Genomic DNA, 264658 nt, shown 5'->3' on the forward strand with positions numbered 1-264658 from the left:
GGATCGGAGGTAGTCCTGCAAGCCATGTTCCTCCGTAGGATCCTACAGTGCTACATCTACTACTGCCGCTGTTGCTGCTGGGAGTCATTCATCATCCTCAGAACACCACTACTTCTTTTACTAAGCAATTGACCGTTCAACAGTTGTTTGCAATGACGACATAGTACAGCAAAACAGCAGTCATCCTATGGCAAAGCACTTAAACTCAGAAATTGACAGCTATGTTGGTGTTAGACGTGCATCTAGTGTCCGCCATCAGTGGAGTGGGATTTAGACGATTGATAGAAGTATTGTGTGGAAAGTACGAAATCCTATCTAGATCCCACTTCACTAGGCAGGCGATACCCAGGATGTACAGAGACATCTGAAAAGAGTCCTGAAAAATGCATTTTTTGCATTTTTGTAGGCCACCACAAGCATCTCCTGCATGTGGACAAGTGGTACATGGCAAACTAAGGACTATATGACTGTGACAGCCCACTGGGTAGATGCGTCGCCTTTCCCAGCAACAACAGCAGCTTCTCTGAAATGCCAGCTCCTTCCAAGATAGACTACACTGTCTATCACCGTTTTCAGTAAGAGGCACAATGCCGACAACCTCTTAGAGAAAATGAAGGAAATCATTGCGCAATGGCTTAGACTCTTAGACTCTCCAGGGTATTTGTGGTATTGGACAATGCCAGTAACATTGTGCGGGCATTACATATGGGCAAATTCCAACATGTGCTATGTTTTGCCCACACAATAAATTTGGTAGTGCAGCATTTCCTAAAAAGTGTTAGAGGCATGCAGGAGATGCTTGCGGTGGCCTACAAAATTGCGGGACACTTTTGCCATTTTGCCACTGCCTACTGAAGACTGGAGCGCCATCAAACCCTCCTGAATTTGACCTGCCATCACCTCAAACAAGAGGTTGTGATGCGCTGGAACTCCACCCTCTATACGCTGCAGAGGATGGAGGAGCAGCAAAAGGCCATTCAAGCCTACATAGCCACCTACAACATAAGCAAAGCAGCGGGGTTGCACCTGACACAAACACAGTGGAGACTGATTTCCGTGTTGTGCTATTTGCTGGGGGGGGGGGGGGGGCAATTTTCATAGTTACACCACTGTTTTAACTGGCTCCATCCTCGCTGGGGGCAGTAAGCTGACATTTTGCCTATGTTGCTGGGTGATATATGCCCATGGGGGGGGGGGGGGGGGGGAGGGTGCGCAACAAACTGCAGGGGGAGCAAACTTTATAGTTACGCCACTGCCCTGTCTTAAGTGCTCCAGGCCCCCACCCCCAAGCCTTAATCCTTCCCTGTCTGGATGGACAAACCTTTGCCATTGGAAGAAATACTGCTTTATTTGAACACTAACAAATCACCTAAAATTATTGTCTCGTAAAGTAAAGTAAAACAATTTTAGTAGTGCACTCACATTTCACATGTAAAAACATGTTTGAGCCCTACCTCAGAGCACCTGCTTCTGAGGAAGAGCTCAAAGGGCCCGAAAGTGCGCTCAATCAATATCAATCACCTGCTCCCCGCCTACCCACCTGCCCTGATTTCTCCAGGTTCCAGGTCCTCCTACCGGGGATTGACCCCACAACCCGGCTGCTGCTGATACCAGGAGGGAGAAGCGAAGCATCCCCCCTTTGCTTCCAACGCTGCCCTGTCCCGCTTCCTGCATATCCACCTGCCCTGTCTCCTTCTCCGGGTCCGTGGTCCTCCTGCTAGGGATTGACTTCACAACCCGGTAGCTGCTGATACTGGGAGGGTGAAGCAGAGTGTCCCCCCTTTGCTCCCAACGCTACTCTGTCCCACTCTCCGCCCACCCACCTGCCCTGACTCCTTCCCTGGTCTCAGGGTCCTCCTGCTGGGGATAGACTCCACAACCCGGCGGCTGCAGATACCGGGAGGGTGAACCGGTGCGTCTCCCCTTTGCTCCTGACTAGGCGGTGCGGGGTCCCAGTGATGGCTGGACCTACTGGGATGCAAGGGACCATTCCTGCTGCCTGCTTCTAGTGATGGGTGAGTGCTCTGCCGGAATGAGGACATGGCTCCTGTTATACATGGCTCCCTGACAGCTCAGTGTATAGGTCCCACTGTTCTTATTAGGAGGGACTTTCCCCCATTGGCCACCCACTACTCCATTGACTGCCCCTACCCAGTCTGGGCGGCACTGCCCTCCTACTGCTGAACACTTGACTGGGGTGGATTGCTTCTAACTCTCCTGATGGACCTGGTGTCCCATTAGAGGCCTATTATCCACTATCACCAGGAGGTTCTGTACTCAGTGGGATAACTAGTTATTTTCAACTAGTGGATGCACATCTCACTGGGCAATACATTGCATAAATATCGAGGGGACAGTGGTATATATCTACAACCACTTCCAGGACTCGTATGGTCCCTTATAGGTGGAGTCAGGGGGCAGAGGATGTTGCTTCCTCCAAACCGTAGGATACCTTTGCTTCACTGATTCGCTGCACCCTATCACTGTGCTCGGCCAGGGAGTGTCACCCAACCATTTATGGACTGCTCTAACATATTCATCTGGGGGGCTCTGGTCTGTGCCCTCATTGAACCCTGATGTCCGCACTATTACTTACTATTAGGTTCTGCATTTTACTTATAATTGTACTTTTCTAGGCACACATTATTGTTTAGTTTATTGTTTTGTAATTTCCCTGCATTTAGTTAAGCATTGAGGCAGGTTATTTGCATGTAATTATTGTAAATCTATACTCTCTGCCGCTACCATACTCTGTAAACATTTGCTAAAGTGCTTTTGGAACTGAAATCACTTCTAAAACAGGTCGAGAGAGCCACCTAGTGGTATGCTCTGTTAGTGCACTGTAATCTTACATTTTTGCTTCCTTAGGCTTTAGCATTGCTAGTAACCTAACCTTGCTGTACTGTTGGAATATTTAGCTAGTTGATTTTCTGGGTAGTACCCCTGCTTACACCTGTGCGCATTATTCAATTTGCTCTACATTTGCATATTGGTTTTGAATCTAGATATGTGATGAGTTAGTGGGTACCCCCATGGGGCAACCCGGCCTCTAATAATTCCTCCAGACTATTCATTAGGTCTGCTCTCCTATTGTATATCAAAAGTGTTAATCTTCAATTGGGTGCTAATACGTTGTGGCTTTTGCATTGCATGTTGGGGTAAGGAATTCTCTTACTCAACACGTACAACCCTCTCAAGGCTCCAACATGGGGAAAAATACCATTTCCCCTCCATCGCCCCTCTATTTTCTTCAGATACGCCTGTAGGAGAACTCCCTGGTAATTCTGCTCAAACTAGGTCTATCCCCTCCCCTCAGGAAAATGCAAAGGTTACAATTCAAATGCTGATGCCTTTACTGGACAAAAAATTTGAGGACCTGCATACTAGTTTGGCAGCTTCTTTAACGAAAATCGATTCAAATACTGCTAGAATAGTTACAGCGGAACAGCGTATTAGTGATGTTGAGGATTCGGTCCATAGCATGCAGGTTCTTCTAGACAGGAGGGAACAAACTATCCTATCTCTTTCTGCCAAATTAGATGATGTGGAGAACAGGGATAGAAGGTGCAATCTCCGTTTTTCAGGGGTACCTAAATCGGTGAGAGGTCCACATTTGGAGAAATTCATAGGTTTTAAGATTTTTTAGGCTCTGGGCATCTATGACGCCAATAAGGTACTTCAAATAGAGAGGGCACATTGGATAGAACCGGAAAGACAAGATCAGACAGATAGACCTAGGCCTACTAATGCCAAGTTCCTAGATTTTAGGGCCACAGAGAAAATGCTCACAGCCTATAGATCAGCCCAGTCACTATCAGTAGACGTCCAAAGGGTCCTGATTTTTCAGGATTTTATGGCCCTCGTGTCTCAGAAACAGAGAGAATTCTCTTTGGTGTGCAATATGTTAGTGGAAAGGAATCAGCGTTTTGCTTTGATGTACCCGGCCAAATTAAGGATAATTGAGAACGGCCGTCCTAGGTTTTTCACCGATCCCAACCTGGCAAAAGAGTTCTTGGAGCGGGATAGACAGCCCACGTGAGTGGTTATTGATAGTCTGGTTCATAATTTTTCTTCTTTCTCAATATCTGGAGGCTAGTTGCCCCTTTGTGTTTATGTTACTGTTTCCTACTTATCTGTTTGTGCTACCTGAGCACCTCATATGGAATTTTATGAGGTCCTTGAACGGTTCACTGAGTGGTTCCCACTCTTTTTGGTAACTTTACAAAAAAAAAAAAGAAACACAGTATATCTAAATGTTTATGTATATTATTGTCTCTCTTTTCACCTTGCATATTACTGTATCAGAATGTCTTCACTTTGGTCTGTGGTTCAGGACTGTCCTTTCATCTCAGAGTTTTGGTAATTTCCCTCTGGTATCCAACATGTGTTTTCTTTATTATTAGTGCGAGGTATGTTCCCTTTCATAGCGTCGATCCATGTCTGTGAGGCTAGATAACCGAAGTTTACAGCAACCCCCCCCCCCCCACACACACACACACACACCTGCAGCTGTTATCCTGGAACGCTAACGGCCTGATCACCCCTATTAAGTGGCAGAAGGTAATAACCCACTTGAAAAAGTTCAAACCGGAATTCACCATGCTGCAGGAGACCCACTGGTTGAGGAATAGTGATTCCTCACTTAGGGCCCCTTGGATTGGGGATGGTTTTTCAGCCTCATATAACACAAAAAGTAGAGGAGTTGCTATCTTATTTCACAGAAAACTTAAATATCAATTTCTCAACTGGAGGGCCGCTTTTTGCTCTTAGATGTGGAAGTAGAGGGCACACGTTTTACCCTACTCAACTTATATGCCTCCAATATCTCCCCCAAGAGATTTCTGTCCAAGATCTCCCAGATTCTGATGGGTCGCACAGTATACAAATTGCTTATAGGCGGGGACTTTATCTCTGTAGACAGCCCGCACATTGGATAAATCCCCTCCTTAACTAGGTGCCCTACCTGCCTCCTCTGGTACCATATTCAGGTTTTGAAAAATAACCTCCAGCTGAGCGACCCTTGGCGTTTGCTCTATGACATGGAAAAATCTTTTATAAGTCTATCCAGGGCGCACCAGACTCTGTCTAGGATAGACTATTGATCTCTAATAATCTCATGTCTGAGGTGCGTCATGTGGACATTCATGATATTCTTGTTTTGGATCATGCCCCGGTGTCTCAAAGTTTATGGTTGGGCTCGAAAGGGGGGAACGGATCGCTTTTGGTGTTTTCCAGATTACCTGGCGAATTCGGAGGATTTTAAAAATTTCCTTCTTTAGTATTGGAACAATTATCATGATGATAACATAGATCACTGGGAGGACATAGTCCTGTTCTAGAGAGCATCAAAAGCGGTACTTTTTCATGTCATTCAATACTTCTCTAAACACAAAAAAGAATCTGCCCAACAGTATAGGGATCTGCATCAAGAGGTGGCCCATTATTTTAGGATCTATAAGGCTTCTAACTCACCCTCAAATTTAGAAACTTATTTAAACAACAGAAAATGATGCTGCTTTCAGACCGCATAACTGGCTTTGACCCTGTATTTGAAAACGTTTCCAAAAACGGGTCTGCCAGATAAAACCCCTTTCACACCGCAGCTCTTAAACGGTATATTACCGTTTAAGTGCCGATTTTTTGACACTGGCAGACCCGTTTTTGGAAACTTTCCAAATACAGGGTCAAAGCCAGTGCAGCCTTCAGCCCTCCCCTCCCCTCCGTGCAGCTCCCCCCTCCCCCCGTGCGCGTGTCGACACCCCCCGCGCGTGTGTCGACACCCCCCGCGCGTGTCGACGACCCCCCCCCCCCGTGTCGACCTACCCCCGTGCAGCCGGTACCTCCGTTGTGGATCCCGGCACTGCAGTTCTGTATGGTCGGAAGCACTTATGAAAAAAAGTGTCTTTCAGAAAATGGCTGCCCCATAGGAAAACCTGTTTAAAAAAACTGTCTTTCGTTTGGGGGCAGCCATTTTCCAAAAGTCACTTTTCTTATAAGAAAAGTGACTTTTGGAAAATGGCTGCCCCCATACGAAAGACAGTTTTTTTAAACAAGTTTTCCTATGAGGCAGCCATTTTCTGAAAGACACTTTTTTTTACGAGTGCTTCCGACCATACAGAACTGCAGTGCCGGGATCCACAACGGAGGTACCGGCTGCACGGGGGGGGGGGGGGTGTCGACACGCGCACGGGGGGGGGGGGGGCGCGGGGCGGCTCCAGTGCTGTGAATATTTAATGAGCGCTCATTAAATATTCACTGTGCTGAATTTAAGACCCAGCTCATTGGCTGGGTCCTAAATACCGTTTCAGAACCCAATTTTGAGCCTAAAATACCGGTTCTGAAACGGGTAGGACCCTGCATTTTAACCGGTTAGAAAAAACGGTATTTTCTAACCGGTTAAGTGGTCCTACACCTTTCAGACCGCACAGATTTTCGTTTTAAAACGGTAAAAAAACGGCAATATACCGTTTACAAAGTGCGGTCTGAAAGGGGCATTACTTTAGTCTTTTTTGACAACTCAGGCACGCCTTAAGCTGGACTACACAAAGCAAATGTTTTATAAGTGGGGCAACACATCTGGCAGGCTACTTTCTCTAATGTCAAAGCCTTACAAAAAAACGATCCTTTATCACTACTATACGGGACCCAGCCGCCCATAGGACCCTATTCACAACTAAGGACATATTAGCCCACTTTGAAGAATACTATAGAACCTTATATAGAGAGTTCCCTTTTAATATAAAGAAACACGAATCATTGTTAACATCTGCTAATCTACCTCCTTTGTCCCAAAGTCAAAAAACATCCTCATGACAGATATTACGTCTGAGGAATTGCATGAAGTAATTGTCAGTCTCCAATCCCAAAAATCTCCTGGCCCTGATGGCTTCTCGGGTGTTATTATAAATTACTAGAAGCGGAAATGACGCCTGCACTCCTGGAATTGTACAATAATATCCTTAAATTTAAACCCCTTATTCCCTTAATTTTCTGAAGCATACACCACTCTTTTCCCTAAACCAGGCAAAGACCTGCAATTGGCAGACTCATATCACCCAATTTCTTTGCTTAATGTTGACTTTAAAATCCTGGCTAAGATAATAGCTAACCGGCTTCAAATGCTGGCTGGCAATTTGTTTACTGCCCATTAACCAAGTTTCATCCCAAGGCGTCACCCTGCAAAAGCCATTTGGATGGCCATTGTGGCTGTGGTGACAGAATCACATAAACCTTCCTCTCAAAGCATGTTGTTGAGTTTAGACACTAAGAAGGCCTTATTGTGGCGTGGCCACATTTTATACTCTGTTTTAGAAAGGAGGGGATTCGATTCAGCTTGTGTGGACCTAATTAGATACTTTTACACCCAACCATCCACTTCTTTACTGATAAATAGTTGCAAAGGGGTGAGTATCCAGATGTTTAGGAGGACACGTCAGGGCTGCCCACTTTCTCCCTTATTAATCAACTAATGCATAGACCCCTACCCTCTATTTCGCATCTTACAATCCTGGTCAGAGTTTAAGGGAATTCAGATAGGTAACTCTGAACTGAAATTGTTGGCCTTCGCGGACAATGTTCTCTCGTATATTGGTAACCCTGAACAGTCGCTGGGAAAGATCTTGAATAGACTAGATGATTATGGGGAAATCTCAGGCTATCCAATCAATATTTCTAAGTATTTTGGTCTATTTCTCCACCCTCGTGTCTCCACTCCCTCTTGGGGTGGGGACCTCCCGATAAAGTGGAAAAAGGCTGCTATTGACTATTTAGGCATACGCCTCCCAAAACATATTTCCGACTTAAACAGAATTAATATCTCTCCGGCAATATAGGCAACAGCCAGAGAACTCGACAGCTGGAAACATTTGAAACTCTCCTACGTTGGCAGGACCAATCTTATCAAGATGGTGACCTTCCCTCGTTTGTTATACTTACTCCAGGCCTTGCCACTGTAAGTATAACAAATGCAGAAAGACTTGCGGTTGCTGGACTCACATTTTTGGAAGTTAATTTGGGGCCCTAAACGCCCTCATATTGGGCTATATAAATTGCAGCAGCCGGTGTTTAACGGGGGTATAAACTTCCCAAATATTTTACATTACAATCATTCCTCCATTGTCCGCTTCCTTAGGGATTGGCTACATGGTAGCCAATATGGATGATGGGGAGGTGGATGACCAGATTAGATTGAATCCCTTGCTTTGGTCAACGTGTAGGGCAGGCATGTCCAACGTTGGCCCTCCAGATGTTTTGAAACTACACATCCCAGCATGCTTTACAATAGTTTTAGCATTCTCTAATAGCAAAACTGTGGCAAAGCATGCTGGGATGTGTAGTCTCACAACTTCTGGAGGGCCAACGTTGGACATGCCTGGTGTTGGGTATGGCATATCCTTAGACATAGATTAAATTTAGACGCCCATAAATCCCTATTTTTACCCTTTTTACAAAACCCGGAATTCCAGGGAGGTTTGGCTGGCCAACCATTTAACAGTCTTGGGTCTGATGGTTTGTCCTCATCAGAGCTTTAATCGACAATGATTTGAAGAAACCAATGTCATATGACAGGGCTTCGGAGTCCTTCCCTTCTTTTGGGAGATATCCCCTGGCCTATATGCAGGCTAAAAATTATGCAACAGAGGTAACATGTCATTTTTCTGTCACGGCTAAAGGGCTGGATGGAGTCGTGTGGTGCACAGAAGCCGGAGACGGACCAGGAGGAGTAGGATTGACACGTGCAGGTTTAATAACAGATTTCATAATGATAAACTTCACTCAAATACTTCTTTAAGTGACAGTTGGGATAAATTAAATAGAGTTCAGCACAATATTAATAACGAGCAGGTAAATCTGGAAACGTGTACTTGATGAGTACATAGAGGAAGATCCGGAAAGAGGTTGATTTGATGACAGAAGAAATGGATCCGGATGACTGAAAGATGATGGAATGAATGAGTTGTATGAAGGAGGGCAGCGGAATGCTGTGCAGGGTAATTCTGGGACACAAGCAGGAACAAGCACTAGGTAGGACTTGCAGCATTGGTGTCAGGAGAAAACTTCCTTGTAGCAAGATGCAGGGAGCAAGGCACCAGAGTCAGGAGAGAAAGAGCCAGGATCCGGGAATCAGCTAGGAATTGTGAATGACTCCAAAGACTCATTGCACTGACACTGAACAGCCTAGGCAGATCCCTTGGGCGAAATGTAATAGGGTGCGATTTTTTAGACATGTGCGATTTTTGGTCAAAAACGGACGAAATCGCACATTTTCCGAAAATCGCACATTTAATAGGTTGAAAATCGCGGTAAAAAATCGCACTTTTTACCGCGAAATCGCACTTTTAGAAGTGCGATTTTTATTCACATTTCAATTCGCTTCCAGATGTTTTCCCATTATAAAGTATACAACTCGCAAATGTAATAGGGTGCGATTTTTGGTAAATGTTACCAAAAATCGCAAAAAAAATAGACCAGGTTCTGACAGGCGAATTTGACAGAACCATGCACAGATCATTGAGATCTGTGCATGGTTCTGTTAATAAAAATGTGTAAAAGTGTTTTTATAAAAAAAAAACGGCGTGGGGTCCCCCCTCCTAAGCATAACCAGCCCCGGGCTCATTGAGCCGGACCTGGTTCCAAAAATACGGGGGGACAAAAAGCATAGGGGTCCCCCGTATTTCTGAAACCAGCCCCGGACTCTTGGACCGGTCCTGGTTCCAAAAATAAGGGGGACAAAAAATCTGGGGTCCCCCGTATTTTGAAACCAGCACCGGGCTCCAACAGCCCGCGGTGTCATGCCACAGCCGGGGGACACTTTTTATACAAGGTCCCCCGGCCAAAACATGAGCACCGTGGCTGGTCAGCCTTGGACAGGGTACCTGGAGGAGTGGGGACCCCCCCAATAAAGGGGTCCCCCCCCCAGGCTTCACCCGTCCAGGGCTGAAGCCCGGGGCTGTCACCGGCGTCCGTGGCCAGTGGACGCCGGCCTGATAGGGTTAAATCCATCATACATATCATTACATTGCTTTTTACCGGCGAACTACAAGTGCCAGCAGACCTCCCCCGCATGCTGGGACTTGGAGAACCACAAGTCCCAGCATGCGGGGCATTAATGGGCCCGCTGGGACTTGTAGTCCACCTGTAAAAAGAATGTTTATAAAAAACACACACACAGAAGTACAAGTTTATTACACACACACACCTCACTTTTACACCAGCGTTACTTACCATTCCTGGATCCAGCGCTGGTCTGGCTGCTTTACAGCCGGCTCCCCCCGCACTGACAGGCAGCGGGGAGAACCGGCTTTCTCCGTTGCCTGTCACCGGCTTTCTCCGTAGCTTCTGTAGCGCTGTCCGAGTGCTACAGAGGCTGAGAGCGTGATTGGCTGAGCTACAGTATGCGTCTCCATGGAGACGCATAGCTCAGTCCTGATTGGCTGAGCTATGCGTCTCCATGGAGACGCATACTGTAGCTCAGCCAATCACGCTCTCAGCCTCTGTAGCACTCGGACAGCGCTACAGAAGCTACGGAGAAAGCCGGTGACAGGCAACGGAGAAAGCCGGTTCTCCCCGCTGCCTGTCAGTGCGGGGGGAGCCGGCTGTAAAGCAGCCAGACCAGCGCTGGATCCAGGAATGGTAAGTAACGCTGGTGTAAAAGTGAGGTGTGTGTGTGTGTAATAAACTTGTACTTCTCTGTGTGTGTGTTTTTTATAAACATTCTTTTTACAGGTGGACTACAAGTCCCAGCGGGCCCATTAATGCCCCGCATGCTGGGACTTGTGGTTCTCCAAGTCCCAGCATGCGGGGGAGGTCTGCTGGCACTTGTAGTTCGCCGGTAAAAAGCAATGTAATGATATGTATGATGGATTTAACCCTATCAGGCCGGCGTCCACTGGCCACGGACGCCGGTGACAGCCCCGGGCTTCAGCCCTGGACGGGTGAAGCCTGGGGGGGGGGACCCCTTTATTGGGGGGGTCCCCACTCCTCCAGGTACCCCGTCCAAGGCTGACCAGCCACGGTGCTCATGTTTTGGCCGGGGGACCTTGTATAAAAAGTGTCCCCCGGCTGTGGCATGACACCGCGGGCTGTTGGAGCCCGGTGCTGGTTTCAAAATACGGGGGACCCCCAGATTTTTTGTCCCCCGTATTTTTGGAACCAGGACCGGTCCAAGAGTCCGGGGCTGGTTTCAGAAATACGGGGGACCCCTATGCTTTTTGTCCCCCCGTATTTTTGGAACCAGGTCCGGCTCAATGAGCCCGGGGCTGGTTATGCTTAGGAGGGGGGACCCCACGCCGTTTTTTTTTTTACTTTTTTTTTTTTGCACAAAATCGCATTTATGAAAATGCGCACATTTTCATGACTGAAAATGCGCACATTTTCATGACTAAAAATCGCGGCAAATCGCATTTTTTGCCCCTAATTCGCATCTCATTACATATGCGAATTCGCGGCAAAAAACGCGATTTTTAAAGGTGCGATTTCTGGCGAGTTTGGAACTCGTCCAAAAATCGCACCCTATTACATTTCGCCCCTTATATCCCCAGGGGACGGCTGCCATTAGCTGTCAGCGCAGCATGAGGAGGGAACCTCCACTCTGGGCCAATCTGTCTCCTGCCATCAACCAAGATGGCGACGCCGGCCTCCCAGCACCACTATCTGCAAAGACACAGCTACCCGACGCTCCCCTGCTGCCATCCCTACACAGAGCTGCCGCTACCCGCACATCGCAGACCGGAGCCTGCACACGCTAGCCGGCGGCGGGCGCGGACGGGTGAGTTCTGTACCCGCCGCGCTCTGTCGCGGCTACGTGTGACAGTACCCCCCCTTTTCAGGGTGACCCCAGGGCGCCTATGGGCCTTGTGAGGATTTCTCTGGAGAAATTGCTTTATCAGTTTCGGAGCGTGCAAATCAATGGAATCCACCCAAGAGTTCTCTTCGGGACCAAACCCAACCCATTCCACCAGATACTGGGTACGAGAATTGCGGCAACGAGAGTCTATAATGCGTCTTACCTCGAATTCAGCCCCACTTTCAGAGTTAATCTTGGGCGGTTTGGGAATCTTCTTTTGATAAGAGTTCAACCTTAAAGGCTTGAGGAGGGACACATGGAAGGAATTGGAAATCCTTAGGGAAGGAGGAAGTTGAAGTCTATAAGCGACCGGATTAATGACTTGGGTGATAGGGTATGGTCCAATGAACCGGGGAGCCAGCTTCATAGAGGGCAGACGGAGGCGTATATGGCGGGTAGACAGCCATACCCGGTCTCCGACTTTCAATCTGGGCGCTGCCCTTCTTTTCCTGTCTGCCATCCTCTTGTATCGGGCGGAAGATTTAAGGAGAGCGGTGTGGACATCCGACCAGATTTTAGCAAAGCGTTGTAATGAAGTGGTTGCTGCAGGAACTTCGGAAGAGGATAATTCTGAGAAATCTGGAGATCGTGGATGTTTGCCGAATACTGTAAAGAAGGGGGTGGTTCCGGAGGAAGAGTGATAGGAGTTGTTATGCATATATTCTGCCCACGGGAGAAGATCCACCCAGTCATCTTGGGAAGACGAGACAAACAGTCGGATAAAGGCCTCCAAGTCTTGATTCACCTGTTCTGTCTGGCCGTTGGTCTGGGGATGAAAGGCAGTGGAAAACTTGAGTTTGACCTGTACCGCGGCACAGAGAGCTCTCCAGAACTTTGCAACGAACTGTACTCCGCGGTCGGATACAATCTCTTTGGGCAGTCCGTGAAGTTTAAAAATGGTTGAGATAAATAGCTGAGCCAGTACTGGAGCAGAGGGGAGACCTTTTAGTGGGACGAAATGGACCATTTTAGAGAATCGGTCAACCACTACCCAGATTGCAGTGTGACCTTTTGAGGGAGGTAGTTCGCAAATGAAGTCCATTGACAGATGGGTCCATGGTTCTGTGGGAATGGTTAGAGGGCGGAGAGGACCAGCGGGAGTTGTTCTGGGCACCTTATGCTGAGCACATTTTACACAAGAGGCGACGAAGTTTGTTACGTCGTGGCGGATGGTTGGCCACCAATAAGAACGTGACAGGAACATCAAGGTCTTTTGTGCTCCTGCGTGCCCTGCGAAGCGGGAAGAGTGTGCCCATGACAATATTTTCTTGCGGAGTTCGGGGGGAACGAACGTTTTACCTGGAGGAGGAGATGGCTGTACGGTTACTTGGGCGAAGACCACCGGATCGAGGATTGGACGAGGAGGTGTCTCTAGGTCAGAGGTCGTCTCAAAGAAGCGGGATAGAGCGTCCGCCTTAGTATTCGTGGTTCCAGGTCGGATATTAATTTGGAAATCAAAGTGTTCAAAGAACATGGCCCAACGGGCTTGGCGGGCAGTAAGGCACTGAGCTTGTTTGAGAAAGGACAGATTTTTGTGGTCTGAATACACAGTGATCTTATGCCGCGCCCCCTCCAGAAGGTAGCGCCACTCCTCTAACGCAGTTTTGACTGCAAGCAACTCCTGTTCCCCGATGGGGTAATTCCTCTCTGCCGGGAGGAATTTTTTGGAGAGGAAGGCACAAGGGTGTAATTCTTGATCCTCACCCTTTTGTGACAAGATGGCCCCGATCCCTTCCGAGGATGCGTCCACCTCGAGAATGAAGGGCTTGTCGAGGTCTGGTTGGAGGAGGATTGGTGCTGTCATGAATGCTCTCTTTAACTGCTGGAAGGCAGAGGATGCTTCTGGCGACCATCGGCTTGGATCAGCTCCCTTGCAAGTGAGAGCAGTGAGGGGAGCAGCGATAGTAGAGAAGTTCCGGATAAATCGCCGGTAATAGTTTGAGAACCCTAGGAATCTCTGAATTCCTTTGAGTGTTGTGGGGGCTGCCCAGTCTTGGATGGCTCTCACCTTCTCTGGGTCCATCTCTATCCCAGTGGCGGAGAGAATGTGACCCAAGAATGGAATGGACGTGACCTCAAAAACGCATTTCTCCAACTTGCAGAACAGTTGATTTTGGCGAAGATGTCGTAGGACTTCGGACACTGTCTGTCTGTGAAGTTGAAGATTTGGAGAGAAGATGAGTATATCGTCTAGATAGACTACGATGGAGTGGTACAGCAAGTCCTGAAAGATATCATTTACAAACTGTTGGAAGAAGGCGGGGGCGTTACAAAGGCCGAAGGGCATCACCAGGTATTCATAGTGACCGTCGCGCGTATTAAAAGCCGTCTTCCACTCGTCACCTGGACGGATCCGGATCAAATTGTAGGCCCCTCGCAGGTCCAATTTAGTAAAGATTACTGCCCCTCTGATCTTGTCGAATAGTTCTGCGATAAGGGGTAAGGGATAGCGGTTTTTAATGGTGATGTCGTTCAGGCCCCTATAGTCGATACATGGCCGAAGACCGCCATCCTTCTTTTTCACAAAGAAAAACCCGGCCCCGGCCGGAGAAGTAGATGGTCGAATGAAACCTTTGTTTAAGTTCTCTTGAATGTACGAGGACATGGCCTCAGTCTCGGGTAGCGACAGGGGATAGATGCGGCCACGAGGAGGGAATTTCCCGGCCACCAGCTCTATCGGGCAGTCCCAAGGACGGTGAGGAGGCAGGGTGTCGGCACCACCTTTACTGAAGACATCTGTAAATTAACGATATGGTGCGGGTATTGACAAGGGTGGAACTGAAGAGGATGAAGGACAGTTACCCTCACTTTGTGGATGGGTCTGGTAGACCGGAAGGATCTGAGGAATGCAAGTAGACTGGCAATCTGTTCCCCAGGCCTTGACCTCCATATTGGTCCAATCGATGTGTGGGTTATGTTTGGAGAGCCAGGGAAGGCCCAGGACCATTTGGTGTGAGGACTGTGGAAGAATGAAGAATTCGAGGGTCTCTTGATGTAGAGCTCCTATGAGCAGTGTCACCGGGGTGGTCTGATGGGTGATTTGTCCACTACGAATTCGACTCCCATCCACTGCAGTGAGGACCAGCGAGTGATCCAGGGGTTGTACAGGCAGGGCATGTTGGGTGACAAATGAGGAAGAAAGGAAGTTTCCCGCTGCTCCAGAGTCCAATAGGGCCTGAACTCTTTTTCTCCCTTGGGGACACACAAGGGTAACCGGAATGGTGGAATCAGAAGAAGAGGGAGATGGAAGCAAGACTCCTAATCGTACCTCCCTCGGGGAGATTAGGAGCGGTCGTTTCCCGGCCGCAGCGGGCAGGAAGCCAATAAGTGAGCTGAGGAGCCACAGTACATGCACAGATTCTCTCGCCGTCTTCGGGACTTCTCTTCGAGAGAAAGACGGGAGCGGTTGATTTGCATGGGCTCATCTGTTGACACCGCAGGAGGCGGGGTTGGTTTGGAAGCTGGTGCGACATTGGAAGGGAATCGAGGGCGAAGGCGATCAGAGCGATTCCTCTCAAGTTGGCGTTCTTGGAGTCGCAGATCGACCTTGTTACATAATGAAATGAGTTCAGCCAGGGTGGAAGGAGAATCGCGAGTTGCTAACTCGTCCTTGATGCGCCCGGCTAGGCCATTCCAGAAGGCAGAAACGAGAGCCTCTTCGTTCCATCTGAGTTCGGAAGCCAGGGTTTGAAATTGTACGACATATTGTCCCACTGGGCGACTGCCCTGACGAATCCTTAGGATCTCCGTGGCTGCGGAGGACACTCTGCCAGGCTCGTCGAAGATGCGACGGAAGGAGGCCACAAATTCTTCATAGTTGTTGAGGATGGGATCCGCACGCTCCCAAAGGGGGACACCCACTCCAGGGCTGGACCCGCCAGTAGGGACACGATGTAAGCCATCCGAGTCTTGGGAGAGGGGAAATTGGAAGGCTGGAGGGTAAAATGGACATCACATTGATTCAGGAATCCTCGACACCCCCTCGGGGACCCGTCATATTTACTGGGGGTTGATAGCTGTAGATGGTGAAGAGCAGCTGGCCCAGGAGGAGCAGCAGAGGTCGAAGCTCCGGAGGTTGGTGCTGCCGAAACTGGGGGAGCCGCCTGAGGTGGTGACAAGGTCTGGAGAAATTGAGCCACTTGACGCTGGGTAGCCTCTACCTGTTCCAAGCGAGCCATGATGCCTTGAAGAACATCCGTCATGGAGGCCTGTGCTTCACCCGATTCCATCGGGTCAGTGCAAACTGTCACGGCTAAAGGGCTGGATGGAGTCGTGTGGTGCACAGAAGCCGGAGATGGACCAGGAGGAGTAGGATTGAAACGTGCAGGTTTAATAACAGATTTCATATTGATAAACTTCACTCAAATACTTCTTTAAGTGACAGTTGGGATAAATTAAATAGAGTCCAGCACAATATTAATAACGAGCAGGTAAATCTGGAAACGTGTACTTGATGAGCCAGAGTACATAGAGGAAGATCCGGAAAGAGGTTGATTTGATGACAGAAGAAATGGATCCGGATGACTGAAAGATGATGGAATGAATGAGTTGTATGAAGGAGGGCAGCGGAATGCTGTGCAGGGTAATTCTGGGACACAAGCAGGAACAAGCACTAGGTAGGACTTGCAGCATTGGTGTCAGGAGAAAACTTCCTTGTAGCAAGATGCAGGGAGCAAGGCACCAGAGTCAGGAGAGAAAGAGCCAGGATCCGGGAATCAGCTAGGAGTTGTGAATGACTCCAAAGACTCATTGCACTGACACTGAACAGCCTAGGCAGATCCCTTATATCCCCAGGGGACGGCTGCCATTGGCTGTCAGCGCAGGATGAGGAGGGAACCTCCACTCTGGGCCAATCTGTCTCCTGCCCTCAACCAAGATGGCGACGCCGGCCTCCCAGCACCACTATCTGCAAAGACACCGACGCTCCCCTGCTGCCATCCCTACCCAGAGCTGCCGCTACCCGCACACCGCAGACCGGAGCCTGCACACGCTAGCCGGCGGCGGGCGCGGACGGGTGAGTACTGTACCCGCCGCGCTCCGTCGCGGCTACGTGTGACATTTTCGGAGACGGATTGGACAAACACCTTGGACACAATGCTCTTGGCTGGGGTGGCCGAGCAAAAGGCTATATCTATACAGTACAATTTCTTTAGACAAATTATAGATCACGATACCAGCAGCACTCGCATGAAGGCTTGGACCATAGCGATGCCCACACAGTTGTCCAAAGCTTTGTTGCGTTCCAGGAAGCTACTACCTGCAATACAGTACCAGGAAATGTTTCTAAAATTTTTCATAAAGCATACTTTTCCCCTCGTACACAGTTCCTTGCTGGGATGACTTCCTCGGTGGATTGCCCGAGGTGTAATACAGGTGAGGCAAACCTACAGTATATCACTATTTTCGGGGTTGCCCCATGCTTAAACTGTTTTGGCTTCAGGTTAGAAATTTTACGTTTGACCCCCTGGTGAACTATGTCCCCTTTACAGATCATTGGGCTATATTTGGGATATTGCCCGAGGATCAGAGAACGACCAGGGGAAGTAAACGCCTCTTGTGAATTGATAGTGCGGTGACATGCAGAGCCATCCTGCAGACATGGATCGACGCTACCCCAACCTCGCTGCAACTGTTCAGGACTAAATTGTTTCATGTTTTCAACATGGAATGGATTGAGTGCCTATTGAACAAGGAACTCCGTATAAAGAAATTCTTTGACGCATGGGCAAGTTATATAACGTTGCTCCCTTTGGCAATAAGGATCAAACTTCATGATTCTTTTAAACACACTCGACGGTACATGTTGAGACTTATCTCTGGAGATCAGCCGGTGGTCTTGGCAGAATATTTGGGAGTTTTTCTTGTACAGTTTTTGAACTATGACAACCCTGGGCCATATTGATTGATTGACTAATGGTTTACCTCAAAATAAGAGACAGAGTGAACTCATCTTTTGTCTTTTCATTGCTTTTTATTTATGACAATGTTTGTTCATTCTGATCACACTGCGCTATGATGCTACTCTCCTACGTTTATACTGACTCTTTCATGAACATTTTCTTGTACCTTTATTATCAAATGTAATTATTGGTGTTTCAATAAACATTTATTTCCCCCCAAAATATAAAAAATTAAATAAATTGTGTTTATATGTTATGTTGTGAGGGACAGGATTCACTTCGGTTTGTTCACACATTGTATGATTTGAAGACACAAGCACTAACTTTCCCTATTACATTGACCGTAAATAAAATTAATTGGTCCTGGACCACCATTCCAGGGCACCTCTGCAAGTGCTCTGAGGCACCCCAGGGAGCCACGGCACACAGTTTGGAAACCACTGGGTTAGGGGTTGCATTTGATTTGAATTGTTAAAAGCATCAAGTGGTGGGCCCAGGTGCAAAAATATAATTTGGGCCCCCCTCCTCCACCCCAACCCAAGTTTATAATATGTAACACTGTAGTGGGTGACAGGGAGAGTCAGTGGGTGACAGGGAGGGGCCGGGGAGACACAGTGTGACAGGGAAAAACAGTGGGTGACAGGAAGAGGGTGACCGGGGCAGCAGTGGACACTAATGGTAGTTCCAGCTCTGGCCCAGGTAAAAGTTGAAAAGGGTTGCATATGACCGCTAGACACCAGTTTGTCATGCCTGTTGTAAGACAATTGCCTTGGACTGAAATATTACCACACATAAAAGGAAACGCTCACTATTTCCTGCAAAATAGGAAAACTACTAAAAAGAACAGTTTTAACTTGAGCTGAAAGCAAGAAATGCACACTGTAAAAGTGCAATATCAATCTGTCATAACAATAATGATATCACAGAGATGGGGCCATTGCACACAAACAATGTCATAAATCCAGGAAAATCATATGAGGTGCTAACAAAAATAAAACCTGTAGAATCAGGGACAACATGACATTAAATGTCTCTGTATATTTGCCTCTATTTGGCTTCAGGAACACATACACATAGATCTTCTTTATGTTTCTGTTAATACAATTCTTCAAGCAAGCGAGAACCTCTTACTTTTTCACAATTTCATTAAGTCTCAATGGAATGTGACCATTGAATAATGACACATAGGGGAACTATTAGACTGAGAGTTAATGGGCTGAGTGAAATTCAAGCACACAAACAGAATTGTAAAACGAGGGTGTGGTAAATAAATCTCCTTATGCCCGATACTGGTATGCATAATAAAACACTCAATTAACTGTTTATTATTCTCTTCCTCTATCATTCTTTGTAAACAGCTGCCAGAAAATATTGATTATTAGCTTATTGTAAATTGGGCATACTGGATACTGTTTGATATAACAGGTCGGTGAAGAAAACAGTAAATAGAACAATAAGTATACAATGCCAGACTGCCCATGACTGACCGGCAATACATCATTATGTTACAGTGGGTTCTTTAAAGTATGAGCATTAACCTAGCTATGGTATCTATAAAATAAATCCAGGTAAGCATATTGTTACCCCTTTGCAGTCCAAATATTTTTTTTTTTTATTCAAACAGTCTGGTTTTAATGTTTAAATTAATTGTAATTTTTTTTATTCAAAAATGGTCTACATGAATGTAGACCAGGGGAGGATTTCCCGGTGGGTCGGTCCGGATTTCGGACACTTTCCCCCTTACTGGGCCTCCACTGTCTCCCCTGGCTGGGCCGCGTCCGCTAACCGCAGCCACCAACTCCTAGGGGCAGAGTGACATACCTAGTATGTTAGCCGATAGGCGCCGCAGAGAGAGGTTGACTGGGAAGGTTGCCAGTGATAAAGATGGTGATGGCCCGTGGTCCTTGAGGAGAGCTACTGCCCATGCCCAAATGCAGCAGCTCCTCCTCCTCCATGTGGGACTTTGCATCACAGCGCCGAGCGGGTTTGACACTAAAGTCATCAGACAGCCATTATTTACTCCTGCACAAAGGCCCTTATTCAGATCTGATCGCAGTAAAAATTTGTTCTCAAAATGGGCAAAACCATGTGCACTGCAGGTGGGGCAGATGTAACATGTGCAGCAAGAATTAGATTTGGGTGGGGTGTGTTGAAACTAAAATCTAAATTGTAGTGTAAAAATAATGTTACCAGTATTTACCCTGCACAGACACAAAATAACTCACATAAATGTAACTCTGTCTGCATATGTTTCATCTGTCCCACCTGCAGTTCAAATGGTTTTGCCCATTTTGAGAACAAATTTGGGTACTTATGTAATATCTGGGCTCCCGGTTTTCTTATGAGACCGTGTCCGCTCGCCACGCTTCGGGCTCGCTGCGCTCGCCACACTATATAAAATCAACTCTATGCGTAGTTGGATAGTAGGGGTATGAAAAAAATGGGGTGCATTTAACATGGGAGTCCAGATAATACATAAGTACCCAAATTTGTACTGTTATCAGATCTAAATAAGGGCCAAAGTATGGTCTAACCTCACTGCTCCTGCCAGCATTACCCCCCCCCCCCCCCCACCGGGCAACCCGTTAGCACCATTGTGTGTCTTCCCCGGGCAACCGGTCAGCAGCACCCCCCCCCCCAGGCTGCTCTATGATTTCTCCCAGCCCAGATTCAGTTACCAATCCGCCCTGATGTAGACCAAAGTGGCTCACCATTGGATCTGCTACTAGTGCTAGGGCTGTTAAGCCTGACTAGACATTGGACCTGAAACGGTTAATATCACTTTTTGATGCATTGCGGGCTCCTAACAATTATTACAACAATAACAGATTAATTTGACAATTGATTAAAGCAGCGGTTCTCAAACTGTGGGTTCTGACCCCAAAGTTGGTCCCCACCTGCTTAGCATGGGGTCGCGACTCCATGTTGCTGACCATCAAACTGATGACTTTTCTAATCTCAGTCAGTGATTCAAGGAGTCTGAACAATCTGTTGAATTGATTGTTATATTAGACTCGTCATATCATTCTGTGCCTCCACAATGCTGCCATGTATGTGCGGTCTGCTGCCTACACATGTGACGTGATGACCTTCTGCATCAACTTGCTGGGGTCCCGTAAATATTTTTATTGTCTGATGGGTTCCCAGAGCAAAATAGTTTGAGGAACCCTGGATTAAACAATAGGGTCGCTGAGGGGCATTAAAATTAACGAGGATTTAAATCTAGATAGGTCTTATAAATAATAATTATTTTAATATATTGAAATTAAAACTATTAAATATTATTTTTCATTCCTGCAAATGGGGAACACTAGACCATGGGGATATACAGTAGATGCATAACCAATTTATTGCAATATTTTCACTGCTAAATTTACTGTAATTATTTGTTTTTTAGGTACTTATGTATTATCTGGGCTACCATGTTAAATGCACCCCATTTTTTATACTATCCAACTACGCATGGAGTTGATTTTATATAGTGTGGCGAGCGCAGCGAGCCACCGTGCCCGAAGCGTGGCGAACGCACACGGTCTCATAAGAAAAACGGGAGCCCAGATATTACATAAGTACCGTTTTTTATTAACTTGGGTATGTGCTATCGAACTGAACTTAGGTGGTTATTCAGACCTGATCGCACTGCTGCAAATTCGCAGGCCAGACCATCCTGGCTGTAGGCTGCCATTGGTGGGTGTCATCCGGCCATTTATTGGGAGTGTCAGGGCCCAAGCATTTTTTCAGGAGGGTATGTGATATCATATACGGCCCTGATCAGCCTGTTTCTATCACACTGGCCAAGTAGGTCCTGCTATGCACAGATCACTCTATGGTAAGTGGTTATGAATGTATGTGCAGCTAATCGCAGGACTGTGATATTTTTGCAAGCTTTTTTCAGGTATGCACAGGGTGGGATTTCACTATGGCTGGGCGGGGATTATTTGAAAATTAACATCCCAGTGATCAGGTCTGAATAACCCCCAAAAATGGTTACATTAATTGAATTAATATCCCCTGCAAAAAATGACTCAAACAAAACTAATGTCTGCAAAATCTCCAGGACAGAAGCCTATGTATCTTTTTTATTGTCTGGCCACAAGATGGCTTCCTCATCTCCCGGAAACCATCTTGGATAAATATTTTTTATAAAGATGCATGTGCAGTAATTACAGCAAAACATAGAATTTATTTTATCTACAGAAACTATAGCAAATTGTCCAAGGTTAGGAAGTTTAAGACTCATATCCATAAGCCATAATAAACAATATATATACGTTAACATTTTCAGTCATTTAATTGCTGTAGCTGAGATATAAATCTGCAACGAATTGATCTAAAGGTAGAATTGGATTTCAGATGAGTGCAGTTCAACGAAAAGCAACATAATAAATGAAAATAAAAATATGCCAAGGTTGCCAGGCAAAAAAAAGCAGGAGGGCATCAAACTATTTTCTTTCTTTCACCTTGTTGAGTAAGTGACCTTATTTCCTAAAGAGAAAAATGTCCCAGTCAACTTGTCAAATATATCCACTATGTATCTTCATATAGCAAAGAGCGTGACAGGGTGTCTGACACAAACCTGTCTTGGTAATAAGAATGAGGGGTAAGAGAGACATTTGTAATTGAAGGTGCCAGTGATCCTTTTTTTTTGTCATGGTAAGTCTGTCCTGTATGACAAAATGGATTGATGAGAAAATTACAGAGAGGCTCTCCGACACAAAATCTAATTTAATGTGCCAAGATAGGAAAGAAAAACTCAGCACAAGTTAAATCACGGTAGAGACATTAAGTTGACAAGATATCTTGGGTGTGATATATTGCACTCCACCTCTTTGAGTCATCATTTAGGGATCTTCTTTTAGGAAAGGACAGTGTTGACTGTGGTGGGTGGGTAAGGTCATTGCTTGTAGACTTAAGTTTCTGTATTTTGTTTCTTTCCGTCGGCTGACTCGGATTGGATGGATGTCTCAGTGGAATGGTCAGTAGATCTTCTGCTACCAAGGAGCTTTCTGGTTTAATTGTCTGACTGGACAGCTGTTCCAGTTGTCCATCAAACTGAGTGCTGTGGCGCTTTAGTGGAGGTGGGCTAAAATTCTGGAACCTTACAGTCTTCACCTGCTAAATGACAGCAAAAAATATGAAACTTTATCCTCCAATAGAAAAATAGCCATAAAGGCAAAGCACTGCAAATATTAGATAAGGTATGTACAATGTACCGTGATATATGATTTGTTCTACGTTGTATCTATGACTCCTTCCTCTCTAGGTTTAAAATAAAAATTAGGTACTTGTGTAGTTTCATGGAGGCACTGCCCGTGTATTGCATCATGTGCAAATCGCATGCAATTTGCCTACGATTTGCATGCAATGCGATTTAGCACACCCCCACTATCCACGTCATCCCAAAGAGCGGTGAACGCACGTGTCCTCCTGACCTGTCCTCCTGATAGTGGGATAATCCAACTATCCACTACAGCGTGGAGTTGATTTTATAAAGTGTGGTGAGCGGACGCGGAAAACGAGCCCAAAGCATGGCGAATGGACACAAAATACTTGTGTATTACTTGCTGTGTATTCCGTGTCCCCTCGTGGGGCTCGCTGGGCAAATCGATTTGCATACGATGCAATCCGTGGGCAGTGCCACCGTGAAACTACACCAGTACCGAATATTATGCCCACTCCCCATTTTACAAATAATGTGGCCTAACAATGCATTCGGGTTGCCACAAAATTTTGGGCCACACTTGTTCTATATAATAATAAAACATTTTTTTTTAAATAAATGACCAGGACACCCATGAGACCTGCTCAGGTAATAATATTTATACTACATAACCCCAAATATGGTAAAACAGCTATAGGTTCACACAGCAGCCCCAATTTTCCTATTACATGCAGCAAATGTTTGCACAATTGCATGATATGGGGGTTATTCTGGTTGACTCAAAAAGCTGCAAATTTTGCAGCTTGTGTCATTTAAACACCCGTATGAACGCCCGATGCACACACCCCACCCGCAGTGCTGTGCCCGAACGGCTGGCGAATAATCACTTTGCCCGCTCGCACAAAGAGGCTAAACATGCGCATAAATGCTTATGCACATGGATAGTCTCTAAAAATCAAACACACACACACACACACACACACACACACACACACTGCCTCCATGGCCACACACACGCACACTGCCTCCATGGCCACACACACACGCACACTGCCTCCATGGCCACTCACACACGCACACTGCCTCCATGGCCACTCACACACACTGCATCCATGGCCACAAACACACACACACACACACACACACACACTGCCTCAATGGCTGCACACATGCACACTGCCTCCATGGCCACAGACACACACACACACACACTGCCTCAATGGCCGCACACATGCACACTGCCTCCATGGCCGCACACATGCACATGTCTCCATAGCAGGGCCAGACTGGCCATCTGGCTCTTCTGGCAAATGCCAGAAGGGCCGATGGCCTTGTGGGCCGATTTTTGCAGCCCACATGCTGCGGGGGCCAGGCAGGAGGGATCAGACTTGTGGGCAGCCGGGCAGGAGGGAGCTGCTGCCCTGCAGACACATGCTCTGGCAGCCGGACAGGAGGGATCTGACTTGTGGGCAGCTGGGCAGGAGGGAGCCGCTGCCCTTGTGCACGCCCGTGGCCCGCCCCCTTCCCCTTGGGGCAGAAGCTGCCTGCCGATCAGACGGAACACGACTACACCCCCCCTCAGCTGAGAGAAGAAGGTGCCCTCTGCTCCAACCCCACTGGCAGCAGCACGGAGCAGGGAAGCACTCCCTCCCCCATCCCCAACAGCACAGCACCAAAAATTTTAAGTGCAGTGGTACTTTTGGGGGCATTGTGTAAAGTCAGGTGCACTAATGGTGGCATTAAGTTTATAGGCAGGACTACTGGGGTGATTACATGTAGCAATGTGGCATAATATGTAATTGGCATAACAGTGTGTATCATATTGTGTAATGGGCATAACAGTGTGCAGCATATTGTGTAATGGGCATAACTGTGTGCAGCATATTATGTAATAATGGGCATAACTGTATGCAGCATATTGAGTACTGGGCATCATGGTGTGCAGCATATTGTGTAATGGGCATCATGGTGTGCAGCATATTGTGTAATGGGCATCAGGGTGTGCAGCATATTGTGTAATGGGCATCACGGTGTGCAGCATATTGTGTAATGGGCATCACGGTGTGCAGCATATTGTGTAATAAAGGGCATAACTGTATGCAGCATATTGGGCATCATGGTGTGCAGCATTTTGTGTATGGGCATTACGGTGAGCGGCATTATGTGGAATGGGCATTACGGTGTGTGGCATAATGTGGAATGGGCATAACAGTGTGTTCCACAATGAGCAATGAGCATAACGGTGTGTTCCATGATGTGGAATGGGCATAACGGTGTGTTCCATAATGTGGAATGGGCAGTGTAATGCCACATCTCCTTTCCATGAGGCAATGCCCCCTTTTCACAGCGTGGCTTCGCCGTGCAAGGGTCCCGTCTGCTGCAGGTGGGCCTGTGTACTCCAAATGCCAGGGCCACTTTCTGGTCCCAGTCCAGCCCTGCTCCATAGCCACACACACACACACACACACACACACACACACACTGCCCCCTTTGCCACACAAGCTGACCCAATAGCCGCGCACAAACATACACACACTGCCCCCATAGCTGCACGCTGCCTTTATAACTGCACCCATACACACACACACACACACACACATTGCCCCTATAACCACACACTTGCTGTCCCCATAGCTGCATGGGCAAACTCAAACTGCCTTACTGACTTACACAGCCACCCACCTTACTGACAGATACTACTTACTTATACAGACACCCCTTACTGACCTATATCAATGACACAGACACCCCTTACTGACAAATACGTTTTACTGATACAGACACCCTTTACTGACAGATATCACTAATGACATAGACCCGTCTTACTGAAACAGGTTCCATTTACTGACAACAAACACACTTATACCCCTTTTACACCAAAAACGCTGGGTCGCACCCGGGTTTTTGATCCCTGCTTCAAGCCGGGTGCGACCCGGCGTTTGCTCCCTTTTACACCGCCCACAGTCTCCCGCCACTTCTTGGAGATGACATCATCTCCGATTGCCGCCGCTGGGACCCGTACCGATGAGCTGGAGGCAAGCCCAGCACTAAGGTAATCTGCTGGGCTGCCCCCAGCCCCCGTGCACCCCCAGCCCTTGTCCGGGGGGGTGAATGGATGCCGCACACAGGCATTCATCCACCTCTTCCGCTGCCGCTGTCTGCAGAGTATAGCAGACATCAGCACAGGCTGTGTGTGCCCCCCGTCCAACCTGCGGACACTGCGGTCCACAGGTTGTACGTCCCCCATTGATTTAAATGGGAGCCTGGTTGGATGACCCGGTGTACCCATTTACACCGCCCCAGGTCCTAGCCGTGTTCTACCCAGGTCAGGACCTGGGTAGAAGTCCTGTGTAAAGGGACACGGTGTGTCCCATTTACACCGCCGCTGACCCGGGCTGACCCGCCGAAGACATGGGGTTTTGCTGCGGTGTAAAAGGGGTATTACTGACAGACACTGTTTTCTGACACAGACAAGCCTTACTGATACAAATACACTGATATACTTACTGGCACAGTCACACTTACTGACACAAAGACAAAGTTATTAACACAAACACCATACATCCCAACTGTACCAATTATAGAAGAACAGTCCCGCTATTTGGCGAATGTCCTGCAGGCAGCTGGGGGAACCCGAGTCTACGGCTACAGCTGATCTGTTCAATGCAGGAAAGGAGGGAAGGAGTGTAAGGAGGGGGTCTGGGGCTGCCCAGTCACTAAAACAGCACTGGGCACACCCCAAAAATGTTAAAGTTGAGGGTTGTGGCGATGGGTGCGATCCTAGGTCATGCCTGCCCCTTAGCCCTGCCCATTTTTGGACCGGTCGTGCCAAATTAACTATTATAATAGTTGAGAGGTATGCAAACACCCCTTACTGACAAAAAACTCATATTGACAAACAAAGTGTGTTTGCATCAGTAAGGAGTTTCTGACACCCCTTAGTAACAGATACCACTTACTAGCCAATACTCCAACTTCTGACACAGATTTCACTTAATGACACAGGCACACTTCCTGATACAAACACTTACTGACAAAAATACCATTTACTGACAAATACCATTTACTATCAAGGAGATTGGATTTAAGGTGCTCAGCTCGACTGTCGGCAGCTTGGTCGAGTATGTCCAAACTCGGTTTTGCTACAGGTGATAGATAGACCAGCGCTCTGACTATGTTAATATGCCCATACATATCAAGGATCCTTGATAAAGGCCCCACCGGGGTTGAAATGCGTTGGGACAGACCACCACTTCTTCACACACCAGCCCCAGCACAAAACCCGTTGGGCTGGACTTTTAGCCCCCCCCTTTTTTCCCCATCCCTCACCCCACCACTTATTACCCCACAGGTCCCGTATGTTTGTATGCAGTTAATACATTCATGCAATGTGTCAATAAATATACTTTATCACTCACTACTGTGTACATCCTATCTTTAGTACCATCTGCACATAGGAGTTCATCAGCAGGCAAACAAGGTACCCCACAGACAGTGTATGGGCATATTAACACAGTCAGAGCGCTGGTCAAATTTAAATACCATTTACTGACATCACCTATTGGCACATTATCACATATACTTACTGACATACACCCTTTACTGACACAAACACATTTACTGACTGATAGCTAGCCCCTAACTGACACACACACACACTTATTAATCCATCATGCATTGACCCAGCGCATGAAGACACAACCTTGCAGAAAATAACATCCTCATCCTTCCTCCGGACTTCAGGAGGTGACTGTTTCAACAAATAATGCTACTGACATTACTAGTTATTAAGGAGTGGAGGGGGATGTGACAGGTGTGTGAGACAGTGGTCCAGATGGCAGACATCAAATAAGTCTGTCAGCGGGCCCCCTGTGATCCGCAGGACCCTAAACAACCGATTTGGCCTTATACTGTAGCAGTAATTCCGCTACCACTGCCATTACAACTCAGGTACCAAATATGCTAAAAATGGAACATGCTGTTTAAGAAAATAAGTGTTATTTATGAGAAAGGTCATAATTACCTTGTCAGAAGCACTTTTAGGTGTGTCTGGCTTCACCAGTATGGAAGGAGGAGCAGATGTTGGCTGTTTCAGTGGTGAGTCATATTTTGCTGTGTACTCTTTGGGATCAAAAGCAATAGAACTAGCTGCAGAGTATCTTCTGTAGTCAATTGGTCTACCAAACAGAGGTGACGCATCACTCCATGAGTTGGGCCTCGAACACGTATCAACATTGGCTCCAACACTGGAATTAGCTGCATTAATAAAGATCTGTTGAGGCTGAACAGTGATTGACGGTATTCTGCTTATGGCCACTGGATGCGATATAGGGCTTGTTGGCACGATCTTCTGAACAGTCAAATCTGAGAATACAGTATATACATATAGAATTTAATATCTTTACACTGCTTTAAACATAAAAAATAAATAAAAGGACCTATTTCTGTTGTATATTGGAATGCAGATGCTTCCAAATGTGTCCTTTTACAAAATGTAAAAAAAAAAGGGGCAATCATTTCCTAGAAAAACACAGCTAGTAAGAACATCACTTTTACATTTCAGGCATAAATACAATTTGAAGCTCTTGGTTCTTGGAACTGGCAATTACGGCCATACAGTATTTACATAGGTCAGAAATAAAATACACATTTACTAATATTGAAAAATAAATAACAAAATCAGCTGTTATTAAATGTGTGTTTTAGCCCTGAAAACAAAGCATCGATTTAGATAGATATTCTTTTTTTAATCAATTCAAAATCTGTGAAAATGAACCATTAGTAAATATATCTCTAAGTAAATAAACCCCTAAAAGACACAGGAATATTTACTAAGATTGTAGTTCTAGTTCAGATGGGATGTTGCTATGGGCAACCAATCAGATACTATCTATTATCTGTGGAATGTGCTAAATAAATGAGAAATACATTTTGATTGGTTGCCCATACCAACATCTCATGTCCCATTTCCCATCTTAGTAAATTTCCCCGACAGACTCAGTGTTCATGTAAAAGGACTGAAAAGTGGTGGACAACATACAAATACAGTAACAGTACTATATATTTATTTCTATTTTAGGTCAACTACAGGAAATGCACATTCATAGAAAAAAAAGGTTTTGTTTTTTTGTGTGTTTCAAAAACATAATTATTTCCACATTGTTAGTCATTATAACCCCTACCACAGGTGTAATACTATATTTTCATACATCCCAACATTGAGAAGGGAGGAGGAGGGATGCTGTTGCGCGCCTAAGGCAGAAATTTTGGTCCCTTGGCCTAGCTGGAAGGGGGCGTGGCCTGTACACACGACTCTCCCATGAGGCCACATCCCATTTTCTATTGTCTATGTCTATTCACGGGTGACAGGAAGGAATCACAACTGCCTGCCGTGGGACACTGCCAGGTGGGACGTGGGAACCTCCCCAAAAAACTTAAAAAATTGAAGGGCCAGATGTATCAAGCTTCAAAAAGTGATAAAGTGGAGAGTGATAAACAACTAGCCATCAGCTCATACCTGTCATTTTTCAAATCCAGCCTGTAACATGACAGGTAGGAGATGATTGACTGGTTGTTTATCACTCTCCATTTTGTCACTTTTTGAAGCTTGATACATCTGGCTAAGTTTCTTATTATGGAAAGAAGCAAGGTGGGCTGGATGTTCCGATCACTGTTAGGATTTTCTTCTCCATTGAAGGAGTAACTAGTAGAAATTTGCAGAGTCCCCCATTGAGGGGGCGTGTCATGCTCCACCCAAAGGGCGTGTCTAGTTCCATTTTTGGAGAGATTGTGAAAAGAGATTTTGAACGTGGCACCTAAAATATGTGATGTGTACTGCTACATCTGAGAGGAATCTTTTAAAAGGAAAGGAAAATTGGAGACAGTATGTTAACACACTTGCACATTGATCGGTACATACGAATAATCAGTCACCGGTCCCAGTATACCTAAGGATACTTGCGCATTCTTTAAAAAGCCTACAAACGCTTTTGTCTACATATTTGCATAGATATGAAGACAACCATATAAAGCATTAACATCTAACAAATATGAAACTGTACATATTGCTAATACTATTTTTTCTACATTTTAAATGGATATCCCCAGGTGGTTTATTTGTATTTATTGTGGATCCTGGATGTCATTGTGAGTATGCTTAGAGATGGAGGCAGATAGTGTGGGGATGTGAATGAAGAGACAAATCGTAGTAGGAGGAATGCAGATGAGTCTCCAGTTAAAGGGGTCTGTTGAGGCTTGTTTTTGGGAATAATGAGAGCATTCTCTTCAGTGACCAGAAATGCTGGATAGCAAATGGGACAAAAGTTGGAGTCAGGGCTTCCACTTGAAATAGTGGGGCCCGGGACTGATTTCTAGTCCGGCGTCCCCCATCTCCCCACATCATTGTTTATCGCCCAGCTCTGCTGCTGGCTGGCCCTGTATATATATGTATATATATATATATATATATATATATATATATATATATATATATATATATATATCTATATATATATAATATGGTTTTGTGGTCTGGAAGAAGGAGTAAAATCTGAAACGTCACCTGAACTTTGTGTGAAGTTGCTTTATTGAAACCCGTGTGAGTGCTGCTGTGAAAACCCATTCATTGCAGCACCCCGGTTGTTATGCCATGTTTACTGTGGAGTGCCAGGCTCACCCTCCACTATATATATATTACAGTTTTTCAAAGGTGAAGCACTCCAAGTGATGATGTAAGTATAGCCGGCGCCAGGCACATAGAAAATTAACAAAAGCACTTACCCCTTCAGGGAAAGGAATTTTGAGCCAGCACTCGGCAGTTGTTGAAAGAAAAATAGTGTTTTAATGCAAAGACATAGTTGCAATGGTGACAGCTGTTATCCTGACAGCTGTTTCAACTGCTCCTCTAATGAAAACTGCCAAGAGCAGTTGAAACAGCTGTCAGGATAACAGCTGTTACCATTGCAACTATGTCTTTGCATTAAAACACTATTATCCTTTCACCAACTGCCGAGTGCTGGCTCCAATTCCTTTCTCTGAAGGGGTAAGTGCTTATATATATATATATATATATATATATATATATATATATATATATATATAAAGATAGATACAGAAGTACCAACACACTCACCATTCCTATGAACCGTGCAGTGGTGCAGTGGCCTGTGACCACACACTCTATTAAATAAAAATACAGGGGTACCGTACATCCAAGCACAGACTTGCAGAACATGTACTTTAGATACACACCACAATTACTGTGTACGATGCAGACACGTGGAGAACAGGCCGCCTGGGTGTCCCCAGATACATTACTGGTGGGCTCCGGGCGAGTGGGTGGCGGCTTTGAGCGAGAGGTGGCGGCTCCGGTCAAGGAGGTGGCGGCCTCCTGCTTCTCCGCTCTCAGGAGAAGAGGGAGCTGGCAAAGGATCTGTCACCTGTCTGTGCACAGTAGCCGAGGTGTACACAGGCCGCCGGCAGAGCTGAAGTGTCGGCCCAGGTGGCTCCCAGCTCTTTAAAAACTTTTTTGCACTGCTTAGCAGGGGGTGGAGCTAAGAGACCGAGGGCTCCAGGTACCTCAGCGGGGTAGTCAGGGGGTTGCAGTGGGTGCAATGAGCAGCCCGGACCCTTCACTCTGTCGGAGTGGCCGGGCATGGGACAGCTGTGTCCGCAGCACCCCCAATTGGCGGCCCTGATTGGAGAAGGGTTAAGGCAAGCCTTCCAGATCCCCAGTAAGAAAGAAAATTGGGGAGATGCATTATGAAGGCACATATCATGCCATTACAATTGCTTGTGCTTTGCCAGGGAGCAATAACGATAATATATATTTACATGTTGGTTGCTTGACTCATTAGCCTAGTGCATAGATGAATACAATTATTGAATGGTTGATTATTGAATAGTTGCATCAGTTTTCCCATGAGCCCGATGAAGATAGTTGTGGGTAATGGTAGAAATCGCTGGAGGAAATCTACAAGGAAGCCACCTGCTTGAAAGTAGCAGTAGAGTGGGAGGAGATTCAGAAGAACATGTTTTCCTGTATTGGACAATGGCCCTGACTAGGAGACTCTGTTTAAATGAAAAACAAAAAACAAAAAAAAAAAACTGCTGGGTTTTGGAGTCTCATGTCCCAGAAGATGCAGAACAGTTATGCCTGGCCCATAATATGGGATGGTGGAGTCCTCAGAAAGTTTCAGTGAGCAGGAGCTCTAGAAATATGCATCTAGTATATATAGTAGTCATGCCATGCCCCCTTCAATAACACAGAAAATTGGTTTTAATGTGATTGTCAAGCAGCCATGAAACACTAGATTTACTGACTCCAACAGAGTCAGTCAGTAATACCCCTTTCACATTGCACTTTTAAAACGGTATATTATCGTTTTTTCCCCATTTTAAAACGTTTAAGGCTGCAATGTGAAAGTGCCAGAGTTGATTTACCGGTTAAAGATAACCGGTATTTCAACACGGTTAAAAAGCAGAGTCCTACACGTTTTAAAGCCGTTTTTTAGGCAGTGTGAATGGCTCTATTTCAATGGCTTGAAATGTGTCCCTTGGGGTTAAACGGGTTGAATTTTGAATGGTATTAAATGATTTTTAAAAGGGTTTTCACCTGCAATGTGAAAGGTCTCAAGGCTCAGACCCGTTTTAAAGTCCCATTTAAGAATACCGTGTCATTACCCATTTCTGCAATGTGAAAGCAGTATCACCTTCCAAAAAGTCATTGATATTTGCCTTTCAGTAACTACAATTTTAGTTTGGCTTGTATGCCTAGGTGTAAAGGGAGTACAAGCCACACTGAAGAATTATTATTTAGCAACAATGTGCCTTAAGTGAGAAAATAGAACAATGGGCCTGCTTCAGACATCAAGTTATCAAGGCTGCAATTTTTGCAGTTGGAAAAAAACATGCTGCACTACAGGTCGGGCAGACGTAACATGTGCAGAGAGAGTTAGATTTGGGTGGGGTGTGTTCAAACTGAAATCTTTATTTCAGTGTAAAAATAAAGCAACCAGTATTTACCGTGCACAGAAACAAAATATCCCACCTAAATCTAACACTCTCTGCACGTTACATTTGCCTCACCTGCAGTGCACATGGTTTTGCCCATTAGAGAAATATTTTGATGCATGCTGAATCAGGCCCTGGCTAATGATGATGATGAAAACCACATGCAATCAAGAGCCACTTATGGAGCGGGGCTTGTATTTGTAGGGGATGGCGATGGCGACGCCAGCCGCCATCCCCCGCCACCCGCCATCTGTATTTGCGAAAGGGGACACGCGCGCACGAGATGCGCACGCGTCCCCTTCCGACCGCTTCCTCCGGGTCCCCGACGGCTTGTCGGAGGTCACCCGGGGTCCCCACCGCCTCCCCGCACCCCCCTAACCCTGTCCATCTCCCTGAAGCGGAGATGGACAGGTTCCCCTCGCCCCGCCGCACGGAAACTGAGACGCGCGTGAGCGTGAGACGCACGCGCGTCTCAGTCAGATGGAGAGCCGGGCTGCTGGCGGATCGCCAGCGGTGACAGTCTGGCGATTCGCCAGCAAGAGGGAGCCCGGCTCCTTCTGTATTGTAGATTGGGCAGTAAAAAAGTACCAGACACTTTATCACTTCTCCTCCCTTATCACAGCTTCATACATCTACCCCTCAATCTCCTAATAGCGGGAATATCCCGCTGTAATTGGGATATTTGGGAGGTATGTGTACTGTAGTGTATAATGAGGTTTGACTGACTTAAACTGTACATATGCCTTGGTTTTGTCCATCTGCAAAAATTGCGGCCTTGCTGCTAACACGTCTCACTGAGGCATACCTCCTAACAGTCCCGATTACCGCGGGAATGCCCCGGTTTTTGGGGACATTCCCGTGTCCCTCCCATGGCCGACAGCATCCCGCGGCGAAGGGGAGGCTGTTGGGAGACCCTCGGTCGGCTGCTGAGCAGCGGAGAATAAACCCTGTGCGCATGCGCACAGCGTCTATTGCCGCAGCCAGGGGGCTGGGGGCATGGCTAGAGGCTCACAGAGCCTCTGGGTCATGCCCCCATAGCGACAAAATGGGGGCGTGGCCTTGCGGGGAGCCTCAAATATAGGCCATGCCCCTTTAATTAGGCAACACTCCCCAAATTTTCGGCGGGCCTCTGGCGCATCCAGCTGTCCCTCCTCCTTCTATTTGAAAGTTGGGAGGTATGCTTACTTCTGGGTTCACTTCTCAAATTCCTAGCTCCTTAGCTTAAAATATAGTTTACTGAAACTGAGCAGAACCAGCTGATACTGGTTACATGTCTGGATGATGCATACTTTCATAATGTTATTCACAAATGTGTTTTAGCATCACACTGCTGTTTTCTATGGAGGATTTTAGCTATTCTTGTACAAGTGCTTGGAATAGACAGAAATTACAACAATGGCATATTCCGGGGTAAATGAGTTTTAACTAAAATAAAAATACTTCAGTTTATATTTAAACCAGTTTGTTTATATTAATTCAGAAGGAGGTAAGCCATATTCATGATATAGCTTACCAAATAACATTTTAGTTGAGATGCACAAATGAATATAATCCATAAATAAAATGCAAAGCATAATTACAGTACACCTTATGTGTTTGATAAAATATTGCTTAAAGTTATGACTATAAGATTAATATAAGCTGGTTAAGGTGGTAACCACCCCCATTGGGCAGATGATAAGCCTGGAGAAGAGATAAACTTGAGATAAAGTGGAGATAAGGTAAAAGGAGATAAAGCACCAGCCAATGAACTCCCTACTGTCAAACACAGTTCATTGGCTGGTATTTAATCTCCTTTTAGCTTATCTCCACTTTATCTCTTCTCCAGGCTTAATAATAGATTAAGGGCCCCCATACATTAGGCTGACTTGTCTGAAAGACAAGTCGGACCTAATGTCCTCTGAGCTCTTCCGGCTGCTCCCTGGGAGAGCTCACTACGATTTGGCACTTGATGTGCCATTTTTCACATGGGATAAATTGCATGCGATTTATCTCATGTAAATTCCCGGGGAGCTGCAGGGGGTCTGGAGTCCAAGCTGGATGGGGTCCAGGGCGGGCAGGAGTCTCCACAGTGTCCGGCTGGATGGTCACTACGGAGACCGTGTGGTCAGCGGCGGCAGTGTTTTGAAAACAATTCAAACTATAGGCTGGCCGCTGAGAGAGGATGCGCTCTCAACCAATCAGCGACCTCGTTGATGATTGGCTGGGAGCGCTCTCTCCCTCAGCCAATCAGCGGCAGGCCTATCGTTTGAATTGTTTTCAAAACACTGCCGACCAGCGCAGTGTTTCTGCAGAGCCGCCCCGGACCCTGCACTTGCCCCCCACCCCGCCGCCCCACTACCACTACAGACTAGGTCCCAAGTCGGGTGGTCGGACGTGCAGCAGGTCCGACCACCCGACGCAGATCCAATACGCACGGGACTGCGCATCGGATCTGAGGGGATCCGACTGATCTGGCCGAAATCGGACCAAAATCGGCTAGTGTATGGGCAGCTTAAGATTTCTTATATTTATAAAATCCTTCATAATATAGTACATGAAGTTAAGAAATGTCTGATAATGATTGACATCCGTCACGGGTAGAATATTCAAACAAATCGCAGTTGCTAATCAGAAATATATTCATGGTTTTATGAACAAACAGGTGTGCCAAACTAATCCAATTACATTTTATGAGGTGTCAAATTGTAAACTGGATTTTGGTAGTACAATTAATGAGATATATATTTTAATTATGCAAAAACATCTGGTACTGTTACACACACACACACACACACACACACACACACACACACACACACACACACACTTATATTTATGATCTTGTGCAAAAAGCTAAAGACCTAAAAGTAATAGTAGTAGTGTCCATACTCAATAAATTATGTATTATAATAATTATGCTACACAGAAAAAAAAAAAGACATGACCCAGCACAGAATAATTTGGATGAACTGGCAAATACATGTAAGCTAATGCATACAGGGGATGGTAAAGATAAAGCCATTACATTACATGATCATTTGGATTCAATATGAAAAATAAAAATGGAAAACGGAATAGTAGATAATAAGTTGATTACGAGCAATCAGCCCAGGCAGCTGCTGCGAAGAAGAATAAAAATGTTTCATAATGTCAATACCTAATTTTGTATACACATAAACATAAAATATAATTTAATTATATACTTTATGGCTTTCTTGTATTTCAAGGAGGTAATGTACTGTTAGTCTAATTCATGTACATAAATGCAATTGCAATTCTCTAGGCCACAGGTTCTCAAACTCGGTCCTCAGGACCCCACACAATGCATGACATCTCTTCACAGAATCACAAGTGAAATAATTAGCTCCACCTGTGGATCTTTTCAAATATGTCAATGAGTAATGAATGCGCCTGTGCACCTGCCGGATGACCTGGGAAATGTGAACTGTGTGGGGTCCTGAGGACCAAGTTTGAGAACCCCTGCTCTAGGCTACAGAGCTGCGAGCTGCTAATGTTAGCAAGTGATGCTGTTGCACTGGAATGAACAGAGACGCCTGCCACAGCCATCACAAAGTCATTTGTATGTGTCCACACATTTGCAACCTATAGTATCTCCTATATATTTGGCTACATCTGTCACTCAAAGTGGGTGTCTGTGTCTATAACGCTCTGTTCCTGGACTTTCCTCTTAATGTGTGATTGCCTTCATCTGTTCTGAACACCTTTCTGAGAAATTAACCTGTTTAAAACAGGTGATGGCAATCATACATTAAGGGGAAGTCTAGAAACAGAGCATTGTGTCCCTCCTGGAGAGGGTCATGTTGGGAGGTATGTGACAGAGAACCAGCCCAGTGAGCCCACAGACAGTGCCAGACACCCACTGCCTTCCCATGTTGCCCAGCACTGCTACTCCACAGCCACCAGGTGAGCGCCCCCCTCCCGCGATTTGCGGCAAAACCTCCCCCCCCCGTGCGCCCCCCCCCCTCCCGTGATTCGCGGCAAAAACACCCGCTCCCCCGTGACCCCCCCTACCGCGATTCACAGCAAAAACACCCCCCGCGACCCCCCCTCCCGCGATTCGCTGCAAAAAGACCCCCCCACGACCCCTCCCGCAATTCGCGGCATAACCACCACCCCGCGACCCCCCCCTCCCACGAATCGCGGCAAACCCTCCCCCGTGACCCCCCCCCGATTTGCGGAAAAAACACCCCCCCCGCGACCTCCCTCCCGCGATTCGCGGCAAAAAGAACCCCCCCGCGACCCCCCCTTGCACGATTGGCGGCACCCCCCCTGCCACCCCCCTCCCGCGATTCACGGCACCCCCCCCCGCAATTCGCAGCAGCCCCAGGATTAAATGGCACATGCAAAACACTGACATGGCTATGGTCGACAATGAAAAAGGTTGACATGAGTTTTTGAAGATTTTTTTTTTAATTTTTTTTTTCATATTCATTGTCATGTGTCGACATGGACACCAATGAAGTGGCACACTTATGTCAACATTTACATGTGTTGACCTTTCTGTGTTGATTTTTTCTTGTGGCGATTCGCGTCACACCCCCCCGCAATCCCCCCTCCCGCGATTGGCGGCACCCCCCGTGACCCCCCACCTCCCGCAATTCGCGGCCACCCCCCACCGGAACCCCTGTGAACCCCGCCCTCCCGCGATTCGCGGCACCCACCCCCGCGACCCCCCCTCCCGCAATTCGCGGCACCCCCCCGTGATTCGCGGCAGCTCCAGAATTAAATTGCACATGGAAAACACTGACATGGCTATGGTCGACAATGAAAAAGGTTGACATGAGTTTTTGAATTTTTTTTTTTTCATTTTTTGAATATTTTCATATTCATTCTCATGTGTCGACATGGACACCAATGAAGTGCCACACTTATGTCAACATTTACATGTGTTGACCTTTCTGTGTTGATTTTTTCTTGTGGCGATTTGTGTCACACCCCCCCCACCCCCCCCCCCCACAACCCCCACTCCCGCGATTCACGGCACACACACCTCCCCCGCGATTCTCGGCACCCCATCCCGTGACCCCCCCTCCCGTGATTCACGGCACACCCCCGCGACCCCCCTCCCATGATTCTCCGCAACCCCCGCCCCGTAACCCCCCCTCCCGCGATTCACGGCACCCACCCCCGCGACCCCCCCTCCCGCAATTCGCGGCACCCCCCCCCCCAGCGCGATTCGCGGCAGCTCCAGAATTAAATTGCACATGGAAAACACTGACATGGCTATGGTCGACAATGAAAAAGGTTGACATGAGTTTTTAAAGTTTTTTTTTTCATTTTTTGAATGTTTTCATATTCATTCTCATGTGTCAACATGGACACCTATGAAGTGCCACACTTATGTCAACATTTACATGTGTTGACCTTTCTGTGTTGATTTTTTCTTGTGGCGATTCGCGTCACACCCCCCCCGGAACCCACACTCCCGCGATTCACGGCACACACACACCCCCCCGCGATTCTCGGCACCCCACCCCGTGACCCCCCCTCCCGTGATTCACGGCACACCCCCTGCGACCCCCCCTACCATGATTCGCCGCAACCCCCGCCCCCGTAACCCCCCTCCCGCGACCCCCCTCCCGCGATTCTCTGCAATCCCTCCCCTCCCGCGATTCGCAGCATCAACCCCCCCACAACCCCCCCTCCTGCAATTCGCGGCACCCCCCGCGACCCCCCCTCCTGCAATTCGCGGCACCCTCCGCGACCCCCCCTCCCGCGATTCGCGGACACCTAAGTTGCAATACAGGGCATCTTTCATACAATTCTAACCATATTTCTCATATACAAACGTTCACAAATTAAGGGGGCGCAGCCCCTTACGACGGTGTGAAGAGCGCCCGTAGGGCGCAATGAATCACCTAGTACGCAAATATGTGGCTGCACAGACTGGACACACAAGTAGCTATACACATGCCATGTGTTGTATGTTTAAGTTTGCAGCTGATGGTAGATACTAGCCACGAAAATTGTCATGACACACCTGTGTTTTTCCAACTATCCCTGTAAATGCCGTCAGAAACGAACTTCTTATAAATCACTTTTCCAAGAAGTCACTTCCACACATAATGCCCCCTTATAGTGCTGCTTACACATATCATACCCCCTGTACTGCCACTTACACAACAAAAATGTCCCCTAAAGTGGCAGTTACAGACAATGACCCAACAAGTGCCGCTTACACACATATTGCTCCATGAAGTACCGCTTACACACATAATGCCCCCACTATTGTCCCTTCCATGCATAATACCCCCTTCTTCCCCATAACAAACGTTCATACATCTACCCCAATGTCCTCTATAGTGCCGCTTGCACACATAATGTCCCCTGAAGTGTAGCTTACACACGTATTGCCCCCTGAAGTGCTGCTTACACACATAGGAAGCTATTCCGGTGGACACACATCGATGCGAAGTTCGCAGCACAGCGTGTTCATTTAAGCCCACCCGCTGCTTGCAAAATGGCCAACCACCCCCCTTTGCAGAGCAAATTCGCCTGCATGGCTGCGAATGGATGTTTTGCATTCATTCGCAGCCTATGGGGCCAAACTGTAGCTTTGCGTGTGTTCTGGAGGGGAACATGACGGGCAGCTGACATCCGGCACCCACGTCACTTGGTCATTACCATGGGAATGCCCAGCGGTTTCATGGGAATGCCCATTAAATGCTGGGCGTTCCCATGGCCGCACCCCCCACACCCCTTGTCTCCCCACACCCCTTGCCCGCAGTGCCCTGTGCGAGCACCCGGCGAACACTCTGTTCGCCAGTGCATACACATATGCAGAAATGCGCATATGCAGTTGTAAAACATTGCGCACCTATGTGAATTTGCATAAGTGCGCATAGACGTGAGTAAGGTCCATGCCTCCACTAGTGCTGTTTACAGACATAATGGCCCCTGAAGTGCCACTTCTACACGTAATGCCCCCTGAAGTGCTACTTACACACACAATGCCCCCAATAGTGCTGTCTACACACATAATGCCCCCACTAGTGCCACTTTCATGCATAATGCCCCCACTAATGCCGCTTCCATGCATAATACCCCCACTAGTGCTTCTTCTATGCATAATGCTCCCCACTAGTGCCGTTTACAAACATAATGCCCCCAGTAGTGCCACTTCCATGCATAATGCCCCAGCTAGTTCTGCTTGCATGCATAATGCTCCCTGTAGTGCCGCTTACATAAATAATGCCCCCCTGAAGTGCTGCTTACAGACAATGCCCACACTAGTGCCACTTACACACATAACACTCCCACTAGTGCCGTTTTCATGCATAATGCCCCCACTAGTGCAGCTTCCATGCATAATGCCCCAGCTAGTGCCGCTTACACATATATATAATGCCTCCATGCAGTGCCACTTACATATATAATGCCCCCATGTAGTGCCGCTTACATATATAATGCCCTCATATGCAGATGGAGCTGCCATCCTTTAGCAGGGGGTCTGGCAGTCGTACAGCCAACCGTCAACCCCCGCCAGCTGCCAGAAAGGGGTGCGCGTGTCCCCTTCTGAGGGAGCTCCCCGCCAATCCCCGCTGCTCCCTGTCAATTGCTTCTACCTCCCCACGCTCCCCCTAACCCTGCCCGTCTCCCTGAAGCAGAGACTGGCAGGTTTCCTACCGCTCGCCACCCGGAAACTGGGACGCACGTGCGTGTGAGACACTTGCGTGTCCCAGTCAGATAAAGCACCTCTCGGCCGACGGGGGCATTCTGGCGAGCACCCATAATGCCCCTGAAGTGTTGCTTATATACATAATGCCCCCATTAGTAATGCTTACATAATGCCCTCTAGTACTGATTAGATACATAATGACCCCTGAAGTGCCACTTACCTACATGCTAGTTGCCAGGACTTTCTTTCTCATGGCGGGGGTTTCCTGCTGGTTTCCAAGGGGAGTTATGTGCTTGTTGTGAGGGGGATACATGGTTGTTGCTATGGGTTTCTTGCTCATTGCCAGGGTGTTACATGCTCGTTGCTATACCACTGATGGGGGAAACCAGGCAAATTATATGCCCTCTCTCATCTCCCAGTCCTACTTGTATTTCTGTCCCTCCAACTTTTGATCTCAGTCATTTGGGACTCATGAGAGGGGTGTGAGGTCTCAACTTTGAGGGACATGGTCTCAAGGGGAAAGTGTCTGACCGCTGCAGCTGGGCAGCCCTCCCAGCACTGAAAGGATACCATGTGCAGGGCATCTATTCAGGGATCACTCACTGCATTGTGTGTTTGCCTTTATATCTAGCCACCTCCAAGTCACTGGCAAGAAATGCTCATCACTTTCCACAACATTTCTGAAACCATACATCTCTATCACACAGAGGGCTTGATTCAGAGGTGGTTGGAGATGCTATCACTGCTGCTCACATGGAAGCAATAGCACTATCTGCCCGTACCCCAAATGGCAGCCGACTGTCAATCACTGAGAAATCTTTGTGCAGGAGCAAGAAAATCCTCCACTATAGGAGCCTCGCCATTGCATGTGGGTTAGGGGCAACTGAGAATCAGGCCCCAAAACCTTATGTTAACTGATAGAGTAGACTTATGGAAGATATTCCCACATATGTAGATAGATGGAGCCCAATCACGTGCCACAGCTTTCCGCCTTGGTGCGCCGTTTGGCGAGAATGGGAAGCGATGTGTGTAAGACGCTCGCACGCCCTATTCACAGAAATGGGATGCACGCACATATGAGATGCTCACGCATCCCGGTCTCGGCAAATGGCGAGCTGAGACCCACCGGCATACCTGGCTCCATCTGTACATGACTGGCATTCATTATGATTTATCCACCAGGAAAGAGTTTCAGGTGTCCTAGGGGTAAATTTCTTAAAGCTTCTAAAAATTAAAAGTGGTGATGTTGCCCGTAGCAACCAATCATATTCTGTCTATCATTTCTCTATTGCATCCTAGAAAATAATAGACAAACTTTTAAGAACATTTAGAAAATATACCGCTTAATTTCGATTAGTGCTAGAATGGGTCAAATACAGTAATTGTAATCAGGGCTATTTTTCTGCAGGCTCCAGCAGGAACTGAGGCCCTTATTCTAGTTCACTCTTTCTGACAAAATATTTCTTAGATGGACAAAACCATGTGCACTGCAGGTGAGGCAGGTGTTACTTGTGCAGAGATAATTAGATTTGGGTGGGGTTTTACACCTGCCTCACCTGCAGTGCACATGGTTTTGTCCATCTAAGAAATATTTTGTCAGAAAGAGTGAACTAGAATAAGGGCCACAGTTCCTGCTGGAGCCTGCAGAAAAATAGCCCTGGCTATCCCCCTCTGACTCAGCAACCAATCATATTCTGTCTATCATTTCTCTATTGCATCCTAGAAAACAATAGACAAACTTTTAAGAACATTTAGAAAATATACCGCTTAATTGCGATTAGTGCTAGAATGGGGCAAATACAGTACTTGTAATACCGTCTACAAGTTTCTCCTTTCTGTGATGTATTTTCCGGAAGAGTATTTGATCTTAAACAATAGCTACATTTTGTTGAATTTGTTCACTTTAGAAAAGAGTAAAGAAGAAAAGGTACGTCATACTTTTCCTGAAGCTGTCATTCCTCCTTCGAAGAGTAGTAGGTACCAGTGCTGAGGAAGAGGATGGGTTCTTTGTAGGTTCCACAGAAGCAGATGGCACAAAGAAAGTCCTGACAGGCCTACTGATACCCGTCTCTGACACACTGCCCTGTGACGACACTGAGGCACTGCTTGAAATCCAGTTAGTGGGATAAGAAGTGAGCCTTGGTTCCGGGTATTTGGAAGGTTTCCTGCAAAGATAGGGATAGAAACTGTAAAAGACCATTTGGTGACTTAAGTGTTGCCATGAAAAGAAAATATTTCCCCAACAAATTTCTATTTTCACTTTAACTCCACTGTCACTGTGTACAGATGGAGCTGCGTCAGCAAGCCTGCCCAATCGCCTGATCTCATGTGCTGGCGCAGGTTGGCGAGCGGCGGACTGGCTGACAGGGACACACGCCGGCAGGGAGCGGAGACGAAGGCTTTCCTGCCTGTCTCTGCTTCAGGGAGACGGGCAGAAAGCAGGGACAGGCTTGGGCAGGAGCGGGGAGACAGACGGGGCTGCTACAGTCTCCAACAGAATGGGACGTGCGAGCGTCTCATGTGCACGCACCCCATTCTGTCAGAGGACGGCGGCTGGTGGGGGACAGCGCATGGGGATTCACGGCTCCATCTGTACTTGGGTATGGGTCATTGGGTTGACTCAATTTAGATCAACATGCATTGAGTCAACAACTGAAGGTTGACAGGCCTTAGGCTGATACCTGAAATAGGTCAACATGGGTAAGATCAACAAGGTGGGAAGGTCAACACAAGCATTAGGTTGACAATGGGAAGGTCGACAGTTAAAAGGTTGACATGAGTTTCACGTTTTGCTTTACATTAACTAAATACTGTAGAAATTAGGTTGAGAAATAAAAGTTGAAAGAGTCTGTTCTTTCCCTAAAACACACAGTCTAAAAGTGAAATATAAGTATACCCAATTCCTGTCATCCTACTCGTTGGCTTAATTCAGGATGGATCGCTAATCAGAGAATTGAGTTATTATCTGTTCTCATATCACAACCATGGGGTCAGTTAACAAAAATATATTCATACACATAGAAGTGGCAGAGCAGTCTGGCATTTGGGGTCGGAAATATGATGTTTCTGGGTGTGTCTGTGAGAACGCAGGAGTGCCAAGGCATTTTTCGGGTGGATCTCCGGCATCAGCGATGACCACTGCCAGCCTGATTTTTTAGCAGATCAGTGCAAGCCCTAGACTGGCGCAGATGGAAAAAACTGTTCAATGGTTACTTTTTTGTGAATGGATCTGGGAATACAGATGGAACGGGTCTCATCCTACTATCTCCAGCCCCGCCAGCCGCCAGGGGGCCCGCGCGCAGGGCCGGCGCTATCCACTCAGCTGCTCCTGCAAAGCAGGGAGGCGCCATGCTGAAAAGGCACCGTCTCCCTCCCTGCTCTGCTAAAGCTGCCTCAGCCATCACTGTCACTGCCTCCTGCACGCCACTCGCAGCGCCTGTCTGACAGCGGGCGGCAGTATGGAGAGGCTGAGCAGCTCCCTGCACCGCACACACACTGTTCTCCTCCTGCGACCTTCCACCTCTTCCTCACGGACTCTTGCGCTGAGGCATGTAGCGCTGTCTGTGAATGCCTGGATGACATGTCATGTCTGGATCCGCCCCCTAACCATTGCTCCCTGTGCCTGTCAGCTGTCAATCAAATGACAAACAGGCAGCAGCGCCACCTCCCCTTCCTTCCCTCTTCTCAGTGTGCTGTGCCAGTGCCACTGCCAGTCCTCAACACTCCGCCCCCTCTATCATCTCCCCTCTTCTTCAATCTCCTTCTCTCCCTCCTTTCCCCCTCAGTCACGAGAGGGGTGTAATGGCGTCCTCAGCATCCTGCCTAGGCAGATAGAAGAGGAGGGACTGCACAAGAGTTAAACAGTAAAAGAACAGTGAGTTTTTTTTTATTATACATGTTTCTAACAAATTTTTTAATAATTGTAGATTTTTTTATATTAATTTAGACACTTTTTTAAATAATGGGCTGGGTTATGTGCCTAAAGGTGGCCAGACATGCTGCAATCGGGCATCACATCGCACAGTACAAAAAGTATGTGCTGCACATACTTTTTGTACTGCTTTCGGATCGCACCGCACGCACATTGCATGCATGCCGTGCGATGTGATCTAGCCCATAAGGTATGCAGGAGGCTGCAGGGAGATGACAGAGACCCCCCGCACACCACAGTACAGGTATCGCGGGGGGTCTCCGTCACCACACCGCAATGTCAGCCGCATATGTTAGTACATATGCGCTGGCATCGCGGCGGGCAGGCGGCGATGTATTTTAATACATACCGCCCTAGATGAGTCCGCTGCTACTTTTCCCTCTTGGCATGGTCTGGTTAATGCCATGGTATACGATCACTAGGTCAACAATAGAAAGGTTGATATACATTGGGTCGACCACTGAAGGTTGACATGCATCAAGGTCGACACACCTGAAGGTCAACCTGGGGTTAGTTTGAAAGGGTCATTAGATTGACACAAACATTAGGTTGCCATGGGCTAGGTCGACAGTCAAAGGTCGACATGGGGTTTTTCACTTTTTTTTAAGTTGACGTGCCACAAGCAATATTTCATGCTCAACCATCCACCAGGGCATGAATAAAATAAAATAATAATAGAATAAAATAGTGCCCAAAGCATGACGAGGGCAGCGAGTAATGTGAGGGGACGCAGTGTACTTTTTCTTCTGGATACTAACAAAGGTGAAAACCCCCAAATGTTGACCTTTTGACTGTCGACCTAATGCATGTGTCAACCTAATGACTCTGTTGACCTAACCCCATTTAGACCTTTAGTCATGTCGATCTTCATGCACGTCGACCTTCAGTGGTTGACCCAATGTATGCCGACCTTCTTCTTGTCAACCCTATGACCCATACCCAATGTCACTGCCTCTCATGAGCATTTTATGTACATTAACCCCTTCAGTGCTAATCATGAGAATTTTTTGGGCTATGCTTCAGTGCCCAGACGCCGCCACCCCCCCCCCTGGTTGTTGTGTTACACCCTGCGGCCCCGGGTACTGACACGCTGGGTTGCCGGGGGTAGAGGCGCGTTGCTGGGGGCAGGGCCAGGCAACGGCTGACATAGTGCTCAGCGGCACTGCCCGTCCCCAGGAGACAGCGTGGTGTTTTTTTTTAAAGGAGCGCTCCCCCTAAAAAACTAGCCCAGCGGGGAGTGCTCCCAAACAAACAAAAAACACCACATAAGGGGTTAAAGGGCAATGCTCCCTTAAAATTGATAGAGTCTGGGTCATTTGGCAATCATCTTGGTATGTTCTGTGTCCACTGCGTCACCTCTATGGGTCAGGTATGGCGGTCCGACAGGGGGGATCCTGACGGTCGGTCTCCCGACATCGGAATCACGACTGCTGGTGCTCCGACAGGGAGGCAAGAGCAAAGTTCCTTGCGAGCTCGCTGCGGGCTTGGTGGCTTGCTCGCTCACCACAGGTTCTATTCTCCCTCTGTGGGGGTTGTGGACCCTCAAGAGGGAGAATAGCCCCTGTGGGTCAGGATCCGGCAGCACCGGCATTCGGGATTCAGACGTTGGGATACTGACCACCGGGATCCCCCCTGTCGGGCAGTCATCTGGCACCAACCCTCTATATCAGGCTTTCCCAACCACGGTCCTCAAGGCACACCAACAGTGCAGGTTTAAGTGCTATCCAGGCTTGAGCACAGGTGACTTAATTAGTTCCTGAGTGATTCCATCTGTGCTGAAGCCTGGATATCACTAAAACCTGCACTGTTGGTGTGCCTTGAGGACCGTGGTTGGGAAAGCCAGCTCTATATCCTTGTATTTATATATAATGCTCTTTTCTTCTCTGTACTATATGTCCCTACTGATTGCTTTTATTGTGTTGCATATGTGATTGCTTGCCTATGTTGCCTGATCACATCTCTATGTGTATAGTTTTTGTCTTACCTGTACAGTATCTTACCTACAGTAAATAGTATACTCAATTACTCAATTTAAATTTAAATATATATCTTGAACTATATAAAGGTACTGGTAAAAAAATATATATATATATCTAAGGTAGCAGCCTTCTCGCTACCATTAATCATGCTGCTTCTGTTGCCTGGTATCAGTATGACTCTTATTGCAGCCTGCTGTAGTGTCATAGTCTCGGATTAATTGTATGCACTGTACATAAACACATACTCATTACAGTACTCCCAGTTTCCCCAGTACAGTTTTGCTTTTTAGTGGCCGACATGGGCTTGGCCTGCTGGAACTCATCCATAAGAGGTGCTGTTGGGTGGATCACGTATTGCCTATTTCAAAATTGGGAATGTCGGAAGTAATATTAGAATACTACTGTCCTACATTTGAAAGCTACTACCAGATGTAAATATATTGCTGCAGAGCTTCTAAGCATGCAGTATACTGTACAGGCTTCCCAGACACAGGGGGACACTACAACCTCAACTTAACGTGACCGCATGCAGCTACAATAGTTTTAGGCTACAGAATAGTTAATCATCACAAGTAAAGCTGATGCCCAGAAAGGAAGATGGATACTTACCGCAGCCATTACCAACTCATTCAACTGCAGCCTATACACAAAAATAAGGAACATAGCCTGCCAGGTTTGCTGTGGCGATGCTAGAGTCATGGTCTTCTACATACATTGTTGCAACTGGATGCAGATATACAGTATGTCCCAAAAACGGCCATGACACCCATGCATTTTTATTTGCCACTAGCATTCCCACCCCCAAACAGTCACTTCCTGTCAATCACTCTGCTTTGTACACATCACTGCGAGTAATATAGTAGAGCAGGCATTTACAACCACGGTCCTCAAGGCACACCAACAGTGCAGGTTTTGTAGATATCCAGGCTTGAGCACAGGTGACTTAATTAGTATCTGAGGGATTCTGATTAAACCATCTGTGCTGAAGCCTATATATCACTAAAACCTGCACTGTTGGTGTGCCTTGAGGACCGTGGTTGGGAATGCCTGTATAGAGGTACCTTGGAGCATGCACATTGCGATCGAGATGCTGATCATTGTGTGAGCATTGACATAATGTACCAACGCTGATTAAGTCCTCTGGTCACTTCTACCACTAGCTATGTCATTTTCCTGCACAGATGTTGCTAATGCTAATACACCTACGGTAGTCCCAATACGCTATACAGCGTAAGATGCCTAGCGCAAGTGAGTTGTGTTTCAAATTCATTGCAGAATGTGCAAGTGCAATGCAACAACCACGTCACGCACCTGCACTGAGGGTGTGAAAGCCTCATGAACTGTGGAAATACTGTGGTCATGTAATGAAAGGCAATTTTATTTTTCTATTAAAGTGAGTATTCCCCCTCTCTCTATGGAGCACAGGAACATCCTGAGCCCCCTAAGGGTGCTAGCTCACATGGGAGAGCGGCTTACAAGTCCATAGATTTATGTCATAAAAACAGGTAAAAATACTAACAAATCATTATCATCTATGTATATAAAATGCTAACTCCTCCTCACCTCTATGAGGTGAAGTACCACCACTGACCACTAGAGGCCACATGACGGACCAATTTACTCATTTGTGTGCTAGAAGATGTCATACCAGAAAATGAAAGCAAAGATGATCTGTTTCAAACTTGCTGGCTATGGAGTGAGGGAGCTGTGAAGACAGAGAGTGGAAGTAGGAGCAGATAGGGGCTGGGGGTGGGGTGGAGAGTTTATGGGTTAAAAATGTCACAGCTCAAAGTGAAAGTAAAAAAGGTCACAGCTCAAAGTGAAAGTACATTGCAGAAGCCATTATTTTGATGGGCTTTTAACTAGTATATAATAAATGGCTAATTCTACTCCTCACCTATATGGGGGGGGGGGGAAGAATTAAAGTGTTTTGCGTGCCAGCGGGCAATGGAAGGCTATTCAAGTGTTGCTCCATTCAGAAACACACAGCCATGGTTGCTGACAAGGTTGTTCTATTGTGTCATTTTGACGGGCTGGTGACTAGTTGGTAATAAAGGGGTAGATGTATGAAGCAGTGATAAGGGAAGAGAAGTGATAAAGTGCCTGGTACTTTATCACCGGCCAATCAGTTTCTGACTGTTAAGTTACAGGCTAGGTTTAAAAAGGGACAATTGAAATACTGACAATCACTTTTGCATGCCGTTATACCTGCATGATGTAAATACCGATGGTCAAAATCCCGACAGGTACATAATACCAGCAGTTGAAATACCGATGATCTATATACCGACATGATCATAATGCCAAACATGTTAAAAACAGTACTGTACCGGCAAATTCGGTACAGTTGGAGGGTATGCGGTTGTAATATCGACATGGGCACTCAGGGACGGCCTTAGGCATAGGCAAACTAGGCAATTGCCAAGGGCATATGGAATGCCTAGGGGCACCAGCAGCTTCTGCTGAATAAAATGATATGCAGCATGCCTATATTCTGTGTGTAAATGAAGCTGTATCTGCATATGAAATAGTGTATTCATGGAAATCACTGTAACATAGCATTCCGTATGCAGGTACAGCCACAGTCGCACACAGAATATAGGCATGCCGCATATCATTTTAATCATTGGAAGCTCCTTGTGTGTGCTGGTCATAACAATGCAAATAAGACAAATTTTCAGCATAAAGGCACCCAACGTTAGCAGAACTGGCCAGGCGCTGCATGGCCTATTGAGGCAAGATGTACGAGGAAACATCTGTATCCAAGCAGAGGCAGAGGTCACAGTGTAAGCGGCTGTGTGAGTGCTGTCTGCGGGTGGGTTGGTTGTGCAATAGTGTTCGGCATATGTGTAAGGAGCATTATGTGTGTCATGTATAAATACATTAATAATAAGCGACATATGTGTAACAGGCATTATGTGTGTCATGTGTATAAGGGCATTAATAATGTGCAACATATGTGTAATGGGCATTATGTGTGTCATGTGTATAAGGGCATTAATAATGTGCAACATATGTGTAAGGGGCATTATTTGTGTCATTATGTGTATGAAAGGCATTAATAAAGGTTGGCATAATGTGTAAGGGGCATTATGGTTATAAGGACATTAATAATGTGTGTCATATGTAAGGGACATTACTGTGTGATATTATCAGGGGTGCCGAGAGAAAGGGGTAGGGGGTACAAATTACCAGGCCAAAGTCTGATGGAAGGGCCCAGTGGGGGACCCGGGCCCCCTACCTTTAAGTGACAACAGCAGCTGCAGCTCTTCTCTGCCCAGCACACACTGCTTTGTGCTGGGTTGCAGTGTGGCCATGGAGGTACTTAAAATACAATATTTTCTCAGGATTTTTTTCAAATGGTATAATGTGAATAATGTGAGGAGTAATGTACATAAGGTAAAGTGGTACTACAGTGTGATATAGCGTGAATAAGAGACACCATCGCATGATATAATGTGAATAAAGTTGCACTACAGTGTGGCATAATTTGAATTGGGGGTAAAATTGTGTGGCCATGCCCCTTCCCAGCAAGAATACACCCCTGTTTGGGCTGCGCAACGAATGTGTGCACTGTTTCTATTTAAAATATTGGGGTAGGAGCACCAAAATGATGACTGCTGTGATTAGGGTTGATGGTGCTGGGAAAGGGGAGCAGGGTCAGAGGCGGAACTAGTGGCGGTCCTAGGGGGGTACCAGCCAAAATCTTGCCTAGGGCGTCATTTAGGCTAGGGCTGGCTCTGTGAGCACTGTATTAATGCACCGCGTCCCCTCACTTGCTTCTGGTGCTATTATATTCCTCCTCTATGCCCACTGGGATAGTTTTTGTGAGAAAAAAAAAATCATGAAAAACTGTATTTGGTATTATTTGTGTCAATATATTGTCTGTCAGTATTGTGGTTCATCAGTGGTTTGTACCTTTCAGTGTTTTGATTGTCGGTATAGTAATGTTGTCTGTATTTCAATTGTTGGTATCCTGTACCTGTCGATATTTTGTCAATCGGCATTTGGTTGTGGGGATTTTGTCAATCGGTATTTCGTCCGTTGAATTAACTACATACTCTTAACACACTGTGGAAAATTTACTAAGATGGTATTTCTATTTCACATGGGATGTTGCTATGGGCAACCAATCAGATCCTGTCTATTATCTTCTAGAGGGTGCTAAATAAAAGCGGCAGGGGGGGCAGTTGGGAGTCCCCCTAGCATGGCCTGAAGGGAATAGACGCTGTGTGCATGGACAACAGCGATGCAGAGGGCAAAACCACGCCCCCTTTGCAAAATCCACACCGCTATCAGCCTCGCAACTGTCCCTCTTCCAAGCCACCAGAAGTTGGGAGGTATGCCCCATCTTAGTAAATTTCCTCCACTGTCTATTATTCAAGTGCATGTCATTACATAAAAACACAGCACGCTTGTTTCTGCTTTACAGCCATTTGAAACATTCAGGGTCTAGCTTAGAAATCGGGGAGCAGGTACATTATTTAGCTTAATGGCTAATTTCAATGTCACTAGCAGGACAAAAAGTAAAATGTGCAAAAAGCGTTAAAACCAAAATCACTTTTTGGAAAGCTTAGCTTTAATCCATCCCACCCAGCCTTCCTCAAGTCAGATACAGTGTATTTATATCTTTTAATTAAAGGAGGAGGCATCTGTAAGAAATGTGCAAACATGTCTCTTTTCCCGGTTGTATGCGGTTAAAGTCTAAAATGTCATAATTCAGCCTAAACTATGCCATACGGTACAATTTCTACTTTCTTGGCTAGTGTTTTTTGCTGTTGCCTAGTGAGCCTGATTTATAGTTTAATAATATAGCGAGTCTCTGGCAGAGCACCCAACGCACCAATTCATGTCTTTAGTAGGGACATTCTGGGAGGAAAAAAGGCTCTGGATGTTGATATGCCGCCACAGCAGCAGCATTGTGCTCCTTATTATAGTTCTATTTATGTCTTCTCTCGTAGTTAGTTTTTATTGTTATGGTTTGGAGGGGGGTAATGAAGAGGCTTCGAAATGAGCACTATGAACACAAACCTCAATTTCCATTCCCTTGCTGGAATATTTCATGCATACTGGTCAATGAGAATTCATGGAGCACAACCACATGAATATTAAAAAAGGAAAAGTGCTCTATGGAGTTAAAGTGTAATGTAGCTCTGCAGAATGCGTAAGAGATTTACAATCTGGGCTGTTTTAAGGCAAAAAAGTACAAAAAACAGATTACGGTATAGATGGTAGACAATGTCTAGGGTCGAAAGTCACTAGGTCCACACCGATGTGTGATGTGAAAGCACCACAGTCAATAACCCAGGTTGAATAACTCAGTATTTCCACCCGGGAAAAAAGAAGGGTTATACACGGGTCAGACCCGGGTTATTGTGCATTTATAACTGCAGACCCGGGTTATTTCCTTGCTCTGAGTAAAGAGTGCTGATTGGTTTCAATTTCCAGTCAGCTGAGGCCTGCAGAGCACACACTACTTGTCTGCACTGCACAGTGAGGGGTGAGGAGGAAATCTGTAGGCAAATCACGGGCACAGTCAGGGATGCGATAATTTATTGCAATGTCAGTAACAATTTGTTCACCCCCTCCTTTGTTCAGACCTCAGAAGTACTTTAAAAATGTCATCACACTGGTTTTAACATGGGTGACCCAGGTTGAGTAAAAATGCATCAACCCTGCAATAACCCGGGAATAGCCCAGGTGAATAATGCGTTATAAATGTCTCTGACCCAAGTTGGACCCGGGTTTGACTCTGCTTTTTTAGTCTGAAAGGGGGTATTAGATTGCATACAGGGGGACTTCATTTCACAAATTATATGACGTCTGAAGATAATTGGGTCAATGGCGTAACTAAATATGCGCCCCGCCCAAGCACAGTTAACAGCCCCCCCCCCCAATCCTGCCTTAGCCCTTTGCATCATGCCAGGACTTGCCGCATCTGTCTGTGGTCCCGGCTCTCCTGGCTCCTGCTGCTAATGAAAAGTGACACTCACAAAATGGTTGCCCCCATACAGCAGACTATTTTTAAGGATGCAAGAGGAGGCCGCCGCCTCCTCTAGCATTCTGAATAACTGTCTGCTGTATGTGGGCAGCCATTTTGTGAGTGTCACATTTATTAGAAGCAGGAGCCGGGAGAGCCGTGACCGCAGACAGATGCGGCAAGTCCTGGCATGATGCAAAGGGGTAAGGCAGGATTGGGGGGGGGGCTGTTAACTGTGCTTGGCACTGTGGGGGACATTTACCAAAATGGATTCGTAGAAAAAAGGGAGAAATACACCTTTTTTTTACGAATTTGTATTTTCGGGATTTACAATCCCAAAAATACAACAATTCGTATTCCTAAAGCTGGAACATTCGTATTTGTATTTACAAATACGAATGTCTACACCATCGATAGGATACGACAGGAATCCCCATTGAAAAGAATGGTGGTTCCTGATGTACTAAGCAGCCGTACTGATAATACGGCTGCTAAGTGGTGTAAAACACCCACGCAAATACGACAGGAAAATACACCTTGCTTTCCCTGTCGTATTTGCTTTAAGCCTGCATGGATCAGTCAGATCCGTGCAGGCTTTAGTGTAAAAAAATAGAAAAAAAAAATAAATATTAAAAAAAAAAACGGCGTGGGGTCACCCCCACAGCCGAAACCAGCACCAGGCTGACAGAGCCTGGAGCCGTTAATTAAAAATCAGGGAACCCGACAAATAGGGGTTCCCCGATTTTTAACAACCAGCCCCAGGCTCCAGGTCCGGGGCTGGTTCCCAAAATACGGGGGACAAAATGACTAGGGGTCCCCCGTATTTCAAGAACCAGCCCCAGGCAAAACCAGCCAGCAGGGTAATGCTACAGCCGGGGGGAGACTTTTTATACAAGTCCCCCCGGCCAATGCATTAACCCTACCGACCAGTCAGCCTGGCCAGGGGCCCTGGGGGAGTGGGGACCCCCCCAATAAAGGCCCCCCCCCCCTCCAGGACTTACCTGACCAGGCTGAAGCCTGGTGCTGTCCTCGATGCCCCTGGGCAGTGGGCATCGAGCTGATAAATGGTGTAAAAAAAAGATTAAACTAATACTGGGGCACTATGAGTGCCAGCAAGCCTCCCCCGCAAGCTGGGACTTGGAGAACCACAAGTCCCAGCCTGCGGGGCATTAAAGGGCCCGCTGGGTCTTGTAGTGCCACAGTATTAAAAATAGTACAATAAAACACACTGACACATACTTAAAATAAAACTTTAATACATACAAAGCCCACACATACTAATACTTACCTATCTTCTTTCCGTAGGTAGCCCTGGTCCTGTGTCGTCTTCTGGTCCTGTGTCGTCTTCTGGTCCATGTCGACGTCGCTGTCCATGTCGGCGATGGCGTCCCCGTCCGGATCCGACGAAATCCATGGAGGAAGCTGTGGAAGGAAACCATACTCACCTGTCCCAGGGCGACGTAGTCCAGGTAAGGGTCTTGGCAAAAAAACAAACCGACACGCGAAACCAGCCGGACAGCAGAGAGCCGCACAGTGTTTGTGTACATCGTGCGGCTCCGCCTCCCGAATGCCGCTATTGGCCGCCTTGCGGCCTAGCGGCCAATCAGGAGCCGCTTCAGCCTGTACGAATTCGTATTAGCGGCCGTATATATGGCCAGTTAATACGAATGGTTACACCATCGGAGGGTTACAAAGCAGTCGTATCTGACTGCTTTGTAATTTACCCTCCGGAACACGACTTTGCATACGACTGAAACAGTCGTATGCAGCCGTAGGGGAAATACCAATACGAAAAACTAGGTTTTTCATATTGGTAAATTTCCCCCTGTATGTCAACCTATGTCGACATGGATAACGTAAAAGTGTACCACATCCTTTTGCTTTGGGCACACTATTATATTCTCACTTTATGCCCACTTGAATAGTAAAGTACAGTCAATCTAGGGCATGTTGGCCATTCTTAGGTGCCAACCTGGTCACTGTTGACCATTAGTGGTCGATCTAGTGACTGCTGACCTAGACATAAACATCCATTTGCAGCCTTGCGTGTGGGGGTGAAATCATTCGATGATTGCCGACCATTAAATGATTTCTACAGCTCTCGCAGATCTAAGACACCTCTCTCCCTCTTTTATAGTAAAATGGGCAGGGTCTTAGGGATATACGATGTGGTATGTGAATCAAGTCAGATCATATTTGCCTACTTTTGAAAACCAGTTTCAGGGAGATTATAGTTGGTAGCAGAATTTTGCACAGCTCCCCAATGAGGGGGCATGCCATGCTCCACCCACAGGGCGTGTCTATTTCCATAGATGGAGAGATTGTGTAAAGAGATTGTACACGTTGCACCTAGAACTGTGGTTGTGTACTGCTACATCTGAGAGGAATCTTGAAAAATGACTGATATCCAAATGTACAGTAGATGAGCCCCACAGCAGTTAGTAAGAGATACTATACTTGCTAAAGTGCTTGGAAATGGTGCAGATGATACAATGTAAATGTATCTATCTCTCATTCCTTTGTCCCCCAAAAATGTAACAGTGTAATGTGGGCTAGGTGACATGAGGGAGATTGCTAGACTAATAGAAACATAGAATTTGACGGCAGATAAGAACCAAGTGGCCCATCTAGTCTGCCCCTTTTTTAAACATGTTACCTCAAACCATATTTGATCCTTATTTTTTTGTAAGGATATCAATATGCCTATCCCAAGCATGTTTACATTGTACTACTGTATTTGCGTCTACCACCTCTGATGGGAGGCTATTCCACTTATCTACTACTCTTTATGCGAAGTAATTCTTCCTCAAATTTCCCCTGAATCCCCTCTAGTGTCAGTGCATGTTCTTGTGTTCTGCTGCTTCTCTTCCTGTGAAGAATGTCTCCCACCTGTACCTTGTTAAATCCCTTGATATGAGGGAGAGAGGGAGATTGCTTCTATTTCAGAGAGAAATAACAGGCAGAATGTAGGAGGGTGGGTAACTATAAAGCTGTGTACACACAGGGGCGATAGGGGCTGAAATCGCTGGAAATATGGTCGCAGGCGACCATATTGCCAGTGATGGGAGTGTGCCCGGCGCGCTCCCATTTTCAGCCCCATTCTAATCACTGGTTGCAGGAGCTTGCTCCTGCGACCAGCTGATTACCTCTGCGGCACCGCCGACAGAGGTTCCCTTTCATCAGCAACCATCTCTGGTCGCTGATGAAAAGGAGAAACTGAGCAATATATTGCTCAGCCATGGCTGAGCAATATATCTCCCCCGTGTATGGGGCTTTAAGAGGGCTTTAAGATTTATCGCCGGGGCAAACTTCCATCACTGGCAATATGGTCGCCTGCGACCATATTCCCAGCGACTATAGCCCCTATCGCCCCCGTGTGTACACAGCTTAAGTAAGTTGCCCCCATCCCTAGCAGCCTATTTTACCTCCAGCTGGTTCAATCAGACAGCAACAATTGACAATAGGAACAGAAAAAAGAGGAGGGTAAATCACAGGCACTTATAGAATAGATGTTATAAATGGCAATGTCCAGTCCCAATTGACGATATATAAAGAAATAAAGTCCAGATACTGATAAAAAATCAATCCACTGTAATAAAATAGCCACAGGTAAAGTTCAGATGCTGATAAATAATTAATTCACTGTAATTCTTAAGGGATGGGAAAAGCTAATATGTACCTCCTCTCGCGTCTTATTCTGTGTGCTCTGTATTATCAGCGGTAATTGAGTTTAAACAGTCTGACTCACCGCTTTCTGCTGCAGCCATGGTCCCGGCTTCCAGCCGGGTGGGGGACAAGTATTTACGCTTCTCACGGGACAGACCCGTATTGAATATACAGTCCTGGACCTCAGTGCGGCTCTATTTTATAGATAAAATACCTGGAATATTGTAAGTGACCACGTCCACCTGCTCCTCCAACGCGTTTTGATCCACTAGTGGATCTAGTTTATCTATTAAACCGCACTGAGGTCCAGGGTCTTAGGGAGCCCCTCTCAGTTATAATTGTAACCAATAATCCTGTTACTTACTGTAGTCAGACAGCTCAGAGAGATCATAATAAGCAACAGCACTATTACTGCTTCTGTATGCGCTCCCCTACTCTGCACAGAGGCACCACTGGGTGTCACTGTATACAGTAGTTGGCCCCCCCTCTCCCAGTTATATAGTGGAGCTACGCAGAGCCGGCCTTAACCAATTCCCTAGGCAATATTTTTGGATGGTGCCATTTTGCACCTTTGTGCAGTGGGGGCGGCCCTTCTTTGAGGGTGGAGTTAACCTGCTCGCAGCCTAGCGAGCAGTTCCGAATTAGGCCCTTAGCAACACACAAATGTATATATATATATATATATATCAAATTAATCCACACAATATCCTTGTGCATCCTAATTGCACCGTGTTGCGACTAAGATGTATTTTATGGCTAAAAATAAGTAAAAAAGGAGATTCTTACACGACCTGGCATGCAGGGAGGGACTGTTTGGTGTGACTGCAGAAAAGATGTACAGTATGAGGACATATCTGTCCCTTCTTTTTTGGCAGGGGGGAGACATTTTTTTAGCTACTCTGTCTGTATGCCCTTATGCATCGCTATGCTCACATTGATCCAGCTACACCCATCATTCACTGGTATCGTCACTCGCACCCACCACCTTAAGACCGCCACCAACAATCAGGGAAGTCAGTTCACACCCACAGAGCAGTAGAGAACCTCGACAGGCACAGGCACTTTTCAGTGGGCATGGCCAAGCACCCTTAGAATAAAATACAGCATAAATAGCACCTCCATAGACCAGCATGCAGCCACATGTGCTAAGTTGAACAGAGCTGCTGACAGGTAACGGGGACCCCACTGGGACCCTTCATTAGCAAAACAATGGCAGTTGGGAGCTGACTGGCTGGACGTTTACTACTCTTTGGGCCAGATGTACTAAGCTTGAAAAGTGATAAAATAGAGAGTGATAAACCACCAGCCAATCAGCTGCTAACTGCCATGTTGTGGACTGTGTTTGAAAAATGACAAGTAGGAGTTCCTTGGTTGGTTGTTTATCACTTTCCATTGTATCACTTTTCAAGGCTTAGTACATCTCACCCTCAATTACTGTCACATGCATCTCTTTTTAAGGCTTAATACATCTTCACCCGCGTCATCAGGGAATTACCAAGAAAATGCCCAGCGTCTTCATGGGAACGCCCCCTCAACCCCATTCCCCCCAGCCGTGCTGTTGTGTGCGAGCGCACGGTTCCCCGTGGCCTGACTATGCAAGCACAGTAGCAAAACATCACTCCCCAACACGAACACGCAAATCAATCTGAATAAGGCCCCAAGTTTAGAAAAATCAAACAGCTAATACTAAGGCTAATTTCCTTGAAAATACTATTCACATCTACAGGGTAGTTTGCTCCATTACTGATGCAGCAACTACACACTTTAGTTTACCCCCTAACATTAGCTTCAGTATGTGCAATTATAGAGATGGCAGCTATACAGCATTGATGCCTGGCACTGTGGCCAGTTATGATACCACTTAAAATGAGCTAATGCATTTTGTCCTGTTGATTTCATGTCTTACGAATAATTCCCTATGCTTTTTCTAAAGGTTGAATTCAACGTTCCCCACAAACTTACATTTATATCAGAGTGTCAGAGAAACAGGGCAGTCGCAGAATGCACTGAGTCAGACTACCTGTATAATTACGCAATGGAAATAGGTAATTTTTATGCATTTTAGTACAGTATACTGTATATCGGAAAAGTAAATCACAGAAAATGTAAGAAACATATAAGTGTGTACTGAAGCTTTTTAAAAAACAATATACGTGTTGATCTATCTATCTATCTATATATCTATATATATATAGATATATATCTATCTATATATATATATATATATATATATATATAGATATATATATATATATAGATATATATAGGGAAAATTGAAAGGGCACTCACCAATTTTGTAAAACATCAAATATGATTTATTGCCATCTGACAACAAGACGTATCGACTTGACGTTACGTTTCGGTCTAAGACAGACCATCTTCAGGATAAGGTGCAGCATTACAAACAGCAATTAGCAGACGAGCAACCTGGCGTCCACCCTCCAGAGAGGATACACCTACACTGCCTCACCGGGTCAGCATATATACCCCTGGAAGTGATGTCATAACTGGCCTAATTAGACAAGATGAAATGATTCAATAGCGGCAAAAATCTCCCTCACGCCGCCGGGCCGGAAGTATGCGGTGGGTACCAACTGGCGTCCGCGAAAGTGACGTTTTGCGTTCCATCACCCGGAAACGGGTACTCAGGCTAGTGCGAAGTCATGGTAACCACACGCCGCCCGGTTCATCGGTACCATCAGATGGATTAGTGTTCTCAATGGGGCTCGTAAGAATCAGATCACCGGGGAGGAAAAAATTAAGTGTCACAGCTGGCTTTGATTTTCAACATAAACATAAAGCCGGACTGAAGGTTTTTATATTCGATCAGCGCTTACATATTCGCTTACATATTAGTGCGCGAATATGTAAGCGCTGATCGATTATAAAAATCTTCAGTCCGGCTTTATGTTAATGTTGATGGATTAATAACCTGTGTCCTAATGTTGGATCTTATGGATAAACAGACTTGAGGAATAAGGTCTACTGGAGTCAGGTTGTCAGATATTAACCCCTTATTTAGCTTATTCTCTGTGTCCTTAACAAATCTACAAGCCTGTGAGGCCAACTTCTATGAAAGTAATTTCTGCAGTTAAAAAGCCTGGTCCAGATATATACAAAAGAATATCTGTTTTCCTTATTTTTGCTTAGTTTGAGTTATTTTTCTGGTGGCAGTGATCAGCTTTCATGTGCCTGGGTCTGGGAGGAACATATACTTGAGGATGCGGAACATACAGTATTAGTAGAGGTTGTCCTCTTGGTGAAACAGTATTGCAGTAGCATTGCACTAACCTGTAAACAGGAGTAACACAATGGCTGGGGAAGATACCAATTTTTCCAGTGACCAATGAAACCCCACGGAGCCATCCTTCCTGGAATTTCCCCAGGACACGGATGCCTTCTCCCTGCTGGAGGTCTATCTCATCAGGTCCATGAGCTGTGTATGGCTGGAGAGCTACACACCTATCAAAGGATAACAACGTGAAATGTCCTGCAGGCATGCACGTAGATTATGAGTAAAAAAATGCTAAAATAATAAGATACTTTAAACAATGAACACATAATGTTGGCTGTGTATGTTAATACCAGAATGACGATTTAATAAAGTTGGTGTACTTGTATTTATAGACTTATATCATCAGCACTATCATTGTAGAACACAGGATCTCAAGGACCCCACACAGGTCATGTTTTCCAGGTCAACTTTTGTTTTTTAAAATGTGACAGTTGGTGATACACAGTGGTCCTGCTGGGTGACCTGGAAAACCTATATGAGGTTTTAGTAAAAAAGAGAAAGAAAAGTAGTCATGGCGGATGCACACCACATGTATTTTGTAATTATTGGATCTTAATGAATAATGTTTACGAATTTTTATATCTTATGTGGGGAATCCTTTTAATCTTTATTGTGAACTGGATTCAGGATATACCCACAGTAGTTAGGCGAAATACAAGAGGTTAAAATTACTTACATACAACAAGTACAGACATTTGGTGATAAAGATAAGAATAAGTGTAGAATAGTATTAAAATATAGGTAGACCGGATCAGTATGGTGTGATGCCTGTCTTTTTAGGCTTGGGATTTCTGTCCCCTGATATACTCGCTGATGCGATACGATCCCTTGTGGGTATCAGTAATTTATATATTGCCTATACTGGCACATCAGATTACAGAGTTTGGATATCAGTACTGGGCCTTCGTTAGCCCTTATTGGTGGGTGATTACTTATATTCTGTGCAAAACCTGTGGCATATAGCCAACCCCTCAGATGCAGATGAATTTTCTCATGTGAGATTCGTGTTTAATTTTATTACACATTCAGTGGATGCTGTTAGGGTTTATTGAGGAGAGATAATACTCTCTTCAGCAGTTTTTAACTTTATTTGTTAATTCTGAACAGGTTTAATTACAAACTAGAAAGTATCTGTCTAAATTGAGTGTATTTATATCACTACAGTATCTTTGACTAGTTTGTTGCATCAGAATGTAATTCACTACAATGTGGCTAACTAGGTTAGACTGTTATTGGGCGTTTACTGGTTTGTTATTCTATATTGTTAATCCAGTATGCAGTGAGATGCTGCCACCTACTGGTGGGAAACAAGTTATGCACCCACGAAATTCCAGAATTTTCAGTCACACAGTACAAGCTTAAAAATTATTTTGACAGTTTAACTGAGGTATAATTCCTACTACACACACATACAGTCCTGTGTCTACACTATAAACACAGATTAGAACACGTGTTTCGCACTAGCTTCTTCAAGCTAACCAGAGAATGATCTCACCTATGCGCTATTTATTAGTTAGAACCGCCAATCAATAGGCATGGTTCAGGTCACAATCTGTATTTAGCCAATGAGTATGTAGGAGATGCTGGCGTCATTGAGGCTTATTTCCGCCCTTTCAATGACGTTTCAGCGTCGTGACCTCATTGCGCAGGTCACCTGACCTGCGTCGCGTGTCACGTGATGTGCGCTCCACCAAAGGGCGGAAATAAGCCTCAATGACGCCAGCATCTCCTACATACTCATTGGCTAAATACAGATTGTGACCTGAACCATGCCTATTGATTGGCGGTTCTAACTAATAAATAGCGCATAGGTGAGATCATTCTCTGGTTAGCTTGAAGAAGCTAGTGCGAAACACGTGTTCTAATCTGTGTTTATAGTGTAGACACAGGACTGTATGTGTGTGTAGTAGGAATTATACCTCAGTTAAACTGTCAAAATAATTTTTAAGCTTGTACTGTGTGACTGTGAAAATTCTGGAATTTCGTGGGTGCATAACTTGTTTCCCACCAGTAGGTGGCAGCATCTCACTGCATACTGGATTAACAATATAGAATAACAAACCAGTAAACGCCCAATAACAGTCTAACCTAGTTAGCCACATTGTAGTGAATTACATTCTGATGCAACAAACTAGTCAAAGAGACTGTAGTGATATAAATACACTCAATTTAGACAGATACTTTCTAGTTTGTAATTAAACCTGTTCAGAATTAACAAATAAAGTTAAAAACTGCTGAAGAGAGTATTATCTCTCCTCAATAAACCCTAACAGCATCCACTGAATGTGTAATAAAATTAAACACGAATCTCACATGAGAAAATTCATCTGCATCTGAGGGGTTGGCTATATGCCACAGGTTTTGCACAGAATATAAGTAATCACCCACCAATAAGGGCTAACGAAGGCCCAGTACTGATATTCAAACTCTGTAATCTGATGTGCCAGTATAGGCAATATATAAATTACTGATACCCACAAGGGATCGTATCGCATCAGCGAGTATATCAGGGGACAGAAATCCCAAGCCTAAAAAGACAGGCATCACACCATACTGATCCGGTCTACCTATATTTTAATACTATTCTACACTTATTCTTATGTTTATCACCAAATGTCTGTACTTGTTGTATGTAAGTAATTTTAACCTCTTGTATTTCGCCTAACTACTGTGGGTATATCCTGAATCCAGTTCACAATAAAGATTAAAAGGATTCCCCACATAAGATATAAAAATTCGTAAACATTATTCATTAAGATCCAATAATTACAAAATACATGTGGTGTGCATCCGCCATGACTACTTTTCTTTCTCTTTTTTACTAAAACTACTATACTTAGTCGATAGGATAGCACCCCCCGCTAGCAGAAAAATATATAGCGGTTGAAATACCCTGATTTCACAGGGCAAACAATTTCCTTCCTTTGTGTGCAGATGTCAACCCCACCCCCCTCCTAAACCTATATGAGGTCCTGAGGTCCTGAGGACTGAGTTCGAGGGGTGCCGGATGACTGTCTGACAGGGGGGGATCTCGATGGTCAGTGTCCCGACGTCGAAATCCCGACTGCTGGTACTCCGACAGGGGGGATACCAACTCACAGGGGCTATCCTCCCTTGTGGGGGTCCACTTCTCCCATATCCTTCCTTGTGGGGGTCCACTTCTCCCTGTGACGGAGCACCACCTGTCAGGATTCCGACATCGGGATACTGACCATCGGGATCCCCCTTGTTGAACTGCCATACCACATCCGAGTTTGAAAACCACTGTTGTAAAGTATTAGCAATTGCAGTCAAGCAGTTTGTAGGCATTGTATATGTTAATGCATCTTAAAGCTTACATTAAATTATTTATATTAAACTAATGAGTTTTGAGACAAAAAGTGAAAGTGACAGTACTTATACAGCAAAACCATTACACCCGAGACCCCACGAAAGATGGACAGAAACTAAACTAAAAAGAGCTGTAAAAACAATTTATTAGATTTAATTTATTAGATCTGGTGGGCTAATGGATAAAAGGGATAACTTCAGAAGAATCAAGCATTCACTATCTGTCAAGAACTTAAGGTCCATACACACTGGACATTTTTGGACAGCTATTATCGGGTAAAATCGCTAGGCTGAAAAAAAATTTCAGCCATTTTTCCCAGGGTGGGTGGCTTTCCATAGCGGGATGCTATGGAAAGTCACCCACTCCCTTGCTCATCTGCTGGTAATAAATACTGCGTGCATCAGCACTCACCACTTATCGTTAGGTGACTGGGTGTGGGAACCCAGTTGCTATTGCCCAGCAGTCCTGGTTGCCTCCTGAAGGCTAAGACTTCACCTTTATCAGCCACATTTGTGGGATCGAATTAGGTCTGGCCCCACTCCGGTGCCTCCTTGTCTTATGTGGGACAAGGCTGCTTCAGGAGGCTGAGTACCGCAAAAAGAGGGTGAAAAGCAGCCCACACACCAGCCCCTCTGACCTTGGGAGAATGGCTCCACAGGTGCAACAATGCACAGGATGACACTTAAGATACACAGTAGTCACAGAGCAGATCATGTAACAATGCACATGATGTTGTCTGGGACAACAACCACAAAAACATAGATGGTGCAACAATGCATAATGTGATATAAAAAAACACAGAAGGGTTATGCTGGAGACTCAGGAACTGTGGGTAAATCTCAGCAGCCCACCGTCTCAAGCAGGGAATGCAAAAATGCAATAAGATTAAATATAACAATAAGAAATACAGCAGGCACTGCAGAGAGTGTTCCTAACTTATCTGAAGAAATAGAGAGGCTGTGATAGCAAGAGTTATTCTCTCAGGCTTGACAGGCACAGAAACTGGCAAGGGCTGACAAAGGCACTGCAGACCGGGACACCAGCAGGACACCTAATTGAACGGAACTATCACCAGCATCAGCGCAATGGCCGAGCTGGGTTTTATTAAAAAACCCGCCCTTGCCTGACATCCCCCAGCTCCCCCCGTCAGCATCTGAGCGGACGGTGGAGTGTCCGATGCTTCCAGCTGCTGGAGATCTGAGGAGGCACGGGCAGCAGGGATGGACCTTGCCAAAATCTTGCCACGAACTGAGCGCCCTATTCGACACAATAGGGGCACTTCCGAATAAGCTGTGCACTTTCGAATATGGCGTGAATTCCGTACAGAAAACGATCGGTCGGAACAATCCGAACAGGTGGTGGAGAGGGGCGTAAAGGGCTGTTTGGGCTCATTACCATATGCATACGCCGCACGCGTTTCATGGGCGTTCCCATGAAAACGCTGGGCGTAGGTATGATAATCCCGCCATGACGAACGTGTGGGGGGCAGACAGCTGACATAGCCAGATGTCTGCTGCCCACCCATATCCCTGCTTTCGCATGGAGAAATGTCTGAGTGGTCTGGTGCACTTGGAGCTGTCTGACCATCGGAGGATGGGGGAGGTTCCCACAGATGGGGGAATTGTTCACATGAAAAATCCACTCACGGTCCGTTCACCCTGCGTCTTACCACATTCGGTCGGTGTGAGCGATCCGTACGGTAGGCGGGGCTAAGAACATTCGGTGCCCGTCCGAAAATACATATCCGTCTGAGTCAACTAGAATAAGGGCCTATGGGGCAGATGTATCAATGTCGTTTTAACTATTGTTAATTAACGGGTCCCGCTTCTCCTGCATAACGAGTAGAAGCGGGCACTCGTTATGGGGAGATGTATTAACCCCCCCCAAGCCGATAAGGAGAGCCGTTATGCCCAGTGTTAACGGCTCTCCTTTTCGGCTCCCCCGGCGCCCCGCGCATGCTCAGTGCGCTTCCCCCCCCCTGTCCGGCTCTAATGGGCATGTGCGAGATCTCGCAAAAAACGCGAGATCTCCAGCGCAGCCCGAGCCAGACGCAGGGCTAGCGTTGTCCCCACAGTGGGGGATAGGACAACGCTAGCCCTGAACTGGCGAAGGCTGTTAATACATCGCCCCGGCCGTTAATCCCTGGGGGGGATTGCAGGGGACAGCCCCGCCGAGCGTAACTCGTTAGGTGCGCTAGTAATACATTAGGAAAATCGTAATCCCCCCCCCCCCCAGTTAACCAGCGTTAAGTGCATTTTTGTACTTAACGCTGGTTAGTACATCTGCCCCTATGTGTTTAAAGAAGAGGGCTGAGTCAAGTATAACTCCAAGACAGCGCACTAGGGGGCAAGATGAGCTACAAGTGCCATCAATAGATAAACGATAGGGGGAAGTGAGATTGTGTGTAATGGCGTTTAGATGATAACGGCTAAATGTATTGAGGGAGATTTATCAAAGCTTGGAGAGAGATAAAATACCAACCCATCAGTTTCTAATTTAATTTTAAAGGATATGTTTGAAAATGACAGGGAATGATTGGTTGGTACTATATCTCTCTCTTTGATAAATCTCCCCCATAACTTATTTTTTCTTTTTAATGTTTGAATGTACAGTATGTCAAGGAAAGTTTTTGGAATATGGGTCTACTGTACTGATCACTAATGTGAGAATTTGCAAATTACTGCACATGTGAATCGTATGCATAGTGTATGAAAGAAATGATATATGCGTATGTATTGTGATTGCAATGTGGCCGCAGTTTGACTGACAGGAATCTGGAGTTTGAGGGTGGTAACCTGTTGTTTTGTGGGAGTGGTTGAAAAAATGCAGGTGGGCCCAGCAGTTTTTGAGGATGTCTGAAACGTAAACTATACAGATGGAGCGGCTCTCGTTGGAGCAGCTCCCAGCATGACTATCGCCATGTGACAGGTCCGCTATCCACCAAGAATGGGGTGTTAACGCTCGAGATGCTTGCGTGTCAAATTCTCGGCAATCGAGTCACAGATTAAGGAAGCCTCAGACATAAAGTACTCTAGAATTTCACAGATGGTAAAAACCAATTGGTGGTTCACAATTTACTGTAGCAATGGTTTTCTGTTTCTGTCTGGGTGCCGGCTTTCACCTTGTAGTTCACTACGCATTCTCACATTAATGATGAAGTCTGAAATAGGCCCAAGGTTACTTAATTATAGTATAGTTCGATTTTTTTAGCATATAGAACTACAGTATGTAAGAAAACACTGATTTATCTTTAAAAATGGCTTCCCTTTAGTTGCGCCACAAAGCACCAGAGCAAATACTGTATGAAAAACTGGTAAAATGAAATGTCATATACTTACATGTTAGCCAGAATACTGTGGTGGGAACTTGGAAAAGCCACCAATGAGGGTCCTGTGCCATGTGATCCGAGTGTGGCATAATAAAACGAAGCATTGACCTAAGAGACAAAACATGAACACTGTAATATTAACTTTCCCCATTGTGCCTGTGGTTAATGAATGACAAACGTTTCCTGAACTGTGACATTGAGGGAATCTCATCAATCCTACATGGGTATTCATATAAGAAGTAAAGTAGTAAAATATACTTGCATAGAGCACAGGCTTTGCATGGGAATGGAACAAAGGGTCAGCAGTCAATAGGTCAACATCAAAGGATCGACATGCACAAGGTTGACACTGTAAACAGTCGACATAAGCAAAATGTTGACATGGAAAATGTCAACACGTGTAATGGTTGACATGAGTTTTTTACGTTTTTTTTTTTTTTTTGGTCAGTGTGGTCATCTGAGCTGGGAATGCCTGGGGTCAGTTGCCGCTTATAAACTCTCAAAATCATTTGTACCATTTGGGATCCCATTATTAAAAATGGCATCCCCAGTTTCTGAGTTCCTTAAAGTGCTGCTGGCAGGATGTCATCCTAATCCATAGGTCCATATGGAGTAACATAATGTTCCTCTTAACCCTTCTCATTAGGATCATCCAGGGGCATTTGGAGTTGTTGCTGCTACTGCTGCTTCATTGGAAGCACGGTATGGTGATTTATTGGGTTGCCACCTCAGGCATCTTCGATTCCTGGAGATCCCCCCCCCCCCACACACACACACACCTTCATGTGCGCGTGTGCTCCTGGTAAAGTGGGCGTGGCTTTGTAAAACAGGCATGACCTCTTCAAGGTGGGCATGGCCTCTAATACAGCCATGTATTGAGGTCCCTATTGTTACATTTAATAAAACATTTCCCCTACTGACAACTTCTACACAGAGATACCTCATACATCCTCCCCTCACCCTGACACCATTGACAACAACTTGTCAGCAACCTCCCCCATCCCCTCACTTCTCTAACATGCATATCTGCCCCAAACACTGACCACCACACACACAAATCTCCCCCTCCATACTGGCCTCAACATTTCCTCAGCAGACAGCACAGATGGCAGAGGTCCCCTGGGACTGATACACAGTAGCAGTAGGCTTATCTCTCCTCTGAGGCTTAGTTTGGGAGGAAACGCTGCTGCAGCATCCTCAGCTGTTGACTGCACAGCGCTCCTCTGTCCTCTCCCGCTGCCCAGTTTAAATATTTCTGGAGGTAGAGGGAGCTGTGGGGCGGGCAGCAACTCGCAAGTGCCCTGTGGCCTTTCTGGCACCCAGAGCTCACGCTCCGCTGGAACCACCCTCCCTATGCCACTGACAGTGTGCACACTCAGTTGGGAGGCTGTGGAGGCTTTCAAAATCACCCAGATTCCGGGAGAATCCCAGAATCTGGGAGACTGCAAAAACATCCTGGAGGATTGCCACCAATTCAGGGAGAATCCAGGAAATCATGGAGAGGTGGCAACCCTAGTGATGCAGCAGGAGGCATCTATTACAGGCACCTCCTGCTGCATTATCCCTGCTGTGTCCAAGGATGCTGCATGGGATCAATGCACCCACCATCGGGCGTACTTTTGCACGGATGGGTGCAGGTAACTGCGGCTGAATGACCCCATTGTTTCAGCAAGAAGATTCACCATTTACAAATCTCTACTTAACAAGAGCAGATTTACAATGTTACTTTGCAGGACACATGCTGCATATACACAGTGCATCATGAGCAATCCTGACTAATGTGTATAATGATAGGCTGCCCTCCCATGAGTATTGGTTTAGCCCTGAAAATACCTGCTCCTACAATACGTGGGTGATAACAACAAAGTCAAGTGTTATATAACAGTCTTCCTGCATATAAAAGAACAATTTATCTGCCATAACTCCTTGGTTGGATTCACTTCATTTGTGTCTTTTTCCTGATGTTACTTGGAGTGACAGACGTAACAAACAAATCTAAATTCATCTGCACCCCTTGCCTTGCTACATGGTAATGCAATGTTTTAAATCTTTCCATAAAAACATTCCCATAAAATGATAGATAGATTGCCCATGTGTATGGTGCACAATTTGCGTGCGCCTGACAGCAATGAACTCCTGCAACTTTTTCTGATCACTGGCTGAATGCAAGGTGACTGACATGTAGTGGGCATGTGGGGGTGGAAACCGGCTGTTTTATGGTGCTTAGTAAAATGCTCAGCATGCCAAAACAAAAATGCAGGTGTGCCAAAGGCTGTAAGGGGAGGGGGTGTGACGTCTGCTCCAGACCGGATATTCCGTTTTTCATTGCAGCACTTAGTAAGTCCCTGACTACACTGAGCCTGCATTGACTGGTACCCATTGTAAAAATCAGTCAATGGTGAGCCTGTTACAATGGGATTTGGACATATTCGCCCAGCTGGGAATGGATGTGCAGCCGTACACATCCATTTCCACAGGATACACATTAATTCGCAAAGCGGGATTTCATTCTAGCGGGTGGCGGCTTAACTGAACACTGGCCAGTGCGAATTCATGGCTGTGTGATCAGGTCTGAATTACCCCCAAAATGTCATGAGTTGAGAAAAGAGCAAGAGATTTACAGCAATCAGGTGCTAGAAAGAAACTAAAACAGTAAATGGAAATAAAGCCCTAAATATAATCTCACTTAGGTATTACCTGCGGAGTCCAGAATTAATCCTGTTTTTATTACTTTGCTGTTCCAGCAGCTTTTTTATTTTTTTGCCACCAAAGTTTAAATGTGCCACCACGTTATCTGCTGTTGTGCCATTGTGCAGCCTTATTGCGTGTCTTGTAATCGGTGTGGGATGATGTGATGCAATCCTACTATTCTGCCTGTCTTCACAAGGAAAGTGCTGCAACCCACGCAGTGATCTATTAAAGCCAGATAATCCCCTCACTGGGTGATGTCAGTGCTGCCTCGCTTCTGTCCTCTGACTGCTGATAAATACTGGTAACCTAGTCCACTGGTAGCAGAAATCCTAACGTGGGAAAATACTATTGCAGAGTAAGTGGTTTCTGTACAGGATTATAGAAGAGCTGACATTAATTATTAATGCTGTATTGTTTCTTAGACTTCTAGCAACAATTTCATCTGCTTCTTTTAGGCAAATGAACATTTATTAATTATTTAATCCATTAAGTCCTACTGCACACTGAGGGGTAATTTTACTAAAGCTTCTACAAATCAAAAGGTTTATGTTGCAAATATCAATCAATCAATCAATCAATCAGTTTCTGTCAATCATTTCTCTATTGCATCCTAGAAAATGATAAACATAATCTGATTAGTCAATTTACCCCAAAGGCAGGAAGACACTGCTCTGTCCATTCTGGTGCATCTAACAATACTGTAGTGTTAGTAGTGTACTGTAGTGTTACCAAAGAGAATAGCCTTATGTATTCCCCATAGAGAATTATGGGGATGGCTGCTGCAAGCACTTTTGTTCTGAACACTGTTGTATTCTTCATAAATAGCTGCAATACCTAGCTTTGCATTAACAATGTGGAAACAGCCATTTAGGAACTAATTTCATAAGTTGACCCCAGATGCGCAACTGACCCGTAAAGGAGGGTGGTGTGACCTCTGGTAGAGTATGAGATCTATCCCCAATTTCTTTATTTTGGGGGCGTGCCCAGGGCTTCCTGAGCAGCTTGGTAGCTGAAGGGTTAATCAGCCATCTTGTTTCTATTGAGGGGTTAATCAGCCATCTTGTTTCTCTGTGTCTGTCCCTGCTGATTTCAAGGTGGTTATATCCTGGCTCTTTTCCAGTACTCGCTGCTATCATAAACTTTGTTACTTTCCTTAGACACTGTACATTCTGTGCTTTCTCATAACTAATGAATACTACACAAAGGCGATGTATAAGCCACCCCACAAAGACACTGCTATTTCCCTACCTCTGCACCAAATATTAACCAATCATGTAATTGAACCAACGTCGTTTGTTGTGTATAAATATGTTGTTTTCGTCATCATTAAATCAGAGTTCAACCTTGTATCTGTGGTCATCGTTACTGGTCATATCATATGAGGTTACACTCTCACGGAGCTCTAAGGGGTCTTCACACTGAGGTCAAATAAGGTAATTAATATATGAGGAAATCGATACATCGGCGCATGATCGATTTCCCAACAGAGCTGGGGGCTCGGCCACCGGGATGCGAGGTTCATTCCTACACAGATGTCATAAAGATTTTACAGTCTGCCTGAATCTGTTGTGAGGTTACGGACATACTCGATCCTGAACCTGTGACACCATGCCTGGGGTATGTTGAATGTCTTATATAGAAGTTAGAGTCTTCTATCATAGAAGTTAAAGTCTTCTATTTTTGTGCACATAACCTGATCTGGGATCAGATGCCGTACTTGGAGTACGAAGGAGACCTGGGGTCTTTAGTCTAAATAGTACCTCACTTTGAACGCCCATTCTTTATTGGCCAATTGTCTTTATTGTATTGTCTTAAAGTATAAGTTTTTCTTTCATTCAATATCCCTGTGTGATTGGTGAGTATACACACTCGTGATATCTGTATTTCCTTGTAAACCGTGCGGCTGGTAAGTTCACGCACAATAACTTCACCATTTGTCTAATCTGACTACTGTATGCCAATAGACTTGCGGACTTTATGCTCTCCTTCTCGGAGTAACGCAATGTGAGGCTTCACATACAGTTCTCAGCAACAAAACCACTGGACTCTATCCACTGTCACGTAGACAGTCTGTGGTTTCCACTAACAAAATCATTATACATTTAAAAATTTTATGAGATGTCTAAAGTGAATACATAATTCTAAAAGTGAACAGACAAAGACTAACTCTCGCAGATTGCCGCTATAGGTGTACCTGCCTTTCTGTGACAGCGCCCCTAGTCTGTAAACTTTGAATTTTTCACGCTCTCATATTATAGTCATATATGTCACATCCTAGAACACCACAAATAGGAACTTGTTTAGATTGCCAGTGTAGTATAGTACTCTGGTACCATAACCCTGAAAGAGACGATAGTATCTGCCAATAGTGAACTTATAAGGTTCAAATCTACACTCACGTCCCTGTCTAACGGTACTGTTGTAGAGGCGGTCCTTGTATTAGGCTGCCATCTGCGCACAGACGTTATTCAAAAATACATTGATACACAATCATACCCCGACATGGGTGGAAATAATAGTAAGAATAAAACAGTCTATCCACCCCCATTACCTAGTGAAATATGTAAGGAGTATGTTGCCCACAAATTATTACCTTGTTAATCCATGAGGTGGACAATATAATAGATGGGACTGGAATCAAGTCCCCAGTATTAATACCCCGATCCCTGCAATATAGTAAACAGCTGCAGACTATCCCCTTAACAAAGCACAGGAGATAACTGACATGTGGAATGAAATCACCGTACACCAGTTCAGCTTTGAAAGATCTATTTTCTGTTGAGCTCCCAGGGTGTACGGCGGATTCCTGCTAGGCTTCTGTGTCTTTGCTGGAAGAGGGGGGTTTGAGGGGGAAGCTGCAGTATTGGTCTCTCTCTCCCTAACACTGAACATCGCTGCCTATTGCAGTTTCATGTAAACAGAAACAGTGACAAATTTCTGGAAAAGATCCAAGAAGTGTTGGACCAAGGAAGCAGGTCTGCCGCTTCTGCATAATGATAATTTACTTGTTTCTACTTTCATTAATAATCTGCTGCCGGACCTCTGATACAGTAAAGGATTTTGAAAAACATTTGTATGAAAGGGAAGCAGCAGGTTGTTTTGAAGTTAAAAGAAACACTGTCACACCATCACATACCCCGTTCACACGCTTCCAAAATCAAAACAATCCTAGGAGACAGAATAAACCATTCCGTCCTCCTAGAGACAGACTACCTCAGAGGGCTCCTGCGGGACCCCCACCCAACAGGCAGACAAGCTGCTATAATTATGAAACGGATAGCCATTAGGCTAGAGACTGTACGTTCCCTTCAAACAAACCCCGACAGGTCAGTAACCCCATGCAGTCCAGTCAACCCAGACCAAGAGACAACCCCAGATTTCAGATTGACTGGCAGGGACTGACCTTAAAGGGCCATGACATAGGAAAACATGAATTTACTGTAATACCTGACTGCCCAATCAATTTGCTAGGCAGAGATCTTCTCTCTGTGCTAGAAATCATAATTAGTCCATCAGAAGCAGGAAAGGGAATTGATGTTTCATCACCACACTTGCTCATGACTGACAGTTCTGACCCAAACACAGAATTAGACACTGTAAATCCTCAGATATGGTCAACAGGACCTCAGATAATAAACTAATTAATTGTTCTGTAGATAGTACCAGATGTAAACTCACTCATCTCAGCAATCCCTGCAAACGCAGCCACTTTGAAAAATGCATTTTTTAGCATTCCTATAGACACAGAGACCCAATTACTCTTTGCTTTTTCATTTGAAGGTAAACAATTAACCTGATGTCGTTTACCCCAAGGCTATATTGACTCTCCAGTGGTCTATAGCATAGTCCTCCAAGCCACATTGGCTCCCTGGCACCCCCCCCATGGTTCTGTCCTGCTACAGTATGCAGATGATCTGCTTCTCTGTAGTACCACCGAGGAGGCCAGCCGGTTAGATGTTATCAGAATGTGGACACAAGGTGTCAAAAGCTAAACTGCAATGGTGTAAAACAAATGTCAATTACCTGGGTTTTGTACTCTCTGAGGGAGAAAGGAAAATCAGTCCACAACGCATACAGTCTGTATTGGGCCTGGTCACCCCAACTACCCAGAAGGATATGCAGTCTTTCTTCGGTATTGTAAATTACTGCAGACAGTGGATTTCTGATTGTTCCTATTACGATAACATCTTGAGACAATGTACACTCAAAGACAAACCCAAGGTTATAGAATGGTCTAATGTAATGTTTTCTGCATTTGCAAAGTTGAGAGAAATGTTAGTAAAGAGTCCCGCGCTTGGCCTCCCGGATTATCTGTTAACATTCCATTTGTTTGCAAGGGACACCTGTACAACCATTGCGGGCGTGCTCACCCAACTTCATGGAGGCAAAATGCGCCCTGTCGCATTCTTTTCAAAAGTAATGCCTGTCACTGTGCAAGGAATGCCGGCTTGTCTTCGAGCCCTGGCTGCCTGTGCAATGGTTGTTGAGATGTCTACCACACTGACACTAGGACACCCTACTGTGTTACATACCACACATAATGTCCTCTCCATCCTCAAAGGTCTACACACACAACACATGTCTGCCCAAAGACTTAGTGGTTATGAAGTACTCCTACTTAGTAACCCTTCTCTCACCATTAAGTATGCAACAAACTCTGAAGGTCCGGTCCCCGTACTCAATGCCCTTTTAGGATTAAGAGGCCCTGACGACGAGGCACCTCCCCAACACGACTGTGCATTGACTATTGACTCAGAAACTTCGCCCAGAAGTGACATGTCGACTGTGCCTATCCCCGATGCCGACATAATATTTGTTGACGGCTCCTGCAGCCGTCCCAATGACAACACGTACCAGGCAGGATATGCAGTGGTTAAACTTCCAAACACCACCCTTGAAGCAAAGACAGTCCCCTTACAGTCAGCACAAGCTGCAGAACTCATTGCACTCACTCGAGCTTGTCACATTTACAAAGACAAACCTGTCACAATTTACACAGACTCCAAATACGCTTACGGAGTTGTTCATGATCATGGTATGATCTGGCAACGCCGAGGCTTCACTGGCGCTGATGGGAAAGGCATATCACATGCGCAACTCATCACAGATCTCTTACACGCAATTACATTACCATCTCAAATTGCCATCCTTCATTGTAAAGCACACACTGGAGGAAAGGATGACATCAGCAAAGGCAACGCTCTCGCTGATACCGCTGCTAAACGTGCTGCCACTACAGCAACATATAACCTCACTCTTGCTGTCATCTCGCCTCCTTCGCTAGATGATACATACCTACTGACAGAATTACAGGCTGCTGCCTCTAATTCAGATCTATCAGATTGAACATATCCAATATTGCAGAAGAATCCACGGACTGGATTAATCTGCAAAGAGGGGAAACCATGTATACCCCAAACCAGTGCATCATTGTTCATAGTACATTACCACGGAGTAGGACACCATAGTATAGTAACAACTACTTTACTCCTCTCCAATGATTTCTACATTACTAATGCCAAAGAACTTGTAAAACAGTACATCAGTAGATGTATAGTGTGTCTTAGAAACAATCCAAACAACCCAAATAAAGCAAGACACCAACATCTAGAATACCCAACCACACCATTCACACATCTTCAAATAGATTTTACACATATCAATAATGCAGGAAGCTTATCCCACTAAATCAGAAGATGCAAAAACAGTAGCCCGCATACTCACGCGAGAGATCATTCCGCGCTGAGGATGCCCGCTCCGAATCAATAGCGATAAAGGTTCAGCCTTCACAGCCAAAGTCACAGCAGAACTAGTCAAAGCACTGCAAATAGAATGGAAGTTTCACATTCCATATCACCCACAGAGAATGACTCCACAAAAGACTCTAGGTTACTCCCCCTTTGAAGTACTGATGGGCAGACCTTTCCCCACTCCCTGGGCAAAGAACCCTTTAGTTACCACAGAAGGAGACTTAGAAATAATAAGAGAAGAGTATGTCAGATCCCTAATACAGAAACTTAATGAAGTTGAACAAAATGTTATCTTTAAGAATCCTTCTCATCCACAGATACCCACTCACCCATTTAGGGTTGGAGACAAGGTCGTTGTAAAGATCCTACCCAGAAATAAACATCCAGGAGATTTCACCTACGGTCCAGAAACAGAAGTGGTCGCAGTCACCAGGACGGCTGTCCTCACCGACGAAGGACCAACGTGGATCCATGCATCCAGAGTGAAGAAAATTCCACCTCCACCACACGTCAACACAGAGGTCGACACCGATCCCGAGACTGACACAGACGGGACGAGAGAGGTAATAACGGGGGCCAGTGGCTCTGACCTCCAACCTGGAGAAGACCTGCCGGCTGGAGGTGACGAGGAATCAGGGGTACAACATTCTGAAGCCAAGGACGACGCTACAGGATATGACTCCCCCCACCTTAGCCCTAGTGATTTTATTCGGGCTTGTTCTTTATAACTGTTTTGCTGAAGTTGATATTACTCAAAATGATGGACGCTTTACCTTCTGGTATAATTCTTCTAGCACGACTGTCGCTACTTTTATATTTTCTTATTGTGATATTGTATCTTGTTCAAACAATCAAGGCGGGAATCGAGGAGAACCACCGCTACCATGGCTGTGTAACATCCACCACACACCACACGCTGTAAGTCACGTATATATCTGTATCACTAGTACTTACTGGGGAGATTCTTGCAACTCATGGGGGGCTGTTGGGTGGAACACTAGAGCAGATACTACTGTCTTTGAGAGCAGCCAAGACTGGGGATATTGCCCCGATGTTGGCCTCCAGAAATGGTCCCATGGTCGATCCTTACTAACCCGTATGTCCCTACGAAAAAAGGGTACTTGCAATAGCCAATTTATCATTAACCTAGAAAACCCAGCCCCCGGCGATGCCGGACTATATGTCATGGGTAAATATCAATCAGGAGAAAGCGGGGGCCCAAGGGGAAGATTCCATTTAAAGGACATGTATGATAACCCAGAATACACCGCCCTCAAAACCACTGTAAAACCTAAAACACCATCATCATTCTTTAAACCACATGTCACTACTTTTAATGATATGTTAGCCATTGATAATCCCACGTATGAAGATACCATGTCTATGGAAACAGGTTTCTCTGATGTAAACTATTGGTTAGAATGGATGAAGTATAATGCCCGCAAGGTTAATCAAACTGATTGCTATGTGTGTGGAAAGTCCAGACCCCATTTAGGTACTGTACCCATACACATACCACCTGAACAGGATAAATGCTTTTTTAGTTTATACACTGACACTGTAATAGAAGAAGCCAAATGTGAACAATGGAAAAAGGAATACCCCATTATGACAAAGAATACCAACCCTGGTAGTACTATAACTATTTACCCCGGTAATTACACTTGTTATTTCTCTAATAGTACTGATCAAAATGTTGTACAATTGAAATTATTTCCTGATGGGTATTGTGCTGAAAGAAGACATATCACCATACCCACCATGAAGAAATCTTTGGGAGATATCTATTTTATCTGTGGAGATATGAAATTGAGGACAAAACTAAATAGCCCTTGGAAAGGAGAATGTGCCCTGGCAAAGATTATTATGCCCATTCACATCCTCCCAGCCAACCTTCCTCAACCTCCTCCCACAGGTAACACAAACACACACTCTAGAGCTAGGAGAGATGCCCCCAAGGAAAGTTTCGATCCACATATATATATCGATACTATTGGTGTCCCTCGGGGAGTTCCAGATGAATTTAAGGCTCGAGATGAAGTCGCTGCTGGCTTTGAGTCTCTAATTCCCCAAGTGACAATCAATAAGAACGTGGACTGGATAAATTATATATATTATAATCAGCAGCGTTTTGTTAATGATACTAGAGATGCTTTAAAAGGTATTGCTGAACAGTTGGAAGCTACATCACAAATGACATTTCAGAATCGTATGGCTTTAGATATGATGCTTGCCGAGAAAGGAGGAACCTGTGTGTACATAGGTAAGGTTGATGGATGCTGTACTTATATCCCAGACAACACAGGTCCTAATGGGAAAACTACCCTAGCTATTAAACATCTAGAAGATTTATCCATCGAACTCAAGAAGAACTCAGGTGTCACGGACCCCTGGAGTAGCTGGTTTGGATGGTTAAATGATTGGAAACACGCACTAACACAAATAGGCATGTTTATTCTCATTATAATTATTGTACTTATGATAGTAGGATATTGTGTCTTTCCCATATGTAAGAAGATTGGTTCCAAGTACCTGGATAATGTAACACCTGCTATGTACACTGATCTCGCCAAAAGCCTTCCCTCACCAGAAGATTATAGTGAATATGTTAAAATCCATCGTACCAAACAAGATGCCATCTACAAGAATCAAATTGTCTAAAAAGAACATTGATTCTAAGAGGGGATTGAAGGGTTAATCAGCCATCTTGTTTCTATTGAGGGGTTAATCAGCCATCTTGTTTCTCTGTGTCTGTCCCTGCTGATTTCAAGGTGGTTATATCCTGGCTCTTTTCCAGTACTCGCTGCTATCATAAACTTTGTTACTTTCCTTAGACACTGTACATTCTGTGCTTTCTCATAACTAATGAATACTACACAAAGGCGATGTATAAGCCACCCCACAAAGACACTGCTATTTCCCTACCTCTGCACCAAATATTAACCAATCATGTAATTGAACCAACGTCGTTTGTTGTGTATAAATATGTTGTTTTCGTCATCATTAAATCAGAGTTCAACCTTGTATCTGTGGTCATCGTTACTGGTCATATCATATGAGGTTACACTCTCACGGAGCTCTAAGGGGTCTTCACACTGAGGTCAAATAAGGTAATTAATATATGAGGAAATCGATACATCGGCGCATGATCGATTTCCCAACAGTAGCCCCCAGGTCCCTGCCCTACACTCAGTCGGAACTGCCATTGGTGCAGCAGGTGCATTGCACCGGGCCCTGAGGACTAACTGGCCCACTGCTAAATTGCATTATACTACTATAGTGCTTGTCCCAGAGTAATTATTTTTATTATTATTATAATTCTTATTATTTAAGAAAATACTAATGATGTTAGTAATAACTATTACATTATGTAGGGTATAGATTGATAACTGATTTTTGGATTTGTGCCGAGTAGATTGTGCATCACTACATCCTGCATGTAACGATCTTATCTTGTCGTGTGCCATCCCATCCACAGGAGCTGCCTGAAGCATTGTGGACGATAGCCAACTAGTGCATTGCTCTGGATTAGCATTGTGCTGAGTGCCAGGTGAATAAATGGGCAGATGGAGTGCAACTCCAGGCACCCTAACAAATAAAAAAAAAAGGCCTATCATCGAAACAGCGTCATAACCACCAGACAGGCAGACACCAGCTGGCCACACGGCGGCCATAAATCATAGGTATTAAAATTACATTCCTATTTAACAATTTATGTACTTTATAATATATTTAGGTGGACACTGTGGCTTACAGTGTATGGGATGGGTTCTACGTGCCTACATGTCATAATAGCCCTTGAACTATTTCAGCTCCAAGCCTTTAATCTGGCCCTGGTTATGCCTACAGCTCAGTGTTGTGCACGGTACTTCTGTTATTGATACATATAATAGGTATAACCAGCATCAGGACGTCCCCATGAAAACATTGGACGTTCCCCTGGAATGCAGGTGTGGCGTGACTGGTGGTGTGACTGAATAGGATGTCCCCCACTGTCTTCCCAGTTTATTTTACCTATGAATGCCTTTAAGTTCACAGATAATGTAGAGCAGCAAGTTACAAGCATACAACATTTAATATTATTTAGGATAGTCCTTTTACAGAGGCAAACTTTTGTTATAACCGGTTACCTAATCTGCATAGGCAACATGTAGGCAATCAGATTTAATGCTAACAATTGATTGTTAAGGTTTGATATTGGACTATTACTATTACACTACAAAGCTTCTGGGTAAAAACGCACCTATCGCTTATGAACAGTGAGGCTGGCCAATGTCTGGTAGGATCTGTTATTCATGAGTATCCAGCCTATTAATTCAGTAGGGACGCTGCCAACAGGTGTCTTCAAGTAAATTAGTTTTGTCTATTTTAGAACAATGGTCTTCCCTTGTGATACACTTTTCCTGTAGTTAAAAGTCCATAAAAATACATTAGCCTATGCTACTCATTAATGGGCATTTAAATGAATGACCTTTACTGGACACTAATGGCTTGAGCACTTTAGTGAACCAGCCATTAACTGAGGTCAAAAAATGGATCTTTACTCAGCATTGATTAATTCCGGCTATCCGCATCAATAAGGAACTGTTATCAGGCAAGCCCCAGAGACACTGGCATCTGTGTGTGCATTCACAAAACAAGTCTTAGTGGCTACTTACCAAAAAAATATGAAATATAAAAGCGGTTAATCTGTGTTGTAATTGTATGTGCATTATTCATTGTAAAATCAGTGGCCAGTCTGTGGTGTACTGCGTTATATTTCATCCAAAGCTGTTTGGGGTAGATAGAAGCAATGAGCTGTCCGCTCTGCGTCGGAAACTGCCAGCGTGAAATTAGAACTCTTATAGCGTAACTGAGTTTTCTAGCAGCACCTATTAGCCAAACTCAGAAGCAGGAAGTAAGCCAACCGACCAGACAATGCAGAGCGCTATTAACCCTCTACCTACTGCATACATTCGCTCATTCTGGCCGCCTCAGCATCAGATATTATTGCAAGCACAAACATGTGGCCTGCGGGTCATACTGCCTTGTTCTTAAGACAATAAATGATCAGTGTGTTATTGGGAGTCTATATTTTACAGCTTGTAGCTGCAAATGACAAGCCCTTACTTTATTTTAAATCAAATACTGCAATTCAGAATACATTTAAATAAGCTAACTAGATGGCTACATATCGGAAAAGTCGAATAAAGCAGTGTAGCCCATATGCCACCATACATACAGTATACAGAGCTAATTGCTATACATTAGATAAGGGGAGTTCAGTACATTTAGCTATATTTGTCCATCATTTTCCCTTTCTGCAGCAGATGAGACTGCTCTCAGACTTGTTTAGCAGAATCAGACCGCACTACAAAAATGGTATTTAGCCGATTTTTAACCGTTTTAAAATAATAATCTGTGCAGTCTGAAAGGTCCAGAGTGATTTTACCGTTTTCCTACCCAGTTTCAGACCCGTTTTTTTAAGTCTGAACGGGACCCAGCCAATAGTGATCCCGCTCTGTGCATATCAAATGAGCGGGCAGTGAATATTTAATGAGCGGGTGGGGACCCGCTCATTAAATATGCAGTGCAGTGCGGTCGATAGATATGCACACTTCCAAACCTCCCCCCACCCCCTGGAGGCATCCCCCCAATGAGGCATCCTCCCCCCCCCTACCTGGGCAGTGCAGCGTAGTGGAGGGAAGGGAATGATCGCGCTGGCGGGCAGGGGGTCCCTGTGGTGTAGAGTATGTGAGATCAGCAGCGGGGTCCCTGCAGCGGATGGGAACTATTAGTTCCCATCCGCTGCAGGAATGCCGACACTGATCTAACATACTCAGCAGGGACCCCCTGCCCGCTAGCGCGATCATTCCCTCTGCTGCGCTGCCCAGGTGGGAGGGGGCGGGGGGCAGCAGCTTGCTGCTTTCACACAAGAAAACCTGTTTAGACCCGGTTTAAGATCGGGTTTATGTGCGGTCTGAAAGGGGCATTTTTGCAAAAGTATGAAAAATTTATTTATAAAACATAATGTAATGTGTGTGTTTTGCAGTGAAAACAGTTTATTGGTTTCAAGCTTGATATACCGTATTACAGTTTTTAAACTTCACTTGTGATTCTGTAAGGAAACCTGGAAAACATGAACTGTTTAGGAACCTACAGTATGACTCGGACAGTGTAATGTCTAGCATTACTGCAACACATTACTGAAGTTATGGGTTAGATTGCCACCATACCCCTAACTGTGTTAGAAAGCCGAATCTGCATTGACAGAATATAATGGAAAACAGACGCATATTTGACCAAAATATCTTACAGTCGCAAAATCAACACTTGCATTGAATAGGTTGGATATAAATCGTCGAAAAGTGGCGATTTTCAGATTGTCATAAAAATCGGCACAAATTGAATAACCACCATAGTGTAAAATAGAAAGGAAAGAGCAGGAAAGAGAAAGGTTATAAGAGAAGAATAAAATGAAGGGGAGTGTTAGGTGGGAAGTGAGGAGAACCCAAATGGAGGATAAGGCTTTATTTAAAATAAAGCCTTATCCATGTATACCAAGCCCATAGATGATCAATGAAATGTAGACGACACTCCAAAATTCGAGGTCCAAAGTTCCCAAACCTTGTTAAACTTTTTAAAAGATCCCTTAATATGCTAGAGATGTATTCCATGGAATGTATGTGCCATATTTTAGCTACAATCTTGCTCATAGTAGGCATCTCAGGTGATCTCCATGTGGATGCTATGGTGCACCTATCTGCCAGGACAATATGAGTAAATAGTTTACTCTGTTGAGGACATGCTTCAGGGATTTCTATAGAATAGAGGAAAAATCTGGTCTTAAAATTAATTTGAATACCTACAGATGGAGCAGCCCTCATTTGAGCTGCACCTGGTGATTCTATTGCCAATTGCCGCCGCCATCCTCCAACAGAAGGGGACGCACCCTTCTGTCGAAGGCTTTAGCAGCCCTCTACCCGGCTTTGCCCCTCCGCCTGCTCTGCCTCAGCTGCCCCAGCTTGCCCTTGCTCCCTTTCCCTCTCCTTGAAGTGGAGATGGGCAGGGAAGCCACTCACCACCGCCTTGCTGGGACAAGAGAGCGAGTGAGATACTCACGTCTCCCTGTCAGATGTAGCTGCCGACCCCCAGCCTGCACCGGCACATGAGAACTGGCGATTCAGTTCTTTCTAAATGGGAAACTCATTTACACAATTACACCAGATATGAAGAAATGTTCTATAAATCGTATTGCATCTCCAACATCAAGGGGAGATTTTAGTATACATTTTGTTGAGTCCAGTACGGACATAATACCATCTATAGAACTGCTTCTGACCTTTTTAAAATCCAGCCTGTAACATGGCAGTTAGACACTAATTGGTTGGAACTTTCTCTTTCTTCACTTCAAGCTTTGATATATCTTCACCGGGCCAGAATTATCACTAGGCAACCTACTTGTCCGCCTAGGGCCTGGCAGGTCCCAATGTGCCTTGGGCCACGAAATTTAGTCATTCACATTTACAATCAGAAACAGGTGCTACAAAAGAACTTGTCATCTCTCTATTTTAGTCTATATTTTAAACCACAATTAAAATACAAACATTCATGGCCACTACAATGCCCTTTGGGGGGAATGGAAGAAAAGAGTGAGGGGAGTGAGCAACAAAGAAGATGTCAGGAAAATAGAGAGAAAAAGAAAGAGGAGGGATAGAGGTGTGGTCAGGGAGAGAATGAGAGAGGGAGAAAGAAAGAGAGAGAGCGAGAGAGGGTTAGGGAGAAAATAGAGGATATGGAGAGAGTTAAATATAGAAAAGAGATGGGGTGGAGGGGAAAGAGAGGGGAGGGGGAGACAGAGAGTGAGAGGAGGGGGTGAAAAGAGTAAAGGGGAAGAGGGGTAAGAGAGGGATAGGATGAGAGAGGGAGGAGAGGGAAAGGGAGGAGGGGGGGAAGGAGGGGAGGGGAGGGGAGGGGAAGGGGGGGAGAGAAGGCATTGTGTAATCCCCCACAATACAAATGGTGCTGTGCACCTCAATCACCGATGCCTGCCTCCTTTTCACTGCCGCCGGCCACTCCTCTTGCTTCTGGTTGCATCTGGGCTCCTGCTCCCACCACCACTTAAGGGGACATAGCCTCTGTACGTGCACTGCAGCATTATTTAAAAATAAACCCGGCAAACGAAAATCAAAGGGTAAATAAGAGGGGGGGAGGGGTAGCAAGAGAGGGGGAGCTAGAGGGATAGAGTAAAAGAGGTGGGGCTGAGGGGAAAGGAGAAGAGTGAGTGAATGAGAGCAGTTGAAGGAAGAGGGGCTGTGTATGTGTAATTCCCCCCCAGTTCAAGCGGCACTGCGTACCGCATTGTGGGCGAGATTCTCTATCACAGAAATGCGGTAAAAACCCCGTTATCGGGGTTTTTACCGCATTTCTGTATTCTCTAACCTCCCTCCGCATTGTCACCGCTGCGGAGGGAATCGCCAGCAAAAGCTGGCGGTTCCCTGCAGAAGCCTATGGGCTTCTTACCGCAGCAGTGTGTGAGGGATCCGTCACGGATCCCTCCCAGCATGCCCTGCGGCCGGCGTGTCAGTCTGCGCATGCGCAGACGGACTCCCGGGTCATAGACCCGGAAGTCCAGCAACGGCGCCGCATCGCAAGGGACAGCTCTTATCGCAAGAGCTGTCCCTTGCGTTAATGACCGCATATTTTAGAGAATATGTGGTCATTAGAAATGCGATGCCGGGCGAAGAGGGCTGCGGATTTTAGAGAATCCCGCCCTGTGTATTTCACTTACCACCGAAGTCAGCCCCGGGCCTCCTGCTTCCATTCCTCTGCGCAGCTGCTTCAAGGCAGTGCACCGCTGGGTGTACTCTCCTGGATGCCGCACCGGGTCTCCTCATGCAGCGTCAGACTCAGGCGTCCTGCTTCAAGGCAGCGCACCGCCGGGTGTCCTCTCCTGGACGCCGCACCGGGTCTCCTCATGCAGCGTCAGACTCAGGGGTCCTGCTTCAAGGCAGCGCACCGCCGGGTGTCCTCTCCTGGACGCCGCACCGGGTCTCCTCACGCAGCGTCAGACTCAGGCGTCCCACTTCAAGGCAGCGCACCGCTGGCGCCGGGTGTCCTGGATGCTGAGCCATGTCTCCTCTGCAGGCTGGCTGCTACTACCGCCGCTGAAGGGGACGGGATGGCTTAGCCACTGCCCGCAGGTCATTATATAAAAAAAAACTGACAAAATGAAAAGGGTGCAGGGGAATGCCTGCTGGGGTCCCGGGCCCCCCAAGCCCCCGGGCCCCATAGCAATTGCATCCCCTGCACCCTCTAGTTACGCCACTGCCCTGCGTCCAAGTTTTTTTTTAAATATTATTTTGTCTAAAGTGAAACACATGATTAGAGTATATTAGACACACTTTATACTCTACTCACCAATAGGGAGTGCAGAACACAGTTCATTACTATAATGTGTAAGGAGCATTGTGGTTCAGTGCATAATGTGTAAGGCAGGCATGTCCAAACTTTGGCCCTCCAGCTGTTGTGAAACTACAAGTCCCATCATGCGTTGCTGCAATTTTGCTATTAGGGAATGCTAAAACTATGGCAACACATGCTGGGATGTGTAGTTTCACAACAGCTGAAGAGCCACAGTTTGGTCATGCCTGGTGTAAGGGGTTTTATGGTGCAGTGCATAATGTGTAAGGGGCATTATGGTGCAGTGCATAATGTGTAAGGGGCATTGCGATGCAGTGTATAATATGCAAGGAGCTTTGCAGTGTATATCGTGTAAGGGACATTACGGTATGTGGCATGTTGTGTCAGGGCCATTACGGTGTGTGACATTACGTGTAAGGGGCATTATGGTGCAGTGCATAATGTGTAAGGGTCATTCCGGTGCACTGCATAATGTGTAAGGGGCATTACGGTGCAGTGCATAATGTGTAAGAGGCATTATGGTATGTAGCAAATTGTGTCAGGGCCATTATGGTGTGTGGCATATTATGTAAGGGACATTACTATAAGGAGGAAAAATGACAAGTAATATAAGGGGCATGAATCAATTACGAAAATATAGTGACTGTTTGAGAGAGGGGGGCCCCAAAGTGATATTTTGCCTACGGCCCTGTGAGGTTTTAATCTGACTCTGAATCTTCAACATAATAATTTCTGTTGTAAAACTGAATTACAGGCTTAAGTCCAGATCAATGTATGTGAGTATGATTCTTAGTTTCGTGTCATACTAAACACATACAGTATGATGAAGATAAATTGTTGTAATAGAATTTGTTGATAATACAGATGATAAAAAAGCACAATGTTGTAAGATGCTATCTGCTGATGTTTTAGGGCTAAATACTAACATAGGGACCTAGTGTACAAAGCATTAGATGCATCTGAAGACTGAGCTGGTAGAAATATGCTGTTATGGTTTACTGTATTATAATGCAGAAGACAATGTTTGAAGAAGGCATACATAAAGATTACTGCTATACTGTAATACAACAATCAAACGGCATTTTTCTTGCAATGATGGAATTCAAAACATCAGACATTCCAGACCCTGAAGCCAATCCTTAAGCTGCGTACACACTGGAGCAACAGAGATTCGTTCCAACATCGGAACAAATCCCCATCAGTCCGGATTGCATCCTTCACTATTAGCTTGCCTGTTGTTGCTAGCAATATTATCTGGTTTGATGTACAGCGCATTAAACTAGACATTGTCACAGTTGACTGCACGAGCATGCATATCGACGACACACACAGTAATGTTGGCAATATGCCGGTCTGATCCACCTGACCGAATGGCATATTTTTCAGAGTGTACCCAGGCTTATTTAATATATGTATTTAAAAGGCACAACCAACCAGGAATGTTAACCTAAAACAAATAACACAAAATAATGTTTACCTGGTTTGGTGAAGTATTTAAGCACCTGGCCTTCTCAATGATGGCTGTGTTGCTTGAACTTATAAGTATGGGGTTGCTGATTTCTGGAATCTGTCGCCCCGCTGGAGAGTGCACAATCCTGTTTAATGTATTAAGGGCATTAGTGATGAGGAACTGCCTTGGGCTCTTTCTCCGCCCCTCTGGAATTCTGCGCATTGGTGCAGAGTCAACAGACTTGGCTTTTGAGGGAGACTTCTTCAGTGGAGAGGAGACTAGAAGATTATTCACGTCTTTTCTTTTTCCTTTATTTGATTCCAGCAGTTGCTTGGCAGTGCTGTTCAACTGCAAATACAATTTAGAATTTATAATGCAATCATTAAACAATAAAAATGTACACAGGAATTAAAAATTATTTTTTATATCAATTATCAACAGATAAATCACACTGCTAATGGGGCACAACACAAATTGCACCATGCATTTATATTCATGATTAGAAATAAAACTGTGCATGCAAAGTGTATAGACATTGGTTATCTGTTTAAAATGTTATGCGGTCAGAATACTGGCAGTCTTAATCCCAAGGGATACTGAAAGTAAGTACTTGCCTTGGGGTTATGCACTAGGGTGAGGTTAGGGTTAGACTGTGGGAGAGGTAACGATAGGTTAAAAAATACTAACTGCTGTCTGTATTAAGTCTGACCATCGGGATCTCAGTGTTGGTATTTTGACTGTTGGGACTTCGTAACGAAGCCTTTTAAGACCAGTTTATTTGCCATTCATTTGTAAAACAAGGTTATGGGCCGATGCAGACTGAGATCAATCGGGTGGATTTATGAAGCAGTGAAAGTGCCTGGTGCTTTATCGCCGGACATTTAGCTCCTGACTGTTAAGTTACAGGCTGGGTTTAAAGGGGACAGTTAGAAGCTGATTGGCCGGTGATAAAGTACCAGGCATTTTATCAATTCTCCTCCCTTATCACTGCTTCATACATCTTCCCCAATGTATGCTGCATGCATATATGTAGAATTGATTAATCCTGCAATTACCACCTGTCACGGTAGAAGAGGTGGGGGGTAGGCATTCTAGGATATTATATGTAAAGTACAGTAAGGGCTGAGAACACATACAGACCAGGAAGAAAACCCACATATAAAGTTGGGAAAACCCTGGTTTTTGTGGTTGTTCAAAGGCTGGGGTAGAGACAAGGCCTGATTCAGAGTTAGTTGTATTACATTTCAAAATCCAAATCCTTCTCAAAAGGACAAAACCATGTGCACTGCAGGCGGAGCAAATGTAACATGTGCAGAGAGAGTTAGATTTGGTGGTATATGTTCAAACTGAAATCTAAATTGGCGTGAAAAAATAAAGCAGCCAGTATTTACCCTGCACAGAAACAATATAAAGCCATGTACACATAAGGTGAATTGGGAATGGTTCTAAATCCCAGCGGTCGGAATCCCGGTGTTCAAAATCTCAACGGCGGAATCCCGACCGCCGAAATCCCGACAAGGGGGGGACGTGGATCGCCCCCCCTTGCAGGCTCATTGTGCTCACAACGCACCCGGTGCCTCGCTACGCTCGGCACACTGATTTATTCAACCTCTATGGGTGTTGTGGACACTCACAGAGGGAGAAAGTGTCAGGATTCCGACCGCCGGGATTGTAACTGCATCCCGGTGAATCTTCCCATGTGTACACAGTGGGCAATAGCAATGTGCGGCCCCGCAGCATTGCTATCGCCTGGCCAAATAGACACTGCAGGCAAGAATATTTTCAATAGGTGCCGTCTGCACAGTGTATTTGGCTGTGGCTGGGGAAGGCAGGATGTAGTTAGCAGTCTAACTATATCTTGGGTACTTGTTTCCTAGCATGGCGAGCATAGCGAGCCCCGCGAGGGGACGTGGATAACTTCACATGTATTCCACGTCCCCTCGCAGGGCTCGCTGCGCTTGCCACACTTCTGGCTCGGTGGCTCGCTGCGCTCACCACACTATATAAAAATCAACTCCACACCGACGTGAATAGTGGGGGTATGAAAAGGTCGGAGGACCTCGCGGGCTCGCTATGCTCGCCACGCTTCGGGTTGGCATTAATAGTGGCGGTGGCGTTAACGATGGGGGTGCATTTAACATAGTAATCACCCATCAGGGTGCATGCACAATTAAATCATCATTTTGATCGCATCGATCGCATTGCATGCCATTTTAATGGCATGTGATGCGATGCGTTTTTAAAATTGTAGAGTGCGGCTCTTAGAACCCGAAAATCGGGTCCCATCGCATACCATCGCATACCACTAATTAAGGCATGTGATGGGCGCCGTGCTAGGAAACAAGTACCATATCTTGATTACACATGGGACTCGGTCCAAATGACTCTCATGTGTACACCCATTAACTCACCCAAATCTAACTCTCTCTGCACATGTTACATCAGCCCCACATGCAGTGCACAGGGTTTGGCCCATTAGAGAAAGATTTTGCTTTTGCGATCCATGCTGAATCAGGCCCTGGATGATAATGATGATGAAAACAACATGCATTCAAGAGCCACTTGTGATTGGCTGCGTACAAGCACTTTACAGACATACTGTAGCTTGGTGTTCTTATCTTAGCTCGGGTGTATACACTAGTGAGCGTATTTAGGTTAGACGGGAGTCCTGCCTGCTACATTAGAGAAGTGTTTGCAGTTTACCTACTGTAATAGCCGATGTTACTTGCTGCCAGAGGCGTAACTCTGGGAGGAAATGGAGTCTGCTGTAGCTGGGCTCCTGCTCCCAAGGGGACACCCTGTATTAGAACCTATGACCTGTCTTACTGGAGACAGACACCTTAATGATTGAGCTATTTGGGGGGCACCAATCTTGACTAGGATGATTTTACGCCACTGCTTGCTGCACATGAAACAAATGGTTTACAACATGCATGTGCGTTTGACATGTAGTGTATATGAGATGTGACTGACATAGGGTGGAATGCACTTAGCCGAAAATGTGGGAAAACTCCTGTTTTACCGCATTTTCATATGTACTAAAACACCACCGCCGCATTACCGCAGGGCAGGGTATCGCCACCTTTGGGTGGCAATACCCTATAGAAGCCTATGGGCTTCTATCGCCGCCGCCTCGGACGAACCACCTCTCCCTCTGGCTTACCTTGCATCAGGTCCTCCTGGATCCGGAATGTAAACCCTTCCTCCTCCTAGTAAAGCAGCCGGACGTCCTTCCGGCGCCAGGGGGGAAGAGGCGCTGGGGAAAGCCTGTTTAGCTGTCCCCGGCGTGAGGGGAGAAGGAGGCTCCCAGGAGGTGACGGAGACCCCCGCACACCACATTACAGGTATCGCATGTTAGTACATATGCTCTGGCATTGCGGCGGCCGGGCGGCAATGTATATTAATACGCCCATAAAGCGTACGCCCATAAGCGTACTGCTGCCAGCTGCAATACATCTCAGCATATAGATACAGTCTGTGTGTGCGGGTGACCATATTTCAATGACTTTGGTATCAGCCACAATTTGGGCGTAATTCATGTTTGTGCAGACTCGGATTCCAGAGATCCGAGCCCCCACGGACGTCATCATTCCGAGCCCGGTTCCGAGCAGCGCTCGGAGATTCCCGCCTGACTCGATTCCGTCCGCGGGTCAGAACGTCATCTCCCGGTGCCGGATTTCACGAGGCTTTAAATAGCGGCTGCTGCGCCCGCCATCTTCACTCCAGTCTAGTAGTGGGTTGAGAAGGGTGTGTTGGTGCTGCTGCTGGGGCTTAAGCTTGAGCTTGACCTTGAACGCAATATTTTTTATTCGCTGGGGCTGTCTCTCAGTGCTGCTGTGTAGTCTAACTGTGTACTTGTAGTACTACTGTCTCCTCTGTGCGGTCTACCTCTGGTGTGCTGTGCTGTAATTATTTTATTCGCTGGGGCTGTCTCCCTCAGTGCTGCTGTGTACTCTGTTCTCCTCTATGCTTAGGATGAGCTCTCCCTAGCAAGGAGGACAGTCTAACTGTGGACCTGTAGTACTACTGTCTCCTCTGTGCTGGGGCCTACCTCTGGTGCTGTGCTGTAATATATATTATATGAATAATTTATTATATTATATATAGTCCACTGGTGCTGCCTGCACTGAATCTGCCAGTATTATTTAGTTATTCAGTCCACTGTTGCCACTGGCAGTGCTACTGCCTACCTAGTGTACCTACCTAGTACATACTAGGCTGCTACAGGTATATCTAATTTAATTAAAAAATAATACTTGTGCTGTGTGGGACTGTAAAAAATAATTAGATGCTGCTGGTGCACTGAGGTGTGCCACTGAGTGCCACTGCCAAGCAGTACCTAATAATAAAATTAATTATTATAAATTCTGCTGGTGCACATACTAGTATTGCTGACATATCTACCTGCCTGGTACCTAGTACTGCCGTATCTACCGTCTGTTTTGGGGTTCACTGCCTAATATTGCCGTATCTACCGTCTGTTTTGGGGCCCACTGCCTAGTACTGCCGTATCTACAGCTGCAGTACCACTCTTACATGAGTCATGTGTTTGTGCCGCACACTTGTGTGGCTTAGCATAGTTATCCAGCTACCTCGGTGCAACCTTTTGCCCTAAAAACAATATTATGAGGTGTGAGGTGTTCAGAATAGACTGGAAATGAGTGGAAATGAATGTTATTGAGGTTAATATAGCGTAGGAGCAAAAAAAAACAACCACAAAATTCTGCGATTTTAGCAGTTTTTATGCTTTTTTAACAAAAAAATCAGAACCCAAAACCCCAAAAATCCAAACACAAAACACTTAGGAGGTGTTTTGCCAAAACCCATTAGAACCCAAAACCTCAAGGTAATCAGAACCCAAAACCCAAAACCCGAAAAGTGGCCGGTGCACATCCCTAGTGCTGTGCAGATGCGTTATTCTAGGCTGTGAAGCTGCTAATGTTAGCAAATGAAGCTGCCACACAGCAGTGATAAGAGACATCCACCAAAGCTATAGCTAACGCATTCACAGCTTCAATCTTTTGGTGTCGACCTGTTAATTGTCAACCTGTACATTGTTGACATATCATCTAGATCCCGGGCAGAGATGTACTGAAGGAAACAATAGGGTAAACAGTGCAGAACTTTGGTGGTTTTCCTCTGGTGCACAAAACCTGTTACCTGCAAATACTGTAAAAGAGGGCCGGATGCCTGTCTACCAGCTACAGTAGGACCATGTATAGTATAATATAGTAAAAAATAAAAACAGGGCAATAACTATAATGCCCTTATTCTCATTAGGCTATCTTGTATGATCAGAAAGCTACAATATGTACTATACTGTATATACTGTAGCATGTCAGAAGTATATTGCCAGCTTTAAATAATCTGGCTATGATCTCACCTCTCCGGCATGGCTTTCCATGGTTGTCCTTATGTGAAAGTTGTGGAAAGCCCACCAAAATCTAAAAGTTTGTGTAGAGGGGTTTTGATGTGGAAGAATAGTATTGATTAAAAACAGGCAGCTATATTTCCTAAAAGAGCACAGTTCTCTACCCACCATTCTTAACCCCTTCCCGACATTTGACGTACATTTACGTCATGGTCGGGATGTTCTTCCCGACACATGACGTAAATGTACGTCATGACTTGTAACTGTCACCGCGTCTATAGACGCGGTGACAGAGGGACGATGTCTGCTGTCCCTGACAGCAGACATCTTCCCTCATTGCCCAGGGGGGGCACCGATGCCCCCCCCCTCAGCGATCGCTGCGATTGGCTGTTCAAACGTGAACAGCCAAAAGCAGCGTTTACTGTGTTATGAGCATAATTTTGACTCTGCTGCCCCCTAGTGTCCAAAAAAATTAAAAGCAGGTTGAAATAATGATGTAATAATAAAGTATAGATATGGTCTTTGTTAGTTATTAACTATTTTGAGTGGTATGATTATTTGTCTCACAAGCAGAAAATGTAACATTTTGCAAATTGCAAAATGTTCAATTTTTTTACGACATTTTGGTATTTTTCACAAAAAACAAACAAACTGTATCGACCAAAATTTAGCACTAACTTAAAGTACAATGTGTCACGAGAAAACAATCTCAAAATCACTGGGATAAGTAAAAGCAAAAAAAAGTTATCCCCACTTAAGTGATACCTGTCAGATTTGAAAAAAAGGCCTCTGTCAGGAAGGCAAAAACAGGCTGCGTCGGTAAGGGGTTAAAATTAGATATGTGATTCTTTGTATAAGGAGCTCTTGTTTGATATTTGTTTACAACCACTTGATGTCCTGACAAAGATGAGTGATTGTAATGGGACAGTCAGGTGCTCAGCCCCTTGCTTCCTCGAGTGGGTAATTAATTACACTGCTGATTAAAATAATCTAGAGATTATGGTAGGAAAATGATCTTGCATTCGAATAAACACAGCATGTTATGAGAGTGATATACAGTACTAATAAGCCGGTTACAGATTTGTTTTGCAGCAAATGATGCAAATCACAAAGTAGGTAGGTCATTCCCAATTCACTGCCAAATTGCTGCTAAGGGTCCCTAGGGAAGTCGCCCATAGCCTTGCCATTGTGGTACTCAGGCTGTGTTTTAAGGCAGTAGAATAATAAGTATGTACTGTATGTAGATACTTTTAAATAAAACAGTTATATAAACCTTGATATGAATAATACTATGTGATGCTTATTTCAGACATTAATGCTTTTCACACAGTGGGGCAGATGTATTAAACCTTAACAAGAGATAAATGCAAGGGTTTTAAAGAGAGATAAACGTCCAGCCAATCAGCTCCTTACTGCCATGTTACGGGCTGTGTTTGAAAAAAGTCAGTAAGGAGCTGATTGGCTGGATGTTTATCTCTCTTTATCACCCCTGCATTTATCTCTTGTTAAGGCTTAATACATCTGCCCCATTATTAGATACATGGAAAGTTCATAACTAGAGACAGGATTATATGCATTTGCATATTTGCATATCCATTTGCATATTTGCCCATTCTCACTGGTTATTGCATATTTTACCTAAGCTCTAGTGGTGGTGCATATTTTAGGCCCAGCCCTCTTCCCACCCGCGAGTCACAGCACTGCTTTGCCCTGCTGCTGCTGGCCAGGTAGTGGTAGAGTGTGCAGGCTGGGGCAATATGTGCGCAGAGTGGGGAACCTTGGATGTACGATATGTCTGACACTGCTCTAGGTTGCTAATCCATGTTGATAAAAGGGCTGCCGGACGGGGTCCCGACAGTCGGGATTCTGATAGGCATTTACCCGATGTCAGGATCCCGACTGTCAAAACACCGACAGCCGGGTTCCCGATGGCCGTCTGCTATTTTCCCTCGACCGCCATAGAGGGACCCCCATAGAGGGAGAATAGAATACGCACCGTGGCGAGCGCAGCGAGCCTGCAAGGGGCTTAGCTGCGCTCACCATGCTGTCTGGGTCCGGCCAGTCGGGATCCCGATGTCGGGCTAATGACTGTTGGGATCCCGACTGTGGGACACCCCTGTACCACACCCGATAAAAGTCAGTTGGGGCGGATGCCATAACGAAGCTCCTGAACCTTTGCCTGCCCCTGGCCTGGGACTTTACACAAAGAGACAGACTTCTGCAGCAGAGGAGGGGGGCAGAAGGGTTGTGACATCCAGCGGCGCAGGGAGGAAGCCTTCCACTGCGCCGCCCTCACACGCTATGCTGACATTTGATCCATCGGCGCTAGAGATGAGGGTTCGTGTATATGATGCAAGAAGAGCTTTGGTCGCTGCAGTATGCTGTAGCAGCCAGGAAAAAAAATCCTGTGTACAGCACTAGACATCTGCAGATGCTGTGGGCCTATTTTTGAGGTTTATTTGCAACTAATTGTATGCTGATTTTTAAATAAATAAGTTAAAAATTACTTTCTTATTATTTAAAGTAGCATATTTTAACACTTTTCATGCATATTTTAAGTATTTTTCATGCATATTTGCATGCATATTTCAAGCTTTTTTTGTTGCATATAATCCTGTCTCTATTCATAACAAATAAGACAATTTATACAAGACCGTAACAGACGTATTAATAGAGACAGGATTATATGCAAAATAAAAAGCTTGAAATATGCATGCAAATATGCATGAAAAATACTTAAAATATGCATAAAAAGTGTTAAAATATGCATTAGTGGGGTCGACCATATGACTGTCTATTATCAGTCAGTCTATGATCAGTCCGGATACCGGTTCCTAACGGAGCCCCTGTTGGTATTCTCCGTATCGGGGTGCCGGGGTTGGTCTTTTGACTGCCGGGATATAATATGTATTCAGATTCAGAGATGTATGCAAATGCCTTCACAGCTGCCAGCATTAGAAGGTGTCTGAGATCAGCTGCTTGGTTACGAAGGCACAGCCAGTACTTTTCAGTAAGACTATAGAAGCCCCTTAGTCTAGCACCCCATACTATACATCAGTGGTTCCCAACCCTGGTCCTCAAGTACCCCCAACAGTGTACGTTTTCCAGGTCACCCGGCAGGTGCACTCAGGCACATGTGAAAAGATCACAGGTGGAGCTAATTATCTCAACTGTGATTCTGTGTGAAGACCTGCAAAATGTGCACTGTTGGGGGTACTTGAGGACCAGGGTTGGGAACCACTGCTATTGGCGATTATGGACACTCACCCTACAAATTACAATGAATGGACACTGCAGAGGATAGAGAGTTTTATGAAAGGGTTTCTCATATACTGTAGTCCATCTGTAATATTGTGATATTTAGCACTGCACATGCTCCGTAGCCAAGTGTACGCAATTATAAGCAAATCTGGGTGTTTTAGAGTCACTTGTGACTGAAGGAGTGTAACATTGGCTGTGCTGGGTCTGGGCATGTGGTGGGATTGTAGTCAGAATGCGCGCTATGCTGAGTTTGTGCAAAGAGTTTATGCAACTACAGCTGATGGAGTGTAACATTGGCAGGTCTTGTAGTCGGAATGGAGGATACTGTATGCTGAGGTTATGAGGAAACCTCTCCGATTATCACAGCGAGGGCTAGTGAAAGTGCAGTATCTTTACTAAGATGGGAGTATTTCATATGCTGCTGTGGGCTTCCAATTCACAATCCATTTCTTATTTATTTATCACTTTCTAGAAGATAATAGATAGTATCTAATTGGTTGCTCATAGCAACATCCCATCTGAAATAGAGCTCCCATCTTAGTAAATTTCCCCCTTAGTGTGTAAAGTGCTGTTACTGTACATTCGGTACTTATTTCCTAGCACGGCGCCCGTCTCATTGATTGTATGCCTTACTTAAGCGTTGGAGTTGAAGCGTGGCGAGCGCACGCGGACTACTTCACATGTATTCCATGTCCCCTCGTGGGGCTCACCACGCTTCGGGCTCGGTGGCCTGCTGCCCTCGCCACACTATATAAAATCAACTCCATGCCGACGTGGATAGTGGGGGTATGAAAAGGTCGGAGGACGCGTACCGCCGCCCCTCGCGGGCTCGCTGCACTCGCCACGCTTTGGGTTGGCGTCAATAGTTGGGTGGCGTTAACAATGGGGGGGGGGGGGGCATTTCACCCATGAGGGGGGGGGTTAGCAATTAATGGTCTCAGGGACCATTTCACATTGATTCCAATATAAAAATCTTGTCGATTGCATCATCTCATGCATTTTATGCTGCACAAACACATAAGATGCATGCAATGCTTGAGATGTAAAAATCTCGTCGATCTCGTCGATTGTGTCATCTCATACATCTTATGCCGCACAAACACATAATTTGCATGCAATGCTTGAGATATCAGCCCGACACATACAATCTAGATCGTGGGCGCCGTACTAGGATATAAGTACCGTACATTCCCCTCTACCAGAGGCAAAACCCCTTGCATTGTCCAGTCTGGTTTTAACTAGAGAACGTTGACCATATACCCAATGGTATGTTGGAAAATGATTCTGGCTATCTAGACCTGGGATTGGTTATTATGGTCTATGCCTAATCTTTGCCTGCTAAGAGCTATACTTGTCTGCTCTCCAATAATTTTCAGACTTCTAAAGTTTATGGAACAAACAGCTATCCTGGGTGCTGCTGACTTCCCCTATAAAGTAACACCAACATTTAATCAACACTTTTTTTCCTATACAAGAAGTCTGTAGTTATCAAAGAATCAAAGAAAAGTTATCAAAGAAAGTCTCCATGACATACAGATCATCAGTGGATACAAGGATGATTACAACATGAGAAACTGATCGAACTTGAGATGGGCACTGATAATGGGAAAGACTATATATATATTGCAATACAAGTTGCATAGGAGAACCTCAGGGATAATACTGTACCTCTACGAAGAGTAGGGGGAAAATCCCCACTTGTTCCCCCAGCTGACCTTCTGCCCAGTGGTCATTCACTCTCCGTATAACATGGATAATATCATCCTGTAACAAGAACAAAATAGTTGGAGCAGTGATGCTACATTGTAAAAAAACACATGACATGAGAGCCTCTGATTGGCTTAAGCAAATGAGTTTAGAAATGAGAACTTCTGGTTAGTTTATGCAGGGGCTAAAGTGAGTTGGAACAGAATGGAACTGAGTTCCAGCACCTCTAATGGTGAGGTGGAACATTTTAACCATCACATTGGTACTGCACATTAATTCTTACAGAAAAGCATTCTAGTTTGCAGGGGTATGCCCAAAACTCTACCACTGGCTCTGCCTAATGGGGGTAGGGGAGGTGGGGTAAATAGGTGGCATAGAGAAATGAGTTCCCCCACCTCTGCATGACCACTTTAAGCCCTGGGTTTATGCAAGTGGTTACTGTATTGTTGGAATCTGATTGGGTTTATGCAATTTATTTTGGAAATAGGCATCTCTGATTGGTTTATGCAATATTTACCAAAATTTTTCTATTTAACAACTTTTTCTGGGACTAGAGTGGACCATCGATGATTCAAAATCATCAATGGTTTATGGCCGATGTTGAATACGTTTGCCATTGATTGGGGTGAACAGATGGTTTCCTTCCATCCATGGCACAGCAGAACCATTTTTTTTTGTTTCAAGGTGAAGGGACATGGTGCATAGCCCCGCCCCCACAGAGGAGGGGCTGCAGCACAGTTCAAAATTCAAATAGGGGAGCCACACCCACTGCCATTCAAAACTGACTCACTGGCAGTTGGTGTGGCTCCTCCCTTTGAATTTTGAACTGTGCTGCAGCCTCACCTCTGCCTCACCTCTTCACTTGTCGTATATCATTCTGATGTGCCTTTGACCTGATTATTGACGAGTAACTGTAATTCTTGCTAATCAAAATACAGTGCTACACATAAATGAGAAGAACAATGACAGGGCTCCTAATTTGTCTATTGGGTAGCTAATCTTGCTTATCATTTCATTGTATTTCAACATCTTAAGTGGAAAATGTGGTTTTATATACAGTAGTAGACAAATTAATGTTATTAAATAAAATCTCATGATGTAGATTGGTTTTCTAGCTGTTACTTCACCATAACTTTCATTAGAATGCATGTACCATCAGCTGTGGCTAGCCAACCAGCTGGAGGGTCAAGGTTAGACATCCTCATCTCCCAGCAATCTGTCCATTTATGATTAATTTTATGCTGCATGTGATCAAATATTATACAACCCTACACCGCTGTGGAACAGGAAATCCCACGTGTGTCATGTTACACATTACTGTACCTTTGTGAATTTCAAACAATCTCTTTTGTCTCCTTTGTCTTTTTCCTTCAGTTCAAAGTTATACAAGGCTCTGCAAAGTGCCGGTGGTTGATCTAGTTTTCTTAGAATTTTAACTGAGCTTGCTGGAAACACACCGCTTCCACCATTCACCTCTCCGTAATACCAGTTATCACCCAGCTGCCTGTGTAGGACAATGATGTCACCTTTGTTGAAGGACAGGTCACTGGGGGCTTGTCCTCTGTAGCTTAACAATGCTTTAGCACATGGCACCTGTAAGAGGAAATACAAGCTGGATATATAAAATGGTCACAAAATCACAATGAGAATATAAAGTAAAAAACAACAAAGCCCATGTGTGCACTGCTCTCATTTTAGCAACAGTCTGAATGTCAGTAGAACTGGCTGACTACTACTACTGCTGCTGCTGCTACTGCTACTACTGCTGCTGCTGCTGCTACTACTACTACTACTACTACTACTACTACTACTAGGCACATCCCAAGCAGCACAAAATCCATTTGCATAGTTGTCAACTGTTCTTTATAGTTACAGGTGTTCTGTTTGCATTAGAAAAATTCCTTATTTTCCAGTACTGACCTAATCTACATGTTAAATGCAGTTCTAACATCTATTCTTATACTCCATACTTACAGTATTTTATCTAGGAAACATTTTAATGTAAAATGCAAGGAATCATGATATTAACAAGTCCCGTAGAAGTGACATAATTGGGATTATTATGGCGCTTCAAATTCCAAAGAGGCAGTATAGGAACATTGTAAGTACTGTATACTGTAGTAAGCATGTACCTGGGCGGATGCACCAGCTCAGGAGCAAGTGCCCCAGGGAATTATTTGAAAAAGTTGGCAGCTATGCATCACATAAAATCCATATAGTGAGAACATAGACTCCACATGTCCATTCATCAATGCTATGCTTAATTGTCCTTGATAATTAAACAGGAAACAGATAAAAATAAATAATATAAATTATATACTGTGTATGAGTGTGTGTGTGTGTGTGTGTGTGTGTGTGTGTGTGTGTGTGTGGGGGGGGGACAGAACTGGCAAGGTCCCTTACTAAATAATTCAATAAAAGGAGAATGGAGTTTGTAAAAGTCAACAGCAATGTGTGCAAACTACTGTATATTGATGTTTTAAAACCTTGTTTAATTTAAAAAAAAAACATTTGTATAACAGCTGGTCTATTTTAGACATTTTTAACCACTTCTATCCAAACTGTCCTGCAGTGAAATCTATGCCATAGTGTCAGTTGCCATATTTGCTGAGTTTTTCGTTGTGGGGTTGAGCACCCCTGAACTGTTGCATTGGGTTCATGTGTGTTTGTATATACATAATTACGCTTATTGCAAATGTAATATCTATATTTGCATTTTAAATTTAACATCTTCTATATTGAGATCACAGTGCCATACTTTGTTTTTCTGTATTACGTTAAAACTCCTGTTTAGAATTTTATTATTACTCAAATGGGAGACTTTATTGTGTCCTCGCTGTAACTCCCTTTTCTAATTGGTCTATTTTGTTCCTTAATGGCTTCATTGCTCTTCCGAATTAATTTGGCTGCAAGACTAATACTCTGCTTTCATCACTTGTTCTAAGCTCAGAGAGTCCTTACATATCCAGTAGAATTACATTTTAAACCCAATTAACCATCATGGATATCCTTTCCTTTAACACCTTGTCACACCTGTCTTTCAACTGTAGCTAACAACTGCAACCCAGAATTATTTCAATGCTCTCCGTGACAATCGCCACTTTCCCATCCACATCTTTCACTGCTAGCGCAATCTGCATGTCTCGGTAGCACTTAACATCTGTGATCAGTGTTGCAATCTGTCTGCATATTGGTGGGAAGATGGATTGACTGCAGTTTTCATGGTCCTGTGAGTGTGGTAGTTTGTGTTTGTGGATTCTGAGCTGTGTGCATGTGTATGTCAAGGAAGGGTTTTATCCCTGTAAAATGAGTTCCTGGAAAAACAATAAACTGAACTGTGTACATTAACATACAAACATAGTATGCTGAATTAGCTTTAAATTACACAAAACAGCATCAATTGTACAACATATACACCCAAGATTACAGATCTTACAAATTACCAAGAACAAGATGTGGGTGGTGGAGCGCTTAAATTTGGAAAAATATATTCTCTGGCCCATTGAGTATTACATTAGATAAGCAATTTTAATTATTGACACATAAAAAAGGTAATAAAATCACAACATACAGTTAGCATGCTATAATACAATGATATACACTGAAATAAAAGTACAATAAAAAATTGGCAATAGTCACCCCTATAATTAATGGACCTGATTGTAGAATTAGTAGTGGATACGAAGTTCTCACTTGTTCCTAGTATCGCTCTCTTGATGTAGCAAAGCAGATGTTACTGGATTGGTGGGTGTCCATATACCTGATTGGTAGCCTGATGGTATCAACTCCCGTCGTGAGGAAAGATGGTGCACGTCTCACTGAATGGAGGGCTCCAAAAGTTTGGCAGGTGGTGGTGTCCCTTTTTGAATAGTCCAGTTGGTGCAATTGGGTCAGAGAGCTGGTCCAAGTGGGAGAAATTATTTGTAATCCACAGGGGTCCAGTGGGGTGTGTAGGCCTAACGCGTTTCGTCATCCACAGATGACTTTATCAAATTAGCAAGAAGTAGGGTACTCAAGGCCAGGACCGCCGACAGGGGGTGCTGTGGGTACAGCTGTCCCGGGCCCCAGCATCTGGAAGGGCCTGGGCAGCTCATTTTGCCCACAGCAACCCTCCACTGTGTATCAGAGCTTGTGTACACAAGCTCTGATTGGCTCACCCGCCGGTGCTGCATTTTAATTGGCCTCCGGTCCCGCATTGAAGAAGCCAGGCTGTGTGTGTGTGTGGAGGTGGGGGTGGGGGGTGTACCATCACCGGTACTCTTACATTATGACAGAACCCCTGTCATCTGGAGGGCTTATCTTATTTAACACTTTGCGCTTTACCGTTCTCTTGGAGTGCTGCACCACAAGATTTGTATATATATATATATATATATATAAGTCGATTTGTTCGGCACTCTCGTAGAGAAGGGAGATTCGCTGGTGCCTTCCTCAGTAGGGGTATACAGCAGAATTCACCGGGTATTGCTACACCAAAGAATCAGGCGGCACTCAGACTTGTAAACAAATTATTTGTATTAGTGCAAACAACACAAAGTTTATGCCATAAATCAGCATATTAGGCAATATCATAAAATCATATTACAATTTACTAGTGGTAAGTAGCTATGTATTACCTAACATAACCACTAGTAAATTGTAATATGATTTTATGATATTGCCTAATATGCTGATAGCTTAGGGTGATTGTTAGATGCATTATATATATATATAACTACGATTAATTATGTCTATATGTATGTTGCTGATTGTCCGTGTGCTGTTTTACAGTTTGTGTATATGCTGCCATGGTGATGGGTCTGCACGTTGACATCACGTTTGATGATGTCATCTCCTTGCGACTAGTGCCTGGGAAGCGTCACCGCCCCCGGGACTTGCCGCGCTCACAGGGTGCTTTTATAAGGTAAGAGAAAGTTTTAACTTTTATAACCTGACGAAAATGCCACATTAAACGGCATTGAAACGTTGTTCTTTACTTCTGTGTCCGCTTGGAATTATTCGAAGTCGTTTGGAGTGCCGAGCCCCGTCCCCCGCTATATATATATATATATATATATATATATATATATATATATATATATATAATAAGGGGTTCTCAAAACGGCACTCTGTAGCAAATGGTAACGTTCTTGGTGCAGGGTCCAATGTAGTAGATAAAGAAAGCACTTACCCAACCTTGCAGCAGGAAAAGAGACAGACCAGCACTCAGTAAATAGGTGAAAAAAACGTGTATTGAAGTTGTTTTTACAGCATAGTAACAATAGGTTATAACAACATCACAGCTGACCCGACAGCTGTTTCAAACTGGATCACACGTCCAGTTCTCATCAGGGGTGCTGACAGTTAGAGAGGCAGCTATATTTATAGTACAGATAAAGGCGCCAAGTACGCCCATAGAACTCGTGCTGGCGCTGTCACTCAGCACCACGGGGTTTGCTGTAGCGTCCCGTTGCTAGGAGATCAGGAGGGGGCGTCATGCTGCTCAGCGCGTCACTGGGGAATCCCAGTCACGGCTGTATCTATCTGTCAGTGCGGCTAGATGTATTAGCATCGGCAGAAGGTAGCGCTGGCGCTATTGCCGTATATCTAGAAATGGTAAGTAAGGGTGAAGTGACCATGTTAATGGAAGGATGGGGGTGGGAACACACCAAGATTTTAACTGAAACGGAGCTAAGTCAGTGAAACAGGATGCCGTCACATTACCTCTGCGCGTTGCGGTGTCAGTGTGTGCTTTACAAGCTGGCACTGTGGAGAATAGCCAAGATGCTGCCAAATGCTGGAAAAGCTATATCTTGTATATTACATAAGTGTATCATTATAACGCACTCGGAAGCAAGACATCGGGTCACACGATGGTGTCAACTTTTGGGTGTGTCTACAATCGGCAGTAGCGTCATGGAGGCGGTATAGAAAAGCACGTTACTATAGCAAGTTAATGAACATCTTGACACACAGCGGTGTCAGCATATGCTCATGTCGACCATTTTAGGCATGAGATAGATATAGTCATTAGATCAGTCTAATAATGGCATATAGCGATTTCAGCGAACAAAATCACCATGATGGCTGTAAAACGATGCGATTCAAACGGTTATTAAATAGCATGACACACGGCGGTGTCAGCACAAGGTTATGTCGACCAATTCTAGCACGACATACATATAGTAATTAAATCAGCCCAAAGTGCATATCACAGCGTTAGCCCACACAGGGTAGTACAAAGACAACGTCCAGCTTTTAAGCCCACGGCGGGGCACATGTAAATCATAGAGTCCAGCTCACAGACCCGCGGCGGGGTTATTGTAATGTGTCTGTTGTGTATTTAAAAGAAAAGAATCACAAGCCATGGCCTCAGAGAAGGCTGTCCGGCCTGTTCCCATTTCAGTTCGTGTGCATTATTTTAATGGTATGTGTTCAAGCTCTAGTCAAAAGAAAAAGGGGTTGGATATGTATCTTGAGAATGTCCATAGAGGAGTACACTCAGGCACTGTTCGTGAGGTGTCTGCTAAATGAAGCAGCCCATTTTAAAGTCCTCATTTAGGCCATGAGGGGTGAGGGTATTTAAACGATAGATCCATTTGAGTTCACGCTGTAGCAGGAATTTGTCTCTATCCCCACCTCGCCTAAGTGGCGGTATATGGTCAATGAGGTGACATTTGAGTTGTCCGATATTGTGTCCTTTTTCAAGGTAATGTCTTGCCACAGGGAGTTGTTTGAGGTCCACGGTTGCATTGGTAGTTGATGAGCTTTTCTTAATGGATGACCTGTGTTGTCCAAGTCTCTCTTTAATCATTCTGGTCGTCTTGCCGATATATATCAACTTGCAGGGACAGATTAACGCATAAACTACGTATCTGCTGTTGCAGTCTAGTCTGTGGTGTAGTTTGTATATCTGTCCAGTTGCTGGGTTTGTGAATTCATTCCCGGTGACAAGAAAGTTGCAATTGGTGCAACCTGAGCATTTGTATACTCCATGTTTACGGGATAGCCAGGTTGTGGCATTCTGGGTGTTGGGAGATACATCTGTAACCACCAGGAGGTCCTTAAGGTTCTGTCCCCTCCGGTAAGCAAACCTGGGGGGCGTCTTAAGTACAGGTTCTAGAACTGGGTCACTCGCAATCAGGTGCCAGTGTTCAAGAATCTTTTTCTTTATGTGGCCGGAAACTACCGTGTAGGTACTGCAGAAATTTAGCCTGTTGTCCGCTTCATTCAGAGTCTTGGTTTTTTGTAGGAGCAGATCTTCCCTTTTATGCTCAAGAGCTCTATGTAGTGCTGTGTCAATGTCCTTTTTGTGGTACCCTCTTTCCAGGAATCGTTTACCCATCTCTATCAGAGCTAATGGTAGTTCTTCTGGATTGGAGGTGATGCGGCAGACTCTCAGCATTTGGGAATAGGGTAAGCCCCTTTTGAGGGGTTCCGGATGATAGCTGTTGGCATGGAGTAAGGTGTTCTTATCTGTAGTTTTGCTGAATACTCTGGTCTGCAAGCGGTTGTCTTGTAATGTTATGCTGACGTCCAGAAAACTGATGGTACTGCAGCTGAAATTGATGGTGAATTTAATTGTCCCAGGGATGTTGTTGAGGTGATTTACAAAGAGGAGCAGATTCTCCTCACCCCCAGTCCACAATAAGAACAAGTCATCAATGTATCTTACATATAGCTTGATGTATTTGTTGAAGATTGGATTCCCACTGATGTGTAATTTTTCATAGGCCGTCATAAAAAGGTTTGCGTAGGCAGGGGCCATATTGGACCCCATGGCTGTGCCCTGGCGCTGGAGATAGAACCTGTTAAGGAAGAGGAAATAATTCTTATTCAAGATGATTTCCATCAGAAGGGTAAGGTAATCAATGGGTGGTCCAGTGTAAGTGTCACTGTTGGTAATGATTTCACGGCAAGCTGCAATCCCTAGATCGTGCGGGATATTGGTGTATAGGCTTGAAACGTCCAAGGTCACCTACTAAGACTAGGACCAGCACTCTGAAGAAACCAAGTAAATTTGACCCCCCTTCACTTAATGCGTCAGTTAATACCTTCCTCAGGGTATTAAAAAGGGACACTTGCCCTATTGTGGAAAGACATAAAGTGTCATATCATAACATTAGCCTGGAGGAAAGGAATTCGATTAAAACACTGAAGGATGACAAGGATCTCATCATCAGGGCGGCCGACAAGGGAGGGGGCATCGTGTTACTGGACTATTCTTACTATGTAAAGGAAGCACTCAACCAACTAGCCGACCCAACCTGCTATCTTCAACTTGACCGGGACCCTACGTGGCAATACAAAAAAGAGATTGATAACATCATCAACCTTGGAGTCGCCAACAACTACATCAATAACGAGACGGCTAACTTTCTGACCCAGACTAACCCCATCATTCCTATCCTGTATACCCTGCCTAAAGTCCACAAATCCCTTGTGTCTCCCCCCGGACGACCCATAATCTCAGCAAGAGGGTCTCTGTGCCAGCCCATCTCTCAACTGGTGGATTTTTACCTGCAACCAGTGGTCAAGGGCACAGAAAGCTTTATAGAAGACACCTCTGACTTTTTGCGCAAATTGAACAGAATTACTGATATCTCACCTGGCTCAATACTGGTGACCTTGGACGTTTCAAGCCTATACACCAATATCCCGCACGATCTAGGGATTGCAGCTTGCCGTGAAATCATTACCAACAGTGACACTTACACTGGACCACCCATTGATTACCTTACCCTTCTGATGGAAATCATCTTGAATAAGAATTATTTCCTCTTCCTTAACAGGTTCTATCTCCAGCGCCAGGGCACAGCCATGGGGTCCAATATGGCCCCTGCCTACGCAAACCTTTTTATGACGGCCTATGAAAAATTACACATCAGTGGGAATCCAATCTTCAACAAATACATCAAGCTATATGTAAGATACATTGATGACTTGTTCTTATTGTGGACTGGGGGTGAGGAGAATCTGCTCCTCTTTGTAAATCACCTCAACAACATCCCTGGGACAATTAAATTCACCATTAATTTCAGCTGCAGTACCATCAGTTTTCTGGACGTCAGCATAACATTACAAGACAACCGCTTGCAGACCAGAGTATTCAGCAAAACTACAGATAAGAACACCTTACTCCATGCCAACAGCTATCATCCGGAACCCCTCAAAAGGGGCTTACCCTATTCCCAAATGCTGAGAGTCTGCCGCATCACCTCCAATCCAGAAGAACTACCATTAGCTCTGATAGAGATGGGTAAACGATTCCTGGAAAGAGGGTACCACAAAAAGGACATTGACACAGCACTACATAGAGCTCTTGAGCATAAAAGGGAAGATCTGCTCCTACAAAAAACCAAGACTCTGAATGAAGCGGACAACAGGCTAAATTTCTGCAGTACCTACACGGTAGTTTCCGGCCACATAAAGAAAAAGATTCTTGAACACTGGCACCTGATTGCGAGTGACCCAGTTCTAGAACCTGTACTTAAGACGCCCCCCAGGTTTGCTTACCGGAGGGGACAGAACCTTAAGGACCTCCTGGTGGTTACAGATGTATCTCCCAACACCCAGAATGCCACAACCTGGCTATCCCGTAAACATGGAGTATACAAATGCTCAGGTTGCACCAATTGCAACTTTCTTGTCACCGGGAATGAATTCACAAACCCAGCAACTGGACAGATATACAAACTACACCACAGACTAGACTGCAACAGCAGATACGTAGTTTATGCGTTAATCTGTCCCTGCAAGTTGATATATATCGGCAAGACGACCAGAATGATTAAAGAGAGACTTGGACAACACAGGTCATCCATTAAGAAAAGCTCATCAACTACCAATGCAACCGTGGACCTCAAACAACTCCCTGTGGCAAGACATTACCTTGAAAAAGGACACAATATCGGACAACTCAAATGTCACCTCATTGACCATATACCGCCACTTAGGCGAGGTGGGGATAGAGACAAATTCCTGCTACAGCGTGAACTCAAATGGATCTATCGTTTGAATACCCTCACCCCTCATGGCCTAAATGAGGACTTTAAAATGGGCTGCTTCATTTAGCAGACACCTCACGAACAGTGCCTGAGTGTACTCCTCTATGGACATTCTCAAGATACATATCCAACCCCTTTTTCTTTTGACTAGAGCTTGAACACATACCATTAAAATAATGCACACGAACTGAAATGGGAACAGGCCGGACAGCCTTCTCTGAGGCCATGGCTTGTGATTCTTTTCTTTTAAATACACAACAGACACATTACAATAACCCCGCCGCGGGTCTGTGAGCTGGACTCTATGATTTACATGTGCCCCGCCGTGGGCTTAAAAGCTGGACGTTGTCTTTGTACTACCCTGTGTGGGCTAACGCTGTGATATGCACTTTGGGCTGATTTAATTACTATATGTATGTCGTGCTAGAATTGGTCGACATAACCTTGTGCTGACACCGCCGTGTGTCATGCTATTTAATAACCGTTTGAATCGCATCGTTTTACAGCCATCATGGTGATTTTGTTCGCTGAAATCGCTATATGCCATTATTAGACTGATCTAATGACTATATCTATCTCATGCCTAAAATGGTCGACATGAGCATATGCTGACACCGCTGTGTGTCAAGATGTTCATTAACTTGCTATAGTAACGTGCTTTTCTATACCGCCTCCATGACGCTACTGCCGATTGTAGACACACCCAAAAGTTGACACCATCGTGTGACCCGATGTCTTGCTTCCGAGTGCGTTATAATGATACACTTATGTAATATACAAGATATAGCTTTTCCAGCATTTGGCAGCATCTTGGCTATTCTCCACAGTGCCAGCTTGTAAAGCACACACTGACACCGCAACGCGCAGAGGTAATGTGACGGCATCCTGTTTCACTGACTTAGCTCCGTTTCAGTTAAAATCTTGGTGTGTTCCCACCCCCATCCTTCCATTAACATGGTCACTTCACCCTTACTTACCATTTCTAGATATACGGCAATAGCGCCAGCGCTACCTTCTGCCGATGCTAATACATCTAGCCGCACTGACAGATAGATACAGCCGTGACTGGGATTCCCCAGTGACGCGCTGAGCAGCATGACGCCCCCTCCTGATCTCCTAGCAACGGGACGCTACAGCAAACCCCGTGGTGCTGAGTGACAGCGCCAGCACGAGTTCTATGGGCGTACTTGGCGCCTTTATCTGTACTATAAATATAGCTGCCTCTCTAACTGTCAGCACCCCTGATGAGAACTGGACGTGTGATCCAGTTTGAAACAGCTGTCGGGTCAGCTGTGATGTTGTTATAACCTATTGTTACTATGCTGTAAAAACAACTTCAATACACGTTTTTTTCACCTATTTACTGAGTGCTGGTCTGTCTCTTTTCCTGCTGCAAGGTTGGGTAAGTGCTTTCTTTATATATATATATATATATATGTGAGAATTGAATGGGCAGCACCATTTGTGTGTCCAAATTAAAAAAGAATATTCGGTACTTATATGTTAGTTGGGTGCCCACTATAGTAAGTACGCTCATACCCCCATTATCCATGTTGGCATGGAGTTGATTTCATATAGTGTGGCGAGCGCAGCGAGTCCCGCGAAGGGCCGCGTAAAACTAAGCAAATAGCTTAGTGGGCGCCCAACTAACATATAAGTACTCAATATTCCCTTATTTATAGAGGGTGTCGGACAATCTTTAAGTAAAAGAGCAGTGCTAAATTACTCAAGTTTAAAAATTGTGACAATAAATAAAGTTGCGGCGACTTATTGTTTTGTTACATATAGTAAAAAGGAGCAATACCGCCCAGGAAGCAGTAAAAAGGTTCTATCAATATAAAATATATATTAAAGGCTCAAATGTATAAATATTTAAAAAAAAAAATATTCATACAATAAGACAAGATTAGATCTAAAAAATAATAAACAAACAACAACATTGACAATGAGAGGTACAAAAAAATAATAATATATATATATATATATATATATATAAAAATATATTATTAGTAAGTGTTTATCTTAAAAGTGAGGTGGGAGGCTAGGATCACCCAACGCTTTCGTTGTGTCTGACTTCATCAAGGGGTCACCTATACACCTTGACAAAGGGGCGTGCCAGCCCCAAAACCTTGGTTTTCATTTTTTGCAATACAGCACATTTGTAAAGACCTCTGAGTGCCATCCTTCATTCCATACATCGTGTGTATATATATATATATATATATATATATACAGTAGCGCACGCAGGGGGGGGGGGGGGGGTTTGAGTACCCAGAACCCCCCCAGGAGTCTAAGGATGCTAGTCTTAAAGCTGAGGGTCCCCTCTTTCCATGGGTACAAGAATTTAAAAAATCGGCCCTTGGGAACCGGAGATATCTGACTTTAAAGTAGTGGTCCCCATCCAAGCCTGTTAATTGCTCTTCCCAGTCAGATATTTCAGGTTATGTCTGACTTAGAGTTTTTCTGAGGGTATATTCCAAAAGCTGGGACTATCTCCCTTTGATGGATACTAGTAGCTTGTCTCTACTGTTCCAAAAACCAGAGATATCAGCCTTCCAGCAGCTGGCTACTGCTCTAGCTCCACACACCTGGTACGTAGTTTTATTTACTCATTGGCAGATTGCTCTGCCTCTTGAACTCTGATCCCCTAGTGCCCAATTTGGTAGGTGGGATTCTCTAGTTTTTAATTCCATTAAAATCTAAGAAATCTATTTCCGGGAACTGGAGATATCTGCAGTCAAGCAAGCTATCCTCCCACCAGAAAATTATGAATAATAAGCCCACTCCACTGTACACCCCTCCTCTGCATATAAAACATCCTGTATAACCCTGAAGTTATGTATCAGGGCCCCTTCATTTAGCCCAATGCCCCCTTCTCCCACCCCATCTCCCACCATCTGTGCAGTAAAGGGGTAATTAGTGGAAATTACTGATCCAGGCCCTACATGCTGAGCGGTTGATATAATACCCACTACCACCCGCAGGACATCAAAGCTTCCCCCACCCCTACCACTGGAGGATCGGTAGGGGCCACAATACATTGCTATGCCCAGGGGTCTACACCGCTGTTATATTTATATGTGTGTATGTGTGTGTGTATATATATATATATATATTATGTCCTGAAGACGGGCTAGGCCCGAAACGCTGTAGGCATCAGTAAACCTGTTTGTTATTGAAAAGACCTGGAGTGACATCGTTTTTTTCATGATATACTAGTGGAACAGCTTCCACCTCCGATGGGCACTCGGGCCAGCTGATTGCTTAAGAAAGAGATGGGCAGTGCCGGACTATGCATATAATATATATATATTTTTTATTATTATTTATATACATTTGGTCTATCAATAATACTTTAACTGACCCGGCATATACTGGGTCACCTAAGTGTCCACCTCCGTGCTTTGCTCCTCCCCTCTGGAAACCCCCTTCTGAAAATCCTGCGTTTGCCCCTGATATATATACACTGTATATATACTGTATATATGAAAGATACAGTATAGGGTGTAAAGCACGCCTCCTTATGTAGTATTTAATGGTGTACACACTACACCTCCACCAGTGATAGTTTACACCCCAAAATATAAAGGTGTACCATATGGAGTGGTATCTAACCACTTTGTATCAAGCGTGTGACATCATTCCCCTGGGACTAATAGCAGGAGAACCGGTGCAGGGGGCACTTCTGACTGCAATTAAGAGTGATATAAATATGAGTACTAGGGCTGAGTGTTTTTATGCTTCTGACTAAGTTCATGAAAAAACAGAAGGACGAAACACGTTGAGCAGAAGGGGTGACGCACTGGACATCCCTTGACCTTATGCTTTGACCAAAAGCATTTTTTCAGATAAGCTTAATTTATTTTTAAACATTGTATGGGCAATTTAGTTGTCATCTTCTTGCTATTAATAGTTTGTTTTTCAATATTACACTAGAATCTCTATCCTTTTATTTTTTTGACATGCACTGTGAGGAGGAGACTGGTCCTGCTTTTAGTCCCAGGGGAATGATGTCACACGCTTGATACAAAGTGGTTGGATACCACTCCCATAGGCGAATCTAGAATTATGGTAATGGATGGTCCCAGATCTAGACATGATAGGAGGGGGACCTTTGCGCGGCGTAGCCACGCATCAAAAAGAGGGCGTGGCCTCATGTGAAGGAGGCGTGGCATCACAAAATGGGGTGTGGTATTACACTTTAGATCATACACAGTAATGCCCATTACACATTTTAGCAAACTCCGTAATACCCATTACACATAAAGCCACACGCCGTAATGCCAATTACACATAAGGCCACACACCATAATGCCCATTGCACATTGTGCCACACATCATGATGCCCATTACATACTATATAACAAACCGTAATGCCCATTACATATTTGCCACATAAGTGCTGCTTACCTACATGCTTATTGCTAGGGGGTTCTTACTTGGTGGCACATCAGACATGATGCTGCACACCGTATTGCCCTTTACACATTAAGCCACACATACCGCCACTTGTAGCGTCCCTTAAGCAATGCCCCAAAACTGCCACTTACTGTAAATTTTTATATGGGCCTTCGCTGCTGCTGCAGGGAGAGATGGAGAGCGGTGCAGCTGTTTCGATGGGGAGAGGAGCAGAGCGCAGCACAGAGCACGCTCCCATTACCCTCCTGGTGTCCCCTCTAGCCGAGAGGACATTTGAAATATTGTGCGCGCTGTTGTTGTGCGTGACGTCGGGGGAGCACGCTGGGCACTGGCACCACATGATTAAAGGGGGGGCGGCTGAGGTGAAAGCGGGGAGAAGAATTGGAGCGGAAGCTGCAGGGGTGACAGTCATTGACAGCTGGGCAGAAAGCAGGGGGCTGCCCGGCTGTATTCAGAGCACTGCAGGTCACGGCTGTTTGAAATAATACCCCTTTCACAACAGAAAATGCAGGGATTTACCCGGGAATATGGTCCAAGGATCATGCAGGGACATTCCCAGGCTGACCCCTTATACACCAGCCTAGTCCCTGCATTTTCTGGTGTGAGGGGGAGAGACAACCACTCCCCTCTCCCTACCCCCCTTTAACCAACCAGCTATATCTTCGGAACCAACCGACCCATTTATATGAGACCAGTATCATATTGAAGAACTTTTGAGTTGGCTTCGAATGATTTTGGTCCCGTGAAATTGGGCTGTTTGGTTCCAGAGAAATCTGCCCCCAAAGAACATAAACAGTCATGAAATTACATTTAAGAAATGAAAAAAAAAAAAAAAAACGATTTAACCTCAATATCCCTGGAACCAATTAACCCATATGGATCCAGCCTGGTATCAGATTGAAGGCCCAGCAATTTGGGTTCGACTGAGATCAACCTCGCGCTTCAGTGATGCCGAAGGGGGAACTGGCAGCCGTTGAACTGGGTGGGGGTCAGAATTAGCGTGGCCCATGTTATCCTATAGGGAAAACGTTCCAGCTTTGCCTGGCAGTATCTCTGGGTCCCAGGGGGCTAGAGACACGGGGCTGGGCTTGTTGGAAAGCCCCATTCCTCAGCTACAAAATGGGCTAATGCACCCCCAGACCACCCCCTAAATTCGCCTATGACCACTTCATATGGTAGACCTTTATATTTTGGGGTGTAAACTATCCCTGGTGGAGGTGTAGTGTGTACACCATTAAATACTACACAAGGAGGCACTCTTTTCACCCTATATCTTTCAGATCATTCAAGTGGCATATTGAACTGGTCTATTGGAAAGGAGCAGCCGCCCTGGAAAAATGAGAAAGTGTCGTATGGAAGAGACTATATTTGTCTTATAAAACTGGAGACTATTGTTTATTTAATTAAGGCAAATATATTGACGAAACAGGCTTAGCGCAGGTACCACCACAAATGTGTGTGTGTGTGTGTATGTGTGTATATATATATATATATATATATATATATATAGAAGAAAGGGTTTGACTCTGTATTGCGCTAGTTTGTGTGTGCAGCACCACCAAAATTCCTCCTGTTAGTGAGGAACAGTATAGTAATGGAAGAAAAGGGGGGGGATTGGGGTGCGCTACTTAGTGTAAAATCTGTACCTCCCAAAAAAGCATAATATAATTAATATAACATTTTTAGAATTTCATTTCTTTAAGTTTTCGTCCACAATGATTAGGCCCAGTCCATGGGGTTTATTCTAGTTCATTCTTTCTGACAAAATCCTTCTTAGATAGACAAAACCATGTGCACTGCAGGGGGGCAGATGTAACATGTGCAGAGAGAATTAGATTTGGGTGAGTTATTTTGTTTCTGTGCAGGGAAAATACTGACTGCATGATTTTACACTTCAATATAGATCTCACTTTGAAGAAAAACCCCACCCAAATCTAATTCTCTCTGCACAAGTTACATCTGCCCCACCCGCAGTGCACATGGTTTTGTCCATCTAAGAAGGATTTTGTCAGAAAGAATGGACTAGAATAACCCCCCATGTCTGGAAAAATAGTCATTTTATTAAAGATCAAATCCCGACGCGTTTCGTCTATAAGACTTCATCAGGGGTGATAGCTGGGGGTGGTACAGAAGAGAAAAAGGGGGGGATATTAATTTACATAATATTTTCATAAAAATACAATAAGCAATTTTTGATTATTGTCTTACATACCAATTGAAAGAGTTAAATTTGTACAGCTGATCCTGGTATGGAAATTTCTGCTGATCATTCAATATATTACATCTAAAATAACAATGATTTAAAATTAATATCTGTTAAAAAGTTGAATATGGGAGGAGCTAGTGTGAGAGGAATTTTTGCATAATGTTCAATTCTTACCACAATTTGGTCTATATGATAAGATCCAATAGTGGACTTTTTCTGGACTTGATAAGTTGAAAGATATCCTTTATATTATTGCTAATATCTGTACAGAAACAGAACAATATGACTCAATCGAGTGTATTCTGCTAATTTATCGCAGACTGGTCCATTATTTAATTAATGTCTAAATACATCAGTCTGGGCAAATTATAATTAACCATTAAATATAATTAAAAAAAATATATATATATATATATAATTTAAAAAATATACATATATATATATATATATATATATATATATATATATATAGACACAAATGGATCTAATCTCAAATAGTATTTTATGCTATTTATGATGATTCTGCATTTAGTTCGTGTAACTACTATTGTAAATATCTTAAAGTTTTTAAATATTCACAATTTAACATGCTTATTTAGAAGGTAATATATTATCAAATATTTAGTGTTATTATACACATACAATGCTTATAGAGTATAATAATGTATCTGGATTGAAAAAACAATATACAATGTTGCAGTATGCACAATTTATCTTACCAGGACAATGTTGTGCATTTTTTTAATTATATATATATATATATATATATATTTTTTAATTATATTTTATGGTTAATTATAATTTGCCCAGACTGATGTATTTAGACATTAATTAAAAAATGGACCAGTCTGCGATAAATTAGCAGAATACACTCGATTGAGTCATATTGTTCTGTTTCTGTACAGATATTAGCAATAATATAAAGGATATCTTTCAACTTATCAAGTCCAGAAAAAGTCCACTATTGGATCTTATCATATAGACCAAATTGTGGTAAGAATTGAACATTATGCAAAAATTCCTCTCACGCTAGCTCCTCCCATATTCAACTTTTTTAACAGATATTAATTTTAAATCATTGTTATTTTAGATGTAATATATTGAATGATCAGCAGAAATTTCCATACCAGGATCAGCTGTACAAATTTAACTCTTTCAATTGGTATGTAAGACAATAATCAAAAATTGCTTATTGTATTTTTATGAAAATATTATGTAAATTACATATCCCCCCCTTTTTCTCTTCTGTTCCACCCCCAGCTATCACCCCTGATGAAGTCTTATAGACGAAACGCGTCGGGTTTTGATCTTTAATAAAAGGACTATTTTTCCAGACATGGACTGGGCCTAATCATTGTGGACGAAAACTTAAAGAAATGAAATTCTAAAAATGTTATATTAATTATATTATGCTTTTTTGGGAGGTACAGATTTGACACTAAGTAGCGCACCCCAATACCCCCCTTTTCTTCTATATATATATATATATATATATATATATATATATATATATATATATATAAGAGTATGGTGGACGGGCACTCGGTATAAATAACAAATAAGACCAGGAGACCTTGGATTTAGTAATCCGACGTTTCAAACCCCGGTGGGTTTTTTATCAAGGTGCAAGAGGTCTCTCAAATGGTGACTGATGGTAGGTATGAAAATACTGTATCACAATTTCAAAAGACCATAGTAAGTGTAGGTGAGGGGGGGGGAAAAATGTGATGGGTCGCGTACCGAACTCCCAAGTTTATAAGTGATAGAGGAGTGTGGGGTGGGGGTGGAGGGGGGGGCCTCACTGTGGATACTGCTGGTAATCTTGCAAAACAGATAATCTGCCAGAAGTGCCGGGATCAAGTATGCCAGTTTATTGGTGGCATACCTGTACCTTTACATTGACACCTAACTGAGATATTCCCACTTTACTCAGCCCTGGCTGCATATTGTGTTTCTGCAAAATAACTTCCTCTGCTCTACAAAATTGCATTTAAAGATTATAAGTGGTCGCCAAAAGGCACCAGAATGTGTGTGTGTGTGTGTGTGTGTGTGTGTGGAGGGAGGGCATAGAGATCTCAGTAACAATATGTACTTGCCACATAAAACAAAGAAGCAACAGTCGCCAGTATCTTACCTGTGAAACGCCTGGTTCTTGCCCTCTATGTTAATACTGGGTTGGCATTGTAACGATGTACTGTGCTGTTACTAACTGTATTACTCTTTAGTTCCCTCTATTTTCCGATTCTTCATACAATGTTATACGGCTGGGGAATTATGGGCAATTTTTTTTTTTGTATGGAAATTGTTTTATAAAAGTGCTAAACTCCGAGTGACAACCAGCTAAGGAGAGGTATAAATACTTGATCAGTTATGAGAAGGTGTGGGAGTGGAAGAGTTGGGAATAGTTGGCTAAGACTAATACATTCCTGTCACTGTGTTTCGTGTTCTGACAGATTCCATTCCAATACACGTTTTCCTACAGTCTCTCAGAGTAATTTTATCATCAATTATAAAAAGTGATTGATTAAACACTTTTGAATTTTTTTTCAGAAGCACATTAAGAATGAAAATTGCTATAGCAATTATATGTCATATATCCAATATAAATGTAACTTTTAATGCTAATGTATAATCTAATATACCTGCAAAAAGAAAAATACTGTATAATAAAGAACCTAGAAAGTACACACATTCAGAACCACAAATAACAGTATCAGGGCTTAAAGTGGTCCTGGAAAGGTGGTGGAACTCATGTGTACGTAATGCAGGAAAGACAGTGGCATGCAGGAGGCTGGCCACCTTTCCAGGGGGCCGGGAGGGCCACCTGATTTTTGGGAGCCTCCTGGCCATTCCGAGATGGTAGGTAAGTATCACTACAACTTATTTATTACACTTTAAAATACCTCTCAAAAGATCAGTAGACACTTTGGGAAATCAACACTACAAAAGTTGACCCAAGCAGAGTCTACCCCTGTCATGTTGAGCTAAGGTCGACATGCACTACAGGTTGACACAAGCAAAAGGAAATGATGGACACAGGAAAAGGTTGACACTAGTTTTGCACATTTTTGTGGCCATGACACCATGCTTAAGGCTGAGTGCCTCACTACGGTCGGCACACCATTATATTTTCCCCTCTATGCCGACATGGGTATTGAAGTAAGAACAAGTCGGTTAAAAAAAAAAATCATGAAAAACTTGTGTCAACTGTCTCACCTGTGACTCCAGTAGAAGTGACAATGTTTGGTAATCTGCCTGATGTATGAATACAGAGAGGATATATCCATTATCCTCATTATCACTGATTATGCTATATTTCTAAATCTGTGTTGGGAGCATGTTATCTGCAGACTCTGTGGAGCCTCTGCCAGCAGAACTCCAGAACATGGATATGCAGATCATTCGTGGTTTAGGTTCCTGCTCACAGTGGGATCCCAGTGTGACAGTTGTTCTTCCACTGGAACTCTGTGGGGCATCCGCATAGTTAACTGGCTCTATCCCAGAATTCAGACTCAGTGGCGCCCCCCAGATCCTGGCACCCTAGGCACGTCAATCAGGTGCTGCCCGGCCCTGCTCCCTGTCCCTACATGCTGCGACCCAGCTTGTCATAAGCTGGCGTCGCAGGCTGTAACGTAACAGCCGGGGTGAGCCGGGGGCGTGGCGGAGGGGAGCGAGCCGGGCAGTACTGAAGCTGTCTGAGTTCAGCGATGAACTCAGCAGCGCTGCCCGGCGCTAATCACTGACAATCCCGGAAATTTGCCAGCCTGGGCATTAAGGCATAGCCCGGAAAATTCTCGGGACTACCAGTGAAGGGGTTAATACAGATGACTGCTTTCATCAGCATGCAAAGTTAATAAACGCCCAAGAAAGCCATAATGCAGTTTAAACAATACTTACAGTATTTAAAATAAAACATAAAGACAACAGATTATCATGAATAAACCATATATGGGGGCGTGGCTTCACGCGGCATGGAGTAGGAGCAGAAAGCTGAGCTCTCCGTCCTAAGAAATCCTGCAAGTATATCCTGACTGCACAAAAACAAGAAAAAAACCACCAGCACCAGTGGGAACACTTGCTGACCTGCGGAAGACTAGAGTGGCGGACACCAGAACACCTGCACGGCACATCTAGCCTGTAAAGCCGGGGGAGCCTGAGCGAGAGACCGCCGGCGCCATTTTGGGACGCACGAGGTGGACGCCGACATCCAAGCGGAGGAGAGGGGAGGACGCACTGAACGCCGGAGAGGAGACTGGTGAGGTGGGGGCGAGCTCCGAACACCCCCGCTGCCCCGGCAGACTGTCTGGCCGGACCCGAGATACGCTGAGGCCTGTGACGCGGGCTGCGGGCGCCATCTTCCCCCCGCCTGCCCAGCGCCATAGACGGACCAGCGCGAGAGGCACAGAGGAAACAGGGACGAGCGAGCAGGCTAGCGGTGAGTTAGAGAGACCAGCGTTACTCCCGCGGCCTGCCGCCCCCTCCCCCTCCACCCCCGGCCGGAGGTCGCCGCAGTACAGCGCGGGGCACGGGCATCCCTGCAACATCCAGCGGTAACGCTGCCCCAGTAAACCTCTCCCAAAACACCCTTATCCCCAGGAGGTGCTCTTCCCTAACCCCCCTCCAAATCCTCTCATACAGCCCTGGCCAAGAGCAGAGACCAGGAGGGCTCATGAGAACTGTACTCCTGCATAATCATTTGTCTGGGAGGCCCGGGCTGCTGAATTAGACACAACCCACAGTTACACTGCAGAGCAACTCTGGGATGCAAGGTTGGGCACTGGTCACACTCGGTGAGCACCCCTATAACATCCAGCTGGCACATAGGCAGTAAAACTCCATCCCTCCCTACTGTCTCCCACCTTCAGGGGACCTATACAGGAGTTTGGCTCGTTCCTCCCCCTCAGGGCCTCACAAAACAGCCTGCCACTGAAGATACAAACTGTGACACTGTCGCTATAACCTCTGAATTGCTGACCTCCCTATTTACAGTGATTAGGACGGCTGCAAACTCCCTAGAGAGCAGACAAATACCTGCTGACATACAGTACAGCACCCCAACCCGGCTCCCCACTGCACGCAACCTGTGGTTATACATTTGCCATACTGCCGATACAGCCACCCAATATGGGTAAGACCCAGAATACAAATGCAGCGGCCAAGCTGGAGCGATATGCCAGGTCAGCTACCCCCAGGGGCCGATCGCCTGAGAGGGACACAGACTCCAATGCCTCCTCGTCGCTGGAACCCCCCTCCTCTGACACACATACAGACGACGCCTTGCAGAAGGTGCTGGAGGCAGTAGTCGCATGTAGAGAAGCCAATCCCGGGGCATTTCTTCAATCCCGGAATTCGGGATTGAAAAATGCCCAATCCCGGGATCCCCGGGATCCCGGGATTGGCTTCCCTAGTCAGTATGGAGCACATGGTGCAGTGGGGAACAAAGGAATTCAAACTTGTTCTGCTGGGAGGGATGTTCTGTGCTAGGGGGCTGCGCTGCTCCGTGTCTCTGGGAAACAACTTCGTCCAACTTTTAGGAAAGTGGTTACTAATGGCTGAAAAAGCCACCGAATCAGCAAAAAAAGTCGTCCCTAAAAGTTATTTTCCCCTTCCCTCAGGAATGCGTGCCTGCTTCCCAAACAAAAGCTTCCCAGCTAAGCTGCACTTAAAAACCCACCTCGGCCGCCCCGCATATTTACTTACAGATGCGTGGTGCGGCCGGGTGGGTGGGCGAGATGGGGTGATGGAGCCCCGGGCTGGTCTGCAGGTGGCCCGGTGTGCCGGCAGGTCCACTGCTGGGCGGGCGGGCTGGTCCAGGGACAGGATGGCTGGGCAGGCTGATCCGGGGACAGCCCGGGCTGGTCCGCTGGTGCCCCGGTGTGCCGGCAGGTCCGCTGCTGGGCGGGCGGGCTGGTCCGGGGACAGAATGGAGGCAGACAGCCTGTGCGGCCTGAGCAGCGTGACCTCTGACGTCGTCACGCTGCGCAGAGCCGCACTGCCCGGGACGGGAGAAGCCGGGCAGCTGCTGAGCACCCGCTCAGACGCTGCCCGGCATTAGACTGCGCATGCGCAGTCTAATCCCGAAATCCCGGGATTGGAAACTCCAATCCCGGGATTGAAATCCCGGTGTTTTGGGGGCCAAATCCCGGGATCCCGCGGATCCCGATCCCGGGATTGGCCACCCTAGTCGCATGTGAGACCAGACTAACAGAGAGGATTGGACACGTCCAGTCTGACCTGTCCATTATCCACCAGGACCTGCAAAAGGTTAGAGAAAGGGTCGGTGAGGTGGAGACCCGTACCTCCACCCTGGAGGACAAAATGGAACCCCTCAGCACCAAAGTGCAGACCATGGCCACTCAGCTATCTGCTGTTCAAGACAAGATACTCGACATGGAGGGACGCCTGAGGAGATGTAACATACGCCTGGTGGGCCTGCCTGAAAAGGAAGAAGGGCAAAACCCAGAGAAATTTCTGGAAAAACTACTGCTGGACACTTATGGGGCCAACTCCTTCTCCCCATTCTTTGCTGTGGAGTGTGCCCATCGTGTACCAACCAGACCCCTACCCCCTGGCGCCCCGCCACGCACCTTCATAGCAAAAATCCTCAACTATAGAGACAGAGACACTATCCTCCGTCTAAACCGTACTCAGGGCCCACTAACATGGAACGGCAGCAGACTGTCATTATTTCCTGACTTTGCCGTGGAAGTCCAAAAACATCGGGCAGAGTTCCTTCCGGTGAAGAGGAGACTGCGGGAGCTAAACATTACCTACGCCATGTTATTTCCATCTCGCCTGAAGGTCATTGTGGATGGGGACACTAAGTTCTTCTCTACTCCTAAAGAAGCAGCTCGCTGGCTGGACTCTAATAGGCCTGCACGGAGACCACTGGATGCCGACCCGTAATGTATACAGCAATATCTGCTGAGAATGCCTACATTTATATTGCCATGTTTTTCCCTTTCTTTATGTTATATATTTAGGGTGTGCCAACTTTCCCATTATGGGCGTGGGGGACGGGGTAGGGGGGTATGACATGCACTAAACACAAATGCACTATACTTTACCGTATCCAATCTGCCTGTATCTTCCCCCGTATTGCTCTAAAGTTAAATCATAGCATAAACCGGGGGGCACATAGGCACTAACGTGCCTGTCATAATGTAGAAGGGGCCCACGACTTTGCTCCTAGATAGACAGGGGTGCTCAAAACATGGCCATGTATCCCCTAGATAATACTCTGGCGTGATTGGCAGAACTCCGTCACCTCCTAGCCCAGACAGAACTGATATGTTGGGACTCGTCTCCCCGCGGTTCTCTACCGCACATCTCAAATCGTATATAAGCTGCAACCCCACTCGGGGCTTGGCCGCTATATCGGGTGAAGCAGGGGTTCACAACACAACACTGGACAAAACTCACATTAAACTATAAACATGTGCAAAGAAAGGACGGATGGCTTAGTTTGATGCCCATGCACAGAAGCCATTAATCTTTTGCCTCAATAGCTATTAACCACTAGGGTTAAATTTTTTTTTTTTTCCTTTTAGTTGTTTTTGTTTTAACTTGTTCTAATTTAGTTTTGGTTTTAGGGAAGAGGTGTACTTAGTTGGGAAAGTATACAGGGAGGGGGATATGGGTTTTTTGAAATGTTTACAGTTAGGTATATGGCTACTAACAGCCACATGTTTTAAAATTGCCGAAAAAGTTGTACATGCATATTCCGTGTTTTACCAATACTGTCCTGATATCTCACTTGCACCCTTGTGGTCCTACATCTTCATACTAATACACATTAGATGATGGCCTCAAATAAGATTAAACTTCTCTCGTGGAACGTAAGGGGCTTAAACGACAAAATAAAGAGAAACCTGGTCTTAAGACAACTTAAAACATACGACCCAGACATAGTCTGTTTACAAGAAACCCATTTGGAAGGTGCCAAAATACTAGCCCTCAAAAAGCCCTGGGTGGGATGGTCCTATAACTCCACACACACCTCTGCATCAAGGGGAGTGTCCATACTCGTACGAAAAACTACCCCATTTCAGCTGGAACAGGTGCAAATTGATCCTTGGGGTAGATCAGTCTTCCTGAAATGTAGAATTCACTCTCTCTCGGTGCTGCTGATGGCAGTCTATATTCACCCCCATATTCACACGACGTGCTCAAAAAAGCCGCAGAACTAATGGCTGACCACCCAGACACCCCAGCCATTATCATGGGGGATTTTAATAATGTAATGGATTGCACACTGGACAGACGCACGTCCTCTGGGGACACACATAGAAGGGGTAATGGACAGTTCCGTGCTATGGTGGAGGGTATGGGGTTGGATGACATCTGGAGGAGTAAACACCCGGGCGTGGTCCAATTCTCATGTTTCTCGGCGACGCATATTGCCTTTTCTAGAATAGACCTGGCCCTGGCTACGCCCGAGATCCTGCCTAGAACTCAGCGGATACAGTACGAGACCAGAGGCATATCAGACCACTCCCCACTGTCACTCACGCTGGACGTGGGAGGCTTGAGGGGACAGGTTCACTGGAAACTCAACTCCTTTTGGCTTACTAGACTGGGGTCAGGACAGGACCTAGAACTCATCTGGAAAGAGTTCTTTGATAATAATATAGGGTCGGCACCGCCCTCTGTGGTGTGGGATGCGTTTAAATCTTTTTTGAGGGGAACCATGATAAAATCCATATCCATCCTTAAAAAATCATATAAACACCAGGAGCTGGCCTTAGAGGCAACCTGTCGCTCACTAGAACTAGCATACTTGGAGGATGGACTGGTCACATCCAGGGAAGATTGGTTGGGGGCCCAGAGAGCATGGACCACGTGCCTAAAAGATAAAACATGTACTAAGATGATGTTTAACAAAAACAATCAATATCTCACAGGGGATAGACCTGGACGCTCCATGGCGAGATTGGCCAGGGCTGATAATCTTAATAACACCATCTCTGAGCTAATAGATAACAATGGGAACAAATATGACAATACACCAGATATAACACAACAATTTCAGATCTATTATAAGCAACTATATGACACCAAACTGCAGCACACGGATAAAGAGGTTGAGGAGTATTTGGCCAACATACCCATGCCCACATTGTCGCCTGAGGCGAGGGAAGCTCTTGAGTCCCCTCTCCGGGCTGAAGAGATAGAGGCGGCAATAAAATCATTCCCGAGCAACAAAGCCCCTGGCCTGGATGGCATCCCCTTAGAGCTTTATAAAAAGTACATCACCTTCTACACGCCCAAACTACTCGACACATTTAACGGAATATTTGAATCGGGTTCCCTCCCGAGTTCTATGTCAGAGGCCCTTATCATAGTACTTCTAAAACCTGATAAAAATCCACAAAAAGTTGACTCATATAGACCCATATCCCTCCTTACTACAGACATTAAGGTATTGGCCAAGGTCCTGGCCATGAGGCTTAATACAATTATAGAACAGCTCGTACATAGTGACCAGACCGGTTTCATGCCGGGCAAGTCTACGCTCATTAACCTGCGTAGACTGTTCACTCTCCTGCAACTTCCCCGCAGGGACGCCCCGACATCCATTGTAGTATCCCTTGATGCTGCAAAAGCATTTGACTCGGTGGAATGGGCGTTCCTGTGGGGAACTATGTCCAGACTTGGTATTGGTCCGGGGTTCATCAGGTGGGTGAAACTATTATACTCTTCGCCAAGGGCTAGGGTGTCGGCAAACGGGTATATATCCTCCTCATTCCCGCTACATAAAGGGTACCAGACAGGGCTGTCCCCTCTCCCCTGCCCTATTCGCCCTGGCAGTGGAACCACTGGCATGTCTCCTGAGGCATAGGCAGGATGTAAGGGGATTTGAGACGGGCTCCCGGACGGATAAAATAGCACTGTACGCAGATGACATACTCTTATTCGTCTCGGATTACACAACTACCATGCCCATAATACTAGACATTGTAAACACATTTGGGAAATACTCAGGCCTACTGATAAATTAGGACAAATCATGCATTATGCCTCACACTGGCCCTTGCCCAGCCACCTCAACCATCCCCCTTCCACTTAAGTGGGTAGACAAATTTAAATACTTGGGGATATGGATTTCCAATGACCCATCCAACTACATACTGCACAATATCCAGCCCCAACTGGAATACCTCCAGTCCAGGATAGCCGTGTGGGGGAAACTACCCCTTACGGTTACGGGTAGGATTGGGCTCATTAAAATGATTGCACAGCCCAAAATGTTATATGCCTTGCAACACTCCCCGATCTATATCCCACAGCACATATTTAAAAAAATAGACGGAATTCTATCCTCCATAATTTGGTCATCAAAGAGGGTCAGGATTAGCTTCAACACACTTACCCGTACGAGGGATACAGGGGGCATGGCGGTGCCAAACTTCCACTTCTACTACTTGGCGTCTCAACTATCACACCTACACTCCTGGATAGGGGGGGCAACGGCAGATTCTTTGCCCACACAAATAATATACGGCGCGGTGCCGGGACTCACTCCGCTACAGCTCCTTCTCTCAGGCAACAATGCACTAGTTAAGCTACCCATGGTCAAACAAGCTATTCTGGTTTGGAAAAGGGCAAATCATGTTATGGGAGCAGTGGGTTGGGATCCTGACACCCCAATAGACGACACAATAGGCCTTAAGGAACTGAATGGAAAAGAACTTAGAAAGGTTTGGGGGCGGTATGAAATATCATCCATAGGGCAACTATATACAGATGAAGTATTCAACTCCTTTAAGCAGCTCCAGATAGCTCATGAAATACCAAACACATACTTTTTCCGATACCTACAGCTGAGACATGCATGTAATGCGCAGTTTCCCCAGGGCCAACCAAACAGGCTCCTATCAAATCCCTTCTACAAACTCTGGGAGAATCGAAACAGATATCCAAAGTATACACCTCATTGCTCAACTCACACCACGATACAGTACTCCCGAACCTGAGGGCGAGATGGGAGGAGGATCTGGGCCCCTTGACTACTGAGGCTTGGGAGATGGCCTTGGCCAGTCCACGTGCTGCGACCTCCTGCGCACGCTATCAACAAATACAACTGTACATCTTACACAGAGTATACCTCACCCCGACTCGCCTTCTCAGGATGGGAGGGAGGTCGGATGCCAGATGCCCTAAATGTGCGCATCTAGAGGCTGACTACTGGCACTTAATCTGGGCCTGTCCGGTAGTGGGAACCTTCTGGAAACGGGTCACTCATGCTATGGTATCCACTGGGGTACCCCTGGATGCACTCAAGCCCGAGACATGTCTACTGGCCACAAATGGGGATGATGTACTGGACAAGGACATCCTGGGATATATAAATATTCTATGCACGCTAGCCAAGGTCTGCATAGCGCGGGCGTGGCTGGCATCTACTGGGCCTACATTTGAGTCATGGGTGGCACTCACCAATGAAACGGCGTGTCACGAAAGATTTGTGTATATGTCTAGGCGAGCTGAGCCCAAATATATGAGACTATGGGGAAGATGGCTGTCCTCCCCCCGCTATGTCAGACCATAGACAGACTGGTTCACTAAGAACTCCCAACTGATAAAACACGCGAGAGAGGCTGAGAGGTATAGTAATGCCAAATAACACCAACGCATAATGGACCACACACTAAACTTAGTGATGTTAAGGACCTAAGGGTACGTTCAACTGCATCCCTCGGACTAATCGGGTCAGGGGATCACTTAAACTAATAGGACAGTATGGAATGTGATTAGAATGAATACCACGATACTCTTAGCAAATGTGAAATTGCAATTGAACTTTATTGTATCATAAGGCATGTTGAATATTTAACAACAATGGTATAACAGTAATGGCAGTAATGGTAACAATAACAAACAGGAATGTTAACTGTTAACAACAGGCGAGCCCATGCAGACTCGCAATGTATGTAAATGACGCTGTAATTCTGTCTTGTTTTTTGTTTCTTTTTCTTTGATTGTGCACTGTTTTGTATGTAAAACGAAAAATTTATTTTATGTCAATAAAAATTATTGAATTTAAAAAAAAAAAGAATAAACCATATATATTTGTGTCAAGGCCTACTAGCAGATGACAACAAAATACTTGAAGGACCAATTGCCCTTATTCAACTGCAAGAACTTAGGTCTCCAACTCCCCTACCAAATACATTAAAGGCCTGGTTGGAAAGCGAAGGGCACTGACACCTGTAGACAAATCTGCCTACACAGTGTATTGACAGGTAGCCCACATACTGCACGCACTGGCTGCCATTCTCTCCTACCAACAATAAGCAAATTAGATAACAACAACAACAACAAAAAAACAGAAAGGGAAGGAAAGGAAAACACTGAAAAGATGCAGAATCCTGCCTGGAAACAGAATTAAAGGCCTAAGCCCCATCTTAGAAACAACCCATACACCAAACCATTGGCTAACAGAAACAAAAGTAACCCTCTGACCACATTGCTTTACACACGTTTAGGGTGCCCTCCATCATCGTAATCTGGAAGGGATGTCGCGTAGTTTGGTTTTAGGAGATTATTCAATGTACTGTTTTATTTTCCTTTTTTGATTGTTTAACCCTTTCACTGAAGTGCTAAAGCTGTGCTTGGAAACTGGACTGTAGCCCTATCTCTGTAACCCTACGTCTCCCCTCATCATGCTTTACATTTCTCAATCTCAGTCAACAGATACCCATTACTTTCTGCCAATCCTCATCTCCCTCTGACCGTTACCCCTTACATATGAACCTTTGCCTCTTCCCATCTGCCTCTTCTCATCACCCTCTGCCTCTCCCCATCACATTCTCGCCCATCATCCTCTGCATCTCGCCCAAAGCATGCATTTGTGCACCTGGGCCCACCTCTCTCAGCTTCAGCCACTGATGAGGATTATACACTAGAGCAGTGTTTTTCAACCAGTGTGCCGTGGCACACTAGTGTGCCTTGAGCTGTTCTCAAGTGTGCCCCCACATCTAGAGATGCCCAAACCCATTTACAGCCACCACCAGTTCAAATGTTATTTACTGGTCTCTTCTTTTCATGTAAATGGCCAATGTATTTTATTTTAGTTACCTGTGGGAACCAGTGTGATTGTTTTTAATGTGGGGGCCAATAGGTTTGTTTTTTTTCCTGGGGTGGCCAATGTGTTTTGCCCTGTGGGGATCTTAGGGTGTGCCTTGGCAATTTTAAAGTCCTATTTAGTGTGCCGCAGGGTAAAAAGGTTGAAAATCACTGCACTAGAGCTATCAGCCTCTGCATGTGCAGTCATGCTAAATACTCACCAACAGGCTGGCATCTTGACCCCTGAATTGACTTTATCATGCGAGTTGCCAAACTGAACAATGATCCTGATGCTTGACTCTCTTGCTGAGCAGTAGGATTGACTCCTTAATACTTCAGTGGACTATCTCATCATTCACAGGAATAGCACCAACATAATGTAGTAGTGACATTAACCTGTCAGTGTTAGATGCTCAAGAACTCATAAAAGGGATTCACACGCTATTTATTAACACAAATTGCACTTTGTTTTATTATTTTTATAACAAAAGAAACAATGTACTTTATGTAACACAAGACTAGATAAACCTGTTAGCTAGCAAAATAAATATGATTGTGATTTTGCCTATAGCAGCCTGTGATGCTTCAGGAGGGAGCAGGCTCACACACAGGGCCAGATTAACAATGGGGAGGAGGGATCAAGCGCACACACAGGGCCAGATTAACAATGGGGTAGATGGAGCTGCAGCTCCAGGCCTCCACGTTAAAATCATGACAGAATGATGATCACCAGATAGACACCAGCTGGCCACATGGTGGGCCATAAAACATTAATAATGCAGTTGCATTCCTATTTTACGCACTTATTGTACTTTTATATATTTAGGGAGATATTGGGCCATATATTGTATGGGTTATACATGCCTACAGTACATGGCGTTGGCTTCGCCTCTTCTACTTCTCATTATAAACCGTTTAACATTTCCAGATCCAGGCCCAATAGACCCTTATTCCGGCCCTGCTCACACACTGACATCCAGCTCAGCTGCACCTGAATGCAGATCAGTGTCTCCTCTCCGCAAACTCAGTAAGCATGCTCCTCACCCTATCACAGCATGCTCCAATTGCTCCTCTGGCTTTTTCCAGCTCTTCCCTAAACAACCCTGAGCACATGTAGCTTTCAGCTATTAGCTTCTGGGTCCTAAAGTCATTCCTCTTTTACTGCTCCTGTAAGTCCATGGATAATTTTTTGTAGGATACCCTTACACAGTGGCGGATTCAGGGGGGGGGGCACCCGGGCACGTGCCCCCCCTGTCATTTATTTTGTAGCTGAGGACCAGGGCTTTCCAACGAGCCCAGCCCCGTGTCTCTAGCCCCCTGGTAACCGGAGATATCGCCTGGCAAACCTGTAATGTTTTTTCCCCATAGGATAATATGGGACCCGTCAATTCCGACCCCCACCCTATTCCGACGGCTGCCAGTTCCCGCCATGGCATCACAGAAGCTTGTGGTTGATTTCATTCAATTCCAAATCGCTGGACCTTCAATATGATACCAGGCTGGTCCAAATCGGTCAATCAGTTCCAGAGATATTGCGTGTAAACCGATTTTTTTATTTTTGAAATGTAATTTCATGGCTGTTCATGTTCTTTGAGGACAGATTACTCTGGAACCAAACGTTCCAGTTTCACTGGACTAAAATCATTCAAAGCCCACTCAAAAGTTCTTCTGAGATGACTGGTTAAAGGGGGGAGGGGTGGTTTTCTCTCCCCCTCACACCAGAACATGCAGGGACTAGGCTGGTGTAAAAGGGGCCAACCTGGGAATGCATTTTCTGGTGTGAAAGGGGTATTATTTCAAATAGCCGGGACCTGCACTGCTCTGAATACAGCCAGGCTCTGCCACTGTCAGTGGCTATAACTTCTGCCTGGCGTGGCGGCTGTCCCCCATTTACCACGAGCATGTATTCCCCCTTGGCAATGAGCATGTAATCCCACATGGCAATGAGCATGGAACCTCTGGCAATGAGCATGGAACCCTTGGCAGTGAGCATGTCGAGAAGCAGCACTTATGTAGCATAATTTTTAATAGGCATTATGGTGTTTGGCATCACACATAATGGACATAATGGCGTGTAACTTAACGCGTAATGGACATTATTGTGTAAATGTTTAATGCGAGCCTTTGGTGGACAATGTCCCTGTTTATGAAGTGTATTGTGAATTTTGGCTTAATCTGTGTGGCATTATGTGAATTTTGGCTCAATCCATGTGGCATTATGGGAATTTTGGCTCAATCCGTGTGGCATTATGTGATTTTTTTCCCAATCCATGTGGCATTATGTGAATTTTGGCTCAATCCGTGTGGCATTATGTGAATTTTGGCTCAATCCATGTGGCTTTATGTGAATTTTGGCTCAATCCGTGTGGCATTATGTGAATTTTGACACAATCCATGTGGCAGTATGTGAATTTTGGCTTAATCCGTGTGTTATTATGTAAATTTTGGCTCAATCCGTGTGGCATTATGTAAATTTTGACACAATCCATGTGGCATTATTTTAATTTTGCCTCAATCCATGTGGCATTATGTCAATTTTGGCTCATTCCATTTGGCATCATGTGTAAGGGGCAAGTATAATGGGGTCTAGTATTTTGTTGCATAATGTGTAGAAGTTGTATATGGAGTTGACACGCCCCCAGTTGAGTGGCCACACACCCTTTTCCGGAGCGTGCCTTCGGCGCGCGCGCACAACTGCATCCTTCACTTTTGTCGCCATGGTGGGCCTGCGTACTTTAAATGCCAGGGCCTATTTTTAATTCCATTCCCACCCTCTCCTGCTGCTCTCTTCGCATGTACACTGGCACCACTGACACCGCCCTCCCCCAACCCAAACCCTTTTTTATCATGGTGCCCCCCCTGTCATTTTATCCTGGATCCGCCCCTGCCCTTACAGTATTGTGGATTGGCTGATGAAAAGAGGCAGAAGAATGGGCAAACAAGTCGAATCAGGTGTAAATTAGTAGCTCAATCTTAATCCAAATAAGAAGTCGGTGTTGAAGTACATGGTGGGTAACGAAGCTAGAAACAATTGTTAATAGCCAATAATGCAGTTATAAACAATAATCATCTAAGAATATAGGAACACCAAGCTTGGATTTAAATAGAGTACAAATGGGATTTGCTGATTTGACACCATGCAAATGTATTATATTACTTGGAGGAGTACATAAATGAAGAAAGTTTTAATCTGGCACAAGTGACAATAACGTCTGATCTGGACGAGTACATTCAGCATAGAGAAATCCTGACAGCATTTATATTAGAGATGTGAAGATCCAAATTTACCTGGATCTCAAAACGGGGTATTAATGGCTCCAAAATATGTGACAGGCGGATAGCCAATAATATCCCGTTTTGAGATTGGGGTAAATCCGGAGTTTCCCACACGCGTGCGAATAGATATTTAGCATAAATATCCATTCGTAGCTTGCGTGCGGGGAGAAAATCAGTTGATGGTCACCGACTATCGAATGATTTCTAAGGTATTTGCAAATCTAAGACTGCTGTATTAGATATGTGGGCTTCCTGCAGGAAGCAGGCAGGCAGTTGACATCTGCTGACATTTCCTGATTTCAGGAAGTCCCCTCAACTCCCACTCAATCATTGAGGACAGCGTGGTAACTACGGTCGAATCCTTCAGATTCTTGGGCTCCACGATCGCCATGGACCTAAGATTGGGACCTAACATCGAGAGTATAGTAGGAAAGGTCCAGCAGAGACTTTACTTTCTTCGCCAACTAAGGAAGCTTAAACTGCCACAAGAGCTTCTGATACTCTTCCACACGGCGATCATCCAATCAGTTCGGCCTCAGCTCACAACAGACATAGACTACAATGCATCGTGAATACAGCAGAGAAAATCATAGGCACAAATCTGAAACGAGCAGGCAGGATCATCGAGGACAGGTGTATGAGGACAAGTCCCACCCTGCACATGACCTGTTCCGGAGGCTACTGTCTGGCAGACGGTACAGCTTAAGGCCTACAAGGACTACTAGACACAGAAACTGTTTTTTACCTCCAGCGGCCATCCTAGTCAATTCCTCACTAGCGTAGCCCTCACACATCCCCAACCAAATAGTCAACTAATCTGTCAGACTTGATATCAAACATGTTAATATGTCATGTTTGATATGCTGCATATTGTCTTATTGTATGTTCTAATGTAATGTAAGTAATGTAATGTAACGTATTGTCACAGCGAGCGGTAGTTATCGGAAACAAATTCCTGTGTATTATGCATCTTGTATTGATACACCTGGCAATAAACTGATTCTGATCATCACCGAATTATCATGGGAGCACCAATAAAACGATGAGCATTCCCGTGGGTGTAGGCCATCTTCGCCACCCCACACCCCTTGCTTGCACTGCTAGGTACGAATGGGACCATACCTCCCAACATGACCCTCTCCAGGAAGAACACAATACTCTGTTCCTGGACTTCCCTGGTAATGTATGATTGCCATCACCTGTGGTGAAACACCTTTCTCATCAATTACCCTGTTCAAAACAGGTGATGGCAATCATACATTAAGAGGGAAGTACAGGAACAGAACATTGTGTCCCTCCTGGAGAGGGTCATGTTGGGCGGTATGTGGGAGGACAAATTAGCTATTTGCCATGCCTGCTCACACCAGGCAAAAATGCGCATGTGCAGTCTCTAAACATTGCTCCTTGTGTGAACGGACATGAATATATCCAACTGTATATCTCAGCCATGTCCATACTAATATGACACAACTAACAAAACTGAGGAAATTGTACAGCTGGTCTGATTTTGGGGTTAATCACCATCAGTGTAATTAATGATAGGTTTATGCTAACTAATTGTGAACAAGATTTTAAATGTGAATAGTAAACAAAGATAAAGCCTGATTGGGAAAGGGTGTGAATACTTCTGCAAACAGGATGTTATAGGTTTGATTTCGGTTCTTTTTCCTAAAAATAGTCCATTTGATTTTCTCTCGTATATATTTTTTTCTCCACAAAAATGAAAAGTCTGGCATGATTTATCTTACATAACAAAAACATACAGCTTCTATGAGGGTGTGTAGAATTCATATACAGTATATACATATATTCTATATTAGGGGTCCTCAAACTATTTTGCTCTGGGACCCCATCGAACAATAAAAATAATTACGGGACCCCAGCAAGTGATTGCAGAAGGTCATCACATCATAGGTGTGGTCACCGGACCATACATGGCAGCATTGTGTAGGCACAAAATGATGGGAGGAGTCTAACATAACAGACAGTTCAACAGATTTTTCAGACTCATTTGAGTCACTGACTGAGAGTAGAAAAGTGATTAGCCTGATAGTCAGCAACATCAAGTTGCGACCCCATGCTGAGAAGGTCGGGACCCACTTTGGGGTCAGGACCCACAGTTTGAGAACCGCTGTTCTATATCATACTGATTTTCTCTATTGCAGCCTCCCAGAGACAAACAAGGCTTCTAGTTTTATACTGGGAAATGCTTCCCTGATGAAAAGTAATTTTAGTCAATAGAAGGTGAAAGTAATGGCCAGGCTATGTCAGTTTTAGCTGTAATATATATTTGTAATCACAAAAGCGATCTACAGACTGACAACTTAAGCACTACTGCCCTTCATGACAAGTGTGCAATCATACCTGGCAGACATGCCGCCTATGTAATCAGAAAATGGGAAGAAGTGTGCCAGTTATGGGTAATACGGAGAAGTGTCTCGTAGTGATACCTTGATGGCAGATAAATATGACACTGAATTGCCCCACACTAATCATTCCATGTGCATGACACATTACTTTGTAGACCTCACTGAATTGTACTAATGGACACTTTCAAACACAAATCCTGAATGTACTGAGCAATAGAGAAGGTTATAATGTTATATAATAACACTGCCATTATATATTCATTATTGAATAGCCTAAAATATATGCAAATGACAATGATAAGAATGTCGGAAGAGACAGATTCAAAAAAACATTATAGCAATTGCAGAATATTACTTTGGGTCTAGATATATATATAACTGTCACTGTCAGAGACAATTCAGACCTGAGCGCTGGGCTGCGAATTGTCGGAGCCCATCGATCACTTAGCTGCCTCCCCGCCAGCCGCTTCAACGTACGGCTGCGAATGTGATTGCAGCAGTGCAAACAGAAGGAAATCCATTGGAAATCATTCACCAGCTAATGGATTTCCCAACCCCTATGGCGGCTGCAATGATTCTGGAGTCTTCGGGTCCAGCACTGAAGTCAGAGGTCCTTCCCTGCAAGGGACAGGTCCACCTGCATTTTTGTCACCACTCCCTGAAATCATTCGGAGGCCGCCCCCAAAACTGCCAGCCGGATGTCAATCATCTTGCGATCGGCCAGCAATGAAATGCTATTGCTGGATTTGTTTGCAGTGGAGCCCTGTGCATGCACTCTACATAATGTGTGCATGCACCGTCTCCCGATAATCGGCATGGCTCCTAATAGGTCTGAATCGGGCCCTTAGTGAAGTACTTTATGTCTTTGCTGCTGGATAAATTATTCTGCTTATGGATAAAATGCAAATTATTCCTTCAGGCAGAACATTGTCCAATGACAATATGCTGCCAGCATACCCAGAGCAGCATCCTGTTTCGATAGATAGATAGAGATATAGATATGTGTCCCTCAAAGTCGTACCTAGACATCTTATACTGTAAGTCTGGGTATACACCTACAGATTTGTCTGTCCAATCTGTCTGTTGGGAAAAAAAAATCTGGTAATGTATAGGAGCAAATGACAATCAACCATATGCTCTCAAATGCTGGATATCTTAATGGATAAGAATGATTGTTTGGATAAATTTGATAAAGCAACGGATTTAAGCCATTTGCATAAATGACCATTGTCTGTTTTTCCAATGTTTGAGAGCAAATGTTCGATTCTCATTTGCTCCCATACATTACCAGATTTTGGTTCCCACCAGATCGATTGGACAGACAAATCTTCGTAAACACTGGCCACTATATTGGCCGTTCGATTGAACAGACGATATATTGATGCACCATCGGCCAGTGTGTGCGAGCGATATATCTGTGAACAGTGTCCTTAACAGATATATTGTGATGGCTGTGCAACACAGCAGATGCCCGATATAGCTAAAGATATATTGGCGCATCGTGCTGTGTGTACGGGCAATCTGCCGACCACTCGTACAGCCATGCCGTGAGCTGCCAGTGATTGACAGCTCACTCGCAAATATGCCCGCCCATATGTCAGTTCCAATGGATCGGGCAGCGTGTATAGAAATCCGTCGATCCGTCTGTAGATATATCTACTAGTGTATACCCAGCTTCAGTCTTCCTAACCCATTCTTTAATTATTATTCCAGCATGTGTCTACTTCACTCATTAGGGATACAACAGGCAATGGCCTGGGCAAGTTAGTAGTAAGTTGAAGACCAGTCTCCAATCTATGGGGCAGATTCCCTAAGCATAAAAAGCAAGTATTTGTGTGTCTGGAACAAACAATGTTACTATGCAAAGGGATCAAATGCATTTATATTGTTTCTCTGCTGGGTAAATACTGCATAATTTCCTACCCTCATGGAACTGCCGGGCGGATTCTAAAAATCGGGTGCTCAAGCCTCCCACATACCCTTCGGGGAGGGGACAGAGCTAAAATGATGCAAATCAAATCATTTTGCTTCCTTCCTTTTAGACCCGTAATAGGGGCAGGGCTTAATAATATTTGGCTCCATCCCTGTGTACCCCCCCCCCCCCCCAGACCTCTCCCAGAGTGGAGTAAAATAAAGTAGCCAAGTATGAAATATGTTAAGACAGTTTTATTTTTATTGCCAATGACCCCCACAGTGATGAAAATAGGGGTATGACTCGCATTTGCCGTATTGTCACTAGGCGATGTCTCCTCTCAGTGATGCCACGCCCCCTTCACTAAGTAATACATACTCCAATTAGCAATTAGTCAGTAAATGTTAGTAGTGACCATTTTAAATAGGCCCATGTGAGTATCCGGGTGGATACTAACATAATCACGTGTTCTAAGTGCTTGGATATCAGAGACAGCAGGTAGTGTTTTTACAACAGGTGACAGCATCCTATGACTTGGCCACAACTTGAGCTGTGAATTATAATTCCAGAGCATTAATAATTCATATAATTTACTTCAGTGATAACTGCCAAAAAACAAAGCAGGAAATGAGCTCTTTTCGTCATTTGCATAAATAGGGCTAATATCAAATTATCAAAGCGTTTAGACTTGCAAGCTCATCATTTTGATGTATTAGGCTTTGTTTGAACAAGCATGATTAATTGTATTTGCAAATCCACCAAGATGTGACCTGTTTGGTAAGTGGATTACCTGTGCATACATTTGGCTGTAGGTAATGCAGTGAGCATGCAGCGAGTATACAGGACTGATACTATGATTTGATAAAACGGAACTTGCATAGTAAATGGGTAACAAATAAATAAGCTCCTAGGCTGATCTCACAGGCATACCCTAAACACCACTCTTAGGGGGAAATTTGCAAAAGATCAATGTGACTCGGCCAACATCGATGTAGCAGTCTAATTGTAGAAAAATAAAAAGTTTTTAAAAAAAACATCTGTTAGTAAATGTGCAACTAAGACCACGAAACTCAGCATTGATATTGATTGATCTGAGCTGATTTGAAATCAATGAAAACTGTTCTTTAGTAACTGTATACTCCAGGGCATCATCAAAAACAGATGCAATGTTGACATTGTATGCAGGGGAGCTTTTATTGCTACTACGGGTGGTAACAGGAGAGTAGGGACTCAAAAAGCAGGAGCTTTGCAACCGTTTCGTTAGCATGCCGCTTTCTGTTACTGTAATATCATATAATGCATTTAAAATGGCTCCGCTGTCTCAGTTCTGTTGGCCAGTCTGCAAGGTCATTGAGTTACGCAGTAGGCACGTGTTTAACTGATCTGAGCCCAATGAGTAGAGTGACAGCTGTGGGACAGGTGTCTCAATACAAATCCTGGCAGCTGTGCCATTTGCATATTTCCACACAGACACGGCGTACAGGATCACAGCTGTGACTGTATTTACGTATATCTCTGAATCTGGCCCTTAAAGCGCAGCATCTAATCTATCCAAATCGAAATCATTAATTAATATAATACTATGCAGATAATATCTCACAGGCAGTGTGCCAATACCAAACAGTGATTCACAAACCTTATCATCTAAAAGATATAGACACCGTATTGAACACATAAACACATTACTGCTGATATACAAAGAGTAATATACTGTATTTTTTAAATTATGTGGTTTTCTATACCACAGTGGGGGAGGGGGCCAAGTTCTTTCCCACCGCACCTTCCACGCAACCCCTGCAGTTCAGCTTGAACGAACCCCCCGAATCTCCCTCCTCCCCAACCTAGGGTCATACCCCATCACCTCCTCCTCTCTGTTAGCTGTTCAACATATCCCTTTGGATAGCCCTGCGACTTAGGACTTAAGATATAGCAAGTTAGACCCTGCATTGAGGTTACTGTCATATACTGCTGACTATTGCTTTTATTGCTTTTACTTCTGACTCTGTGTTATTTTATGTACGTCCCGCTCTGCGTAGCGGATTGTTATGTTTATTTGCCAAGATGTTCTTTATTGAATGTGAACTCCGACCCCCAACCCCCTCCCCCCACCCCCCCCTAAGTTTCCCCTTTTTCTTTTCTGTACCCCATATAAAAATTTTGTACCAATAAAAATGTATTGATGGAAAAAAAAATTATGTGGTTTTCCTTCTATATATAGCCCCATCCTCCTCCATATCCACTGGCAATGTTGTGTGGATGCACCTAGGGTGGCCAATCCCGGGATCGGGATCGGCGGGATCCCGGGATTTGGCCCCTAAAACGCCGGGATTTCAATCCCGGGATTGGAGTTTCCAATCCCGGGATTTTCGGGATTAGACTGCGCATGCGCAGTCTAATGCCGGGCAGCGTCTGAGCGTGTGCTCAGACACTGCCCGGCTTCTCCCTTAGCCGGCAGTATGGCTCTGCGCAGCGTGACGAGGCCAGAGGTCACGCTGCGCAGGCCAAGCAGCTGCACAGACGCGTCCAGACCAGCATGACACCCCGACCGGCTCCTGGATGCTGCCTACACCGCCCGCCTCCTGCTGCTGGCTGCTCACCGCCCGCCTCCTGCTGCTGGCTGCTCACCGCCCGCCTCCCGACTGCTCACCGCCCGCCTCCCGACTGCTCACCGTCCGCCTCCCGGCTGCTCACCACCGCCTCCCGGCTGCTCACCCGCCCGCCTACCGGCATCAATCAGCCGCCCACCCTCCCCGCTTCACCGACCACCCTCCTGGCCGCACCGCACAGCACATGTAAGTAAATATGCGGGGCGGCCGGGGAGGGTTTTTTAATCAGGGAAGCCAATCCCGGGATCCCGGGAATCCCGGGATCGGGCATTTTTCAATCCCGAATTCCGGGATTGAAAAAATGCTCCGGGATTGGCAACCCTAGATGCACCTCCCTCGCATCCAACTCACGTGTAGTCAGACTTGGGGGACGATTCTGGTTGACATGCAACGCTGCGAAGTGCGCAGCACTGCGTGTAATTTTCAGCCCACCCACCGCTCGCACACGTCACCACCCCCTTTGCAAATTTGCCCATGCGGTTGTGAATGGATGTTTTGCAGCTGTCCCACACCCCCATTGGTGGGTGCAAAAGTCAGCGAACACTCTGTTCGCCGTGGCCGCTCACACCCGGCGCATGCATATGCGCAGTAAGAAAACATTGTGCAACGGTGCATTGGCAATGTGCGCATGGACCAGAATAAGGTCCTTGGACAGATGATTGCTAATTTCATCCTTTGGTCAACATAAGTGTAAAGGTGACACTGTGCAAGCAGGTTTCATAACAAGCAGGATGTGCTGGCGATAAAGACACAGTAATGCAGTACAGCTGACAAGATGATTTGAGGGGATGGTAGGTACAGGGATCTTGGTGCTTTGATGCCTGCAGACAGACTGAGTTCCACAACCTCTTAAGGTGAGGTGGAACATTTTAACCTCCACAATGGCCCTTCACAGTAATTCTCACAGAAAAGCTTTCTAGATTGCAGGGGGATGCCCAAAACTCTACCACTGGACCTGTCTCTGCCTAATGGGGGGAGGGGGGTAATTAGGTGGCATGAGTTCCCCCACCTCTGCATGACCACTTTAAGCCCTGCATGTACAGTATGCTAACCCTCCTCCCCTACCCCTCCCAGACAGCCTAACCCAAGCCCTCTCATCTTAGTGTCTAACCCTAACCTCCCCCATACAGCTTAACTCTAAAGGTGCCCATACACTGCTGCAACGTCGCCGGGACCTTCCCGGTGGCAGGGACGAATGTGATCCGTTGTGATGGATCGCATGTGACCCGGCTTCTCGCCCGCCTCGCCGCCTGGAGATAGGTCCCAGAACAGGAAGTCGGATGGCCTGCTGGTCCGACCACCTGGTCGGGTCCGATACGCACGGGACCACACATCGGACCCGACTGCATGTCAGGGATAGGTGATTTCAGCTAATTTAACGGGCCGATTGGTCGCAATAGGCCAAAATCGCCTTAGTGTCTTAGTGCTTTGTCCATTATGGGGGGGAAAAAACTTTCTTAGTGCTTAGTTGCTTTTACAAGCAAGGGTTTTGAGGTAATATTAAAGCTGTATCAAGCTGTATTTAATGAAACCACATGGTGCAACAGAGAAGAGGAGAAAACACTGCGATAGTATAGTAATGCACAATTTTTTACTTAAATCTTAAAAAATATATATATAATAAAAACAGATTACAGTATATAAAAAACAATCAATGACCAAATAAACCTCCAGGTGAAGTATTCTGTGGACATTTGAACAACAATAATCCCAAATAATGCACGCATCCCTGAGGAAGCCACTGAGTTTACATAGGCGGAGAAACGCGTTGGTCATTGTTCTTTCTTAGTATAGGCTGTTCTAGATACCCAGGAGATTACTCCCTCATCAGGTGGACCCTGTCTGGAGTGCTAAGTTTAAATAGTTGTAGGGCTATTATAACCCACTGCAGCCACAGTACTAGTACTGTGTAGTCTCCATATTTGCTGTTCCTGCTCTTCCATTGGATAGCAGCTGGATTTGCTGTCCAATAACAGCAGCCCATGTCAATGAAGCACTTCTGCCGCTTTTGCCTTTATTTTTAATAGACTTTTTTAGCCCATGGCTTAGCATATCCCTCCGCTTCATAGCCTTGTACACTTGATTGGGAGGCAAACTTATGGGAAATTGAGCCCGCCCACCCACCCCTAGTACACATACCCCAGCTGGTGATCTCCTATGTCAGACTTTATGACCCTCACTGCATACCCCTATAGGTTTTCCTCACACAGTAATAGACTCTAATACTAGGCTGAAGCACTAAGAATCTCCCAGATGACCTCTCAAAGCATTCAGGGATGAGGGAAACTTGTAATACAATACAGATGGACTTTGCACTTTGCTGTCAGCTTACTCTACACTCATCAGGTTCTAGAGGAAACAGAATAACTCCAAAAACCTCCTATCTTTGTGAAGACAATCTTAAAAATGTAGGAATTTTTGCAGTCTCTCAATAATTTAGTGTTAAAAACAGTGTGCACTATTGCGCAAACTCCATGTTACTGCTCCTCCATACTACTGAGTATGTGTGGAGCCATCTTGAGACTGTGAGAGACTCCCACAGTCGAAAACAGTAGTCTTCCATTTAGCTCCAGTGAGACCTGCGATATTACTGCTATTCCACCTTTCTGCACTGCTACCTGATATCTGCATACACTTACCAGCTGGTGAGCTGTATAACACCTCAAGCTCCACTCCATCTACCAGGGTGTATAGCAGTGAGTATTGCAATACCTGCTTATTTTTCAACACAACCATTCCACTGGTTAAGTAACTTGGCTGTTTATAGTTGTAAGAAATTTGCTTGTGTATAAGTAAACCCTGCTATATCCTCAAGCACAGACTCCTCTCCCGTGCATGGGGGAGGAGTCTGCTTGCTCTATTATCAAGGGAGACAGCAGTGATTGGACTGAGGCATTGTGGTATGAGGTGGCAGCAGTTGTGCTGATTTAGAGCAATGGGGGATTGGAGCACTGAGCACCCTGGCATGTGCAAAGTTCATCTGGCCAAGCCCATCATAAGAGGAGTGGAGTCGATGGAGTTGAAAAGCCACCATCTTCTCCTCCGGCTAACTGCCTCCAGCTGGTAGGATACTACCCTGGCCAGTGGTGCTCCTCCCTGCCATGGCACCCAAAGCATGTGGCCCACTTGCACTCCACTTGTCGCACCACTGGATAGCATTCTGTTCATCTTTAAGCATAAAATGTTGTATTTAGGTATTTTTAGTAAAAAGGGTGTGAAGCAAAAAGACTTATACTGGTTTGATCAGTGTCCATACCAAAAATAAATTTCTTATGTAATTACATGTATGTTCAACCCTTACTATGGTTTTCGTACACTTGTAATTGTTATTCAACACTTGTAGGCCAGAAATCTGATTTTGCAACATATATTAATGTTGGTATAATAAAGATTACACTTTGTTGCAATTTAGAATGTTCCTCACCTTTTTTTTTTTTGCTATTTCAGTTGACTTTTTCTTGAAACTTCCCTTAACCCTTTGTGAGGGTCTCTCATAGCGACTGTACTTTTAGTACAAATAAATACAAAAACAGCCAAATCAATGAATTAAAGTTTAGTTAAATATCACCCCCCCCCCCCAAAGAAGTTGCTTTAAGCGACGCTGACATTTTTAGGAGGTATTTTGAGGATCTTCTACAGCAACGTTGCCACTCAAAGAGTTTAATAAAAAGGTTTGCTTGGCAATTTTGACACCTATTTTGACAAATTCCCTTGGCACTCAAAGGTTAAGTAAATAGTTCTGGATTAAATCTCTGTGTTCCAAGGATAGCAAGACAATTGTATGGTTAATACTGGTCTAATGAAAATCTAGAATTAGTTTCTACGCTTTCAGTATCTTCCTGAAGATTAGCCAATCTTGTGTGTGGACAAATGTGTATAAATTGAGTTGGATATCACAAGCTTATACAACACATGCATAGAAAATTAGAGTGTTAGAAATAACTTGCCATGAAATGGAGACATTTCCCAAAGGGGAGCAAAGTATTTTGTCCAGGCGATGAATCAAACATAACAGGTGTCTACAAATAATTGCTATCAAAGAGTTGAATTATGTTTGCACCTGCAATCTGCTCTTTCAGGTGTCACATATAAGAAGCAAACTGTTCATAAGTGGAATGGAACAGTAAAACAGATTTGGTTAAAAATGTACCAGAAGAGTGTTTTAATTCCTTACTTTATTCAAGGTCAGAGATACAAAAATAAAGCATAAAACTACCAGTACTGCCAACTTTTCAGAGCACCACAACTGGGAACAAGTTTGGGGTAATGATCGGACTTGGGTCATAAAAGACCATCAACTGGTGGGCGGAGCATGATTATCTAAATATTTCATCTTGTGAGGTTTAAGGAAAAGCACACCCAACTAAACACATTGCTATGGGACTAATGCCTTCACCAGATATAGATGGGGTTATATCAATGCCAAGTCATTTAGTCTGTGATGACATTTTAAGAGCAAATTGAAAAAGTCACCACAACTGAAATATGTTAGAGATTATACAATACAAGATCTTTATTAGCTACATCCCACTATACTAACCCACAGGCACTCTCCTTGCTCTGCATCCTGCTGTTGCTAGCTTCACAGGGACTCAGCGGGGGTTGGAGCTACACTAGGGACTCAGCAGGGGCGTGGCTACACAGGGACTAGGCGGCAGTATAGCTACATGGGGATTCATACTGCTGGTGCTAATTGAGAGCATAGAGCAGGGATGGGCAATAAGTGGCCCTACAGCTGTTTATGAACTACACATCCCAGCATGCCTTGCCTCAGTTTCAGCATGGTCAAATTGCAAAACTAAGGCAAAGCATTATGGGATGTGTAGTTCATCAACAGCTGGAGGGCAGCTTATTGCCCACCCCTGGCATAGAGGCTGCTTCAGTTCCAGGGCCTGCCCAGCTAATTACACTGATCTGTGCACTACTTGTTTGGAAGGTGAGAGTGTGTCTTTCATATGAAATTGTGTGTATTTTGTTTGTGAACTTGTGTGTTTATTTGTGTGCGCATGCATGTGTCAAGAAACCTTAGCTGGAGGGGGAGATTAGGCTGTGGGAAATGAGGGGTTAGGCACTTAGAAGTTGGGTTAGGATTAGGCTGTGAGTCAGGGGGTTAGATGGCAAGGTATGGGGGTTAGGGTTAGACACTAGTGGGGAGGGCCAGGATTAGGCTGTGGGCGGAGGATTGATGTGGTCCCTAGTTTTATACAGTGCAGGCCGCAGAGTGAGGGAGCGCATCAATTTGATAGATTGTAGGCCACAGGGTGAGGGAGAGCTTCAGTGTGACAGAGCACAAGTTGCAAGTTTAGGGAGTGCAACAGTGTGATAGAGCACAGGCAGCATGATGCAGGCGTGCGTCGGAATGATAGAGTGCAGGTGGTGAATAACGGACCACTGTGTGGTGTACTGTGCATTGATCTTATTATGTGACTACGCCCCTTCCCCATGAAGCCACGGACCTACATTATTTGCACTGTTCCTACACTAAATATGGGGGGGGGGGGGGGCAATTCCCTTTTTGGCACATGGCAAAATGTTTTGTTATGGGTGCTTGGAAACTACAAACATTCATTGTGAATGTGAGCTCGCTTGTAACTCTATGCCAGGTCAGGTCAACAGGGGTTGGGCTGCGAGCATAGACCGGTGCTGAGGAGGTGAAGAGATGTGATTGCCTCATTGTAGCCATGTCCCCATTATACAATGCCCACAATAATGAAAGAGGAGGGAGGGGGTGCTTCAGTGATGCAACTATAATTTGATAAGTGATATTTGAATATCTGTGTAGAGCCGACATTATGTTACATAAACAGACTCAATCGCACACAGATATATAAGTGTCAGGATCTGAAATACTATACAATACCTCAAAGTAGCTCATGTAATGTAGATAATAATTCATTACTTGAAACGCATTAAGTGGTTTTAATTATGCTGCTTTCAGACCGCATAACTGGCTTTGACCCTGTATTTGAAAACGTTTCCAAAAACGGGTCTGCCAGATAAAACCCCTTTCACACCGCAGCTCTTAAACGGTATATTACCGTTTAAGTGCAGATTTTTTGACACTGGCAGACCCGTTTTTGGAAACTTTCCAAATACAGGGTCAAAGCCAGTGCAGCCTTCAGCCCTCCCCTCCATGCAGCTCCCCCCGCGCGCGTGTCGACCGCGCACGTGTCGACGCCCCCCGTGTCGACCTACCCCCCGTGCAGCCGGTACCTCCGTTGTGGATCCCGGCACTGCAGTTCAGTATGGTCGGAAGCACTTATGAAAAAAAGTGTCTTTCAGAAAATGGCTGCCCCATAGGAAAACCTGTTTAAAAAAACTGTCTTTCGTATGGGGGCAGCCATTTTCCAAAAGTCACTTTTCTTATAAGAAAAGTGACTTTTGGAAAATGGCTGCCCCCATACGAAAGACAGTTTTTTTAAACAGGTTTTCCTATGGGGCAGCCATTTTCTGAAAGACACTTTTTTTCATAAGTGCTTCCGACCATACTGAACTGCAGTGCCGGGATCCACAACGGAGGTACCGGCTGCACGGGGGGTAGGTCGACACGGGGGGCGTCGACACGTGCGCGGTCGACACGCGGGGGGGGGGGGCGCGTCGACACGCGCGGGGGGAGGGGTGTCGACACACGCGAGGGGGGGGGGCGCGGGGCGGCTCCAGTGCTGTGAATATTTAATGAGCGCTCATTAAATATTCACTGCGCTGAATTTAGGACCCAGCTCATTGGCTGGGTCCTAAATACCATTTCAGACCCGATTTTGAGCCTAAAATACCGGTTCTGAAACGGGTAGGACCCTGCATTTTAACCGGCTAGAAAAAACGGTATTTTCTAACCGGTTAAGTGGTCCTGCACCTTTCAGACCGAACAGATTACCGTTTTAAAACGGTAAAAAAACGGCAATATACCAAAGTGCGGTCTGAAAGGGGCATTAGAGTTTCTGGTGTCTTTAATGATTTGGTATAAAGGTATGGAAAACAGCACAGTCAATAAATATAGATATGGCAGACCAGTTCACAACACAATAACATCTAAAAAATATACTTAACAACCTACTCCTTGTCGACTTGCCAAGAAGTATATGCTTGGGGATTAATTCAAACAAGGTCAAATTGCATTTGGAATTGATGGCATATGCATCACATTTATCATGTAGCCTACATTATGCTGAGTGATAAGAGAATAAATATCACAGCAAATAGTTGCAAACACAAAATACTGTCTTGCAAGCAGGAATGTTAGTCTCAATACTTGCAACATTTCACAAAATATATTTACATACTTATTTTACATAGCAATATCTTGCAACAACAATTAGAGTAGATATGCCAATATGTGGAACTAGAAACCCCCTTTTGGCAGAGCATGGCGCCAGGTGGTGTGTTACACTTCTACTACCAACTCATAGCTCCCAACCTGTGAAGGGTAAAACATGGGACACTAAAAAGGGGTGTGGCCTCAGGTGAATGGGTGTTGTCTTAAATGGGCATGGCCTAGTTTAGCTGCCCAGCTAAATACTGATAATTCATCTTTCACATGTGAAAAAATAAACTAAATAATGGATCCAAAAATATAATTGAGGATCTAAAGGCCCATACAATTACACTGAATGAAAATCTGGAAATTACAATCAACTGTTTGTTCCCAAATGCTGGAAAATGGACAAAAGAAGTAATCTGCATAAATTGATTTAACCAATGTGTCTGTAGCATAGGTGCCGATTTCTGTTCTTGCTAATGAGTGCTCAATCCAAAAATGTAGGGGAGTGGCTTCATAGGGAAGGGGCATGTCCACAAAATAATACCAGTTGATATTATGCAGCACAGTTGTCTCCAATATTCAAATTATGGCAGCAGAGTTCCCCTTTTTACACATTACGGCACAATGTAACGATACAAACCATAAAATGCATTGAAAGTAATCGATGCCACCAATATAATTTAGTATTAATACTCACATGACTATACTGTACATCAAAGACCAAATTCACAATCCTACACCAGCACGGCTGTGAGACACTGCTGATATAGTGAATGCATATATAGTGATAATATCACTATATCAGCAGTGTCTCACAGCCGTGCTGGTACACAGCCGCACTCTGCTCTGTACTTCTGCCCGCGGTGTGAGGTCCGCTCCCTCCCGATGTTCCGCCACGTTCTGCCCTATACAGGCTATACTTCTGCACAGTTTGACATCAGCACATGCTCCAATCTGCCCGCCTGCAGCACTCACTCTTGCCCTGCCCTACACTCTTGTCTGCAGTCTGACGTGCTGACGGGCCTGGTGGGTGCTTAACATTTGACGTGGGTGCTCAGGTCTTGGAGCACACAACTACATTTTTGTCTGTTTTCCATGTTTAGGAGAAAATGGTCAATTGTCATTTGCTCCCAAAAATGTCAAGATTTTCATTCCAACCAGCTAGATTGAAAAGATAATCTTCTAGTGTGTATGGGCCTTTACAGTTAAAGCGATTAGACACTACTTTCAGAATAATGGTTGTTGCATTGTATCATGTCCTTATACAGCAATCCTATGCACAACATACTCCTATATAAAGTATTTAAACAGTATACAGTAGATAGAACAGCAGGAGGCAATACAATACACTGCCACAAAATAGGTCAGCCACATTTGCATTGAGCACGTGTGATCATTAGGGCTCTGTGGGACAAATCATTTTTTCCATTCCATCCTTAACTGGAGGTGATGCCTTTCACAACTGCTGTCACTTCAAAATTCTGAAAAGGATCTCTTTTCACAAAAGTCCTATTTCTAAAATAAGAGTAAGGCATAAATACATATTTATGTATGAGGAGAAGACATACAGTAGTAGTCTTCATGTCACAACTAGGATAGCCACAGACCAACCTCCTGCGCGTGACTCATCCCCAAACACTACCGTCATTGTTTGCGGATATCGACTTGAGTTTCTCCAAGAACCTACTTTGTACAAGTAATAGCATGACTCCTATCACACACTGTATAATCAGGACAAGGTGATTTCTTATGCTCACACCCACACCTGGTCATAATTGTTTAATTGAATATTTTATTTCAGGACTTTCTGAACTATTTCTGTTCTTTGCAAAGGAATTTAAAAACAAACTGCCAGAGCCCTGAATTCCCATTCTCTGATCCAGTAGCAGTGGATATAAATCATTTGGCAATACAGGATAGCATTCTTCTTACTAGTGTTGGTTTATACTTCAGGTTAATCCACAACTGAACTCCAAGGAGCATATGTAATAGGTTCCGAGATTGATGGAGATGTGAGAATGTTGTCTGTGTTTTATTTATTGGCAATTACTTATAAGGCAAGATCATGCCTTGTACATGATTGCCGCATTATGTCTTCAGATTCTTTTTACCATTAAACATTTCTCTAATAGTCACTAATCTCTTTTGTCTATCAGAAGCAAAAGCTTTGGAAGCTAGTCTGCTTCCTTCTGTTTTATTGCATAGATTCACTCTCTGCCAGCATATGGCAGTGTTTAGGAGACTCACAGACACTAGATATATGTCAATGCTGCCCCCCCCCCCCTCCACTGGCACCACTGCTGGTCCCTGCTGCTGGTGCCAGCTGGTCCCCACCACCACCTGCTGGTCTTCACTGCCTGTCTCGACCCCAATGAAGGTCACAGGACCAGCGCATGTGTAGTAACTTCTTCGGTACTATGCATTTGCTGGCCTTTGAAAGCTGTCCACAGAAGTATACTCCTGTTTCCAAGTCCAGCGCATGCACAGTATCGTTCTCGGTACTGCACATGAGCAGAACCCCATAGAGGCATCCCAGAGGGAGGGAACACCTCCCAATGGGACTGCCTTGAGTGACTGGCAGATCGGACTTCCAATAGGAAGTCACTGCGAAACCAGGGGGGGGGGGGGGGGGGGCTGCAGCCCATAGGTAAAAACCGCCACTGGTAATAAACATTTTTCACTATTGACAGGTCTCCAGAGTCTGTGACATATCAGGTAGGAGCTGATTGGCTGGGGGTTTATCACTCTCTATTGTATCACTTTTTAAAGTTTAGTGCAGCTGACCCTGCACAGTGAGAAAGCTAAAAGCTATACAGCTGAGTAACAAATAACTAAAGCAGACCAAAACCCAGCACCCTGGAATGCAGACATACCGGATCAGAGCTAGTGTGTGTTGGGATGAACTGGAGACAAGGATAGTGAAGGGAAAGAATTAAGTGGGTGGAGGACCCTCATAGTAGTGACTTACAGACTTACTATTAGCTGGCTACCTGGATTTAACATGTTTGTAAAATGGGCAGGTCCATAGGAGTCAGAGGATGATCTTTAGCACTGAAATTGCTCTCTGTTAATTATATCTATTTTTGTCCTTATATATATATAATTACTCCCAACCCATATGAGTGGTGAATGCTATGGACTGGACAGATACAGCTAGTGGCTAACACAGCACCCACAGGAGAGGCAGCATACTGCACTGTAAGCAGAGTTCTGTAGCACCCAGTCCAATATAAAAGGTTCTATATACTGTACTGATTACTGACACTAGTTGTGGTCTTACCTGACCCAGCTCACTTTCTACTATTATACCTTTTGGATCAGTGGCGTAACTATTAATTATGCACCCCCCTGCTGAAAATTTTACCAGCACCCCCCACCCAGTGGGGTTAAAAACCCCGCCCCCCATCATAGGGTTAACAAACCCCCCAGTGGTGTTAATAAATCCCCCCCCCCATAGGGTTAACCCGCGTGCGGCCAGTACCTCCTGCCGCGACTGTGTTGCGGGTCCTGGCTCTCTCGGCACCTGCTGCTTATAAAAAAAAGTGACATTTGGAAAATGGCTGCCCCGATACTGCAGACCGTTTTTAAGGTTGCTAGAGGGGGCCGCTACCTCCTCTAGCATCCTCAAAAATTGTATTTCGTATGGGGGCAGCCATTTTCCGAATGTCACTGAAGAGCCAGGACCCGCAAGAGAGAGTTTCCGGTGGCAGGGGCAGACGGCAGCGGCTAACTATAGCCCCGCAGCCCCCCCGACTCCCACACCTTCTCAGCGCCTCCCCGCCACCGCGGGGGCTGCGGGGCTATAGTTACGCCACTGGTTTGGATTCTTCAGACTGCAGGTTTTGTTTATAATGACTGTACTACTCCTAACCCATTTTGTTTATTAACTACTCTCTCTTGCTGCCGGGGCTGACACTTGGTAGTTTACCATTTTGCTTTTTAGCTGCCTGCCCTGACCATTCATTATTCACTTTGTTGTGTTATCCATCTATGGAGTTGATCCTATTAGGTACGGATGATTCACACTCGCGAATCATCACGGGACCGGGTGCACTTTACAGCCAACTGAATTCCCTTAAAAGTGTTTGCACCCCCATAGAGCATACTTGCCTACTTTTGAAAACCAGTTTCAGGGAGTTTATAGTTGGTAATAGAATTTTGCAGGGCGCCTCATTGAAGGGACGTGTCATGCTCCACCCAAAGGGCGTGTCTAGTTCCATATATGGAGAGATTAAAAAAAGAGATTGCAAACGTGGCACCTAGAAGCGTGGGTGTGTACTGCTACATCTGAGAGGAATCTTTTTAAATTACTGATATAGCCACAAAGCAGTTAGTAAGAGATTCTATAATTGCTAAAGTGCTGGGAAATGGTGCTGATGATTCAATGTAAATGTATCTGTCTCTCATTCCTTTTATCCCCAAACTTGTAACAGTGTAATGTGGGCTAGGTGACATGAGGGAGATTGCTAGACTAATGAGGGTGAGAGGGAGATTGCTGTTATTTCAGGAAGTCTCCTGCAGAATGCAGGAGGGTAGGTAACTACGCCATAGAGTTGCAAACAATTTTAAGTGAATTCGGCCCATCAAACGGTGCAAGATCGGCTTCACTCGGGTGCTGTTTCCAGAATTTAAACGACACCTGAACGGCATCTCGCACCCTTCGTCGCTAATAGCATAGACCTCTCTATCTGAACTCTGCTCTGTTTCTGTCTGCAGTGTTTGTTTTGTGATGCAACTATAGAAGGATAATCTGTTCTGTTGTATTGCTGACATGTCTAATGCATATATAGCTTTGCTCTTTAAACCAGTTTACTGTAAGTAACATCTGGGGGCAACAGAGTACCAGCTAACACATCATGCTCTATGGAAAAATGGGCTCATATAAGTGTGCAGCAGAGGCCTGTTATATAGGATAGTGCAAATGCTGAGTGCAGTTATATCACAGCATGTGAACACACCCTTTCGGGAGACTTCTAAATGGGGAGTTAATGAGGCATGGCGCTGCTGTCCTGCCCACTGTAAAATGCTACACATGGTTGTATAATGGAATGCGTTTATTAAGAATAGAATTGTGATTTAAATAATGCCCACATCCTGCCCATGTAACTTAGGCAGTTTTCAGGTGGTGGGCAACTCTCGGGAGAGCTCGCTGCGGTTCTGGAGTGTCAAGACATACAGTACCAACAGAGTAGGTAGGTATGGTGCCAGCAGGTACATCCTGTACGGCTTTGGACCAGGACCAATGATGGATGGTGTACTGTCTGTCTTGCTTTGGACCAGGACCCAATGATGAATGGGGTATTATCCGCAGGCGAACCTGAACACTGATATCTCAGTGTAGAGTAACTTCTATCGCACTCACCAGAGCCCACAGATAGCAGTACAAGTTCTTCTTTAGCCAAAGCAATGAAAAAGCAATTGCATCCTATTTTACTTTCCAGCAGTCAGCTAAACAATTTATTTCATGTTTTGAAGACACCAATCGTTTTGATGGCCCGGTAATAGCAGTTCCTGATCGTTTTTTGTTCTTTAACAAGATGAAGCCCTAAGCATTTTCATTCCACCAAATAAATATATCCCCATAACTCCGAAATTCATAGTTTAATAGAAAGCATTGAAACTGTGATCGCTGTCTAAGCTTCACCCTTGTTTAATACTAGTATTTTTGTGGCAGTAAATCATGTTTATAATAAAGGGTACACCTTGTGTTTTGACATATAAGTGAGGCTCATGATTAATAGTTTGGGTGGATATATAATTTAGACATCTGTCTAGGAGACGCACCGGGAATTTTTTAGGTCAGACATGTGATGTATAATTGAACAGGAAGAGAAAACATCCTACAGTCTCCATTTGCTGTAGCCTTCCAAACTGGGGATACATTTTTTATATATATATATATATATATATATATATACTTGGTTTCAGGCTCGGCACTCCAACTCAAAGTGGCATATTCCCAGGTGCCTTCCGGATCCAATGGATAATGTAGTTGTAGCAAAGTACACACAGACAGCGGCACTCAATGGGTTTTCAAAACGGTGTGTATTGTAACTCTCCAACGTTTCGGGGACTAGCCCCTTTGTCAAGGTGTTGTTCTTGCACTTTGACAAAGGAGCTAGTCCCTGAAACGTTGGAGAGTTACGATACACACCGTTTTGAAAACCCATTGAGTGCCGCTGTCTGTGTGTACTTTGCTACAACTCCATTATATATATATATGTATATGTATATATATATACCAGAAGAAAAAATAAGCGTCACTCCAGGTGCTTGGAGCAAAGATTTTACTGTATGATGTCTACTTATCCTGAAGACGGGCTATTGCCCGAAACACTGTAGACACCATACAGTAAAATCTTTGTTCCAAGCACCTGGAGTGATGCTTATTTTTGCTTATGGTATACATGCACTGGGCTTACCCCCAGTGACCAGCGGGCACCCAGGTCAAGAAATACCAGGAGAGCAGGAGCCAGCGTGCAGTGCCGGACCTTTCTGCAATATATATATATAAATATATATATATATATATATATATATATGTACTGTGGATCCCTTGTGCTCTTGAATTTGAGCGTCAGGGAATAAAGGCGGCACTCCAAGGATTTTAGTAGAATAGAAAAACTTTTTATAAGTACTTATAAAATGTACTTATAAAAAGTTTTTCTATTCTACTAAAATCCTTGGAGTGCCGCCTTTATTCCCTGACGCTCAAATTCAAGAGCACAAGGGATCCACAGTACCTATTATCAATCTTTTGGGAAGGCACCAAGGTAGCTGTTATTTCGTCCGGAGTGCCGAACGCACCAACCTGCTATATATATATATATATATATATATACATACAGACCAGGGAATCCGGCACTCCCAGGGTTAATAGCTTACAAAGGACCTTATTTTGGTTCATTCTTTCTGACAAAATCCTTCTTAGATGGACAAAACCATGTGCACTGCAGGGGGGCAGATGTAACATGTGCAGAGAGAATTAGATTTGGGTGAGTTATTTTGTTTCTGTGCAGGGAAAATACTGACTGCTTTATTTTTACACTGCAATATAGATCTCACTTTGAAGTAAAACCCCACCCAAATCTAATTCTCTCTGCACAAGTAACACCTGCCCCACCTGCAGTACACATGGTTTTGCCCATCTAAGAAGGATTTTGTCAGAAAGAATGAACCAAAATAAGGCCCAATCTCTTGCTGTGGTGCCTTCCTTATGGAGGATATCCAGATAGATAGGAGCAATAGAGGTGGCACTCGTCAGGCTTTTGCAAAAGCCTGACGAGTGCCGCCTCTATTGCTCCTATCTATATATATATATATATATATATATATATATATATATATATATATATATATATAGGTAGAGAAAAAACGTGTCACTCCAGGGACTTCAACAAACGTGTAGTTTATTGGCGCATATCAACGGCGTTTCAGGACACTTCCCGTCATCAGGATAATAATATTATCCTGATGACGGGAAGTGTCCCGAAACGCCGTTGATATGCGCCAATAAACTACACGTTTGTTGAAGTGACACGTTTTTTCTCTACCTATGTTGGAGCACGCAGTGGCTTTGGCGTGAGCACCCGGGCAGCTATACTACAGCCATCCCCTGCTGGCAAGTGGAGTGCCAGACCCCTCTGTCTGCTATATATATATATATATATATATATATATATTTTTTTTTTTTTTGTGGAGGACCGCACTCTCACTGAAGCAAGGGGACAGCTGGCGGGGTGCTTACATGGGGTTCATGCCCTCGGGAATGAACACCAATTTGTAGTCCAGATTTCTCCAAGGAGAAGTAGGCACTCTCCGTAACAATCAAATAGGTAGACGTAGTGTTAAAAAGTCAATTCATCATTTATTCCATCACAGCAGAAATATGTTCAGTATAGCCCCGACGTTTCGGTCCAGCATCGGACCTTTATCAAGGAGCCTGTAGTGTAAGAGGTAAGCATGCAAACATACAATGAGTGCATAGTTCTCCTCCCACCAGCACAAAACATAAATGCAGTATATACAAGCAAAGTCAAATCACTTACATGAATCAAAAAGAAGACACAGCATGAAGACACAGCGTGGTAATGGTGGAGGTACCACCCAGGACAGGAGGACAGCGTAAAGCATGCCTGCCCGGGCCCGGCTTAAATACCCTATGTTTGAACACATGATGAGTCATGTGGCACGGAAAGATTCCCGCCACCGGCATCTATGCGTCGCTTCCGGTATGTGAAGCCGGAAGTTCCGCTGGTCGTGGAGCGCATGTGGTGCGCACATTAGCACAAGGCTTCCTGCTCTAGAGACAGGAAGTATGTGCCTCCGTGAGCCGCATCTGACACGCACGAGAACCCGGAAGCGGGTCTCGGCGTGTGTCACTCTCTACAGGAGCCTCTACGTGTGGATGGGAAATGATGCCGCAGTGAACCGCAACTGACACGCATAGAAACCCGGAAATGGGTTTCTGCGTGCAATAAAGTCAATCTATCTAAGGGTCTGATATATATCATTATACAAATAGTCAATAGACAGGGAAGCCGGGGTTCCGGGAGAGTTCTACCACTCATAATTCATAATTGATCCAAAAAATATCCAAAAAATCAAAGAATTATAATAGTTATATGGGGCTGATTATATTTACCAACATTATTATTAATCGTTTAGATGGATCAAGAAGGACAGAGGAGTATGGCTCTCTAGAACAAATTAGAAGACTGGTTATAAAGGGAAAAGAGGGGGGAATTGCCAATTATCTGATAGGGGTAATATATCATGTATTTAAATAAGAAATATATTCCAATAAAGTATAATGGAAAAAGAAAAAGAAAAAATATATAAACAGAAATATAATGGTTTTATTTTAATTAATTCAATATTTTTATTATTTATTTTTATTACTTTATTTTTTTATTTTTTTACTTTTTTACTTATTATTTTTTATTTATTTTTTATTTTAATATTTATACCTTTATAATATTTTTATTATTATTTTCATCAATTTTTATCAGGGGACAAGAATTCATAAGGGATATATGTCCATGTGAGATAGCCATGGAAAATTATACAGTGTGTTATGGATAGGGGTTCTAGAATGTAAGGCTTTTAGAGGACCGAGCTACAAGAGCTAATACATGATTTCTATTAAGAAAATGAAAAAAGGAACGGTGAAAAAAATGAAAAAAGAAGAGAGAGAGATATATATACATATTATGTACACATGATTACAAAGATGATTTCTTTTTCCATTATACTTTATTGGAATATATTTCTTATTTAAATACATGATATATTACCCCTATCAGATAATTGGCAATTCCCCCCTCTTTTCCCTTTATAACCAGTCTTCTAATTTGTTCTAGAGAGCCATACTCCTCTGTCCTTCTTGATCCATCTAAACGATTAATAATAATGTTGGTAAATATAATCAGCCCCATATAACTATTATAATTCTTTGATTTTTTGGATATTTTTTGGATCAATTATGAATTATGAGTGGTAGAACTCTCCCGGAAACCCGGCTTCCCTGTCTATTAACTATTTGTATAATGATATATATCAGACCCTTAGATAGATTGACTTTATTGCACGCAGAAACCCATTTCCGGGTTTCTATGCGTGTCAGATGCGGTTCACTGCGGCATCATTTCCCATCCACACGTAGAGGCTCCTGTAGAGAGTGACACACGCCGAGACCCGCTTCCGGGTTCTCGTGCGTGTCAGATGCGGCTCACGGAGGCACATACTTCCTGTCTCTAGAGCAGGAAGCCTTGTGCTAACGTGCGCACCACATGCGCTCCACGACCAGCGGAACTTCCGGCTTCACATACCGGAAGCGACGCATAGATGCCGGTGGCGGGAATCTTTCCGTGCCACGTGACTCATCATGTGTTCAAACATAGGGTATTTAAGCCGGGCCCGGGCAGGCATGCTTTACGCTGTCCTCCTGTCCTGGGTGGTACCTCCACCATTACCACGCTGTGTCTTCATGCTGTGTCTTCTTTTTGATTCATGTAAGTGATTTGACTTTGCTTGTATATACTGCATTTATGTTTTGTGCTGGTGGGAGGAGAACTATGCACTCATTGTATGTTTGCATGCTTACCTCTTACACTACAGGCTCCTTGATAAAGGTCTGATGCTGGACCGAAACGTCGGGGCTATACTGAACATATTTCTGCTGTGATGGAATAAATGATGAATTGACTTTTTAACACTACGTCTACCTATTTGATTGTTACGGAGAGTGCCTACTTCTCCTTGGAGAAATCTGGACTATATATATATATATATATATATAAAATCAATAGATAGAGAGATTTTAGAAATTTCTGCATACAACCTATTTTAAATTATCAACACTTGAATCGTATCATATGTACACATAGGGGTAACTATAGTGGGTCCAAGGGGGCCATTGCTATGGGGCACAGAGGCTTAAGGGTACATTTACTAATCTGGGAGTTTTATTGAAGGAGGGGAGGTGACGCTGGCCGCGATGCTGATCCCAATCTGCTGCTGCCACCCCTGCTGGTCCCCGCCGTGATCCTAAGTCTGGCGTATCCGCGGTACCATTCTGCAGCTGAAGCAGCCCATAGAGGCATACTGGAGGGAGGGAATGCATTGTGTGACTGGCAGGTCAGACTTCCAATAGGAAATCACTGTAAAAATTTTTTAAAACCACCATTTTTGCTGTACGCTCATATTTATGTTCCAGCATAACTCCGGAATGACTGCAGCAATGTTTACCAAACTTGGTACACATATGACTTACAATCTGAGAACAAAAAACACTGTGGGAGTAAGACACCCCTAGCACCCCTAGGGGTGAGGGAGCAGAACAGAGTATTTCAGCAGGCAGCATTACTCAAGAATGGCTGGAGCAATTTAGGAGGGGTCAGACAGAGTGTTTTGGCAGACAACATAACTCTGGAATGACTATATCAGGACATGCATGATATGTCAGTGAGGACCGGACAGCATGTGACGGGGCAGTGACATGATGTGAGGAGGGGAATGGAGATAGCACAAACCCACACAATGGGGCAGATGTATTAAGCTTTAACAAGAGATAAATCCAAGGGTGATAAGGAGAGATAAACGTCGAGCCAATCAGCTGCTAACTGCCATGTTACAGCCTGTGTTTGAAAAAAATAATCAAGGAGCTGAATGGCTGGCCGTTTATCTTTCCTTATCACCCTTGCATTTATCTCTTGTTAAGGCTTAATACATCTGCCCCACTGAGAGTTATATAGTGGCAATAGCAGGGTCCCCCAGCAGCACAGTATATATCAGGAGATGCATAATGTGCAGGAGTACAACATAAATAATTGAACAACCAATGTTATTTATACTGTGTAATATTTAAATTGATTTTTGTAAACAAACATTCTTAAAATCCTGGGCAATGCCAAGTACTCCAGCTTGTACATTATAAATATCCTTTTTTTTTAATTATTCATATATTGTTTGTATTATTGCAATAATTTTTATCTGGCTCTGATATTTAACACTTTAAAACAGATGCATACAATGAAACAATTATAAAAATGAAATAATAAGAAACATCTAGGAAATGAAGGATATACAGTAGCTCAATCAGTGATAATATTAAAATGTAAAAGAATAGACAGCATGCTTATGTATCTTATATTGCTACATAGCTATTTCAGTGGGTAAAATGTTGAATGCAGCATATAAATCCTTTTTTTGTTTAGGACTGAGTTCTCCTTCAAAGTCCTTGGGCTGATTTCCACTCTCTTTATTGTTGTATGGTGTCGGCGTCCCGGCTAACAGGAGAGAATGTAATTAGTATTAACAAAAAGTTGTGTGGGTAATATAACCCAAAGTGTATACTTACAGCACTTGGGGCAGGCGGCAGTGGGTGGTTCAGGCAGCAATGTGAAGTTGGTTGGTTCTTGAAACGTGTTGATGCTATCCCCTCCTGATCATATCACACTCACTAGCACACCGGGCATTGGAAACTTCCTTCCTGTTATCTGGGTTTTCACTTCATTTTCGTATGCACGAAAAGCCACATTCCAGGTTACCGCTGCTGGAGAAATGCCAGCAAAAGCTGGTGATACCCCATAGAAGGAAATTGGCTTCTTTTCGCAACTGCCGCCACCCTGCACCGACACCCTCTGCCCTGCAGTGCCCGCAACGCTCTCCCTTACCTGATGTCCCGGCAGCCTGTGCAGCCTGGACCAGTTACCTCCTCCTTCCTAGCACCGTACTTCCCCTTCCGGGTGCAGGGAGGAGGAGCCAGCAGCAAGCAGCCTGGCTCATTAAGGTGATCTACATAATCTCAATTTCATCCTTTCCAGAAATTAACCATTGACTGCACTAATAATGGAGTGTGACTGTGGGAGAGCTGGTTAGATTAGGTTCAAGGAAAAATATGGCTAAGGGCAATGCAACGCTGACTGGAGGAGAATATTTGTCTCTTGCAGAGAGCAGTATAATTTATTGATTGCCTTTTTATAGCAATATACCTGAGCTTTAGAATACATCCCAACATTCTTATAGCTGCAGAAGGGACCTCTGCACCCGGAATGGAAGCATGGCCTAGCGGTAAAAGGCCATGGCCTACAGATCGCGACCCTCCTATGAGGCCAGGCCCCCCATTTTTGCCACTCTGGGGGCATGGTCAGCACTCTGTGTGCTGCTGGCCAGGCCCCTAGCCCCTCTGTCTCCAGGAATAGATGCTGTGTCTATTCACTGCTGCTGTTGGGCAGAGCAGCAGCAGGCTGGGGGGTCTCCCAACTGTGTGTCCCCCCCGCCCACCCTGGAACATTGCTGGCCCCATGCAGGACGTGGGAACTTACCGTGAAAACCAGGACAGTGGGGAGGTATGGCTTGAAAGAAACCAGTTTATGCAAGCCTCATTTATATAGCAGAGGATGCATGTCTTTTATTGGTTTTAATAGAACACACAATATTGCATACAAACATCAGTCTCACTTATACAATAGGTCTACACTAAAAAAAATATCGGACAAGAAGACTTCAATTTGGGTTTACTTTGGCCTTATGATACTGCTTTCACTTTGCAAAACTTGCTTAGACCCGGTATTTGAAAGGTTTCTTAAAACGGGAGCAAGTTAAACCCCTTTCACATTGCTGGTTTTAAGCAGTATATTACCGATTTCATTACTGGGTTGGTACCTTTCACACTAAATCTGTTTCACCTAGAGGATGTCATTTGTAATGGACTTTTATGGTTCACATATTTGTATTATAGCTAAAAATAAGCCTGTTTGTGAATGATTATGTACTGGACCAATTACAAATGCCTTTATTTATATATTAGAGAATCCTTTACAGTGCCAGGGATTTGCCTGGCAATGTCTGCCTCCCCTCCTATCTAAGCATCTCCCTCCCCTCCTCATCAGTCCATGTTGCCATAACTGTATGTTCTTCAGTGTAGATATATGCCAGCAATGCTTCTTTACTACTTACAATGCTATTTCTCTTGTTTCCTAATTCAGGATTGAATCATTGATCATCGGGGGAGACAGCCTATCAGCTTCTGTGGCACAGTCAAATTGATCGGCTTTGAAAAGTGTAGGATCCTTCTTTTAACATGGTTACAAATACCGGGTTTTTGTAACCGATAAATTCACTCTGACCCTTTCACACTGCAGCTACTGTAGAACTGTTTTGAAACATTTAAAAAACTGCAATATACCGTGTTATACTGTAGCTGCGGTGTGAAAGGGGTATCAGTTTCTTGAGCCTTCTTATCTAGAGTCATATAACTGGAAAGCAAAAAAAATTATCTAATTTTTTTTTCAATTAAGTAATTTTTATTAAATTTTTCAAAACAAACAATACAATAATCCCCGACGAAGACAGTATAAAAAAGTATCATGTAGAATCAAATGGTAAATCTGAATGTACTAATGTAAATATATATAGGATAAGTAATAATGTATCGTTACTCTTTGTCAGTATAAACGGAACATCATTGCCCGTAGCCAAAAAGGAGTCCAGTCTTATATTAATATCACCAAGAAGTATCCTGCAACCCCAAAAGAAGAAGGTAATATTAACTTGTCATCCGTCAGGAGCTTTAATACTAGCCTAAATATACTATCCCGCTATTCCTTTCCCCAGTAAACCCAATAACCCAAAACTGAATCCCTCACAAAAACCCAAAGCATACCACCCTATTACCACCCCCCCCCCCACCCTGTATAACTTAACCCCAACCTAGGCTTTCTTCTATCCCTGGAACTGCCCCTCCCCCCCTCCCTCCTTCTTCTAGCACTTTGTTATTTAATTGTGAATAAATCATAGAATGGACGAAGGATTTTTCTCTATGCTGCTCATTATTTGGAATCATTAAGAATTGCTCTATGAAATAGAAGACATTGATTGTGTGTAAGAGTAAATCTGGTTACACACTGGGTGATACGCCATCCAGTCTGGGCGGAGCAGACCGACATATCGCTATATTGCGATATATGCGTTACGGCGATATGCCTGCTCCTGCAGTCATATGAGCTTGCTGCAGGTGAACCAAAATCTCAGACAAGCCACGCCTGAAATAAATTCAGTTTTGCTGAATCTCAAATCAACAATCTACGTCTGTGCCAACTATTTTAAGAGCTCAGTTTTAAAATGCAATACTGTATAAACAGGGAAAATGTAGTATATATAGCACAGAAAAGGGGAATCAGTACAGAATGGAATTCTTAATATACAAGGCTAAGTTTCTGTGTATGTAAATCCTTTTCATTTTTTTTTTATATTTCTTCTCAAATAAAATATATGTTCCTGTACACAATGATCAACTATCAGTCCCTATATGCATTTTTATTAACTAACCCGGGCTGAATGAAGATTTGTGAAAGGTTCCTATCTGTTATTTCTCATATGAGGCAGTCCTGGTTCCTGTAGTAAGGGAATACGAATGAATAATGGAAGAGCACTGGCAGGGTGAGATAGGTCATACTGCATTTGTGTATGTCAAATCTTGTTTCTGCTTCTCTATTATAAATTACAGGTTTCAGATACTATTCTTAGCTAGTCAGTAGATGTCAGTTTCTTCTAGCTCATGATGGCATTTAGCTATTTAACTGTCCTCTGTAAATATATGTTCTAAGCATATTTATGTAATATATGCCGCAATTATGCATGGTGATATTTAAAAAAACAAACAAACATTACTCCAAAGATTCTGGCTACAAGTTAAACAATATGCCAAATCATCAATGGCGAATCACATCCCATGCTCACCAGAATGGGCAAGTTTTGGCATGGCCCTATCTTCAGCAAGAGTAAAGCAGGTTGGTGACAAGACGCAAGCGCTATGTGTAAAATTCAATTTATTAATAAACAGTAGCGCACGCAGGGGGGGTTTCTGAGTACCCAGAAACCCCCCCAGGAGACTAAGGACCTTAGTCTGAAAGCTGAGGGTCCCCTCTTTCCATGGGTACAAGAATTTTAAAAATCGGCCCTAGGGAACCGGAGATATCGGACTTTAAAGCAGTGGTCCCCATCCAAGCCTGTTAATTGCTCTTCCCAGTCAGATATTTCAGGTTCTGTCTGACTTAGAGTTTTTCTGAGGGTATATTCCAAAAGCTGTGACTCTCCTCCTTTGAAGGACACTATTAGCTTGTCTCTACTCTTCCCAGAACCAGATATATCAGCCTTCCAGCAGGTGGTTACTGCTCCAGCTCCAGACACCTGGTATGTAGTTTTATATACTCATTGGCAGATTGCTCTGCCTCCTGAACTCTGATCCCCTAGTCCCCAATACCATTTGGTAGGTGTGATTCTCTAGTTTTTAATTCCATTAAAATCTAAGAAATCTATTTCTGGGAACTGGAGATATCTGCAGTCAAGCAAGCTGTCCTCCCACCAAAATTATGAATAATAAGCCCACTCCACTATACACCCCTGCTCTGCATATTAAACATCCTCTACCACCCTGGAAGTTATGTATCAGGGCCCCTTCATTCAGCCCAATGCCCCCTTCTCCCACCATCTGTGCAGTAAAGGGGTAATTAGTGGAAATTGCTGATCCAGGCCCTACATGGTAAGTGGTTGATACACTACCCCCTACCACCCAGGGGACATCAAAGCTTCCCCCACCCCTACAGCTGGAGGATCGGTAGGTGCCCCAATATATTGCTATGCCCAGGGGTCTACACTGCTGTTGACACCCATGTATGTATGTATGTATGTATGTATGTATATTATTATTATTATTATTTATATACATTTGGTCTATCTATAATACTTTAACTGACCCGGCATATACTGGGTTACCTAAATGTCTATCTCCGTGCTTTGCTCCGCCCCTCTGGAAACCCCCTTCTGAAAATCCTGCGTTTGCCACTGATAAACATTGTAGAACAGCATACTGTACATAAGATAATAGAATAACCTGTTAGCAGCATGAATATAAAGCTCAATGGCATTGAGCTTTATATTCATGCTGCTGACACGTTATTCTATTTAAGGGTGCTATACCTACGCTTCAAAAATTGTTGAGACGCACCACTTTTCCCTGATATTGACATAACCAACAGGCAGGGATCAGGGTTGACCTATATTTAACATTCCAATTTATGTCATTTAAACGTCGCATAATATTATAGGTCATAAACTTTATCAGTTCAGTGTGCTACACGCACTTAGACCGCCGCATACCCAATTATCAGATATAATCTGATTCAGTCACTAGACAGTCCGTCTATCACTATTATAGTGAATACCATTGCATATAAGGGGTGTGGGGTCCCACATCGTAAGGATATTTATATCACTTGTGTATGTTTTCATGTTTTCATGTTTTTTGTGTCTTTTATTTCGCTACAATTTTAACCATGCATTAATAAAGGTTATATTTTAACTAACCAATCCTCCAAGGTGCACCACAAAGTGACATTTCTTCCTGTCTAAAAAGTTCTACTGTGATAAACCGATGTCCCGTGGTAGCACACCCTCACTGAAAATACCAATCTATACCACTACATAATATACGAGGGGCCACCTACTAAACTGACCTACATTTTCCTGTGCGATTACAAGTTCTCCCTTCTCTAGACATCCCAGGAGCACTGATCTGTTCTTTAGCACCCCACTCAGCCCGGGACTCAAGTCGTCCCATGTGTACAGGGCTTTAGGAAGGAAGTCAAATCTATATACTTCTAATTGGTAAAAGTTTATTTTTGAGAACATCAATAACTCACCGGAGGATAATCACGCAAAGGGAAGTACGAGGATAGGAAGTGGCCATTTTACAGTTGAATGGACTACAGACAGGAATAAGTTGTATTATATATATATTTACAAATTACCATTTGTCATTTTTACCAAATAAACATTTGATATTAGGCATCAATCATATATTAAAAAACTAAAAGTACAACCAACTAAAGTATATACTCAACAGCTTAATTTATGGATGAGTATTTTGACGACAGCTCCTAACAGCATGAGTTGGGCCATTACAATCCATCATAAGCAGGGTACTAGTACTGTCAACTGTATACTGTACATCATTTTGTATTTGCACCTGCCCTAGACCTCCTCTCGTGTCTTGCACAGGGGTACCAGTGCCTGTATGTCAAGTCTGCATCTATTTGCAGTTGAAGAAACACATGAATCTATTTGGCTTACATTAGATTGCCTCTTCTCCCTCCCATCACATTTCCCCAGGTGCAAGCCAGCATAAGTGCCATACAAGTTCTGCACATCTGCACAGTACTGGCACCTTTTTGCACCTGATTATTATTTATTATATCTAGTCCTAGAAACTAAATCATTACTGTAACAAATAAAAAAAGTGTCTGAAGTCATATTCAAAATATGTAAGCCAATATAAATGTATCAATGTGTAACTGGCACCATTTACCCATACTCATGGAATGGCCAGGAGGGTCACTGAAATTGGGCCTCCAGGAAAGGGTGGCAAGCCTACCCGAGAGCGGGCAGTCTCCTGCGCCCCCCTTGGCGGTGGGGTACCTGAGACGAAATTACACAAATCGCGTGATTGTAGCCCCATCTCCGCTTTGCAATGCCTGAAATACCTGCATTGCACGGTGGGGGCATGGCCACGTGGGTGAGATTGTGCTGGCCAAGCCCCCACACGGATGAACCATTGGTTGCCCCAACCCAACCCACCCCTTCCCCCTCCCCATCAGCGGCCCCACACCCTACCTCACTGAAGTGCCAGCCCTCTCCCAGAGAAAAGTAGCATTTACTAAGATGGGGAATCCAGTATGTTACCCTCATTCATGTGCATCACAGGGATTCATAGTCCTAAACCTGCAATATCGCAGCAGTATGAATAAAAGACTATATTTTACCTGTAATCAGAAACTGACAACTGATTTTTCAGGCAGGTAACCGCCCACTACCAAAGTGTAATTGCAATGTTGAGGCAAGGGATGCCCCTGTCATTGTGCCACCTCATGCACAGGTTATTGGGCCATTTCAGGGTTTAAAGTGAGGTGGAACGGGATGGAACTGAGTTCCACCACTTCAAATGATTTGGTGGAACCTATTAACCTCCACATTGGCCCTGCACAGTCATTCTCATAGAAAAGCATTCTAGTTTGTAGGTGGATGCCAAAACCCTACCACTGGCCCTGTCTGTGCCTAATGGGGTGGAGGGGAGGGGGGTAATTAGGTGGCATAGGAAAATGAGTTTCCCCACCTCTGCATGACCACTTTAAGCCCTGGGGCATTTACACAAATCAAATCCTACACATTTTATGTCATCTGGAAAGGGGTAATAAAAAGGCATTCTGGAGAAATATAAACATACTGTAAGCCTGTTTGTGGAGAGCATCATGCCTGTGTTTGCTCTGTCAATGCTAAGGATGTTGTGAGCTGAGCAACCAAATGCTAGCAGTGCAGAGCTGTACACATTTCAGTCCCATTTTCACTTACAACTGATGAGGTATAACAGGCACAGGTCACTGAGGTGTTCCCAGCAAAGGGCGGTGTGCCCAGTGACGGCATGTCCAGTGAGGGCGTACCAATACAACTATTGGCTGTGCAGGACACCGGGGTATCTGTTGTACCTAGCATAGTGCTGGTGCAAGTGTGCACTGGTGATGAAGCAACTCAAACATAGAAAGAGCGCGGGTGCACAACAAGATAAATGCTCCGCATACATGCAAATATAGACAAAGGCCCTAATTCAGGTTGGCTCGAACATCACAGCTGAGAGCAATCCTGAATCGGCCCCGTTGTTCCTTGTGTATGCCAAATGTCTGCCCAATTCTGCATCAGACCCTGTTTACACATCCTCTATATTACTGTACAACTTGCTATATTTTACCTACATAGGTTTTAAATGTAAGGTCATATACTTGTGGCACTGTGGATTGTTCTATACATTGGTCTTCCATAACAGGTAACAATGAAAGCAATGCTACGTTAGTCAAGCTAAAACTTGCACATCCACATTAGTCTGCTATGCAATGGCTGTGCCGGCAGACTAATGTGGTTCAATAAACTTTAATAATGAATTGCTGTAATTTGGAGAAGATAATAAATGACGGCTTGGTTCGCTGTCTGCTCCGTGAATACTACGCATAATGGAAATCTATGAGAGTTAGAGAGATTCTTTTTTCTTTACTTGTATAAAAAGTTAAACCTGGAACATCTTCATCTCAGTGAGGATTCTACAGACCAGGGCCCTGTGATCAAGTTGTAGTGTGGTCCCCTCCTCCCATCAAAATAGCAACAGCACATGCACAGAAAACAATGGGATTTACTTACTAAGATGGGAGATCTATTGCAGGTGGACTGTTGCTATAGACAACCACTCAGCTTATATCTAATATCTTCAAGAAGGTGCTAAATAAGTAATATGTAGATTCTGATTACTGCTATGGGCAACATATCATCTTCAATAGAACTTCTATTTTAGTACATAAACCCCAATTAACTCTGGAACAGTCAGGGCCATGATTATGATCGGCCTAGTTCTCTAAATGTACAAGGGTCAATACTGAGGGGAGGACTATGTAGGCGTGGACAGAGCCACTGACCGTTCCAAAATGTCCCTAAATCAGTGGGTTCCTAACATTTTTGAATCACAACACCCTAAACTGCAGTATAATTAAAAAATTTACGGCATCCCTAGGTGAGAAGTTTCTTATTGAAAAATTCGGAAAAAAACATTAAGTACATTTGGTTTACTTATGTGGTGAGGACAGGATTTGCTCTTGTTTGTCCACATATTTTATTATGGGAAGCCATAAGCAATGGTTTTGTCTATTCAGTGGCGTAGCTTGGTTTGGGGCCCCCCCCCGCCGTTAATGGGGGGCACCTCCCCCCCCTCCCCGCCGGCCTCCCCACCCCGGCCGCCGGTGCTCCCTCTCCCCCCCCATCGCCCCAGGCTTACCTGCCTGCGCGTCCCTGCTCCCCTCCTGGCTTCAATTAATAATTCTATGCAGATGGACCACGATAGAATGGCCACCCCCATACCGCAGACAGTTTCAGAGAACTGTCTGCTTTATGGGGTGGCCATTTTATCGTGGTCTGTCTCCATAGAATTGATTGAAGCCAGGAGGGGAGCCGTGACGCGCAGACAGGTAAGCCTGCGGGGGATGGGGGGTGGGGGCATTACTATAGCACCGCAGCCCCCCCACATGCACAGCGCCCCCCCCCCCGTGACCGCGGGGGCTGCGGTACTATAGTTACGCCACTGTGTCTATTACTGTACATTGACTATAACTCAATTTTGTCCTAAACCTCCAACCCAGGGTTAGCCTGCAATTGCACCGATGTACCTGGTTTGGGAACCACTGCCCTAAAGACTTATGGTGTATACACACGGTGAGATCCCCTTGCTATTAGACTTAAGATTCAAGAGCTATGCAATCTTTGCTAACTCTGTACTATTTACATACAATTCAAACGATCTGCATTAGATTTGCACTATATAGTCATCACTGCCCTGTCTATCTGGGTTTCGATTTGTGCTGCCACGGGAGCGCGCACCGGGATGGCAAGGTAAAAAACCTGTGCGATCTGCATACGATCTGCATGCTATTTTGACTATGTAGTCAAAATCGAATGCCAAATCTCACCGTGTGTACACAGCATTAGGGGTAGATGAATGAAGAAGTCAGTGATAAGGTAGGAGAAGTGAGCCAGAGGAGAAGTGGCCATGGCAACCAATCAGCTGCACTTGTATATCATGCAAAATATAGATGTTACTTCAGTGCTGATTGGTTGCTATGGGCCACTTCTCCTCTAGCTCACTTCTTCTCCCTTATCACTGCTTCATACATCTACCCCATAAAATAATTAAACAATTGTATATTTGTATGGTCAGCTAGGATCATCATGCTTATTTTTCAGTGAAGGTCAAGAGCTGTAGCTCTATCCACCCCATTGATAATTTGGCCCTGGGCACATAGTCATTGCTAAAGTCTGTGATTGCACCATAAAATTCAGGAATATGGTGCCACTGTTATTATTCCATAACATCCTACTATTAATTCTAGCATGAACTCTTCCTTGTCTGGCAGGTTGCTCTCTGCTGTGATGATTTTTGCACAATGTGGTCTGTATTTCAGCACTGATATGCAGATCAGACCTTTGCTAGAAGCACCACAGCAGAATACTACACCCCGGGAATAGAAGAGAAACTGCACCAGTTTTGAAAGAGGCAGGGTGCTAGAAGGAACACTAAAGCTGTGTACACACGGGGGCGATAGGGGCTGAAATCGCTGGGAATATGGAATGGATGTGTACAGCTGCTCATCCATTTGCAGCAGTGCGAATACAGTATGTCCAAAACCCATCAGAACAGGCTCACCATTGAATGATTTTTACACAGGCCACATGACCGACATGAAAAGATAGACAAAGTTAGACGTTAGCGTTTTTTCTGGTTTTTTTTGGTGTCTATGTCGTTATAGGTCGGCATGGACAACATATAGGTGTATTGAGTCCCCTAACATGGCTTGCTGCAGTCACCATGCTTCAGGAACAGTGCTGAGCACAATTATAACACTGATCAACAAAACCAAAGTCTTTATTTTAAGGATTATTTTCAAATTCTCAAAAAATAACCAAAACCTTTGTTTATTTTTTTTTAAAACATGGCTTTTGTCCCTTTTAGAATCATACATATGTTACATTAGAAAGCCCGCAGGAAGCAAAAGCTTTGAAAGCTAGTTGCCTCTGTGAGCGAGAGAAAGATGGAGTTTCACCCGCTGCTAGCAGATGGCAGTATTTCGGAGACACACAGACTCTCTCTCTCTCTCTCTCTCTCTCTCTCTCTCTCTCTCTCTCTCTCTCTCTCTCTCTCTCTCTCTCTCTCTCTATATATATATCTATATATATATATATATATATATATATATATATATAGATATATATATATAGATATATATAGATATATATATCTATATATATATATCTATATATATCTATATATAGATATCTATATATATAGATATATATATAGATATATATATATATAGATATATATATATAGATATATATATAGATAGATGATCCTCACTTGGACCAATGCAAAGATAAGTGGGTGCCTATTCAGAAGAGCAAGGTGTATGTTTTCATTAAGATGTGATGGATTTAAAGGTTTTTATCAGGGGCAATACAATGAGAGTATGATGGGGGATTATGGGCCTTATTCTAGTTCACTCTTTCTGACAAAATCCTTCTTAGATGGACAAAACCATGTGCACTGCGGGTGGGGCAGATGTTACTTGTGCAGAGAGAATTAGATTTGGGTGGGGTTTTACTTCAAATTGAGATCTATATTGCAGTGTAAAAATAAAGCAGCCAGTATTTTCCCTGCACAGAAACAAAATAACTCACCCAAATCGAACTCTCTCTGCACATGTTACATCTGCCCCCCTGCAGTGCACATGGTTTTGTTCCATCTAAGAAGGATTTTGTCAGAAAGAGTGAACTAGAATAAGGCCCTATATTTGGAGGCTAATAGGAGAAAGTCCATTCACTCACAGAAGAAATACGAAAAATATTCATTTCTAAACCTTTTTTATATATTCTGTTATGTTTTTGTAAATAAAAGGAAATCAAATTCATAACAAAAGTTTGTTTCATTATTACATACAATACAGGTATGAAAATAGGGAAATTATTCTTCAGTAATTTCATTCTGATAGCTACAAAAGCAAACTTTTTCAGGTAAATCTAATTTTTCTTTAATTAGTAATGTGGAAGAAATAAAAATCATATCTGCAGAACCCAGAATCAAAATTTGTGTTGACTGTTGTAATCTAACTCTATTCCCATGTGGATTGTAAAGTATGAACAAGTTGGCATTTTACAAAAACATCACAAAAAACTAATGTTGACCTTTGTCGATCCTTTTTGTGTACATTTTGGCCATGTCGACCTTTGGACTGTCGGTCTTTTGACCATGTCGGCCTTTTGACTCTGGACCTAGACACTGTAGATCTCCCCCCACCGGAAAGAGGGACAGTTGGGAGGTATATGATAACATGAAATGTGGGAGCCACAACTTAGGAGAATTGGGGGCACTGTGGGTGGAGCCATCTGCTAGACTTTCAATATAAGAAAAGAAAAACTCTTTACAGTACGGTAGCTGTTAATTTCCATAACCACGAACTTTGAGGAATTCAAACAATCCGACAATCTGTTTAATAATCACAGCTTGTATCACAAAAGTTTGTGTAACAAAACGAGGACCTTTATTATATACTATAAGTGGCAAATCACACAATGCAATAATTGCTTTAATGATAGTGACAGCTCATGGAAACGCACATATAAAAGAAGCATTACGTCCTTCTTGCACATTGCATTCACCCGCACTTACAAAGGAGCCATTGCATACGCAATTACAAAAGAGTCATTGCTGTCATTCAGAAACATCAATAGCCATATTACAAATATTTTTTCTCTTTTATTATAGAAAGTAAAATAGAAAATCTAGCATTTTTTATTTTAGAGCCATCAAAAAGAACATTGTGTCTCAAGGTGGCTCTCTACAGTATCTTTAAAGTGACTTATATTGATAAGGTTTGTTATTATACACATGCTGAGAGAGAAAATAAATTCCAGGCCAGCTAAGACTTTTACTTTTCCTAGGACACCAGCTGTTTCTGAATAAGAACTGGTATTATAGGAGGAAAGTATATTGCAAGTATTAATACCAATACTTTATAAATAAACAAATACAATTTTAATCAGTGGCATTACTAAACAGTGCCCCCCAAAAAACCCTTCCCCCACCTCCCTTGCATTTATTAACATGTTTTCGTAAAAGCTGGTGCCAGGGATTTCATGCTCATTGACAGGAGTTACATGCTCATTGACAGGAGTTTCATGCTCGTTGCCAGGGGTTTCATGCTTGTAGCCCGATATTACATGCTTGTTTTCAGGGATTTCTTATATATCTTATACACACACATATATATATATATATATATATATATATATAGTTTTCTTGGGCTGGCACTTCTCTGCATGCACAGTGGGAAAAGTCGCCCGATGCCTTCCAATCGTAGCTCTATACAAACAGGGGGATATGTAGAAGTGGGGGTGGGGCAGGACACGAAGGCTGGAAAGAAACAGGTAACTCTCGGTCTTCTCTCACATCAACGTTTCAAACTTTATGTTTTTTGTACATCCTGATGAAAAACATAAAGTTTTAAACGTTGAAGTGAGAAGACCGAGAGTTACCTGTTTCTTTCCAGCCTTCGAGTGCCGCCCCACCCCCACTTCTATATATATATATATATATATATATATATATATATATATATATATATACTTATATATATATATATATATATATACTACAGGAAGAAGTCACTCCGGGACTTATAGAAAAATCTTTTACTGTCTGCCTATGACGTTTCGGGCCTACATCTTCCTTCCCCCTGTACTACGTCCAGATGGAGATTTGCAGCAAATACGGGTAGTGCCAGACTCCTAACTCATTTTATCTATCACTACCTGGAGTCAGAAACTTCCAGGTAGTTATATACACTACCCAGTAGGAACTCTAGCATCTATCCATCTGCCAAGTAGGACCTCTAGCATCTGTCTCCTCCAAGGCTGCAGACATTTTTTTGAGGGACATATGTAATTAACCATTTTTAAGTTTAGGGAAACTAAATAAAATAAACTATATAGACTAAAGGTGGCAATACGCTACTGCAACTTCTCGCAGCAGTGTAGAGCCAGCCGATCCCCCTTCAGCTGCTTAGGACCTTCCCAGGCGGCAGGAGGGCATGTGATATATAGCATGCGATCCCAGCAAATGCTGCCGGAGACTTTCCAATCCAACATATAGTACGTTGTCAATGATTTACCTTAAACTTCCTTGAACTCCTAGATAAATGATACAGTGCGTACACACCATTTTACAAAATGCATCATTGTTGGCCATATCCAGCAGTATAGCTGTTGTTGACAATATCCTCAAATTGAGTTGCATGTACAGATAAAAGAGGGGGGTCGCTAATGACCCACACCCATCGCTAAGATATAGCCTGATTCAGAGTTGATCACAAAAGCAACATTTTTCTCAAATTGAAAAAACCATGCTGCTCTGCAAGTGGGGCAGATGTAACATGTGCAGAGAGGTTAGATTGGGTGTGTTCAAACTGAAATTTAAATTGCAGTGTAAAAACAAAGAAGCCAGTATTTACCCTGCACAGAAACAAAATAACTCACCCAAATCTAACTCTGTCTGCACATGCTACAAATGGAGCCACTCTCTTCATTGCCGTCGTTGGCGTCACAATCGCCATGGCCCACCAGCGACTCCTGGCAATGAACATGCGAGTATGTGAGACACTCACACATCCACGTTCGCCAGTGTGTCAGCTGCCAGATATGAGCATCTGGTGTGCTGGCAGCAATGAAGAGAGGGCTCCATCTATACATCTGCCCCAGCTGTAGTGCACATGGTTTTACCCGTTTGAGAAAGATTTTGCATAGTGCGTACACACTGGATGATAAACACAAAAATGTCATTATGACTGGTCGTTATCAAGCATATCATTTAAAATGTTGCCTAGTGTGCACACCTTTCGGCAGGTTGTTATAGACAACACCAAATTTTATCTATACTAATCTTCATAAAAATACCAAATGTTTGCGAAAAACACTGCATGTACATTGTATATGCTATATACTGATTATCTGTATACATGAAAGAAACTGTCACTGGTCTGATCATATAAACTATACTTTTTCAGAAAAACAAAAATACTAGTGCAAACTGAAATAGAAAACTCACCCAAAGTTCCCAAATGCTCTTATTTCCACTGCTCGAGTCACAGCACTACATGTTAATTTATTGCTTGATAAGCCTTGCAGTTTTTGCTGAGATCTCTCCAGAGACCTGATCAGCTAAAAATGTATTGGATATTATTGCTCCTGAGAGACAGGCCAATTTTAGACTATATTAAATAATCTGTGGAAGATTTCTTTCAGAGTAGAATTTGAGCAGCAGACATTACACTAAAAAGTTGTATTTTAAAACTAGTCATTCAATGAAATTAATTTTATGCTTAAAAGCACTGGTAATATCTGCACGATGGTTATCATCCTACGTATGAATAATTGAGCTGGTTTTAGAATTCAGACTGATACTTCATAGTGCACATATCTCTGCTACCTGCCTGACTGCATTACCTGTCACTTACAAGATCACAAAGTAATAATTGAATTAAATACCAGCATGACCTAATAGAGATGATCTTTTCAGGCACCAGCTCATAAATAGAAACGGTAAGTTCTGTCTCTACCGTGAGTGAGAACCTGGTCTGGGAGGCACGCGCACTACTTCCACCACACCTATTGTACTGCGCCAGCCCCACCCCCTCTCCTTCCCCAACATAGTGGGCCTCTGGTTCAATCATAGCTTCTGATAGCTGGACAAATATTGAGCTGGGTACACATTGGATGACATTTTAAATGGTTTTGTCGATTCTGAGAGGCCAAAATCTAAATATCCAGTGTGTACAAACAATATCACTGATGATGTGCACATTATTATTGACATCCTCTGTCATCTTTACATTCAGGATGATGGAGTATATCTCTAGCGACAACTATCCTGACCTGTGCGATTACATTTGAAATAAGGGTGTGTTTATGTAATATTCACAAACTACTTAAAAGATGTTATCTGCTTTTGGTCAACTCCTCTTAACAACATCCCCCAATGCAGATGACATTATTGCAGTACTTAATATTCCAGCAGTCAATCACAGGGAATGATGGTTGCACCTTTGAGCACAGTGACTATTGAACAGAAAATGAACAACCAGACTGTACAGGAGCAATGCAGGAACAGAAAGAATCATTAAAAAGGAATGTGTCTTCCACTCCCTGCTTTTCCTAATAATACAGTGGTGGTAATCAAATAGATTTTTGCTGGAAGTTAGTTGTCCTAAAGGTCACACATGCGCATGGCCACTCACTGTAGATTCATTAAGATCCCTATCCGCATTCTCTGACCTCATTTGCGGTAATCAACGCTGGCACTGGTTCCTCAGGCAGACTGTGAAAACTTTATGTGTTCAGTTCCCTGAATACTGTGCAGCCCTATTCGGCAGCTAAGAATGAATGGGCCCGATACTTAACACATGCGGAAGTTGGAACAAGTGATTCCACATGGGTTAGTGATCATGAATAAGCCCCTTACTACTGTATGTGACACCCATTTCTTTATGCTAAGAAGACTAGGAGGAATGTTTTATTGGTCTCCTTAGGGAAATCTAAGAAGGGATGTCCAGGTAGCAGGTTCTGTAAATCGCACCATTGAAGCCCCATTCTAAACAATAACACCATTTTCAGCAAATCGCATCATCATGCAACCAGACTAACCACTTTACTGTGGGCAGAATTGGGGAGGATTATCGTCTGTCCTAGGAGTGCCTATACTGTAGGTCACTTTTGTTAGACAAAAATGATGATGTATTCTAAAACATTCATCCTGATTTATGATCTGTCATAGATAAATAATATCCCATTGTCTAACTACAGTGAGAACTTTAGAGTCCTTTCTCTCAACATTCTTTGATACTTACAGGTATGTCAAAACTTATCCTGAGCCTGTAAACTCAGGTGCTTTCACCGTCCAAGCACAGACATGAACAAAACACAATATCACTTCATAAGCTGAATGCTCTGATGTATCGGCCAAACTAAACAAACTCTGATAGAATTCAGCATCAGACATTAAAAATATATTGTGCTCAGCCAAAAATATGGTTGTTTTGGTATGGTCTAGTCATTTCTGGTTGCTGGGTATTCACAACACACAAACTGACTTACACATACAGATTTAATGAAAAAGCCTCTGGCAAAATAACAAATGATTTATCTGCAATCTCCTGCTCACAATGTAGGCAGCATTCCCATGACACTACAACACTACTATCTTACTTGGAATCAATGCCTCCTCGATATTAGCAAAACCCCACAAATAATGGTCAAGTAATGCCTCCGCAATACCCCTGGTTCCTAGTAATATTATAGGTTACATTTAATTATACTTGACAAATTTGTGAACCTACTTTGGTAGTTCAGAAGGCTAACTTATGTGGCGAATACCATCAACAAGGCCCTGCTAAATTCTGCGATAAAAACTATTACAAATACCAGCCCATTGAACTACAAATGTGCCCTTATGTAACGTGCACAACATCTCTTTTTGGGTTGCCAAATCCCATGTGACTTGACTTTCGTCTGAATGTGTGTTTCAATTAGAAATGTGCCGACTCTGATTTACTCTGATTTCAAAGCAGGATCTTATTGGCTATCAATTATCAACAACTGTCATGTGATTTAAGATAGCCAATAAGATTCTGCTTTGAAATCAGAGTAAATCAGAGTCAATCAGAACCTGCACGTCTCTAGTTTCAATCACAACACGGTGTGACAAAGCTTCAACAGAGTTATGGCCTACACTTATTAACTGGATATCCAAAACTTATATATCTGTGTGATGCAAGGGCCACAAGTGTGTATCACGCCAAATTCAGCTGTTCTTTATATACAGATAGGTGGCTCACTCAGGGCTATCTATTTAGCCCCAATATGCCTGCATGAGCTGCGGTTTATCTGGGATTTTTTATGCCTGCCTTAGGCAAGTGAAGCACAATCCCTGAATGGGTGGGGGATTTACCTGTGTGTTTTCTTGGGAAGCAAACTTTTTATAGGGCAAATCAATAGGGCAGCCTGATAAAGAAAATCATCGAAACATTGGGGAAAATAGTGAAATAACTTAAGTTTTCCATTCCCCATGCTTTAATGGGTGTAATAGGATACCCCATTAGACTCAGTCATACACTGATATACAAGTGTCACATAGGCAATTAATCCATGCAGTCTTGCAAATCCTTTTTCCCACAATGCATTATGATTAAGGACCAGATGTACTAAGCTTTAGAAAGTGAGGAGTTATAAACAACCAACCAATCAGCTCGTAACATTAATTTGTCATGCACAGTCTGTAGCATTACAGTTAGGAGCTGATTGGTTGGCAGTTTATTACTCTGCAATTTATCACTTTTTACAGCTTAGTGTATCTGGCCCAGAGGTACAAAAGAAAATTGCTGTATGATGTATTGAGGCAAGGCTATGAGGACACATCTGCAATCTCTAAATGCAATAATAATACAGGAAAAATAATAAATGATATTGTTCTCTTACCCCTTCTACAGGAATTCTGGCCTTTGGAAAGAGTCTGTAATTTGATTCATTATTTGGTTTCAGCTCCCGGCTCTTCCGAAAGGAGTCTTGGGCAAACAGGCCTCCCAGTCTCTGAAAGGACGTTTTCCTTACCAAGCCTTGTCCATTCTTTATGCCTTCCAATAGGCGTACCAAGAGTAAGTTTGCTGGCAAATCCGCAATGCTGCAGTATACTGGGGTCCTGCATTCTGGGCACCTCAGCTCCTTCTTGGCTTTCAGTATCCTCTGCAAGCATGGCTGACAGAAGGTATGCTGGCATGGCAATACTTTGGCTGTGGCATCCAATTTTCCTAAGCACACAGGGCAATTGAGCAAGTCAAGTACAACTAAATCGTCCATTTTAGCCGAGCAAGTCAGCTGAACCAGGAAGACGAAATCTGCATCTCACTAGAAAAATAAAAAATGAAATGTTTAAAATCCAGATCAGAGTACAGAAGGCTCCAGGTTCTCCATTCAAATCAGAGTGTGCTTATAGTTTTGAATTCAGACCTTACAGCTCCCTTCTGAGAACCAGACACACACACACACATTACAGAGCGAAGCCTAATGAGACAGCTTGCAGATGTGCACCTTAGCTTTACAGCTCTGTTTAAGTGAGTCATTTGTGATTCACAATATGATAGAATGTATAAAATGTTCCCTTCCTATAATGTGTCTGTCAGGATCAATGTTACTCTCTGCATTTACCAGTAGGACTTCCAAGTGTAGAACTGACCCAAGTGTCTGTCTCAGGACATGATAGGAGCAAACAAGGGAATGATTTTCATACATTCAAATATATAATCAAATGTGCAGATGACACTCTCATTTCCACAGCAAATGTATAGGCTTTGCTTAAGGAAGACCACTAAACTTTCCACTGGATGGCATGCCGGTGGTCAAAATACAGAGGCTGGCATCCCGCTATAGGGAATTGTGACAAGGGTCTGGTAAGTATACTTACCTTCTCCCTGCACCCTCCTAACCCTAACCCTCCCACCCTGCAGTCTAACCCATGTCCTCCCCCCTCCCACAGCCTAACCAAAACCTGCCTTCCATGCAGCTTAACCCATACCCTCCCCCCTCCCACAGCCTAACCAAAACACTCCTTCCATGCAGCCTAACCCATACCCTCGCAAAGCCTAACCAAAACCCTCCTTCCATGCAGTCTAACCCATACCCTCCCCCCTCCCACAGCCTAACCAAAATGCTCCTTCCATGCAGTCTAACCCATACCCTCACATGCATTTTAGTCATAAGTGACTACACAGGGGATACATTTTGGGTACTTCAAGACTACAGCTGTCCATACATCAGAACGATTTCAGGCCGCTATGCATGATTTCAATGGCTCGTGCGATGCATTGTGAGGTTTTTTTTTTGCACATCGATAGGTGTTTGGGTATGATGCGCGGTTCCGCAGATCGTGAGGTCGATCCTGTGATCTTCTGTGCTGCACATAAGATCTAAAGATGCTGCTAACTACCAGTATGCTGAAGTTGCAGATCTTAAGCTAGATCTGTGAAATTACACAGATACGATCTATCGTGTGTCTGGCAAGCTTCCGGGGTAATCGTGAGATGACTCAGATCTGATGATGGTCGTCCTAAGGTATGGCCAGCTTACCTTTTTAAATTGTATTAATATGACCCCCATCCCTGGCAGAATGTAAGCATTAACCCTTTCAGGTCCAACGTCTAGTCAGGCTCAACAGCCCTAGGGCTAGTAGCAGATCCAGTGGTGAGCAACATTAAAATAGGAACATTAACATCGTTCAACATTAAATGTGGACCATTTTTGAATAAAAAATGAAAATAAATTACAATTCCTTTAAACATTTAAGCCAGACTGTTTGAATTGCAAAACAAAAACAAAAAAAATTGGACTGCAAAGGGTTAATTATAGAACCAGCATTCCATTTGAGTACATTTGTGTGCAAATGTAACTATCACATGAATGTCTAGCCTTCTACTACTCTACTACACATCCCACAGTGTTTTATACAAAGAGGAACACATTAGAATAAACATCACGTTATTTCCCTAAAATACACCTGTTTAGCAATATGCTTTAATTAATCATGACCGTGAAGGGGCATGGGGTTTCTTTATAACATGTAACAATATAGTGTATGTAAAGTTTTTCTTAAATATTTTATATTTTATTGCAGACCATTATATTTTTTTTATTATTATTGATACCCTCCGAAAACAACAATATGATAACACAAAGTCCAAAAGGCAATTTAAGTAATACCCATATACACGGTTCAATGTGGTCTATTTTTCTATTAGATTTTGCTTATACAAGCAAAATCGAATCAAAATTGAACGGAAATCGAACGCATTCAATTTCAATTAGATCCCGATGCCCGGCCCCTGCGGCAAAATCAATAGAAAAATAGACCGTGCAGGCAAGACTATGGGCCTTATTCTGATCGGTGCGGCCGGATCCGATTATGCGGCCAGGACCGTGCGTGCGAAACCCCGCCTTCCATACGGATCGCCAACTCCGTCCGTACGCGGTAAGAAGCTGGCCGAACGGACCGCACGCGTATTTTTCACGGAATACGCCTCCTCCATCTAAGGGAACCTCCCCAGCTCCCGCAACCTCAGACCACACGGACATTTTTCCGTGCAAAAGCAGGGATCTGGGTGGGCAGCTGACATCAGGCGATGTCATATGTCCGCCCCCTACACGTGCGTCACGGCCGCATTACCATGCGTATGCCCAGCGTTTTCATGGGAACGCCCATGAAACGTGGGGCGTATGCATATGGTAATGAGCCCAAATAGCCCTTCACGCCCCTCTCCACCCCCTGTTCGGAGTGTTCACATATCATGCGGGATTTGGCCGTACGCCCCGCTCGCACATGCGCAGAGACGCCTCTGCACATGCGCAGACACAAAACATCAGCGGGCCGAACGCACGCGGATATACCCGCACCGACCAGAATAAGGGCCTATATATTGTACCGATCTGTACTACATAGTCCAAATCTAATGTATTTGCCTTGCCGTGCGATTTGATCCCATTTCGATCTCGGTCATATTGGGATCGAATAGCAAGGCAATCGCAGAGTGTGTAACCCCTTAACAGTTCACCTGTATCCTGTTAGCAGCGGTAATTTATTGCTGCTAATAGGTTTGCTGCAGGCTATCCAATTACCCCCAATAACGGGCACGAGACTATGCTTCAGGTGCCTCCCCCAGAATACTCAAAAAGCTAAATCACAGATCTGGAATAACAGATGGGATGGGGAGTTTATCCTAGAAATCACGTTATTGCATGAAAACGGAAATTTCTTCGGTCAAAATTTTTTTTTTGCCATAACTGGATAGCAAGATAATGACCATCGGGCTACAATAGCAGTAATAGACCTTTTTTTTCTGGGCAAAAAAATTATTGCATGTAATTGGATAATCATTACATTCATGTTAGTATACTATAATTACCAAAATTTGCTAAATATTTAAATTTTACTGCTGGACAAGTGTACATACATAAGCACATGAGGGTTTTGGACATTTGGTGTACTTATGTTAATTGAAATTATTTGTTATAATACATTTTTATTCTGTACTTAGGGCCTTATTCTGATCTGAGCTCAGTACAAATTTGTTTGAAAAATTTGGCTGGGGTGTGCTGAAACTGAAAACTAAATTGCAGTGTAAAAATAATGCAGCCAGTATTTACCCTGCACATAAACAAAATAACTCACACAAATCTAACTCTCTCTATACATGTTACACCTGCTCCACCTGGTTTTGCCAATTTTCCGAACAAATTTGTACTGAGCTCAGATCAGAATAAGGCCCTTAGTGGGAGACAGACAAGTGAGGGTGTAGCCCATAGCAATCAATAAAATTCTGTCTATAATTATCTGTTCTAGCATAAAAAAACACATAGAATAATAATACAGAGCGCCTGATTCAGAGGTGGATGTAGTTTTTGCAAATTGGCGATGCTTTAGGTTAGCATCAGAGTCGCACTCTACATATTTACCAATTGCTGAACACAAAGGTGCAACACAAAATCTATAATATTGTCTGAGAATTTTAGTGGGTGTAATTGGGTGGCGAAGCCAAAGCAGGTGCATTGTGGACGTGTCACAGGACATAAATAAATAAATAGGATGCAGTCAGGATCAAAGCGGTCAAGATCCCGGTAATGGAAACTTGACTCTGAGAATAAAGATGGATCCCTAAGGTGAGTATGAGTATTCGGGTTAGGGTTAGGAACTAGGGTGGAGGGGGAGGGGAGTATTTGGTGTAAGTTGTGGGAGGGGACAAATAAGGCTTAGGGATATGATACTTACCCAGAAGACGTCAGCATTGTCAGCTTCTGTACTCCGTCTGCTTGGAATTCATACCCATCACGAATAAATACCTGGGAAATCAGTGACAGTAGCAATATGTTAGTAAGCTCTCTTAGTGCTCTCATCTGTGTTGTCCCAAGGTTAACTCCACCCAACATCTTAATTAGTTTCTATGATGCTCGTGCATCGAATCAAAGGATTGAGCTGTCAAGTGATCTGCCCCGAGGTGAAGATCACTGGCAAATAGCCAATGCCTTATGTAAAAGCAGAGCAAGTTGCTATAGATGACACATTGCTATAGATGCCAGTTGTCCCATATTTTCCAACTTGACCTGTTTATCCTGTGAAACAATATTCCACTCTTCTTCTCCCCCATTTTCAGTACGAATTAACACATGATAAATCTAAGTGTATATATATAAAACTATATATGGAAATTCCCAAAATAATAACTACTAACTGTTGTTCTGTTCAACTAACAACACAAGAACCCATAATAGAACACAGGAACCACAAACCACATGATGTTCCATCCATATTCACTGTGGAACAAAATCCATAAAACAGTTGTAATGTGCACCAGGACTAATCTAATGGGGAAATGTTCTTCCTCTACTGAAGTTTTAAACAATGAAAACATTTTGAGCAGACCACTTTGTTAAAAGCACTATGTGGAAAGTAATTACTTATCTTAGATTTAATGAATAAATATACAGTAGTATTTGTCTTACTGTGGAAGAATTCTTTCACCTAATATATGTGCTAACACTAGGACAGGTGGTGTATTTCCAGCAAGTAATAATTACACACCACACCCAATATGAATGTTTACACATACAATGCATTGCCCAGACATATAATTACAATGATCTCATAAACAAAACCACAGGTTTTTTTTACGTTTTCTATTTTCAAATGTGGCCCACAGAGAAATAATAATTGTAAAAGACACAATAGCAATAAATAAAAATAATCAATCCTAACAGCAGTGATAGGGGGGATGCAGTGAATTTACCTACAGTCAAAATCCTGACAGTCAAATTCCCAACCACCATTGACCGATGGTCAAAATACTGGCATGTTCAAAATACCAACATTTAGATGTCTCCTTCACCACCTTCTTATCTTATCCTGTGCCCTCCCACATCCTTCCCTACCTCTCTCCCTCTGCCTATTCCCACGTCTACACTTTATCCCTCTCATCATCTTACTGCTTTTCTCTCCTCCCATATCCTACTTGACATCCATCCTCTCTACTCTGCTAAAACCGTCCTCACAAAAGTCTGCAATGATCTCCATGCTGCAAAATCTAAGGGCTGTTTACTTATTCCTCTGACATCTCTGCTACTTTTGACACTGTGGACCACCCTTTCCTTCTGCAAATCCTTCACTCCCTTATTCTGCATGATACTGGCCTCTCCTTCTCTGTCTCCTCTCATGACTCCCCCGCCCTTACACTAACTGAAGGTGTCCCTCAAGGTCCTGTCCTCTTCCTTTCTCTCTCTTATACTGTATGTCCTCTTTAAGTGAACTCTTTAGCTCTTCTGACTTGTGATATCAGCTTTATGCTGATGATATGCAAATCTACCTTTCCTACCCTAACCTCTCTCCTGCTAGTCTCACTTGTGTCTCCAACTGCATCTCTGCTATATCTTCTTGGATGTCCCAGCACTTTCTTTTTTTTCTTTCAACATTTCTATTGACATTGAATAACAATACACTTAAAAACAAGTATCCATCTATCTCTTCATCACATTACATTTTGTTGTACCATTCAACATTTTACAAGATTTACAAGATTTATATAAACCATCTCTCCTTCCCTCATAGTTTACAGTGGACTCTTTTACTTCCCTTCTTTGTTAATTAATGTTTCTTGTATATACCATTTTGTATCTGCAAAGGAGTTTCTGAGCATTATTTTTAGGGACAATGACATTGTTTTGATATAGGGTAGCCATATTCCAAATACATTTTTTGGTCAGTTTCTCTTTCTGGGATGATGTCTCTGTCCAATCCATGAGGAATAGGTGTGTTACTCTCGGGTGGACTAGAGTCATCGGGGCTGACCTGGTTGTAATCCACTGGGCTAATATGGTTTTTTTTGTTGCTGCCGCTATTTTTATGAGTAATTTCCTATTGGCTGGTGTAAGTTTTTTTTGATCTTGTGACGAGTACATTCCCCAGAAAACCCATGCTTTGGAGATTGTTTTATATATTCTTGTATTTCTAACGATAATGCTTGTACCACCTTGCATGACTGCATACAGTATACCAAGTCTGCATTTGGCTCTCTGCATTTGTAACAATTATCGTCTGTGGCCTCTCCAATCGGCTTTTTGAGTTTTGGTGTGAAATAGGCTCTATGTAATAATTGTTGGTGCATTTCCATATATGAAGAGGACACCAAAGTTTTATTTAAATGATTGTAGGCCTTTAACATATCTTCCATGTTTAACTCTGGGAAATCTATTCACCACTTTAGTAATCTTTTGGGTTTTTGGTCCAGCCCCAATTTCTTGCGGCTTAAATCATTGATTTGTGATATGGAGATGTGTTTTCCCAAACCTACAAATCTATCTAATAAACACAATTCCTCTTCTGTTTGATATTTTATCACTATAGAGCGAGCATAACTTTGTATCTGTAAATATGTGTAATATGGTATTTGTAGATTGGGGAATTTCTCTTTCAGTCCTGTATATGATAAAGGAGTCAAATAATCCATATTTAGTATATTTGCTACATTTTTCAGTCCTCCTAAATGCCACGTTCTAAAAATATGTGCATTCTGATTTGGTGGGAAATTCGAGTTCCCCCAAAATGGTAAGAAAATAGAATTATATTTTGAGATTCGCATGTTTGAACATACCATTCTCCATGCCATACATGTGGTGTTCAATAGTATGTTATTTATCACCTTTTCTGGCATTATTTTGGGTGTTTTATGTAGCAAGGATACTAAATTGACGTCTGGGATAAAACTTTGTTCTTCTAAAAAAATGTGCATATCTATTGTTACCTGTAATCCAGTCTATAGCAATGCGGTAATTTGCCGCTGTTGCATATGTTTTTAAACATGGTAAATTCATTCCCCCTAATTCCCTTTTCTGCTGCATTTTGCATAAAGATATTCTTTATTGTGTTAGGCTATATCACTTTTAGGGGGAATGATCGGTAGCATTTGTATTGTATACAATAGGCGCGGGAATGATATCATTTTGTATAGATATCCTCTTCTTCCCACATGATAGCGGCAGGTGACTCCATTTAGCGAAGTCAATTTTAGTCTTAGCCCACAGCATATCATAGTTTGTTGAATATAGTTTAGAAGGGTCTGGCAGGATCCTAATCCCCAAATATGTTATCCCTTGTTTTGGGGCCCACTTAAAGGGGAAAGATTCTCCCCATCCCTTTTTTGCCTCTGGAAAAAAATGTAATGCTTCCGATTTTGAATAATTGATTTTAAAGCCCGCTACTTTCTCAAATTCTGCCAGCAATGTTAATAACATCGGAACTGTTTGTTTGGGATTTGACATACTGTATATAACAATAAATGCAAAAGCGGATACTTTCAGCTCCGTTTCTGCCAGTTGTACTCCTTTCCATTTGTTTATTGAGTGATATATATCTCAAGAAAAGATCTAATTCCATGTTAAATAGTAAGGGCGAGAATGGACATCTCTGTCGTGTTTCCCTATGTAGTTGGAAGGGGTTTGTATTATAATTATTAATAGTAATGAATGCTAGTGGCTTCTGAGATAAAACCTGAAATACATGAATAAAATCTGTACCAAAATGTTGTATTTGGAACATTGACTTTAAATATTGCCAAGAAACTGTGTAAAGCTTTGTCTGCATCGCAGCTGAGGACAATTGTATTTTTGCTTTGATTTAATTGTGTTTTGTATATGGCAGCAATTAATGATCTTACATTATGTGCTGAGTATCTGTTTTTTAGAAATCCTGTCCGTTGTGGCATCAGGAGTGACGGAAGCATTAACTGAAATCGTGATGCTATTATTTTTGTGAATATTTTAAAATCTTAATTAAAGAGTGAAATTGGTCGATAAGATGTTATTAGTGTGTGACCTTTATTTGGTTTTGGAATAACTATAATTCGTGCTTCATTAAATAGTGTTGGGGCCATTTGTCCTTTTAAGATTGATTTATATAGTTTTCCTAAGTGAGGTGTTATATGTGTATTTAATAGTTTATAATAAGAGGCCGAAAGGCCATCATGGCCCCAGGATTTGTGTAGTAGAAGTATTTTAATAGTTTTCTCTATTTCTACCTCAGTTATCGGTGACATTAAAGTGTCCTTGTGTTCCGTGGATAATTGTGGTAATTGTGCCTGTTCCAAAAAGTGTGCGATCTCTTTGGGATCATTTGGTGATGCAAGAAATATTATCTTAATAACTGCTAAGCTTATCATTGAGTAAAAGTAGCTATGAAAAGTACCTAGTAAAAGTGCATATGAACAAGCTACATGCGTTCTATTGTCTTGGAAGTGCATCAAACTGCAAGAAAGAAGTAGAGGGAGGTCTGCACTAGGTGGGGTTAAATAATTCGGTCTGCCACATAGGTTGATTTGTAGCTATTTTCATAATATAGTGGAAAAAGTTACCAATTACTGCAAACGTGTGAGGTATAGGTTTTTAAGCCTTTAGAAACTGCCACTCTCACTTCAGTCAGGGTAATTAACCTGCTAACCCTTTCTTGCTCATAAAATACAAAATCTGCTACAATGTGTGACAGCAGGTCTGCCACATAGTTTGATCTGCAGCAATCCCCAACGTAGTGGAAAAGGCACCAATAATTGCATTAAATGTTAGTCAAGGGAGTTTTTCTGTAAATAAAAAGCAAAACACTTTATATATGCAAATAATATTATGATAATAATAATTTTTTGGTGTGTGTTTATGTCATTATTTTTTTACCTTTGAAAATTTTGAGTTACGCTCAGAGCCAGATTAAGGTCTAAATGGGCCTGGAGCTGAAAATTATCAAGGGCCTATTATGCGCAATAATAGGGGTTGTGGCCAGCACCTAATAATGTGGGGGGCGTGACCAGTGTTCTGGTTGGGTGGTCTGCTCATGGGTGTGTCTGTATTTGTGTAAATACTTTCAACTAATTATATATGCCTGGAAAAGGCAAAGGGCTGGCATAGGAAAAATGCAGGGAGATATTTTGGCGGATTCCCTCCAAAGCTGCACCCACAGGATGCCGATGTCCTAAGGGGTTGGGATCATTTGGTCTATTGCATTATGGTCGACAGTCATTAGGTCGAATCCATTAGGTCGACATGCTAAAAGGTCGACATGACTCTAGGTCGACATGGGAAAAGGTCGACATGATTCTAGGTCGAAAGGTCATTAGTTCGACAGGTCATTAGTTCGACAAGGTCATTAGTTCGACATTGTCTATGTCGACATTCACAAGGTCGACATGGGGTTTTTCACTGTTTTTTTACCTGAATGTCAACACAGTCGACATGGACACAGTTTAAAGTGCACTGCATCCCCTCGCATCGCTCGCTGCGCTCGCAATGCGTCGGGCACGGTGCCTCGCTACGCTCGGCACACTATTTTATTCTCCCACCACGCCCTAGTGGATGGTAGGGCATGAAATACCGCCTGTCGGCACATGTTGGCTCAAAAAACAGTGAAAAACTCCATGTCGACCTTGTGAATGTCGACATAGACAATGTCGAACTAATGACCTTGTCGAACTAATGACCTGTCGAACTAATGACCTTTCGAACTAGAATCATGTCGACCTTTTCCCATGTCGACCTAGAGTCATGTCGACCTTTTAGCATGTCGACCTAATGGATTCGACCTAATGACTGTCGACCATAATGCAGTAGACCAAATGACCGCATCCCGTCCTAAGATACTTGTGGGGTCATCCATAAAAAAATACTGAAAGCCGAAACTTGGACAACATTTCAGCACCTTTTATGTGGTCACCTAAGTTTACCACACCATATACCCCTTATACAAATCATGCAACACAATAGTAACCCCCTCATATTGTACTTGTCTCTTACACATAATGCCACATGGAATGAGCCAAAATTCACACCGACTGAGCCAAAATTCACACAATGGCAAACAGATTGAGTCAAAATTCTGGGATTTACCTGGGAATATGGTCCCAGGATCATGCAGGGACATTCCCGAGCTGGCCCATTTTACACCAGCCTAGTCCCTGCATTTTCTGGTGTGATGGGGAGAGAACCCCCCTCCTTAAACAACCAGCTATATCCTCAGAACCAACTGAGCCTTTTACATGTGGGCTTCGAATGATTTTGGTCCCGTGAAACTGGGCCATTTGGTTCCAAAAAAATCTGTCCTCAAACAACATGAACAGCCATGAAATGACATTTCAGAAATGAAAAATGAAATGAAAAAATCAGTTTATCCGCAATATCTCTAGAACCAATGAACCCATATGGGCCTGGTATCAGATTGATGACCCAGCAATTTGGGATTGAGATCAACCTCGAGCTTCTGTGATGCCAGAGGGGGAACTGGCAGCCGTTGGAACCAGGTGGGGGTCAGAATTAGCGGGTCCCATGTTATCCTAAGAGGGGAAAACGTTCCAGGTTTACGTAGCAGTATCTCCGGTTCCCGGAGGGCTAGCAATGCGGGGCCGGGCTCATTGGAAAGCTCTGGCCCTCAGCTACAAAATGGGCCTATTTAGAGAGTGGGCCTGGAGCTGTAGCTCCATCAGCCCCATTGTTAATCCGGCCCTGGTTACGCTGACCAATGATTATAATCCTTATCTCAAAACTAATTGAGACCACATTGACACTGCCTCTTGGTTAAAGGCATTAAGGATATATGACGGTCAGCTCTCATATTTGTTTATATATATTTAAATAGGCACTTACGCACACCAATTTGATTCAATCCTGCATCAAACTAATAAATCGCCAGAACAGATTCATTGCAAAATAAACTAGTAACTTTAGTTACTAACCTAAAACACTCAGCAAATATATAAAAAAAAACACACTAAAAAAATTAGAAATCTAAAAAATGTATTTTTATTGAACAACTTTTGTGATTAAGATATCAAGAGTGCACCCCACCCGAGTTTCTTTTCCTTTTTGTTTTCCTTGTTAAGTGCATCAAACTACCCACTTCCGCTGCAGACAGTGTATCATGAAAACTCCTTCCACCGCTCCGACGGCGTGGGTTCCAAGGCAATGGAACACATGTAGCTTGTTCATAAACATCATAAACACCATCATTCATATACTGTAGCCAAGTACATGCAGCAATAATGATTTCATACTAACAAAATTAATCAATTTATATATTTTTGTTACATGTATGAATGTTTTTTTCTCTGTACTTTTTCATTGAGGTTGATATTACTTAATTTTGAATATTTATTTTATAAGCATTATTAAAAGATTTTCTTAATTGACAAATAAAAAGATGGTTCTCAATCCAAGCGCAGACTCTTTTCCATTTTAGTTTGATAAGAGTTACATCACTGCAGTGACAAAAAGTCTTTGGCAGGAGAGAACCCAGTAACATATAAAATGTATTTAATTGATCGGCTTATCACAATGAATCTAAAAAAATATTTTAATCACTACTAAAAACATTAAACAAGTACAGAACAAGAACAAGTACAGAACCAATTCATTCCACTAATCCACTTACTTTTGAAATTGCAACATAAATTACCTACAGTATCTGATTATATTTCTTCTAAAAAACAATGGGCTTGCATTCACTTTATTTACTTTTTGTTTATTTTTAAAGGTCATACAATAAATATCATATTTTATTTTACCAAACTGTGCTAAAACAAACACTAACATATTAAAACACATGTGTTCTAATATTTATTATCTGCTGTAATACAAAAGTAATACATAAAATGTTATATTTTATTTTTGAAAATAGAAAAGAAAAATATGCACTCAAGACCATTTGGTTTGACAATAGACACTAAAAATGTGTTGACCATAAGTTGGTCGACAGTTATTAGGGCGACAACACTAGGTCGACAACACTAGGTCGACATGCTGAAAGGTCGACATGGGCAAGGTCGACAGGCCGTTAGGTCGACAAAAGCATTAGGTCGACATGGGCAAGGTCGACAGTCAAAAGGTCGACATGGGGTTTTCACTTTGCCCCCAAAATGTTGACACAGTCGACATGGACACTGAAAGATAGCACTGCGTCCGCTCGCCATGTTTCTGGCACAGTGCCTCGCTGCGCTCGGCACACTATTTTATTCTCCCACCATGCCCTAGTGGATGGTAGGGCATGAAATACCACCTATATACAGGCTGAATAGAGATTCATTTATGTAGCAGACTTACAAAAAATGTTTATGTGCTTATGTTTGGTTTTACACATTGCACTTTTAGGGTGCACTAGCCTTGGCCCTGAGGACGGGGTGAACTACCTGAAAATGTTTGGCGGAAATATGGCTTCTTAATACATGGGAGTTTTTTTGCTTTCACTCCCCCATCTCTGAATGACATTCTTTGGGGATTCTGTAAAGAGAGAGAAAGAGAGCGAGAGAGAGTGAGAGTAAATAGGAAGCACTCAGAGGACTTCTAGAAAAACACACTGATCACCACCACAGGTAATCAATGTTTCAGATTTTACACTGTCTTCAGGATAAATACGAAAAAAATGACTTGCGGTGGTGAGCAGTGTGTTTTTCTAGAAGTGCTTCCTATTTAATGTATCTACATATCACTGCCTTGGGAAGTCATCGGGGCATTTACACAGGTGTGCAGCAAGAGTGCTGGGTCTATCTGTGGGCTAAGCAGATATATAGGCACCTGTGCTAAGCAGATATATGGACATCTGGGGTAATCCTACAGTACCTCTAATTCTACGTTCACGGTTTGCTATACAGTGAGTGGTATTTCCCACCATATAAAGTGAGGAAGACACATGGTACACTGGTGTCACATTTGTGAGCTGCGTTTTTAGTACACAATATATGCATTTATTTCCCCCGCCAGTGTTATCACAGAGCCCTAGCAGCTGGACAGGTCTCTCTGTATTAGCACTGGCACTAACAACATCTGGAAGTACTCAGGTCACAGTCACATCATATAAAAGTCTCTCTGATCTCTTATATATCCCATACAAATACTTGGATCCTCTTCCATTTATGTGTATGTATCCCAAGGGTAGAAGCTTTGCTGTGTCCGGCGGCAGAGAGCCCCCTGTGCTAAACAGTGACTGACCTTTACTGTGCACCAGGCGGCGTCCCACAGCCCCGCTGCTGCTTTCCTGCAACTGTGCTGCACGACTCACTGAAACACACTCTTACGTGCACAGCCCTGATAACTCTTTCATTGCCGGCTTGGGCAGTTGGCATGATTCCCAGAAAGGAAGTGGAAAAAAGTGAAGAGATCCCTATGAGCCTTAACACCATCACTGCCTGAGAGATCATAAGAGGAATTAAGCTGATACTCTCTGCATGATCTCTCAGCAATAGAACGTGCCCCAGCATTGCCCTGTTCAGTGCTGTACAGGGGGGCAGAGAGCTACACAGAGCACAGTAGTTTTACAAGATGTTATCCTGTTTCTATATCCCCCCCCCCCACACACACACACAAAAAACTTTTATTCATACATGAATGGGAGAAATTGGTTGCTGATTATGCTGAATTAAAAAAAATGACTCATTTAGCAATTGTTGACGTGGAGATGATGCATCACAGAATGGGAGATTCTATGCTTTTGATATTGTAAGCAGAGTTGTTCTAATAGCAAAGGACCAGAGGCGGATTTTCCATAAGGCAACCAAGGGGCCTGTATAGGGTCCAGCAGGTCCCAAGGGGCCCCATAAGGATATCTTGGCCAACCAAAACATTCCCAGAAGAGCATTACGTGACTTCATGACATCACATGACCAAACTCCCAAAAGCCCCTTTGATGTTCTTTGATAGGAAAAAAATGTTGTAACGTAAAGCGGGCAGTCTGTTTACTTTAAACGGGACATAGGTATTAACCCTTTCAGGTCCAATGTCTAGTTAGGCTCAACAGCCCTAGTGCTAGTAGCAGATCCAATGGTCACTTTAAAATAAGAACATTAACATCGTTCAACATTCAATGTAGATCATTTCTGAATTTTAAAAAATTACAATTAATTGAAATCAGAATTGCAAAACAAAAATTTGGACTGCGAAAGGTTAAGCCTTATTCCAAAAGACCTAGAGTGATTCAGATTTGTACACAATTCCAATGTTCACGCAGCTGAGCATTTACTGTGCATGCGTCAAGGTACTGTATTGATGCTGCTGGCAATCAACTGCAAAAATATAGTACTATGGATTGTTGAAGGGAGGAGGACCCCAAACCGGTATCTTGCCTAGAACCCCATGAGGTCTAAATCCGCCTCTGCCAAGAATATTCTCCCTCATGTAGAACTTATTGCAATTATTAGATGAAACTGCTCCAATAAAACTGCTCCAACGTACATCTCTTCACTTGCCTAAAATATCTCCCAACGGAACACTGCACAAAAAAAGCGGAGGCAATGGCAGGGTGCAGGTTCCAGGTTGTGGGGTGTGGGTGCACCAGTAGGGGCAGGGCAATGGGGGTTGAGGAATGCTATATCTTTAAGAAGAATGTTTGCTAACAATTAAAAGATATAATAATAATAATAATAAACAAAATTGAATATCCTTAAAATTTATATCAGTGGCTATGGGCCTATGTGCCGATTCAGATCTGATCACTGCTGTGTGAATAACAGCAGCCAGCAATCCAGTAAACGCTGCCCTGCTAGTGTGACATCCCGTCTTGTACTTACTGTGCAAATAGATGTGTATGGCTGCTAATCTATTCTCAGCTGAGCGAATATGTACACGTTCATTTGACTGATTTCCCCACTGGTCACTACCTCTGAGTAGCCAGGGACTTACTCGGAATTTGTAATGCTATCTGCCTTATTGAGTCTGGAGCTGACATCACACAACCTCCCCTAAAATGCTTGGGCACGCCCGTGTTTTCCCTTTATTCTGGCACTCCTACATTTTCTTAGCACACCCATTAAATGGCTGGTTAGCACCCCAGATGCCGACTTCCTGTCAATCACTTTGCAAATGGCAAGTGGAGAAATGAAAGTAGCATCATGCATGTACAATGCGGCCCAGATGCATGTGTAGTCTATCGATAATCAGTCACTGTGCAAATTCGCACAGCAGTGATCAGGTTTTAATCAGGCACAATGACTCCTAGATAAACAAAGATAATCACTAATACACTTCTAAATGTGTACTTTACAAAATATGCACTGTTGTAACATTTATCAGGGCCGCCATCAAGGGGGACTGCCAGCATACTTTGACAGACATGAGGAGGAATGGGGGGGGAGCACGGCCCACTCCTGATGCACTCTGGCCAATACTGCTGCAACATCATTGATGTGAAAGACGACCCCAGTTGGCCCTTTGATTGGCCGCTTACTTGCCTGCCGTCCTACCCGCCTGTTTGTCTGATCTGCCCCGCATGGAGGGCACAGGTATTGACATTTTTGTTGTGCGACTGGTCTATACAGTATGTAGTCCCAATTATTTGTAATTGTGCAGACATATAGAGAATCAGACACCTGTATCGAGAACAGCCCAAGATAGTTTGGCAGCTCACATAATGGATTCTCTTGTGTACCATACATAATAAAATGTCCACACCCATACAGCAGACAGTTCCCTGAAACTGTCTCCTTTATGGGGGCGGACATTTTGGGATGGCCCGTTTTCATGCCAGCAGAAGCCAGGAGGGGAGCTGGGATCGCAGACAAAATCTGTGGGTCCCTGGCATGGAAGCAGAGCGGAGGGTAAGGCACGGGTGCATGGGCGCGCGTGGGGGGTTGTTAACTTTACTGGGGGGGGGGGGGGGGTTTCTTAACTTTACGGGGGGGATTTTGATAGTTACGCCACTGACAACTACTACTACTACTGCTGCTGCTGCTGCTACTACTACTACTACTACTACTACTGCTACTACTACTACTACTACTGCTACTACTACTACTACTACTGTTTATGCTACTACTGCTAGTAGTAATACTACTATTATTTCTTATTCATATAGTACAATTTTAATTATGAAGCTCTATAGCCTATGGTAATATTTATTTTATTCTTATAAGCCCCTGCCCCAACAGAAATAAATGACATTCCCTTAAACACACATTATGTAGGTTATTTTATTGGCGATGCTGCTTTTGGTAGCATTCTTCCTACTGTTTGGTGAGGCTGCTGTAAGTAAGACAATGCTAAGTTGAATAAAGTTCATCAGAGACTAATGAATGGAAATCCTTCTGCATTTTTCACTCCAGGCAATAAAAGACCTTCTTGGCATGAAATCATCTGTGATGTTTATTATTTATGATGGAGAACAAGATAAGAGAAGCATAAATGATGGTGGCAGATGATTTATTGATATTTGTCATGTTATCTGTATGATAATATGTAAATGAGAACTGTACTATTCATTTTTGAAGCTAGTTCTTAGAACGCTGTCAGTGTGCAATTACAGAGTTAGCATTAATATTTATTATAAACCCATGCAGTGTTCCCTGTATGTATTAACACTGCGGGGCTAATGCAGGTGAGAACCATTATAGTTTGCTTAGTGCATCTAGGTCCTAATTCAACACTGCTCACTAAGCAGCGATCCTGAATCAGCCCCCTAGTGAAATCTCAAATGTCCAAAAAAGTGGACACATACATATGCGCCTATCAGTGCCGGTGCAAGGCGCCGAAGCGCGGCAGGCGCGCGCGGGGGGGGCGGCCTGGCGCCTTGCACCGGCACTGATAGGCGCATACGGGTGGGGGGGTGGGGAGGAATACAGCCGGCGCGCAGATCTGGAGGGGGGGGAGGGATACGGCCGCCGTGCTGTTCCCTCCAGTGCATATATAATTACTCACCCGGGTCTAGCTCATCGGGCGGGAGGGAGAGCTGGAGGTCTGGCTTAGCGGGCAGGAGGGAGACCTCGCAGTTCAGTCCCGGCGCAGTGTGACTGACATCTTCCTCCACCCGCACCGTGTACAGCCGCTCAGCCAGGCAGCGCTGAGCACTTGGCTCACCCTCAGACGCTGCCCGGCTGAGCGGCTGTACGCGGTGCGGGTGGAGAAAGATGTCAGTTAATATGCACCGGGACTGAACTACAGCGCAGCGAGCCCTCCCTCCAGCCCGCTAAGCCAGACCTCCAGCTCTCCCTCCTGCCCTGCTCCCAACTACCCCCCCCCCCCCCCCCCGTGGCCGGCGCCCTAGGCAAATGCCTAACCCTGCCTAGTGGTGGCGCCGGCCCTGGCGCCTATACAGATTTGTGTCATTCTGGCTGGTGCTAGGAGAGGTGTTATGGGGCATTGAAATGTAAATCAGACTCGGATACAAATGTAAATTGCAGAATTGCTGCTGTCTCCGTGAAGCAGACATGCTGGTTCAGCCAGGAGAGGATTTGAGGGAAACGATGTATAAAAAATGGGCAGGGTGGAGGTGCAACAAAAAAAGGAGGCGGTATGGGGGTGTGGTTGCCACAATCATGTCAATGTAGCCACAACCCTCACGCTTTACCATGCTAAGTTTACAGCCATTTTAAAGCAGGGGGTCTGGGTACAATGATGTGTTTAGCCAGAAGTGGGCGACTGAACAGGGGGGGTCCCTCAAAAATAAGGAGACTTGTCTGTCCTTCTGGAAGGGTAGCAAAGTATGATACAAATGCATCCTGCCCAATTGTTTGGAGGAACAGTTCGTCTTTTTGCGCACTGTACTGGCTTTCCCACTTACGGACCACAATGTCTCACAGTTGGAGAGGGGAGGCAGCTCTACTGGAAAGGTGCAAAGTATCATGGCAATCAAGACATTCCTTCCTAAAGGGCCCCATACATCAGCAATTAATTGTGACAATTTTCAGATATGGAGATGATTGCCACAATTAATTTTAGATGTGTGGGCTCCCCCTTTTGGCAATCCCAATCCCAATCGATTGCTTAATCAGGTTTTTAAACATGCTTAATAATCTGGTATTATCTGCGGATCTTTTTTATATGTGTGGGCATTCCCAATTCGTCTTCTTCATCTATTTACATTATGAACAGCAATCGATTGGCCAATTTCCAGATATGAAGATGCAATCTTTAGATGGAAAAATCTGCCGATCACTGAAATAAATCTGTAATGTGTGGGCAAAGTCAGATAGATTGTAAAATCCATTTATCTGGCCAAAAAATCCCTGTATCTGGAAATCCATAAATTGTGATTGCTGATGTATGGGGCCCATAACTTTTTAAAGCTTGAGATCGGGACAGTTGAGAGATATGCCCAAGGCAAAATGTTAGCCTAGCTCTCCTCAGATACCCTCACAAGGGTCTGTAATGTAAACGCATGTACCTCACTAAGAAAAATGGCAGACATCATACTGAATTGACTTTAGTTTACCTCAATATAACATTAGTACACAACCCCATAATGGTTTATTTTATTAGATAGGGTTACCACTAATAATTTACACAGGTTCTGTGGCTGGCTGACTGCAAACCTGCATTTCACCTGCTTTCGAGCCACATAACCTGTATAATTCATGTATGTCCTGGTTTAGAGGGATAGTATGGTAAGCCTAGTATTAGGGAAGTTTTGTTGATTTTTAATAGCGAATGTGAACAATGGGTTAAAACATGGGCAAGTGTATATGTTGAATACCTTGGGTACACCAGGTGCATATGCTCTTTGTGCGGAATTGCACACATCATTTGCCACAACATATGACCGGCCGCAAATACTAACATTAAGGTAAAGCTTGTATGAGTGGTAATTGTGGCCTAATTTGAGACCAACTCCGCATCAGGCCCAGCTTACAATCTATAGTTTAGGGGGTATTCAATGTAGGGTCACTACTGTTGGGCTGGCCTGACAGCCGTGACCCTGTCCCATACCTCCCAACTTTGCCCGGCCAGCAGGCGTGACGCTGCTGCTGCGCGCCGGAGACGTGCCAAAATTTTCGGGGGTGTGGCCTAATTTGGGGGCGTGGTCTATGCTCGCGGCTCTTCCGCGAGGCCACGCCCCCATTTTGCCGCTATGGGAGCATGACCCAGAGGCTCTGTGAGCCTCTAGCCATGCCCCCAGCCCCCTGGCTGCGGGAATAGACGCTGTGCGCATGCGTTTATTCCCCGCTGCTTAGCAGCAGACAGGGGGGACTCCCAACAGCCCCCCCACACCGCGGGACACTGCCGCCCGCGGGTGGGACAGCGGAACAGGCCCTGACAATCGGGACTGTCCCGATAAAATCGGGACTGTTGGGAGGTATGCTGTCCTGTTCCTGGCTGGCTCGACTGGCAATTTTCAGGCAGGCTGGATTCAATGTCCAGCCTGCCAAGTGCAGAGAAGGGTGTATGGTCACAAAAAACAGCCGGAAATTGGCGAGCTGTGGCCGGGAGTTTATCACTTCCCATCCGTTCCCAGCAGAGTGTGCTTGACTGCTTGTGAAGTTGGGCACGTTCTGCCAAGATCCCCTGTTCAATGCTGTCAGGGAAGACAACATTGAATAGGGCCCCACTGCCATTTCCCCTGTCGGGAATGGTGGTGGGAGATTAAATATCCCCCTATGTGTGGGTCATGTTAATAGAACCAATGCATTATGTATTATCTGACTTCGAGTCCAAATAAAGGTTCAAATCAGTGGCTACAGGCAGCACTCATGTGTTACTTTAAGACTATCCGTGCCAGAGCATTTGGCAATCTTTTCTTTAAAGTATACTGTAATATCTTAACTGTAATCTACAAGAAATGTATGTATGGAGTGTCTTCAAAAGAAATCCTTAAGCATTACAGCTAATTGTCTTCTTGTATGTGAATGTATAGAAGCAACAGTGGTGTGAAGCATCACTGGCCTCTAGTGGCAATAAATGAGATCTAGAGCATACACCGAACATAATACTGTATACAGTAGTAGCTATTTGAGTTAATATAAAATGGGATGTGGTTATTAGGTTGACAATGTCTAGGTTGACAGTCCATTGGTCGACATTAAAGAGATGTCCTTGGAAAGTAATATGGTGAACCTAGAGAAAATATATCAAGCCTCACATACTGATGTTAATAGACATGAATGGCAGCTAGCTCAGCGGGCTTGGGTAACCCACCTTCAAGACATGGCCAAGTGTAGGTTAATAAAAGAATCACATAAAATGTACCTAAATTCAGATCGCTCAGGTAAACTAATGGCATATCTAGCTAGAGTTGATAGACCTTCAAACATAATCCCCAGGATATCCTCAGATACGGGGGAAATCCTTACGGATACTCCTCAGGTGGCGGAGGTTTTTGTCACACATCTGAGAGATGTTTATAAATCCAGAATGGGAAACGGTGGTCTAGACTCTATAAACTACTTGAGGGCTATAAATTTACCAAAACTCTCGAATGTATCTAGGGAATTGTTAGAACAGCCAATTAGAATTTCAGAGGTGGTAGAGGCCATAAAAACATTATCAAATGGGAAAGCACCCGGAATAGATGGCATCCCAGCGGAAATCTATAGGGCATTTGGCGACACGTTGGCCCCACGCTTATTGTATTTTTTCCAGGAAATGGAGGTAGAGGGTACCCTATCCCAATCAATGACGGAGGCAGTGATCACTGTGATACTTAAAAAAGGGAAAGACCCATTGCGGGCCGATTCATATAGGCCGATATCTTTACTTACGGTTGACGCCAAAATATTTTCGACAATTCTGGCAAAAAGATTAAGCTCCGTAATTGAAGAGATCGTACACCCAGATCAGACCGGTTTTATGAGGGGGAAGTCAACGCCCATTAATCTCCGTAGGGTATTCTCATATCTCCAAACCGGGAAGATAAGTGGGGTGGAAATAGCTGTGGCCTCGTTCGACGCCAATAAGGCCTTCGATTCCCTTGAGTGGGTGTATGTGAAAAACGCTTTAGCCATCTTTGGCATGGGTCCACAGTGTATAAAAAGAATATTTGCAATATATCACAATCCCAGGGCCAGAGTTGTTATTAACAGCTATGTTTCAGATCCGTTCCCATTATATCGGGGGACGAGGCAGGGTTGCCCACTCTCCCCCATCCTCTTCGCAATCGCCATTGAGCCAGTTGCTAGTAAGCTAAGAGGTATCTTGGCCGAAGGGAGGGGGGGAGATGAGGAGGGGATGGGTAGCCTTGTCTCGCTATATGCAGACGATATTCTGGTGGGTATGGCCAATTATAAGAGGGATCTGCCCAGAGTAGTAGAGACCCTCAGGGCTTTCGGTGAGTTTTCAGGGCTAACCATAAATAGGGAGAAATCCCAAATTTTGATTGATGGTAAGATGGGAGATTTAAATCAAGGGTTAGCACAAACAGTACTAATCCCGAGAGTGGAGAAACTGAACTACCTTGGGGTTGTGATATCCTGCGATCCCAAACAATACGAAGTTCATAATATTCAACCCCTGTTAGAAGATATAAAAACTAAATGTAAGAGTTGGCTCAAACTACCCCTTACAGTGATAGGGAGAGTCAATCTCATAAAAATGATAATTTTACCAAAATTATTGTATATACTGCAACACTCCCCAATGTATATTAGGGATCCGACATTCAAGAGACTAAATGGAATATTAACTTCCTTTATATGGAGGAATAAAACCCCCAGAATTAAACTCGCCACATTAATGAGACCAAGAGAACAGGGGGGCCTGGCCTTCCCGAACTTTAAAATCTATTATATTTCAGCTCAGCTCGTGCATTTATGTGAATGGCTTCGGGAACAGGATCAGTCCATAGAATTGTTAAGTATGGTAAATAGGACCCTCCCAGATCATTCACCATTACAAGCCATTCTTACTAAAAAATGTCGAAAGAGATACCCTCAAATATTAAATCAAGCAATAAAAATCTGGAATTGGATAAGCAGGGAAAAGGGATATACGGGGATTGACCCCGAGACTAACATTTTTTCTCTTCCCCCCTTTAAAAAATTAGTAGAACAACAAGGAGGTGCACAATGGTACAGTCGGGGTGTAGAAAATTTGGGGCAAATAACGGCACAGAACAGACTTAAACCATTCTCCCAACTTCAGGAAGAATTCAATTTACCTAAGAACATGTTTTTCCGGTATCTTCAAGTAAGGAGTGCATTGGAGGAATATATAAAAGAGACCCCTCTCAAAATAGAAGATAACCCATTAAAAAATTTTATAAAAAAAATAGGCCCAACCAAGGGCATTTCAAAATCTTATAAACAAATTATGGATTTGTTACAGAAAGATCAATTAGAATCTCTGAGGGAAAAATGGGAGATGGATATCCCAGATATCACCGAGGAGAACTGGGGAAGAGCTATATCAATACCTAAAGTTTCTACCAATTCCGTTAGAGTTCAGCAGATTCAATACAATATCTTACATCGAACGTACCTATCACCAGTTAAAATCCAAAAGTTCTCGGGTAAGGGGGTGGATAATTGCCCAAAGTGTAATCAAGCAAAATGTAATTTTTGGCATTTAATATGGCAATGCAACGAGGTACAAAAATTTTGGGGAGAGGTCAGGGATACACTGGTGGAATTGGGAATACCGCGACAGGAAATCACGCCTCTAGCATTGATTATGGGAATATGGTCAGGGAGGGGGACTACTGCCGATAACAGACAGTTGGCAATTAATATAAGCTCCATCGCTAAAGTGAACATCGCGAGAAAGTGGATGGCCAACCTCGCCCCAATAAAAATAGAATGGATCAATTTAGTAAATACCACTGTGGAACACGAGAGAGATGTTTATCTCTCAAGAAATAGAATAGAGAAATTTTACAACACGTGGGGATTATGGATTAAAACACAGCATTATCAAGGTACACTTAATACGTTGTAGATATAGAACTGAAATACATTTTGACAGAGAGACAAGCACAAATAGGTACACTTCAAAAAAAAAAAATAAAAAAAATATAAGTAAAAAAAAAAAAAAAAAAACAACGAGAAGAAAAATAGGTTTAATACAGCCCCACACTAGGCAATAATAATAATAATTTTATAAGTCAGAGGTGGCCATGGGTCAAGGTAATCACAAGTAAATAGATTAAAATAATAAAATTGCACTGAATGTCACGAGTACAGAAATGGGAGAATCCATAATAAAAAACGTAGTAAGAGGGAATGGGCACCAATTTAAATTCAATTGTTGATAATGGGGTTGATCCAAATATAGTTAAGGCCTAAAAAACAAGGGGAAGAGGAAGGGGAAAAATCCGGGGTCGGTAATGAGTAAGTAGGGAAGTAATTATGTCCAGTAGTCTTAGAGAAGGGAGGATATGAGACATGAGGAAAAGCGAAAAGGTCATAAGTAATTAAATGGATAATAGGGGGGAAAGAGAGGGGGGGAAGGGAAATGCATTTTTGTGTCTTTCACTGTAATTTTTTTTTTTTTTTCATATGTATTGTTTTTTGTTCTATTTCTGGTTGTATAGTCTTGATGCAGATGGTAATTGGTCTAGAGTAAGATGCTGGTAAGGTAAAAATCTGTAGTCACTATGCGATGAGACTGAACAAGCAGAAAGTGTGTTTTTTTTTTTTTTTTGTATATCTGTTGTACTTTTTAAAAAATTGAATAATAAAAAAGGATTTAAAAAAAAAAAAAAAAAAGTCGACACATGGAAAAAGTGACTGTTGACTAATAGTGGTTGACCTTTTGACTGTCAACCTAGACAATGTCCACCTAGCAACCTGTTCCCAAATAGAATATACTAAAAGTCAGGACAGATAACACTGTGTAACAGCTGCCTAAGGACTTTCATCATGTTACATTTCTTCCATTCCTATGATTAGAAAGTTCCTGTATTGTTAGTACTGTACTGTATGTGCATATTACTTTATTCTTACTAATGGCCTAATGGAAAACCTTGTTAAGATATTTTATCAATGTATTGACATCACAATGAATTGAAAATGTAACCAATCCCCGTGCCCATATGTTGCCTGTAGCTGTCTGATCCATATTCCCATTCACTCCATTTACATCATTTGACTTGGTCCCGCTGCCCCAGTAATCATTCCTGGGAGTAAAATAAATGATCACATCATTCACTGACCAGCACATTGTGAATCTCTTCATCAACCACAATAACGTGCACCAGGAAGATGGCATCAAACGGTGGGCCTGATTCAGAATTGAGCGCTGATTTGCGAATTCGCATATCAAGTGATTATCAAACTACTGCGCATGTGTATGGCTCATAAAGGGTCAATAGCGGAATCAATTGCATATGGATTGCATACTTAAGACGAGTTACATGATCACCGGTTGTGGGCTGCATAATAACAGCCGGACCTGGTGCAACTCATTGCCGCTAGCTACGGGAGGGCCGACTGCCAGCAACCAGCAGCTGTTGATTAAAAAAAAAAACGCTGGTCGCCTCCACCCTCATCCCTCCCTGTGAACGCCTCTGCCTGATTCAAAGCAATGCATTCACAACTGTAAGTGTAATGTGAGCGCTTTAGGCAGGGACGGATTGTCCCTCCAACATACCTCCCAACATGACCCTCTCCAGGAGGGGCACGTTGCTCTGCTCCTTTCTTCTTAATGCATGATTACCTTCATTTGTGTTGATAAGAAAGGTGTTTCAACACAGGTGATGATCAAGAGGGAAATGCAGGAGCAGAGCAATGTGTGCCTCCTGGAGAGAATTTTGCTTTGCCAGTCCCATTGTCCCCATAGCAGCTGCCTGTCAAAACCTCCCGCCAGCTCAGCTCCAATCTTGCAGCACTGACTGAGAGCTCAATAAAGCCAAATAAAAATGTTCACGGGGAGCTGCTGTGCATTCCTAGCCACAGCAGCTCCCCCATAAGCCTTTGCAGTACCTGGGCCGTCACTCACCACTGATGGCTCTGCCTCCAGCCCCATGTCACTGCAAAGGGGCTAATTCAGGGTGGCACAATGAATATCTAAAATCACTGCAGCTCAAAACATTATGGCCTTGTGAATGTCTGCAATTAGGCTGCATAGGGAGGGGTCTACCATGGCAATCTGAGCACTGCACAGTTCAGCAAAGAGGCAGGGACCGGGCATGCTAAAGAAAGCCATTGTAGTTTTGCAATTTCTAGCAATTAAGGCTGATTGAATAAAAGCCAGAGTACGACTAACTATATTGGGCAGCATTCAGTGCCACGATGAGGGGGTTTTCTATGGCGACGATGGCTTTTTTCGGTGGGGAAAAGCCATCCTCGCCCTATTCAATGTCTGTCAGAGGACAGTGAGGATCACCTTAAACGGCGAGTCCGCTGCATTTTGTGGCGAGCCCCGGCAGTTTAATGGCCACACTCGCCGCTTCCACCTCGCTGAAAAGAACCAGCAAGGTGGAAACGGCGAGTGAAGATGAGGCAGTTGAATACTCTGATGGTGCAATATCAGCACTGCTCGCTCTCATACCTCGCCGACAAAGCATTGAATACCGCCCATTGTGGCAGATGTATTAAGCCCTAACAAGAGATAAATGCAAGGGTGATAAAAAGAGATAAACGTCCAGCCAATCACTTGCTAACTGCCATGTTACAGGCTGTGTTTGAAAACAGTTAGTAAGGAGCTGATTGGCTGGACGTTTATCTCTCCTTATCACCCTTGCATTTATCTCTTGTTAAGGCTTAATACATCTGCCCCAGGATCTGATCACCAAGGAAAAACACTGCTATTCACCTCCGACCATGACAAGAACTCTGAAAACAATTAACCATAACTTCCTGCAGTCTTTATTCACTTTTAAATGTATCCTTAATTTGTACGTGGAGATACGAGCAAGAAAAAATTGAATTTCTCATTCAATTCCTTTTAGTATTTGTTCTCTGCTGTCACAATGTTGTAGAAGAAAAATTGCTTCGCATTCTCGATTCTGATGTACCGGTATTTTAAAAGATTCATTATTTCTTACATACAGGGCAACCCATTCCTCCATGCTGAGAGACGGGCTCAAGCACGATCGCTCAGCACAAAATTCAAAACCCTGCTCAGCACGATCGCTCAGCACACAGCATCGCCGTGTGCATGGCGGGTGTACAGCGCGATGCTGTGTGCTGAGCAATTGTGCTGAGTTTGATTTTTGTTTATAGACAAAGCCCTGCGATCTAGCAGTAAAGCCAGTCTGAGCTTAGAAATGGGGCTGAAATCGTCCAGTGGTTGTGCCCCTTTATTTACTTTTATTTTTATACGACAAATATAATCGAAGCTTATATACTATGTATTCTTTAACTTTATTGACGAAGAAATGTTCCCTTTTGTTTAAAGATGTTACAAGTTAGAGCCCTGACAAACAGACTATTAATGGGAAAATGTACTGTAATGCAAAGAAATAAAATAAAGGAACATTCTGTACAAGCAGGGGCGGAACTACCGCCGGTGCAGACGGTGCAGTGCACCAAGGGGTTAAAGGGGCCCACTGCCACCGTCAGCAGGGCCGCCACTAGTAATTTTGGGACCCGGGACTGACCTTCAGTCTGGGCCTCCCCCCGCACTCGCAACTCCCCCCCGCCCCTGCGCCCCCCCTTCCCCGGAATTTACCTTCATTCGCACTACTTACTTACTTACCTAGCAGCAGCATCCGATTCCCACGTCTCCTCAGGAGTGCACACTGCAGTGCACAGTGCAGCCTGCAAAGCGCTGAGCCCCTCTGTGTCCTAGGCTTGGTGCGTGTATCGTGCATGCCTGGCTGGGGGGCTGCCGGGTGGGGTAGGCAGTGTGCGGGGTGGGGGGTGTCGCTGTGGGCAGCTGTCCGGGTCCCTCCAGAGGCCGGGGCCCAGGACAGCTGTATCCACAGCACCCCCCTGTCGGCGGCCCTGACCATCAGTCCAGCATGCCGAAGTCCGCAGGTGGCAGGGGGGACACAGCCGGGCTTGTCAGGGGGCACCTGTCTTTTTTTTTTTAACAATCGCTGCGCTGCTGGGGAAGCTGTTTCTGGCACTAGCCAGTCATACAGCAGCAGGAAGACCTGGAGGCAGAAATGTCGCACAAGCAGCACCTTCATGGTGCCTGGACAACGGTGCCGGGAAATACCACTGTGGCGGGTAAGAAGAAAAATGAGGGGACGAATAGCTGGAGTGGAGCGGAGAGGAGGGGGGGTGGCATGAAGCTGAGAGCCAGGTGGAGTGGAGAGGAGAAGGGGATTGAGCTGAGTGCTGGGGAGGGAGGGAGAGAGGGTGGGGGTGGGGGTGAGGGGGGTTTGGTGGTGTGTGATGGACAAGATGAGAGCAGGCTACTTGATTTAGCTAGCCTTTTACACCCTGTCTCCCTTTCACTTTTTTTATGAGTATTATGTATTGTGAACATCCTTAATGTATGCCAACCCATAACCCTCTCTCATGTGCCATTATAATCTTCTGCAGTCTAACCCTCCAGTGCCTAATCCTAACCTCCCCTCCCGGAGCCTAACCTCCCCTGAGCCTAATCCTAACCTCCCCTCCCGCAGCCTAACCCTCCCCCCTGTGCCTAATCCTAACCTCCCCTCCCGCAGCCTAACCTCCCCTGAGCCTAATCCTAACCTCCCCTCCTGCAGCCTAACCCTCTCCCCTGTGCCTAATCCTAACCTCCTCTCCCGCAGCCTAACCTCCCCTGTGCCTAATCCTAACCTCCCCTCCTGCAGCCTAATCTCCCCTGTGCCTAATCATTGGCTTCCCTCCCGTAGCCTAACCCTCTCCCCTGTGCCTGCTTGGGGTGGGGGGGCCCAAAGCATGTTTTTGCACCTGTGCCCACAACTTGCTAGTTCCGCCACTTTGTACAAGGAAGTTTGAGAATGTGTTTTCTTTGTATTAATGCATACAAACAGTGCCAGATTAAGGTCCACATGGTCGGTGCAGGAGTAAAATTTTCATCCGAGTGCATACAAACAGTGTTCACACTATGATGAATTTTGGACAGGACACCAGAGGCGGCAAGGGGAGAACATATGACATGCCCCTTCTTCACAGCATTTATTCATCGGTGGCGAGCGATACACTACAAGTGGAAACAGAAGAGGGCAGACTGTTTTAGTGGGGCACGACCATAAGGGCATTTTAACATTTTAAAATCAGGCAGGGCATGGTTCCCCGCTGAAATGGCCTATATAAGCACTACAAATATACAAATATAATACTTACCAATCTACATACCAATGCTGTACTCTCCTTGGTGTGGTTTCGCTGGGAACAATAACGTCACACATCTTGCGAGAACTGGCATCATAGAGCATCTTCAGCACAAAAGAGCTGGGCAAAGTATGTGATTGGGATCCCAAGGCGCAATGGACAGCCCATGTGGGTATTATTCTTGGTAAGTATTACATTTGTACTGCTGCCTAGGATGCCAAGATCTGTGGGGGCACCACCGAGTCTGCAGATCACAAAATGAAGGATGTCAATGAGGTAGTGGAAATTTAGGTTTGGAGAATGTAATAGAATGGCTGGGGTATACCTGGAAACTATAGGGATTTTGGTAACATAGTATAAAATAAAACATATATTGAATACAGATGGAGCCATGCTCATTCATCCCAATAGCATGGTTTGTAGCATGCTCAGACGCGTTGAGGCACGTCATACAGTATATATGCAATACACATCTCCACCACTGGGTGGTTCAGTCACTATACTGTCTGTAGCAGGCCAGATTAGAGCACCAAGCAGGTTAACAAAATGGCTACCAAGCATGAAGCCTACATGTATGGAGCGAGCAACGCCATAGGTTTTACATGTCTAAGGATTATGCTGAAGGTGCATCTCATTATACTAGTTAAAACACACAGGGGCTGCTGACAAAGGCAGAGATGCTGCAATGATCAATCCGCAGCTCTGGTTCCCACCGGCACTGTTGTCCTGTGCAACAGGACAACAGTGCTAATGCTTGTGTCGACCTAATGTCTCTGTCAACCTAACCCATGTCGACCTTCAGTCAAGTCAACCTTCAGTCATTTCAACTTTCATGTTGACCTTCAGTGGTTGATCTAATGCTTGTCATTGGCCAAATGCTCGTCAACCTAGTGACTGCATCCCGGGTAAATACTGTCTGCTTTATTATTACACTGCAATATAGATATCCATTTGAAGTGCAAAACCCACCCAAATCTTACTCTCTCTGCGCAGGTTACATCTGCCTCCTTCCAGCATCTGCTCCCCCTGCAGTGTCCATTTTGAACCCTGATATCTTCAGTTCTAGGTGTCCTAGAGACTCAAGGCATGTACCATATGAAAGAGAATACTCATAGCATTCAGGGCACTACTAATTTATGTGGCACTGGTAAGGATGCTGCAAGCAACAGTGGGTGGGGTCCGATCCAATTGTCTGCCCGGCTTGCATGGGGCTTCTGGGTTCCTCTGCAGCCAGGGTGCCATCGCCAGACTGTGGGGAGATGACAGTGAGCAATCCTGCACTCAGGTGCGTCAGCTCCTGACAGGTGCTCAGCTCCCTGTTGCACAATAGGTGCGCCCAAACCTGGACAGCAGTGCGGGTAGGGGATCAAAGCTGCGTATTGATCATTGAAGCGTCTATGCCTTTTCCAGCAGCATCTGAGTGTTTGAAGTAGCGTAATTCAGACGCACCTTCATCACTCCCCTTAGACATATAAACCTATGCCATTGCTCGCTCTATAAATGTAGGCTTCCACAAAGCTCTGGTTCATGCTTGATAGCCATCTTGTTAACTCGCTTGGTGCTCAAGTCTGGCCTGCTCGTACTGTATGTTAGTCATACTGTAGTGTAAATCTGGGTTATACCAGTGTAGCATAATGAGACGCACGTACAGCAGTGCCCTTACACAAGTGTAATCTATGTGGTTGTTAGCTACATAGATGTGGGCTCCCATGAAGCCCTGGTTGAAACCTGGTACCCATTTTGTTAACCTGAGTCTGGTCTGCTACAGTTCATGCTTCGACCATACTGTATACTTGCTCACTTATCACCATAGCCCGCTATAAATTGGGTAATGAGATGCACATCTACTGTATGCAATAATATTTTCTGAGAATGCTTATTTAACATACTGGACAGTACAGTATCGTACAGTAAAGTAGTTCTTGCACTATAGCGCATTTCAATGGACACCACGAGCAATGTGGATTACTTTGTTATAGTGGGGTTTATTCTAGTTCATTCTTTCTGACAAAATCCTTCTTAGATGGACAAAACCATGTGCACTGCAGGGGGGCAGATGTAACATGTGCAGAGAGAATTAGATTTGGGTGAGTTATTTTGTTTCTGTGCAGGGAAAATACTGACTGCATGATTTTACACTTCAATATAAATCTCACTTTGAAGAAAAACCCCACCCAAATCTAATTCTCTCTGCACAAGTTACATCTGCCCCACCCGCAGTGCACATGGTTTTGTCCATCTAAGAAGGATTTTGTCAGAAAGAATGGACTAGAATAACCCCCAGTGTTACATTAGACATCTGCACGGTGGTAATTTTAATAAGTGACATCTGGTGTGACATCTCTTCCCTATAATATCTGTTTTATTTTTCTATTTCCTTAATTTCTCACATCAACCCTGCTCCTCTAACTTCCTTCTCTTACTTACCGAAAAACATTTCATACCTTCTAAGCCCTGTCCCTTTCACTCCCTCCTTCAGGGTGGCACCTCAAGACACAACCTCACCTTCCATCTCTCACCCCTGCACCTCACTCTCTCCTTTGACCACTCACGACTGTACCTCTAACCGATCATCCCCCTCACACACCTGCATCTCATTCCCCCTTTCAATTTCTCACACACGAAATTAAATTCCTATTCCAGCTCTCACCCTGGCACCTTATTCCCTCTTTCCATCTCTCACCCCTGCACCGCACTCACTCCTATCTCACTCATGCACTTCCATCCCTCCATCCATCTCTTACCACATTCACCTCACTCCCTCTTCCATCTCTAACCCCTGAATCTCATTCCCCCTTCCATTGCTCCCTCATACACCTCCCTCCCTCCATATCTTATCCTGTACCTCACTCCCTCCTTACATCTCTCCCCCTTGCATCTCTTTCCCTCCTTCCACCTCTCACTCCAGCGCCTCACTCATTCCATCTCTCACCCTTGCACTTCACTCCCTCCTTTCATCTCTCACCTCTGTACCTCATTCACTCCTTCTATCTCTCACCCCTGCTCTTCACTCCATCTCTTGCCTATGCACCTCACGCCCTCCTTTCATCTCTCAGCTGCACCTCACTCCCTCCTTCCATCTCTCACCCCTGCACCTCATTCGCTCCTTCCATCTCTCACCCCTTTACCCATTCCCTCCTTCCATTTCTCAAACCTGCAATTTACTTCCTCCTCTATTTCTTGCCTGGCACCTAATCCCCTCTTTCCATCTCTCATCCCTGCACCTCACTCCAACCTTGCATCTCTCAACCCTGCACCTCACTCCCTCCTTCCATCCCTCACCCCTACACCTCATTCCCTCTTCCATCTCTCACCCCTTTACCTCACTCCCACCTTCCGTCTCTCACCTCTGCACCTCACTCCCTTGTTCCATCTCTCACCAATGCACCTCAAACTCTCATTCCATCTCTCACCCCTGCACCTCACTCCCTCCTTCCATCTCGCACCTCTGCACCTCATTCCTTCCTTCAATCTCTCACCCTTGTACCTCACTCCCTCCTTCTACCTCTCACCCCAGCCCCTGCACCCAATTCCCTCCTTCCATTTCTCACACCTGCAATTCACTTCCTCCTTCCATCTCTCACCCCTGCACCTCATTCCCTCCTTCCATCTCTCACCCCTGTTCCCTACTCCCTACTTCCATATATCACCCCTGTACCTCACTCCCTACTTCCATATAGCACCCCTGAACCTCACTCCCTACTTCCATATATCACCCCTGTACCTCACTCCCTACTTTCATATATCACCCATGCACCTTATTTACATTTCTCACCCTTGTACCTCACTCCCTCCTTCTACCTCTCTCCCCTGCACCCCATTCCCTCCTTCTATTTCTCACACCTGCAATTCACTTCCTCTTTCCATCTCTCACCCCTGCACCTCATTCCCTCCTTCCATCTCTCACCCCTGTACCTCACTTCCTACTTCCATATATAACCCATGCACCTCACTCCCTACTTCCATATATCACCCATACACCTCACTCCTTCTTTACATCTCGCACCCTGTACTGTATATTGGGGGAAATAGATCGTATTTGTACACTACAAATAGACCATTGATAGAACTCGGCTGCAAATGGCCACAGAGTTCTATCAGATAGTCCTATTTACTATCATTCATATGGCTAAAGTCGTCCATGAATTCATCTTAAGATATGAATAGAAAATAGTCCACATTTTCCATGTGTATTTGATAAAGCATGCATGGACCATTTAGATCCATGTAAACTTCTCTATGTAAAATTCTGAAAAAATAAATAATTAAAGTAAATGGTGTGGGGGTCCCCCCATAAGTCTAACCAGCTGGTGCTGGGGTCCCCCCGTATTTCCAAAATGAGTACTGGACTCTTGAACCAGTCCTGGTTATAAAAAATAAGAGGGACAAAAAGAGTAGGGGTCCCTCATATTTTTATAACCAGCACCAGGCTCCCACAGCCAGCAGTCTAATGCCACACCTGGGGGAGACTTTTTACACAAGTTTCCCCAGCCAAAGCCAAAACCTCAATAAAGTTTTAACCTTTCCCCCTTGAAGTTTTGTACCATTGCATAATGCCTTTGTATTGTATCTGTGCACAGAAATAGGTGCATAACTGCAATTAATTTGCATGCAATGCCCTGGTCCATATATAATTTTCAGTTCCTCTAATAATAAAAACAATTACAATACAACACAAACACAAAACAGCCTATCAAAATGTTGGTACCAGTGACATCACTAAAGAGAAGGGGGGTCACGAGGATGACTACAAGAGAACATGCGTGAGGTTTTTTGGGGCACACTTGACAAATAATAATGGTAAGGGTGTAAAATGAGTAATTGATTAAAAATTAACTTTTAATAAGTATGCGCTAAAGAGAAAAAAAGGTGAATATGTCACTTGTGTTGGCTCACAAGTGATTTGACTTGTCACCTTGCGGTGAGAGTCCTGAACAATAACTATTAAGCTGACGCAATGATGGAGTAAAAATAGGATCTACCTGTTAACAAAGAATAGTAATGATAGTGGCTTAGTTAGCACAAATGCTAGAGGTTATTAGGCACAGGTAGTCCAATCAAGACGCTTGACACAAATAAGAGATAATCAATATACAGTAGGTATACGTATATGTAGCCTCCGTCCAATCAACACAATTTGAGAGTGAGCTGCAATAACGGGTGGGGAAACACAGAGTTAGTACAGATTATAAGTTTGGGTCAGACACTGAGTGTTTCTGCTTTTCTGTGATATTACAACACCGGATATTCCCAGTGAGTCCTTCCCACAGGTACTAAGCCGGCCAATCACTGCTTAGCTGCTGAGATCGGAACGGAATCAGGCGATCCAGTGATGTATTGTAGTAAAATTACCAGAATGAGAGAACACACGTATTGATACCCAAGGAAAAGTAGGTGCTTCTGCTTTCAGAAGTGCCTACAGTATCACACCCTGTTACCTACCTGCATTGCAGGGAGATCAAGATATGGCACGACTGATGAGAGAGCTTTGAGCAGGTATATAAGTAAAAAGTGGGTTGGTGTCTGTAGCGGGTCTCACCCTCTGCTGTCCACCATCTACTATAAGTATCCAATGGTGGATGAGAGAGGTGAGCAATGCCAACACCTTCCCTAAAATATCAGCTGAAAAATAGACAGAGGTGAGAAGGAAAAGAAGGTCTGCTCATTGAATCCATAATTGCATAGGTACAACAAACTATTTTTTGTGACTTCACATCACTCCAGCCCCATGCATACTAGCCGATCCCTGTGACCACTCGATACAGATGCAGGTGGAGGTGAGTGACGGTGAGGTGAGTGACAGTGAATGACTGTGTACAGATGAGGGAAGGGGTCGTTAATGATGTGCAGGAGTGCGTATCATTAATGATATTGCTTTTACACACTAGACGAGGTAGTGCTCAGAAGGGCCCTTCTGCGTGATATCTTTTGCTATCTTGTCTAGTGTGTATGGGGCTTTAAGGACATCATGACCAATATTCAGTGATTGTAAAAATACTGTAGCAAAAATACTGGAAAAAAGACATTGTTACGTTGCTAATTTGAGCCTTTAATATGGTTGTAGGTTTACGTAATTTGTTTTATTCAAAATAATTTCAAATCACAAACTACATTATTTAAAGCACCAGCAGACTTCTAAGTAGTGCACTACATCACCTAATCACTTGATTATGCTTTCTGAAGATAGAATATACATTTTAAGAAATATTAACAAAAAAATGTAATTCAAACATACTAAAGTGCTTTTTTCTGCTGTTATTATGTACATATTATATTTAATCTTGGTAATGGCTTGTTAGTCCTTTTCGAAAGAGGTTCAACAAAAGGTTCCATCTACAGTTAAAAACCCCCCAAACAAACAGAAATCAGTTTTTGATTTCAGAACTCCGAGCAGTTCTTGCAGTCTTTTTGCTCTGCAAATTACATTTGTAGTTAGGGATGGCAACCCCAAGGCAAAACATTTCCCCGCCCTTCATAATTTTTATATTTTTATTAGGGTTTAAGTGTTGAATGTAAAGTATTCCACTACACAGACTCTAAGTTGCTGCACCTCTTTTAGGGAAGCTTCATTCCCTGTACCAAAATGGCCACCGCAGCTACTAATAAGTATGTGCAGAGCCATCTTTGGACAGTGTAAGAGTGTCACAGTGAAGACAGGAGTGAGACCTGCAATTATTTTTATTACAGACATGTTCCAGCATCCTGCACCATTTCCTGGTACCTACATACACTGACCAGCTGGTGAGTGTGTATGTAGGTACACACTGAGTATGGCTGTACCTACGGTACTTTATCTTCTATAAAGCCACTCACATCATTATGTTACAGCCTTGCAGAAACAACTGTGAATTGCCATTTGTAAATTGATCTCATATGTTTCAGGGTTGTGAAGCCTTGCCAGTGGAATTACCATGAGAGGCATAGGATTTATGTCCAGAACAAATAAAATAAATGGAACATTTCCTTGAACTCCCATAAGCATTACCTTCACATGGTCCAGAATGTATATGATTGACAGTGTCTAGATCGACTATGAGACCAAACGTGAAAAACTCATGTCGACCATGTGACTGTCAACTTTGCACTTGTGTTAATGATGATCTAGACACGGTTGACTATCTTTAGGCATTTAACCATTGGCGCACTTTTCAAGAGGGTTCATCCCTGCTATGTGTAGGAACTTTGAATCACTCTTTGGATATCTCTTCTGATGCTGCAATGCTTCCTTTCTTTGTCTTACTCCTAGGTGCAGGGCCGGATTAAAGGGGGGGGGGGTCAGGGGGTCAGTACCCCTGGGCCCCCCTCAAAAAAATAAAGGGAACACTTAAACAACACAATGTAACTCCAAGTCAATCACTGTGAATTTCTGTGAAATCAAACTGTCCACTTAGGAAGCAACACTGATTGACAATCAATTTCACATGCTGTTGTGCAAATGGAATATTTATTTATTTATTTATTTGCAGTTTCTTATATAGCGCAACAGATTCCGTTGCGCTTTACAATAGACAACAGGTGGAAATTATAGGCAATTAGCAAGACACCCCCAATAAAGGAGTTGTTCTGCAGGTGGTGACCACAGACCACTTCTCAGATCCTATGCTTTCTGGCTGATGTTTTGGTCACTTTTGAAAGCTGGCGGTGCTTTCACTCTAGTGGTAGCATGAGATGGAGTCTACAACCCACACAAGTGGCTCAGGTAGTGCAGCTCATCCAGGATGGCACATCAATGCGAGCTGTGGCAAGACGGTTTGCTGTGTCTGTCTGCATAGTGTCCAGAGCGTGGAGACGCTACCAGGAGACAGGCCAGTACATCAGGAGACATGGTGGAGGTCGGAGGAGGGCAACAACCCAGCAGCAGGACCCAGCAGCAGGACCGCTACCTCCGCCTTTGTGCAAGGAGGAACAGGAGGAGCACTGCCAGAGCCCTGCAAAATGACCTCCAGCAGGCCACAAATGTGCATGTGTCTACTCAAATGGTCAGAAACAGACTCTATGAGGGTGGTATGAGGGCCAGACGTCCACAGGTGGGGGTTGTGCTTACAGCCCAACACCATGCAGGACGTTTTGGCATTTGCCAGAGAACACCAAGATTGACAAATTCACCATTGGCGCCCTGTTCTCTTCACAGATGGGACAGATGTGATAGAGTCTGGAGACGCCAAGTAGAATGTTCTGCTCCCTGCAACATCCTCTAGCATGACCGGTTTGGCAATGGTTCAGTAATGGTGTGGGGTGGCATTTATTTGGGGGCCGCACAGCCCTCCATGTGCTCGCCAGAGGTAGCCTAACTGCCATTAGGTACTGAGATGAGATCCTCAGACTCCTTGTGAGACCATATGCTGGTGCGGTTGGCCCTGGGTTCCTCCTAATGAAAGACAATGCTAGACCTCATGTGGCTGGAGTGTGTCAGCAATTAATGCAAGACAAAGGCATTGATGCTATGGACTGGCCCGCCCGTTCCCCAGACCTGAATCCAATTGAACACATCTGGGACATCATGTCTCGCTGCATCCACCAATGCCACATTGCACCACAGATTGTCCAGGAGTTGACGGATGCTTTAGTCCAGGTCTGGGAGGAGATACATCAGGAGACCATCCGCAACATCATCAGGAGCATGCCCAGGTGTTGTAGAGGTCATACAGGCACGTGGAGGCCACACACACTACTGAGCCTCATTCTGACTTGTTTTAAGGACATTACATCAAAGTTGGATCAGCCTGTAGTGTGCTTTTCCACTTTAATTTTGAATGTGACTTCAAATCCAGATCTCCATGGGTTAATACATTTAATTTCCATTGATAATTTCTGTGTGATTTTGTTGTCAGCACATTCAACTATTTAAAGAACAAAGTATTTAATAAGAATATTTCATTCATTCAGATCTAGGATGTGTTATGTTAGTGTTCCCTTTATTTTTTTGAGCAGTGTATATATATATATATATTAATCCCCCACCCTGCAGTTACCTATTGACCAAGTTTATACTGCCTTTACTCTGTGTTTTGACAGTATAATATTCTCCCTGTGCAGTTTGCGGCCAGTAATGACAAGTGGGAGGGGCCCCCTGTCTAAAGTGACCCGGGTTCCCCAAAGGCTTAATCTGTCCCTGCCTAGGAGGTCTTTCATCTGCACATGCATGGGCTGTTGTTAAACTACTATGCGCATGCACCGATTATATCTGCATAGTTGCATATTGTTTTAACGTTAGGCTGCAGGTAAAGCTCACAGAAGTGACTGCTTGCAAAATTGCAGCAATACTCCAAAGACTAAACATTTCCACACATCACAGTGTCAGATAATATACTGAAGTCATTGGTAAAAAGTACAAACATAAGGCAATCAAACAGCAAACACAAAACACATCTCAACATCAAAAGATAAACTACAAATGCAAAATGACATACAGTTATCCCTGGAGTCGTGATGGTTTAAATGAGATAGAGATTGGCAGATATAAAAACTCAGCATTGCTTTCATACATAAGACAAAGGAATTGGGGATAGATTAAATAAACCTAAACTAGGGAATTGGTAAAAAATGCAGCAAAAGTGCCAGTGTGAGATATGTACCCTTTATACAATGCTGGCAGCTGTGACACTGCTCCCTAAAAGTGGAGCCAGGCTGTTTATGTGGTTCTGCTTCAAGGCTACAGCTGTACCAATGAGGCACATAGCTGTATAAAAAGGCACAATAACATTGATTCAAGCTGAGAGCGCATCACATATAAAGCTAGCGCTTGTCTGCCAAAATTCAACAGATTTTGGAGTCCTGTGAAGGACTCATCCCATAAAGTACAAGAAACAGAAGTTGTGCTAACATTAATAACTTCTACAAATAAATATGTTCTTCTTTTTAGAACAATGAGTGTGTGAACATACATTGGTTACAGCATCAATTCTTCATAGTAATACTGAATAACTATGATGGTCATAGCTGAAAGTCCCTGTGATATCATATATCATGTAACTCTGTAATTCTGAAAGGATTATACAACAAAGCAGCCTTTGGATTCCTGCTGGCACATGGGTTGTATGTGTCCTCCTTTATCAGTGAGCGCAGATGCTCGGACTGGTACATTTTATTTAGCTTATTGAGACCTAATGATATTTGAGCGTTTATTCCTGCAAATGCCCTTGATGTCAGGCATTTCGTTATTTAAATTACCTCTATGTTTTTGGTAAAAAAAATACAAGGGCTGCACAATCCCACCAGGACTACTAGTGTTAACATTAAAAGATGCAGGGGTGTTATATGTATTATAGTCATTGTAAAATCCGGGACTAAGTAAAAACTGGAATCGGACCAATGAAATCAATAGACCATGCACTGCAGCATACTGTAAGAGCAAGTAGAAACAGCCTCTAGCTTACACTCAGCCAGCCACTGACAGGCAAGCAGGCAGCAGCAGGGCCACCATCAGGGGGGTCTGGGGGTACTTGAGTCCCGGGCCTGAACAGAAATGGGGTCTTGGTTGCAGTGTTGTGGTTAGTACCTGGCTGCCAGTGTATTAGTTGCGCTGGCAAGCATCAGTCATGATGTAACTAGAAACGCGGAAGCATTACAAATGGGGCAGTGGCAGTAGCCACTAACCAATGGGATCTTCCTGATCAAAAGTCAGTCAGAAGCCTCTGTTTGTGTATGGGCAGCCAATTAGGAGCCAGTGCAACATTCATAATGCTGATAACGCTGTCCGGGTCTCTAGTTACATCATTGCAGCTGCTTACCGGTGCTTGCTGATGCACTGGCTGCTATCCATACCACTACCACGCAGGACCACAAGCTGTGGATAAAGTGGATCAGTGATGGACTCTCCCCAATCACTCCTGTCATCAACCCACTGGCAGCTGACACTCCATATACCTATATACCCAGCCTTTCCCCAATGGGTTCCCTGACCATTTTGAACATCCTGGGGCCCTACAATTTGTGATGTGTAGTCCTAGAGCTCATCCTCCAGCACTGGTCAAAGCAAGTAGAACATCCCAGCCAGCCAGCCGGATACAAGTTGGCGCTGGCCTCTGTACTTCTGCCCAGGTAGAGAGGGCTCACAGTGATTCATTACTGGTGCCTATATCTTTCAAGATCGGCATAAAGTGGGACAACATGCCCTTTGTCCAGATCCAGGACAATATGTTAAATTTTGGGAGAATCCCTACTCAGGTTATAGTGTCCTAGCAACAGGTTGTGATAGTGTTTGTTAGGCTTGTGACCTTCTGATACTGACCTGCCCTAACATGTCTCTTCTGTTACTGGTGTTAGTGTAATCCCCACATACCTGGGCTCTGTATTTCACCACACTGAGGAGCCAGAGGAACTGACAAAAATAAATTATCATTGTAATCATACAGCCATCTACTTTTCAGCTTGTACTGTAGCCCCTATGTTTCTGATGTGCAGTTCTAGAACACATCACTCAGTGATGTGGATACTGGGGGCAGGCAGCTGACATAACTGGATGTCAGCTGCCCCCAATGTTCTCCTCATGAACACATGCAAAACTAAGACACCTGAGAGTGGTCACTGGCCATCGAATGATGTGGGTTTGGCCCTGTAGGTTGAGAATGGATGTTTATGCAAAACATCCATTGGCACCCGTGTGGACGAATTCAGGCTGCGAATGGGGTGGCGGCTGCATATGCGAAAGGCGGGCTGAAAATAACACGCAGCGCTACGAACCTCGAAGCTTTGCGTGTCAACCAGAATAAACCCCCCAATCCCATGCAACCACACACTAAATAGATCTGCTCAGCTGCACTGCTGATTATTTCTTCACGATATTTGAGCTGAAAATAGTTCGAATTCACCAGCTATCTGACTGCAATGTCACAGGAGAAGGGTTTGAATCCCGGGTATTTCAGCATCTTGCAATGTAATAAAAGACAGTGTGACTGTAACAAAGAGCTCTTAAGTTAAGTTCAAGAATGTTGTATTAGTATTAGCGATAGAAGGAGTAGAGAAAGGAGTCAGGAGGTAAGGAGATGCCAGACGTAAAAGAGTAGGAAAGCTACAAGTGAAAATAATTAAAACAGATAATTGAAGAGTGTCACCAAGAGCACCCCCTAAAATTCAGCAGTGGCAAACTCCATACCACCCTAGTTACGGCCCGGACACAAAGTAATAGAAATACAGTATATTGTACTTGTGTATTCACAAATCTGATATACTGTATTAGGCCTGTACTATACTATAAAAGCCACACTGCAGGAATTGCATCTTAAAAAAAAAACATTTATCATTGTATTTGTCTCTTTATAGCTATGTTGATGACAACTGTCTCAATTAGTGCTAGCAATATAGCAAGAGAGATTGGTAAATATTATCTGCAGCTCTAAGATGCAGGGAGTTATTTCTCATGAAAAGCCCCTTTCGTGGCAATATGAACATTTTAATGTATTGCCATTTTTAACAGCAACAAAAAAAAACAATCAAATCCCTTATCGCCCATTCATATGGCACTCTGGACAAACAGTGCATCTCCTGGGGTGCATTCCCCACATAGACAAATAGTTTTCACAGTCCAAAGGACACAGAGGCAGCACACCACGGCTTTTTTAATAAGATAAGTTGTATTTCAAATGAACATCAATTTGCCAGATACAACAACCTTTGAAGGCTATTCGTCTTTTCATCAGGACAAGCGGCATACATGCAGTGTCTATTTACTATGCTACAATATGTTAGTTAATGTATGTGCAGCCAGAAGTACTGCAATCTGATGAGTCAACATGAGAAAAATTCAACGTGCTCTATAATAAATTCCAGTAACCTCTCCACTCTTCTGCTTGGAATTACACTGCACATCTCAGTCCCCAATTGGCACATTTCTGTGAGGAGGAACCAATGTGCTTATGATACAGAACTGCCTGTGGGTGAACTGGATTCACAAGTTATAAATCTTTATTCCCAATGACCATTTTCTGAAAATTAAACTGGCATCTCTGGGAACGTCTGCAAGGAATATCTAACCCAAACATATTTTAAAGAATGTGTTTCTAATTCAAGCTAATGGCCTCACTGTACTGTAAGCATTCTATCCTTAATTAGTAAAGGGAATTCACTTAGTGTGATTGAAGCACTTTGTCTAAGCCTTAGGCACTGGAATTTGATACCAATTCTGCTTGCCTCCTGCTACTTCTTGCAGAACAATGCACACTGTTAATGAAACGGTGAGCAAAATTAATAGGGTCATCTACCTTTAAAAGTGGTTTAAAATGCCTACAGATATTCCCATTACCCTTGAGTAATAATCTTTATTTACTTCTAAATGCAAGCAGTAATACTTAGAGTATTTGTGATTTAATCAGTGCTTTAATCTTCCTCCATTCTTTAAGGAGATAACAGTTACTAATATCTGCAAAGTGATTAGGATGGCATTTTAGTGACTTTTTAAATGATATGATAAGCTGTTTGATTTTGGTTTATAAGATAAGTAATATATTACATGTTTCCTAAAGAGAAAACGGGTAATGTCCCAGCGGATTGGATGCAGACAGTCAGAATCATTGACATTGATTGGGGTGCTGACACCATATTGTCATCTGCATGCATCCCGAATGTAAGTATGTGGCGTGGGTTGGTGGTAGGCTGAGAGGAGGGGGGGGGGGGGGGGGTGGGGGGGTGGGCCGGCAGAGTTAGGTTTTGTCACTAGCGGGGGACTTAGGGTTAAGCTGTTAGGAGGTAGGCTGTGAAGTGAGGTGTTAGGGATATACAATTTGAAGGGGGTTAGGCATAGGCGGTGGGGTAGTAGCATTTATGTTAGGTACTAGCATGGAAGGGGGGGGTAGGTGCTACTGCCACTCGTTTAAATGCCGCAAACCTCTCACCCTTCGTATAGGATTGACCCCTTAGTACATCTTGCCCATAGCCTGAAACTGAAAATGTAATGTGCATTAATTTGAGAATCATTATCACTTGTGAGAATGGGGAATTGTATTGGCCTTAGCTAGGCCGGTAGGAATGGCAGGAGACCCGGAGCTGTATTATGACCAATGAAATGACATTTCTCAATTAAATATTTGCTTCAATTGCAACAAAGCAGCTGCTAAAGGGTCTGTTAACTTGATACTTTTCAAAAAAGCTTTTTAATTGTTCAATAATCATAAGAAATCTGGGAACGTAGTGTTATTTCAAAGAGTCATTGGTACTTGTTTCCCAGCACGGCGCCACCGATTTTGATTGTATTGATCGGGTCGGAAAAATCGCGTTGCATGCCATCCAAATCGCATGCGATGCGACCGACGCGATCGACCCGGTTTTTACATTGGAATCAACTCGCCCGCGTCGGGCTCGGTGGCTCGCTGCGCTCGCCACACTGTATAAAATCAACTCTATGCCGACGTGGATAGTGGAGGTATGAAAAGGTCGGAGGACATGTACCGCCGCCCCTCGCGGGCTTGCTGCGCTCGCCATGCTTCGGGTTGGCGTCAATAGTGGGGTGGCGTTAACAATGGGGGGACATTAACCAGACTTTCTAACCCTATACAATGAGAAATTGGCCATATTGGCCCATTTCCCATTGTTCCCTATGTAAAATCGGGTTGATCAACCCGATTTTAACTTTAAAAATAATTTAACATTGTTCTCTATGGGAAAATCGGGTTGATCGCGTCGGTCGCGTCACGGCCCATTATAATGGGCCGCGATGGACCCGAACAACGCGATTTTCTAATTTAACATTATTCTCTATGGGAAAATCGCGTTGATCGCGTCGGTCGCGTCGCGGCCCATTATAATGATGTCTTTCACCGGCAAATACACTGGTGATTGACATAAAATCGGGTCCATCGGGTTGATCGCATGCCTTAAGTACCTTAAACTTAAGGCATGCGATCAACCCGACGGGCGCCGTGCTAGTAAACAAGTACAGAGTCATTTTCTAGATATTATAATTTTACTAACATTGATATGCATTTCATTTATTTCTAATGAAGACATCTTTATGTAATTTACAACAACCTGGACATACAAATTTTAATTAGGATTACCTGCTTTATATGTTTTATCGTTGTCCCACTGGAATCTGGCATTGAGTGTTCTCTGTAGTATTCCTCTTTCACTTTTGATTTACCTGGACTTCAGATTGCAGTAGTCTAAATAAAAACATCCCTAGGAAAGCCGCCCCCCCTCCCCTCTCTCTCACAGCAAATCAGCGGGCTGAGCTCCTGCACCAGCAGTGCCAGGCTCCCCCACCGCTATACTATTAACGCATTCCTGTGGTTAGAGGGCAGCAGCTGAGGGCACATCAGCAGTCAAAGTCTGCAGCCATTGGGTAAAACTATCCCAGGAGCAGACACCCACCTGTTGGAATGGAAGTGGTGCAGGGGTCGTACAGTGGCAGCCTGCCAGCTGCCAGCTTGCTGTCCACAATAAATAATTGCTTTGCTGCTGAGTGTGGGGACCGGATGCAGTCACTGTCAGTGCTTAATCTGCTGCCCAGTGCCCAATCTCATCAGCTTCAGTGACAGGGGTGTGCTTTCATATTGCCTGAAAGCAGGCCCAACTCACTGAGGCACTTGTAAAGGTGCCACTTATGCTAGATTTTTTAATGGTCTTTACACCCTCCTGCTTTTCCCTGCCCCCTACTTCAAGCTATTTGTAATGGGTATCGGGAGTCACTGCTTTTGGTGCCTCCAAAATCAATTTAAAATTATTATATTAATATAAAGACTTTTTTGTATTATTTTAGTAATTAATGACAAGTAAGGCACTGCATACCCTGCCTCCCCTGACTGCATGTCCTTGTACTGCAGCTGTGAGCGGGCAGTAGGAAAGGAGAGCAAGAGCACAGAGATGGTGGTTTGAAATTGAGGAGAACCAAGGGCCGGCCATAGCATCAAGACCACACCCTTTTCTAATGAACAGCTTCTGCAGAGGGCCCAGTATTCACAATGAGGTGCCACAAAGCCCCCACATACTTGGCCATACCCCCTAGTACTGCTACATGGCAGCTGTGAGAATAAATTAGACAGAGAAGAAGAGTAAAAAGAAAAATGAGGAGTACAGAAATGGATGCTGTTGTATGCCCCACCCCCATGTACTTGCTTGCTTTTCTGCTAGTGCTCATATTCAGTGTTCCATTGCACCTGCCCTATGCATTTTTCAAAAGTAAACAGTATTTATGCTAATACCCGAATTTGACTCCTGAGTCAGTCATCAGCGTTCCTACAGATAGGGTATAGGCAGTGGCGGATTCAGGGGGGGGGGGGCAACTGGGCACATGCCCCCTGTTTTTCAGCTGAGGACCAGGGCTTTCCAACGAGCCCAGCCCCACGTCTCTAGCCCCCAGGGAACCGGAGATATCGCCTGGCAAAGCTGTAACGTTTTTTCCCCATAGGATAATATGGGACCCGTCAATTCCGACCCCCACCCGGTTCCGATGGCTGCCAGTTCCCCCCTTGCATCTCAGAAGCTTGTGGTTGATCTCATTCAATTCCAAATCGCTGGGCCTTCAATATGATACCAGGCTGTTCCATATCGGTCAATCGGTTCCAGAGATATTGCGTGTAAACCGATTTTTTTATTTTTGTTCTTTGAGGGCAAATTACTCTGGAACCAAATGTTCCAGTTTCACTGGACCAAAATCATTCAAAGCCCACTCAATAGTTCTTCAATATGATACTTGTCTTATGTAAATGGGTCAGTTGGTTCCGAAGATATAGCCGGTTAGATGAGATAACTGTTTAAAGGGGGGGAGGGGTGGTTTGCTCTCCCCCTCACACCAGAAAATGCAGGGACTAGGCTAATGTAAAAGGGGCCAACCTGGGAATGCATTTTCTGGTGTGAAAGGGGTATTACAGTATTTCAAATAGCCGGGAACTGCAGTGCTCTGAATACAGCCAGGCTCTGCCACTGTCAGTGTCTATCACTTCTGCCTGGCGGCGGCTGTCCCCCATTTACCGCGAACATGTATTCCCCCTTGGCAATGAGCATGTAATCCCACATGGCAACGAGCATGGAACCCTGGCAATGAGCATGGAACCCTTGGCAATGAGCATGTAGATAAGCAGCACTTATGTAGCATAATTTTTAATAGGCATTATGGTGTTTGGCATAATACATAATGGACATAATGGCGTGTAACTTAACGTGTAATGGACATTATGGTGTAAATGTTTAATGCGCACCTTTGGTGGACAATGTCCCTGTTTATGAAGCGTATTGGGAATTTTGGCTTAATCTGTGTGGCATTATGTGAATTCTGCCTCAATCTGTGTGGCATTATGTGAATTTTGGCTCAATCCATGTGGCATTATGTGAATTTTGTATAAGGGGCAAGTATAATGGGGTCTCGTATTTTGTTGCATAATGTGTAGAAGTTGTATATGGTGTTGTACACTACACTCAAGGACATGCCCCCTGTTGAGTGGCCACACACCCTTTTCCGTAGCGCGCCTTCGGCGCACACACAACTACATCCTTCACTTTTGTCTCCATGGTGGGCCTGCGTACTTTAAATGCCAGGGCCTATTTTTTATCCCATTCCCACCCTCTCTCTGCCGCTCTCTTAGCATGTACACTGGCACCACTAACACCTACCCCACCTAAACCCAGTTTTATCATGGTGCCCCCCCTGTCATTTTATCCTGGATCCGCCCCTGGGTATAGGTGGTGGGCAGGTCACCCCTGTACACAGTCAGATAGGCTGATATATCAGCAGATATATGGATCATCAGCTGTGCTGAAAGGCTGACATGATAACTCTGTGAAAGACATAATTCACAATCATATTGTGTATATGCTCACAATCAGTGTTCCCTCTAAGCTGTGCGCACATGCGCGCGCACACAACTTGACGAGCGTGCGCACAGACATTACAACAGAGCGCACAAAGCAGCAGTGGTCCCTTTTTGCAGTTGTGGACTCAATTAATGTGTGTTTCACCCATTAACTACTAATCGTGTGCTGTGTTTTGAATGTTTAAATGTCTAACATCATTTTGAAGTAAAGTTAACACAGATGCTGAACGTCATTTTCCAGTTATATATAAGTGACGCACAAAAATGTTAATTTCCTTCCAAAGTTGCACAGCCAAAATCCTTTGCCACACACAGCCTTCGTAAAATTAGAGGGAACATTGCTCACAATGAGGAGATCAATGTAGGGGTGCCCTCTCCTGGGGTAGATGAGCATCTCCAAACACACAACAGCCAGGAAATAGCACACCTTACCAAGGTTTTGTTCAATCCACTTTTATTGTGCAATGCATAAAACAAAACATAAATGTAAATCCTAGCCCCATAGGCTTCTGTGGGGTTATGCCAGGTATAGGTGACGTAACCCCCCGCAGCAAAGCGTATATGCAATTCTGGAGCATATGCAGTGCAAAGAGGGGCTGCTTGGCAAACTCTGCATCACTCCACATATTCCGATCAATGGGTAATTTTCCAATGCACGCATATGCCAAAATAACTCCATTTAGGCTGGATGTCCAGAGGATAACATTGCGTGATGATCACACATATCATTCACTACGCTCAAAATTATATAAGGGAATAAACAATGCACATTTTCAGACGAGGTAGAGGAAGGTGGGAAACTGTACAGAGAAGCTTACAGCCAAGCGCAATACTTTGCTGGTGTTCAACACCTTTTTGACCGAATGTCCCATGAATTACCCCATATAAGTGTTTAATGTATTCTCACATCACTGTTCCATTTTGGTATTTTTGCTAGAGTGCATCAAATACTACCCCCTTAGCGTACCACAAATATCGATTTGTAGCTTACAATTCTGTATTCACTGTGATCTGAGAGAGGTAGATCAGTTCTGTAAGTAAAGGCTTTATTTCATATCTGGCCTGTTGTCTTTGTAGTGTTTGTAAACTGACTCACCTAAAGGAAGTGGAGGCAAAGGTGCTGTATTCATCACCACATAGATATGATTACCCTTTTCATGAGTATTTATTAATACTTAATAAGGTGGTGTTGGTTCCGAGGTTACATGAGAAGATCTTAAGCCTTTGGTGAATAATTTATCACTTGCAGAAACAAATGAAGACAAAGTAGAGGGAAGCTGAATCGACAGACACACACATAGATACACATATACATTTAAGAATTAAAGGAATACAGACAGGCCAAACAAATTTTCTATGGAGGAACTTCAAAGAAAGTTAAGCCAAAGATATGAAGACAAACCACGGAAAGTGAGATTTAAAATCTCCTCTGCATACAGTGGCCGGGTACTGAAACAAGTCTTTGAGGACGGTCAACAGCTGGATTCCCCGGACGAAGAGTATCCACACAGTTTTCTACATGACAGTTTTGAGACCACTGAACAGTACTTCAGCCCAGGAGAGGCTCATCCACAGTTCTATCCAACAGCTCGTCTCACAGCTCAGAGAATAAGCGTCTTCAGAGATGGCACCTCTTACAGACTTGCTGGTGACCAGCTCTTCCCTGACGGCTGTGGACCAGAGAAGAGTGTAAGTAATGTGTCTTATAACAAGGTACATGCATAATGATAGTGACATTTGTGTTTTAAAAAATAAGCGTTACTGTAGAGTTTGTTATAATTGGTCACAGCAAAATATCTGTTTGTTTGGTACACATTAAAGCTATACCTTTTTGTACCCAGTCCTGTTTACAGTGACATGATACTTGGGAAATTGTAAGGATACCTAACGTATTTCATAGTATAATTGCAGAAAACAAGTAAACTGTTCTTTAAAGTTTCATGGCGTAGTGTAATACGGTCCAAGTTCACCACAGGTGTGGGAATTCAGACATTTTTTTTTAAAGTGGCAAACATTTACAAGGTAAATTATGCCTTCTAAATTATTGACGCTTTAAAAAAAATTGTCACTGATATAAACTATGAGGGAGAGTAAAGAGAAATAGTATCAAGGTATCATCAACTCCTAACTGTTACGTTACAGGATGTGTTTGAAAAATGATTGATTCTGATTGGCTGGTACTTTATATATCTCTTCACTTTACCTCTTTCCTATATTTGATACATCTCCTATTTTTCAAACACTTTTCCATATTTTCAGTACCTTGATTCCAAACACGGTTATGGCATGCTAAAAATGGCAACCAGTAGGTCTTATTATTTTGCACTACATGATATATGCCAATTGTTCTGCACATGTCCAGAAAGCTTGGAATAAACAGATACAGTATGCTTGAATCTGATATGCGTGCCTGCTTGTGACCAGGGGCAGGATGGGGGATGGGAGGAGATTTCTAAATCATGCTGACTACAGTAAATGCCTATTCACAGATACAAAAACACCTGTCATAGGGGTGTATGCAATCCCAGATCACGACTGTCGGTCCGTCCCAACAGCCGTGATACTGGCCCATTTCTGGTTTGCCCGACAGCAAATTGGCAGACAGGATTCAATGTCCTGCCTGCCGATCGGCGAAAAAGGGGGCGTGTTTGTGTAAACGGCCGAGGATTGTCGAGATACGTCTGGGATCGCAACAATCCATCGCCGTTATCAGTAGAACAGGCCCAACAGCTTTTAAAGTCAGGCTTGTTCTGCCATGATGCCTCTTCAATGCTGTCGGTAAAGACAACATTGAATAGGCACCCGTCGCTATTTCCACTGTCAGAAATAGCGGCGGAGGATTGCTACCCCCCAAAGTCATAGCTACAGTATAGCCTGTATTTGAAGGCTGGTGCAAATACATTCTGCTGTTGATATCGCTAGATAGATGCTTCTGTTTGGCTAAATGTGTTCATGGCTGAATCTGATAGGTGTTTTATTCATTGCTGGTGCGTACATTGCAGAATTTCTTAATGCAAATTTTGAGTCTAAGAATAAATGTTTAAAATATTAGATGTAAATGTATGCCTGGTGTAAAGCAGGTGCATATGCTACTGGCACAGACCTGCATATATGTGGCAATGTGTGTAGCTTTGCATTTAATTGCATATTTTTAGTGAAGCTACTGTATGTAATATCTGCGAATTTGGATGCAAAAGTCAACAAACTCAGCATCAGCCCATAAATATATTATTACTATTTTATAGCATGGCTCCAGCATATTAATGGATTTATTGACAGCAATGAGATCAACAAATAAAAGCAACAATTTCAATTGTAGAAATTGTATTAAATTACCTTTTTAAACATAACTAGTGAAGTTTCCATCACAAACTCCCATGTTACTGTAAGTAAGCAGTCATCTTGGAGTCTGGCCATTACACACCATGGCCTTAGGTTTCCAGTCTTCTTCTAGGGTGGTCGGAGAAAGCCATCTGGCACTCCAAGCCTTCACCAGGCAGGTTATCTCTTGTCCCATGTACTTCCACTGTAACAGTCTAGGAAACATTAATCGTCTACTCTAGGCCACCAAGGGAATGGTATGGGTCATTGGGTTGACACATATTAGTTCAACATGCAGTGGGTAAACCACAGGTCAACATGGCTTAAGTCAAAATATGTAATAGGTCGATATGGTTAAGGTTGACAGGGTGGGAAAGTTGATACAAGCATTAGGTCAACAATGGGTAGGTCGACAGGCTAAAGGTTGACAAAATGTGTCAACCTAACGACCGCATACCCAAAAGAAGGCTGATATTTCTTCCTGTTAGGTTTATACCATAACCCCTTGCTTTCACGTTCCACAACCTAATACATCATTTCCCCTTAAGGATTTGGCTGCATTTATCACTAGTAAATGCTCAGTATGAGCACATCAGACACAAATAATTTTTTACAATTTTTAGTAACATCTTCTTCAGCTCAATGGGGATCACTGTACACTTTTCCAATATATATAACTAGCAATGAATCAAATGAAATATGTTCAGAAAAGAAGCAACAGACCCACACGAGGTTATGTACTGTGTAAATAGAAGTTTTTTTTTATTGTTTTTGTGCATTGCACTGAAAACTGTGATAAGAAGTATAAAATGAATTCACGTTGGAATCAGGGGAGAGATGGGCAGGCTGACATCTGCCCACCCTGGCCAGTACAATTAGGCAGCAATAGGACCACTTGAAAGTTGTGCATACATATTATATGATAGCTGGGAAGTATCCTGTGCCTGTGTCTTGGCTGTCAGTGTCAGGCTACAGTGCTGCTGCTGTGTGCTCCCAGCAACCAGTGTGAGAAGGGGTCACCATAAGGGGGGTACAGAATTTGCTGCAGGGCCATATTATTAGAACCCTCTGTAGCCTTGGAAGCTCCTCTCATAAACAGGTTCCACCCACCACCAGAACAGCTCTCCGTATCTCCTGCAGTAGTCCTGCCCCCCAACTCGATTCCTCATAAAACTCTCCTTCCTCCCCAGTCCCTGCTGCTACTGTAACTGCATGCCCAAAAGACGCCTGGGCCTGAATGTAGCAGACAGCCGCAGAGCACTACACAGATACTCCTTGGCTGTTTTTAAGGCGCTGTGTATATTGTGGTGGGGCCACCATGATGCAATCATGTGACCACACCCCTGAAACAAATCTCCCCGCCTGCCATGCCCACTAATGCAGACCATGCTTCTCCCTTCTGGAGAAGGGGGCTCTAAAGTCAGTCTGCATGTTGGTATTAAGCCTTCTATGTTATATCATATCTGAAAAACCAATGTCCATTCTAAATCAAGGATTCCAGTCACACAACAATTTTATGAATTTAAATCTAATTCATATACATGTCTTACCTCTGAATTCATTGAATTTAAATATATAATCAGCGTGGCAGTACCAGGCAGCTGTGAGGGACACTTGAATGCTCTCCCAGGTGGTACCACCTGAGATTCAGGAGCCTCCTGGCAGTTCTGGGATGGTAGGCAAGTATGGACAGGGCTGCCGAGGGGGGGTACTAATTACCCAGGCTCGGGCTTGCTGAAGGGGCCCTGGTCCGACCCTTCCCCCTCCGTCCCTCCCGGGCAGCAGCAGCAGTACACACCTCTACAGCATGTGCTGTGCTGACTGCAGGCTCAGCATAAGTGTCTCACTGACAGCGTCATCTTGCTTGCGAAGTTGTGCATAGTTTTAGCCGACTGTTTTTCAGATTATTAAAGATATATTTGTATTATTTTATAATTTATCAAGTGTAGATGACTAGTTCAATTGAATATATTTAGTTAACATGCTCTGTTTTTGTATATTGTAAAAATTTCTTATCAGGAAGCGAGAAAGCAAACTATACAGTAGTAATATTATTACATTATATGGTCTAGTGGCGATGTTATGTTGAGCATGTATAATTCCCTATGCCAGTCATGGAGAACCTTGGCACTCTAGCTGTTGATGAAATACGCATCTCAGCATGCCCTGCAACGGTTTTAAAATGGACAAATAGTAAAACTGTTGCAGTGCATGCTGGGATGAGTATTAGTAACAACAGCTGGCGTGCCAAGGTTCTCCATCATTGCCTATCTATACTATACTAGATGCATCTGCAGAGAAGTCCATGAAAATGATACTCACACTATGGACACTAATCTTGTATACCAATGATGCATGGCAGACTTCTATGCATGGGGCAAATATTGGATTTGCAGTAGGATCTCAACATACTTCCGGAGAAATTAGCTAATTTTGCATTTTTTTTTTTTATATAGTCATCTGATGTAATAGACTTTGGTAAAATCATAATCTACACCAGTAATCTGAAAATCATAAGGACTCCAGTTATCAAGAAAGAAGTGTCCGAAAGCCCAAAATGGTCCCCAAGAGAAGAGCGACGAGCGGCCAAGAGGGATTTATGTTATACACCTATAGACTATGAGAGTCATCAGCTTCAACATCAGAATACCCGGGTGAGCTATACTCTTCTGTTTTAAGAAACTATTGTGATATATATATATATATATATATATATACATAGTGGATAGGCCTCCGGAGATCCCAGACAAGTAGACCCCAAAAGACCAGACGGCACTCGGCAGGCTATGGATAATAACCACTTTTATATAGTTGAAGTGCAATCATGTCGACGTTTCAAAGCCGATGTGGCTTTTTCCTCAGGACGTGAGTTCACAAATAGTGCATAAGGTGCTCTCTCTTTTTTTCTCACAGCACCTTATGCACTACATGTGAACTCACGTCCTGAGGAAAAAGCCGCATTGGCTTTGAAACGCCTGGTCTTTTGGGGTCTACTTGTCTGGGATCTCCGGAGGCCTATCCACTATACATTATTGCGAGGAAGGCACCTGGGTGCTTCATTATCGTGGACGAGAGTGCCGACCAACTTCCACTGTCCTATATATATATATATATATATATATATATATATATATATATATATATATACACATACATATACATCCAAGGTGAGAGAGGCACAAGTGAAGAAAACGGCTGTATTATGCGCCAATCGCTTTCGAGGTACTGTATAAAGCCTCTTCCTCAGGGCACAGCAGTAACAACACTTATTGCCGTGCCCTGAGGAAGACGTTTTATACCTCGAAAGCGCTTGGTGCATAATACAGCCGTTTTCTTCATTTGACTTTGTGTATTTTTCTGAGTGCCTCTCTCACCTTGGATTTATATGACGTTACTTGGAGTGCACAAGAACGGATGTCCATTTAAGTGAGTGCCGACATACAGTGGATTATATATATATATATATATATACTGTATATATATATATATATATATATATATATATATATATATATATATATACGTGGGTACAGGAATGAGGCCACTCTCCAGACTGTAGAAATTTTCAATATTGCATTTTATTCAGGCACGCTGCCACACCATTAGGTCAATTAGGTGCGCCGCACTTTGCACGTGGCTAATGGCGTGCACCTTGTTGCTGTTATCGCAAGGTGTTTTTTTTCATACGATGTATGCACTGATGGCTGTTCACATGTCTTGATAATGGCTCAATTCTAGAGCCGAAACGTTGACCTAATGGTGTGGCAGCGTGCCTAATAAAATGCAATATTGAAAATTTCTACAGTCTGGAGAGTGGCCTCATTCCTGTACCCACGTATATATTGTTTCCTCACCTGAGGTTAATTGAGTGGACACCCCAGCGCTAATGGATCTTTATTAGTGAGTGTCGCCTACACCCCCAAATATATATATATATATATATATATATAGACGTCCAGGAATCGGCACTCCCAATGAAGGTAGATAGCTGTAGCCGGTGCCCTCACAGGATAGGGTATGTAGATGGAGGTGGTGCGGCACTCACGGCAAAATAAAGTCACTCTTACAAGAGATGTGATCAACGTTTCAATTTTTATGAAAAAATTGTCATCAGGATAATACAAACAGGCAAACAGTGGTCTTATATAGGTGCACATCAAGGTGAAATCAGGAGGAAGGGGTGGGGAAACCACACCCTCACTGGTTAAGGCTGACGTCATTAGCAAAGGCGTCGACTGAAAGTGACATAAGCATTACCATGGTAATGGGTGAATACAAAAATAGATGAAATAAGAAAATGTTAAAAATAGCATATACAAAAGATTTGCAAAAATATACAATATAATGTAACATGAATAATAAACAATAGACAATAGAATGGCATCAGGGCAATGATTACAGTAGGTTCTCTAAAGTTTTTTAACGTTTTTTAACGAAAGATTGCAATAGGTTCTTTAAAGTTTTTAGCGAAAGATGGAATATGTAATCTGTTCATTAAGCCCTTTGGGGGCGATGACACCAAGGCGGTGTATCCATCGCGCCTCACATTGGAGCAACTTCAATGCCCGGTCGCCGCCTCTGATAGATGTCGGCACACAGTCAATCATGCGGTAGCGCAAACTGGACACAGGATGTTTCAATTCGGCAAAGTGCCGTGCCACCGCTTGCTCACTTTTGCCCGTGGTTAGGGCTTGTCTGATGGAACACCTGTGCATCGCCATACGCTCTTTAAACATACGTGTGGTTTTGCCAATATATTGCAAACTGCAAGGGCAGATAATTTGATAAACCACGTATGAAGATGCACAGGTGAAATGATGCCGGATTTTAATTTTTTGGCCAGTGTGTGGATGGGCAAATGTATCGCCTGTTAATAAATATTGGCAAGTAACACACGTGCATCTGAAACATCCCTTTTTCACTGGTGCCAACCAGCTACAATCTGGGGTTTCAGGGTGGTATATCACATTGGTTTTAACAAGTTTATCTCTGAGGTTACTGCCTCTAGAAAAACAGGGCATGATGCGTTTGTTAATAAATGGTAAAGTTTTATCTTTTTGCACTATTGGTCATTGAGATTTGACTATTTTAGTAATCACGCCAGAATTTTCATTGTATTTATTCACCCAGGGGAAGACTTCATTGACAGTGTCAGCTTTAATTTTAGGGGTGAGTAATGTACAGCGGTCAATCTGCATAATCCTATTTTTACAGTCTAGAAGATGTTTAAGTGCATAGCCTCGTTGTGCCAGTCTCTGGATTAGATCATCGATCTGTTCAGAGCATTTTATTGGATCGCTGTTGATTCTTCTGAACCTGATCATCTGGGAATATGGGAGCCCACGTACCAGAGATCTGGGGTGACAGCTCTGTGGCTGGAGGAACGTGTTCCTATCTGTGTCCTTAATGTAAACACTGGTTATAAGTTTATCACCTTCTTTAAACAAATTAACGTCAAGGAAGTGTACATTAGAGAAGTTGATATCATAAGTAAATTTAATGGTACTGTCAGATAAATTATGATTCTCTATGAGTGCAATTAAGGACTCTTTGTCACCAACCCATATAACAAGGAGATCGTCAATAAAACGTTTGAACAGCAAAATATCCTTAGAAATAGATACATCAGAAAAAAATAAATCAGTTTCCACCATAAACATAAATATGTTGGCATACACTGGTGCCACCGATGATCCCATTGAACAGCCCTGTATTTGTAAATAATACTCGTTGTTATAGATAAAGAAATTGCTGTTCAGGGTTAATTCCAATAAAGCAATAATAAAGTCAATTTTGTCAGATGAAAAGTCACTGTTTTGGGACAAAAAACGTTTAGTGGCATTTAAACCCTGTGCATGCGGAATCATAGTATACAGGTTAACTACATCAATCGTCGCAAGCCAACTTTGTGCAGGTATGGAATCAAAGTTCTGCAATAGTTCTAATAAAGTCATAGTATCAAGCAAGAAAGTTGGCTGTACCTGAACCAGAGGTTGAAGCAGGCTGTCCAGGTAAGTTGCGGCAGGTTGCAGGAGGGATCCCTCGGCCGATACGATGGGACGACCTGGTGGCGGGTTGATCCCCTTGTGGATCTTAGGCAACGTGTATAAGATCGGGGTTATTGGGAATGGTGGTGACAATATTTCCTTGATATTAGGGGTAATCACATTAGAGTCCACACCTCTCTGTAGTATATTATTTAGCTGTTTTTTCACTTCAGTAGAAGGATTGCGAGGAAGCTTGCGGTAAGTACTGGAGTCCGTCAGATGTCGCATGACCTCTGCATGATAGTCTTGGACATCTTGGAGGACGATTGCACCTCCCTTGTCCTCTGGTTCAGGTACAGCCAACTTTCTTGCTTGATACTATGACTTTATTAGAACTATTGCAGAACTTTGATTCCATACCTGCACAAAGTTGGCTTGCGACGATTGATGTAGTTAACCTGTATACTATGATTCCGCATGCACAGGGTTTAAATGCCACTAAACGTTTTTTGTCCCAAAACAGTGACTTTTCATCTGACAAAATTTACTTTATTATTGCTTTATTGGAATTAACCCTGAACAGCCCTGTATTTGTAAATAATACTCGTTGTTATAGATAAAGAAATTGCTGTTCAGGGTTAATTCCAATAAAGCAATAATAAAGTCAATTTTGTCAGATGAAAAGTCACTGTTTTGGGACAAAAAACGTTTAGTGGCATTTAAACCCTGTGCATGCGGAATCATAGTATACAGGTTAACTACATCAATCGTCGCAAGCCAACTTTGTGCAGGTATGGAATCAAAGTTCTGCAATAGTTCTAATAAAGTCATAGTATCAAGCAAGAAAGTTGGCTGTACCTGAACCAGAGGTTGAAGCAGGCTGTCCAGGTAAGTTGCGGCAGGTTGCAGGAGGGATCCCTCGGCCGATACGATGGGACGACCTGGTGGCGGGTTGATCCCCTTGTGGATCTTAGGCAACGTGTATAAGATCGGGGTTATTGGGAATGGTGGTGACAATATTTCCTTGATATTAGGGGTAATCACATTAGAGTCCACACCTCTCTGTAGTATATTATTTAGCTGTTTTTTCACTTCAGTAGAAGGATTGCGAGGAAGCTTGCGGTAAGTACTGGAGTCCGTCAGATGTCGCATGACCTCTGCATGATAGTCTTGGACATCTTGGAGGACGATTGCACCTCCCTTGTCCTCTGGTTCAGGTACAGCCAACTTTCTTGCTTGATACTATGACTTTATTAGAACTATTGCAGAACTTTGATTCCATACCTGCACAAAGTTGGCTTGCGACGATTGATGTAGTTAACCTGTATACTATGATTCCGCATGCACAGGGTTTAAATGCCACTAAACGTTTTTTGTCCCAAAACAGTGACTTTTCATCTGACAAAATTTACTTTATTATTGCTTTATTGGAATTAACCCTGAACAGCAATTTATTTATCTATAACAACGAGTATTATTTACAAATACAGGGCTGTTCAATGGGATCATCGGTGGCACCAGTGTATGCCAACATATTTATGTTTATGGTGGAAACTGATTTATTTTTTTCTGATGTATCTATTTCTAAGGATATTTTGCTGTTCAAACGTTTTATTGACGATCTCCTTGTTATATGGGTTGGTGACAAAGAGTCCTTAATTGCACTCATAGAGAATCATAATTTATCTGACAGTACCATTAAATTTACTTATGATATCAACTTCTCTAATGTACACTTCCTTGACGTTAATTTGTTTAAAGAAGGTGATAAACTTATAACCAGTGTTTACATTAAGGACACAGATAGGAACACGTTCCTCCAGCCACAGAGCTGTCACCCCAGATCTCTGGTACGTGGGCTCCCATATTCCCAGATGATCAGGTTCAGAAGAATCAACAGCGATCCAATAAAATGCTCTGAACAGATCGATGATCTAATCCAGAGACTGGCACAACGAGGCTATGCACTTAAACATCTTCTAGACTGTAAAAATAGGATTATGCAGATTGACCGCTGTGCATTACTCACCCCTAAAATTAAAGCTGACACTGTCAATGAAGTCATCCCCTGGGTGAATAAATACAATGAAAATTCTGGTGTGATTACTAAAATAGTCAAATCTCAATGGCCAATAGTGCAAAAAGATAAAACTTTACCATTTATTAACAAACGCATCATGCCCTGTTTTTCTAGAGGCAGTAACCTCAGAGATAAACTTGTTAAAACCAATGTGATATACCACCCTGAAACCCCAGATTGTAGCTGGTTGGCACCAGTGAAAAAGGGATGTTTCAGATGCACGTGTGTTACTTGCCAATATTTATTAACAGGCGATACATTTGCCCATCCACACACTGGCCAAAAAATTAAAATCCGGCATCATTTCACCTGTGCATCTTCATACGTGGTTTATCAAATTATCTGCCCTTGCAGTTTGCAATATATTGGCAAAACCACACGTATGTTTAAAGAGCGTATGGCGATGCACAGGTGTTCCATCAGACAAGCCCTAACCACGGGCAAAAGTGAGCAAGCGGTGGCACGGCACTTTGCCGAATTGAAACATCCTGTGTCCAGTTTGCGCTACCGCATGATTGACTGTGTGCCGACATCTATCAGAGGCGGCGACCGGGCATTGAAGTTGCTCCAATGTGAGGCGCGATGGATACACCGCCTTGGTGTCATCGCCCCCAAAGGGCTTAATGAACAGATTACATATTCCATCTTTCGCTAAAAACTTTAAAGAACCTATTGCAATCTTTCGTTAAAAAACGTTAAAAAACTTTAGAGAACCTACTGTAATCATTGCTCTGATGCCATTCTATTGTCTATTGTTTATTATTCATGTTACATTATATTGTATATTTTTGCAAATCTTTTGTATATGCTATTTTTAACATTTTCTTATTTCATCTATTTTTGTATTCACCCATTACCATGGTAATGTCACTTTCAGTCGACGCCTTTGCTAATGACGTCAGCCTTAACCAGTGAGGGTGTGGTTTCCCCACCCCTTCCTCCTGATTTCACCTTGATGTGCACCTATATAAGACCATAGGCGAATCTAGAATAATGGTAATGGGTGGTCCCAGATCTAGACATAACAGCAGGGGGACCTTTGCGCGGCGTAGCCGCGCGGCAAAAAGGGGGCGTGGCCTCGCGAGAAGGAGGCGTGGCATCACACCCATTACACATAAAGCCACACGCCGTAATGCCAATTACACATAAGGCCACACACCATAATGCCCATTACACATTGTGCCACATATCATGATGCCCATTACATACTATATAACAAACCGTAATGCCCATTACATATTTGCCACAGAAGTGCTGCTTACCTACGTGCTCATTGCTAGGGGGTTCTTGCTTGATGGCACCATAGTACCCATTACACATGATGCCGCACACCATAGTACCCATTACACATGATGCTGCACACCATAGTACCCATTACACATGATGCCGCACACCATAGTACCCATTACACATGATGCCGTGCACCATAGTACCCATCACACATGATGCTGCACACATAATGTCCCTTACACATGATGCTGCACACATAATGTCCCTTACACATAATGCCGCTTACACATGATGCTGCACACCGTAATGCCCCTTTGAAATAATACCCCTTTCACAACAGAAAATGCTGGGATTTACCCGGGAATATGGTCCCAGGATCATGCAGGGACATTCCCAGGCTGACCCTTTATACACCAGCCTAGTCCCTGCATTTTCTGGTGTGGGGGGGAGAGACAACCACTCTCCTCTCCCTACCCCCCTTTAACAAACCAGCTATATCTTTGGAACCAACTGACCCATTTACATGAGACCAGTATCATATTAAAGAACTTTTGAGTTGGCTTCGAATGATTTTGGTCCCGTGAAACTGGGCTGTTTGGTTCCAGAGAAATCTGCCCTCAAAGAACATAAACAGTCATGAAATTACATTTAAGAAATGTTTGCCACAGAAGTGCTGCTTACCTACGTGCTCATTGCTAGGGGGTTCTTGCTTGATGGCACCATAGTACCCATTACACATGATGCCGCACACCATAGTACCCATTACACATGATGCTGCACACCATAGTACCCATTACACATGATGCCGCACACCATAGTACCCATTACACATGATGCCGTGCACCATAGTACCCATCACACATGATGCTGCACACATAATGTCCCTTACACATGATGCTGCACACATAATGTCCCTTACACATAATGCCGCTTACACATGATGCTGCACACCGTAATGCCCCTTTGAAATAATACCCCTTTCACAACAGAAAATGCTGGGATTTACCCGGGAATATGGTCCCAGGATCATGCAGGGACATTCCCAGGCTGACCCTTTATACACCAGCCTAGTCCCTGCATTTTCTGGTGTGGGGGGGAGAGACAACCACTCTCCTCTCCCTACCCCCCTTTAACAAACCAGCTATATCTTTGGAACCAACTGACCCATTTACATGAGACCAGTATCATATTGAAGAACTTTTGAGTTGGCTTCGAATGATTTTGGTCCCGTGAAACTGGGCTGTTTGGTTCCAGAGAAATCTGCCCTCAAAGAACATAAACAGTCATGAAATTACATTTAAGAAATGAAAAAAAAAAACAAAAAAACGGTTTAACCTTAATATCCCTGGAACCAATTAATCCCTATAGATCCAGCCTGGTATCAGATTAAAGACCCAGCGATTTGGGTTCGACTGAGATCAACCTTGAGCTTCAGTGATGCCGAAGGGGGAACTGGCAGCCGTTGAACTGGGTGGGGGTCCCATGTTATCCTATAGGGAAAACGTTCCAGCTTTGCCTGACCGTATCTCCCGTTCCCAGAGGGCTAGAGACACGGGGCTGGGCTCGTTGGAAAGCCCCATCCCTCAGCTACAAAATGGGCTAATGGGTGGTCCTGTGCACCCCCGGACCACCCCCTAGATTCGCCTATGTATAAGACCACTGTTTGCCTGTTTGTATTATCCTGATGACAATTTTTTCATAAAAATTGAAACGTTGATCACATCTCTTGTAAGAGTGACTTTATTTCGCTGTGAGTGCCGCACCACCTCCATCTATATATATATAAATATATATATATATATATATATATATATATATATATATATATATATATATTACTAATGTCAGATGTGCTCTTCTATGCCATTACAAATATTTCGGTTTTGTTCTGAAATCTAAAAGGGTGTAGGAGTGGTCTCAGTATTTGCCCATTCCAGATCCACCTTATCTAGGGTAATCCTTCTAGTTGGGTTCAATAATTCATACCTAGAGCAGAGGTGTAGCCTGGAACCATGGCATACAGAGCAAGCTCGTGTCACGCCCCCCCCCCCCCTCTTTTTTGTGCACTCCCCCATGCCACTTGCTCATAATGCCCCCAGTAGTGCCTCACACATTATTCCACAAGTAATACTAACCACCCACTGGCCTGCAAACTCCAGCATTCACCTCTGCAGACCACGGTGACGTCAGGAGTAGTTGCACTGCTTATACATAATGCCCACCATAGACCATATAAAGCCCACAGTTGCTGACAGAAGTGCTGCTTATACTTTATGACCACAGTTACTGACAGTAGAAGCGCTGCTTATAACCTATGCCCACAGTTGCCGACAGTAGTAGCGCTGCTTATACCCAATGCCCACAGTGGCCAACAGTAGTATTGCTGCAAGGGCCGGCGCTACCCACTCAGTACAGCCTGCAAAGCAGTTAGGCACCGGACCTGAGAGGCACTCCACCCTCTACTGACACAACTGCTGCTGAGTGACAGCTGTAGGGTGCAACTGTCTCATTCATTGTCCCCAAATGATTTAAAAGTAGAGTCCACCTTTGCTCTACCCACTTCACATGCAGTGACAGCGGCACGGGCACCTTCCCTTGCTGCCTGCACACTCACTGTTTCTCACTGTTTCTCCTCACCCGGTGGCTCCTCAGTCAGGCATGCTGCACAGTGCCGCCTACAGGGGACCGAGCCTAGGACACAGAGGGGGAGCACCGATCAGAGTCAGCGTGGATATCCCCTTCTGTGTCCTAGGCTCGGTGCTCTGCAGGCTGCACTGTGCAGTGTGCCTGACTGAGAATCCGCCGTGCTCATTGCTCCCTTTAAAGTGGCCACCCCCTTTTTTCTAGAGCGCTTCTTCAGCACGCGCATAGCAACAACCTTCACTTTTCCATACCCCCAAATTTCCATTTCAACCACTGGTGGACACTATGTGTAACTTGCACTACTCTGGTCATTATGTGTAAGCCACATTACTGTGGGCATTATATGTAAAAGGAACTATTACTGTTGGCATTATATATAAGGGGAATTATTGTGTGGCATAATGTGTATAAGGGACACTAGTGTGTGGTGTAATGTAAATAAGTAACACTACATGCAGTGTAATATGAATAAGATTATGCTACTGCATGCTGTATTTTGAAAAAGCATTTCTCATTGTGAGAACATACCCCCCTTTTTATTGTGCACGTCTCAAGCATGCACTGTCTCTGTTATAAGGTATTGGAGGGAGGGCGCAAATTTATAGTTTGCAGGAGGGGGCCCAACACCCTAGCACCGGCCCTGAATGCTGCTTATACCCAATGCCCACAGTTGCCGACAGTAGTAGCTCTGCTTATGCATAATTCCCATAGTTGCCGACAGTAGTAGCGTTGCTTATACATAATGTCCACAGTTGCCGACAGTAGTATTGCTGCTAATACATAATGCCCACAATTGCCGACAGTAGTATTGTTACTTATACATAATGAACACAGTTGCCGACAGTAGTAGCGCTGCTTATACATAACACCAACAGTAGTTGTGCTGCTTATACATAATGCCCACAGTTGCCAACAGTACAATCGCTGCTTATTCATAATGCCCACATTTGCTGACAATAGTAGCGCTGCTTATACAGTACATAATGCCCACAGTTGCTGACAGTAGTAGCGCTGTTTATACAGTACATAATGCCCTCAGTTGCTGACAGTAGTAGAGCTGCTTATACAGTACATAATGCCAACAGTTGCTGACAGTAGTAGCGCTGTTTATACATAATGCCCACAGTTGCAGGCAGTAGGTGCACCATTATACATAATCAATACACTTTTGCCTTGTGATTGTAGGGTGTGGGAAATACTATCCTGCTATTTAGATATTTGCTGTTATAAATTCTACTGTATCTGCGCTATTCTAAAAAAATCCGTTATCATGTGCACTTAGGTCCTTATTCTAGTTGACTCGGATGGATGCATATTTTCGGGCGGCCACTGAGTGTTCTTAGGCTTGCCTACCGTACGGATCGCTCACACCGTCCGAATGCGGTAAGATGCCGAGCGAACGGAACGCGAGTGGATGTTTTATGTAAACAACTCCCCCATCTGTGGGAACCTCCCCATCCTCCGATGGTCGCCGACCATCAAATGATGGACCGAGCGGTCAGACAGCTCCGAGTGCTCCAGACCACTCGGACATTTCTCCATGCGAAAGCAGGGATATATGCGGGCAGCTGGCATCTGGCTATGTCAGCTTTCCGCCCCCACACGTGTGTCACGGGCAGATTAGCATACGTACGCCCAGCATTTTCATGGGAATGCCCATGAAACGCGGGGCGTACGCAAATGGTATTGAGCCCAAACAGCCCTTCACACCCCTCTCCACCCCCTGTTCAGATTGTTCTGACCAATCGTTTTCTGTACGGAATTCACGCCATATCCGGACGTGCGTGGCATTCGCACATGCACAGAAACGCCTCTGCACATGCGCAAATACAAAACATTGGCCATCCGACTGAACACGCAGCCGTCTGACTCAATAAGAATAAGGGCCTTAGTTCACGCTTTCATACATAGAGGGTATTGCTGGAATACTAATTGAATATTGTATACCTTTGTAATAAATGTGAGTACTAATCGATTATATAGTGTTCTTCCCTAGCACAGAGCAACTGTGTAGTGGATTGCATCCAATAAAATCATATGTGTGCATAATATATACCCAGTTGGTAAACTTAGGTGACCACATAAAAGGTGATGAAATGTTGTCTACCAAGTTTTGGCTTTCAGTATTTTTTTTATGACTGGAATACCACCTCACCCCACAAGCATCTTAGGACATTGGCGTCCTGCGGGTACACCTTTGGAGGGACCCGGAAATATATCTCCCTAAGTTTACCACACCATATACATACAAGTCATGCAACACAATAGTAACCCCCTTATACTGTACTTGCCTCGTATACATTATACCACATGGAATGAGCCAAAAATCACACCAACTGAGCCAAAATTCACACTATGGCACACGGATTGAGTCAAATTTCACATTTTGCAACATGGATTGAGCCAAAATACACACTATACCAAACGGATTGAGCCAAAATTCACAATATTCTTCACAAAAAATGTACACCATAATGCCCATTACATGTTAAGCCACACACCATCATTTCCATTATTTATTATGCCAAACACAATAATGCCAATTAAAAATGATGCTACATACTGTAATTGCTGCTAACTTATGTGCTCATTGCCAGGGGTTCAATGTTCATTGCCAAGGGGGAATACATGCTTGAGGTAACTGGGGGACAGCCACCGCAGGGCAGAAGTGACAGCCACTGACAGCCGGGCAGCGAGCAGGGGGCTCTCCGACTGTATTCAGAGCACTGCAGGTCCCGGCTATTTGAAAAAATACCCCTTTGACACCAGAAAATGCAGGGACTTACGTCCCAGGACGTAAGTCCTGGGTCATAAGTCCCTGAATTTTCTGGTGTGAAAGGGGTATGGTCCCAGGTTCATGCAGGGACATTCCCGAGCTGGCCCCTTTTACACCAGCCTAGTCCAAGCATTTTCTTGTGTGAATGGGAGAGAACCCCCCCCCCCCCCTGTAACCGGCTAAATCGTTTAACTAGCTGAATCTTCTAAACCAACTTACCCATTTACATGAGACCAGTATGATATTGTAGAACTTTTAAGTGGGCTTCGAATGATTTTGGTCCCATGAAACTGGGCCATTTGGTTCCAGAGAAATCTGCCCTCAAAAACATGAACAGTCATGAAATTTGATTTCAGAATTTCAAATTAAAAAAAAAATAACGGTTCACCCGCAATATCTCTGGAACCAATTAACCCATACGAACCAGCCTGGTATCAGATTGAAGGCCCAGTCACAGTTTGGGTTCGAATGAGATCAACCTCAAACTCCTGTGATGCCGGAGGGGGAACTGGCAGCTGTCGGAACTGGGTGGGGGTTGGAATTAGCGGGTCCCATGTTATCCTATGGGGAAAACGTTCCAGCTTTGCATGGTGGTATCTCTGGTTCCCGGACTATTTGGGGAGTAGGCCTGGAGCTCCATCAGGCCCATTATTAATCTGACCCTGCCTATGAGAGTAATCAGCATCTATCCAATAGTTTACAACTATGGAAATATGATACACACAGTATAACAAATACCTGGGTTGGCTGATTTAACTTTATCACTGTGACTAAAATAAATCTGCTCACAAACTGTGAGATTATAGACCACTGTTTCACATTGGTGACATTTATTTAGCTAAACGTCTGGATTTATAAACTGTTACATCAGTAATTCCAGTAGGCACTCTGATACATTTGTATAAAAATACTGCAACAATTGTTTCTTCTGATGATTACAGACACCAGCAATAACAGATAGTCCAGTGGTTCCCAAACTGATACTCTGGGGGCCGTGATTCAAAAAAATATTGGAAACCCCTGAGATACTGTAGTCTGTTTTTAGTGCCTTACGTACCCAGTGCCGGTGCAAGGCACCGGAGCGCCCCAGGCGGAAGGGGGTGGGCGCCCCGGCTCACCTGCTCCATGGGAGGGGGGGTGAAGCGGCGGGGGAGGGGGGGCAGCGGGTGGCGGCGGGAGAATGATGCCTCACTCCACAGGGAGGAAGGAAGAGAGAGAGGGACTGTCTCAGATGTATGATATGGCAGGTGTGAATGTGTTCCTGAGACACCACCACTATCCACGGCAGCCCGAAGAGTGGTGAGCGCACCGAGCCCCGCGAGGGGACACGTTACGCGTCCTCCTGACTTGTTCATACCCCCACTATCCACGTCGGCATGAAGTTGATGTTATAAAGTGTGGCGAGCGCAGCGAGCCACCGAGCCCGAAGCTAGGCGAGCGCAGCGAGCCCCATGAGGGGATGTGGATTACCATACATGTAATCTGTGTCTGCTGCGCTCGCCACAAAATATAGAATAAACTCCCCGCCGACGTGGATAGTAAGGGTATGAAAAGGTCGGGAGGACGCGTAGCGCATCCCCTCGCAGGGCTCGCTGCGTTCGCCACGCTTTGGGCTGCCGTGGATAGTGGGGGTTTGAAAAGCCGTGGATAGTGGTGGTTTCAAATGGAGGCATTTGCCAGTATGTAACAAGGAGCACTGGCAAATTCCTCCTTCATTGTGAATGAGACGCACTTGCGTCCGCACCCCTTTTTGGACAGGAGACGCACGCCCTACAGAACTCGAAATAGATACTCAGACGCAGGAGCGTCTCATTGCTGGAGCGTCTGAGATGCTCCTGCGTCTCAGACAGATGGAGCCCCTCTCCGCAGGTGCCACCATGATCTCCTCTCCGCCAAAGAGAGGGGATCATGCTGGCGCCGGTGGTGTGAGAGAGGCGCTGACTAGGCCTGGCAGAGACGCCTGGGACAGAGATGCAGTTCCCAGCAACAGTACGGTAGTTACTTGTGTAGTTTCACGGCGGCAGCCTACGTTGATAATGTAGCTTAGGTTGCCACCATGAAACTACACAAGTAAGGCAGCCATTGGGCTACGCTGATAACGTAGCTTCAAACATAGCGTAATCTGCCGCCGTGAAACTACACAAGTACCGTTTTTCATTCTTTTTTTTTCACAAAATGAACACTCACTGTGGAGTCACAGTGCTTATGTGACATGAAAACAGTGAGGTACAGAGCACACAAGTTGCACCAACCCCCCCCCCCCCCATGTACATTATAATAGTAATATTTATTTACTTGTACTTTTTATAATTATGTGTCACAAACACAGTGGAGAATAGAACACACAGGTTGTACAAAAAAAATCAAGTATAGTATTATTTATTTACTATAACTTTTTTTATTTTAAATGACTCACATTGCGGACTCACAGTGCTTGTGTATGTTATATAAACACAGTTGGGTACAGCACACAGAGAGTGTACAAAAATATATTGTTTAATATATAATATTTAACCTTTTTTTAACAAAATTACCACTTACAGTACACTGCTTATGTAACATGAACGCAGTGGGTTACAGCAAACAGAAGTTGTACCAAAAGAAAAGTATATTTAATAGTATTTTTTTTACCTATTTTTAAAACTATAGTACAAGTTGTGCAAAAACAACTATTTTGATGAATTGAGCCCATACACTGTATCATATAAAGTCTTGGTATTTATTTTTCATAGCAGGTAAACAGCATACCACATAATCAGCACAGTAATGATGTTTACAACATTTGCGGCATACAGGTCACAGCATAATACAATCACTTCCGAAAGCTCCAGTGTTCCCTACTGTAGCCCACACCCGACCTATCACTTGGGCACCATCGAGAGCCTTTTCCTTTTGCCCTAGAAATACGTAAATCAAAAGAGCACAGGTGCTGCTGATTATACAACGTTGTTGCTGCTACTGCTCCATAACTTGGTCTGGATTCTCCACATTACTCTCATGTGGAGCGATGCTATCTCTGCCACACTATAATATTATTTATTTGAACCTTTTTTTCTAAAATGACCACAAGTTGTAAAAAAAAAACAAATTATAGTAATATTTATTTACTTGGTATTTTTTTTAAATGGTGACTCACTAAATGGACTCACAGTGATTATATTTACATGAAAGCAGTGGGGTACAGCCTGTGGAGAAACAGTGCTTACAGTATATTTATTTATGTGAATGCAGTGGAGCATGGTATCTACACCACACACCAGTTGTACAAAAATACATTAGCTCAGCTCTGCACTGCACTTCAGGCAGTGACAAAATAAGATTGAAACACTAGTGCACTAATGCAAATGGAAACAGTTATTTAAATTTAGCGCAACCAGAACATGCAGGACTTACGGGGTTATTCTGGTTCACTCGCAAAGGCAAATTCCATGTGCAGTGCAGGGGGGCAGATGTATCTTGTGCAAAGAGAATTAGATTTGGGGAGGGTTTTACTTCAAAGTGAGATATATATTGCAGTGTAAAAATAAAGCAGCCAGTATTTACTCTGCACAGAAACAAAAGAACTCACCCAAATCGAAATCAAATTCAAAGGAATTTGACTTTGCGAGTGAATCAGAATAAGGGCCTTAGTGTTCTGTCAGCACTAAACAAAGCAATACAAAATACAAGAGTTGTGAGTGGACTGGGCGTTCTTTCAATAGGAACCACACCACAGGTGATCAATAATGGTATAATACAATGACCTGATGGAGATGTTTTTTTAGAGATTCCTCAGGCCACTTTTTGCAGATCTCTGAATGTGGAAGAAAAACCTGAAATAGAATGATCTCTAGTCCCCAAAGCCGGGAATCAGTTTGATACCACAGAGAAAAAAAAGATCATATTGCAGCACCTTCAAACTTTAAAAAGGTTTTAATCGATTGCACTTACAAATTAAAGATGTTATAGATAGAATAAAACAATCATCCATATGGCACAACAGCATTCACAATAGTACTTAGCAGTCCCTCAGGGAGTCCCACACGGTCCTAGATAGAGGATAGATGTCACCTGCCGATTCCCAATGGAGAACGTGTCCAAAGTCAATAGCCACACTTAACGTGTTTCGAGCTGGAAGTCTGAGGAAGGGCTGCTCCTCTCTCTTTTATTCTCTCTCTTTCCCGACACCCTTTTTTTCTCTTGCTCTCTTCACTCTGTCTTTCGTCCCCTATAAGGGGCATTGTAGTATCAATGGTGGGAGGGGGGCCCGTTCAAGCTTTTGCTATGGGGCCCACAATGTCTAGTTATGTCCCTGCCTATGGCACATGCGTTCCCCTAAGCGTGCATCTCAGTAAATTGTTGCATTGGAGATTGCTGGAATTAGGAATGGAATAGCAAAATCATAGGCGTTCCTGGATGGTGACTGGGAGGTGGACCGAATTTAAGGCACAAAGAGGCCACCTCTTGGGTGTGTTATAGGTATGTCAGTATATGTACTGTAGCTGACTTCCCATATAAAGATCTGCAGCCACAGAGGCTATGTTTGGAGGAATTTCAGAAGGAGACAATATGGGGGAAATTTACTAAGAAATATGAAAACATATACAAATGCATCCGACTGGCATCGGGAAATAAGACTCGTAAATTGTAGAATCCTGGTGCACAAATTTGCATGGCGATTCATTATCGAACAACTGCGCATGCGTATGGATCATAGCATGCATAAGCGAGCCAAAATAGCAACAAAAAAATAAAGAAGAATCTAATCGTAATCCCGCCAAAACTTGATTGACAGGAAGCCATTGTTAATGGGCGGCAAACAGGCATTTTTTTAGGAATGATGTGTGACTTCAGCACCAGTCTCTATCAGCCTGCATCTGTCGCAGAGTTGTGGAAGGGTCAGAGACTAGTTATGCTCAGACTGAGAAAATTCAATGGTGAGTGATTTGTGTATGGATTTAAAACTAAACGTCGATTGGCAATATTTTCGCAAGCCATTCGCAGACTTGCACAGGATGCTTTTTCACTCTGTCTGGGCAGCAATTATCTGATCGCAGGGCACTGCAAAATAACATCAGCTCGGAATAAACCCCTATATCGTTAATGCCAGCATGCTCCTGGATGTGGCTACTGAACAATATCCTTAGCAATATCATAGAAACATAGAATTTGACAGCAGATCAGAACCACTTGGCCCATCTAGTCTGCCCTTTTTAAAAACATGTTACCTCAAACCATATTTGATCCTTATTTCTTTGTAAGGATATCAATATGCCTATCCCAAGCATGTTTAAATTGCTCTACTGTATTTGCCTCTACCACCTCTGATGGTAGGCTATTTCACTTATCCACTACCCTTTTTGTGAAGTAATTTTCCCTCAAATTTCTCCTGAATCTTCCTCTTTCTAGTTTCAGTGCATGTCCTTGTGTTCTTCTGCTCCACTTCCTGTGAAGAATGTCTCCCTCCTGTACCTCGTTAAAGCCCTTTATATATTTGAAAGTTTCTATCATGTCCCCCCTTTCCCTTCTCTGCTCTAAACTATACGTTACAATCTTTTAGTCTTTCCTGGCCCGTTTTGTGATGTAGGCCATGAATTATTTTAGTTGCCCTTCTTTGTACAGTCTCTAATGTATTTATATCCTTCTGGAGATATGGCCTCCAGAACTGAACACAGTACTCTAGATTCCTCTCACTATGCAACCAAGCATCTAACTTGCCTTCTTCATTGCTTTGTTACATTGTCTACCTGCCTTTATGTCACCTGAAATAGTAACACCTAGATCCCTCTCTTAAAACCAGTATGTTTCCCAGCACTAAGGGGGAGATTCTCTAAGAATCTCCGCCCCCCTTCGCCTGTCTTCGCAATTATAATTATCGCATATGTTGTAACATATGCGATAATTATAGCAAAGGACAGCTCTTGCGTTAAGAGCTGTCCTTTGCGGTGAGAGTCGCCGGGTCCCAGCAGGTCCCGGCGGCTCCCCCCTCCCTCACACACCCGGCGCTGCTGCGCCGGGCTCTCCTCCTCCCTGCACCCGGAAGAGGATCAGTGCAGGGAGAAGGTCACAGGTCCGGGCAGCACTGCGCTGTGCTGCCCGAACACAGGTGAAGGGGGAGGGGGCGATGTGGGGCGGCGGGGGTCCGTGCGGGGCAGCGGGGGGTCGTTGCGGGGCGGTGGAGGGATGCGGTAGAAGCCCATTGGCTTCTATGGGGCATCGCCAGATTTTTCTGGCGATGCCCCCCGCCGCGTTAACCCGGCAGGGGATGCTTAGAGCATCCCAAAATGCGGTAAAAACCCCGATAACGGGGTTTTTACCGCATTTCTTATTTTACCGCTCCCCCTGTATCATATAAAAGTAATGCCACGACACCACAGGCTGCTCCCTCTGTATAATAATAATGCAATGACACCACAGGCTGCTCCCTCTGTATAATAATAATGCCATGACACCACAGACTGCTCCCCCTGTATAATATAAAAGTAATGCCATGACACCACAGTCTGCTCCCTCTGTATAATGATAATGCAATGATGCCACAGGCTGCTCCCCCTGTATAATAATTTGTGTCATGGCATTACTATTATTATATTATACAGCGGGAGCAGCCTGTGGTGTCATGGCATTATTATTATACAGAGGGAGCAGACTATGGTGTTATGGCATTACTTTTATAGGTAATAGTATGTAACTCATAAGTAGCGCATTTAACAATGCGCTACTTATGCGCTACTTATGGGCCAGTGCTCTGGACTTGCCCCCCAGGCTAAAATTTGCCAGCCAGCCCCTGATATACACACACACACACACACACACACACACACACACACAGCAAACTTGGTAGAAGTAGCTGCTCCCACAGGGCATGTCCAGCAGCTCTGCTTTGCCCTTACACTCTATTGATCATATTATATACCAGTGCTATTGTCATAATTTAAGGCACTTGCCAAGAGGAGGGGGGTTTCTGTGCAACCAGAAACCCTTCCTGCATTTGCCTATGCCACTGACAGTTCATATATGGGCTGTGACAACACTCCGCTCCCGTCATGTAGCACGTCACCACAGTATTACATGGAGTAAAGCGATTCTCGGATAGCACTTCATCCCCATAACAACCCTTCACACAGCTATCCCCAGGTCACCCGCCAGGCCCCTCCAACAAGCACAGATAATTAGTACCCACTCCCCCTGCCAAGCACTTTTTTCTAAACTTGTATTACCCCTATGGAAACCAAAAGCATACAGTATGCTACTATTTCCTCCTGCTCCATATGCTACTGCTGCAGAGCTTGACACATATTGAAAAGCAGAATTTTTCATTAGCCTTGAAAGTAGAATGCGTTTTTTTTATTTTTACCTACAAGTAACATTTATATTGTAATTACAGCTAAGCTACCTTGTCCCTGACATCATAGCTCCAAATCTAATAAAGCTATAATTTAGCATTCATTTGGGAATGCATCATTTTGTGTTTACAGGAATTATGCCTTTGTCCATGGTTGTGAGAAGGGGGTTATGACAAATAATGATGTTATCCCATATAAAGCATGAGCAAATAAAGCAGAATCCATCCCGGATCGCATAAAGCAGGACAACGTGACTGATTTACTAGCAGGATCAGATATATCGGTCCCCCTGTGGTATGATGATTAGGCTTTACCTTATCTCATGCCATATATTCACTTACTAATATTTACTTCACAGGTAAAAGCAATCTTTGGGAACCAGATACACAGCTACAAATCTAACCTAGTGTGTTTCCTAGCGTTACTAGACTGAGTAATGTTTTACAGCCGACTACAGCCAAAGGAAAAACTAAATAGTATATAAATATATTTTCACAGTTCCCAAAAGTATTTAAGAATACTGCATATATATATATTATTTTTATTAAGAATATATAAAAAAAACATTTGTGTTTTATGGGTCTGTTTATCATTGTGGGTAGTGAGGCCCCTTAAAGTATCATTTCTTTTCACCAAGTTAGGCAGAAATAAAAAAAAAAAATCTCTTGTTGGGACAGCAGATTTGGCAGGAACTTGTCCTGTTGAAGCGGAAAGTGATAGATATCACGCTACTGCCAACTCTGCACATGCACAGAACACACCTGCGATCAGTGTTGCAAGTAAGGTGGTACAGGAGTACCTGTAAGAAATATGTTGCAGGTACGCAGTACCACTTACCCCCTGACCCACTGTCAATTCTATTTTTGGTACTCTTTACCTAGCACGGCGCCCACGATTTTGATCGTGGGCATCGCAGGTAAAAAAATCGCGGGCATCGCGGGCATTGAATACAATGGGCGCCGTGATAAGTAAAGAGTACCCTATTTTTATTTTAAGTCTAAATATAATTATCCGCAGCCCGCCCACCCAGCGTTATGAGTGGTGCTGTATGCAGCTATCGGCTACTGTTGATTTAGCCTGTCACACCAACAGGCATCAGCAGCACCGACAGCATAAAGAGCAGGCTCCACAATTGTAAGCACAAGCTGCCCGTCACTCCCCCAAGCAAGAGCCAACCCACCCCTAGACATTCCCTGTTTCTCATTCCTTGTCTCCTGATGCCAAGCCACTATTGTCATTTATTCACTCCTCTAGCTTTGTGTGACCACGCCCCCTCATGACACATGGCCATGCCCATTTTTGGTGGAGGCTATTAGTACCACCAAGAAAAAAATTCTACTTGCACCACTGCCTGCGATAGAAGCCATGAGGAACATGAGACTCCTCTTCAGCAAAGCTCTCACAATACACGGAGAATGGCTTGTTCTGTGGTCAGGCAGGGCACTGGCTTATGGGCCAAGCAAAGCTTGTTAGTGCTTGGTAAAATGACCCAGACATCAGTCCTCACTGAGAAGAATTGTGGTCTGAGGCATTTGTTTGCTTTATGCAGGTGATATACTGTATGTGTTGTCTCCTACATTAGGGTAGTATCTGGATGATAGATCTACAGTCACTAGGTAGTCAGTCAATAGCATACCTCCCAACAGTCCCGATTTCAGCGGGACAGTCCCGACTATCAGGGCCTGTCCCGCTGTCCCACCCGAGGGCGGCAGTGTCCCGCGGTGAGGGGGGGGGCTGTTGGGAGTCCCCCCTGTCGGCTGCTAAGCAGCGGGGAATAAACGCTGTGCGCATGCGCACAGCGTCTATTCCCGCAGCCAGGGGGCTGGGGGCATGGCTAGAGGCTCACAGAGCCTCTGGGTCATGCCCCCATAGCGTCAAAATGGGGGCGTGGCCTCTTGGGAGAGCCGCGAGTATAGGCCACGTCCCCAAAATTAGGCCACGCCCCCGAAATTTCCGGCGCACCTTCGGCGCGCAGCAGCTGTGTCCTGCATTGCTATCGGCAGAAGTTGGGATGTATGCAATAGGTCAGACAATAGGTGGTCAATATGCACTACGTCGATATGCACAAAAGGGCGACAGATAAAAGGTCGACAGGACTGAAGGTAGACAGGTTCAAAATGACGACATAACAAGGGTCGACAGGTGTTTTTAGAGTAGGTAACCTGCAATGAGTGTAGCAGTAGCAAAGAGAGCCATATCCCTTGTGTGGCAAGCGATGCATGCCTGCATGGGTACACTTTTATACTGATGGTGGTCACATACTGTAGCATGGGATATATACAGTAAGACGTTGCTTAAAAAAAAAAACTTTTGTCGACCATTTTTGTGTGACAACCCTTGTCATGTCAACTTTTCACCCTGTCGACCTTTCATTTGTTGACCATTTTGTACATACAGTATCAACTATTTGTACCTTTCAACCTAATGCGTGTGGACCATACAGTATGTTGTCAACCTATTAACTGTCATTGTAGATCTATTATATCACACCTGTTAAGGCCCTCAATACACTAGTGGGATTCTGCCTGTTTTCACCCGATTTCAATGGAGCGTGCCAATAAATCAGGTGGAATCGGGCCAAATTGCATGTGTTTGACATCCAAATCTACCTGATGCGCTGTCCCATGCGGGTTGGAAGTTGGATGTGCTGCCCATACGATACATTGTATGTGAAGCCATCAGCACAGCAAGTGCCAGAGGTGCTGGAGATTTCTGCTGCTGTCCCTTAGTGGTGCATTTGGAGCATATTAAAAATTTGTGTTTAACCCCCGAAGACACCCATTAAATATTAGCTGCAAATATTTATTGATAAATGGGTCCCTTAGATCAGGGGTGTTGAAACTTTTTGCGACGAGGGCCAGATTTGGTGAAGTGTAAATGTGTGGGGGCCGACCATTCAGCCTGACATTCTTTGAATCATTAATCACATCAGAATGGTCCCTCACTGTGCCCCTATTCACTCTAGGTCCCCCAGCCTGCCCCTTCACTGTATGTCCCCCATTCACTGTATGTTCCCCGCTCTGCACCCATTCACTCTGTCCCCCAGCCTGCCCCCCTTCTCTTAATGTCCATCAGTGCCTCCATTCATTGTATGTCCCCAAGCCTGACCCTCCTTCACTGTATGACCTACCATTCAATGTATGACCCCCATTCACTATGTAGCCCACTCTACCCCCATTCACTGTATGTCCCCCAGCCTGGCCCTGCTCCCCCTTCTCTGAATGGCCATCACTGCCTCCATTCACTCTATGTCCCCCAGCCCGACCACCCTTCACTGTATGTCCCCCACTCTGCCCCCTCCCTTCTCTGTATGTTTCCCTGCCCCTTGTGTGAGCCAGAGGACGGAGGGGCAAAGCAGGCACTACAAGGACAGGATATGCTTGGGCTCCCGCTGCTGCCCTCCTCTGCTCTGCATGTTACGGGAGCAAGCTTCCCCCTTGCTGCCCCCCTCCCCAAACACTGCTGTCACTGTGATTGTGGAGTAGGGTGATATACAATTGCAGCAGCAGGGGTTGGAAGCCAAACACATCTGACTGTGGCGGCCGTCACCTCCTCACTGCAGCAGCCAGTAAGGTAAAGGCACGCTCGCCGGGGCCCCACCTTTAGATGCTCTGCCCGCTTCCAGCTGGAGGCTGCGGGCCACTTGAAATGACAGCACGGGCCGCAATTGGCCCCCGGGCCTGACTTTTGACATGCCTGCCTTAGATTCTCCACAAGGGAAGACAATATAACTCACGAAAGACCGCACATTATTTGCTCAATGTCAAGACTACACTCTGGAACTGATTCAGCGATGATCGCTTTTGTACCAATTCGCAATACGTTTGATTATCGAAGGACTGTGCATGTGTACGGATTGTAGCACCCGTGCGTGAGCAAAATTAGCGCCAAAAACTGCAAAAAATATCTAATTGCAATCGTCTTGCAATTTTACTGACAGGAAGTAGGCATTTGGGGGGTGGTAACCTTCCGTTTTCTGGGAGTGTAAAAAAAAACACATATGGGCCCAGCTTTTTATACACAATACACCACAGTAAAGCCTCTTATATACGTTACAGCACATAAGAGCACCTTATATTTGCAATTGGATGCTAGATTTTATTAACAGATAGACCACAAGTGGTTAGAATGGGGAGCGTGGTGTCAGAGGTGATAAAGATTGGAGTACCCCGGGATGTATACTCAGGTCCTTAGCACCCCACAACTGCAATGTCATCAGCAAATTACACGGAGGATGACCCACAGTCGTGAGTGAACAATGTACAGGTCTAAGGTTCTAAGGCAGGGGTGGGGAACCTTTTTTTGTGCCAAGGGCTGTTTGTATGGGGAAAAAATCCTTCGGGGGCCATATGTAAAAATTTCTCTTACATATTGTCCGGCAGCAGCCGTCCCACACTTCGGCGGCTGCTGCTGAATAGGACTGACAGTCTCCGGCTGCGGTTGATTAAGAGGAATCTCGCGAGAACTACCGACCTGTACTTGACTCCCGGAAAAGCCGCCGGGCGGGCCACTCAGACCGGCTATGCGGCCCCCGGGCCTGAGGTTCCCCACCCCTGTTCTAAGGAGAACCACAATATTTTATTGGACTCGAGCCATCTTTTTCATGTGTTTTTTGACAATCACAGAAAGGGTGTGGATTGTATTATCGACCACACTTAGGTCGACACCGTTGGGTCGACATGCAGAAAGGTTGACAGGGTTCTAGGTCGACATGGATGAAGGTCGACAGGGGACTAGGTCGACATGGTTTTAGGTTGACATAGTGTTAGGTTGACATGGGTTATGTCGACATGTCGCAAGGTCGACATGGGGTTTTCACTGTTTTTTTACCCGAATGTCAACACAGTCGACATGGACATTATTTGAAGTCAACTGCAGCCCCTCGCATCGCTCGCAATGCTTAGGGCATGGTGCCTTGTTGCGCTCGGCACACTATTTTATTCTCCCACCACGCCCTAGTGCAGGGCTGGGCAACACCGGCCCTCCAGGGTAAGGTCGACACTCAAAAGGTCAACATGGAGTTTTTCACTTGTTTTTGAACCGACAGGCGGTATTTCATGACCTACCATCCACTAGTGGATGGTAGGTCATGAAATACCGCCTGTCTGCACATGTCGGCTCAAAGAAAAGTGAAAAAAAAAAAAACATTGTCGACATCGCGACCTGTCGACATAACCCATGTCGACCTAAAACCATGCCGACCTTGTCCCCTGTCGAGCAAGACACCTGTCAACCTTCAACCCTGTCGACCTTCCTGCATGTCGACCCAACGGTGTCGATCTAATGACTGTCGACCTAAGTGTGGTCGATAATACGACCGTATCCCCACAGAAAAGGACGAGGGCACGTACGACTTGTTTGTATAATAGCTTTCTTCCATCCACTGTCCGCTTGCTAAATGCGTTAGGGGTCATAGGAATTTTAGGATGTATCTATTTCTTTATTCTTTGATGTATGTTTTAGATTCTGGATAATTTCCTCTGTGAAACTAGGTCTTTGCTAATGACAAACTCTTATTATATTCGTATACACATGCCATGGTAGAGCCCCTTACACTGACATGAATCTAAAAGCAGATATGAACCTAGGACAGAGGCACGGAGTCTAACACGTCAGTGGTTTTCAACCAGCAGACAAGATACACTTGGAATGTAGGAGTGCTGAGCTAAACCCAGCAAGCAAGGTGCAATGGAACGCAGGACTGCTAAGCTAACCTCAGAAAGCAGGATGCAATTGGCATTCAGGACTGCTGAGCTAAACCCAGCGAGTAGGATGCACTTGGACTGCTGAGCTAAACCCAGCGAGTAGGATGCACTTGGACTGCTGAGCTAAACCCAGCGAGTAGGATGCACTTGGACTGCTGAGCTAAACCCAGTGAGTGGTAAGCACTTGAAATGGAGGAATGCTGAGCTAAACTCAGTAACAGAAAACGCTTTGGAGTTCTCGGATGCTGAACTCTGTGCATGCACGGTGTTTCAATATTTGTCAGGACTGCGAATTTGCATACGGGTATATATTAGGCCCAATGTACAATCCATCAGGTATTACCCCTCCACCTCCTCATCCCACCCACCTTCGGTGTACCTGGCTGCAGCATCTACGAAACAGCTTCAGTGCTCCGGCTGGCAGGCCCCTCTGGACACTGCAGGAGAAGAGGAGAGACGGAGCACACGGTGGAAGAGACAGCTACTTCGCTGCCAACTTTGATGTATATTAGCAGCAATGCATCCAGCAGAGGAGGAGCCAGGTGCACCACCATGATTATACATTACAACGGACAGCGATACAGCTGGCGGTATACAGGGCAAATACACTTTGTGCTGAGCACAATCCACACAACCCTAGTTAGTTACTGTCCTGTACAGTGCTATAGATGTATATGGAAAGAACAGTATGTGAGCAATTAGCTGGGACTGGTTTTGTAAATGATGAAAACAGCCAGTTTACCGATAATAGAAATGTAAAAGGAATCGACAGGACACATTTTATGGGACAGATTTCATTTCTTATGAAAAGCTAAAGTATTTTTTGTATGTACAGCCAGCGCTGGGGCTCGCCAGATTGCCCCCGCTGGCGAGATGGCATTCCACCTGACTGGGATGCGAGAACGTCCCACATGCACGCGTGTCCCAGTTACCGTGCGGCGGGGACATGAGCCCTGCCCGTCTCCACTTCAGGGAGACGGGACAGGTTAGGGGGGGAGCGGGGAGGTGGGGGCAAGCGTCAGGGACCGACAGCGAGGCAGCCGGGACAGGGGGGAGCTCCGTTAGATGGGGAAGCGCACTCGTCTTGTGCACGCGCGTCCCCTTCCAGTGGCTGGCAATCCGACAACCAGCCCCTGGATGGAAGAGGCCGGCTCCATATGTACAATATAATAGGAAAAACCTGTGCAATCTTAAAATGTGTGGATAAAAAAAAGTGGGATCATTAATGCCTCACAGCACTGAGGGCATTATTAAAATTCCCACCATGGCCCTAACTATGTCAAGTTTAAATATTCTCCCCGTTCTTGCGTGGGTTTTCTCCCACAATCCAAAAATATACCTGTAGGCTGATTGGTTACTGCCTAATAAATGTAACTCTAGTGTGTGTGTGTGTATGTACTGTACATGTGATTAGGGCAGACTAGATGGGCCAAGTTATACAGTATAACTATATTTATGTATTGTCTCTTTTTTTGTGTATTTCAGGAAGAAGATGAAATTCACCAGTGCTCACAGTGCAAAGGCTTGAGATGCGCACCCTGTTCTTTATGTCATGGGAGCAAGTTTAGCATGTTAGCCAACCGCTTCAAAGAGTCTTACCGTGCTTTGCGTTGCCCTGCTTGTGATGAGAATGGCCTGCAGCCTTGCCAGACGTGTTGTGAGGAGTCAGAAGGCTATGGCCGACCAATATCTCCTCGCGCATAAACACAGCAGAATTGGCCTCATTTTCTGTGTGAATATTCTGCATATTGTGTAATTCTACATTCAGAATATGATTATCATACTTTCTCATCTAATGGCTAACTGTGCGTCCAATAAAACAGCTTGCACATCATTTTACAGTATAGAAGGTTGTATAAATTACTAGACAAATAAAAAAGTTTATACATGTAAATTACCTCATGACCTCATACAGGAACAGCATATGATGATTCACCTTGAAATGATGTATGTTAAAGATTTTGGTCAGTTTATAGTACATAGCAGCAGTGTAACTGGAACTTTGTAGGCCCCCATAGCAAAAACTTGAAACCCCCCCACACACACACAATACCACTGTTGTCATTACAATGCACCTTAGGGTGTTGGGGAAAGAAAGAGAAAAAGAGAGAGAGGAGCAAGTAAGAGCGAGAGAGGGCTTCATGGAAAAAGAGGGAATGGAAAAAAGAGAGAAAGGGGGGATAGATAGAGAAATAAGGGAGAGTGAGAGTGTCAAGGAGAGAAAGGCAGAGAGATAGGAAGAGAAAGAGAGGGTGTCAGGGGAAGAGACTGGGACAGAGACATGGTGTTAGGGAGAGACAGGGACAGAAAGAGGGAGAGAGAGTGTCAGGGAGAGACGGAGAGGGAGAGAGAGGAACAAGAAACATAATACAAAAGTTTAGGAAAAGAGGTTGCTTGGAAGAAAAAGAGAGATTAGGGGCAACAAGATAAAAAGAGGGGTGAGACAGAGGCGGAGGGGGACTGAGACAGAAGGTTGAGAGAATGAAAGGGGCCAAGGGGAAAGAGAGAAAGAGCAGGGGTGAGAGAAAAAGGGAAGAGCAAAGGGGTGGAGGGTAGAAAAAGAAGAGAGCAGGGGAGCGAGAGGTTAAACAGACAGAGGGAGGGGGGTGAAAGAGACAGGACAGGGAAAGCAGGGGAGAAAGTGAGTGGGGGTTTGAAAGGGTTATGACAAGCATCACTCTGCACCTCCTAATCTCCACCCTCCAAATAGAGGTGGCACGGTGTACATCCAGCAGCATTGTGTCTCTCTCACCAGCACCTGGTATCCCTCTCACTAGCACAGACAGCAGGATAGGTCAGGCGCTACCTTCTATTTTTTTGCGCTGGGTCGGTCACCAGATCGTGACAAGAAGCCCAGCAATAGCATTGTCAGAGGGGGTAAGAAAGGGGAGGAGGCTGGAGAATGCCCTGTTCAGAACCAGAATAACAATGTGATGGATGAGCTCCAGATAGAAACAGGCCCATCATCATGGCAGTATGATGATAAGCAGCCACCATATATCGTAACAAAACTGAATTTCTAATTTCTTCACAAATTAATGCAATTTAGCTGACAATGTAGGGGGTGTACACACCAACATTGCTCTGGTCACATCCACGCAGCACTGGCCCCAGTTTCACCATCTGAGTAGGGCCTCTTACAGTATGTACAGCTGAGCAACTCTGTACACAGCTGTTTTCAGCATCACGCATGTATCACTGTCATTAGATAAGAAAAGTTTTATTGTTCCTCAGTGAGAAAAACAAAATAGCAATCTAGCAAATATGATACCTTTTAATGGCTAACAAAAATAAATGTTGTTAAAATGCAAGCTTTCGAGACTACTTAGGTCTCTTCCTCAGGCATGATATCATGCCTGAGGAAGAGACCTAAGTAGTCTCGAAAGCTTGCATTTTAACAACATTTATTTTTGTTAGCCATTAAAAGGTATCATATTTGCTAGATTGCTATTTTGTTTTTCTCACTGAGGAACAATAAAACTTTTCTTATCAACTGGCTAACACGGTACCAAACTTTTTTCTTTTGACTGTCATTAGATGCAACATCTCTGCATCTTTTATCCCCCAGTTACGTACCAGTAACCACCCAGAAAAGCACCTTACATTTCTGCTACTGTGCGCCTATTGCGGCATACACACAGGGTGATTGTAGTCATATTTCTAAGCGGTCTGACTAGATCGTTTCGAAATTAAGCACGGATCGTTCCATGTGTTGGCCACCACTGACGGCAATGTGCAGTCCCACGCGTCGCCATCACTGGGCTAGATTCATACTGCATGCAGTATAAATCTAGTCATCGCCAGTGTTCTCTCACCAGGGAACACTGGCTGTTCCAGATCGCTTAGCAAACATCTCTGTGAGTTGAGCGATCTGTGCTGTGTTTACGGGGCTTACGTTTGTTCTACAACTGTATAAGATCAAAAAAAGGGGGGCTGTAATCTCCCCATCCCCATGTCGCTGGTGAAAACTATCAAATGCATCCCACCGGACAAGGCACCCCCCGGACGGGAAACCCCCCGAAATGCAGAGTTTGATGTCCAGTCCAGCGTTCCGGTCTTGTCTTGGTCGGGTTGTTACTTAGTCCCTGGCGATTTTCATAAAGTGCAAAAGTACTTTGTAATAGCAGCGTGCTAAGTGCAAAAAACCCCAAAACATTTAGTACAACACAAATTGGTTTAAATACATTATGGCCTGATGGGTGTAGTCAATGTGAGGTTACGGAGATGATACTCCGTCATCAGTATCGTCTCCGTAACAGCGTAGGACCGCAATAAAGGACTTTTAATTCAATTTTCAGTCTGTTGGAGTGCCGCCTATATACTGATTCTACAGTACATATTGGATCGTTTGATCACTGGAAGGCACCAGCAGCAAGTTTATACAAGTGGAGTGCCAGGTATTCCTGCTGTGTGTATGTGTGTATATATATATATATATATATATATATATATATATATATATATATATATATAGCCTTTTTTCCAATTTAAACAAGTGTATACATGGGTAAACTTTGTTATTGCATATTATTTCTGCAACCTTTAGCCACTGCATGCTAGGAATACATATTCTTGCTTGACTATCAGCACCATGCATTTATTACTCATGACAATGACGAGGCTGAAGTTGGCTTCTTATTCGGCCAGCTTCTTATTCGAGCTCCAGCTTCTTATTCGAGCTCCAGCTTCTTATTCAGAACAATCACTTTTACAAGGGTTAATGAATCATGGACCACAAATTTCACTGCAGAAATCAACACAGGGGGGTTGCCTACATATGACCCACTTGCAATTTCTTTTGACCAACAATGATTTGGGCAGAAAATGGGCACAAAAATGGGCATGGGTCCCAGATATCATTTTGAATAAGTAGCTGGTGTCCTGCAAGGGTTAAACAGCGTTGGTCAAAAAATATTACACTGGAAACCCGCACAGGGGGGTCACTTACATATGACCCACTTGCCATTTCTTTTGACCAACAAGGATTTGAGCAGAAATAGGGCACTAAAGTGGGCATGGGTCCCAGAATCATGATTTTGAATAAGTAGCTGGTGTCCTGCAAGGGTTAAACAGCGTTGGTCAAAAAATATTACACTGGAAACCCGCACAGGGGGGTCAGATACATATGACCCACTTGCCATTTCTTTTGACCAACAAGGATTTGGGCAGAAATAGGGCAGTAAAGTGGGCATGGGTCACAGATGTCATTATTTTGAATAAGTAGCTGGTGTCCTGCAAGGGTTAAACAGTGTTGGTCAAAACATATTACACTTGAAACCCACACAGGGGGGTTGCCTACATATGACCCACTTGCAATTTCTTTTGACCAACAATGATTTGGGCAGAAAATGGGCACAAAAATGGGCATGGGTCCCAGAATCATCATTTTGAATAAGTAGCTGGTGTTCTGCAAGGGTTAAACAGCGTTGGTCAACAAATATTACACTGGAAAACCGCACAGGGGGGTCACTTACATATGACCCACTTGCCATTTCTTTTGACCAACAAGGATTTGGGCAGAAATAGGGCACTAAAGTGGGCATGGGTCCCAGAATCATCATTTTGAATAAGTAGCTGGTGTTCTGCAAGGGTTAAACAGCGTTGGTCAAAAAATCTTACACTTGGAATCCACACAGGAGGGTCAGATACATATGACCCACTTGCCATTTCTTTTGACCAACAAGGATTTGGGCAGAAATAGGGCAGTAAAGGGGGCATAGGTCCCAGATGTCATCATTTTGAATAAGTAGCTGGTGTCCTGCAAGGGTTAAACAGCGTTAGTCAAAAAATGTTACACTGGAAACCCGCACAGGGGGGTCACTTATATATGACCCACTTGCCATTTCTTTTGACCAACAAGGATTTGGGCAGAAATAGGGCAGTAAAGTGGGCATGGGTCCCAGAATCATGATTTTGAATAAGTAGCTGGTGTCCTGCAAGGGTTAAACAGCGTTGGTCAAAAAATATTACACTGGAAACCCGCACAGGGGGGTCAATTACATATGACCCACTTTCCATTTCTTTTGACCAACAAGGATTTGGGCAGAAATAGGGCACTAAAGTGGGCATAGGTCCCAGATGTCATCATTTTGAATAAGTAGCTGGTGTCCTGCAAGGGTTAAACAGCGTTGGTCAAAAAAATGATACACTTGGAATCCACACAGGGGGGTCAGATACATATGACCCACTTGCCATTTCTTTTGACCAACAAGGATTTGGGCAGAAATAGGGCAGTAAAGTGGGCATGGGTCCCAGAATCATCATTTTGAATAAGAAGCTGGTGTCCTGCAAGGGTTAAACAGTGTTGGTCAAAACATATTACACTTGAAACCCACACAAGGGGGTTGCCTACATATGACCCACTTGCAATTTCTTTTGACCAACAATGATTTGGGCAGAAAATGGGCACAAAAATGGGCATGGGTCCCAGATGTCATCATTTTGAATAAGTAGCTGGTGTCCTGCAAGGGTTAAACATCGTTGGTCAAAAAATGTTACACTTGGAAACCCGCACAGGGGGGTCAGATACACATGACCCACTTGCCATTTCTTTTGACCAACAAGGATTTGGGCAGAAATAGGCAGTAAAGTGGGCATAGGTCCCAGATGTCATCATTTTGAATAAGTAGCTGGTGTCCTGCAAGGGTTAAACAGCGTTGGTCAAAAAATGTTACACTGGAAACCCGCACAGGGGGGTCACTTACATATGACCCACTTGCCATTTCTTTTGACCAACAAGGATTTGGGCAGAAATAGGGCACTAAAGTGGGCATGGGTCCCAGAATCATCATTTTGAATAAGTAGCTGGTGTTCTGCAAGGGTTAAACAGCGTTGGTCAACAAATATTACACTGGAAACCCGCACAGGGGGGTCACTTACATATGACCCACTTGCCATTTCTTTTGACCAACAAGGATTTGGGCAGAAATAGGGCACTAAAGTGGGCATGGGTCCCAGAATCATCATTTTGAATAAGTAGCTGGTGTTCTGCAAGGGTTAAACAGCGTTGGTCAACAAATATTACACTGGAAACCCGCACAGGGGGATCACTTACATATGACCCACTTGCCATTTCTTTTGACCAACAAGGATTTGGGCAGAAATAGGGCAGTAAAGTGGGCATAGGTCCCAGATGTCATCATTTTGAATAAGTAGCTGATGTCCTGCATGGGTTAAACAGCGTTGGTCAAAAAATGTTACACTGGAAACCCGCACAGGGTGGTCACTTACATATGACCCACTTGCCATTTCTTTTGACCAACAAGGAATTGGGCAGTAATAGGGCAGTAAAGTGGGCATGGGTCACAGATGTCATTATTTTGAATAAGTAGCTGGTGTCCTGCAAGGGTTAAACAGTGTTGGTCAAAACATATTACACTTGAAACCCACACAGGGGGGTTGCCTACATATGACACACTTGCAATTTATTTTGACCAACAATGATTTGGGCAGAAAATGGGCACAAAAATGGGCATGGGTCCAAGAATCATCATTTTGAATAAGTAGCTGGTGTTCTGCAAGGGTTAAACAGCGTTTGTCAAAAAATGTTACACTTGGAATCCACACAGGGGGGTCAGATACATATGACCCACTTGCAATTTCTTTTGACCAACAAGGATTTGGGCAGTAATAGGGCAGTAAAGTGGGCATGGGTCACAGATTTCATCATTTTGAATAAGTAGCTGGTGTCCTGCAAGGGTTAAACAGCGTTGCTCAAAAAATATTACACTGGAAACCCGCACAGGGGGGTAACTTACATATAACCCACTTACCATTTCTTTTGACCAACAATGATTTGGGCAGAAAATGGGCACAAAAATGGGCATGGGTCCCAGAATCATCATTTTGAATAAGTAGCTGGTGTTCTGCAAGGGTTAAACAGCGTTGGTCAACAAATATTACACTGGAAACCCGCACAGGGGGGGTCACTTACATATGACCCACTTGCCATTTCTTTTGACCAACAAGGATTTGGGCAGAAATAGGGCACTAAAGTGGGCATGGGTCCCAGAATCATCATTTTGAATAAGTAGCTGGTGTTCTGCAAGGGTTAAACAGCGTTGGTCAACAAATATTACACTGGAAACCCGCACAGGGGGGTCACTTACATATGACCCACTTGCCATTTCTTTTGACCAACAAGGATTTGGGCAGAAATAGGGCAGTAAAGTGGGCATAGGTACCAGATGTCATCATTTTGAATAAGTAGCTGATGTCCTGCATGGGTTAAACAGCGTTGGTCAAAAAATGTTACACTGGAAACCCGCACAGGGTGGTCACTTACATATGACCCACTTGCCATTTCTTTTGACCAACAAGGAATTGGGAAGTAATATGGCAGTAAAGTGGGCATGGGTCAAAGATGTCATTATTTTGAATAAGTAGCTGGTGTCCTGCAAGGGTTAAACAGTGTTGGTCAAAACATATTACACTTGAAACCCACACAGGGGGGTTGCCTACATATGACACACTTGCAATTTCTTTTGACCAACAATGATTTGGGCAGAAAATGGGCACAAAAATGGGCATGGGTCCAAGAATCATCATTTTGAATAAGTAGCTGGTGTTCTGCAAGGGTTAAACAGCGTTAGTCAACAAATATTACACTGAAAACCCGCACTAGGGGGTCACTTACATATCACCCACTTGCCATTTATTTTGACCAACAAGGATTTGGGCAGAAATAGGGCAGTAAAGTGGGCATAGGTCCCAGATGTCATCATTTTGAATAAGTAGCTGGTGTCCTGCAAGGGTTAAACAGCGTTGGTCAAAACATATTACACTTGAAACCCACACAGGGGCATCACTTACATATGACCCACTTGCTTTTTCTTTTGACCAACAAGGATTTGGGCAGAAATAGGGCAGTAAAGTGGGCATTGGTCCCAGAATCATCATTTTGAATAAGTAGTCGGTGTCCTGCAAGGGTTAAACAGCAATGGTCAAAAAATGTTACACTGGAAACCTGCACAGGGTGGTCTCTTACATATGACCCACTTGCCATTTCTTTTGACCAACAAGGATTTGGTCAGAAATAGGGCAGTAAAGTGGGCATAGGTCCCAGATGTCATTATTTTGAATAAGTAGCTGGTGTCCTGCAAGGGTTAAACAGCGTTTGTCAAAAAATGTTACACTTGGAATCCACACAGGGGGGTCAGATACATATGACCCACTTGCCATTTCTTTTGACCAACAAGGATTTGGGCAGTAATAGGGCAGTAAAGTGGGCATGGGTCACAGATGTCATTATTTTGAATAAGTAGCTGGTGTCCTGCAAGGGTTAAACAGTGTTGGTCAAAACATATTACACTTGAAACCCACACAGGGGGGTTGCCTACATGTGACCCACTTGCAATTTCTTTTGACCAACAATGATTTGGGCAGAAAATGGGCACTAAAGTGGGCATAGGTCCCAGATGTCATCATTTTGAATAAGTAAGTGGTGTCCTGCAAGGGTTAAACAGCGTTGGTCAAAAAATTTTACACTTGGAATCCATACAGGGGGGTCACTTACATATGACCCACTTGCAATTTCTTTTGACCAACAAGGATTTGGGCAGTAATAGGGCAGTAAAGTGGGCATGGGTCACAGATTTCATCATTTTGAATAAGTAGCTGGTGTCCTGCAAGGGTTAAACAGCGTTGCTCAAAAAATATTACACTGGAAACCCGCACAGGGGGGTAACTTACATATAACCCACTTGCCATTTCTTTTGACCAACAATGATTTGGGCAAAAAATGGGCACAAAAATGGGCATGGGTCCCAGAATCATCATTTTGAATAAGTAGCTGGTGTTCTGCAAGGGTTAAACAGCGTTGGTCAACAAATATTACACTGGAAACCCGCACAGGGGGGTCACTTACATATGACCCACTTGCCATTTCTTTTGACCAACAAGGATTTGGGCAGTAATAGGGCAGTAAAGTGGGCATAGGTCCCAGATGTCATCATTTTGAATAAGTAGCTGGTGTCCTGCAAGGGTTAAACAGTATTGGTTAAAACATATTACACTTGAAACCCACACAGGGGGGTTGCCTACATATGACCCACTTGCAATTTCTTTTGACCAACAATGATTTGGGCAGAAAATGGGCACAAAAATGGGCATGGGTCCCAGAATCATCATTTTGACTAAGTAGCTGGTGTCCTGCAAGGGTTAAACAGCGTTGGTCAACAAATATTACACTGGAAACCCGCACAGAGGGGTCACTTACATATCACCCACTTGCCATTTCTTTTGACCAACAAGGATTTGGGCAGAAATAGGGCACTAAAGTGGGCATGGGTCCCAGAATCATCATTTTGAATAAGTAGCTGGTGTTCTGCAAGGGTTAAACAGCGTTGGTCAAAACAAAAAATCTTACACTTGGAATCCACACAGGGGGGTCAGATACATATGACCCACTTGCAATTTCTTTTGACCAACAAGGATTTGGGCAGTAATATGGCAGTAAAGTGGGCATGGGTCACAGATTTCATCATTTTGAATAAGTAGCTGGTGTCCTGCAAGGGTTAAACAGCGTTGCTCAAAAGAAATGGCAAGTGGGTCATATGTAAGTGACCCCCCTGTGCGGGTTTCCAGTGTAACATTTTTTGACCAACGCTGTTTAACCCTTGCAGGACACCAGCTACTTATTCAAAATGATGACATCTGGGTCCTATGCCCACTTTACTGCCCTATTTCTGCCCAAATCCTTGTTGGTCAAAAGAAATGGCAAGTGGGTCATATGTAAGTGACCCCCCTGTGCGGGTTTCCAGTGTAATATTTGTTGACCAACGCTGTTTAACCCTTGCAGGACACCAGCTACTTATTCAAAATCATGATTCTGGGACCCATGCCCACTTTACTGCCCTATTTCTGCCCAAATCCGTGTTGGTCAAAAGAAATGGCAAGTGGGTCATATGTAAGTGACCCCCCTGTGCGGGTTTCCTGTGTAATATTTTTTGACCAACGCTGTTTAACCCTTGCAGGACACCAGCTACTTATTCAAAATGATGACATCTGGGACCTATGCCCACTTTACTGCCCTATTACTGCCCAAATCCATGTTGGTCAAAAGAAATGGCAAGTGGGTCATATGTAAGTGACCCCCCTGTGCGGGTTTCCAGTGTTACATTTTTTGACCAACACTGTTTAACCCTTGCAGGACACCAGCTACTTATTCAAAATGATGACATCTGGGACCTATGCCCACTTTACTGCCCTATTACTGCCCAAATCCTTGTTGGTCAAAAGAAATGGCAAGTGGGTCATATGTAAGTGACCCCCCTGTGCGGGTTTCCAGTGTAATATTTTTTGACCAACGCTGTTTAACCCTTGCAGGACACCAGCTACTTATTCAAAATTATGACATCTGGGACCTATGCCCACTTTACTGCCCTATTACTGCCCAAATCCTTGTTGGTCAAAAGAAATGGCAAGTGGGTCATATGTAAGTGACCCCCCTGTGCGGGTTTCCAGTGTAAAATTTTTTGACCAACGCTGTTTAACCCTTGCAGGACACCAGCTACTTATTCAAAATGATGATTCTGGGACCCATGCCCACTTTACTGCCCTATTTTTGCCCAAATCCTTGTTGGTCAAAAAAAAATGGCAAGTGGGTCATATATAAGTGACCCCCCTGTGCGGGTTTCCAGTGTAACATTTTTTGACCAACGCTGTTTAACCCTTGCAGGACACCAGCTACTTATTCAAAATGATGACATCTGGGACCTATGCCCACTTTACTGCCCTATTTCTGCCCAAATCCTTGTTGGTCAAAAGAAATGGCAAGTTAGTGATATGTAAGTGACCCCCTAGTGCGGGTTTTCAGTGTAATATTTGTTGACCAACGCTGTTTAACCCTTGCAGAACACCAGCTACTTATTCAAAATGATGATTCTGGGACCCATGCCCATTTTTGTGCCCATTTTCTACCCAAATCATTGTTGGTCAAAAGAAATTGCAAGTGGGTCATATGTAGGCAATCCCCCTGTGTGGGTTTCAAGTGTAATATGTTTTGACCAACACTGTTTAACCCTTGCAGGACACCAGCTACTTATTCAAAATAATGACATCTGTGACCCATGCCCACTTTACTGCCCTATTACTGCCCAAATCCTTGTTGGTCAAAAGAAATGGCAAGTGGGTCATATGTATCTGACCCCCCTGTGTGGATTCCAAGTGTAACATTTTTTGACAAACGCTGTTTAACCCTTGCAGGACACCAGCTACTTATTCAAAATGATGACATCTGGGACCTATGCCCACTTTACTGCCCTATTTCTGCCCAAATCCTTGTTGGTCAAAAGAAATGGCAAGTGGGTCATATGTAAATGACCCCCCTGTGCGAGTTTCCAGTGTAATATTTTTTGACCAACGCTGTTTAACCCTTGCAGGACACCAGCTACTTATTCAAAATGATGATTCTGGGACCCATGCCCACTTTACTGCCCTATTTCTGACCAAATCCTCGTTGGTCAAAAGAAATGGCAAGTGGGTCATATATAAGTGACCCCCCTGTGCGGGTTTCCAGTGTAACATTTTTTGACCAACGCTGTTTAACCCTTGCAGGACACCAGCTACTTATTCAAAATGATGACATCTGGGACCTATGCCCACTTTACTGCCCTATTTCTGCCCAAATCCTTGTTGGTCAAAAGAAATGGCAAGTGGGTGATATGTAAGTGACCCCCTAGTGCGGGTTTTCAGTGTAATATTTGTTGACCAACGCTGTTTAACCCTTGCAGAACACCAGCTACTTATTCAAAATGATGATTCTGGGACCCATGCCCATTTTTGTGCCCATTTTCTGCCCAAATCATTGTTGGTGAAAAGAAATTGCAAGTGGGTCATATGTAGGCAACCTCCCTGTGTGGGTTTCAAGTGTAATATGTTTTGACCAACGCTGTTTAACCCTTGCAGGACACCAGCTACTTATTCAAAATGATGACATCTGTGACCCATGCCCACTTTACTGCCCTATTTCTGCCCAAATCCTTGTTGGTCAAAAGAAATGGCAAGTGGGTCATATGTATCTGACCCCCCTGTGTGGATTCCAAGTGTAAGATTTTTTGACCAACGCTGTTTAACCCTTGCAGAACACCAGCTACTAATTCAAAATGATGATTCTGGGACCCATGCCCACGTTAGTGCCCTATTTATGCCCAAATCCTTGTTGGTCAAAAGAAATGATAAGTGGGTCATATGTAAGTGACCCCCCTGTGTGGGTTTCCAGTGTAATATTTGTTGACCAACGCTGTTTAACCCTTGCAGAACACCAGCTACTTATTCAAAATGATGATTCTGGGACCCATGCCCATTTTTGTGCCCATTTTCTGCCCAAATCATTGTTGGTCAAAAGAAATTGCAAGTGGGTCATATGTAGGCAACCCCCCTGTGTGGGTTTCAAGTGTAATATGTTTTGACCAACACTGTTTAACCCTTGCAGGAAACCAGCTACTTATTCAAAATAATGACATCTGTGACCCATGCCCACTTTACTGCCCAAATCCTTGTTGGTCAAAAGAAATGGCAAGTGGGTCATATGTATCTGACCCCCCTGTGTGGATTCCAAGTGTAACATTTTTTGACCAACGCTGTTGGTCAAAATGATGACATCTGGGACCTATGCCCACTTTACTGCCCTATTTCTGCCCAAATCCTTGTTGGTCAAAAGAAATGGCAAGTGGGTGATATGTATGTGACCCCCTAGTGCGGGTTTTCAGTGTAATATTTGTTGACCAACGCTGTTTAACCCTTGCAGAACACCAGCTACTTATTCAAAATGATGATTCTGGGACCCATGCCCATTTTTGTGCCCATTTGCTGCCCAAATCATTGTTGGTCAAAAGAAATTGCAAGTGGGTCATATGTAGGCAACCTCCCTGTGTGGGTTTCAAGTGTAATATGTTTTGACCAACGCTGTTTAACCCTTGCAGGACACCAGCTACTTATTCAAAATGATGACATCTGTGACCCATGCCCACTTTACTGCCCTATTTCTGCCCAAATCCTTGTTGGTCAAAAGAAATGGCAAGTGGGTCATATGTATCTGACCCCCCTGTGTGGATTCCAAGTGTAAGATTTTTTGACCAACGCTGTTTAACCCTTGCAGAACACCAGCTACTTATTCAAAATGATGATTCTGGGACCCATGCCCACGTTAGTGCCCTATTTATGCCCAAATCCTTGTTGGTCAAAAGAAATGGCAAGTGGGTCATATGTAAGTGACCCCCCTGTGCGGGTTTCCAGTGTAATATTTGTTGACCAACGCTGTTTAACCCTTGCAGGACACCAGCTACTTATTCAAAATGATGATTCTGGGACCCATGCCCATTTTTGTGCCCATTTTCTGCCCAAATCATTGTTGGTCAAAAGAAATTGCAAGTGGGTCATATGTAGGCAACCTCCCTGTGTGGGTTTCAAGTGTAATATGTTTTGACCAACACTGTTTAACCCTTGCAGGACACCAGCTACTTATTCAAAATAATGACACCTGGGACCTATGCCCATTTTACTGCCCTATTACTGCCCAAATCCTTGTTGGTCAAAAGAAATGGCAAGTGGGTCATATGTAGGCAACCCCCCTGTGTGGGTTTCAAGTGTAATATGTTTTGACCAACACTGTTTAACCCTTGCAGGACACCAGCTACTTATTCAAAATAATGACACCTGGGACCCATGCCCATTTTACTGCCCTATTACTGCCCAAATCCTTGTTGGTCAAAAGAAATGGCAAGTGGGTCATATGTATCTGACCCCCCTGTGTGGATTCCAAGTGTAACATTTTTTGACCAACGCTGTTTAACCCTTGCAGGATACCAGCTACTTATTCAAAATGATGACATCTGGGACCTATGCCCACTTTACTGCCCTATTTCTGCCCAAATCCTTGTTGGTCAAAAGAAATGGCAAGTGGGTCATATGTAAGTGACCCCCCTGTGCGGGTTTCCAGTGTAATAT

At 44.2% G+C, this 264658-nt stretch overlaps 3 protein-coding genes across 4 annotated transcripts; 2 read left to right on the forward strand and 1 right to left on the reverse strand.

Annotated features, from left to right (window-relative positions):
• Positions 1–21468: 21468 nt before the first annotated feature.
• Positions 21469–186098, reverse strand: SH3RF2 (SH3 domain containing ring finger 2). 2 transcript variants are annotated; one of them, XM_083181912.1, is made up of 11 exons: positions 186026–186098; positions 176790–176860; positions 172454–172879; positions 97004–97273; positions 95642–95737; positions 85369–85689; positions 66059–66156; positions 59386–59556; positions 42477–42703; positions 27930–28270; positions 21469–22857 (listed from the first exon to the last, which is right to left on the reverse strand). In XM_083181912.1, the coding sequence occupies exons 3-11, from the start codon at positions 172829–172831 to the stop codon at positions 22528–22530; spliced, it is 2232 nt and encodes a 743-aa protein (XP_083038038.1). In that variant the 5' UTR covers positions 172832–172879; positions 176790–176860; positions 186026–186098; the 3' UTR covers positions 21469–22527. The 2 variants fall into 2 exon arrangements, with proteins under 2 accessions (XP_083038038.1, XP_083038036.1); XM_083181910.1 differs by having other exon boundaries at positions 21470–22860; positions 186026–186095.
• LOC146074128 (uncharacterized) lies at positions 69747–77513 on the forward strand. The gene is made up of 2 exons (XM_083181913.1): positions 69747–70172; positions 74807–77513. Exon 2 carries the CDS (start codon positions 75165–75167, stop codon positions 77148–77150), a length of 1986 nt encoding a protein of 661 aa, XP_083038039.1. The 5' UTR covers positions 69747–70172; positions 74807–75164; the 3' UTR covers positions 77151–77513.
• A 33787-nt stretch (positions 186099–219885) lies between the features above and the next one.
• GRXCR2 (glutaredoxin and cysteine rich domain containing 2) lies at positions 219886–251416 on the forward strand. The gene is made up of 5 exons (XM_083180121.1): positions 219886–220317; positions 220651–220667; positions 224423–224620; positions 229543–230025; positions 251198–251416. The coding sequence occupies exons 1-5, from the start codon at positions 220002–220004 to the stop codon at positions 251414–251416; spliced, it is 1233 nt and encodes a 410-aa protein (XP_083036247.1). The 5' UTR covers positions 219886–220001.
• The last annotated feature ends 13242 nt before the right edge of the window (positions 251417–264658 follow it).

This window comes from Crinia signifera, chromosome 4 (genome assembly GCF_055691185.1).
Source record: "Crinia signifera chromosome 4, ASM5569118v1, whole genome shotgun sequence".
Lineage (NCBI taxonomy): Eukaryota > Metazoa > Chordata > Amphibia > Anura > Myobatrachidae > Crinia > Crinia signifera.

What these genes read in the sequence shown, in the direction of transcription:
- LOC146074128 (XM_083181913.1), top strand. Translation starts at nt 75,165, where the DNA reads ATGACTCCCCCCACCTTAGCCCTAGTGATTTTATTCGGGCTTGTTCTT.
- GRXCR2 (XM_083180121.1), top strand. Translation starts at nt 220,002, where the DNA reads ATGGAGGAACTTCAAAGAAAGTTAAGCCAAAGATATGAAGACAAACCA. An exon ending in TTCAACATCAGAATACCCGG is followed by an intron (nt 224,621 to 229,542) that starts GTGAGCTATACT and finishes TCTATTTCTAAG; the next exon opens with GATATTTTGCTGTTCAAACG. An exon ending in TCAATGAAGTCATCCCCTGG is followed by an intron (nt 230,026 to 251,197) that starts GTGAATAAATAC and finishes TGTGTATTTCAG; the next exon opens with GAAGAAGATGAAATTCACCA.
- SH3RF2 (XM_083181910.1), bottom strand. Translation starts at nt 172,831, where the DNA reads ATGGACGATTTAGTTGTACTTGACTTGCTCAATTGCCCTGTGTGCTTA. An exon ending in CACAGTATTCTGGCTAACAT is followed by an intron (nt 59,557 to 66,058) that starts GTAAGTATATGA and finishes ATCCTTTGATAG; the next exon opens with GTGTGTAGCTCTCCAGCCAT. An exon ending in CTAAAAGTGCTTCTGACAAG is followed by an intron (nt 22,861 to 27,929) that starts GTAATTATGACC and finishes GCTGTCATTTAG; the next exon opens with CAGGTGAAGACTGTAAGGTT.